This window comes from Falco biarmicus, chromosome 5, assembly GCF_023638135.1.
Source record: "Falco biarmicus isolate bFalBia1 chromosome 5, bFalBia1.pri, whole genome shotgun sequence".
NCBI classification, from domain to species: domain Eukaryota; kingdom Metazoa; phylum Chordata; class Aves; order Falconiformes; family Falconidae; genus Falco; species Falco biarmicus.
This window is the reverse complement of record NC_079292.1, coordinates 53895138-54126025: the sequence shown is the minus strand read 5'-3', so window position 1 is coordinate 54126025 and position 230888 is coordinate 53895138. Positions and strand designations below refer to the sequence as shown.

The 230888-nt window shown below is 39.6% G+C and overlaps 3 protein-coding genes, 2 long non-coding RNA genes and 1 pseudogene across 14 annotated transcripts; 4 read left to right on the top strand and 2 right to left on the bottom strand.

Annotated features, from left to right (window-relative positions):
• The first annotated feature begins 7511 nt into the window (after positions 1–7511).
• LOC130150277 (sushi domain-containing protein 3-like) lies at positions 7512–15855 on the top strand. The gene is made up of 5 exons (XM_056341032.1): positions 7512–7904; positions 9666–9854; positions 12363–12498; positions 13774–13953; positions 14280–15855. Exons 1-5 carry the CDS (start codon positions 7727–7729, stop codon positions 14518–14520), a joined length of 924 nt encoding a protein of 307 aa, XP_056197007.1. The 5' UTR covers positions 7512–7726; the 3' UTR covers positions 14521–15855.
• Positions 15856–22349: 6494 nt separating this feature from the next.
• On the bottom strand, positions 22350–105155 carry CNOT4 (CCR4-NOT transcription complex subunit 4). Of its 8 annotated transcripts, XM_056340259.1 has the most exons (14): positions 104756–105155; positions 104081–104221; positions 66534–66776; positions 58751–58948; positions 55985–56071; positions 55341–55442; positions 54403–54528; positions 50408–50541; positions 46565–46720; positions 43886–43943; positions 43348–43597; positions 40968–41465; positions 24512–24724; positions 22350–23743 (listed from the first exon to the last, which is right to left on the bottom strand). In XM_056340259.1, exons 3-14 carry the CDS (start codon positions 66705–66707, stop codon positions 23442–23444), a joined length of 2298 nt encoding a protein of 765 aa, XP_056196234.1. In that variant the 5' UTR covers positions 66708–66776; positions 104081–104221; positions 104756–105155; the 3' UTR covers positions 22350–23441. The 8 variants fall into 8 exon arrangements, with proteins under 8 accessions (XP_056196234.1, XP_056196233.1, XP_056196235.1 ...); XM_056340258.1 differs by lacking the exon at positions 104081–104221; XM_056340260.1 differs by lacking the exon at positions 104081–104221 and having other exon boundaries at positions 50417–50541.
• Positions 105156–115552: 10397 nt separating this feature from the next.
• On the bottom strand, positions 115553–123285 carry LOC130150044 (uncharacterized). 3 transcript variants are annotated; one of them, XR_008822101.1, is made up of 3 exons: positions 122951–123201; positions 118873–119068; positions 115553–115750 (listed from the first exon to the last, which is right to left on the bottom strand). It is a non-coding gene; the product is annotated as an uncharacterized LOC130150044 (long non-coding RNA). The 3 variants fall into 3 exon arrangements; XR_008822100.1 differs by having other exon boundaries at positions 119002–119068; XR_008822099.1 differs by having other exon boundaries at positions 115553–119068; positions 122951–123285.
• Positions 123286–123396: 111 nt separating this feature from the next.
• On the top strand, positions 123397–176194 carry NUP205 (nucleoporin 205). Its single transcript, XM_056340549.1, has 43 exons — positions 123397–123564; positions 128506–128648; positions 129651–129822; positions 130819–130963; positions 131895–132054; positions 134008–134236; positions 134397–134561; positions 135360–135535; positions 138593–138709; positions 140304–140441; positions 141560–141710; positions 142501–142706; positions 144100–144282; positions 145448–145498; positions 146092–146301; positions 147092–147191; positions 148857–148994; positions 149247–149436; positions 150506–150626; positions 151129–151210; positions 151632–151796; positions 155249–155373; positions 156321–156435; positions 157465–157614; positions 158667–158741; positions 159447–159604; positions 160523–160603; positions 161424–161615; positions 163249–163519; positions 163962–164060; positions 165274–165422; positions 166117–166308; positions 166517–166638; positions 167809–167947; positions 168162–168288; positions 169250–169326; positions 170878–171006; positions 171518–171644; positions 172342–172508; positions 172904–173027; positions 173920–174048; positions 174525–174598; positions 175839–176194. Exons 1-43 carry the CDS (start codon positions 123537–123539, stop codon positions 175989–175991), a joined length of 6045 nt encoding a protein of 2014 aa, XP_056196524.1. The 5' UTR covers positions 123397–123536; the 3' UTR covers positions 175992–176194.
• A 1513-nt stretch (positions 176195–177707) lies between these two features.
• Positions 177708–183274, top strand: LOC130150504 (uncharacterized). Its single transcript, XR_008822241.1, has 4 exons — positions 177708–177796; positions 179629–179767; positions 180655–180789; positions 183054–183274. It is a non-coding gene; the product is annotated as an uncharacterized LOC130150504 (long non-coding RNA).
• Positions 183275–187210: 3936 nt separating this feature from the next.
• LOC130149811 (otogelin-like protein) lies at positions 187211–222983 on the top strand (annotated as a pseudogene).
• The last annotated feature ends 7905 nt before the right edge of the window (positions 222984–230888 follow it).

Below are 230888 nucleotides of genomic sequence, written 5' to 3'. Positions count from 1 at the left end.
TGGCTTAGGTACAAACACCATCATCTTGTGTGATAATCCTATTATAACATGAAAAGAATGAGGATTTTACCAGGAACCTATTTAAGGCAGCAACCAATAATCAAGTCATCAGAACATGACACCAGGGAGGTATAAAAGACATAAGCTTGAAAAAGGACTGTTCCAGGTCATCTGATTATCTCCATTCAGCTCAGAATCCTAGCTGAATGGTGATCATCTGATGGCCTGAAATACAGTTACACTCCTCTTAATAAGTAGCAAACGGTGTTTAACGCCCCATCAAGCAGTCCTAATCACCTCACCCCAGCCCTTCTCAGATGGAGCATCTCTTCAGTTTCATGGCTTCCCCGAAGCAGTGAACTTCCCAGACCAAGGGCTGCAGAGAGCCCCTGTGGAGAGGGGCATGCTGTCACTTACGCCCACTGACCGCCCATTGGGAACTTCTCCTGGTTTCCACGCAGAAAGCAGCATAACTGAAATAAACTCTGCTCTCTGTTTCTGTTGTAAAGCTTTGGTATCCTCAGACCTTCTCTTCAGACCAGGACTGCATTACAGGATGAGACAACCTTTCCCTAAACGCCATCAGTGATGCTACGAGCAGCTGGACAGCTAAATGTTAAGGCACCAAAATCAACAGATGTTCATGGCTTTGCTATATCTCCTCTCTGAAGACCCATCATATAGGAATCTTCCTGTATTTTTAGCTTCAGGGGGTGCATTTCCAGGCCCACTAATCTTGGCACAAGGCCACTTTTTTTCTGCACGCTGTAAACAAGAACTCTCTTCCTGGTCAAACTACCCTGGACACCTTCACCCTCAACTCTACTAATTCCCAGCACAGAGGGAGCAGCACAAAAACCCCCTATTGTACAGACTTACTCGTCTCTTGTTATCCAGTGCACTGCATGGCTGTGGTTCACTGGATATTTACTGTTTCATTGTACATACTGGCGGTGTCCAGTGAAGGTGTACCATCGCAAGGCATTGCAACAGGAGCATTGGATTTATTTGTTCCTTTTTGAAGGTACATTCCTGCTTGCATTTCTCAGTGGATACAGTGCAGATCTCCAAGCAGCCATCCAAATCTGTCTGTTCTGATACCCTCCATTAACCCTACTCCACTGCATGAATCAGCCACTCTCTGTGCCTCACAATCTCTCTTGTAGAATTTTTTTGTCAAGCCATGGCGCGATATTCCTCTGGGGCTAGTCTGCCTTCCCACTAGATTTTTATGAGACCTCTCATCAGAAAACTCGTCCTCATAATTTCACTCCAGTATCTGTTCAATGACTCCTCAGTCCTGCCATAACTTTGTTTTTAGATGAGACCCAGGCATTCAATAACCAGGGTTTCTTCTCCTCTTTGGTTGTATAAACCTGGGTAACACCCAAAGGTGCAAGTGCATAACATCACCTGTGTCATCTAGACTAGCATGTAAAATTGCCCATGCAAAGTGTACTAAGTGAACAGGATGAGAAGAACAAAGTAATAATAACAACAACAACAACAACAATAATAATAATAATAACAGATCAGTAACAACAATTCCTTTTCTCAAAAAAGTTGGGCAGAAAATAATTCTGCCATTCTGGGAAATTCTGCAGTGCAAAAAAATGCACTTTAAGAGTACCAAGAGATTGCAGGTTTTCACAAAAACCACAGGACATAAGTCCTACATAGCCAAAAGCCCGGACATCAGAGTAGGCCTATTAGGAATGAAAAGTTTAACAGTATCAGCCTCTGGCCAACAAAAGGTTAGTGCTGTAATCTTGAATCTAGAAGAAGATTATGAAATAGCACAATGTACATGTCAAAGTAGAAATTTATGGAGTCCATGTGAAATGCCCTGGCCTGGAGTGTCTTGGCATTAGAAATAAGCAAAGCAAGTAGGAAGTCTCTGTGTGCATGTAGATGTTGCATATATACAACAGGATTAGCAATTAATTAATAAATGGTGAGGTTTTTCAAAACAAGGAATTATTCCATTAGCAAAGATGCATGCTTAAGTGGTAATGTTGTCAATTACTGGTTATTGATGACAGCCTAATCATTGCATGAATGGCTTTTAGGAATAAATGGGCAGGTATCCACCTGTTCAAGTTATTAATGATGTGTTAAGAAAGAAAACAAAGGAAAGTATAATACTGATTCCCTTTAGACTTGTGTGTCTGGTGTGTCTGCTGCTATCAGTCAAGCTACCTGGCCAGCTGCTCATGTCAGCAAAGGCTGTCTCAGTTCATGCCCCTGAGGGCAGAAGCAGCCAACTGACTGTTAAAAGCAACTAATCAAGGAAAAGCTTGGGGACACAGGAGACCAAGTTCAAATCTTCAGGCTCAACCCCAGGTCTCCTGTACCCACAAGGAGAGCCTGGACCATCTGTGTCATGACTCTTCTGACAGGGTCATTTTGTCTGTTATGCTACATTCCTCCCTGAAAAGCAAAGTTTTTCTCACGGCATATTCCATAACGGATCAACTTACAATGCCACCCTCAGATGCAAACCTGAACTGTCCCTAATCCGCTCCATGACCAAGAAGCTTCCTGCGCTCCTTAGATGTCCTCACCTAATTGCAGGTGGGGTGACACCAGCATAGCAATTTCCAAGGCCTTACTGGTTAATATAGATGTGACAAGTCCCTGCCATGTGCTATCCCCAAAAAATCTGGGTGGTGACAAATGTGAACGTGCTGGCAGATCCATCCACTGCCAACAGCTACAGCAGGTTTGGTGACTGAGAGTCCTCCCACCAGCTTCACCCACCTGCAGTGCAGGCACTGAGACATGAGCTTCCTTTGCATTCAGTGGGCACCTCTAAAACTTCCACTGCATCTTAAAATAGGAGTCCTAGATAGGCTAGATAAAACAAGTCCTGATTCTTTCCCAAACTTTGAAACAACCAAGTGTGACGGGCACGTATGAAGATGTCTGAAGTTGAGTGGGAGGGGTCTCTCCACCTGAGGCTGTACAGGCACAGCCCTGGGAGGTGCAGGCTCGGTGAGTCACACCAAACCCCTTGCTGGGAGGGCAGGTTCATCCACAGTGCTCTCACAGACCTGCGGCACTGGGGCCCAGCTAGCGGAGCTGGGGAACAGTGGGTTTAGAGGCAACTCAGGGCTATGAAATAAAAGCAGTGCAGTATAGAAGAGGCATAACAGGGAGACTTTGCACCAAAAAAACCTAGAATCATCTTTCGGAAGAACAGTTTGTTCTTCCACAGAGCTAGCCCTGGCTGGTTTGCATGAAAGATGGACTAGCAAGAGAGCTAAGCAAGTGACTCGCAGTGAGTAAGTTAGTCACAAAGTACCTCTATGTCCTTCTGTCTGCAGAACCTTCTGCAAACAAAGAGGATCATCCATGGTCACTGACTTGACATTAGTACTTGTGGGTTCCATAGCGGAAATTTGGCTTCTGAAGAAGAGCTCTGCACTGCTTACTAGTGGACCTGGGCAAGCCCAGTGCTCTGAGTCTTGGCCTGCCAAAGCACGCACACACAAAATAGATCTCTTCACTTAAGAGCAATCAATGCAACACACTGCAACGTTCTCAGAGTATACAATGAAGTTGACCTGCAAGAATGTTTGATTAAAATACAACAAGGAAATAAACATGACCAAAGTAAATTCCCTTAAATAAGGGAAATTATATAAGGGATCATTGCTTTCTATTTTTGTGCCAGGATCTCTACGGCACAGCAAGAAATTGAGTGCAGAGTCCTAGACAGGATTAGCTGTGTGGTTGACCTTCCCACTGCCACATCTCTTGGTCACCTTTTCTCCTCCAAATGACCTGACATGTAAAAAGGACTGAGGCACTGGGGTACACACCTACATGCGTGTTGCCAGTTCCCCAGGTAAGCAAAAGAAAGTGTCCCAGGGTATTGCACAGGCTGCAATCAGACAGCAACACCTGCTCAGCTGGGTGCAACGAAAAAGGTCCCCTGACTTTTCTGGCAAGACCCCTACAGTGGCCCAACTCTCCCAGCAAGTGTCCCTGACTCAGTCCCTTCTTCTTTCCTCCTATCGCTGTTCATCCAGGTGCACCACAGCCCTGGGTACAGGTCCTGAATCCTAGTGCTGCCAGGGGAGCATGTCAGTCCCGGGAGACGAGCGCTTCTCCATGCAGGACTGCTCCTGCCAGCCATGCCCAGCCCTCACGTGGGCCAAACCATCACGCGTGTTGCGATTGAAAGCCCGCAAAGCAGAGCACCATGTAGCCTTTCTGCTTACCCTTGCAGTTCACCTGCGCTCCTCTGGAGACCCTCCTCCAGACATCTTCATGTCATGAGGGGGAAGAAAAGCACTTGTACTTCTCTGGGGCTGGTGTTTTTTGCTGTCAAAGCAGCCCAATAACAAACTGCAGAGCTGACAGGGGCTGTGCCAAACCCAGGAGAATGGTATGAGGGTGTGGGCCATGCCAGGATGAAAAAAAAACTACAGGAGATTAAAGGAGCAATCTCCTAAGTGTCATGGTGCCATGTTGATGCCAACACACTTCTGCTTGGCTGCCTGTGCCATGGGAAGGGAGATGCTGTTTTCTTTGGCCGGGCGCACCAGCACAAGGGGAAGCAGGGCACAGGGTGAGACAAGGTGGAGGTTGGCCATGCACCATCCCCAGGGCCAGGAAACCCTGGCTTGGTGAGGCTGTGGGACAGGAGACAGGAGAGCCCCAGCAGCTGAGCAGAGCCGGCATGCCAGCTTTGAAGCAGTAGAGCAGGGGCTGGAGGAGAAAATGGTCCAGGGCAGGGTGATACTCATGTGGGTGGGAGCGTGTGAGAAGGGCACTTTTGCAGAGAATGTATTTAAAAGGTTCAAAGGGGGCAGAAGGTAGGGGGAAATGCCACTGTGGCTCAGCAAAACTTTATCACTAAATGGATCCACATCAGCCAGCAAGGAGATTTGAGTGCAGGTGTGAAACAGCTTTGAAAGCTGTCAGCTGAGCTTTGCCTTGCAAGCTTCTATGGCGGAGAAGCAGCCCTTGAAGGATGTCACCCACAGGTGATCTGCTGGGAAGGTGGAAGCCCCCAGCCAAGGCCTTTGAGCTAGGAGAGCTGCAGCCCCTTGGCCATGCCAGCTCCTCTGCTAGTTCTGCCTTCCTTTGTGCCTTCCCCACAAAAAAAAAGGGGTTACTGAGCCAGGGCATGGGCATGCCTCCTCTCCTGAGCCCAGGGTCACCCCCTGCCTGCACAGCCTGGTGCCCAGCTCTGCACAGACAGCTGCCACCAGAAAGCAGGGAATAGGGAACGGTGTTGAAATCCCACCCCAGCAGGATATTGATTTTGCAATAATAAGCCCCTTTATCTCCCTCAGCCCCAGGAACAGCACTTAAGAGCATTAGTGAAGGAATAATCCATGTCATCTACTCAGCATTTTGAGCACAAGCTCAAGCGTGGTTATTGTGTCCCTGGGGTTTTGCTGAGCCCGTTCATTCCCCAGCACATGTGATGAGACTTACTGCCACCGGCCCTGTGCTGAAGGCCACTCTTGCAGCACATGCTCAGTCCCCAGCTGTTTAGGAACAAGACACATCTGGAGGGCAGGGGGGACACACACAGGACACGGAGGGCACTGTCTGTGGCATTTCCCACTGTCCTCCAGTCATCAGTGGCAGTGGGGCCACCTTGTAAGTAAGCCCTGGCAGGAGAAGGTACACATGCACTGACCTCAGGCTCAGCAGAGATGCCAGTTCAGGGTCGGTCCCATCTGACCAGATGGGATCGCATCCCCAGCTCTGGGCTGCTGGGAGATGACTGTGTTTGCTCCCAGGGCATGCCCCGAGGCCGGCTCCTCTGCTGTCAGTGTTACACTCCCATACAGCCCAGCCTGCTTCAAAGCTCACCTTCATTGTACAAACAAACAGCAAAATCCCTGCGGTCAGAAGGGGAAAGGAAAAAAACCAAACCAAAACAAGAAACTAGCAATATTCGCTGAGCTGGGGAGAACCCCACCTCCTCGGCCCACTCTCCAAGGGGAACCAAGGAAAGCTTGCTGTTTAAGAAGGATTAACCAAGAAAGAGAAGAAATTAAAGTAGTTTCTGAGCAAGATCATTATAAGTCATGAGAGGTTGAAACAGGTTGTCCTGAGAAAGCAAGTAAATCCCCTGGAGAGAAGCCCAGAGAGGTACTAGCACAGCCAAAACCAAATAGGAGTGTCTGGGAGATGGATGGACAAACAGAGTAGGATTAAGGTGTTCCGAGGTCAAAAGGCCTATAGAGATAACAAGAAACTTCTCTACAAGTGCAAGGAGGGCTGGAGCACTGCTGAGCTGCTCTGGATGTGAGCAAGAGGGTGTCCCGGTGCCAGGGAGGGACCACAAACAAGGTCCAGCCACTGCCTGGCCCTACAGCTCCCCTCCTTGCCACAGACCCCTCGGCTGCATCCCCAGGATGGGATGGGATCAGACAGGGGCTTGATTCCATCTGTCATTTTTATTTCCCCTTTGTGTGCTGCAGTAAATCACACTGAGGCCATAAGACCACTGTTTGGTTTTACAAACAGGAGCTGCCCACACATCCAAGGCAACATTTTGGTCACACAGACCCACTTGGGCAGCCATGCTCAGCCAAGCACATTGGCTGCAGCTACAAGCCACAGGTCTAAAAAGAGAGGCAAACAAAAACCAACCCACGGAGTCAGAGCATCTCCCTGCCAATTGCAAATGTCCTCACACCCAGCTGCCAAGACTGCTGTATTTGTGCCGAGGCTATTAATGAATAACATCCTGGGCTTTAACACTTACACCTGCAATGAGTCCTAGATTGTCCCAGGACAGGCAAGGATGCAGGACAGGAAGGGCAAAGGATACCCACAGGGCAAAGGGAGCTCCAGGGTGTGAAAGGAGGGGAGAAGATAGCCACAGCAGGGAATGCTCCAAAAACTGCACAGCCTGAGAAGTGGCTGCTGGGGAAAGCCTCAGCACACCCGCATTGCCTGCTCCAAAACATCTTGGTCTCAAGTCCTCAGGCAATGTGGGGCATCTCACCCTCTCCTGGCTGCACGCAAGGGGCCAGGCAGAAGCACCCTACATCCCAGGGGGGGAGAGCTGGTCACTACACTACAGCTCCTCCAGCTATAAAACACCAGAAAACATCAGGGCCTGGAGTGACAGGTAGAAAGATGCCACACAGAGGGAACCCCAAGGAAAAGGGAAAACAGATTTCTCTGCAGTTTCTGCAGCAGCAAAGCTGGTGGAGTTGCTGTTATGAAACCCTTTTGATTCCTATGGTTCATATCCTGCTCTGCTGCAGTTTACAGAAAATCAGGTCTAGGCTCTGGTGGGAGGGAAGAGACAAGCATGGGAGGGTCTGCAGCTCAAGATTCTCAGCAGCAAGCTTGAGCATGGATTTCAGCAGGTAGGGGAGGAGGATGCCCGATGTGCAACTCCAGCACTTGGAGAGATGGTGACAGCCAGTCTCGGCTGTAAAAGATGGATCCCAAGTGCTTGCTGCTTCTCATCCCTTTCCCACGCCTGGTTTCTCTGCAGGGCTTTGGAGTCACTCAGCCAAGCGGCCAGAGCAGGGCTGGCAGCGCTAGGAGCACAGACACGGGGTTTGCACCGACACAGAGGAAAGACAAGCCCCAGGGGGAGAGCGGCTGCTAGCTTTGCTGCTGAAGGCTTAATGCCCTAAGAGCCCAGCTGACTCCTGCTGAGAAGTGAAGGGAAACCACAGGCACTTTGGACGTCTGGGCAGCCGATAATGCTGTGTTTCCCCAAACCTTTCCCCAAACCATGACGGGACAAAGGTTCGGGAAATGCATTGCCCTTTGCCTGCTGCCCTGGAGCTGTCTGAGCTTTGCCTGGAGTGATGCTGCTGGACCCTGGACCGCCTCACCTGGGGCAGGACATGTCAGAAAGGGGCTGCCCAGAGATGTTGCCAACGGGACCTACGTGCACAGCAACATCTCAGGTACTGGAGTGAGCAATTGCCTGTCTCTCCCTCTGCGGGGCTGCTCGGGGCCCCACCATGCAGGCACACAGGGTGAAGGGTGTGTGGGGACGTGTTGATGATAGCATGGCGGTGCTTCTTCCAGCGTGCGTGGAGGCATGCTGAGGGCATACGTAAGGGCTGCAGGGCTTTGTGTGGTCCCCATAGCTGCAGCTGCTTCTGTGATCTGGGAGAAATGTGTTGCATCAGATGCCAAGTTGCTAGACACTGGGAGGAAATTTAGTGCTTGACTATCTTCCTTTGAGAGTAAACTCCTCCTCCATGTTAACCTCTATGTGTATCATGATGGACTAGCTGCCTGCCCAGGGTGTGGGCACACTAAACACACCCCTGTCTCTAGGGGCTGAGCTGGTGGTACCCTTGGGAAGAAATGAGGATGGAGATTTTTTAAAAGCACAAATAATCTCTAAATGCTGAGGGTGATTACTTTTTTTTAATCCACTTCCTAGGGCAAAGCACACGCTGTTCCCTGGCAAGTCTGACACAGTGCTGGGACTGATGTTGGGTGACTGGCTGCCTGGGGCAGGCAGCCCACCTGCCTCTATGTGCAGGCAGTGGCATGGAGCAGCCCATGCCATACTATTGAACCCTTCATCTTCCCAAACTTTTATGAACTATACATTGCTTCCAAAATGCCTGTTGGGAACAGTCCCTGGACCACCTTATCTGCACATCATGACAAGGGGTTGTTGAGGAAGGTGCTAGCCAGTGCTGGGCAATTTAACTGTACAACAGATCCAGTCCAGGGAACCAGGCAGCCTCCCTGGCACCACTGAATTTACTGGTACAGACATCTCCACTACCTGTTAACAGTATTGCTGCACCTGGAGAAAGTCTCGTCTTACTCAGCCTGACTTGTTTCTTGTCAGCCCCTCTGGAGGAGAAACCTACATCATCTCAGCAAAAGCAGAGGCAAACCAAACCTCTCTCTCGCATTAGCTTCACTGCTGCACTCGGAATTTCCTCCAAAAGTTCCCCCTAAGCTAGATAAAGCACATTTCTGCCTGCAGGTTTTAAGCTTGGCTTAATTAGAATTGATCAGAGTATTTTCCTTTAATTCAGAATATTGATACCTGTGATATCTGTTACATAAGAATTCGCCGATCCATATTTTCTTGGCCTTGTGTTAGTATATCAAGGCTTTTCTTGCAAGCACACAGTCAGACTGGCATCCCTTTTGAAGCCTGCCTCACTCCCAGCTTTCACCAGGTACTAGCAAGCTAGAACAGGGACAGCACTAAAGATGCAAAGCGTGTAACACAGAAAGGATTATCTAAGCAGGACAACTGAGTAGCTTTGAATAGTCTTGAGTAACAAACTAGAAAAAAAAAATTAAAGGCTGAGATGGAAAAAGTATCTCTTTATAACATAGAGTGGTATGTTTATTGCTTTGAGTTCCAATATTGTGGTATTAAAAAATGCCTGTCCCCTTCCTTTCCCTCCTAAGGGTTGCTCTCTGCATGCTGTCCCCATCCTGTACCTTTTCAGTCCCACTTCTGCTGTTCAGTGGGTGCTCACATCACAGAGTTTGCAACTAGAAGACAGGTAAAGTCACTAGACTTTTCTACGTCTCTCCTTTAGGATTTCACAAAAAAAAAAAATAATATTCAGAGACTTGCAGGACACACAGGAGTGACACTGGGGCCAGGCAGCCTTTTCAGAAGCATCACCAGCAGAGGCTTTGTCACCGCCTGCACTTACTGTCTCCCCTTTCTCTCCCAGCACCATGCACGACTCTCCCCCCACCGCGCTACGGATACTACTACGTGGACAGAGGCTCGGGTGTCTCCTTGGGCTCAGTCCTCGTGTACTGGTGCCAGGAGGGGTACCAGCTGGTGGGCAGTGAGAGACTCTTCTGCCTCCGCCGGGAGAGCACTTCGTCCTGGAGCCACCCCCCTCCCCACTGCCAGGGTAAGGAGCCCACAGGTGTGACCCAGCCCCTGCATTCACTTATAGGGTCTCAGTGGGGTGCTGGGGAGGAGGTGGGGTGCTGCAGCCACCCCAAAAGGGGACAGCAGAGGTCCGGCTTGACCTGGTTGGTGGTCATCAGCACGGGTGAAATGCCATGCTTCAGCAGGGTCCCTGCAGCAGTGTTTCATGAGCTGCATAAGACAGGGGGACTGCCAAAGGGTGAATTCACCTGGCAGGGGCTCAGCAGATAACCAGGCCTTCTCTCGTTCCCAGTAATCGGTACAGAAGTCACCAAGTTGGGTCAGAACCTGGAACTGCCTGACGCCCAACTCTGGGTACCAAGCACAGGGACTCTGGGGCACAGCCAGCCAAAAGCTTTCAGCAGGAGCAAAGCTGAACTTTGTAATAAACCAGCACGTGCTGTTCATGAAAGCTCATGCAGAGCATGTGCCAGTTGCAAACCACCCTCACTTTTTTTGTGGTATGAGCTCATTGAGAACAAATGGTTTAACATCGAAGGCACAATGTTTATTGCTTTAAAAGCTTTCTCTCGGGCACCACACATTGTGTGCATACATAAAATCATTTCAGAAAAATTGCCCTCAAGAAAGTTATATATTTTTGCAGCGGCAAGCAAAACCACAGAAGTTGTGAATGCTATATAGCCTGCGTATGAATTATATTGCTAGTGCTGGACACTGAGAATCAAAGACCTGGGGCCATTTCAGAAACAGTTTACGGGCAAACCTGTGGTGCAGCAGCTGGCTAAAAAGAGTTTGAAATGGAAAATGTCTGCCACGTGCTTCTGCCGCTTCTCTTTCACTTGCTTAAGATAAGCAAATCCATTTTCAAAAGGTAGCATCTCAAGAAGGTCAAATCAGAAACCAAAGTGCTTCAACCATAAGATATCCCTGCAGGTGCATCTGCTCAAAAGCACCCCCGCAGCTTGTCCTTTCAAAATAAAACCAGACGTAAAGCAATTTACACCAATTCAGCGCTGTAAAACCTGATGATACACAGTCAGTATCTTTTGTGAAAGTAAACACAGCAAAATAAAAGCAATGAACTTTGTTGCAATATGTTACAGGTACTCCTGTAGTGAAACATTCGTAAAGCTCATTAGCAAACCTTGTCTTCTCAGCCCTAAACGGAGGCTGCAGTTTGTGCACTGCCTGCTGCAGAAACAACTTGGGTGAACCAAAACCTCCGAACTTTAAATCACACCTTGGGTTCCCCAAAATAAAGAGGTTTTAAGACAGTTTTGAGGAAAAAAAGTCCCCACGCGCTTGTTCCCTTTGAAACAAAAAGCAAATCTCCATACTTTCAGAAGTCTGTTTTGTTACTTCGCAAAGATCCTAAGGTTGGGGGGTTGAATCTGTGTATTTCATTACTTTGAAAACCTAAACATACCATTTTTGCAGACATTAGCGAATTATTTCATGTTATTTTGCCCTTAGGATGGGAGCCACTTCCCTGACTTTAGACATCTACATTGCAAACATGATTTAGGTTCCCTTTATGGTTTGGTCAGGATGTAATTCATCTGCTCTTTCCAGACATCAGTCTTAAGGCAGGTAGGGAACATACATTCGGAAGAGCCATACACCCACTCAAGAAAATGGCTATTTTTTATGATAAGGTTGATGAAACACTGGCACAGGTTGCCCAGAGAAGCTGTGGACGCCCCATCCCTGGGGAGATTCAAGGCCAGGCTGGACAGGGCTCTGAGCAACCTGGACTATTTGAAGATGTCCCTGCTTATTGCAGGGGACTTGGATTAGATGACCTTTAAAGTTCCTTTCCAACCCAACCCAATCTATAATTACATCCATTAAAGTTTCCAATTATTATTTTTTTAATTTCACAAGCCCGTATTTCTTTCAAACACTCATACTTACATACACTTACAGCTTTTTAACTTTTTCTTTTACTAACTCCTTTTCCCACCTAAATGAACTCCTTTTCCCTTTTCCAACCAAATTAACTTGTTTTCCTTTTCAACTGACTTCTTTTCTTTGCCCCCCGCCCCGAACAGTTAAGCAAAAACACATGTTCCAGATATATATATCTGGATTTTTTATATATAACAAAACAAAACATAAACAAAAAAACAACAAAAAAACCCCAAAACAAACCAAGAAACACCCCAACAAATCACCACTTTTTTGTTGTTGTTGTTTTGTTTTGTTACTGGGGGCTTAATTTTTTCTACCTTCGTGCTTTATACAAGACACGTGGAAAATGTGGCACATGCTATGCTTTCTGTCCCATGTCATTATTTTGAGTAGCTGAAGAAAAGATTTACTTTTAATCTGATTTCCTCCCCCCCGCCCCCGACTTTCTGGTTTATTGAGCTGGCATAGCAACATCCACGTTCACCACTGATTTTTTAAATGGTTCTTAGTTTAGATTACCTGTATAGGGCCGGGGGGGGGGGGGGCGGGCCGCAACGCCCGCAACCGCGGGCGCCCCGGCCCCCGCTCAGCATTACCCCGCTGTGCCCCGCAGCCGCCCCGCATCCCTCGGGTACCGGCTCTCGCGTTGCGGTGGCCGCTTCGTTGCTGAGCGGAGCCGTGATCCTGGCACTGTCTGTCTCCTTCGCCGTGTGCTGCTGGCGGGATAGGGCGAGAAGGAGCCGCGGGGGGTGAGTACAGAGGCGGGGGAGGGGGTTTGGGGGGTGCGGTGGTGGTGAGGGAATATCCCTTTCCTGAGGCTAAGTCAGCCCAGCGTGGGGAAAGGAGGCAGCATCCCCTTTGGGGAGGGACTGGGAGCAGGGTTCAGCCGGCCAGCACCATGCTCACAGAGCTGCATCTCTGCAGCAGCACATCCCTGTTTTCACGGCCTACAGTCCAGCAAGACATTTTGGGTTTTGCCAGTGAAGGGAACCTGAGCAAGGGATCGTCACAGCGACAGGGACCGTGCAGGAGCCCACCCAGGTGGCATGGTTTAAGCCCAGGCAGCAACTAAGTACCACACAGCCGCTAGGTCACTATCCCCCTACCAGTGGGATGGGGAGGAGAATCTGGGAAAAAGGTAAAATTCAAGGGCTGAGATAGAACAAACTAATAATTTAGATAAAATTAAACAAAATAACAATAATGACAAGGAGAGAGAAAGAGAGAGGAATAAAATCCAAAAGGGAAGGGAAAAACCCCAAGTGATGCACAATACAACTGCTCACCGCCCGCTGACCGATGCCCAACCAGTCCCCCAGCAGTGACTGGCCAGCTCCAGCCAAACCCCGTCCCCCCCAGTCTGTATACTGAGCATGATGTCCTGATGTTCATGATAGTATGGAACACCTCTTTGGCTCATTCAGATCAGCTGTCCTGGCTGTGTCCCCTCCCAATGTCCTGTGCCTCTCCAGCCCTTTCACTGGCAGGACCCAAGAAACCAAAAAGTCCTTGACTTAGTATGAACATTACCCAGCAACTACTAAAACCATCAGTGTGCTATCAACATTGCTCTCACACCAAATCCAAAACACAGCACTGCACCAACTGCCAAGAAGAAAAAATAACTGTCCAAGCTGAAACCAGGACACTAGGGATGCAGCTTTAACCAAGAACCTAATTCCTTATTATCAGAAATGCACAACGGCAAGGAGTAAAAAAAAAAACCCTGCAGGGGATAACATTTCAACCTCTTAGTAGGCACCAGCCCCACTTCTCCCCGCCGGCCTGCTCTTCCCCCTCTTCCCCAGGCTGGATGGTGCCATGCTCGTGCCCCTTTTCTGCAGGGCTGAAACAGCTTCAATGCTTTCCTCTGGGAGTGGAGGGAAGGGGGTCAAAACCGCTGGGTGACAACACTGGTTTAAGATACAAACACGCCAAATCTTTCTGGGGAGCGAAATAAAACCAGGCAGCCCACAAAGTGTAAAGAAAACATCCACATGGACACTTCTCTTTCCACCTTGCAGGCAGCAGCACAGGAGGAAGGTCAGAGGAGGATGGAAATGTGACCCCTCCACCCCCGAGAGGAGGAGAAATGCTTTTGGGAGACTGAAGCACTACCACCGGCGGGATTACCACCTCTCGGCCCTCTCCAGCTCCGTGTTCCCAGGGGCATTTGCAGGATGCAACAACCTGGCTTTCCAAAGGTACCGTTCAGCCCCAGCACTGGCTCTGCCCCCCCAGCTCCTCACGAAGGGGCAGCAGCTGCTCCCAGACCACCTGGAAACAGGAGCAGCCAGATGTAAAAGACCACATCACCTGTGCAGTCAATCCCCTGCCTCACCCTCTTATCTGCTCTGCACATAGTGCCTAACAGCAATGAAACCCTTGCACCTGCTCTTTTCCAAGGGGGAGGTGAGCCAGAGGACCAGGGCTCACCTGTGCCCTGCCTCAGCATTGCCTGGGTGGGCTGCAGGCTCCCATCAGCACTGCAGCCCCTCTTACTACCCACTCTCCTTCTTGCCTTTACCAGTAGCCCTGAAAACCTGCCAAAGCTGTCCCAGCAGAACTGGCACCCTGATGCACAGGTCTTGCCCCAGCTGGTGTTACCACCCGGCACGCCACCCATCACCGCCCTGCCCGGCCTGCCACCACACAACGTACTGCTGCCTGCCATGCCCTGCGGTGCTGACCTCCCCAGGGACCGGCTCCCCCTCTACTGCAGAAGCTATGAGGAACACAAGCTCTTCAACAAGTTCGGGAGACTGGTCTGAAAATCTAAACTGCCATTCAGATATTTTTTTTTTCCTTTTTTCTTTTAATACCATCAATTCCTCAAAACTCCGCAGAGCTCAGGAAAGAATTTCACAAGAGCCAATCACTGCACCTGGGTTTTCAAATGGAGAAAATTTGACACTTCATGTTAAAAGGATTATATCAAAAAAGCCTTTTATTTCCCCGCCCTGTCCAGAAGTGCATATTTCAAAGAAGAGTTCCTAGGCTACAAGCTTCTTAATTGATCATTTTGGTAAGATGCATAAAGCAAGTTCTGAGCAGCTCCAGCTTAACCTACAGGGCTGAGCATGTACAGACTTTCAGGTTTTGAACACAAGAGTCTGATTTTCTGTTTAGGGCTCTTTTAAAGGTGGGAAGTGAAGACAGCTAGTTACCAGGAACAAGGAATCTATGTCATTGGATAATTGGAAGCACTTACAATTCATTGCACTTGAATGCAGGCTGAGATTTAAAGGGTTTTTTTGTTGCTGTTCAGAACTCAGCATATACTCCCATTTCTAAACAATCTTAGACTTGTAAGATGCAGTGACAAGCATGCAAAGATAGCCAATCAAGAGGAAAACATAAATTTATCTTTAATACAAAGGACCTAGTACATATGAAAACAAACAAAACCACAAAAACCTTGGGGTTTTTCATCCCTTCTGTACTAGAAATCCACGTCAGGTGTATCGGGACCTACAGCAGCACTAGAAGAGCTAGCTCAAGTGCCACCATTTGCATTCAGAAAGCAATGGCACCCATATTTCTGTTCAGGATTTCCTGGGTGGAAATACAGGGGCATGTTCCAGGCAGTGCATGCAGAGCCTGGCCCAGCAGCTTCAGGACACCTCAGCCCCTGCCTGCACCACAGGACAGACCTATGTCTGTGTAGCATGGCCAACACAGCCTGGGCACACGGGGCTTGTGGAGTAACATCGCATCACGTGTGCAGGGAGATGCTGTTTGTATCTCGGGAGGCGTTATGGCCTTAGTCAGGAGAGGTGCTGGCAGCCCCAAGAGCTGCTGTGCACGGGGCAGGCGGTGAGAACGAGCACTCAGGACCTGAATCCCCAGCATCACCTGCCATCCAGTGCTCAAGGACGCAAACTGCAATGCTCAATCCCGCTAGGAGTGCTAGTCTGCTGATCTCATTTCTATCAACATTTGCATCACATTTCAAGGAAAGAAGCCTTAAAAGATGCAAGGTAGCACATTTTTGTGATAAGGCAAGACCTACTAGTGGATGTCTGGGAACCACTGCTGCTTCTCCCTGGAAAGTGGGCTAGGGACACCATTTTTTCTATTTATAATGATGATAATAAAGGAATCTCTCCCCATTCCCTTCTTATGTCTTCTTTTCACACTATCAAGCTACAGAAATTCTGGTTTGGGAGCTGGGTTTGATGGGGCAGCGAGCAGGTGGTAAAGCTTTTACAGATCCCTTGCAAAAGATGACAACACCCACAGTGGCCATTTACCAGAGAAGGGAAAAACCTTTCATTCGCCTAAGACAAGCGAAGCTGTAGAAGTGACAGGAAAAACAGGACCTGCCCTGCACTTCCCTTAGGCTCACATCCTAACGTTACCTTTTTCTCCTCCCTCTTTTTCCAGCCAAGTCTAAAACACAGGGAGGGGAACAACCCCACCTCAAGGTAAGCTGTTCTTCAGTCCCCTCCTAGATGCTTGCCAGACTGCCCAGACTACCTGTGGACACAGCACTGCCTGCAGACATGCCAGCCATGCACTGGGACACAGCGCGACAAGCGCTGTGGGCTCTCACCAGCCCACCAGTGCCACACCTGTGGACTGCACTTCCACTTCTGTGTCACCAAAATAGGTTTTATGGCCAGGAATTCAGCCCAGGATCTGCCCTCGGAACAGCACTGCCCCATTTTCTTGTTCATGCAGGAAGGAGCTGTCTTGTTAACAGACAAAAATCAGGAAAAAAAAACACCAGAAGGAAAGAACCTGAAGAGGAAGGGAATGAGACTTGCCCTATCCCATTCCTTCTCTGTTCCTCTCCCTTGTTGTGTTCAAGGAATAACTAAAACCTCACTACGATTTCCCCTCTAAGGAGATTTTGTTGTTGTTGTTGTTCACAGAAGCCTACAAACATTTGGGACGGAGTCTGCTGTTCCTTGGATCTGAGCAAGGCTTTAAAACAAAAAGTGGGATTTTTTGCTACAGAAGATTAGAGATTGACACCTGCTTTCACTGCAAACTGAAATGACGCACATTTTAGATGTAAAAAATCTTTTGCCAAACATGTCCAGGAAGGTGCTGATTTTGAACTGTCATAACAAAAAGTTAGCATTTTCAATAAAAAACCCTGACAAAGTAGTTTTTCATACCGAGAAAACTGTCAACTTCAAACAAGCATTTTAGGCACCTGCTATTTTAAAAATTATTTACTTGACAAAACTGAAAAGTTTCCTTGAGGTAATGTTTTTGTGACTTTTTTAATGTGCAAAGTTAAGTTTTCTACCACACAAATCTGATCCCAAAGCCTTGGCAGACTTAACCAGGTTCCTCCAGTGGGAAGATGCACAGCCAGGTTTTCCTCAGAAGCCACCTCAAGCTTGCAGGAGACAGAAACCAACAGAAGAAAGATGGGTTAAGGGCAGGAAGCCCAGCTCTACCATGAGTTCCCCTACCAACCCCTTAGTCCTTGCCTCAGTTCCTTCTCACCCTGGACCAGCATGGCAGGTCACAGAGTTAAGGTTGTGAAGAGCCACACTCAGCTTTGCCCCAGATCAGCACCATCGGTAAGGCAATGAGAAGCACCATTTGCATTTATTGGCCGAAGAAGGAAGGTAACTATGTAGAAGCTTTAAGGAATTTGTAAATGGGAAGAAACAAACCTCACAAGCCTATAATCCCACACATTGTCACCACATTACTCAACGGCTCCTGTTGGAGCCACCATCTACCCAAACTTTCCTCACCAGAGCAGCACATGAGATGCTGCCCTCTTCACTGTTTCCCCCCTGCAGACCATCGGAGAAGCTCCAGCTTTCTCCACACTAGGGAAGGGAGCTTCCAGCTGTCTAAGATCTCAGCCTCCCTACAGGAAAGCCGAAGCTTCAAGAGGTTTAGTTGTAATGTTTTATGCAACAGCCAACGCAGTATCTTATGTATCATATTGCTATTTCTTCTTTATTTAAATTATAGACATGCAATATCCAACAGAAAGGTGGGCCCTGGAACCGGAGGAAACCATCTGAAGAGGAACGGAGGTAGCTGCCAGGCCAGCTCATTGCTGATGCTGTCTCCAGCAAACCTCATGAGCAGTCATTTTCCACTTAAATGTCTGAACAGAGAAAGCAAGCACCCTCATTTTTTTTTTCCAAACAGGATTTTAAGCTTCACGCTCCACACTGGAAACCTTAACCCACATGTTTATCTAGAAAGAGCTAACCAAGTTTTGGTCACTACTTTAAATTCTTCAGCGAAGCTCAGTGTACCAGCCCCCTAGGATTGCTGGCACTGACAGAAGGGGTTTCAGACCCTCTCTGAGGATCTGGGCAAAGCTAATGTTGGGACCCGTAACATTCAAATGCTAAAGCATGAAACTCCAAAGAGATTCACTGTGATCTTGAAAAGAACGGCCACCCTCCACTAGCAAAGCTTTTTAGACCACCATTTGCAGTGTTACTGTGCTGGTAGGAAAGAGGAGAGGGCTGAGCAAGTCCCACCTGCTCTCCAAGCATCTCTGAAATTGAGAAGTATTGGTCAAGTTCCTGAGGACTAGGGGAAAGAAATAGCAATCTAGTAAGACTTCACAGGAGAAAGCAACAGTAACTGTGCAATGATGGAATCCCACGGAAAAACTCCACCTTGTCTCTGTTTCAGCAGATGGGCTGCTCAGCACCACCACAGGTCAGGCAGCTCACTCTCCCCTCAGCTTTAGACTAACTTGGAGGACTTTTCTGTACTGTTTTCCTCCACAGTGACACCATCTCCATTCAAATGACTCCCACACCTGGTGTTACCGCATCAGGCCACCCTAAGCCAGTGCTTTTCATCAGCAAAGCCGGTAACAAAGGCACTGCTGCCAGGACCACTCAGCTCACCCCAAACCTCCACGATGCAGCAGTTCGGACTCCTGCACCCCTGCAAGTTGCTCTAGCTCCCTGTGCTTGTACGGCAAGAACTTAATTTGGCTGTTTCCATCTTGGAAGCCTTCACTTTGCCACATAAACCTAACAACAGTAAAGCCAGGGCAAAGGCAAACCCCAGAAAGAAGGGAAGATTGAGATCTTGCTGTATACACTGCTCTCATGTAGATCAGAGCATACAAATACCATACCATTTCTTACACTGTAACCCAAAGCTATGATGAGACTTCACCTTTTTCCCTCTTGAGAAAGTTTGTTTACAGTCACAGCCATAAGCAGAAGAGAACCTGAGAGCCGTTTCCCACCAGTGGAACATCCCCAAATAGGGAAACACAGATACTGGGATTTGGGTGAAGCGGAAGGAGCACAAGTACAGTTTCTACATCCATATTCAGCTTCAACAGATGATAATAAATCAGTGAAGTGGAAAGCACTTTTATAGCGAGCCATATAGCTGCACGCTGCTGGAAGATGTAAAGCAATGACTGCTCTTTAATGCATGGATTCACGTCAAACACCACTTCACGTGATTTGCCCTGTGCACACTGAAAATCCGCATCACTGGCAGCTGGACTGGAGAGGAGTTCATTCCCCTCAAGAAGTTATGAGTACCTACAACCCCCTTAGAGTAAGGCTGGTGACAACTCCAGTCCCCTAACCCTTCAAGCACTGGGCTACCTTTTGGCATTTCTTGACACACCTCGGTTCTGACCAGTAAGTTTTTATTCCAGCGCCTGCAGCTTTCCCCAGAGGGAGGTAGTTCCAGCCAACACAGCACCTGCCGCGCAATGGGTTTACGTATGCCAGAGACCAACAGCAAACATAAGCTCCTTTGCAACTTAAGGCAACTTCCATGCACCCTGAGGAGGGGGACAAACAAGAAGCACCCAAGTAACTGCAAGGGTGAGAAATGAAATTGGTGTATGTCCCCTTTTCCTCCCAGAAGAAAAAAAAAAGCTGTTCAAGCAAAGATCTCTCCACAGCAGCATGGCCAGCTCTACTGAACTGTTATACTAAAACAGAACCCCCAAAAAACCAACAAACCACACTGCCAAAAAACCCAAAGCCACCACCAAAAAAACCCCAAACCAAACCCAAACCACCACTCCCCCCAAGAAAACCCAAATACACTGCATTTTCCCCAAAATCCAACATCTTGAATGCCTGTAATTAAATGAGCATCTCAGGAAAAAAACCACAAAAACCACACACCTTTTGAGACCACAGAGAAAACAGTTTGCAGTTCAGGAACTCCAACAAATATAAAATTAAGTTCATGATTAAAAACTGTCAAGAAGTTGGCAATGGTGTTTTAAGTATGGTTAGATCAGCCCTGTCAATACACTGCATTTATAAGGGCATATACCTGCTCACACTTGACTTGCAAGTAGGAATTGGAAGTTATGGAAGAAAAAGGACTTTTTGCAATGGCTCTTCACCTTACCTAGAAGGTGACATTACACTCGATGTAATCCAGAGAAATAGCATCCCCTTATTGGATATTTAAAAAAGGGGGGGAAAAAAGCACCCAGGAGCCCTTAGTATCAGTCCAACACTGCTGACCCTCAAATTACTATGCTTGAACTGAGAATTTTTTGAAAATGCAGCACAAGTACTTGTACCAACGCATTCATGGCTAACAACTCCCTCCCTCCCCTCATCACATTCATATCCCATTTTGGAGGAGGAGTCTGCTCTGTCCTCTCTCTAATTTAATCTCCACCAGACGCTACCTACCAAATGTGTCGCTAGTCCTCGGTCACCAGCATTGTAGTCAAGTGCTGGTCTTCACTTAATGCAAGGAATTGCCACAAGTGTCCACGCAATATATAACAGGCCATGCACCGAGATGATCACATGGACAAAGCAGACACACGGATGCTTTCCTTTCAGTAAAGATTCCTCTTCAGAATTTTTATTGCAGGAAGAGTCCATCAACAACAAAACCTCAGTAGAAGCTAACTGAGCTCCACATGGTTGAACAGAGCGCAATGCCAGTTTGCTTCCTGACTAGGGGGGATGCAGGAATCTGCCCAACAGGAGATAAAACTAGGTTAAAAGAGGCAGAAGCTGCCACCCTCCCCCCCATCAATCTGAAAACTGATATATTTTAATATTATAACACCAATGTTACCAACCAAGAAGTCTTTCTTCAGGGGCTGCATCACAAAGAGAAAAATCATTGTAGTTGCAAACTTTTTCCTGAACACCAAGTTTGTCTGTAGGCCAACCACACAAGCTGTTGCATGGCAGCATGAAATGAGCACTCTCCTGAGCAGCTGAAGCCTATTTTCTAGAGGCAGCAGACCAAGGCACAGGTTTGCCTCCGTACATCTTTAAGCACAACAAACAGACAAATCAAGAACTGAAGGCAGCAGCTTCAGGAATTGCTGTGGTTCACAGGAAGCAGGTACAGCTGCTTTGGGAGGCTTGCTTATTTTCAGTGTCAGGAAGGGCACCCTTCTACAACAGAAACGTTAAAAGGTCAAAAAATGTCTAACAACTGGAGAAGAGAAAAAACCCACACACCATTACATCTCCACCAGCACCTCCAGCAGGCTGTTCCTGCTGGGTTGCATCCCCAGTGCCGGGGTGGCAGCAGGCACAGGAGAGGACATTCCCAGCCTGCAGTCCCAGCAGGTGACACTTCTCCTTCCCCCTCCACCAGCTACAGCAGGGGATCGTGCAGGGGCTGGCTGGGTGACAAAAACACACTGCTTTGCAGTGGAGTGCTGGCATCAAAGTGCCTGGTTACCCAGGCAACCAGGACATGCCACTGACCCACAGCAATGCTGCCTGTCCCAACAGCACATGCAGCTCCTCAACGCAATGGTAAATATAGCACTGAACAGCAACACAGGTAAAAGAACGAGCAAAAGCCAGCAGTCACCAAAAAGTGATGTTCTGCGAAGCAGGACTTTTAGAGTCACTTTATACAGATTCAGTGCCTGGCTCCCCTATCCAGTGATTGACTCAGGATTTGCTCCCCCTCCCAGTCCCTCCTGCTCCTGATAGATGCCCACAGCTCAGCAGTGAGGATTCCCTTCCTTGCCCCTGCCAGCAGCAAACATTTTAGGAGGGCAGACAGCCCGAGCTACACAGCTCGTACCAGATGAGAAATTCTTCTCTACAGTTATCTCTATGATTTCAGGCTTCCTGCCATCCTCACGAGCTACATCAATCCAGCATGCCAATTACAAGTCCTGGTTTTAAGTATCTTTGGCTGGAAGTACAAGAGCTTGTTGGAGCCCTTCTCTGTGTAAAGAGCTCTTCAACCCCTGTTGCGCAGTGACATTATTTTTACATTTTTAAGTGAGGATGCTGACAGAAACAGGGACAGGCGACTAGAATTGTCTGCCACTCCTTCAGACACATTATTGCAAGTTACCTGTCCCAAATGCCATGGCATTTAATTCAGAATGTATAAACAAGTTTTTCATGCTTCAGATTTAAATAGATGACACCAATAAAGCCTAGAGACAGCCAGCCTCTAGCTATTGCCATGAGTAAAACCACAATCCCTTTAAAAGTTTAAAGCGTGTATGCTTTTTCCACCTTTCAATACAGAAGTCATCATGCAAAGCAGTATTTCCATGGAAAAGTAGCTCCAGTTTAGATGAACAGGAAAAAAATGCAATGACATACAGTTTTACCAGATGCAGTAATCAAAAATCCAAGTTAAAAAAAAAACCAAAAAGCAAACAAAATCATCATCAAGTTTTCTGTTTTATTTAAGATTTTAGTTTTAATTCTGAAGAAAGAGGTACATTTCCTTGGTTTTAGTTTTAGCGTCAGGTTATAACCATGTTTATTTATCTGTTTCTTTTTTCTGTCTTTTCAATACTGCACAAACGTCCAGAAACTACAGGGTTAAGTAAAAGCTGCAGGCAGAGGTCAGAGGTTGCTCCTGATGGTGATCATGTGGCCCCAATGCAGTGCTATCCCAGAGTGCCCTAAATAGGTGAATCTGTTTTTTTTAAAAAAAGAAAGAGAGACTGACAGAGGAGACAGAAAGACTGAAGTAAATACCACTCGTGTTTCAGCTGCTTATAATTATATTATGTATACACTAGGTATTAAATCTGAGAATACTTTTAAAACATTAATGTTTACTTTAAATCTAAAGCCAAAATTAAAGAAAAATCTTATTCTCCCCTCTTTAAACCACTCTTTAGCAACATGCCAGTTACTCATAGCTATAAGTGTTTTGTCTTTCAACACACTTCGTGTCAAACTGACTGACACAATAAAATCCCCTTCTCAAAAAAAAACTCAACATAGCAATTTCCCTGTGTAGTGCCACACTGAATGCAAAATAAATGCTAGGCCACTGCTTGTCCCACAGGTTCAGTAACTTCATTTAAATTAAATACCTTTTTCACGTTTCTGCATTTGATTCTGCATTGCATTTTTTTCCCCTACTGCAGATTGACACATCTCCACTAGGCAGAAATACTCATGTGCAAAAGACGTAAGACAGTAATATTCTCCTTAAGCATTGAGACTGCATTTTGATTTCTCTCTCTCTCTTTTTTTTTTCCCCTCTTTAGAATGGTTAGAAAATATTTCAAACAGTGTATTTCAAACACTGGCTCAGCAGAAACTTAACAAAAAGATACGGTCATGACCCTGTGATGGCATTGCATTTGGGGGGGGAGATTTGATCAGGAACTGGATTCTTCAGAAAGAAAGATATGACAGGGAACAGTAGGTGGGCATGGGGAGGAGTCAGGGTGGGACACTTCCTGCATTTCTAACGTTTTGGGTTTTCTTTTTCTTTTTTTCTTTTTCCTCCTTTCCTAATGACGATCCAGCGCTGAGCTCTGTAGTAGATCTGTGGGGGTTTTACTGGGGGGTCTGAAGGCTGTCTGGAAGCCTGGAGGTGGGGAATGGAAGCTGGTGGGGTTTGAAGGAGGAGAGTAGGGATTCCAACTGGCTCTGTGCAGAGGGATCTGTGTGCCGAAGGGGTTACTGTGGTGCGTCTGTGATGGTGCTGCACTGGGGCCGTCCACCTCTGTGAGGGCCTGAAGAGATTTTAGCCAATGTGGAGGATTGTCATCTTGAAGGGTGTCTAAACTGTTTCCTGTGGAGGCTGGGATACCTATGAAGAAAAGAGAAACAAAACAGGGATACAGGCAAGTCAGAGCAGAAGCACCAAGTCAAGCATGAAGGACGTCAATTTAACCTAACAAAAAGCAACAGTGAGAAAACATGATTAGTTTGTACAGAGAATGCATTTTACATTATTAATGTATAATTACCCTGCCCGCAAAACATTTAACATTAAAACCAGATAGAAGAAAGCTCCCCCTCAGAGCACTTTGTAAACCACACATTTTTCTATCAAACATCCTGCACAAGGACAGCATCCCTGCTGACATGACCTTGCCACACCAAACTACCAGCACGCTGCATGCTTCACCACCTACTCTGCCTACCTGAATCATGCTTCAGCCTCCCTAATGGGGAAACACAACCAGCCAGCCTTATAAAAGAGAGCTTTATAAACAAGTGGAGTATGTCCCTTTTTAAATAACAAAGTCCAGTGAATGCCTTCAGTGCCTCAGGACCAGCGGCGCACATACCGGACATGCTGTCCGGCAGAAGGGACACCTACGTTGACCCTACAGATAAGCGCTGATCCGCCTGACTGCCTGCAAAGGTCCCGGGCATACATTGCAAAGGCCTAAGTGATGCTTTGTTATGCCTAGTGGTTCCACAAAAATTCCTGGACCCTTGAGGTTTTGTGGATGGAAGCTGGAAGAGACCACCGCATACTGACTTTTTCTTTTTCCAGATGTATATCAGTTTGTGCCAAATACCCATTTGATGGTTTGCCAGCAGAGCTGAAGGAGTGAGAAACGGTTACCTGTGATGATTGCGGGGTCCATCCAGCTGCCAGGGCTGTCCCAATTCAGGCTGTCGGTGGTGGCAGTGTTGGACGTTGGTACACTGTGGTTGGCGTTGGAGGGGGAAGAAGCATTGGGCAGTCCACCAAAGTTGATGTTAATGTTCGGTAGAAGTGCCCTTAGCCCGTCCTGCCATTCCTTCATATTTAAACTCTCTACAGAACTGCTGTTGTCTGGGAGATTTACCAACAAAAAAAATGAAAGATAAAAAAATAAAAAGCTGAAGTTAGAAACAGATGTCCTTCTTTGGTGGGGTATGGGATTTTGTTTTTACTTTTTAAGCTAAGCATTTAATACTTTTCCTGTCCAAAAACTAGGTCAATGTTTATGTGATTGATGAGTTACTCTGAGGGGCTGGCAGGTTTTAAACCAAGTATAAGGGAGTGGGAGAAAGATTTAACTCCTCCTCCAACTCATATTTCCCCATTTTTTTCAGTTCGGAGGCTCAAATAATCAAGGGCTTAGTGGCTCTCCCTCTATTACTAATAGGGGAAAACCTACCAGATCCTTTATGAAAATACCTCTGTTGCAAGCTAGATAACCCAATCTGACTGCTTTATGAATGGGCAGCAGGCTCAAAAGGGTTGTTTTCTGTGAAGTATGTTAAAATGAAGAAAGGCTAGGTAGGGCTTTGTGATAGAAACTGAACACGAGGAACCAATGAGGTGGAGGAACATCACAGAAGTTTTTTGTTTGTTACAGCTCACTCATTCATAGCCCTACAGATGTTCTTCCAAAGGAAGTGGTAATTAGGTTCTCGAAGTTGGAGGGAGTGCAATTTCCTCTTGCAGTTGAAGAACAGTAGTGAAAATTCTTTAGAGACTGTTCAGAATAATTCCCGACACAGCAATATCCTCAAAACTTTGGTTAGAAGCAAACCAGCTGGACACCAAAACAGTCAAGTCAACTATTTGCCTGAATGTTTCAGGGCACATACTGAAAAAGGACAACAGGATAATGTGCCTATTAGCACTACAGCAAGTGATCCCTGAACAAAAACACGTTAAACCTTACTATCTAGAACAGACTATCAGGTTCTACAATCATCTCCTGCTTTAGATGTCTCAAAGCAAAACAAACCAGACACAAGCATCCTAGCATTTATCAGCCAATACAGAAATCATACTTGTGGTCAAATATATATATGACCACACGTGTTGGGTAGTACATTGGTAGCATGCCCTTTTTGACAAAGGCCTCTAATACAACTTTTTTTTTTTCCTAAACCATCTCTGACTATCCTAATTGAAGAAAGGACCCCGATGTCAATCAGAAGTGTTACAGTGAGATACTTAGAAAACACAATTGAAGAAAGGACCCCGATGTCAATCAGAAGTGTTACAGTGAGATACTTAGAAAACACTACTACTTCATCAACAACAGAAGACTTAAGTCTTCATAGAAAATTAGAGGGTATCACTAACTTGCAACACTGTATGCTGGAGAGTGAAGAAAGCAATCTCACTTGCTATCAAAACCTGCCTTGGCAATTTTTAGAATTTTAGAAAGAATTGATGTCTTGAGCAATTACCTTTTTGTAATGGGGGGCACGGGGAAATGCAAATTCTTGATATCCTGTGCTTTCATGCAGAACCTTCCCTTCCCCAGACCAGAGGTTTTTTAGAACAAACATTATATAAGATTCTGCTTCTGTATAGAATTGCAGCAAGCAACTTTAATCACAAATCACAGGAAATAAATATTTCAGACCGTATCACCAACTGAACTTCAAAACAAGTTATTATGCAAATCTGCTATATCTACTTTGCCTATGATGACTGTTGGAGCAATGCATTAATTTCTAACCCTATGCATGCCTAATGCAGCAGTTTTCACACAAGCATCCATCGGCATGCATAAATGTCCCCACACAACAGTACAGCAGCTGACTAAGTGTCACTAAGTATCTGTGGCCAGACAGACTGATGCTACGCATGGAGCCTGGACAGGGATAACAGCACAGATGCAGAGTGTACTAGGAAAATCATCCTCTGTGCCTGGGCAAGTTTCCAAAATACATTTGACAACAGACTCTGGAAGGTTTACAGACAACCGCTGTTATCCCCACTCACTGGCTGAGACTGGGGAACCACTCTTGCTCAGAGGTTACAGCATGAGATACCTCCATGGGACAGACAGACAACTCCTAGGCATTTCCATAAACGAAGAGACAGGTCAGAAGTCAGGTAGTGGAAGTAAACCCAAAAGCCTACCCCTTACTACATGCATCATGTTACATCTAAAGATTAAAATTTTTAAATGCTACAGGAGAAGAAAAATAGCAGTAACGAACTGCAGCTCTGCCTCACGCAAGTAACCTAAGAGCAGCTTTTTAGTAACACTTTAGCAACAGATGCAGGAAGTGTCCAGACAAATGTGACTTTATCCACACACTATGTGCAGCACTGTGTTCTGTGGGGCCTGGTGTACAAGTCACTTCGGGTGAAAAAAACGCAAGCTTATCGGTAACTTGTTCTATGTCTGTTTAGCATCAAGCCATAATGCACACAACTGGCTTTCACTTCTACTTTAATTTCTCCTACTATACATTGAATCTACTTCCTGTTCCCTCCAGAGCTCTCACTTTTTTCTTTGCAATACCAATGCACACAGTTTTAAATAGTTCGGTGCAATACATTTTTCATTCAAACCTATGATTCTAGGGTTAAAAAAATAAAACTGAAAAAAGTGTTAGTCAGAAATATCCTTGATATTTGCTCACAGCCCTCTTGAACATCCATAAGCCTACTGGAGACAAGATCTAAATTAATTTTTCAGAACAAAAGTAGCCAGCTCACAATCACAGAAATAACTGTCCAACAGATTCTGCATGGTACACCATTAGTTTCCACTTTATTTTCTCACCACCGACTCCAACAGCTTGTGCAAAGAAATGAAGCTCAGTTTAATTAATCCCTTCTACTACAAGGGAAAAAGCACACACAAGATGCTTACTAGGACCATGCATGAGTGAGCACACTCATCGCAGTACCTGTGAGCTGAGGATATGCAAGCTCACGATGATCTTAGGGACACTAATAATCCCCAATATGCCCTCAAAGCTCATGAGCAAGAACATAAACACATAGTAAACGACACACTTGCAACACATCATTGAGGAAGTCTAGTCAAGACAAAGCCAGCAAGATGTCATACTTACAAGGAACAGGATAGGAAAATAAATGTAAGAGAGCATTAGGCCACCCTGGGCTAAGAAAATATGTGTATTTTTTTCATGTTATCCTCCATTTAAGAGAGACATAATGCAGTATATGTAAGAGTCCAAAAAGATAGCAAGCAGCTGAGATACAAGATTTTCAAAGAACAGAAGAGGCTGGCACTGTTTGGTGAGGAGACATTAATCTGTGAGGCATGTATAGTGCACCATTGCTGTGTACCCTAACACAGGAACAAAAATAAGAAGAAACTGAGGAAGACCTGCCCTTTATCTCAACTATAAGTACAAAATCCACTTGGAATCACAGAAGAGATCAAAGGCCTAAAAGGATGCATTTGCTAGCAATAAGGCAGTTCATTTATTAAAATCTTGTGCTCCTGGGTACAAAAGTGACAACACAGAGAATTCCAAAAGATTTATTGTCTTTCCCAGACAGCTGGGTTTGTAGGGTTGAAAGGCAAGCTATGATGAAATCATTGCCCTCTGACACCAAAGAAAAAAGCAAGCAACACATTACTCAAGTGTCTGTAACAGGGTTTTTCCAGCTTGGCTAACAAATGCACAGGGTAAAAAAACATCCACCCAAACAGGACCAAAGCTTCACAGCTTTGTCAGACTCCCTGTCCCTAAGCAAAAATTAAAATATTCCTGTAATATGAGATCTGGGAACTGATTTAAGTGCATGAAGGTGTTAAGTAGATGGGATCAATAGAGAATATACGATGCTCTGCAATACTCCCTGCACTGCCCTCTGAGGCCTCAGTTACGGGCTATGACGGGTAAAACACCTAGTTGGAAAAATTCCTGATGCAACCCAAGTACGTGAGCAATCTCCAGGCTCTATGCTGCAATATCCAATCCGAAGAATTAAAATCAGCATGTCTTTGAGTCTTGACAAGTTTTAAACCAACAGCCTAAGAAAAAAAATGCAAGTTCACCTCAGAGGCAGGAGTTACTTCCACTACCTGAAGAAAGTTAAGTATCTTCAGAAGAAATTCTATTCGCTAGTCAGTTTGTTTGTCCCTTCTGTTAATTAAGTTATGCTTCACCATGAAGTTAGTACCACAGCTAAAAATGAGAAAAGGCTAGCTCCCAGTTAATACAGATCCATTAAAAAGGGCATTTGCCCATCATCTTTCCCTGCTTCTAAACTTAATTGGTTGGAGTAGTGTTTTACCTAGCTAGCTAGCAGACTTCTGAATTGAACATCATAACCTAGGGGCATGAGACAAGGAGTGTAAACACTTACCCATCCTTCCATAGCCTCATCCTAATTTAAAGCAGTATGTCCACAGAGAGTGGGAAACCAGAATAAAACAAGTTAAAACCCAGTTGACTGCAATCAAGATTTTACACACCAAGATAAATTGGAGATTCCTCCCCCTATGCCCCAGCTTTGTCTCCAAAGAGAGAACAACCTGGTGAAGCACCACTGAAGGCACCACCACTCAGATGAAAAATAGGCTTAAATACACACCCTGAACTCCAGTCTTCCCTTGATGTGCATTTCATAATCCCATCTAGTCGAGTGGAAACTTGCCTTTACACAGGTGAACAGATGCCACAGTTCTAGTGCTGATCTTTTTCATGTGTCTGAGGTATTATACCAACATGAAATACAAACACTTGTATGTAAAATTCAGTCAACCACTGTCCTAAAGTGAGCAAAGGGAAGAAAAAAAGCTTTACCACAAACTTAACCTGTTCACCTGATTTAAATAAAAAAACCCAAACTTAAAAGTCAGCTTAAAATAGAATATAATTGAGAAGCTTGCATGTTCATCTATGTAAAACCTGGTCATTTAATTAATTTTAAATAAAATCATTGCCCCATCATGACATCTTACCAGACAGTGTCATAGCATTACCTCAATATCTTCTGCCTGCGATGCCTTAACATTATTCCTTCAAATGAGGCAAAGCAGTCTGTATTTGGGGGAGAGATGGCAAAGAGGATGATGGCCAAGCCAGGAACACTGTTCTGTTGTACATAATCAACACTTTAGAACAAGTTTGCACAAGCATCAGCTGCATTGATATGGGCTGTTCCATGACTTCATAACTTCTGACAAATGACACCACAACATAAACCCAGAAGTGCTTCAGATTTGGCTGCACCACATTTGTGATGCTGAGGGCACTTATCTTTTATACCGAGGGTAATGGGGTAGCATGTCTTAGTTTACTGGGCAGGAGACAAGCTCACTCAAATGTCCTAGCAAGACCAGACCATGTCAAATTATTGCCCCAATTCTGATACAAGTCTATGGCCAAATCCCTATCAAAATTCACACAGTATATACTTACATAAATATGACCAACAGCAAAGATCACAAGATCATCATATTAAGTAAGCATATTTCTTTGCCAAAATTATATTCCAAGCTTACAAGTGTCTGATTTCATAATATTTGTACAAAGCCATTAAATATCTTTATGTCGAGTCCTAAATATTCTAGTCCTGCTGAAAAGCAAGCAGTCCTGCAAATCTAGGTTGCAATTATTTATTTCTTTTTTAAGAGCTCATCAGTGTGCCATGTGTGTGACCAAGGCACACAATAGTGGTACAGAAAAGCTTCAAACAAGCACAAGAATTTCAGAGGAAAACCATCCTATGAGAGAAGAAACTTTTTAGCAACGTCACATACTTGACCGCACAGAGTGGCAACAAAAGCGACTATCGAGGTGTATTTGGTGACAGAATGGCTATTGCAATGTCCTGCTCCTAAAAAGGCCCTTGTGAGATCTTCAAGGACACTGCACGGTAAAGTTAGTTCTGAAGCTTTGCCAAGACAACCAGAATGACAAAGGAACAGGAAAGACTACCAGAAAGAGCTCACCAGGAGTCTTTCAACTCAATCAGAAACAAATGGGGCCACCAGAAAAGCATACCCTTTGCAGTGACATCCCTGTTAGCCTCAGCCTGCACTTTGTGCTACTGTTTTCACAGATACTACAGATAGTCCGTGCTTTCTGTGACACATCCTGTTACCCTATTCCAAAAAGGGACTGGGGCTTCTCAGTTTTCATCTCAAAGTGACCTTCTGCTATTGGCATTTATATTGTGCAAAAAGTTGTCCACTATTCCACTTCAAGTGGGGAAGAGGAAAGGATGATTTGCCACAGCCTAAAATGAAATTATGCTCAATGACATTAAATAAACAAAAAAGCCTTTCATCCAAAGCTTATATACTTAGCCATCAACAAAACAGTTACAATAAAAATTACCTGTGCCACTTTAATATGAATAATAAGCTTGTTTGCTCATGCATTTTTTAAAACCATGAGAAAAATCCCAGCTACACTGCTGTAGTCTGAGGGATTTCACTCTTAAAACACCATTAATTCTGTGTATCCAGATTTCTAGGCATCTCACAATGCTTAACCCAAACGATCAAGATTCACCCATTCACAGAGGCCTAAGAACATCACCAGGAGATTAAAGAACTGAATCTGTCCTGCCCATCAGGAATACAAAAGTAGCCACTTCACTTTAGGGAGATACCAAATGACAGGAGCACTACAAGATAAAGCTGTTTGCAGGGAACATTTCAAAGCCTTGCTGACATTCTCAGTGACACAGAGGAAGCAACTTGGCAAATCCATGAAAACAGCCTTCTAAGAGTCATTCCACAGTGCAGATTTCAAATTAAAAGTTTTATGATCATGAGCTCTATAAGCTGGGGAAGCAAAAGAAGCATACATACATACTCATACCTACAAAATTGGCTTTGACAGTCAATAAACACTAGTCTACCCTCAGCTTTAAAATAATGCAAGTAAAGCAGCTTTTATTTTGATTCCACATTGATTTCCATAGTTATATTAACTCCACATGTACCCAATTTAAAAGATAGCAATTTACATCAAGAAAAGCACTAATTTTTAATTTTAAGATGTATCAAAAGTGCAACTTAACATGCCAGTAAGTCAAACTACCAATAGAAGAGGAATATATTGGAAAGTATACACTTCAAATGGGAAAGTAAGTTTTTCTAAATAATTTCCCTTTTTGATGAAGATCTGAAAGTACAACTTTTAGGCTTGCTGTGATTAAACTAGTGTTAAGAGTCAGAAAGTAAATTTTTTTTTCTGGGGAAATCCCTTCTACAACATCACTGATGGGACAACTCACCTTAGATATTCAACAAGAATATTCATATTTGCTTGTATGTACAGCATCAGAGTTTCATCCGGTTTGAGAAAAGCAACTTTACTTTAAATATTCTGGAAAGTTCTTGTGATTGACTTCTACCTACCATGGCTCAAGAGACCAAATCTAATACATAATTTCAGCAGCCATCCATCCAATTTTAAGCTGTAAGTAAATTTCAACTCGAGATTCTAACTTGCTTGGAAAAACATGTGTGACTTCGTATCAAGTGTTTCCACGGCATACTGCCATTTTTTATTGCTGACTTTTAATTGTTTATTGCTAAAAACACATAGTGGTCAACTGTAGAATGTCAATCAAGTTTGGGCCCACTGTCCTGCATACAAATCCACAATAAACAGTCAGTATAATAGCCTCTTTTTCATGTGGGCTAACAAGATGCTTTTCATGCAAAGAAGGATCCCATAAGAAGATAGCCAGTTCTCACCACGGAAGATTTTTAAATATCAACATAAATCTATACTGAGCACACAAAGACTTAAGATACTGAAACAAAGAAAATAAATACCTGAATCCTACATACAGAACACTTCGGATAAAAAGCTGAGAAAGACATGCAACTCCATTTGTTTGAGAAAATGAAGTTTCTTGTAACCCAAGTATACCTGCTGCTTACTTAGATCCTGCGTCAGGATCAATCTTACCAGGTTACTTTGTCAGTAAAAACCCCTTTGACCTCAAATGAAGATCCTGTGCATACAAGTGTAGCTGTGGGTACATGCATAGATACATGTATTAAAAAGACAAAATATATGGAATTTGCCCTATGGCCAATGCAATAGCTAGAATTATCAAAGAAAAATCAGATTTTCAAAGCTGTATCAACAATTAGCAAGAGTCTATCAACTTGTGAAGGTTCTGGATTCCAGGAGTACCCAGGCAATTCTCTGACAAAGGGTGAGAGACTAGTATTAGCACAGTGAATACCTACTCTGAGAAATTATCAACTCATTTTTAATTCTTCCTACATCTGTAGCCAACAATTAAGACTGATGTATATTTGCAGTTATCTAATATTCCCACAGAATGATTGAGGTAAAATGCGAGAAAGCTGAGAAGAGAACCAGAACTTCTATGACATGAATTTCATTCTGATTCTAAATGCTGTCTTGTAATAGAGGTGACCCACATTTCAAAGATGTGCTGTACTTTTTAAAGAACACCTTCGGGAACAAGCTGAAGTTCAAATGAGGTTGTGATGTGGAAGAAACCAAGAGATGTCAAGGTATGGAAAAGATCAGATTCCCTCCCCCTTGCCCCAAGTGTGATTTGGTATCACTAGGAGGAGAAACACTTTTTGTAAAGCTGCTCATCCCACTGCTGCTACCCCTTCAGGATGTGTCATTTACACCCCTCCCAAATACAATTTTTTTAAAAGTGTGTTTGCTCTTTCTTAAATGGATGCTCAAATCTGTGCATTTCAAGATTTTTTTTTTTTTTTTTTTTTTTTTTTTTTTTTACACAGGATGCCTACAAACTATCTGTGCTTTTTGCTAAAATTCAGTCATAATTGGCATTTTGCAAGATGGACTTGACTCGGAAGGTGGCAAAGTTTCCGCTCCCCACACAAGGCACAGCCTCTTGTTAGGCACCACTATTTACACTTGGCAGTGCCAAGTGTACTTATTTCCAGTCTTTAAAGGGAAAATGCCAGGTTTTTAACATCACTAAGATAATTACATCTTTTAACTCATGCTAGTGGTCTACTGTGTTTTTTGAAATACCAGTTTGTATTTTAAAAGAGCGTCCAAGAGAGCACTGCACCTCACAGCTAAGCACCTGCCTGCTGGAGGAGGGAGGCAAACGCTGCAGCAGCCAACAGAGCTGCCTCTTACACAACTGCAGAGCCATCCCAAGGCCTTACAGGTTACCCGTGAAAGGAAACTGCCTGTCTAAACTTTCTTGAATCAGCCCTGAAGAACAAAGCAAAGTTCTTGTTCCATAAGCAATAAAAATAGGCAAAGGCCCAGTATTTGGTGCAGCCAAAGCTCATCTGGTGTCACTGCTACTATCAGTCAGGAAGTCTGATGTGAAATGGCTCCCATGTGCTCATTTCCCCCCATTTCTGGTGAAGAGTTACCCAAAAAGCTGTCAGGACTGATGGTCCAGAATGCAAACTGGGTCAGCCACTCAGGCCACCTATTCCAGCCAACACTGCATTTATTTCAAGTCTAGCAGTGTTAATGTGATTAGTCATTCCTCTGATCTATTGCAGCCAAGAGAAGTTTGAAGACTGTATTTTTTCTACTTTTTTCCTTTACATTTTGACACATTTTCTTCCAAAATAAAATTACACATTTAAAAATAGTTATCTTACTACTCAGTCTTTTACTGCCATCCCTAATAATTGTACAATCACAATCACAGATTTTAAGAAATTCATAAGAGCTTAAAAGCAAGCTTCCAGAGATGAGGGCACAGATATTTATATATTGAGCTTTATTTGGAACAGTATCTCCGAAACAATAAGAAAAAATTCCACAGGGTTTTAAAAACAGTTGCAATATTAGCACTGGAAAAGCACTGGGAGGGAGGTGTGTGTGTGTGTGACAAGACATTTTGGAACAGATGGAGAAGTAGCAGGACTTAGAGGGCAGGTGCTGTGGATGAAGTTCTCTTAGAGATCGTGACAAGATTAATGCTAAGGCAGGCAGCCCTTAGCAGTAAATGTAGAAAGTGTATGGGAGTGAAGGGACAAGACTCCAAAAGCAAGACAAGGAATACCCACAGCAGATTTCAACAGTGTGACTTCAATCTTGGCACTGATTTAATATTTTTGATGTTAATCTGAAATTACACTTCCATTTACTTTGTTTTAAACCTAGCAGCATCACTCTGGGTGCATTAAAAAACACAACCACAACACCTCCAGAGCAACAAAAGCAAGCAAGCTTCCGTTTATTTTCAAATTGAATTTATTCCATATTGTGCTGAACACTTCACCTTTTCACCAGTGAAACAGAAAGTTAGTTATGACTGGAAATAAAAGGAGAATGAATTTTGGAGGTGGGAAACACACATACACACAAAGCACCTCCTAAAGAAGGAGGGCTGAGAACCTCTATGGAACTAAGAGGGATGCAGTGGGCATAAGGACTGATGAGAAGAACAAAATACTCAGTGGCAAAGGCTGAACTAGGAGCAGTCATCATTGTTGGGGAAAATATCTGAGGGTCATTTACAAATGGCACTTTTCATCTTACAATTTCAAAGCAGTGTTCAGACCTTTATTTTCAAATGAGAAGAGACCTTGGCATCACAGTAACACATTCACTTCTGAGAAGAGCTGCCTTACAGTCTGGAAAGGTACAAACCTTTGTAGGTGCCACACACACAGCACCAACAACAGTTGTATCAGCCAAGTTTTTCACCAGATGTCCCATTTTCAATATTTATACCTAATCAGAGAAAGACTTCAGCTAAAGGCAGCCATAGATCTAACCAGGGGCACAGAAAAGATGACATTTGGCTGCCATGCCTTCTGCCCAGCTGCTGTCAGAAGGCCAAACATCAAGGAAGACCATCAAGAGAGCAAGCGGTCTTCTTTAAAGGATTAGGACAGAAAATTAATGGACTACTGCATTTCTTACCATTAAAAACAGGGCCATCAATACTTAAAAAACAGTGTTAAACCTTTCATATATTGTCAGGTCAAGAGGAAGAGTGTAGCAAAACGCTCTTTCAACCGCTGCACCCAAATAAAACAGTGCAGCCTCACATCTCTTAAGTCACACTGCCTGTTGCTAGGGTATAGGATTAAATGCATTTTGTACACAGCGTTTGGAGAATTTTAAGTTTTACAAAATGCTGAATTCAGCCCTACCACACAGGCCAGACCCTCTTTTAAAAATGCACAGTAGCAGAAGCAGAATTCCATACTGAATTACTATCCTGAGACCACAGAAAAGCGTCAGCTGCTATGCTGCAAATTTGATTTTTTTGGTTCCACAACTGTATAAAACAAGTTGTGGGGTTTTTTTGTTCAGGAGACAGAATCAACTACTAAGAATCAACCCAGAGGACACAAGGTCAAAAGGACAAAGGTCAAATGTGTGCCCCAAACGGAAATGAGGTTACATTTTGGGAAAATATGAAATCAGACGAGGACTCTTAGTATTAAAGGCAGAGCATGTCAGCACTAATTCTGGTATCTCACCTTTCTCCACTGTCTAAAGTATTTTAAACAGTATGATCACAGCCAGCATATAGAGATCTTCTGTGTGTTACTAGAATGTTGTCCAAAAGGTAGCATTAGGCAAGAAAAGATTTGATATTCAAGACATACAATAGGTGGGGGCACAGAGGCCAGAAAATTTAAAGTGGGAGATGATGCAGCAACACAAGTTAAGATACGGAAGAGCTCAAGACTTAAGAGCAGGAAGAAGTTGGACCGTCTTAATACAACCATCACTGATTTGCCCTTCCCACTACCACCTATTGCTTCACTAAAACCTAAATGTGGGCAAGATTCAAAAACGCACATGCTAATCAGTGTCTCGATAAGGAAATGCAACACCACTACCACAAAGACTGCTGGACGGCACCCAAACTTAATAAAACCGTCAACCTATTTATTGTCTCAATCTCATCTTTAAATACGTGTAATTCCATCAATTAGGTTGTTCACATTCAAGAGATAAGCCATATGAAAACAAAAGGTCTTGAGAGCACAAAATTTTCATTTGTTAATTACTTTCAACTACAAAGACATATGACATTCAAGCCCCCTGTTTAAGTTTCAGGAACAGATCACAGAAGTCTACAGCAATCTCCACATCAACGGGCTTCATGGCTAAAATACCTTGATGGGTTTTACAGTGGTTATCTTCAAGGACAATGGGTAAAACTTTTTTCTTCCCCTGCCCTAAACAGGGTTTAATTCTTTGTGCATCCTATCTGTCTCTATATCCCCTTGACTATTTCCTCTATCTTAGATTTCTATTATATGCATGACAGACAAATTGCTTGCCAAGAAGCATTTGGACAATGCTCTGAGATGTATGGTTTAATTTTCAGACATCCCTGTGTGGAGTCAGGAGTGGGACTCTATGATCCTCGTGAGTCCCTTCCAGCTCAAGGGGTTTCAATGATTTACGTAGAACACACAACATTGTGTGGCATTAGTCTTGAAAGAGTTCAAATTTCAAACACTCTCATTATTATTGAATTGAAAGTTCTTACAATTAAATTATCATTTGTAATTATGTTCAGGATAATTATGAAATTAATAAATGAAATGACAAGCCAGTGTTTCAAAGTGTCAAGTACTTTATTTTCCATAGAACTGAAGGGAAAGGTGAACTAGTAATTTACAACTTCTTCCTCATACTTCTAAGTGTGTGAATTTTTTCTTGTACTTTTTCTATGTAATAAAATCAATGACTACCAACCACTCAGTAAACTCAACTATATATTGATATTTTCCCATTACTAATACGCATGTATCTCCTTTCATAAGCATCTGTCTCAAAACACTGTTAATGTGAGACGTAGTCTATGATCCAATGCTATACCTATTATTTTAGAACACACTGCTGGGCAGTCGGGTAGTAAAGATGATAGCATATTAGCTATCAAATTACAGAGTTTCCTGTCATCTTAAAGTAACATAAAAATATAGGCATACACACACACCCCCCACGCTGCTGTCAGCGGATCTTTCCTTTGGCGTTATCTGCAGAATAAAGGATAGTCACTGTCCTATATTCTTAGGATAGCATGAACACAATGTAGAGTAAGATTGTTTTTAGCAACAGTCACAATGGCCATGAATAATAAGTCACTGAACTTTTGTCCTGGAGCACAGTTACAGTTACACAGTAAATCATCTAATGAATCCCATGCCAGAGAACAGCAACAAGCCTAAATTGATCCTTATGACAAGAACACCTAAACATCTGCTATGGTTTGCAAAATCATACATGGAGAAAGAAAAAGCTAGTTTGGGAATCAGTCAATCAAAAAGTTCATTTAAATATGGCTTGGGAACAAATGTATGCGTGAAATATGACACATTTCAAGTATACGCCTAATAAAATTATGAAGTCAATCATGTGTCACTATGTCACTTTGCTGGAAACTGCAGAATGATTTTGGTAAAAACTACTTCTCTGAGAAACAGGCTACCAAATTCCATACAGAAACTATTTTTAAAGGAGAGCTTAAAAAATTTATATATGGGTAAGCAGTACCTGTGCCCCTCCATTTAAATTTGGTGCATATCATAAAAACAGCACTACCTGGAACTGCATGGTTATGAATACAGCACAGCTCTGATTCTTAACTACACAAAAAGGTAGCTTCAGAACATTACATTTAACATGTCAAACATAAGCATTTCAAATTCATGTGAATACTAATGCCTACAGCAGAAGCAGCAGGAGTTTAAAAGGTATCATTTTGTTCATACAAGTTTCCTAACCAAATACACTTTGTGAAATCAACTGAATTTGAATTTAGAAAACAGCCTACTGAATTCACATGAAGTTACAGAAGTTGAGGGTCTTTGCTGTAAGACAGAATGTGAAGTTTCACCTGCCCTAGGTTTCTTTTGCTGTTACATCTGAAACAGCTGTGTTTCTAAACACCTTAATACAGACTAACAAAAGAGCTAATAAAAAGGAGCTTCAGGTATACTACAACTAGTCTCTCCATACTGCTTTACAGCTATTGATATGCACCACCTTCCTTAGCAGGTCAGCTAGAGTCTGTTAAAAAGCACTATTACAAAGTCCCACTGACATGATTTCTCTGTACTCATACAACAGTTTCCTCCCCCAATCCCACCAGACAGCTGTATCTAAATAAAATAAGGAAACTGTGAAAATTTTATAATTATATACCTGCTAGTGATGAATTAAAAGCAAGCATAAAGAACAGGAGTTATTCTTTCAAAATAATATAAAAGAAATTGAGACCTGTATACTAGATTTGAAAAAAAAAAACCCAAAACAATCAATCAATAGATTGGCAACTATTACCTCTGCACATAAAAAAAAAGGTATGAGGCCATCTTCAACCTTCAAATTACATGTACTTCTGAAGCAGTTAGATAACTCAAGAAAACTCTATGCACTAAATACCATACAAATAATACAAATCCATAACCCAGCAAAGAAAACTAAACTACCTGAGACTGGCTGATTTTTGACAACAGGAAAAGAAAAAGGAATTATCTGTGTTCATGCAAATTATTCTTTTTTGCAAGATATATCAAAGCTGACATGTAGATCAGCTGAGAAGTGTTTGCACTGCAGCAACTGCTGCTACCTAGCTGTCAGCCAGGCAACTAACAGCTTTGTATAGCAAGAGATTAAGACCAACTCAAAGGAACTTCCATTGAGATTACAGCAGATGTTTATTTTCTAGTTTTAGCACTGTATCTGCCAAAAATGTTTTGAGATTAATTTGTTCCAGCAGTTGTATACAAGAAAGGATATACTTCAGTATCAACTCTGTCGCCTTAAAATATATGGGGGAAGTACATGACATGGGCTGTGCATAAACCAACACCACACAGCTGGCTCTTCAGGACTGGAACAAGGATCTAGGTCTTCTATAAACACAGAGGTCTACTTTCAAACTGCCAAAAGGAAATTAAAGTAATGCAATTTAAAGAATACTCTTGCAAACCTAGAATCAATCTGTACTACAAGCAGATGGCTTTCAACACTACAGGATTTTCTTGGCCTCCCCAGTTCAGAAGGTAGTCTTGTTACTGGCCCCTTGAACCAGCAATTTTTAGAACTGAGTGGTAAAGTCAAAACTTGGTATCTTGCAATGTTCCCAGAAGTTCTATGAAGTTTAGGGGGAAGTGAGCAATAATTGCAGTGCTATGGATGCCACATTTTTACTCCACATCAGAAATAACATTTTCCTTTTTTTTTTTTCCCCTCCAGTGTAACCAATATCAGTCATTTTAGTCTAAAAACTTCACCACTGCCAGTACAAAGAACTTTGAACTACTTGCATTTCTAGTCTGGACCACGTGTTTATACTACAAATCAGCCTAAGGACCCTACAGCAGTACTGTAGCTGCAACAAGCCTTCAAAGAGGACAAAGTACAGGGAAATAAACAGCCAAATTAGCTCCTGTACTAGAGCAAAAGCCACACAGTTACTTTTTCTAGATCACTTTCTTACAGCACAGGTAGTACTTCTCAAAACCCATGAAAAGACGACAGCACTGACAATATCTCAAGAAGCAGTTTTCTCCATCTCAAGGCCACAAAAAGCTTAAAGACTTTCTGCCTACATTTCATTATACACTTAGTACACTTTTTTCCCCTGTTAGGAAAAGAGAACCTGTTTGGGTCAAGCTAAATCAGAAGCATGGGAGGACTCCAAACTCCACAAGCGAACTTTTAATCAAGACAATTCAAGACAGAATCAAGCTTCTTAGTTTTAACATTTGCTGTAAGAGCCTACTAATCCATTCAGGGCAGCCTGAACTGGCCTGACTGCGCATTTATTTTCCTTTGACATCGCAACCCTCACAATCAGGATGAATCCTCTGACGCACATTGCGAGCATCCACTCAGTGAAAAGTTAGCATATTAACACCATCTGAAGTACAGAAATGAACAGCGCTGAATGTTTTATTGTGCAGGCATTTGGTTATGCACAAGAGGGAACAACCCAACCAAGACTTCTGGCATAAATTACCAGTATTACAATTTTTTGCACAATTCTAAGAACTCTGGTCAGCACCTGCATGTTGACATGGAAGTTGTAATGAGCTTCCACGGCCTACTCTTCAGTAAAGCCAGCCTGGCAAGACTGAAGAGCCAAAATACCAAATTGCTTTGGCACAAAGTAAAGCGGGCACAGAATACTCCACCTTCCTTATAAAGCTCAATATTACAAGGCTAAGCATCCAGATAATTTTTTTTTTTAAAATGGAAAGGGCCTATTTAAAACAACATTCCGCTCTCTGTTCATAAACCTAGTATGGCAGTCAAAAGATACTACTCTACCACTTGTAACTGGCTATTCTCTTTTCCTGTCTTGTCTCAGAGAAGCTGAAAGCATTAAGTCATATTCATGGCTGTCCTGATACACCTACCTGATATAGGAATCCCTCCCAGACCTGTGCTGTGTTGTGGTGGGAGACTCAAGTCCAAGAAATTACTATTTGAGGTGGGATTTGCTGTGTGGTTCAAGTGCATGATGCTATTGCGTGGGAAGGCCATCCAAGGATAGCGAGCTGCTTGGCCTGGAAAACTGAAGGAGTTGTAAACTGCTCGATGCTGTTGAAACTGTGGGAACCTCTGTGGCATGACTGGAAAGGTGCTACTGAGAGAGTTGGCATTTGTTGGTGCAGCAGGATGCAGGAATCCAGAGCCTGGCCCTTTGGCAGCTGTAGTGTGTGGGGTAGGGTTCTGAAGAGATGTGGGCGAGAGGGAAGGTTGGTCTTGGACTGACAGTTCCTTCTCAATCAGGTCTGCTAAGGCTTTGCGGGTGATGTCAAAGGGGTCAAACCCTAAGTCGTCCTCTTGCTGTTTGGAGGAACCAAACCCAAAAGCCGCTTGCCAGTCTGTGGAAGAGGATACTGGTATGGTTTCTGTCAGAGAGGAGAGGAACAGGATTTAGAACAAGAATTACTATTTTTCCATATAAAAATGTCAGCCTGGGCATATCACACTACGTTGCCCGCTACCTTTCATACAGTACTTCTTTACACAATGCCCAAAGACACCTTATTCATCAGCTTAGAATGCCACTTTCAGATCAAACTGTCATAGACTTCTACTTAAGGTGAAGTGGTAAAACTAGCAAATAGTATTTTTAGTGCAAAATTGCTCTGTTCCTGAATTACAGAAAAGCCTTGTCAAGTAAGTATTTTTAGTAAGAGCACCAAGTAGAAAAAGACAAATAAACACTTGCTTAAAACCTTCTTTACACCCGTATTACTGGATGGAAGTGTGACCAGAGTTTAAAATAAGGGTGTTATTCACTTCAGTATTTTGCTTTCAGTATTAATGCTGTGCTTCAGCTCTGCTGTGCAAGAAAGGTGGGGAGTAGATGTTCCCTCTCAAAGGGGAAACCTCCAAGCAGTGGTTAAAACAACAAAAACACCCCACTGCCTACCATTATAAAGAAAAACAAGCCACACTGAGCAGACACCTTGATAAAACAAAAGGAAGTAAGGAACTGAATTATAAGATATTGTTAAAATATTTTAAGGCAATGTTGCAAAAAGAGGTTACCAGAATTTCCTTGCATTTTCAGTTACTGCTTCGTTTCATTATACAGTCTAAATTTCTTATTCAGGTTAGTGAAGGCTGGATCTAGTTTCACGGTATTTTTCCTCAAAACTGGTAATACAAGCTGGTAAGTACAAGGCAGTATCACACATTAACTCCCCCTGCTGGTAGGGAACCGGGTCTGCTGCTTTAAGTAGTTCAAATTTAAGCTCAGTATCCTCAGAAAATAAATCTACACTTCTATTTTCACTCTAAAATCCATGCCGATAGATAAAAGAGTTTCTAGACAGACAGAAACTTGTAATTTGTATTCTTATTTAAATAGCAACCATACATTTTTGTATTATGAAACAAACAAGATCCTACTACCTGGAAATCATCTCTCTGCTACTTAATCCTCACAAAATTGGTGCATATACTACCTCATCAGCAAGTAATTTCCTTAGTAATAAATACTGTTCAAACAGGGTTATAACATCCAGAAGACAGACAAACATCAAAAGAAGACTAATCACCAAGTAAACCAACTACATCCTAACGTATCATTTACATTCCATTTATTACTGATAGTGTCATTTAATTTTCTAACTCCCACAGATTTATTATTTGTGGGCTCTTAAATACTGTTAACCATTCCCAAGACTACACATATACACCCTAAATGATGTTCCATTCATATGAAGTGGTATTTCATAGGAAAGTACCTGGAAAATACAGGTATCCTTCAGTTGATGCAATTGACGATATTTTTATCTTTTCTGAATGTATATAATTTCACTCCAGAAAAGAAAGATTAGGCACCTCCAGATAACTATACAGGATACTAAAGAGAATTCTGATTTCTATTGCACAGCTGATGTTGGAATTATAGATTCTAACAGATTACACCACCAACATATACTGACACCATTTATTTCCCCCACTCAAAAACCTGTAACATTAAATATTAAGCATAAAAGTCACCCCATTTTTTAGACAGGCACATGGCTAAGAAAAACTAAAACAAGCACTTGTAATAATTTAGCCATGCAGCTGGAAAACTCTGTAAATTTTATTGTTTTTTTAGAATAAACCCTTACATCCCTGCAATTTATTTGTAGTCAAGTGAAAAATCTTAATGATCTGTGAAGGGGTAAAAAAAAAAAGTATTGAACAAGTCCTAAAGTTTTTAGTTCTACACAGTCTTAGGCATCAGTTGCAAAAGCAAGCAATGCCCAGCTGTGTTACCTGTGTACATACCTGATGTGAAGAGGCTCTGTGGTTCTGGTGCTGTGGGCCAGTCATTTGAAGTCTGTGGAGAGCTGGGGAATGGAGGAAGCCCACTAGGGATGGGATTAGGGTGCCGAAAGTTGTCAGAAAAGAGCGACTGTGATTCTGTTACAGCCCCTTCAAAAGGGGACCGTGCACTGTGATTAGATGAACTGATGGGTATGACTGGATTGGGTTTTGTTAAACCAGGCGGTGGTGAAGGTGTGTCACTGTTTGTTATCTACAGGCAAGACAGGAAAAGAAACAATTGGGACATGAGTGTTTATATATAAGATATTCTTCACCAATAAAGCTGAAAAATTTCCTCAAAACTTTTCGCTGCAATTAGGTCGGTTAATATATAACCCAGTGCAAGGTCAAACATAAAGAACTCAGCAGTACATTTTTTTTTTTTAGTTTTGTGTAAAATGATGATATACTTCAGAAAGTACTTGCTTCTCCAACTACAGGTTGCACCAAGTCCTCAGACTCAGTTCTTACTTCCACAACGTTTATCTTTGTGTCTTACCTGCTGGGAGCTGTCACCATTTCCTATACTGAGGGCATCTGAAGGTTTGTCGATAGGGCTGCAAAAGTGGGAGGGGAAAAAGAGACAATAAGACACTGAAGTATTTAGCATGAAAATCAATGTTTGCTTTCATAGTGGTAGAAAAGCCTTGAAATAAAGACAAAGCAAAATTAATTAGGAGGAATTAAAAAAGAAAAATCTATTTATGAGACTGGGTTTTTAATCATAAGCATTCCAATCGTTTGCCATATTCTTCCCACCACTCTCCACTCTGCTTGTTGACTGTCCTGTTAAGGAACAAAAGGAAAGTTTTAAACATTAAATAAAAACAGGTCTCCTGTCCTATGGCAGCATTCCCTACTAGTCAGTTCAATCTATGCTACTACTGGAAAGAAACTTGGGAACAGATTTGTTTTCCAAATACTTAGGTTGTCAGTTCCCATATAAATCCTAAATCTGGGGAGAGATAAAAGGTTAAATTAAATATTTAGTCCTGGTGGCAAGTTAAGCTTCCCACCAGCCTTCACGTTTTACATAGCACAAAGTAGTTCCAAGGTAAGAAGATTGAATTTTGAGATGACAGAAAGGGAAAAATGCAGGAAGAGACATGGCATAAAAAACTTTAACAAAGAGAATAAAAGATAAGAGTGCAGAAAACCACCTCAGAAAGCTATTCACTGGGAATTAACATGACTTCATTGAAATGGAACATCTCAGGACTGAAGATTCTGACAGGCATCTATGAGTTGCCCTACTATACTAAATGCCACACTAATGAAACAGTATTAGTTCAAGTTCAGGTTAAAATCTCCGCTTTGTAACTTCAGGGGACTTTCATTTTTATCTACCCATGAGAGAAGATGCAGAAGCATCAGGCTGTGCAGCCCAAAATAATGGTCCTACAAGGAAGGACCAGAATAACATGAATTTGAGTTCCATTAAGAGGCCAAACATAATACAAATCAAATTACAGGCATGATCTCTTAGCACAAGACACACACACGCGTATGTATAGTAATTACTTTAACTGGGTGCAGACTTCAGATTCTAGCTACATCTTGTTTTCAAACACTCCTTGCTGCCATAAAGTTTAAATATTGCATAAAGCCACATACCAAGGCCAAGAATTCAATAACATTGCCTCCCCTTATCTGTTCTCTCCATCCCAGAATAGCTAGAGCCAAACCCCAGCAGAATTAATTCTCCATTTTAAAGAAACTGTATAAGAGTAAGCCATCAATAAAAATTTTTGTGCAAAAGAACACTGAGTTAGTATCTCAGAAAGATTAATTGAAGCTGCAGTATTTATGACTATAAAAGAAAAATCAGGGAAATATACTTGCAAACAAGTATTACTCCAGTGAAGATTTACAAATATTTTCTACCCAGTGGTAAACCAGCATGAATCAAGTTCTTCCATTTGGAACAATCTGCCTTGGGTTACTAACTTCTGAATACCTATAGCACAGAAGTTTGCTGTACTTCACTACACAATCACTCTGATTGTAGAACTGATATTCCAGCCAAATTCTTTTCCCAAAGCTGCTGACAGAAAGTCACAATGCTGCAGTTCAAAAAGCTGTATGTAAGATAACTTTTAATGACAATTTAGCACTGAAAATGTTTATTATACTTGAACCTGCTGAAGGAGCCTTTAATCATAAGACAGGCTTCCAGCCCTCAGGAATGAACAAGATTTATTATCTATTGGGTACAAAAGTTTTACCTACATTTAGTACACTTTTTCCGAAAAGGCAAGAAGGAAGCTGCATGTCACTGCTGAGATGCAACCATAGGATCTCTGATCATACCTCAACAGGACTGCTGCTAAGCTTAATAAGAAGGTACCACTTTCCATAGCACTCAGTGTTAATGCATCAGTTCAATATTGATTTTAAACGACGATCAGCTACCTAAGCAGCTATTCCACTACTTAAAATATTAGGGTTTATTTTCCCATCCAACCTCTGAATGAAATAGCCCAATATTACCTAAGGGGGTCCATAAAAGACAGAACAGCATGAGACTACACACTGGAACTGCAAGTGATGCTTATGATGGAAGAGGGCACCAGCTTTACTCAAGGAGGGCAACAGAAAAGGAAAAAAAGCTGGTTAGCAATAATGAAGTTATTGCAAGCAAAGGAATTACTTCCTCTGCACAAAGAAGCCTCAGTTGAATCTGCTGCCGTGTTGTTCCTGTTACTGAGTGATAATCAGGGAACCCTTACCTCTGCAGTTGTGTTTCTGGAACGTGCAACTGTAAAGAGACGACAGATACTCAGCCCTAACATTTAGTTTCCTCATGTTGAAGTTTTTCCAAGTGACAAGCCTCCCGATGTAGAGCAACTAGCGTGTTATTTTTGTGGAAGCTTCCGTACAGAAATGAAGGGCTCAGCTCTGGCTGGGACCATGCAGCTATATAAGCTGTTGATCCCCCGGTTATTCAGTTCCCCTCAGCCCTTACCTGTACCATCACTTACTAACTTCACAGTAGGGTTCTCCTGCACAATCTGCCAATCAGTCTTTTTGACATGGGCTAGGCTAAGCCCAGCTTTTTGTGACCTGATTGGGATTTGAATCCAGCTCTCCAGCCACAGAAACTGGAGAATCATTCCCTCCACACCAATCAGTGAGAGAGAAAGCAAGCTATCTGAAGTATAAAACGCAGCACAATTACCCGAAATCTGAGTCTGCACCATCTGGAGTCATGTGTTCTGGGTCTGTGCCATTTTCTAATATAGGAGGCGTTTTCCTGTGTTCCATTGTTAAACCGTTGGCTGATTTACTTGAACTCTGTAATGATGGCCAGGCATCTTTGTTATTACTGTTGGGTCTGGAAAAAGGCAAGAGTGAAAAAAAAAAATAAAAAGAGTTCAAGTTATGAAGAAAGTGTTTTTAAAAATTGTAAGCACTGGGGAAATGAATCCTTGTGCCAGAAAATCCGTAAGAATAGGTTTATCTGGACATTATTTCTCAGATTTTAAATGGTGATGACTTAAAAAAAAAAGAATTGGTGGGGGAAGGAGGGAAGAAAACTAGGAGGAATTCTGTTTTCTTCACTGAATAGATAGCTGCTTTGCCAACACTGAAGTCCAAACTTGCCCATTTGAGGAAGAGGAAAAATAAACCCCACAGAACTAAAGACCACCAAAGCTCTACCGACAGCTTCAAGTATCCAGACCCACACATGCCTCATTTAGAATTATTTGCTTTATCCCATAAGCATTTTTAAGTTCTGTAAATCATGAACTAAACCACTTTTTCATTAAATAATGTTTTATGTTCCAGGACTATCATGTTTGGCCTGAGCAGATGAAGTTTGTGTGTTACACCTAAACAAGAGTCCACAGTTTTACTACAGACAGTGGGACCAGACCAACACACTGTTCATTCAAGTTACTGCTCCCTTCATTTCTTGTTTAAAACCATAATTACTTCCATTTTCTCAAGTAAGATCAAATGTCATAGATCTGAAAGTAGTTCAAAAGAGGACTCAAAGCCCAAGTTTTGCTGAAAATAGTTACATTTTAGCCAAATTGAAGTGAGCTGGAATATCATCTATGTATTTGAATGCATTCAAATACAGTGTCACCTGCTAACCCTACAACCTTACTATAAATTCGCCTGATGTTCTCCAGGTTTTATATTAACTTTAGCTTTTCATTTGCTTCAATCAGGATGCTGTTTTCAGTGTCCAAGTGCTGTCTTCACATGGAACAAACCTTCAAAAATTTTTTTCTAAATACATGTTTCTTCTGATGCCCCCCCTTCATTAATATGTTTATTACATAGTCCGACATTTACCCTAAATATCTAGGTCAATTCAGTGAGTTCGCAGTGATAATCTGGAAATTCCTATAGCTGCCTATAGCAACACAAGTGTTTACCACTCTTATTCAGATAAATTGTTATTACTATAGCTACCCTCTAGTCTTGGTTAGCATTGTAAGATTTTGTTCTGCTTCCACCTTTTCTTATATACTTATACAATATGCACACAGGTGAGCACCCTGGCCCGACTTACACACCTAATCTTTGCTTTGTACACACTTGAAGTAAGTTAGAGAGCAAGTTGATCAGACATTAAACATTGAGTAATGGAGACACACCAGCAGCAGCAGCGCAGTGTCATTTAATATTCTCGCTGTTACCAAAATAAGCTGTAATCTATATAAAAATACTTTCAATCCATTAACACATTTATAAATATGAAAATTTATGTCCACTGCAATGCAAAGACATCTCTATCCTAAAACTAACTTCAAAATGCCAGAATTAAGTCAGTTCTGCATCCAAGGAGAAAGGTAAAGATAAACTGGTTTACATTTTGGGGTGAGTTTTTGTACATGTGGGTTTTTTGTTTTGGTTAAGTTCAAAGCTGCATGCTTCTAAAGGGCTGTTCTCTAAAAGACAGGGCAATTGCTTAACAAGGACAAATGCTTAATAAGCATAAGAAAGCATTTATTTCAGTTCTTCAGGAAAAGGTCATCAGGAAAAAAACCCAATGAGTTTGATACATTTTAAATGTGGAATATACCTCTAACTGTGAAAGAAGGCAGTCACCATGACTATCAAGTAACATACCAAGAGATGAGTACCCACATACACAAAGTGGCACTGGCAGATTTTAACATTTGCCTTCAACATAAGGGGGGGCGGGGGGGGGGGGCAGGTCTGCAAGTAGGATGTTTCAAATGACAATACACTTGTGAAAAAACATTTATACACAGTTTAAGAAACTTTTTTGTACTACTGGATATTTATAATTGGATGTCTACTATTTAGAACTCAACTTCTGTTTTATTCTAGAGTGAAACAGAAATCCTGCACCCCAGGAACAAGAACAATATTGTCAGAGGCTCTGACAAACTGCCAGAAATATTAATATATCAATGATCAGACGAAACCAAGAACCCAATTGGATGGAAAGCAGTGAAGGAGAACAACATACATTCATCAGCTCACAAGCTACATTGTATACTGATGAGACAGGACTTGAAGAAACATTTCAAAATCCCAGCTGCAAGAAGAAATTCACTTTGATACCCAAAAGGTGGTGCCTAGGCATCAGCAAACAACAGAGCCTGTTGTGATGATACTGTTCAGCTGACAAGAGAATCTAAGTCCAGACTACTTGTTGCCTTCAAAGTAACATGCCATTTTTTCCACAAGTGCCAAAATGTTAGAACCAGAGACTGGCCAAGCTCCAGTTCGTAACTGCTTTCTGAAGGCTTAAAAGTTTGCTACAGTTTCAGATAGAGCATGCTCTCCTCACTCATATAATTTCTTTTGCTGGGATCTAATTAGGTTTCAAATTAAGAGTAGTTCAAACTTTGAACATAAAATAATCAATACCCAACTGCAGGAAGTAGTATATTCGCTTTACTCACTGCACTCTACCTTCCAAATACCAAACCAGTGCCCAAGAAGTGGCACAGTCCTCAAGAAAAAAATCCAACTGGATGTGCTGACCACTTGCAGTCAAAAAGCATGACACTTCCTCCAGAAGTTAAAGAAAATACTTTCAGTACACCAGCTGGGATACCAGTTCTCAAAATTACATACTACTTATTCAAGCTCCATTGGCAATATTTTAGATACAGCACCTACTTTCTTACTTAGACTGTTGTGCAGTGATACTGCCAGTGGCAAATTAATGTCTGAAAAATTCAGTAGTGGATAAAACGGCACACAACACAAACCCCGCTTACAAGGCAAAGGTGCATACGAAATTGCAATTTAACGTCTACATTCCACTCTGCCCATCTTTTATGAAAATCCTACAAAAAGGAGTGGAGAAAGTTAACATTTTTTATTTCTTTATCTTAAATAAGACATTTGAGTGGATAATTCACATAAGGACTGATAGCCATAGGCTTTCATTTATCTTTGCACAGCTGTGTACTCAAATGGATACCAATTTTTTCGTAACTTCCTGAACTATTTCAACATAATATTATTTTAAGAAGCAGTAATAAGTGGTATTTGCAGTTACAACATAGTGAAAAATATATATTATTTAATTTTACTAGATGAAAGCAAGAAATCTTTTATTCAATCTTATGAGTTCTTATTCACACAGAAAACAATGAACCTGATTTGGCTTTCAATTTCCAAGGTCCTTACACCTGATGTAAGGACTCCACCATAAACCATGTAAAAAATTGTAAAAACCCAACACATATCAAGACTAAGGTATGTCAGTTGTAAGAGTACATACTGCATTAATCATGACTCCTACCAAGAAAGCTGACATCTGTTCTTTAATAAATATTACGGTTTTATGCAAATATGTGTCTTCTTTCTGAACTAGCAATCCACACAGCAGAAAAAAGTATCTTTACTAAGACTCACACTCACTTTGAACTAGAACAAAGTGGTGCGTATGTCTCTGCACAGAGAAGAGAGAGACTTTACCATTTAATATCCACCAAAAAGAGCAGGCAACTTAGGGGATGCAAAGGAACAAGAAAGTTTTTCTTTGGGAATAACCAGAAAGCAAGCATAGCCAGGCACTTACACATCATACCTCTGCAGTGCTGTCACTTTGTTCTTGTTCTTGTCAACTGTACCCGTAGATAACTGGAGAAAGTTGGGGTTTAGTTTGTATAATTCTTGCAGTAGTTTCTGTTCATACTCCTGGTGCTTACCCGCCTAAGGAAAGAAACTCACAATGAATACTAGTTTAACATATTTTTATAGATTTAACTATTTTTTACATATAATGTAAGTACGTATGTCCCAAAGCTTAGTAATTGAGCTTTAACAACAGATCACTCCTGCCTAAAACTGGAAACAGTGCTTCTCTGAACACTGCTTCTTCACTGAAAGGGTGGTCAAACATTGGAACAGGCTGCCCAGGGAGGTGGTGGAATCGCCATCTCTAGAGATACTTAAACAGGTAGATGTGGTGCTTAGTGACATGGTTTAGTGATGGACTTGGCAGTCCTGGGTTACAAGTTAGACTTGATGGTCTCAAAGGTTTTTTTCAACCCAAATGGTTCTATGATTCAATCTCAGCACAGATGCAATCGCAACAAATTAAAGCTTGCCTGGAAATCACTGAGATGTGTTTACCAATTTCAATTTTTTCTGAGATTTCTAAAACAGAAAAATAGTTACAACCTTTTTAGAACTCGCTCTTCAGGTCTCAAAGAGCTTCACAATCTACCTTCTAAATCATGAACAGCTAAATCTCCAAGGCAGTCTGCATTTGATATATCAACCATACTAAGCGTTTCAGAAGATGGCAAGGAGCAAATAATCTGTTTTAAACCAAAAGTTCCAAAGGGGAAGTAATTTTATATTTGCTTAATAAGAACAGCTGAGGTGGTCCAAGTGTTAACTATCATGTGACATGACAAGGAGTATATCCTGAGCAATAACTGATAAATTATTGTTTTTGATAACTGAAAAATTGAAATATTATTTTAAACTGAATTGAGAACAATTTCTTGCTTTCAGAAATCGAGGCGGTCCAATACAACTCCAAAACACTGGTGAATCTGGTGAGCGAAGAAAGTATTTTAAAGTCTAGCTTAACATTCTGTGGCTAAATATTTAAAACCAACAAGATCCACACTCCCCAACATTTAAAGTAACATCTGAAAAATTCAAGATAAACCTTTCACATCTATTGTAGGTTGCTATAGCACTCCATCTTAAGAGTTACTATTTGCAAATTAAGTATTCTAATGAGTTGAATCAAGTTGCAAACTAGAACAGTGAATTTGAAGTCATTAACAGCTTTTATCTACAGTTTCCAGATACTAAGAGAGGCCCTCTAGCAAAAGAAATTAAATGCCAAGACTTATGGTCAGGCCTTCTGAATCTGAAGTCTGGAACACATATGTTACCATCTATTGCATCTACCGTACTGATTTAAAACCTCTCACACTACTTGTACACCTAAAAATTAGCATTTGTACATCAATTCATTCCCTTTAGAAATGTTTTTTTGTAACAGAAATTCAATTGATGCACAGGCAATGTGGACATCCACCTAGAAAAACATTACAACCTAGAAGAAAACTATTACTTGCCCCTTTTTTTTTTTTTTTAAAAAAAGAGGAGGAATATTTGACAAAACTTAAAAAAAACTGCTGAGAACCTAAATTCCCCTATGGACTCCTTTAGAAGGACAACTGAGTACCCCATCTGAATACTCAGTCAGACAAACTAATTTTTTTGCTACTTAATATTCCAATTCTCCATTACTGGTTGATTCTGAACATGTCTTTGCCTATGTAGTCAACCTACACAACCCTCAAGGACACAAACATCTGGTGTATGCATCATCTTACCCAACTCTGTCAGTGTCTACACTCAAGCTACTGTGTACAGCAGAAAAAAATGTGGTTCTAGAGCATGGCTTGCCTAAATGCAGACTTTCAGATATACTGCACCCTGGAAATGCTTCTTTCGCCATCCGCTATGAATAGACTATAAGCAAATAGCTCAGATGCAGAGATCTGCACTTCAAACATTAAGCGGGTAAGTAGGAAGAAATATCCCTGGTTATCTCATCTTGCTTAAGACTTCAGTGGCAAAAGACCAAATATCATGGCCAGGAAATATCAGGCCAGTCCTAAGCTCACTTACCTGTCACTTAATTGTAAGTAACAAGACTGAAATCCTATATAAGAGCATGAAGTAATCATGCTTAATTTATAATAAGCAACCCAGGGGCCAAACTTAATAACCGCAACCTACCTACCTTAAATTCCCACCTTCACTTTCAGAGACTTCCTGGAGTTCTACCAGTTCTTTTCAGTTTATCACAATGCTTAACTCTATTGATTACTGAACCTACAATACAAGTTCATCCATGGACAATTTTTTTTTAAAAGCAGAGTATCTAAGTCTGTGACAGTGAACATTCAATCTCATTGAATGGACCTGTAAATTCACAGGCATTAATCCAAACTCCAGAAAGCTGGTGCACTGAACACACCATGTACTTTTCAATAGCCATGTTTCCAATGATTTCAAAGAAAGCAGTATCAAATAAAGAAGAAAGTTTAAGGAATGTAACAAGGAAAAATACGGAAAGATTCATTTAAATCACCAAGATCACGTATAATCCACTCAAGACTTCTGGAGGAAATCACATGTGAAATCGAATTCCTGGCCAAGGTATGTAGCTCATTAATTTTAACTGGCAGTTAGGCTAGAGGACTCAGATTAACATTGTCTTCTACAGAAAGAGCTGTAGAAAAGATCCTGTGAACTACAGACTCATAAATTCAACCTCCATCCCGCCTAAGATTATAAAGTCTATCTTAAAAAAAAAGTTCATGGACACACACAGTCTGCTGGGAATGAATCTGAACATATTCTATAAAGGGGAGAGAATTCTATTTTACTAACATGATGGTTTATTTTTTTGTTTATTACTAACATTTATTTATGCTTACTGGCACTACCATAAAGAGGATCCAAGAAGTGTTCAGAAAAAGCCACTGGAAGTTATTTACAAAGCTGCCCTGGGATAGAGGAAAGGTTCCAGTGTGGACTGAAACTGGTTCAAGCATAGAAAGGCAAAAGTAAGACTTACTGGTCACTCTTTTAGGGTGAAGAAGCAAGCGATGAGGACTGCTAACTGGCATCAGTTTTATGCAACACCACTGGCATGCATGAAAAAGGAGCAAAGAGCAAGTTCTTTGCTGACAATACCAAGCTCTTTGGGTAGTAAACTGCCATGCTGATAATGAGGAACTCCAAAAGAACCCCACAGAACTTAGCAAACAGGCAAAAGAGTGGCAAAAAAGCTTCACCAGAGAGGGAATAGTAGCCTGAACAATACTAAGGCTCTATTGATCTGTGAACTGGCTGTTACAGCTCAGAGCTTTACCATACCTCATGCAGAAGGACCGACAGACCCAAAAAACCTCAGAATGCACCACCTTTAAAAAAGTAACATTATCCACTTACTGGCCTCCCTACCCTAACTAATAAGCATTCTGATATTGAGATTGTAAAAAAATCCCCACATCAGTATTAATGCTCTATTACAGCTACCCTTGATGTTTTATTTTCAGTTTCCATACCCTTCACAGGCTAAAAGGGGTATCAGAATTCAGATAGCAGAGTCAAATCACAGTATAGTAGTTAAGCCATGGTAACTGGCCACACACACAAAACTTACAGGAAAACCTAGATCTGCACTAACTTCTTTCACAGAGATTTAAAATAACATGCTACCTTGCATTGGCGCAAACAAAAGGCAAGTTAGTTAACTCAAGGTTATTTGAATTCTTGGATAAGAGTCTCTCTCCTTCGTCTTGACTTACTAACACCCAGTGGGCTTTCAGTCTTTAAAAGCAGCATGAAATGAAAAAATTTAACTAACTGTTCACTTCCAGTATCCAACTGATTAATCATCTTTTTGATTTCAAAATTTATCTCTGCCATAACATTCAGCAAAAAGCTAAATTATATACACATTAGATTAACTTGCATACAAGAAAATACATGCACGCCAAATTTCATGTGTTTCCCATTCATCACACTTACCTGCATTTCCTCTTTTGTGAAACTGGCTGCTTCATCTCCCAGCTCATGTAGATACATGCAGTCTGGTTTTGGACACTGCATATTTTTTAGAAAATAACTGCAATATTTTGTTGTACCTAATGATGCCTAAAGAAAAAAAAAAACATTACTTAAGTACTGGAGGTTAAGAATGCCTTTTACAGTGTAAGAAAAAAAAAGCTACATTTGCAAAAAGATTCCTTCCCACGATTTGGAATTCCATCATAATGCATTTTTTGATGCAGATGGACTAGGAAGTCCATTGGTAAGAAATCTATATACTTGAGGATTAGATAATTAGGATGTATTTCTATTTTCATTCTATCTAAATAAAAGCCAAAGTAACAGCCTCAGTAAATATTTGCATTCATAATCATAAGCAGCCAAATACATAGGTATAGGTTCGTATTACATGAAACTGGTTAATGTTTTGTAGCAGGGTCAGGAAATTAATATTGACCAGATTATTTTCTACAGCCATCAATTTGGCCAAATAAGCCTGAATACCTGTTTACACAGTTAAAGGGAAAAAAAAGTTGCATTTCCCAGGAAGCTTTTGAGAGGTGTGGTGTTTGGACTACAGAAATGCTCTGTAAATAAAGCAAATAATCAGTTTTTCACACTGTGCTATTAGGCTATACAGCAAAAAAGCCACTGTGGGAAAGGGGAGGTGGTGCATCTCTTTTAGTGTCTAAAATTTAAGACATTACCTGCTAACCTCCTAAAAAATTGCCTGCTAGAAGCTCACAGAACTTCTATGTTGCGATTAATGTTAGGAAAATAGGTCAAACCCCAACACCTAATCAACTGGACATTTTTGTTCATCACCACATCCATATCAATACAAATAAAATTTTATACTATGCACTGATGTTAGTGTCCTAGCACATATATACTTAGGAGTATAAAAATATTACCACCTTAAGTGTTCTGCCGTCTACTACCACATTATTGACACACTGTATGGCTCTGAGAGCATCTTCTGACCGAATGTAAGTTACATATGCACTGGCACTTGGACCCTAGAAAGAAAACATACCATATTTTATTTAGTTTTGTCTCCCCCCAGACAGATCTGAACATTAAGTTGCTTTTTCAGCATCTTACTTCCTAAACTGGTATATTCACAGCTAGACATTTTTAACAGGAAAACTGACAAAAATAGTTCGATTCATAAGAACTTACATGTGATGCATAAAGAATGAGGAAAACTAAATGCATCAAAATGTTGCTTGGAAATTCTACAAATACTTAAAGGTATTTTATCCCTGAAATGCAGATTAGTGAATAAATGCCACATTGCTGCTGCTTTAAAGGTTCTCATCCTGTCTCCCAGTTTTTCATCTTTCTACATTGCATCTTTCATCCAGCTATGGGAGTGGCTGGACAATGCCTCAGTAACTTAACAGTAATTTGACTGCTGTGATATTGTGGGGTTTTTTTCTTTTTACTTCTTTACGCTATTGCTTAATCAAAAATAGGGAGCTCCACGTTCACTCTGCACACATGTATCTTCTCTACAGGAATTAAAAAAAAAAAAGAATTACAAGGGCCTCTGACTTACCTGTGAGCCTGCATATGATGTGCTGTTATTAATGACAACTTTATGTATTTTACCAAACTTCCCAAAATATTCTGGTCGTTTCAAAACCTACAAGCAAAGAAAGTTAAAGTGGTATACTGAAAAGGTAACTCACACAGAGCTGCATTTATTTTTCTGTTTAACTGTGCAACTAAAAGCTTTAGCTAATAAAAACCAGGCCTCTTCTACAAAGAGGAAGAGAGCATATAGATTGAGATTTGTTTTCCAATGTGAAACATGGTTATTTGCCATACAGAGTACATTACCACTGCAGTAAAGAACTTAAATGAGGGATAGTCCACATTTTATGTTGTATTTTTTAAATTTCTTTTGGTACTCTGATTACTCAAATCCTACCCTGGCAAGACACATCCCATACAATGTGAAATATTTCTGTATGTATCTGTTTCATCGTTTGAGGGGGAAAAGAATACATTCACCCCAGTTTTAAAATAAATAACCACCTTAATATAGCTGAATGCAAGTTTAGTGGCTAGGAACAAAACACTGAATCCTGACTCACTAGTCCCATCAAAAAAAGATAAAGTAAACGCATTAGCTCAAGATGCCTCAAGTTTTCAGAAGACCTGACTAAGTACAGGAAGACAATATATGACACTTCCCAGAGGTAAATAAAGTCATTTCAGAATCAACACCATGCTGAAATGAATGAGTATCACATCCCAGAAGAAAAAAACTCAAATAGTCCAGTCTTGCCCTTTCCTGCATCAGTTAGTAATAACACAACATTAAGGGATCCTGTGCAAAGCAGGTATATCTCTAGTATATTAAGCAACCTGTGTGCCAATGTAACTGGTGATGTATGCCACACATTTGGCACCAAAAGCTTTTCTTTTTCTATCCCCATGATGGAAGGAGGTCCAGAAGTACTGACTACTCAGACTGAAGGTAGATAAGCCAAGGTTATTTCTAGTTCCAGATAATAATCTAAGAGGTTAAAAAGGAAGATTTGTTTCCCCATCTCCATCTTCATATTAAACACTGGATAGCACAGGCAAACTGTACTGAAAGAATTTATGTAATCACCTCCTCTCCCTTCTCAAGGGAGCATCAAGATCTAACAGCACTGATCACATTTGGAACGTGTCTTTTAGAACTACAGGGCACATGTATAGACAACCAATCACTCTTTTGACTGCTCTTCACTTGATCTATACCCTCTTTAAAGATCCTACATCCACCCTCAGGCATCATTCCATGGGAGAATGACAATCCTGAGGAAGAGTTCTTTCAAGTGTCTTGCAGATTATGCTCCTATCAAGATATGGCAGCACAGTCTTCACAAGTTTTCACAAGAGCTTGTCAAGAGAAGTTGATCCACCTGTACACCATTATGATCCACAGATCTATTTTAGAAACAGCAAACAGCAGCCAGTCTCCCCTTCCAAATGTTTATTTGTGCAGGAATTTTGGCCTACTTAAATTGAATAGATATATTTTTTTAGCCCATCCCTCTCTTTCAGGTTAGATTTCTTGGAAATCAAGTAAACTAGGTGCTATACACGATATTTAATAAGTACACATTATCTTCCACTATGTCTGTGAGAATACTGCTACCACCAAACCTAGTACAACTGCTGCCACCCCCACCCCCACCTTACTATACCAATAAACCCACTTTAATTACTTCAAGTATTCACTGTTGAGTTATCTCAAGTTAAAGAAAAAATAATCAACTACATATACTATTATTTATCTTACTCACAAATCCTCTATCTGGTCAAAGAAACTGAATGTATTTTTCAGTAATAAACAGCACCAAGCCAGTGTTGACAATTGCTTGCAAATACTTGCTGCGATATTCTTTTAGAAAGTGAACTGTTACACACCAGTTCAGTTTAACTTTGATTTTTCTCTTCCTTTCACATCCCTCCTTTTTTCCCCTCCACTTCAAACAGCTTTTTACATTTTGTTCTTTCCCAGTCTACCAAAATGCAGCACAACCTCTGTGAACCCTCAAACAGCCACTTCTGTTTGAGATTTCTCCAGACAATTTAGTCCAATCAGGCAAATTTAACTTGGTACAGTAGTTTCAAAGACATCTCTCTTATCATGTAGTACATTCCCTCCATATTCTAATTCAAGGTATTTTTACTCATTAGCACAAATTCTATTAGCCACCTGCAGCTGCCTGATGATGGAGGTAAATAAAACATCTTAAAACAGCCTTCTCAAATGAAAAGCTTTTTGAAGATGCAGAGTAGCAAGCCTACTCTTTCCTGGGTCTTTCTCTTACTGATTTTTTTTTTCCCCTTCAACTAACAACAACCTTATGCTCCTTCCTAGTTACACTTCAAGTGTTTGTATTTTTCTTCCATACCTCCAGGTTTGTGCTGCACATAGTATTTGTTTTTTACAATCCAGCCAAGCTCATAATTTAGAATTGGTGGTACATGACATAGCTGTATAGTGCCAGCAGATACAGCCTAGGTAAACAAGTACCTGAGAAGACCTTAGGCTTACTTTTACCTTAACAAGCAATTTTAAAATAAATAATAATTTTAAAAAATAGAGCATTGGTACTGCCAAAAGCAAAGACAAACACTTATTTTGAAGAAGAAGCTGAGTAAGTTCCCTTAAGAAGAGTGGGCCTCAGCAGCAGTGAACCTTTTCATTGCTGCTTCATTTTGTACCCACCAAGAAAACAAACGAGGGTGGGCCCAAGGGTATTCCAGAGGTTCTTTGACAGCAAGTGAAAAACAAGATGTTCAAGTGTGAACCACTCACCTCTGGATCTGCTAGGCGCTGAGATAGCCCTACGACGAAGACAAGGTTCTTCTGTACAACCCGTACACTGGCCAAGTGTTTGCGATTCTCTGATATCTTCTGTTTCCTCTCATTTTGTTTCTGTTTCTTTTCATTTTTTATCCTTTGCAGCTCTTCCTGGGAGAGTGGTTTGTACACTGCTGGATCTTCTGGATATGGCTGAATATAACAAACACCATTAAAAACAACCCATCTAAGAAACAACACATTTGAAGATCATTAATCCTGATGCTTTAACACACAAATTTCTTCTTTTATACTGTTCTGATTGTCATGGCCAGCCACATTATAGGGGTAGCATATTCCATCCTCTGGGAAAGGTAAACATCTTGCCTATTTTCATTGAATTCTCCTATTTATAGACATAAGACTCATCTGGGCAATAGCCACATTCTAATCCAGCTGCCTAGTCAGTCTGGTAACACTATAAGCAGCTGCAACATGACAACCAGCACATCCTGTTAAGATTTCACTAACATAGCATAGTAAGCAGGGTGAAAGCATGCCCTGCATATTCACTTTATATTTAGTTGTCTGATACCACATTTGTGTTTTTATTGTACTTTGTTAATACCCTTAAGTACCCAAATCTGTATCAGCGACTCACCAAGTTCAAGACAGTAATACCATTACATGGCTCAGTCTTTACATGGTTAACTTCTCCTAGTCAAGAGACAGATCCTAATAGTTACTACATACTGGTTTAGTAATAATCTTGCCATGCCTGTGTACCAGTTTGCAACTTTGGCTTAGCCCTCCCTGGACAAAGGTCCATTGTAAACCTCAAGATTATCATCTACAGATAACTCCTCAAACACAGACATAACACTGTAGGTTTTAATCTCAAGAGTATCTAGCACAAGTACAAATGTCCTCACAGTTACCTAGAAAGATTGCTCTATTCATGCAGAGCATTGCTATAAAGGCACTACTTTAGTCTGGTGTTGTAGACTATAGTGCACTATCCTCCGCCCCAGATCAGCCCTCAAAACAGTTCCACATTCCTTACCTGTTCCATTTCTCAGACTGAGAAGTTAAGATTTCACACTTTATATACAAAGCAATGCCAGGCACAGAAGTATATAAAAAAAAAAAGTAACTCAAAAAAGAAGTGTTTCTAAACACTGAGATGAAGTAAAAAATGAGAAAAGTACAGGAGACGTGCATTAAGGTAAAGAATTAAGGTAAGTTAAGCTCATCAATATGTTGAACTCAGTTCTTTGCTTCTACTAGCATAACTAAAGGTTTCAGTGTACAAGCCCAACAAAAATGAATTTAACTTTTTCCTGACTGTCCTCTGTTAATGGTGAAGTTCAAAGCTAGTTGTCATACTAAAGGACCTAAGAAAAATCTACAGCAGCATATGAAAATAAGGTTTAGATTAAAAGCATATATTCCTCACACTTGCAGGATGCTACTGAAAAAGCCACCAAGCAGACTTGATAGTCTTCCGAGCACATCCCCAAACAAAACAAGATCAATTTTTACAGTTTAAAGAGTTTAAAGTTCAGCATCATTGCGCTATGTTGAGACATCGTCTGAAAATATGCTGCAGTCTGCTTCAGCAGATGGCATCTCATGGTCAAACACCAAGCCCTCTGGAACACATTTTCACTATCACAAAGGAATTTAAACTTTTAAGATACTTCAGTAGCAGCCAAAGGTACACAATTAAGACCTTAACATGAAGACACAGTAAGGACTTATGTTACCCTTGAGGAACAATCGAAACCATATCATTTCTTACAAAAGCTACGTTATTCACAAGTAACGCTGAATATCGTGTACAGATTTCAGAGTGTACTTGATGAACAGCAATGACTTGTTAGTAAGGTCATTTGAGATTAGCCATAGCCAATTATTATCTTGAGTGTTAACACATGTACACATGAGGACTTCAGAGACACAGAATAATTCTGCAAGGCATTTCACTTCTTTAAAGGGCTTCTTGAAGTCTGTGTTAGTCAAACAAGTAGAATAAAGAACAGATATTGTTTTGTTTTAGGCAAGAGAAAGGCTGCCCTGCAAAGACAGTTAATTCACTTATCACAATCAAGCAGAGTTCAATTCCCAATGGGAAGGAAACAAGTACATCAGTGTCAGATAGATAGAGTTCCAAACATAAAATGGCTCACCCTACATCAAGTGATGTGGTATCATACCCACAAGCTACCCTTTCACAGATTAATTCCTTCTCCACATCCCATACTATGCAAGGTAAGCCTTGCAAGCATGCTGCTCTCTGGTACTGTGCACGAAATTAATTCATGGTTTTCAGCAGGGTTCCTGAAGGAACTACAGCAAACAGAGCCAAAGTTCATCAGTTTGCTTCTTGCCAAGTATAGCCACATTCAGAGCACATTCTCAAATGGGAAGAGAGTCAGACAGTATGTTCCTTCTCTATACAGCTATTTGCTACTGGAGATCCTGAACATTAGTCAGGAAACATCCTGGGTAGCTCAAGCGTAACCCTGAGCAGAAAATGTATTTGCCCATAGTAAAACTAATAGTTTGTATTTGTACAGGAGAGCACAAGAACTGCTTGGAGGCACACAACTAAACAGCAACTTCAGAATCAGGGAAGAGGGAGGAATGTCTTCATCTCGACAGAAAGTACGAGACTGCCTGAATAAAGATTTCAATCATTACAAAGCAGCAGCAGTTGATTTGCCACCATGGATAACAGCACATCTGAGTAACAGAATCATCAAAAGTTTTCTCACTAGATACTGCAGAGTTGTATTTATCTATGAAGTGTTTCATATATATGTTTATCACACATGACATGTTTAATACTTCTAAGGAATTGGAATAGTTTGACATCCTGACTTGCAGGACCGGTAAGTGAATCTGCGTGCACCTCTTGAATCTCAAGAACAAATCAGAAACCCAATCCTAAGAAGCGATAGAAGATTTTCCTATCTATATATAACATGTTGCACAATGACAGAGAAAAGACATTTGTGCATTTAAGGAGGGAAGAAGGCAAGTAAGCACAGCACCAACATTTCAGAAGCTAATTTTTAAAAACCAGCAGTAGAAATCCTGTTGCTTTTAGGTAAGGGCATAAAGTCAGCCTACAAATAGCAGTAAGTGATTTTGTCTTCCGGGTGATTGCTTCCCATAGTGTTGAAGCACCTGAACTCAGATGATAGTTCAACTACAAACAGGACACATGCAGGAAAGGCTTGTGAGACATGGCTCAAAGCCAGGCAAGGTGGATTGACTGCTGGTCTCACAGCACAATTTTATCTGTTGTCTACTCTGCCCAACCCTACAAAACAGGGGAAGGAGGGCAACCACAGGTACCACAGGCTCTCAGGTCTTGCAAAAGCTGACGTGTCAATGCTACTTACGTGACCACGTAAACATGGTCAGAAGTCAGAAGAATACTGTGGCAGTGAATAAAGATAGTGAGACCAAGATTACTTGGGGTCTGAAAAGGGAGCTGTAATACAAAACATGTGGGTTTTTATAACCGCAAGAAGCATAAGATACTTGTTTAACCTCCTATCACTGATTCCTTCAGAAGAGTATTTGAGATCCAATCAAAGTAGCTACATCAATTGTTATCAGCATTTATGCATTTTTCAGATACAAAACATTAAGAGATGTCAACATCACTGATGGACTAACTAAATTTAGCTGACACCCTCAAGTTATACAAATCCTCTTCAGCAAAAACCATGGAAGCCACCTGAACAAGATGTGCCCACAATGGAAAATGACCAGATTTCATTTACACTAACTGTAAGTTGCTGGTAGTCCTACTAGAACTTCATCAAAAGTTCAAATGTCTCTTCTGTAGTCTCGTTTCTTTAACCAGAGATGGCCCTTGATGAACGCTCAGTCTTCCTGACTAAGTTTGTCTTGCCATTTAAGTTTTGTTTTCTTTCAGATTTTTTCCCCCACATTTTCCCAATTGTTGAAAGCTGAGCTGGGATTTATCAACCACTTTGCTTTTGTCTTTCCCAGATGGGTCACATTCCTTCCACACAACAGATGTACCAACATTTTCCAGTTGTTGCCTTGCTACCAAATAGGTTCTGAAATGAGAAATACAGAGAAAGTTAGTAAGGTTTATGCATAATATACACCATACTATTTATATGAAGATTAAAAAATAGTAAATTCCTATATATTTCTAAATATCAATTGTTGCATCAAACCTGTGGTTTCCATCAGTTGTGGAAGTAAAAGCACGAGGAAACAGCTGGCATGTACAGACTGTGCAATAAGACCAGGTATTCCTCTTACACAGAAGCAGGAGTTGGAAAAACATGGACAAGAACATGCTTAAAACATGTTAGTTTCTTGGTCATATATGTAGCAGTTTACTATTTCTCTCCACCTCTAACACAAGGCACTAGGAGAAATAAAGCTCACCAAATCAAGGAACCAGAGAACAAAGCAAAGCCACACCACAGGAACAGCTGTGCATCAAGTTATGTTATTTGGTGGAAGGGCAAAGCACTCAGGAAATGTGAAGGAGCTAGGCTTTTTTATGGCTGGATGTAGAAGCTGCAACAACTAACACTAAGGTCCGAGAGTGCTGTGCTCTTTAAAGCAACAGACATAACTGAAACTGTACTTATTCATATGACAAACAGCACTGAGGCTGCTGAATTTTTAAAAAAAATAGAAAAAAGAAGAATCACTGCAAAAATAAAAATCACTGGCTTTACAGTGAGAACCAGCAAGTCTCCTGAGCTGTAAACCAGCTTTTGGCTACAGAAGTCTCTTTTGAGGACAGCATATTTTCAATCTAATTTGACTAGTTAGCAGCTATTTCACTCACAGTTAAGAAATCAATTGACTGGAGATAACAGGAAGGCTTGCTTAGCATCTTACAATCGACTACACCTACAATTCTGAAGGGCATCAGGAACTCAGAGCAGGTCAGTTCTATTTAAGTACTTTTTGTAGTTAAATTAAACAGAAAAAATTTCTGAGTCTATTTCAGAAGACTCAGACAAAGTTAAGAAAGCTTTTAATGTGTTAAGACTAACAAGTACTAGTTTCCAACCAGCATTCAAGTCAAGTTCATATTAGTACCTTACTTTCACAAATCAAGACAAAGGAAACATTTGTCTACTACTATTACTAACAGGAGGAAGCTTAAGACACTAATTCAATTGACTGCAACCACATGAATATATTCTGCACATGCCAATGTTAAGCTACATAGGAGCTCAAGCATGTAGCAGTATTTTCTCCTTGGTAGAAAAAAAACTGTCAGCTACCATCTTTTCAGTTAGAAGTGAATTACAGAAGCTTAGGAAAATAATGATATATATGCAATGCACAGTTAAGATCTAGCAAACTAATGGCACAGGCACCACTATGGTGTATAGCCAAACTGTTTTATCAGAGACTTTAAAGTCTCCCCCAAACCTTTCAACTGAAATCCCTGGATAGGGAACTTCATTGCTCCTCTCCACAAACTAGCGATCAAACTACTGGAGCACTCGCATTGCATTCAGTATCATCAGCACAAATAGTAGTTTTCTATTATGCAATTGTGAGTAACATACTCAGCCTTGCTTTAATACATGTTTATTCACAGTCCATTTCACAGTAAGTATCCTGTACTAGTATACACATCATAAACATGATATACCTGTTCAAAGCATAGTACCCACTATCAATTTTCTTGCAAAAATTTTGTTGCTTTACCATTTTCTGTGCCTCAGCATTTTAATTGGTCACAATCAATATGCACCATAGTAGATAGGATTTCAAAAACTACTTGGAACTTTGCCCCAGATCACACAGATAGGAACTATTTAGATACACTGCACACACACACACACACATATACCTGGTTCAGAAGGTCCAGCACACTTCCAAAGGTGACTTATTCAGACTTATTTGACATTGCCATCAACTGTGCAGCTCAAAATTATTTATTCCCAAGATGTAATGGGGTCCCTGTGCCACAATATCTTCGTCTATGCCATGAAAGGCATGTACTCCTCAGCCTACGTCACGAAAATCTTCTACAGTCTAGTGTTATAGCTGCAGCTACTCAAGAACATCTTGCAGTCCATGAATGAAAAAAGTATCAAGAACATAATCCTTGTCCTTTACGAAAGAAGAGGTCTCCTTCCTCTCCTGGAACAGTCAGTGTGCTTCATTCTGATTACAGCACCCATTACAGCTTTCCTCCTGAAGCTGTTTTTCTGAGCAAATTGTATCCAATTCAGCAAAATATTTGCACATCCAATCATATGCCAGATTATTCCACATCAAGAAGTTCAGCTGTAGCAGTATCCGTATTTCAGAGAATTCTGATACCCAGAGGCAGTGAACAGCATGCTGCTTCTGTGATTTCTCAGATATATTCCACAAACTTCCAATAACGAACAGGCAGAGATAAATCAAATTGTTGTTGGCAAAAAGCAGTGTAATAAATCCAAGTAAATGAAGCAACTTCGACAAGGAAATTCCAGAAATCTCATGTTGTACCAGATGAGTAGAAATTTGCTTGCGCTATAGAAATTACTGTACAGCGTGTCATCTACAGCAGGTATCGCATGTGAAGACAGATTTGGCTGATGACAGGTGGATCTTCCTTGTAGAACATACAGCTCAAATATTGCAGCAAATTTGCACAATTTGTTAACAAACACATGTTGCTGTGGGATAGCCTTCAGGCTTGCAGAGGCATCCAAACACAGGTTAGCAGTAATAGCTCCAGTGTAGCCAAAGCCCGAAAGAGCAGCAAGAAAATGACTGGAAGTGCTTATAGAATACTGTGGCAGTGAATAAAGATAGTGAGACCAAGATTACCTGGGGTCTGAAAAGGGAGCTGTAATACAAAACAGGAAGCCAACAAAGGCATAAACTGAAGATAGGATCATAATTTAAATAGCAGGAGAAAGAGGGGACGTAAGTAGCTGTGATTACAAAAAGAGGAAGGCCAGGAAAGAAAGTTACAATCAAGGGAAGTCATTTAAGAGAAGAAGATTCTGAGAAAGAATTTTATTGAACACTGAAGATAAAGAAATAATGACGTTAAGCAAAACAGTGAAAGTAGGAGGAAAATAATTCAAAGGAAAAAGCAGGCAACTTAGTGAAGCTGAAGTTTATAGTTGTGGCCAACCAAAGTATCAGGTAGACATCAATTAAGAGAGGGGAAATTAAGTGTGACTCTCAGAGTACTATCTTAAGCATTTGGCAACAAGATCAGAATACTAGACAAATAGACTTAGTCCAGATTTTTAAATGATTAAAAATTTAACACCACTGGATATATTTTCCAAATGTTTAGTGTCCAGAAAAACAAGGATTAAAAGTTCCAGTGCCACAACCAAAACAAGCAAGTACTCTATAAGCTTGCCTCAGACAGCTCTGCTAGTTTAGCTGAACCATGGCCCTCAGCAAACACCTGATGCTGGAATTCTCGCTGTCCTTCCTGAAAAGGTTTTGTCAATGCACAAGCACCCACACTCAAAGGATTATTATTTTTTTTTTTTAGCAGTTCTCCCAGCATCAGTATGCCTTGGTTCTGACCCACGGCTTCCCCTATTAATCCAGTTCTGAATTTAACAAGCCAAGACTAGCCGTTGCACAACAGCTTTGATACATATGCAGATAAAATCTGAAAGATCCAACACCTCACCCTTGATCTAGGCCATGACTAGAGGAATCTTTCCCTGAAGGAAAAGGATGTCTTTGGTACCAACAAAATGCAAGAGCCTTATGATATGCGCAAGACAAGCTGCTGTTCCGGGATATTTACCTTTCTGCAAGCAGGACAAAGTCCATTCTCATCAGTGCGGATACGATGCCAACAGAAACGACAGATTTGGTAGCCACAGGTGCAAGGAAAGAAGTTGATGTCATCAATTTCCAGAGGCTCCATGCAAAGGGGGCATTCCACAGGGTCTTCCTTAGCATCAGGGCTGCGAGACATCTTTTATGTTCGCAGAGCAGCAAAAGTTTATAATAACTTAATAGACTGAGAAGGTCAGCACTTGAAAGTCTACAAGAAATAAAAAGGAAAAAAGTGATTAATACTTCTGACAATCCTTCTTTTGCACATTTTAGTATTTCCGTTCATCACCATTTTCCTTCTTCCTGCATAAACTTACCTACTAACACACAAGTTACTCCCTAATAAACCTGAGCGTCTCTTCCTACTTGTAAATCAGACAATATGAAAGACTGTACTGGTGATGTACTTCACCACCTGGATAGGCAGGCACTTTGGCAGCTTGTTAGCCTATTTGGGTTTCAAACTTTACAGTTACAAAGAAGGGCTTAACAGCATACACCACATATTACGTTTAAGTTCTGCTAGCTATTTTTGCTATTGCTTTCTTGTAATCATCTACAAATCCAAAGTCAAATCCTTGAATACAGGACTTCATGTTTAAGATCAATTTATGTCTTTGCTCAGAGACTTGGAACGACATTTAAGTCATACCTTCAGACTTTTCAGTAGGGTTACAGAACTATCAACAAAAAAAAAGAAAAAAGAAAAAAGAAAAAGAAAGCTTCTTACTCAGAAGGATTTGTTTCTTTGTCCATCTCATTTTCTACTCCTGAGATCAATCTCTGAGATCAGCCTTAAGACTAAAGCATTACCCAACATTTCTCAGTACGTATCAGACAACTTTCATCAAGTCATTTATACTTTTCATCAGCATCCAGTTGACAACAAAACCCAAAAATATGCACACAGTCGGAAAAAAACTTAAGTTTTAACTCTGAGTGCAGCCACAGTATGGTATTTCTGGATCAGAATTCCCAAGAGAAATAAAATTCAGGTCACAGAATGGTCAGGGTTCAAAGGGACCTCTGGAGATCATCCAGCCCTGAAGCAGTAAAGGCATCAATAACCACATTTCTTACAGGGGAAATCACCTTCTCTGTTCGGACACATGGAATTTATGCTTTAGTAGGAAACTATTATCTCAAAGCAAATGGCTAATAGCCATTATTTCTTCACATTATTAATGGGATAAATCACAAAGAGGTGTGCAAGGCTCTCTCATGGCTCTGAGACAAAGTCCCCTATCACTGACCTAATGCATAGAATTTAAAAATATTCAAGACACAGTCTGCTACTTTGCAGATAAAAAAACAGGCTGGCATCTTTTTTCATCATTCTGATCTATCAGATAACTTTAAGACTTTTTTTTTCCCCCCCAAATAAAATTCAGGTCCTAACTACCTTCACTTAGAACTACGAAGGACTAAAAACTGCTGGGCCACAGCATCCATACAAACCTACTGAGAAACATTCTTTCCCAAGTAACTAAAGCCAAGTGTATGTTCAAACGTGTTCATATAAAACATCCTTTAAAACTGTTGAGAATCCTGTACTTCAGAATGGAAGGGACTCCAGGATGCCTCAGCTCCCAACTACTGCTCAGTTCACAGAATCACAAAATGGTCAGGGCTGGAAGGGACCTCTGGAGATCAACTGGTCCAACCCCCTGTTAAAGCAGGTTCACCCATAGCAGGCAGCACAGAACGGCATCCAGGTGGGTTCTGAATGTCTCCAGAGACGAAAACTCCACAACAGCCCTGGGCAGCCACTTCCAGTGCTCAGTCACCCTCAAAGCGAGCAAGTTTTTCCTCGTATTCAGGTAGAACTGCCCGTGTTGTGGTTTGTGCCCGTTGCCCCTTGTCCTGTCGCTGGGCACCACTGAACGGAGCCTGGCCCCATCCTCCTGACACTCGCCCTTAAGATACCTGCAGGCATTGGCAAGGTCCCCTCTCAGTCTTCTCTTCTCCAGGCTAAACAGCCCCAGCTCTCTGGGCCTTTCCTCATCAGGGAGATGCCCCAGTCCCTAATCCCCTGGGCAGCCCTCTGCTGCACCCTCTCCAGTAGTTCCCCGTCTCTCTTGAACTGGGGAGCCCGGCACTGGGCACAGCCCTCCAGATGCAGCCTCACCGGGGCACAGTGAAGGGACAGGACAACCTTCCCCCACTTGCTGGCCACGCTCCGCCTGACGCACCCCAGGATCCCGACGGCCTTCGTGGCCACACGGGCAGCTCACCGGCCACCAGCACTCCCATGTCCTTCTCCACAGAGCTGCCTTCTAGCAGGTCAACCCCAGCCTCTGCTGGTGCCTGGGGTTACTCCTCCCCTGCCGCAGGACCTACACTTGCCCTTGTGCAACTTCATGAGGTTCCTCTCTGCCCAACTCTCCAGCCCGCCCGGGCCTCGCTCAATGACAGCGCAGCCTTCTGGGGTTATCAGCCACTCCTCCCGGTTCTGTATCATCAGCAAACTTGCTCAGGGTACGCTCCGACCCTTCATGAAGGTCACTGATGAATCCAGCCAGACTCTGCGCTGCTGTTCACAACCCTCTGAGCTCTGCCATGCAGCCAGTTCTCAGCCCACCTCGCCGTCCACTCACCTAACCCACGCTGCCTGAGCTTACCTGGGAGGGTGTTATGGCAGACGGTGCCAAAAGCCTTGCTGAGGTCAAGGTAGACAACATCCACTGCTCTCCCCTCGCCTACCCCAGCCAGTCATTACATCGCAGAAGGCTTCTAAGTTGGCCAGGTATGAGTTCCCCTTGATGAATCCGTGCTGACTACTGCCGATAACCTTCTTTTTCTGCACATGCTTAAAGAGGACCTCCAGGATGAGCTGTTCTATCACCTTTCCAGGGATGGAGGTGACACAGATTGGCCTACAGTTTTTTCCTGGGTTCTCCTTCTTGCCCTCTTTGAAGACTACAGTGACATTGGCTTTCCTCCAGTTCTCAGGCCCATCTCCTGTCCTCCATGATCTTTCAAAGATGACAGACAGTGGGTTAGCAGTAACATCTGCCAGCTCTCTCTGCAGTACTGTGGTCCGCCCAAGTGACCTGTCCCTTTTCTCCATATCCCATAAGCTTCCTTCTTGTTTGAGTTTTGCCAGAAGCTCCTTGCTCATCCACACAGGTCTCTTGCCCCCTTTGCTTGATTTCTTACTCATAGGGATGCACCTATCTTGATCTTGGAGGAAAAGAAGCCACCTCGGACCACCTACCTTCTAGGGCCCTAAGCATGGCACTCCTCCAAGTAGGCCCTTGAAGAGGCCAAAGTCAGCTCTCTTGAAGCCCAGGGTTTCACACCTACTTGTCGCCCTGCCTCCTCCATGCAGGATCCTGGACTCCACCATCTTATGGCCACTGCAGTCAAGGCTTTCCCCAGCCTTCACACTCCCAAACAGTCCTTCTTTGCTTGTGAGTACAAGGTCCAGCAGCACACCTCATCTCGCTGGCTCCTCCACCACCTCCATCCAGAAGCTATCACCAATGCTCTGCGGGAACCTCCTGGACTGTGTGTGCCTAGCTGTGCTGTCTTGCCAGCAAGTATCAGGGTGGCTGAAGTCCCCCATGAGAACCGGGGCCTGCAGTTATGAGCTGCCTCCAGCTGTCTGTAGAACGCCTCATTGGCTTCCTCTTCCTGATCAGGTGGCATGTAGCAAACACCCACAACACTGTCACCCACACTGGCCTGCCCCTTAACCTTTACCCATAAGCTCTTGACTCGTTCTGCATCTACCCCTAGGCAGAAGGTTCATTCCAGTTGCTCCCTCACATAAAGAGCAACTCCACCACCTCTCCTCACTGGCCTGCCTTTCCTAAAAAGTACACAGCCATCCATCACAGCATCCCAGTCATGCGAGCTATGCCACTATGTCTCTGTAACTGCAATGACATCCATGGCCCTGCAACCACACACATTGCTAATCCTTCCTGTTCATTCCCCACGCTGCATGCATTGGTGTACAGGCATTTCAAAGAGATCATCAAGCATGCAAGTTTCCCAGGAGGGATGCAAGAAGACTCACCATAGCCACACGCACCCTTAAGGTGGCTAGCCTTCTAATACTCATCTTGGGAGGCAGCTAAGGAACATGTATCACTGGCCTGGATGGCCTGCCTTATTCCCCAGCTGAACATGATGGCATGAGCATTACTACTTTGGACCCCTCCCCCAGAGTCCTTCAGTTTAAGAAAACCCAAAATTCTTTACAATTATGCCTTTCCCTCAAAAAATCAGTCATGCAACTATAATTTCATCACACTCACAATGTGGAGTCCCCTCTACTTTGCCCCACAATTTTTTATTTCATTTCTAACCAAAACCTACTAGATCACGTACTATCTGATCTTTCTTTGGGCTTTTTAGGAGCAAGTCCAGAAACAAATTCTCAAATCTACCTACTTGAAGAGTGATATTTACTCCTGTTCTTGGAAATAAGATGACTGAATGTTTTGAGATCAAACACTTGCAGATTTTTGTATGTTGTAGTAGTGTTAGCCTTACATATTTTTTTTTGTGGCTGCTCAAAGTATCAAACCAGAATCCTTCTTATGATCTTCCACTGTCTAAGCCATACTTCCTTGCATGAAGGCTATCTTGTAAAGCCCAAAAGGTTCCAGCTCAGGCTGGGACCTCCCACCTCACAGGACAGGATATGTTTAGCATCAGTCTGCAATACCTGTGTCCCTGTGCTGCACGTCTCTTCATACACAAAAATTCCTCTGCAGCCAGGAGAGAAGCCTGAAGAGGAACAGCATGTACACACACAACTAAAACACCATCCAAATACACAGCAGAGAGTATACAGCTTTCTACAGGAACAGTCACACTGTACTTAGGTTAAACTGTGTTCACAGGCTGATACCAGAAGCCTAGAGTAACTGCAATTTTGACTAGTTCAGTAGGGAGTATAGCCTCTAGGCACAAATTGCAGTTCTGGTAAAACATATACTACTGCCCTACAGAGAGAAAGTTCCACTGGATGCTCCCATAAACTTATGTATGAGAAAACAGATTTTGGATGCATAACTTCTCTCTATGGTATGCACTAGCAACAACACTGTCCCTCCCCTTTGACCTTCACAATAAAGTCAAAAGATTAAACTTCTACAACAATACAGCAGCTTTTACTTCATTATCTACGCTTTTATTAATGCTATATTTACAGTTATTCTGACAGGCTCAAAATCAGGTTCTGGGACCTTAGCAGTGTTAGCAGAATCTGACTTCAAGGAAGGAAAGGACTAGTTTGTTTGGGAGCTTTGTCTTGTTTTTAAGAACACATTACCACTGGCTGAAGAGGCGGGCCTGTTAAGAGGCCATAACACATGATTTAATTGCTTATTATGCAGATAACACACATTTCCTGCAAACTTTTCACACTTATATAGCAGCAAAACCACTGCAATTTGAAATTGACTTTAAACTGAATCACTGGATAAACTGAACAGATTTTTTCCTGTTTAAATTTGGATTTGACTTTGCCACAGATACCCAAACAGGTCAGTAAGCAGACAGCATATTTCCTTTGACTGGGCACTCATTCTACCGCATGCTCAGCAGCTTTGAGCCTACCGAAACACATCTAAATAAAGCTATACTAGTACTAGTGAAGCTGTAGTTAAAAGTGCAGTTTTGAAGAAACTTCCCACCACCACAGTGTAACTACCGAATTAAGAAGCTACTATTTGGAATCTCCACCAAGGAACATCATCAGTTCATGTGAAAGTGTGAAATACCAGCTATTGCCTCTGGGATATGCAGACAAGCTTTAACTGAACTGCAACATGGTTAACATTTATGAGCTTAAGAGTAAGAGTTCAGCAGCTGCTAGTAATAATGCCAATAGCTTGCTTCACTCAGCAAATGGCCCCTTATTTTACAACAAGGAGTAAAGAGCAGCTGTGTGCCATGTTTCTTGAAACCAAGTAAGAGGCAATATTTATTTACTTCAGAAAGGACCATTCAAGCATCCCATTTAGAGATTCTCCACTGAAGCGTGCCTCCATTTCAGGGGGGTTTATATACCAGGGTCTGTGTCTAGGCTGCATCAGAACAATGCTTGCTTTTCCAAAACCAGAATTACATGCATAGTAAAGCATCATCAATGCATTGTTCATATAGCACTACCAAGAAAAACACAGTCAGCTCTCAAAAACTATTCCAAATAATTACAGATTAGCATCACAAGAAAAGTAACACAGCAATGGCAAAAAACAAAAGGCAGTATTACACGTTATGTTTAATCCAGAGTATCTGGTCTTTGGGATCAAGTTCAAAGAGATACAATTAATAGCATCTCGGGAGAAAAGGAGGAAGGTTGCACATGTGTACACTCACAATACAAGCAGCTAGAATTTGTCCATACACTTTCCAAAATGCCAACAACTGCAGTCGAACAGGGCTCAGACATCCTGTTTACAGGAGACCCTGCCAAAACATTCACACACAGAGCGATGGAATGGAGGTGGACAATGTCCAGCAGCACCTTTTAGATTCAGTGAATTTGTAACAAGTAATAACCAAAATACAGAAATATAGGTTGTCTTATCCCTTCCATTATACCAACTAAGTAGTTCCTTTCTTTCCAAACATATATGCCAAATGAAAAAAGATAGTTTTTCATTAACTTTTAAATGTGCTAGTATACTTAATGGATCTGACAGCTGTGTGTAATCAGCTTCACTGTACAATTGTTTCTCTTGATGAAACTCTCCAAACTTTGCAGTTGGGAAAGCTATCCTACTAGTTGAGGGTACTCAACCTAAACAGAGTTTCACTTATAATATAACTAGCGATTTCAGTCCATTTTGAATGTAGATGTTGCCTTTCCCTTTTTCACTTGAGGTGAGCAAGTTGAGCTTCCAGCAGTTTTATCTTCCCTATTTAATTTTAAAAGCGGTCCTAAAGGAGGCAGTGGAAAAACAACTAGCTTATTATCCATTCTTTTTCCTCAAATGCACCAGTTTGAGACCTAACACCCACTCCTCTTCATCTCCCCACAGTAGACACCAGAACATCTCTACTTCATAGCAGTTCATTTTAGTAAACATGTCCCTTACAGTGTAAGTCCTCCCCCGGGAGGGCAGCCAGCTCCAGGGGATAGACATTCTCTCCCTCACATGACGGACTGAATCCAGCCTTGCTACTTGCTTTAAGATACTAAGAGTGTCACAGCCAAAAATTGTCAAAATCTAGTCATTAAAAACCTGAGTAAAGGACTCACATCCCAGAAAATATTTGTAGACCTAAGGCCTCCTGCAGGAAAAAATCCAGACATGTGTTAGCTAATGTTTCACCTAAAGTTCAAACATACCTGACACTTGAAGTGAAACAGGTCAGAGTCTATGCACCAAACCTTTAGTAAGGGCTTATTAAACTTACACAAACAGACACTCATGCTTTTTTTCATGGCCTTTTATATTTTGAAACTTATCAGCCCTGAGAAGTCTCAAAAACACACTGCGGATGCTGCCTGCGTAACACCGCAGGGAAGGCAGCCCCTGAGACCCCTGTGCCCACCCTGCCGAAGGATCAGTTCCCTTTCTGCCCTTCACCTCTGTGGTGATCCCACACACAAGCTGGAGGCAGAAAGGCAAGCAGGCTACAAGCAGCAACTGTAATGGATTATTCCTTCCTTCGATCAGGGGAGAAGCGGCAGTTCCATCAGCACAGTGCTCTCCTCCAGGCCAGCACAGGGGCACTGCAGCTTGAGGCCCACATCTGTACTGCTCACTACTGACTCTGCTGAAAGGAAAGCACCCTTCATCTCCTCCACTCTCTGCACATAAGAAAGGTTATCACTTCGCTGCGTTAGTGATCACTGGACTGTTTACATCAAAACTTCCCATAGGCAGGCTGCAGAGAAAAGCCCATTTTCACTTTAAGCATGCAAACCCAAGGAAGATCCAGCAAGTTATTTGTTTAGGACTCCACAGAGAACACAAATGGGATAAAGTTCACATATGCATGTCCTGAATCATGGATGGTCTAGTCACTGAAACATCTGGTCTTGTGTCTAAATTATGTCATCCACACAATTCAGAAGAAATCTGGGGAACCTCCCCAGGCCAACTCTTTGACATGCTGCCCACTTCTTGCCTGCCATTTTTTGGAGCACTACACAAGGAGGGTGATCCCTTTCACCCACACCAAAACGCAGTGTTATTTTACAATCACCTGGTTAGCAACACTGATATAGGAGACAGCAAGAGTCCTGAAAACCAGCTATGCTTTTCTAAGTTCTATGGTACTGTTACTGACCTAGAACAATGACACCTCAGTGGCAAGCAAGCAGGCTCTTGAATTCATACAAGTTAATTTTAATTTGCGGGAGAGGGAAAGTTCACTTCCTACTTTTTCCTGACCATGCTCAACATTTAAAAACAAACTGTACTACTAATTGCAAAATCACACCCAGTAACTGCATGGTCCATTTTCCATCATCATGTCTTCTCTCTGGATTAGTGTTTGTTATTCCATCTAGGGTTCCAGCTACATTTTGATCACAGCACAAACCACACAAGAAAGTAGTAAGAGGCAGACAATTCCCAAACGTTTAGAAAGTATGACCAGGAATCAGGTAGCTATCTCAGTATTTCTAAAACCAGCATTATACTGACTAGGATTATCCCCAAGTTATTTAGCTCAAAGAGGTCAAAACTGAAATCTCTAGAGACTCCCCTCTTCTCTAAGCCTCCCTGCCTGTGCTTAGGGAGCTCACTCTCACGGTTTCAGACTTTTCAGCATAAGCAGTTGTGTACTACCCCTTCAACCGACAAGACAAAAACATAACTATTTTTGCTGGGTCGTATTTTACTTAAATCAATCCTTCATCCAGTTCATCACACAGCCATGCAGAAGCTTGCACTGCTATGGTGAAGACATAGAAATGAGCTACCTAGAGGTACGAACTGCTCAAGCAGCATATTCACCAACAGTGCCAAAACCAAACAATTCACCAGGAAAATTTTAACCTAATGTCCTCAAGGCACCCTAATAACAAAAACAGATGAGTCAGATGCTGCCTGCTAAATAAAAGGGGAACTAATCATTCGTTATAAATTCAGTGTGAACACAAGCTTTTTCAAGAGTTAGGTGGCAAAAAAAAAAAAAAAAAAAAGAAGAAGAAAGAGTAGCAGCACAAGATAATTCTTTTCTCTCATTTAAACTGAACCAAGAATTGGTCACTGCATAGGGGCTACATACTGTCAGGGACACATGAATGCTAAGCAAGAGAGTATTTACTCAAATCACTTCCTTACAAATCATGAACATAATCAAACTGTTAAATTTTACTTAGAAAGAAAACAGGCCAAATAAGATTCTGACAAATTCATCCAGAAGCACATAAAATTTTGGACACAATTATCCAAGACACCACTACCCTAACATCTAGGTCCATTCAATGAGATTAAAAGCATAATACTGCTCTGTAATTGTCCACATTTCCCACATTCATTCATGTTCTAACATGAATGCTAGTATTCCTTATTTTCTCTTTCTGCATACCCCCATCTCATTTTTGTACCCATATACCACTATCTATAGACATGATATGCCAAAAGCATTTGGATAATGAATTAGAAGTGGGCTACACAATTATTAGTTCAATTATTTTAAAAGCCCGTGTCACACACAGTGATCACTTTTGTTATACATATTCCAGTGTGATTACTTCTAACTCCTCAAGACTCAAGCAGGAGATGCCGAAATTACATGTGAAACAAAATAGCCATACCTTTATAATTTGTATACAGCAAATTATATAACACAAATTGTTGTCAAAGTATGTTGCAAAGACCATAACATCATGCAAAAAAATCTCAAAAAATAGAACCATCAGCTCCTGTTAAACATGAAGCATGTTCCATCTGAACCATCTTGAATTCCCTGAATCTCTCATTACTGAGGGAATGGGTACTACTCCATTTCTTGTACGTTTTTTCTTCAGAGCATCCGCTACCAGCCACTGTAAAAGAGAGGATCTAGACAGATCAGCTTGCCAATCATGCAGCAACCACAGGTAGCTATTAAACAGGCTATTCGGGGAATGGAGAGTCTTTATTCTGTTCACACAGCACCCTAGCACAAAACACTCATTCTGCAGTCAGGATACCTACACATCAGTGTACCATAGTTCAGTTTTTCAAAAATGCTGTGTTCTATTCAGTCCTTCATAAGGTGATGCATACTCAAAGGCACACTTGTCCTCCTTGTAAATCTGTAAAGCACTACTGGCACTGGAAAACTCCTATTCTTTCTATGTCCCTAGTATATAATTTTTTCTGTTTGAAGACTAGCATATTGATTTCTTTGTAGAACACTCACATTCCAGCACAGAAGCACTACCAGTTGGAACAGTCCTTCGGAAAAACAAAGTGTTTTGTAAAAGCCAGGTGATTTAAAGATTAAAAGTATTGTTAATGCATATACATGCAGTAATGTGTGATATGACATTTAATTGTAAAGGTAGTCACTAGCATAATAAAGCACATTCAGCACCACAGAGTACCCCAGCAGACTGAGTTTTTTTAATAACAGGCTAACACTGTTCAGCCACTCAGCCTCCCTAGGGCAAGGCACAGAGGCCAGGTGAGCGATAGCTTGACCTTACTGACCTGCAATTCCATCTGTTTCACAGAAGTTTCCAACACCCAGTTCTTCCAGTGCTTTCACCTCTGCAGATTAAAAACCCTAGACACAGATGTTTCATTGGTGCTACCCTGAGTAAATTTGGGGACACTGGCTGGAACAGCTTTAAGCTTCAACTTACCCCATGTTGTAATCTCCTGAACTATATGACTTTGTGCAACTGAAGCACCCCACTTATCTTTGAATTTCTCATCCTTCTGCTGCTTTTTACTTACTATGACTTGAAGTCATCAATTTTAAGACAAACTGCACATTAATCCTCCCCTCAATTTAAACAGATTTTAAATTTTCAACTATGAAGCATATTTTTTCTACTGATAACTACTATATGTTAATCTACATCTAAACAAAGAGCAGAAAGTCTGTATTATCCATACTTAAGCTGTTACTGGTTCAGTATAGTATGTAATACGTTCCTTTGATTTGAGCATGTTTCTTAATCCAATCACTGGTGTATTTAACTTTTTAAAAATCTACATAGACTTTTTAAACTTGCATAATGTACAAAAAGTCATACTCAGACGTACTTATAAAAGAAACCATATCTTCCACAGAAAACATAACTAAGGAAAATGCTATTGGAGCTAAGGCACACCACTCGAAACTTTTCTTGTTGGATTTTTTATGAAAAGTCAAGGATCTTTAATTGCTAGAAATGCAGCACTCACTATCTTGTGCTCTTAGGGGAACAATAACCAGCAGATAACACAAAACTCTGCAATTACTTTGGGAATAATACTAAGTTAGAGCTGCTGGGGCCAGAGAGGAAAAAGAACAGAAAAGGGGAATAAAAGCTGATCACACTAAAAAGATACACATTCTCATTTGTAACACCATGCATTACACAGACACATATTCCTTAGCCCCTAAGTATTTCTTAAATAACTTGGAGAAAACCACATATAAAGTGGAAGACTCGATGATGACAGGTTATGGCTTCTTGTCTCTACCTGTTAAGTACCTCAGGGACCTTCCAAATTCCTTAACTCTCCCTTATGAATTGCTGAGTTGTCACAGCAATATTAAGTGATAACAAACCAGAAAAATTTATCAGCACCACATTACTATTATTAAAACCCCTCTCACACAACACATATGGCAAACAGTAAATTCTGTCTATGCTTGTGGTGGGGGTTGAGCACCCCACCTGCCTTGCCTCTGGCTGAGAGCCCCCTTGAACATTGTTCTTACTTCCACAGACTGCTTGAGATGCTTTTTTTTTTCTTGAACAGCAAGAGTTAAGTGTATGTAGAGGTAACCCTTTTTCCGTGTTACCAACGACATGAATAAAACTGAGAATTACTCACTCTTAAGCTTAATAATACAGCTGAATACATTTCAGATCCAGAGAATGGGAGATCCAGCCAGTGTTAGCAACAACCCCTCAGTTCCCTTCAGTAGAGTCCTTGAAGAGTAAGCCAAAGACACCAGAAAATTCTGAGAGAGAATAAGTTTTAAATAACTCTCAAAGCTCTTTATGTAGATGTCTAAAATTTTCATCCATTTTCCAAAGGTGGTTTTAAACAAAACTACTTAATGTTAATTTATCTTCTCCCCACCTTCTCAATTAAGGTACATTTATTTATTCTAGGCTTCAACTCCTGCAGTTGTTCAACATCTTCAAAAGAGAACAAAAGGGTAACCTGACCTTTAAGCCTTACAGAGCAATGGACCTATTTGCGCTTTTCAAGTCATTTTAAACAGCAAGCACGAACATAAAATCGGCCTATGTATTGTCTTCTTAGCAACAACAGGAATAGGTCTCCCATTTTTTTTTCCATAATCCATGAAAGAATAAAGACTTTTTTAGTTGGGTCAGGGGGGAGAGAAGTACCAAAACCAGTCTAAGACCAAGAAACCTACACAGAGAAAGCCTTACACAGTTCACCCATAGGTTCTGGATGAGCAGCGATTCCAGCTTGAGTGCTTCTGCTAATTAAGTAATAATGCAAAGCATTGAGCTCAGAAGAATAAAAACTCTTTGTCAAAGTCCATGCACTCCCCAGCATGCACAACTATCTTGAAATTCACTGGCAGCTGATGCCAGAGATTATAGGACTGGCACGAAGTATGCTGTATGACACACTGATTAAGAAATCAATAGCCACATATGGCACTAGATTGAACGTGCCCACTTATTATTATAGAAGTAACACACAAACTACTACTTTGTCACTTCCCTGGTCAGAAACTACGAAGGTTCTACATCAATGTCTTCCCTTCGTTCTAGCAGTAGCTCATACTTTAAGTCTAACCTTAACTTATGAAAAAAAATAAACCACAGCGATTCTTGATTTTCACTTCAACTAGAATTATGTTGACACTTCACAAAGATCCCAAAACATCTTCTGATTCTCCAGGCTGTAGCTCTATTCCTGACAATTCAAAGTGTCCTACTGGATGCGCTGAAGCAATGAAGCCTTCACAGGACTTAAAAACTATGATAACCAGAATAATGTGAATAGTACAGATTCAGTATCAGCAGGAAGCGTGCCTCACTCCTTAAAGTTTCTACAGACCTCAAGCGAAAAAAAAAATAGTAAGGGAAAACGTGTATATAAGAAAATCTATATTCTTTAAAAAGTCAAACTGATGTGAAGAATTCCAGCGATACCTCTCCTCCAGAGCTGAACCTGTTCCCCTGGAATGCTAGCAGGAACCACACTTCACCTCTCTTTTCAAGACAGAGGTTTCCACACCAAGGTCAGTCCTACAGGAAGGAACCTCAGCAAGTGGCTACTAACTAGACCTCTTGGCTAGAACTGAAGACGACAGCAAGAGAGTAAGCAAAAAGTGATGATGATCAAAACCCATCTGCTATTCACCACACAAGCCATTCTTGAAAGTGTCAGGAATGGAACAGAGACAAAAATTTAAAACTATTAAATCACTTTATATTTCTAGACCCAGAGGTATGGGGTAGGAGCAATAGCGCAGCTGCTGCCACTCCTCTTTACAGGAGAGAATGCCAGGAAAACTGCTGGAGCAGTAACAGCTTCTGACAGTTTATTGTTTATTCTATCGGGTTTTTTGCACTATACCTGTTTGAATCAAGTACTCTGCCTTTTAATGACTCTGGTTATACACAGTCAAACCAAGATGAATAGCTTTCTTTTAAATCAAGTAACTTGGCAGTACTTTCTCTTCCATGTATGTCACTTTAACATGGTGTGGTCTAGAGCTCACTTGTACAGAGCAGACATATTGCAGATGACTGCAATACATGACAATGTGAACTTCCAAATTCAGGTCTGGTGTGAAAATAAGCCATTACATTTTGTCCAGTCATTTCTTAAAATGGGGCTTGGGGGGTGGGAGGGGAAAGAAAAAACCCCAAACGTCCCCTGGTTCAAAGTGTTCCTGACTTGGCACAGGAAGAACAAAGCCAGAATTTTCTCTTTAGGAGCATCAAGCCAAAGTTAATGAAGTGGCATTTTGAATTTCAGGAAGGCACACAGTTTGGGAAAGATAGTGACAACCAGCAACCAGTCACAGAACACTGACATGTTAATTGCCATTCCCAGTCATTAACTATTACAAAAGTCTTGAATATATTAAACAGTAGTCTAGAACTGGGATTTCTTGCCTCCATTTATTAGAATGCAATTGTAAAAGCCCCAATGTGTTAATTAATATACATCGCCTGAAAAATTGACGAAAGCCTTTCTCCCCTCAGTACCTGCACATTCATTACCCAGTAACTTTTTTCAATACAAGCTCTACTTGCCACAAATGAGAACTGCAAATTTAAAAAACAAAAAGCAATTAATGCTTGATCAGACAGTTCTGATTCAAACTTCAGTGGGGTAAAGGATGTATCTCTTCACAAACACTTTATGAAAAAGAGCTATAAATCCTAGTCCATGTTTATTTTTAAAGCCATTTTGCTTAAGAATGACTAGACTTGTCTCTACAAGTTTAGGTTAGAAGTTATTTGCAGGTTAACTTCAGAGTCTGGTCTGTCATACATGCTGATCAGGCAGCTGGGGAGGAGCATTCTTACCTGCTAAGCCTGTACTTCAGACTTTTGCTAATGAGTTTACAGATGCTTTTTAATAGGTAGCTGTAGTAGCAGATTAAGAACAGGAATAATAGTAAAAACATTTTAGAAGGGACTTAGCAAAATGTCCTTTCAGTAAAAGACAAGTATGCACAGAAAAGTGTTAAGATATCTCAGAGAAAATTAGTAGATTGAATTTATTTGCCTATCCTCCCGTTCAGTTAACAGAATCAGAGGTACACTGGTACTTTCAGTATTGCACATTATTTCAGCTTCCAGCCAGCTATTAACCATCCAAAGAAGCATCCACTCAAACAGAAACACATCACATTCTCCAGGTGTGAATAAATACTGCAAAGCCTGCAGCTTTTAAGATTTAGTCTGCAATCAAATCCAATGACCACGCTAGCTAAAGCTACAGTCAGCAGGCAATCAAAATAAGAAAAAATATCCAACTGTTCATGGAGAGACAAGTCACCCCCTAACTAATTTTTTGAGGAAAGCTACAGATCAAAAAAAGACCAGAACAATTTTGTTTTCTCCTTACGTTTCAAAAAGGCTTTCAATAGGGTTCTGCTATGCTTTCTACAGAAACTAAGTTGCCATTAGAAATGTCTGCCCCCCTCATGTATTAAGAGTTGGTTCAAAACACTTGTAAACAAAAGGAGGAACTTAGGAGCTCCACACAATTCTGATGTCACAGAGAAATCATTCTATTTATTAGCAATCTGAAAACAAAACAAGGAAGCAGCAGACAAGTTCTTAAACCAAAGGACTTAACATTTAAGACAATCACAGAAATCTGAAGGATCTCATGAGATTTAAGTGTGATAAAATAGTACGAAACATATTGTTGCTAAATGATGCAACCAAGGAAAAACAACTCCTAAATGAGCACAATCATGTGCCAATCTACCCAGTAATTTTAAGGAACAAACTCTCTGAGCCACCCTAAGTATCTCCTGTAACATCAGCTCAGTAATCAGCCACAGTCTAAAGCCAAACTAAATACAAGGAATTTTGGGGGAAAAAGCACCAGCGTCAACGTCCTGTACTCAGAACAACTCTGCTTTTTTCTCCCCACATGAAGAACTAGCAAGTACAGGAGGAATAACAGTAATTACCAAACGTATCATAAGGAACAAGACTGACCCACTGGAAAAAGGGCAATGTGGGCACAGAAGCAGAAAGGAAGAGACAAACAGAGAAAACGCATATATTCACTTTTATATATGCTACATTACATATATATAAATATATAACAATGTAACACTGTGCCTGGTGTGGCACCTTCCATGGAAGAGGTTGCAGATGACAGACTTTGAACAGTTAAAGCATAGCTGACCAGGGAGGAAGATCCAGTGTGAATTAAGTAGCTCAAACACTACTAAGCAGAAAATGTAGCACGCCAAGGAAGTGGCTGAGCTAGATGCTTCCTGGGATGGAGAAGTCCATCGACTTTGGGTATCTGGAAGCATCCGAGGAAGTATCACTACGCTCACCCTGATCTTCTGAGCACGTGCTGCTATAGCCACTAACCACAGCAAGATACCGGGCTAGATAATTTCATTCTGATCCAGTACAGCAGCTCTTGCATATGGTATTGGCCTAATGTATTAAAGTTCCACGCTTCTAGAAACATAAAAGGAAGGGGGGGAAAAACCATTAATATATGCCAGTGAGTTTCAGTAGTTTCGGACACTGGATCCCTTCCACATCTTTTTAATTTTATTTCCTATCCCTGTAGCTGACATAAGCAGTTTTATAAACACACTTTTACAAATACAACTTAACACAACAGTTACAAGCATAAGCAGTTACTTACCTAGCATCTGCTAAACACAAAAAAGTAAAAGAAATGCACCATACAGAAAAGACAGTGAAGGTATAAAGACTTCTGTGTTTAAATTAAAGATCAAGAAAATTGTCCCTCCATAACTTCATTTGAAGCCCTGAAGCTGGTTACCAGCAGTTAGCCAGGTAACAGATACACACACACACGCACACCCTCCCATGAAATTTCACAGCTCTTTGCACAAGTACATTGTTAAGTTATGTTGAACTGCTGAGAAACATTCCCTGATTTTGACCAACAAAATCTGAGAAGCTAATTTAGGGTTACAAATCTCTGCATCTGCCAGGTAACCACACATATATCACATGAACAGAATCACAGCTGTACCACTTACTTTTACACTGCAGGTACTACCTGAAGTTCCCTGATTTCACTGCTGTTTAGTGGTGCTTTCACAGTTACGAGCCTTTAAAAAGCATCGTGAGCAAGTCTACAGTGAAAAGCATTTCTGTGGTCCAGTGATACCAGGTATTATGAGGGAGCACTTAGTCATAGCACTGAGATATTGTCCATAAGTAGGCTTTTCTACACTCTCACAACCAATAAAAACTTGAAGACATTAGTTAGATCAAGATTGGTTTAATCTTCTTATGAAGTGGGAGTACAGAGCTGTTTCTGTAGTATTACTGGAACAATACTATACAAGATAAAAAGCTATAACCCAGCTCCAAAGCTTCATCATCCACAGAAGCGACTAACTTACCTACTGCTAAGATCACTTGGAACAAGCTGTTTGCAACCATATTATTTTGTTTGTTTACTTGTTATTATAAACAGACCTTTGTTTTTTGACACAGCAATAATTCCAATAACCACATTTGAGCACCTCAGACCTCCTAATGTACTAGAACTTCATACATAAGATTTTGGTTGTGGCCGCCACCACAGCTTATCTGAATAAAAAAGGCATCTACAGTCAGTATATCTCATGGCCTCATATTGCCTGCTTCTAATTTTTCACACTGGCGCTGCCCCTCCTCATTAGCAAATGGCTTTCAATAGCAGAGAGAGTACAGTTTTAACCTAAAGAGGTAAGTTCTGGAAAAAGCAGCATCAAAATACACAGAGCTCAGAGCTGCAAAGAATTACAGGTACTGCTGCAAGGGAAACATGAAGGGAAAACCAAGAGAGGCCACATAAACCCAGTCTGAGCAGCCTCCAGGAGGATCCCCAATTATCACCTGGCAGCAAACCTTACCACATCAAGACTCCCATTAGGTGGGGAAAGATCATCCTCACACATTTTTTGCTTTTATCATCTCAGCTGGACAATCTAATCAAAGTTAGAATCCACACACTTTGCTTTTGTTTCTGGGAAGAAAATTAGTTAATCATGTATTTGTTTAGATTAAGAGTTCAAGCCCACTTCTGCCAATAATTTTGGTTTGGACTTTATTGTAACTATAACATTAAAGTAAATCGCAACCAAGTTACAAGAACCTGTATCCCAGTGATCCCCTCTGGTTAACTGCCAGTTTAAGCTTGTCCTCACCGTATTCTGCTCTCGTAAGTATAAAATAGAGGAAGCAGGCTGCCATGGATTAAAATGGACTATCCAAACCTTCACGATCCAAGGCATGGTGAAGACATCACAATGGACCAAAGCGCCATGGAAAAGAGATTATAGGAGTTCTGCTGTAATAGGAAGGATGGCAGAAGAACAGAGTACACCCTCCAACCAGCATCAGTAGTCATAAACAGTCTGAGCAGGTTCAGAGAACTGCATCTCCTCAGCAAGAGCAAGCACCCCAGACAGGCCAGTATCACAATGAAAAAGTACAAAGAAATTCTTCACTTTTTCTGGTGATTATCAAACATACAACAGTAATAACCATGAATCAGAGACAAAACTCTAGAAAGATACTACATAGCCAGCACACAAGCATCTGATCAACTTTACAAATGTGGTCTATCACAGGAATTTGAGGAAAGCCTAGATCAGTTCCTTGGGAAGAAAAGCCACCAGTCACAGCCCAGACTCATGACTAAGAACTAAGTCAATACATTGCAAAAATTTTAATTTACAAGAATATCCTGTAGAGAAGTACCACAGAATTTCTCCAACACAGGAAGTCTGTACAAGAATCCTGTTTTAAGAGGCTGAAGTTAGTCCCAGCGGCTAAATAGCATCATACATCAAAGTGAGGTCTTTCCCTTGCATTTCCACAATGCACCTACACTGTGAAACAGCAACATTAAACCCTGCAAGTCAGGCATATTACCCTGAGTAACTGGACTGGGGCATCTCCCTGATGAGGAAAGGCCCAGAGAGCTGGGGCTGTTTAGCCTGGAGAAGAGAAGACTGAGAGGGGACCTTGCCAATGCCTGCAGGTATCTTAAGGGCGAGTGTCAGGAGGATGGGGCCAGGCTCCGTTCAGTGGTGCCCAGCGACAGGACAAGGGCCAACGGGCACGAACCGCAACACTGGGCGTTTCTTCTGAATACGAGGAAAAACTTGCGCGCTTTGAGGGTGACTGAGCACTGGAAGAGGCTGCCCAGGGCTGTTGTGAAGTTTTCTTCTCTGGAGACATTCAGAACCCACCTGGATGCCGTTCTGTGCTGCCTGCTGTAGGTGAACCTGCTTTAACAGGGGGTTGGACCAGTTGATCTCCAGAGGTCCCTTCCAGCCCTGACCATTTTGTGATTCTGAGTTGTAGGCTGCTTCAACAATTTGTTTTACAGAAGAACCAGTCACTTCTGAAAAAGGCCCACTGTGCTCAACTACTGCTTTAGACATAAAGACGACAGCACACATTATGTCTACAGACCCCATCTTGCAGAAGGGGAATTCAGAGAGCTGGTGCTAACAAAGCTGAGATGACTGTAATAAGACTCCACCTCACAAGAAAACCATGGGTTTTCCCTAAGATAGGGCTATACAAGATTTTAAGACAAAGGAGGAAAAAAGATTTGCTTGCAAGAAGAACATGTTCTCTAAGGTTACTGGATGACTAGACTGTTATTGAAGCAATTAATGTTCAAAAGTACAAGAGAAATCTCATACTAATGTTAGCTGCCACAGCCCTTACATCCAGACTCAACTTTCAGAACGTATTAGCACATACGTTCCATTCCTGGATCTATAACTCCTTCTTTAATTGTATTAGAGACTGATGCAAATACATTCATGATGCTGAATGTTTAGATCTCAGTAAAATCTGAATGCACTTTTAAGATTTTTCTTACCTTTCTACAAATTAAGCTGAATGAGTTTGCCTTGTAGCCTTCCTTCGAAGAGTGCAGATCCTTGCCCTTGAAAAAGGTATTTTACTGCATTAGGGTTTGACACCATCCAAGCTAGTATGATTTAAGATTGTGGAAGCATCAAGAAAGCGGGGGGGGGGGTGGGGGTGGGCCGCAGAAAAAAAACAAAACAAAAAATCCACACCCACCCACAAACCAAAAATCTAGTATGCCATCATGACTTCTCTGAAAACCTGTAGCGCTCTCTGAAAATCCTTGCCTTGATTATCACTGCCCTTTTTCACCCAACATGAAGCACAAGAAGAAACACAGCTATCTTCTGCTAGTAATGGTGCAAAGGTTTGTTTGGGGCCAGAGATGTTATCGTCTCCAATTAGGAAAGGAATTTTTTGGACTGTACCCTTATATTGGCTCCAAGTTTCTCCACTCTCAGAGACAACCAAAAAGCTTTGTTTATTGAGATCTGTTCCACTGCCACTCTGCATGACCAGCACAGTAATAATCACCAAAGTCCTCAGTGCAAAACAGTGCCAGGACCACCATGGTCCTCTCTAGATAAAAAGTCAGGAACAGAGATTCAAGAGAAGTCTCCAAGTAGTATGTCTAGAAGATTAAGTGTGGGAAGAACATCTTAGCTTCTTGATCAGTATGGCAATTCATTGTAAACCTTTAGGAAGAATGCTCCTTTCCATTCAAGACACTGGACACAGGACAGGTGCCTCTACAGGCTCAGGAAGGCTCTCCCAGCATTCCTTTCAGAGAATCTGAACCCATACAAAAATGTATCAAAGCAGGCAAGTAGCAAGAAAAATTTACAAGCTGCAGGGATTTCTGGGGAAAAAAAAAAACACAAAACAAACCAAAAAACCAAAACAAAACCACAAACCCAAACCACAAAAAAAAAACCCCACAACCTATCAGGTGCTTTATTCTGAAATTCATCAGCACCAAACAGCAATCTGAACAAGCAATACATTCTAAACAAACGTCAAACTAAAAGCAACTATATAATCTATCACACATCTGAACAGTAATTCCTGAATTCAGGTGAGACAGAAGCAAGAAGCAGCTGCACCCTTACTTTTACTTATTCTTTTAGCATCCCAGGCCAAGTACCGCAGCTCCTCAGGACAGGGCTATTCAGCAGGTCCAGACTCCCAGAAGAGGCCCTGAGAACTGAATCCAGCGAGCATCCAAACGACGTCCCTTTCCTTTGCTACAATCACATATTTGATGTATTGTTATTGACTCTTGCCCTTCAGTTTTCAGAGCTCAATCATTTATGACTACTCTTCTGACAATGTAATTCTCTTTTCATTACAACATTCCACTTAGTAAGCTTTATGATATTTGAGTCTTGGACATAACTACAGTATTACTCATACATCCTACAACTGATTCTCAAAAAAACAACTGACACTTCAAGTTTAGAGAAAAATCATTGTAAACCCAATTTTAAAAGGGAAAACTGTTATTATTACAAACAGCCACATACCCCCACTAATTAAAGTATAGACAAATAAACCTAAATCAGCTCAGCAATTGCATTCAACAAGAAAAATATTCCAGTCTATTGTTTTAGTTTTCAGACTTTCTAGGGTCTTGGTATCAGGAAGCCAAGTAACAATGAATCCGAATGAAATACAAGTGTGCTTTTTACATTTATGCTTCTTCTGTGTATTAACTACAGGACAGATAGCACTAGCTGGTATCTGACACACTGTATTTGCTTTAGGAGAACTGTTAAGCACAAAGCTTAATTTGATGAAAAAAAAAAAGTCCTCCAAAATTAGTCTTAAAACCACAGAAGTTCCATTGAAACGTGTGTGCAAAAACAAGAAAATAAGACAATGGGTCATATTGCACTGCCCTTTTGTGTGGGCTAGCATGTGATTACAAACCTGTAATAGAAAATTTACAGCATGTTTTAGCCTTTATCTGCAAGGTGCTGAATAGTAATTAAGTGTTTTAAAGAGCAAGCAGAAAACCCTTATTAGCGCTCCTGTATCACAGTGGAGTGGTTTCACTGTCTCTAATAGAAATGTCCACTTTCAGAATAATACTAAGTCACCACACTGAAGACTTACTCTTTGGGTTTTAAAAAGATATTTTCCAACATTTATCTAGTAAACACCATAATTATAGAAAATTATTTCCTGGAGACTTGGAGAGAGAGTAGGGTATCATATTATTCAGGGACATGGCACCCAGGTTATTTGCTTCCTTACAAGTGCTGTAGCTGTCTCACAGGGAACAGGCTACACATTCCAAGTTCTTTTAATACCTAACGGCATAAGGGCCAGATACATACAGTAATGAAGAGGATGTAAAATGATCTGTACAGACTACAATACCACATGAAGTATCTTTGCCCCTCTGACTCAATAACAGACAGATTTTACCTGCTTTTCACAAAGGAACATTTGTCTTTAAAAAGCAAGTTAAGTGTCTTCTCCTTAGCTACTGTAATATAAAAGGCCTGTGATCAAAATTGTGCATACAGATAGGTAAATCAGATGTTATCAAGAGTTTTAGCTAATAATATAATGCACATAGAAAGACACAGGTAGTTCAGACTGCCCATAAAGCATTAATGTGGCAGTAGTTAGCTAATACTGCATAGTCAGGGTGAATAAACAGCACCTTTGGTTTTGTGGATTCCCCCCTGCCCACTTGTTTTTTTCCATTCTGTTTATTAAAACTTGGTCATGCATGCACATCCCAACTACATCACTGTACCCAAGTTTACGCCAGAACATCAGTCAGATAAATTCCCAGCTCTCATACAAACATCAAACCTTTGGAAAGGGATGAAGTATTTCTGTTGCTGATGGAATGTCAACAACTCAGTTCCCTTCCCTCTGGAAGGAAATGCTCATTGGGTGGAGTAGGTAATGCGGAGAAGAAATCCCAAGTCAGAGAGTTAAAGAGAGTAACATCCTCTCCCAGAAGGAAGAAAGCCTGGCAACACCAGCAGCAGGGATGTGCTTCCCGCTGCCCCATTACTTTGGGTTACAGATTACAGCGGCTGTCAGGTTAGCTGCCTTGTCCGCAAGGTAAGAGCTCAAAACTGACCACAGAATTCACATCATTACCTTAGGACTTCTTGCAGGGGAGAAAAGTACTACTTCCCAGCAATCAACTTCCAATGAAAATTCCAGTTTAGACTTTCAACCTTCACGTGAAAATAGTTCCAATGAGAGCCTGAAAACTGTTCTCAACACTTGTAAAGAGACGTTTTTAGCCACAGGGGGGTTTAATTCCTTGAGACACATGGCTAGGGTGCACAGAATATTCTCTCTAGATTAAGATCATAGTGTATCAAATAGCATAAGATATCACTATGCAGAATTAAGGTTTTCATCATGAAGTCACAAGTCACTGTGTTACACCTGAGCGCAGAGGAATCAATACCAAAGACAAAGTATGTGCCCACAGCAGCTTTTCTTAAACAGCAGGACACAGATCAAAGATGGCCCCAAGAGAAGATGAGAGCGAGTATGGAGGGAAAGAAAATGTCTTTCCTTCTCTAGCACTGTGCGCCTCTGGAGTTCTGAGGCTACCAAAGATGGAGAAGCCATGTCTTGTGCCTCACATACACTCCTGCATTCATCCTACGCCAAAGCAGCCACAAACTTTGTAGGCCAAGATTATGTCCAGCACCAATAATAAACAGGTATAGTGGTCTAACATGACATACTATCTCTGCATCCAACAAGATACTACCTCTACATCTACCTTGCACAGGGAGACAGAATGACAAAATCTGACACTTCCAGAATTCAGTAACTGACTGATTTAAGTTATAAATAGGCTCTCTTTAATGTATTCAGCACTCTGACATCCCAAATTTTCATCAGAATTAAGGAGAAGTTAGATTAATTTAAGAAGTTGTTCATAGGGTTTGTGTAAGAATTGTCATTTACCCTGTTATTCTCAGTGAGCAGCAACAGGAAAAGCATGAAAAGCATGACATTTTGAAAGTCAATTGATTAAGATCAACTATGGCATAGCAGTTAAACACTGCATCAGTTTAAAATGGATCAAAAAAATCCCAAAGTATTACTATACAGTGATCATCACACAGTGTCCGTAACAGGCAGCATTATGGTTGCTGAACATCCCAACTATATCTGCTTCCTATTTAAACATGTTCAACATGTTTCAAGACACATATTGCATTTAGTCTCTTCTCACAGTTCAACACAAATTTGGAGTATAGGTGGCAGAATTCATTACATATGGGTATGTAAATAATGCCAAGTATTTCACGTGAAACTGCAGTCATGTACTGCTACAATTTACCACAACACACTTTGCACACAGGAAAATATATTAACTGACACAAGCTTAAACTGAAAAAACACAGGAGTTTACTGCTCTCCACAAAACATACAGGGTCTGCTTCTCAACTTTTTTCAACCTTTAAAAAGGCATTCTGTCTTTCAGAATGGTTGTCTCATACTAATTATTTATTAAAAGACCATTATGCAGAATTGCTTATATGGTCTAAGAAGCTTTTCCCCTTTACCTTCCAAAAAAAAGAAATCTTACTCAAGATAAATGTTACACTTGCATTTTTAGATGGAGAAAGGTAGTATTTAAAATTTCTTTTCAATATAACTAGCAACAGTCAAAGTACCAAATATAATTCACTGATAAATTACGTAGAAGGCAAACTGCAACAACCCACAACAACAGAAAAGGCACTTTCATGTTCAACATCCCCAGACAAAACAAGACTAAGAACCCATACATTTAGGTGAAGAGCCTGTCCATCATCTCTGCTCTTCTTAGAGCTGAATGGTTTTTTGGGTTTGTTTTTGGTTTTTTTGCAAAGGACTACTTCTCCAGTAGTCCCTTAATATTTTAGAATGCTGACCTTTTAGCTGGCACCTAGATCTAGGTCAGGGTTAGTAGTGACCATGACATGTAAACTACTAACTATAGACCCATGTCAGCTAAAGTCCAGGTCTCTGCTACCCAGAGTACCCCAGTTTGCCTATACCACACCAAGCTACAAGTTGTGGGGAGAAGCCAAAAAATAAAGGCAACCTGAAGAATGAGCTTCCTTCATATTCCTCCAGGCCAGAACCAAGGTACACTTTTACAATTTTTTATATTACTCCTGCTAAACTTGTTTGACTGACAAAGAGTTGAAGAACATTAGTAGACGCAAAAAAAGCTCCTTTACAGCATTTTATAAAGATATTGAATAGTTTACAGATACCTGTACTAGCTCATCAGTCCTATTAGTTCTAGTTTGCAAGAGCCATTAAACCATGACAATACAAGTCAAAAGAGTTAGTGTTACTGTCCAGTGGTTTGGTTTTAAAGGAAATACAAGTACTGTGTCCTTCAGCCTTCATCTAACAGCAATATCAGTGTAACAAAGGGTTAATTTAAAAACACTTTTCTGATTATGTTAGTTGTCCTAGACTTTGCAGGTATTCTTTCTCAAGCTTGTGAATTTTGGGTAAAGGACAGTATTCATTCTTAGATACACGGGGAAAAAAAATGAAGTTTTGGGTGCTAGGACCAGATTTTCTTCATTGCCTGCATTTTCCCAGGGGACACTGCCAAAGCTGTAAACCACCATAACGATGTTCAACACCTAGTTTTGTCTTTCATTTAGGACTCTATCCATAATCCTGCTGATCATTAGGAAGCTACCTAAAGTTCTTCGTTTAAGCAGAAAACTGAGACTAAATTCTGCCGTAAGACAAATTATAGCTTACTTGCAGTTACAAGTTGCAGAAATTATTCTGGATTATCTACTATAAAATTGTGCTTTTTAGCCAACATAAGCAAAGTCTGTTTCTCCTGCTTTTTTGCAAAGACAACTGCGTGAATGTGCATTTAGCCACCCACAGTGTTGTTACTATTCCTGAGGCTTTGAGCAAAAGTATCTAGCCCAAAGGATGAACAAGAAGAAAAACCTTACAGGGGCGGGCAACAGCCACAAAAACACCATCACATACACAACTTACGCCAGCTTCAATACTAAGCCACTTTTATTCCAACATACCCTCAAACTGACTACCACTGTGGAAGGGCAATGCCTGCCTCTGCAGTACCATGGACAGTGTATGGAAAAGTTATTTAACTTCTGAGAATTCCATCACCATTTTTAAGCAACCAGCTCAAACTTTAAGAAAAGAAACGACCTTTGACTGTGCAAGAGATTCAGCAATCTTCTGTATCACACCCATAAGCTTCCGTGTTTACATCAAGGAGTACCTTTAAGTTTAAAAACCTTGCATTTCTACCGAAGCCACACTACACGTGAAGGCTTTTAATATAGGCCCATTACTGATTCTTAATTTCAAGCTCTAACATGGACAACTTCATATTAATGAAGTTGAGAATTTTTACACTTTTTTGGTACAGAATCATAGAAAAATTCCAGCTGGAAAGGATCTCTAGGGTTCTCCAGTTAACCTCCTGCTCAAAGCAAGGACAGCAACATCAGTCTTGATAACTCAGCGCTTTACCCAGTTGGGCATCAAAACATTCATGCAAGCTGCAGATCCTCTTTTACTGTTCCAATGACTGTCCCACTCCATGGTGAAACACATTCTTCCTAAATGCAGTTATTTTAATGCATGCCTACTGTCTCTTGCCTGCATTCCACACACTGCTATAAAAAGTATGGCTCTGTATTCTCAATAGCCAGCCCATAGGTACCAGAAGGTTACTGTTAGTTCCCCCTGCTTCCCACCGCTTTCTCTTCTGCAGGCTGAATATTCACTTTCCTCACAATCAAGACAATTTTAGCAAACTCTTACTTCTCATATGCATCTGCTAGACTTAAAGTCTTCCATTACATTATAAAGTTTGGATTAAGAGTTGCTTTTGATCTTCATCCCTGCACTTACCCAGATACAACTGCAGAAACTAAAACCTCATACTGAAGCCTGTTCTACTACAAGCTGGAGTTGTACGCTGCCTTTCTAGGCTCACTACAAACCCTCTCCAGGACATAACTCTAAAGAGAGTTAAGTGAATGGAACTCATGTTCAGCCTGTAGCTCTGCTTCTAAACTCAAATTAGAGCTATGGAAGAACTTCTAAAATAGCCATACAGTTGAATGACAGTTCTGCCGAGTAGAGCAGAAGTTTTACAGGCTTATATATATATATACACATACACACACACACACACACACGCACACTTGGTTGCACAGGAAAAAGTAAAGAAGCCCAGAACTGGAAGGGAGTGGGGAGAATAAAAAAAAACCCTCAAAGTCCATGGATCAGAAACATGTCAGCAAGGAGAGTAACAGTACATTACTAGGGCTACTGCCTAAACCATTTAAGTTATAAAAAAAGTGAAAGACGTTAACAAAGAAGCTGCAAGCACTCCAGCATCTGAAGTAAATTTCTGTTAAGGTTAGTGCCCTACTGACAATTACAAGCAAGAATTCCTATATCACTTTTCCCAGTCCTCCATCCAGTCCTACAAAGTTACTGATCAGGCTAATGGCAAGATATTTCAGGACAGTATCAGCTCTTCAAAGACACTCACTCTTTGGTGAAGCAAGTAACATCAGGAATCATTAACTGCTGGAAAAGCCATGTCATGACTCATCAGTCAAGGAAGCCCAGAGACAGGAAGGGAAGGACTAAAGGAGAAGAGGCGTACCCAAAGATTTACTTTAGACCTCCTAGCAGTTATTGAGCCATGTACCAGTCCTTTCTTTCCTCAAAATGGCAGGTGGAAGAACCTACAGATACAAGAAGCAGTTATACCTCCATAACAGTAAACAGGGAATCTTCTCTAAGACCTCCGTATCTCTCTGGAAAACTCAAGTCCGTCCTTTCATTCCTAGCTGAAAGGAAGCAAATGTGTCAGAGAAAGGTCTGTACTCCTCATCCAGCCCCTTTTTCTTTTTAAAAATAAAACCCTACAAATAAATGCAATCCTTGTGCCTGCTTAAAGAAATTCTTCAGAATCCTTGAGAAGCTACCAAGAATCGCACAGCTGGAAAAGGATTTGGTCAGTCTCTTCACTTTGTCCTAAAACTTGGGAAACAGCACAGGCACTGCCCTGAGATTCACTCTCAGCCATTCACACTCTTAATACCTTTACAGCCACAAGATGGGGGGGGGGGGGGGGGGGGGGGGGGGAAGGAAAAAAAAAAAACAACAAACCACCAAAACAGCAAACTTTACTTTTGCAAAAAGCAACAATGCTTGCCTTTCACCACAGAAGAGTAGCCAGGTCAGTTTAAGCCACAGGCTAATCAACACTTCAACAATTTGGAAACAGATTATTCGTTGAACAACTAACTGGGGCCCCCAACATAAGACAGACATGAAACTGCTTGAGCGGGTCCAGAGGAGGGCCACGATCAGAGGGCTGGAGCACCCAACCTATGAAAGAGGCTGAAAGAGTCGGACTTGTTCAGCCTGGAAAAGAGACCACTCCAGGGAGACCTTACAGCTGCCTTTTAATACCTAAAGACAGCCTCCAAGAAATCTGGAGGGGGACTTTTTACAAAGGTACATAGTGATAGGACAAGGAGCAATAGCTTTAAACTAAAAGAACATAGATTTAGCTTAGATATTAGGAAGAAATTCTTTACTGTGAGGGCGAGACACTGGAACAGGCTGCCCTGAGGAGCTGCAGATGCCCGATCCCTGGCAGTGTTCAAGGCCAGACTGGATGGGGCTTTGAGCAACCTGGTCCAGTGGAAGGTGTCCCTGCCCATGGCAGTCTGGTTGGAACTAGATGATCTTTAAGGTCCCTTCCAACCCAAATCATTCTACGATCCCATAAACCTGTCTATACTTTCCATTTTAAACCTAAGGCAACACAGCAACATGTTTAGGCAGCACTCAAGGCAGAAAAACAAAATACTAGAAATTAAAGCTTTGATCCTACAAACACTTAAGTAGTAAACCTTACTCAATGGAAGAGACCTATCAACTATACTGAAATTACAGAACGTGCTTGAACCAGAGAACCAAGCCTACATTTGCTTTTATTAAAACAACTCCCTAGCACAAACACTGCTGTTGCACAAGGTCACAGTCTTAGTGCATAAATCCATGTGGTACAGTGGAACTGTAAAGTTACGATAGAAGTTTAATACTAAAAGCCCATTTCTACTTTAAAGGTACATTAATATCTACACTGAGGTACTTAACACTTAAAATTTTTCAGGAGTGCACAAACACCTAAAACATTAGCCCCTGTGGGTAGTATCTGCAAAGTCTGACAGGAAAAAAAAAAAAAAAAGTGAGTCAAACATGTAAGTATCTGGAAAGTAAAACTGGCTGCAAATAAGCACATATCCTGTGTCCAAATTTGTGGCATTATCAGAAAATAGGTGGAAATTAGGCCCCTGGCTTATTTCTTATTTTATGCTGAAAATGGCAAAGGGTGAAGCTCCTCTAAAATCTGGAATTCTTTTACACAATTCAAGACAATGAAGTACCTCTTCTAACAACTTAGAACACAGCTGGATAAAACACAAAGTACATCTGGGTATTTAATACTGGATTTTAAACACAATGATCTATCAGTTCTATTCACTGAAGAAAAACATGGACTCAGAATTCAGTTTAAGTAAGAAAAATAAAATACTGTGCTTAGGACATCTGCTTGGGACAGGGCAGGATGCTACTTCACAAAGATTGGCTAATATGTGAGGCAACAGAAAATAGTACAAATGTCTACCATGTCACAGTCATACTCAATCACACTTTAGGATTATTGTTGGCTTCTAAAGAGAATACTTAGAATTTTACTTCATGGGGAAAAGAACAAAAAAAACACCAGCCAAAACCCACTATCCCACAAATGTGGAACTGGAAAACAGAACAACAAACACACCTAAATCTCTACCTCATGCTCACTTTTTTCTGGGTTGTACTGAATCTTACACACCTTGAAGACACTGTTGGGACAAGAAGATAAAATTCTAGGAACTGCAGGGTGAAATTAAGTTCTGAAGTAGCCACTCTATGCCCAGCCTTTCTACTGCTTAAGCATAAATTGTAGTATAAATATATAAAATATACCTTTCAGGAAGTTGGAAGATTACACTTATTTGACCATTCTTCAGCCAATAAGATCGCCATCACAACAAAAAACAGCACAAGGCAGAGCTCGGTTCTACAAGGCCAAATATTTCAGGCAACAAATCTCAGAAATTACTGATTATGGTTCACTTTTATCCCTATTTCTGCCTGATAAAAGTCAATGCAAACAAAGATAAAGGTGGAAACAATCACAAGACTGTCCCAAGGGTAAAAGTTACATTACAAGGAACGAAACTCCATTTCTCTTATCCAGAAAATAGGGATGACCTTGAATTATTCAAAATTTTATATTTCTTATGCCTAAACACAGGAGTTTAAATACTCCAGAGTCTTGCGTCACTGCCTTGAAATGAAGGTTGCATCCCCCAGTGAGATAAAAACTACAAAGTTTCAAGGATTCACAAATTAATAACAAGGTATAACCACTTAGAAGTATTCAAGTCTAAAACTGGTCAAAGTAAGTTGCAGCATTACTGTAGACATGCATTTTGTATTTGCAAAAGACTGGGGTTTATTTCAAAAAGCAAACCAAGAGTTCAAGCGTATACCCTAGAAGCACAGGAAAACTTCAGAGGACAGAATAATCTTTATGTCATTCACTCCACATACCTGCTAGAAATCCAGAAAGGTGGTAGTTTTGTGCAATATTCATTCACATCATAAATCCCCATTCCCAAATATATGGTAGGCAAGCTACAATCCTCTGCTTCCACTTTACAGGGAAACACAGATTTGTTACTAAACAACAAAGCTGAGAAAGATCAGGAACTGTGTTCAGGGAAGTACCTTTATCTCAGTGGTAAGCAGAATATACAACTGCTTGAAGATAACCTATATGCTGCAGTAAACACATTTTAGAGACAGTCACACACAAAGCAACTGCCTTAAAGAAAAAAAGAAAGGGAGAGTATTAAGAAGTATCCTGGGGAAACAGTTTTCCAGGTCATTTTCTAAAAAGTATGGGTAGAAAGGGAAAACTAATTTAGCATTCTAAGAAGAAACAGTCTAGTAAAATACACAAAATCAGAGTGCCCGCTTCCACAAACTTAAGTAGGATGTGTATTAGAAGTTTCAATTAATTCCTTCTACTGCTACTTCAACTATATGAGCTGCATTAACTCTAGGTGAAGTTAAGGAGTCACTTAGTATGTGCAAAGCACTAAATTAAATCCCAAACAAATAATCTCTCAGACTATGACAAATATACGTTACAAAAACCACAGAAGTTCAAGTTGACTGCAAATGCACTTGCCCAGCATATCCTTTAAATGCTGTGACTTCTTAATACTAACAGAGAGAGTTCTGAGTTTACACTGATCAAGAGCGGCTGAATGCAGTTCCTTTGGCGAAGCCTAAGCCTACAAGGCAAACAAGAACCCCATATGACATTCAAGTAACTGCCTTAAGGGAATGAAGAACTGGCTATTAGATTTAAGTTTCTTTAGGAACTAAAACAAAAGAACAACAAAATTAAGACAATATTAAGGAGGCCTCAGAAACATTTACGCTGCTGTCAGCTCTGTTTGAGGGGATACTCTAACATCCAGCTTTAGATTTGGGCAAATAACCAGAAAGTAACACCAAGTCCATCTCCTTTTGTGTCCTTCCATATACTAGGGCCTTTCCTGAATCCATTGTAAATCTCAGAAAAAAAACAGTACCGTCAAAAGATGCTGCACTGTTCCTCTATAGAAGTTACCTTCATCATGCTTTCAGAGTTGGCACACAATGAATACAGCAGAAACAGCAGCTAGTTGCACCTCTCAACCAGGAAGTGGCTCATTTATTAAGCATGGATGACTACAGCACTTCAAGTGCCAAAAGGAGCCTGCCTCTCACCTTGTCTTACCAAATTACATTTGTTTGAAAACAAATTTTTCCTCACCTCTACTCAATAGTTTAATATATGTGTACATGTGTAAAGAATTGAAAAAGACTCATGGTAACTGGTATTAATTATAAGTAGGGACAGAACAAGCATTTTACTTTTAAGTACCTATTCTGATTCTTCACTTTAATTATACTCTATGTAACTAAGCTCAAAGAAATATAAGGAAGCCTATGGTAGTGTGACTTTTAAAGATGGCTGTATGGTGTTCTGTTTTTGGTCACCAAACTTGAAAGCAGTTAGCCAGTTTCCAGAAAAAGATTCTATCATCCACAGAACCCATTCTAAGCAGTTTCTGCCTGAGGTATGCTGTTTTCTTAACACTGTCAGGAGTCATGTGGTCACACAACGCAGCTGGTTCTTACCAAGTTTCACTGTGCTATGTATTTATATAGTAGTAACCAGAGCAATAGTTCTCATACAAGGTATGACGCTGCCCCACCCCCAGGGAATCACAAGCCTCAAGGTTAAATCTGAATGAGAACATGAGCATAAGAATTAAGAAATTAATGGCTCTAAAATGGTTCAATTAGAACAGGAAATCACTACACTGGTGAAAACATGAGAATGGACCTACCTTGAAGCATGCTTACAATTATAACTACTATTCAAGACAAAAACAAAACTAATCTAAGCCAGGAGATGAAATACCCATGAGCAGAAAACAGCTTGAGGAGTTTAAGAGCTGATACTTCCTTAAACTCCCCAGCTGTTCTTCCGAATTTCCAACATACATGAACAGTAAAAGAAAACCAGTGATCACCCTCTAGTTTCAGACTTACCACCTGATGTTCTAGAACCAGTTTGCCACTAACTGTGAAACCACAACACTAACGCTAAATACATGCTTTACTAAATTAAAGGATAAGCAAAGAATCTTTCAAATATGGGAAAATGCTATAATTTCTCAGATGTGGTTCCTCAGCTATAACTTCTTTGACCCTTAACCTAGGATGAAGTTTCATAAAAGGAAACCTTACCTTCTTAGGAAAGAGGATTCAACTTGCTAAAGAACCAACAGAAGCACGGGCATTCAGAAGGAGTCTGCCAAGCAGCAGTTATACGATAAAAGGTGGTAAGATTAAGTCACTACACAAATTGGATTAATGCTACTGGTCCTCTCTCATTTAGACCAATGCTTTTAACATAATTCCAGCAGTTTAGGGGCCCCTACAGTTCACACTGATTGGGGGCAATGGATTCAAATTAACTATTGGGCAAGTTGACCTATAAACACTAAATTTTACCTAGCAAGTTTTGGTCTTTCATTTTATGCTAGTTTAGGAGCTCTCAGAGGATGCTTTTTATGAATGAGATAATTCTAGATTTCATTCAATAGAAAAGGAAGAAGTCATATGTAATAAAGCAGTAGCTATTCAAAGAGAAGGAATAGTTTCTATTTTTGCAACGTCCAACAGCCCAAGGTAAATTCTACAGATCACAGAGAAGCTTTAGGTCTTTAACTGACAAGGCACAGCTATAGCTACATATACCTACCTTCACTCATTATATCTGGAGAGCAGGTAGAGAAAGAAAAAAAAAAAAAAAGGTAGCTGAACACTTTCTCCACACATCTAGTGATTACTGCTATGTACTTTTCCCTCCCCATCTCATTTTCCTAGATTTCTAGGCTGTATTGCAAAATTGAAACTCTGAACAACAGCCACCATGTGCTTACCTATCTGGGACATTACCTTCGTCAAAACTTCTATCACCTGAACTCCCTCAGGTAGGTAGCTCCAAAGCACATATAAATATAATTGAATTACTTCCTCCCATTCTTGCACTCAAATTCTGTTGTTTTTGGTTTTTTTTAAGATAAGTTATTATAACATGTAATAGGAGATGGGTTTAGAAGTAATAAAGTTACTCCACCTGCAAGTACAGTATTTCACACTATAGGTGTCTCAGCCCATGCCTCTTGCAATTGAAAATTACTGTACACCATTCAAACAGGATTCATATTAAATCTACACTGGTGATAGAAACTTTAAACCAAAATATAACATGAAGCCAGCTTTCAAATAAATTTAATCTGTTGAATTCAGTGTTCCTGAAACAAATTGCCCAGCTTCTCACTTTTCCACTGCATTAAGCTAGGCACCTGATAGCAAGTCTTCCTATGCAGTGTATTTTGTCCTGCAAGTGTGATTGCTACACTTTTAGTTACTACTTTTCTATATCAAATATTACGTGGAAGAACCATTTAAGAACACCCACACTGTGAAAAGCAAATGCCCCTTCTGTTCAGCAAGGAAGAAATTAGAGCTCAGTAGTCCAAAACATAAGATTAGGTTGCAGTCCACCACAAACAAGGCCTAAAAATGTGCCAAAGTAAAACCAGGAATGAAGCACTGCTTGAAAGCGATAGAACATGTACTCCCACTTACTCCTGTCATATTTTTTGGTCATTCCTAGGAAGTTCTTGTGATTCTGTTCACAACTTGAAGAATTCATTAGAAGAAATTCGAAGTCAAGAAAGGTAAGTGCGTTGCCATTTTACAGTTTCTTTCTCTATCCACTTCATTTCTCTAAAATAAAAATTCCTTAAAAACAAACATCAGCCCAAATTCCTCGGGCTAACAATTAATATTTGCAATCAAATATAAGATACTGCAATGTTAACTTCCAACAATCAAGGACAGCTAAGCTGTGATGAGTTAAACACCCAAAGCCCAGAGGGAACAGTCCAAGGATCTGCACAATAACAGGGGACCCTCTATCTCACAACCAAGATATGTAGAAGTACAGTTACTTTGTATCAGATATTGCAGTCAATTAGAACCCCCTTCCTATTAGACATCTATTCTTCTCAAGACATCAGCAAGATAGACACCCGTGCTGGAATCACAGTATGTTAGAAAGCCAGAAGTTTTCCCTTCTTCCCTTGCAAGAAAACAAAACCTGATCAAAAGCAGACAGCACTGCTCAGGGCACAAGCCTCAGCCAAGTGCTAAGCTCCCTTTCCAGCAAGTTCAGTAGCACATTTGCTTGATCTCTACATCTACTTTTAACTCTGTGACTGAAGGATAAAAAATATCCCCCTTATGCTGACCCAAACCCACCATTCCCCAGTTTGAAAGCCAGCAACAGATGAAGTGCCTAATAAAAATAGACAGATGATTGATTAATCGTTATGAAATTAACATATTCTGCTCCAGAAAAACACAGCACCTAGCTTTCAGGGTACACAGAAAGAAAGGGACAAGGAGTGTCATTCTCTCAGCCTGTATTCTCCTGATGGTTTTGGATGCAGGCTTCCTCAAACTGTCAAAGCATGTGCATAGTATGTGCTTAAGGTAACTTATGAAATGCATTATTTTGTACATATGTGTTTAGAAGTCACTTGTAAGCTCCATTTAAATGATAGACTACTACAAGAAATACCTTGGAGTTGTCATGTTCCCAGAACAGCCAAGGGAAAGGGAAAGGAAAACAAAAACCCCACGCCACAAACCCTACTTGATCTTAGTACTATGCAAAAATCATTAAACACCAATTCTTCCCTTTAAGCTCACGTAGCCAGTCTAATAACAGCTAGCTGGACTTCCACTAAATTAGCAGAATCTTTGAGCCAATTTTGAGGTAAGAAAATTACGAGGATCCCCTTTCTAAGCTCGCACAAGAAAAATGCCATCTGACAAAACCAAGCATATCAAAGTTTCTGGTATGTGATAACAAAATCCAGTCTGATTAAAACATGCAAACCGATCCAAGCAGTTTAATGCAAAAATGTATACATGCCTTTACTTACAGAGGTTATATTCGTATTTACTGCTAGATGTTCACACTGCCCTCCCAATTTGCTTACAGGAAGAACCAGAAGGTCTGAGCAGATCTCAAGCCATGCCAAACCATTTGCTGCTATACCTCATTTTCCAAGCCTGATAAATGTTTACAGTTGTTAAAATGTTAACCAATCTCCTGAAAGGAATGAATTCCTGGACTATTCTCCAAGAACCAGAAGAGGGGGGCCCAGAGAGATGGAGGCTCTATTTATTCATAGAGCTCTGACTCCTCTCAACACTTTCCATCCAATGAAAGTGGGACAACCCAGGTAGAAAGACACACACTGGAAAGCAAAAAAAGCATCAATGTATTTAAAGGGCTGAAATATTCAGGACATTAAAGCAAGGTAAGATATACAGTCTTTCACATATGTGCTTACTCAAGTCATCTCAGCAATACCACACAACTGCAAGTTGGACAAAAGGTGGTTCGTACAACCTAAGACACCATTCAGCAATTAGAAGTTTAAGAACTCTTGATCCTAGCAGTCTTGCTGAGCAAGTAATTTCCTTCCAACAAGTAGTAAGGCCTATAGATCAGCCTCACCTTACCAGAACAACGAATTTAGTTGTCAAAGGCCTAAGATGCAATCTATGATCAGCCACACAGCAGTTACCTGTGCTTACAAAACACTATCTATTTGAAATAATCTCAAAATTTTGCCTACCTCTTTGAAAAACAGTTCCCAGAGTTAAGCCTTCGGGGCCTGTACTTAAGGTTCTGGCCAGAGTAATTTCAAAACATTTCACTCAAAGAATATCCTAACTTTCCTGAAGAGCAGCCATGAAGCACAAGATGCATCTGTTTATAATGAATATTTTTCATTAAACAAAAAAGCCACATACTTGTACATATTCTCTCACCAGCTTCTTTAACCCAAGCCTTTTAATTTAGTGGGCACCATATAGCTGTTCTTAAATGTTCTGAAGAAAAGACACTAAGAAATTAATACAGCACTATTCCTGACAAGTATTCACCGCTTTTTCTCTGTAAAGAGAAAAGCTGTTAGGATCCTCCAAGACTCATCATTTTAAAAGCTAATAAAGAGGCACCCGAGAAAACAGGTAAGTTAAAAGCAGAGATAATTTTATCATTGTATTCCCCCTTCCCAAAACAATCCTTTCCCCCAGAATGAACTTCATTTGCAACTCAGCCAAGTTCAACTGCCAAGCATTTCTGAATGCTTACATGTGTTTGTCTTGTTTATGAAATGGTAACTCTACCACAGAATCCCAAAAGCTTAAAGTACAACACATCTGAATCCTACACCATGCACTAGCTCACTACATTATTAGAGAGATGCTAAGAAACTAGAAGTATATTTGAGTATTTGTATGCCATCTGAAACTAATTCACACTCTCAAGCCAAACAGTGATTTTATCATCTGCTCTTCACAAGCCTGTATTTCATTTTATTCTTTTCCTCTTTCCTTTTTTTTAAAGCAGGGAAAGGAGTTAGAAGGAATTTGATTCTTCCATATATATTAATTTTTTGCTATGAGTTTCTCTTCTCTTAGTGCCATTTACAGGAATATGAAGTTGTGCAAGCACGCTGAAGTCAAGACTTTTAAAATTAAAACAAAATACAGACAGTTAAAACACAGAAAGTTCAAAATCTGTACAGGCTCAGTAAACATGTGATTAGACATCATTAACTTCTAAAACTTCTGGGCAGGAGCAAGCTAACATCTGCAGGCCTGGAGTTTCCACAGCTTTAACTAGCTGATGGGGTTTGCTTACATTAACATATGCTGTAGAGGAGAGAACTCCTCCTCCTATGAACTACGTACCTGATATTCCCATACTGACACAAGTATATCAACCAGGGACAATTAACTCCTTTCAGGTGCGGTAACAAAGCATTTTAAAATAATCATCTAGTATATTTTCCCTCCTCTTTTACCCTACAGACCAAGGCACTGGCAGCTCGCTTTCAGACTGGCAGGTAGAGCTGTACGACCGTTGCTGGAAGTAGACTGAGAGCCCGTACGCAGCCGTGTCATTTGCTTCTGCTAACGCACAAAATGGAAAGGGCTTCTTGTATTTTGCAAGTAAGAGACGGAAAGTTACGTACCAGTTATTTTACTGACAGACAAATCTCGGGAGGTTACACGGACCGTCCAAAACAACACCAAAAATAAGAGGCTGCCATTCACCATCTGTTTGCCTCTCTCTCTCAGGAAAAAAAAGTGCAGATCACAAGAACAAATGGAGCCTGGCTCCGGCAGGAGAAAGAAGGGGAGAGAGGAAATTTCCACGCAAATCTGAAGCGAATCACGCCGCGATCCCCGCGCCCGGCCGCGCCGGCCTCCCCTGGCAGACGCGAGCGGCTCCGGGGCCACCGTCCCCCCTGCACCCCCGGCCGGCGGCCCGGCCCGGCCCAGCCCAGCGGCTCCCCCGCGCCGCGCCGGCATGGAGGAAATAAACGCAGCCTGCCCCAGGCAGCGGCACGGAGGGAGCCCCCTTCCCCGGCGCCCCCCGCGGAGAAGCCGCCCGCTCGCCCCCTCTCCCGCCCCACACGGCCCGGTGCCCTCAGCGCACGGCAGCGGCCCGGCGCGTCCCCCCCACCGCCGGGACTGACACCGGGGGTGGGCTGAGGCCTGCGCCGTCCCAGCGAAGCCTCGGCGCTCTCGTAGTCAGAGCGGCCCAGCTCCCCCCCCACTCCTCCTCCTCCTCCTCCTCGCCTCTCCCTCCCCCCCTCCCTCCCTCCCTCCTTCCTTCCCCGGCCCGGCCTTCAGCTCGCACTCACCCGCCTTCCTCCTCCCTGCCCGGCCCGCGGTGCGTGTGCGCGGCTCTCCCTCACGCTGCCCGGCGCGGCGGCGGCGGCCGGGCCGGCGGGGGCGGTCAGGTGGGTGGGTGGGTGAGCGTGCGGGGAAGGAGGCGAGGGGAGAAGGAGAAGGGTGGGGAGGGAAGGAGAGAGGCGGCGAGGAAAGAGAGGAGAAGCGGGGGGGAGAAAACCGCAGCGACGCTCCTGGGGCGGGACCTGCGGTGGCGGCCGGCCGGGCGCTTGGGCGGCTGCTCCGACGACCTTTACGCGAGAGAAGAGTAATCTCCGAGCTCGGGGCGCTCCGCTGCCAGCCCGGCCACCATCTTACATTAGCGAGACTTGCCCTGGACGCCGCCTCCCCTGCGCTTGCGCCGCCGGCAGTGGGCGGGGAGCAATGGCGGGAGGGGGGGGCGAGGCGCGACGCCAGCGGCCGCGACGGCGCTGGGATTGACGGGACTTGTAGGCGGCGGCGGCGGCCCGGGCGGCGCGGAGGGGGGCAGCCGCAGGGCAGCCCCGCGCCGGGGGGGCCGCTCCTCCTCCGCCACCGCTGCCGCCCGGGTGAGGCCGGGGACCCCAACCCCTCTCCTCAGACCGCATGGCCCGGCGCACCGGGACTCCCCGGCCGTAAACCTGCTGCAATACCAGCCACCTGTTGCTGGCCGTTACATCAGCGCACATTTTAAGTACTCGGTCGATTATTACTTTTTTTTCCTCCTCTCCTGGTGTTGCTTTGGGATTTTCCCCCCGCCAGGTTGCGAAGCGACCCCGCCTGCTTCCCCCTCAGACTTTGCCGGTCGTTGGCTGTAGCGCCTAGGGAGGGAACATCCTCCCCTAAACCGGCTGTCGGCCGGAGCAGCTGTCACGGCGCCGCCGCCGGCCGGGACGCGGCTCTCACCAGCCCGACGCCAGCGCCGGGTCCCCACCGCGCCCCGCCCCGCGCCCCGCCCCGCGCACGCCGGGAGAGGGCTCCGCGCCCCTGCGCGGCCCCGGTGTCCCCTCCGCGGGCGGCGTTCTCTGCCATCGGCCCCGCTCAACAGCCCCTTCCTCCGGGAGGGCACCCCTGCGCTACCTCCCCCCCTACTTTTCCCTCCCCTTTTTTGTCCATTTTTCCCCCATCCTCCCGGGCCCCAACCGCGACGACCCGGTGTGACAGGATTGCTTCGCTAACGAGGGCATCTCTTTCTGACGTTGTGACATTTGGAGAGCCCTTCCACGCCGCCCCGGTTCCCGGAGCGCGGTGCTGCTGCCCTGCCAGACCCTGCGCTGGGTGGCCGGGGGCTCCCCCGGCTGCGCGCCCCTCTGTGCCCAGGCGTGGCTGTCCCATGGCCGCAGGCACTCACATGGTACTGCTCCTTTGCTGCGGTTTTTTGTTACGGTCGGCGTCGTCATTGCTGTTGGTTTTGTTACTATTTTCCAGGTCCATTCCCTATTTGCAACAGAAGCCAAAGACACAGAAAAAGGTGTTTTGGTTTTCTCTCTTCAGTTACAAATTCGAAGCAAATTCTGTTTCTGTGCATAGGGGTTGTAAGTAATTTTGACAGAAGCAACTTCCTGCAAATTCTCAAAGAGATGATCTCTCCACTGCCAAAAAGGCCTGGGGATTTTTTGTCTTTGTATTGTCACAAACACACGCAAATCACATTGCTTCTGTCTCCTCTTTCTACCACAGGCACCCTGGGCCATGGGCCTGTTAAAACTGAACCGGTAACTTTCCCTTCCTTTTTCTGGGAACCCCCATGCCACATAAAGGACCTCATCCCCTCGGCTAACAGACAAAAAGAGCACTTTTAGTCACTGCCTTTACAGCTTTCCAGTGGCTTCCCTGCACAGGCATCCTTAGCTCTCCAAAAAGGCAGCCTCATCCTGGGTGTTTAGTTATCAGTCACCTCCAGTGCACGAGCTATTACAGCTTTTGCCATGGCAATACCCACCTGAGAATTTTACTTGTTTCAGCAATTGATACGAAAGAGAATTGCTCATTACAAAATGCACTGGCATAACTATTTCTTTTAGTGGCATGATGGTTTTCCTCTTTACATTTGTGTTTTAGATTGAAGTGTTATCCTAGTACAGCCTCATACAATATGCCCATTCCACGAACAGTGCAGTGCCTTGTGTTGGCATAGCTTATTCTCCTTCCCCAAACAAGGTAATATTACATTATGCATATTAAATTTTACATTGATAGATGTACATCCATAACAGAAAAGTGCTATGAATTAACTTTACCTCTTCCGGCTGTAGGCAAGACCCAGGTCTGCATAAAAATAAATGCTGTTTTCAGCCATTGTCTTGACATGTGAACGCAAATGCAATAATATTTTGAAAACAAAATATACAATGGAATATAAACACATATATATGTGAGAAATTTCATGTTTCTCTGCATATATATTCAATAGTAACATATACTTCATATATATAGCTACATGTCAAACAAGTTCAGGTGAATATATATACATAAAACATATTTCTCAAAACATTTCTAATTTTCACATTTTCATATCAACCCATATATAAAAAAAATTAGGTTCCAGAAGTACCCATTATGTAAGTGACTTATATAAGTAATGTAACGGTTGACACACCTAATACCTGAAAAATTTCCTGTTTAATAAAAGCAAGTATTCTGACTTGGAAAGAAAGATTGAAAATCACATATCTAAAAGCTGCAATTCTTGATCAGAGTTGAGGCTGTTTATTAAGTGAATTCTGTGATTTCTTTTAATCCAGTATTAAGGAGTCTTTCCCTTAGTAAGAATCTGTTCATATCCCTTTGCTGAGCCCTGCATGAACACAAATTTCAGCACCATCAAATAATAATGTGGAAAAAAAATTACATGGCTGAAGATTACTTTGTCTGATGTTACTGAAAGTTACCCATAGCCCTGCTTCCACCTCTGCTTTAATTTGGTAAGAATAATTCACTAGGCCATCATGTGGCCATTGTAAGATTTAAGATGTCCTTAAATAAATTATTTTCTTGCTTTTTTTTTTTTTGTAATTGCAATTGTTTTCATTAGATTAGTCTTACATAGCCACATTTTGACACCTTATATCCTTTTGGAAATGTTTGGTTTTCATTTGGTTTGAAAAGGTCTTATAACAGAGCATGACTGTTTCTAAGAAATCGTTTCCATATCTACAAGGAAAAGCCTTCAGAATACATTTTCTTGGAAATAACCAATGTGTGCTAGCTAGAGTAAAAATGTGCATCCATATGATTTATTTATTGGGGTTCAGCCGCCATTTCCCCATGATCCACTGCATATGCAGTGTTCTGCATTGATTCACACCACACACTAGGAAGGTGTTCTCCCACGCAACGCTTCACAGTCACCATCTCATGGAACATGTCTAGGAACCCATCTGGATTCTGCAATTTGGGGTGAAACCAAGCTATTTTCAGGACTCCTCTGGTGTTAAGTCACTGCCTTTTTAAATGGCTACCAAGCTGTATGGAGGAAATGCAACAGAGATTGATAGTTAAGTGTCCTGATAAAGGATTACAAAGAGACACAATGGTGGTGTACCGATACTGGCAGAAGAGAAGGTGGAGATCAAGTAATTCCCATGCCTGGTTGGGATGAAGAGTAATTACACTGGGACTTCAGGATGGTGAAGTTTGCAAAACATCTGTACAGACTGCAGTCTGAATATTCAGCAACAAAAGCATCTCTGCATGTGGACATGTGTAACCAGCAATCCAGTTCACTTGCTGCTCACTGGATTGATGCTGGTCTGCCAGCACACACTGGCTGGATATATGTATTACACGTGTGTTTCAGAGTGCTGGTGCCGAGAAAGTACTTCAAGATTTGGAAAATTCATGATTCTGAGTTGTGCTGGAAGCACTGACTGGATGTGTGTGCCTGTATTTCAGACTGAAAGTCAGGTTTCGTAACTAGGAAAAACAAAGTATTTTTTCAAGCTTCTGCAAAGCCTCATTGATTACTATGGAAAGTTCACAGATATTAATGCAGAATGATATATAGAAGTTGATGGCAGGTTTTTTTAGAAATTCAGCCTTATTTACTGCAATAAAAATAACAATTTCTCCGCAAGCTGCAATGGATGTTAATAACGTCCATTCCTTTTGTCGCTCTTGGAGATCCAGACATCTTTCTCCTTCTCTGACTAGTGGTGCCTTTTACCGGGCAAGTGTGTTGGAGAAAGGAACTGTATGACTGTTCTGAGTAACTGTAGAACAATACTGAAGGACTTTCTTGGGAAATGGAAGGGCAGGTGGAGGAGCCTTACCAACACTGATTGGCTGCAAGTGGCAGATGTTCACCATGTCTTACTCTAAACCCATGGGAGAAGGAGGAGGTGTTCATGCTGTGCAGGGAAACAGGATGAGGGATTCATCCTGCTCCCTCTGAAATGAGGGAGTGCAGAGGTGAGAAATGAATGTATTATAGCCAAGGATATGAAAGAGATGCACCTTTGTTAATGTTTTTGTGTTATTAGGGGAAAATGAGAACTTTAGTGGCATGCCTCAGCCAATTGTTTCACGATAACCTTCACTTAGCATAACTCTGGCAGGGAGCATCTTATCTGCTAAGTGCACCTGTCTTTACAAATGAAAGCAGAAATCACCCCTGCTTTCTGGAAAGGGTGTAGTGGGGACCTCCGGGAAGCAACCACTAGTCTTGTAAACCTCAGGTTGCACTTGAGGTAGTGGTATCAGTATAATGTCCTAATATTCTTCAGAGGTCTGTTTCCTTCAGCACAACTTATAGCAAATCTTCCTGTATGTTGTTTTCCTTGTCTCAGACTCCCCTGAATCTAGACACTAGTGTGAAAGTTAATACAAGTTGCCACAAGCATCCTCCCAGCTCTGTTTTTTGCCTTCTGGCTCCTGTGCTGAAATCCATTCACAGAATGCTTGGACTTCTCCTTCCTATACTTTTCTTTTTTGAAACATTTTTTATGCATCAAGCAGCTTGCAAGGCTTGTGTTCCTCATAATAATGGTGCCTCGGTTGCCAGAGACAAATTGCAAATATTTGTCATTTCTACACTGAACTCAGAAGCAATGATAATAGGTTTCATTTTTTTTGCTCAATTTTGGAATGTCATTCCCACCTATTTTTCCAGTCTGGGCTTTCCTAGGAAATGGACATTCCCAGGGAACCCAGTAGCATGTAGTAAAATAAGATGCTTCCCACTCTACGTCTCCTTTCCATAGAAATCCTGTGCTGGTGTTGGAATGGGAAGGAGGGAAGAAGGTGCTGGGATAATGAGAGTGAATAGTAACAGGGTTCAAGTTTGCAGTTCTATGTGCACCTCTGTAGCAACATTACCTTGAAGCATATTTCCAAGAGATGAGAAAAAGTCTTACTGAAAAAGGCAATGGATATATCAGAAAGATATGCAGCATTGCATAGAAGGGTACTAAAATATATTCAACTGCAGAAGTGAGAGAGAGACACCATGCAGATAAGGAACCAAAAAGGCTGCATTGCTTTGCTCTATGCATAGTAAAATGGAGCACAGACTTTGCCTTAAGATCTCCTATAATACATACAGGTCAGCATCATGTGCATTAGGAGGGAACAGACTTTAGAGCAATTGGCCCAAATACAAGAATTTTATATTGCTAAAGATTTTATTGTAAGTGTCTTATAATCTCAGCAGTTTGAAATGTTTAATTTTGGTAATTCGTCTCATAAAATGTGAAAGGAGCTAAAGAGTGCTGAACAAACTACGAGCCAAAGTATATTTGCTATTGCTTTTTTTTCTGTGTCCGCTGTTGCAATAAATATGCCTGCCCTGCAATCTGTATTTGCTTTAACTCATGCAGTGCTGCCACTTTATTTGAGTGGCAGGAAGAGTAGCAGCAAGCCCAGATGCACAGACAAGCAGCGCGAGGTGGGGACAGAAGATGTGAGTTGTTGTTTGTGGAGCACCACAATGACCACGCTAGGGAAGGCGGTGCCAAACATGGAAAGAGGCTTATGGTTCATACAGCGCATTTCCACTACCAGTGATGGCACCAAGATACTACCTGGTTTAGAGATGCAGAGCTACAATATAATACAGAACATGATAGGAATATTTCTCTCTGCAGCATTTTCAAGCTGACTGTCTATCTGGATTCCAAACAGCATTTTTGTAGCCTCAGTCTTTGCATTTCAGTTTAGTGGTTTGAAAAAAAAAATTAGCTCTACAACTCCCTATTTGAAGCGACATCATTTGACAGCTGTGGTAAATCACCTGGGTACATGACAATATTGGGGTTCAGCAGTGACTTCCCATGGATAAGTCTTTCACAGCTCATCCTATTCTGGACAGTTAGAAGTCCTGGAGGTTCTCTTCATATCCTTTGTACTGTTGTAGACCAGCCAGTGTTATTTTGCTTTATGGTGGCACTGGTCCATTTCTCAGGAATGTCTGTCTCTTGCATTCAGTTTGGCCAAAACTCACAAACCCTAGTATTTGAGGCAGTGTCATAGGGTTGGGGCTGGACATGCTACACACAACCCGTAAGACAATATCAGGGGAGTAAAAGAGGCACTGCTCTGAAAGAATGCGTGAATCTAGAGGGACACACGCACACTGGAATTGCAAAGGAAGCCATCAGCATTCAGCAAGAGTGATAACATACCTAATGCAGATGATCCTGTAACAGAAGAGGGCACTCAGGGGCCAGACAGCAAATAAACGGTATTCCATTATACAATGAGGGAAAATCATTGAAAAAGGGACAAAATCCTTTCATGAGCTTGATGCAACTCGTAACTGAAGGCCACGGACTACTGAGCCTGGATTTCACTAATGCAAAAAGAAAGCCAAGACGCTTTAAAACAATCTTGGTGTATGCACTCAAGCCAACTCATCTAAAACACTTGAAATAACATCCCTGTTACTTGTTATTGTTTTCAAGGAGTCCTTACCTGCTTTTTAAAGTGCAACATACATTATGAGAGAGAATGATTGTTCATTATTTTTGTATTCCTTAATTGCCTCCTATATTAGTGTGTTCAAAGGAATATATTTTTTTCTCTCCTGCCCTTCTCTGCCTGCATCTGACAGCACTCAGCATTTTCCACAGAGCTCAAAATTGCTTGCATTCTTATAGAAATGCCTCAGCCATATGGGATTTGCTGAGATGAAATAAAAAGTGCACAACTTGAGAAAATGCAATACTTCATCCTGTGTATTGATTCCATGGCCACCGTATAAACAGGAACTGTTACAAGAATTTCCACTGACTGTTGGTGTTGGAGCTCATGTTCTGCATAGGCCAGGTGTGATGGGAGCTCTCCTGTCAAGAAAGTATGACGTTGCGTTAAAAGGCTGGGGTGAACTTTGATGTTTGTAAATATATTGCACCAGCCAAGCTCCAGCTGCAACCTTGCAGTATTCCAGGCAGATCTACTTCCTTTTGGCAAAGGAATGTGAGCTACCACAGCTAATTTTATGCTATATAAATAATGCTGATAGAGAGACAAGTCTGAAATTAGATAGGTTAGACAGGCAAAATAATAGATTAAATAGGAAAATCGAAGCATTCGTTAATCAGAAATATGAGTATGTTCCTTAAGGAGCTGCAGGAACCCGACTGTGATGATGACAAATGAGAGATCCCAGAATAATAAGATCAGTCTTGCATGTAGGCTGCACCGTAACTGAGACTCTGTATGACATAGATGCACTTGTTGTACAGAGAAATTGGGCCCTTATATCCTGATAGGAAACATTTCCTCTTCATAACAGCCTGTGCTTGACATGCTGACAGAGTGAAGGTTGTGCTGTGTGCCTTGTGCTGCTCCATTCTCTTTCCCCTTCTGCTCCATCTTCCCTCCAGCACCCTGCAGCATAACAGGGCTAGGCAGAGAGCCATCAAGGGCAGGGATCGTATCCAGTGGGAGCAGAGACCAGGCTGGTATCTCCAGTGTATTGTATGGGCTAACCAAGACACCTAAAAGATGGTACATATTTTTCTATTTTAATATATATTTTTTATTCTTTCATATGCATTTTAAAATTTTACTGTGTTTTCCCCTGCAACATTTTAAAATCATTGGCACATTGCTGTATGGGTAGGAGAATTTCCTGTTAACAGGCCAGATGTAGAATTAAAGCCCTAGGTAGACCTAGTTTGTTTTACTCCTAATAATCTAACACTTGATTTTTTTAAGGAATGATAAATTGCCTCTTATTCTTAAATAGGTTATTTTAAACTGTAGCCAGTCAGCCTCTGACAGGAGCCATATTTTGCTAAACCATGTAAATCATGCGCTGATTTTTAGTTTAACTTACTTTCATTTTTTTTTCTTCTCTGTACTCTCTTTGTATTGGTATCATCCCTGGGAAACCAAAATTAATTTTTGCATGGAAGGCTTCAGAACAGATGTGCCACCAGCGCTTCCATTGACAGTGTACTGTGTCATACTTGCCTGAACTGCTTATGATTCGTTTTATGCAAACTCACTGCATGCTGGGCCTTAAAATGTACTGCACAGTTGTTGGAGTGACGGAGGGAGAAGGAAGGATATACTGAGTTTTTTGTGTGGTTTTAGTCCATGCCTAGCAGTATTTCTCCTAACTAGTAAATGTAACAGTGTAATGACTAAAAGCCACAACTTCCAAAACTAAAGGTATTTATATTTGCACAGGACCTCATAAAAGTAGCCCAATTTCCAAAACAGGTGAGTATTTGCAACTTCTCCTGAGGTGAAGGAAAACTCATCTTCTCTGAAAGTCACTTCCATTCTGCAAGTTTCCCCCACAGATTTCCAGTCTGAATATTAGACCTACACTGTGGAAAACACTGGGTGCAGCATTATGATACCAAAAAAAAAAAAAAGTGATCACCCACCAGATTCTACCAAATGTATCCAGAATCTTCCATGTTTAATCTCTTAGCTGTATTACATTGGAATAAATTTTGAAGAGACTTCAGGGTAAAACTACGAGTAAGCAGAATAGTAGGTAATGAAGAAACTCTTGAGAGAAGACAGCAGGGAATATACACTGGAATAAGATGCACAGGGTGATGCCTAAGAGTAGGTTCTGCCATAAGTGTGTGGACAGCTTCATTGTCCTTCAGAGGCAAACCACTCATTCAGCTGACATGGTGGGCTATCACTTTCTTCACTGTCCAGTGCGGAAGCAGCAGAGTAAAAGCATTAAGATTAGGTGGGCAGCCAGTTACTTCCCACTTGGGTAAAAATCAGGGACAAGAGGGAAGTGAGTTGCTGGTTGCTTGCTTCTTCACTACTCCTGGCAGATAGCAATCTAGACACTGGACTTTCTTCCTTCTGAGTAATATATACCTTTCCTCATTCTTCTGAGCAGTATATACCTTGACTCATTGCAGGTCTACTTCAAAGGCACAGGAATCAGAGGGAGCACCCTCAGACCTTTTCTCACAAGAGTGAAGTCATATGTTCTCACCTCAGTGCAGGTAAACAGTAACTTGTCTCTGCTGAGATCTTAGTAAAGACAAGGGAGTTATTTTTTCATCTTCAGGATCCAGTTAAAATTCTCTCAGTTTAGTAATGTAAGTGAAAATACCCCTGTGGATTTTATTTTAAAATAGTTGAATAGGTACAGCACCTATTTTACAGGTACAACTATACCGGGACAACTACTTTAATGAAAAGTAAAAGAGCAGAAACAAAGAGTGTAGGTCTCAAAATCTGAAGTAAAATTGTTCAAAGAGTATCAGTGGTTCTGTTCTACTCCTATAAAAAGCAGAAAGTAAAGGACTAACAGAGTTTTATTAGGTATTCCTTTCTAGCAGTTAATGTGACTGAAGAATCACAACTGTAACAGGCACCTCGCTAATATTCTGAGCAGTGTACTTTCTAAAGAAAATTTAGCCATGATACAGCATTCACCTTTAACTGGCACTTTTCATCTCAGGTAACCAAGGAATTAGGAAGATAAATAGAGCCACCTTAGGTCTTCATGGCTCATTTGCATCTTGTACAGACCTTTAAAGCTTAGTTATGTCCTCCTTACATTTGGATAAAAGAGCTCTGCATGCCTTGAAGCAACCAATTCATGAAAGATGTCTAAAAAAATTCAGCATATAAAAGTTAAAAAGGATGGTGGCTCTAAGCCCTCTTTTTAGGAAGTGATCCAGTGCTTAAGCTCTTGCACCTGTGACATTTAAGCAGTTGTTTTAAAGAAAAGCTCTAAAAGTGAGCCCTGGGAGGTCAGTTTGCAGAGGGCTGACAGCCACTGTGGAGCAGGCTAGCAGCACAGGGACCTGTGAGGTGTGCTCCACTGTGAAAAGGCACAGCTTGTGCAGTTTGTTCGTGTCATAGCATGTGACAAAAGGTTACCAGAAAGGTAATTTCTCCTGTTCTACCACAGCAGTCCTTGTGTCAAATTGCTCTAGCAATGGCAGCCAGGCTTCCATTGAAGAACTACTTACAATGTCATGGCTGACTCGAGCTGTGATTTGGCTGAGTGAAGGATGTGGGCAGAGAAGTATCATATCAGTATGAGCATAAACTGCCCTGGGTGATACTTGCTCTGTGTGTACTTACTGTCCCCTTATTTCTTCCCCTTAATTTAAAATGCCAACAATTAATGCTATGCTCTTAAGTTTCCCTAAGTCTGCATTTGCACAGTATTTAAAGAGGAGATATAAGTAATTTCTGTAGAACTCCCTGATCAGGAGGAGGCTGCAAGCTCTAGAGCTAATCAGTTCCTCAAAAACTTCGTTTTCCGGTGTTATGCATGAAAGTTGGTGTGAGCTAAGACTTGGAGTTGGATCATTATTTTATGGAGCTGTGAATAGTGAGAAAAGACACAGAACTTTCAGGCAAGAAATCAGTTTATTGAGAGCACTGGGGTTACATGACTCAGTGAATTATCTGAGCAAGCAAACAAACCAAAAAGTATCAATAGTGGCTCTGATCAATAAAAACAAAAACATCTTTTTGCTCTTGTTAAGACCAGAACACCACCCACCACCACTCCCTCCTTAGAATACAGATTGCCTTCTTTGGAATACCTGTAAAGAAAAAAAGGTTGTATCTGCTCAGGTTGACAGAGATGATGGAAGTAGTGCCCCCTTTCACATACGGCTCAGGCTTTCAAGAACTCTCGAAAGTATTAGACACTTAAGTTCATCTCTTCGTGATTTAGGCAGAAAGTGAACTAGTATTTGAGTCTCACATAATTTGATCAAGAGCTCTAGGCAGCTGAGGGCCTTGGGTTGTGCTTCCCTCCATTATTTTGGTTGATGCTTTTGTCCAAAAGACTGAGACAAACTGCAGGAGAAATACTCTTTACCTGGGGGGTCAAGTTAGTCTTTTGAATGGTAGGATTATCTCTACCTCATTCCCCAGCAGGTTCTAGTTCCATCTCTGGTGAAAGTTTAATTATTTTTGCAAAATGAAGCGGTGCTAATGAGAGATGGAAAGCATACAATGCCAATGCTCCCTCCAAACCTTTATGAGAGGTAGGAGAAAGACGTTAAGCTGGTGGGGAGGAACTTAGCAAGCCTCTTACAACCTGAACAAGTGTTCTGAACTCCTCCAGTGACAGGGAGGCATTAATCTTCCTTATAATGCAGTTTGGATCTTACCTGAAAATTGACACTAGAACTTCTGAGAAGTTCTGGGAAATTGTACTTTGAAACACATTTACCATCTACCAGTATAAAACAGCGTCAAACTAAGCCACCCAAAAGGCACAATCAAATCTTCATTAAAAATAAGGCCACCTAATTTTTAGGGCTTTCTCAGAGGTTAGTGTCCTTGCGTAGTTATAGTCTCAATATAGCTGCAAGGAAACCTTTCCCTCCTTGTCTCAGGATGAGTCAGAGTCAAGCTCCTCCTGGGCTGGACCTCACTGCAACCTCTTAGTTTCTTCAGACGGAAGATGACTGTGTATTAAGACAGAGTGATGCATAAGAAAAACAAAATCAAATTGTTACTAGGTAGATGCCCAGAAATGCACCTGAGTGACACATTCTGAGTGTTATTTCCAAGCAAATATTGACTGTTGTTTGTAAAGAGACAGCACAAGACATGAAGCTGTCCTGAGATCATAATCACAGTTTACTGCTGTCTACTTAGAGAGAAGTGGTATGACCCTTTATGTAGAGACCAACCATAATGATAAATGTAGGCCTTGACCTTTGAATTTCTGTTCTTCAAATCAGTTTTTCTTGTATGCATACTTTCAACAGGTTATTAACTTTGGAGTGGACTATTCTCCTAAGGATGCTTCATTACAATTCCACAGAAGTTAATCTACAACAGTAGTTGTTTTGGCTTGCAGAAGGACCTAAAGGATTAGTGTTCTACCATGCTGGACACACACAATTAACTCTGAGAATTTTGTCTTCTCCATTGGTTAGGGTCTCATTTTATCTGAGAGTTAGCTGACCAGGTGTTTTTCAGCACTACATTTCACAGACAGATTTAGTTTCATCTGATTTAGCATAGGAATATTCTTGAATGACAAGGGAAATTAATTTTGACCATCTGACACTATCTAGAAGAAAGGTATGAGAGCTGTATGTGCCAAGCAGCTCAGAAACCTGCGTATAAGATAAAGGTTTTTCACTATTCTACTCTTAAGCACTCAAGCAACTGAATGAGCATAAGCCATAAACTTCAGCCTTAATCATTCAAGCACATAATATAATTTAGTGCTTCAATGTCTACGGTGTCACCTTGGTAGGAGTTATTGAACATGGGGTCTCAACAATTGTCCCATTAATTGTGAACAGCTGATACTGCTTCTCATTATCCTTCTGCAGCACAGTCATAACCAAATAAGGCAGGAGGAGACTTTAATAAGACATGTAACTTGGAGTGAAATATTTTGACACCACAGCCAATTAATATAGGTGCCTATTGCAGAAATGGGGTTTGTTCAGTCCAGGTCCTTCAGATTGTTGCTCCTGAGGATAATTCTCCCTGATCCACAGGAAACTTCAACAAAACAAAAATGGACTGGAGCAGAAAGCCAATCCTTTCTTATGCTACCTATTCAGACAGGGCTTTCCTTCAAACAAGATATCAGAACATGAGGCCAGGGAAAGTATTTCAGTAACTGACTGTCAGAAGTGCACAAGCTAAACTCTGCGCGCATCTTTGGTATACAGGAGCTTCTTATCTTGTACCCAGAGAACTCCAAAGAAGTGGACAGTACTGGGAAGATAATTAACATAATGGTAGTATAATCTGTGAAGCAATTTTACATTGCAGTAGAGATGGCACTGTGAGATGCCCTTTTTCCTGAGTCTCACTGGTTCCCATATCAAATTCATTTGGTTTATAAGTATAAAGTAATGATTTCTTCCAGTTTAGCTCAGATCGACTGTCAAGATACTTCTGCCCCGATCTCCTGTATTATATCCACTTATAGAAACTCTATGCCTTACATTATTATCACAGACATTTTTGTGTAACTTTACACACCTTCAGCGTTGCCCAAGTAACCTCATTACACTTCTGTAGATTTACACCTATTCCAACACATCTGTTCTCTAATGGAAACCCAAAAAGATGCAACAAGCATATAATTCAGCCTGCAGAATATATACAACAGTGTTCAGAAAGAACTCAGTGTGAATTTCAGGACAAATTCTGAATTTTGGGGACTGGCAACTAGAAAAAACAGCAACCATCTGTAATGGAAATCACTGAACAGAATTAATATAAATAAGGCAGCTGATGTGCCAACACTTCTACTTATCATATCGAGTATCTCCACTTTGCTCATACTTTGTCTTTCTATCATTTCCCCTGCTGTATGTTTCTCCACCTCTTGTCAATTGCTAGCAGCTACATCATTACAATAATCAGATTATCTTCAGGGCTATTAACTTGTTCCTTTCAGAGGCTGAATGGAGAAATTATTACAAAAAAGAAAAGCTATTCTTCATTCTGGGATAGAGAAGAAAGAATAAGAAGACAGATACGTCTAAGGGCCCCAAAGCAGGACTTAGGAAAAAATTCACTCACAACACACCACACAGCCAAAACCAGTATTTTCCTCTTAACAGTGAAGCCTGAATAAGGATCATAAAGACCCAATTGTCAAGCAAGAAAGTTAGTGATACTATTTATCAAGGCATTAATTTCTGGTTAGATGCCTATAGTCAACAATTGTCCTTACCAACACTGAAAGTGCAGCACTTGGTGTTGTTCAGCTCCTCTCCCTCTGCTCCCAGACCCTGAGGAAGGTATTCACGTAACTTTGAGAACATTTAGCTCCTTGTTGCCTTGGACTATATAAACCACTTACCCAAGCTAGCAACAACCTCATGAAGTTTCTCTGATGAGCTTAGATACCATGGTGACAGTAGAATTATCTAGGATGGAAGACAGAGAAATTACAGTTATTTTGTTGAGAATCACTGCAGGAAAATGTCTTCGACTTTCTTCTAAGATTGGATGCCGAGCTGACTATCTCAATGTATAAAACACACTCTTTGTAACAAAGCCAGGATTATAGCCAGCTAAGAAGTTTTCAGGAAAATTAGCCAGCATAGTAAGAGAATTCAGGGTTCTTTACTCTGCCAACTTAACCTAATGCAAAACCACATTCTTTTTCTCTGTTCAGATGGGGCCAGGTTAAAGATCCAGTCAATCGGCATTCCAGGCCTGCTGTGAAATGTTATACCCATTTTTACAGACCAGTAAGCCGAGATACACAGTTAGTGTCAGTCGAATTAAGAGTTCAAGGAAGTTTTATGGTCTAATCAGTGGCCAGAAATTATTTTGACTTTTTGAGCAAAGAGGCATATTTCACAATGTAAAGACCAGTCTATTTCTGTGGATGCACTTCTACAAGGCATCTTTTTTAGCTGCACTGTTAAAAAAAGCCTTTGAATTTTCATTTTAATCCATTATGCAGGATGTGATCACAATGGCACTCAAGATTAAAAGTAGGAAATTAAGCATGGCCTCTCTTAGGCATTTGAATAATACTTCCCCCCCCCCTCCCAATAATTATTTTTCCTGATCATAATAAAGTATAAAGAAAATAAATTATATCATCACCATCGTTATCTTTGTATCTTGATGTGTGATTTGGCTATGAACCATAGTGACTAAATTTAGTATTGTTACAATTAAGAATGTTACACCTCTAGTACATCACAAACTACCTAGAAGTTCCAGTCAAAGAGCAGGTTCCCATTGTGCAGCTCATTTTAATTATTACTAGTAGTTATTTCCACATACAGAAAACAACATCTCTTACATGAAGGTCTCTCACTGCACAAGCAGAATTCGCTACCCCAAAGGCAATCTGGGACCTCCTTTCCATGGAATCCAGAGGAATTACTATCCATCCCAGGTACTTAGTGTCAGACTACCTTTGATACTTCACAGATTTCTGTCTAGTAATTAAGGATGAAAGAAGCTGGTGTCCCTCACTGAACCCAGATGTATTGGAGAACTTGCTGAAAGCTATTGTTAGGGAGACGAACAAGGTATTCTTTCCCTACAGTGACTTGGCAAAAATAGTCTACCAAACCAGACAGTGATCCTAGGTAAACAATAAGATCCTAAATTAAAGGACAGCAAATAAATTGAGAATAAGCAAAGAATTACTATTCACGGACTTGCCTACTCATCGAAGCGTGGATGGATGCAGTTATGCCAATATAAGTATGTGCAGAATGTATGGTATGGCGTATCTAGATACCTCTCTTACTTCATCCATACTAGGAGCTGTACTGTCACAACTATTTTGCATTACAATATCACATTGCTGACAGAGAAAGAGTATAATAAATGCTGTGCAGCTGGAGCTAAATAGGGTGGGTTTCTGCTGAAGTTCAGCTGCCCAATGACCTACCCCATGCCATCCACTCTTTTCAGTGTTCTTCTCTTCATGTTGCTATGTGACTGTTGGCCAATTGGCAAGGAGAGGAAAGAATTATCTGGAAATTTTAAATATTAAATCTGCAGTTGTTAGAAAGGATTTTTTCCTCCAACAGAGATTAAAAAAAGTGTGTGCAATCTGGCTGCATCTGAATGCCAAAAGAAATATGACAGCTCTTAATGCCTGGGCAAGGCTTTTTAAAAAAATAGATGTATTTATTTACTTCTCTGTCTTTTTTTTTTTTTTTTTTTTAAAGTCTTATTTCTTAAGGAAACAAGGCTTAGGAAATCACACTCTGTCTGCCAAACTTTTCCAGTAACTTTTGAACCTGTTGCAATTCCTGAACCAATTCCAACTTAATCTGATCAAGGGCTAAAGGGCTCAAACACTTATATTCTCACAAACTTTGTGAAACTCAGGAAGTGTATAAAGGAAAAAGATCAAAATTAGCATCTGTATGGTTGGAAAGGCTGAAGCAAAACCTCAAGCTATCCATTACGTTTGCTGTGGCCAGGCAATGAGCCCGTGTCTCCAAATTTATGCCTTTCATAGTCACAGGTCTTGGGGTAGTGTGTAGGAGCAGAGCTATGGCTTCATAGTGATGGATACATGGGAGAAGATACAGGAATGCTGTACTCAGGTACCAAGGCTGCTTTAGTTCTGCTGCTTGTGGAATAACTTCACTCATTTTCTACTGTCACCTTTTCCTTTCCTAGAACAAAATAAGTGATTCACTGTCTATCATTTTCATTGCAATAGGTCTGTTCTCGTTCATGGCTAAGACCGGAAAAGGGAAATCTTAGGGGAATACAGACCCTTCAACTAAATGAGCAAGTTAGGCCAAATTAATGAGAATGGGTTCATCTATTGAACTCTGAGAGGAGCTGTTCTTAACAGAACAGACTCTGCCCCCCTTTTTAAATTTCCTTTTCTCTCTTCTAACAAATCCTTGTGAAACTTTCTCTGGTTTCTGTATTTTTTTCTTACAGCTGCCTTGCCAATTCACTCTCACCTCAAGACCACTGGTCTCTTTATATTGCCCCCTCTGCCATCCCACTGCAGGGAAGATCTAGAGAAGCAGGGATAGCTGTTTTGCCAGTTTCCCATGGGTCTAGTTCATTGGACATGGTTTTGCAATGGTGAAATATTGTTTCAATAAAGTTCAAGAGGGGGAAATATTGGCACTAAAAATGAATACATACTTTTGGTGGAGTCTTGTTATCTTAAAGGTAATACAGGAGGGAATTTCTGGAGGAGACTTGATTACTGCTGGGACAGAGGGTGGTAAATTGACTTCAAATATAGGATACTTCTGAGATACTGTCTTGGTTTCAGCTGGGATAGAGTTAATGCTCTTCTTAGTAGCTGGTGCAGTGCTGTGTTTTGGATTTGGTGTGAGAACAATGTTGATAGCACACTGATGTTTTTGGTTGTTGCTGGGTGATGTTTATACCAAGTCAAGGACTTTTTGGTTTCTTGGGTCCTGCCAATGAGAGGGCTGGAGGGATGCGGGAAGTTGGGAGGGGACACGGCTGGGGCAGCTGGCCCAAACTAGCCAAGGGGATAGTCCATACGATATGATGTCATGCTGAGTACGTATAAGCTGGGGGAGGAGGAAGGAGGGAATGTTTGGCATTGTGGTATTTGTCTTCTTCCCATGTGACTGTTGTGTGTGCTGGTGCCCTGCTTTCCTGGGGATGCCTGAACACCTTCCCATCGGAAGTGGTGAACGAATTCCTTGTTCTGCTGCTTTGCTTGCATGCGCAGTTTTGGCTTTACTTATTAAACTGCCTTTATCTCAACTCACAAGTTTTCTCACTTTTACTCTTCTGATCCTCTCCCCCATCCCACTGTGGGGGGAGTGAGTGAGCGGCTGCATAGGGCTCAGTTGCTGGCTGGGGTTAAATCACAACAAATACATACATGTACAAACGTCCTTTTTGCTTTCCTTTCTTCATCCCTGGTACTTTTTTCTTGCACATACTTTGAGTTTAAATGCAGCTTTCTTCACAGGATAACCCCTGTCAAGGCTGCTTTTTTTTCAATACAAGATTGTAAAACCTACTTGACAAATTGAAGCCCAAGAAACATGAGTTTCATATGCTACACATCTGCTAACACAGTTGAACAAAAAGCTACTTTACTGGTTTTAAGTGAATAGTGCTGTTTTAATTATTTGCATTTCAAATAAGCATCATCCATCATTCAAACATTTACAAATTACTTGTTTCAAATTTTTTTTCGAAGACTTCAATCTGAAACCATAGAAACCGAAACTATTCTGGTTTTGAAAAAAAGAACAGTAGCACTTTTTTTTTTTCTTTTCACTGAAAAAAATTTGAAAACGTTTTAGTAAATTTACCTCTCGGTGCAGCCTCTGACTTCAGGCCTTTTTGCCTTATTCAATGCGTACGGCTTACAGGGCAGGGCTGGAAAAGCAGGACTGCCCTCAGCTCGGTGTGGAAAAGGCAGGGGAAAACCGAACGGAACGGCACGGGAGCGATGCGCTATTTACAACGGCGGCGCGAACGCGGGGACGCAGAATGCCGGAGCTCCCTCTTGTCCGTAGCCCACTCGGAAAGGTTTCAAGGCGAACGCGACGCCGACTGACGCGATGAGCTCCCCGTCTGCCCCTGGGACCAGCAACAGCCGGCCCCGGCCCCGCTGCGACTACAGCTCCCGTCAGCCCGCGCCCCGGCCGGCCCCCGGGCCTGCCCCACCACCCCTGCCGCTGCCGGAGCTGCCGGCGCGAAAGCGGCCGTTCGTTAACTTTCGCCATCGGGGCTGCCCCGAAGCCGGAACAGGGGAGAGCCGCGGGACCGCCTCCCCGTCCTCTGCGGCGGGAGGGCCGGCGGGTCGCTGCCCCGCTCCTCGGGAGGCGCCGCCGCGGCAGCCCGGGGGGCCTTCATCGGGCGGCGGCGCCGCGATCGCGCCTCCCTCTCCCCAAGATGGCGGCGCCGTTGGCGGTAAATTCGGGTAAGAGGAACCAGAACGTGGGGCTGCGGCTCCTCTTTGCCGCGGCGGTGCCGCTCGTCGTCCTCCCCGCCGCCCGCCCGCCCGCGGGGCGCCGGCCCCGCGCGCCTCCTCGAAGCCCTGGGGGCGGCGGCCCGGAGAGGTCCGGGCATGAGGAGGCGGCGCGGCCCGAGCGGGCGGCGGGGCCGCGGTGGCGCTGGCAGGCGGCGGGGCGAGCGGCCGCAGTGCGGGTCTCCTGCCGTGCGGCCGTGCCCGGGGCTCGGGCCGCGCAGGGGTGCCCCGGTGATGGAGCTCGACGGCCAGAGCTGCCGCCCTGCCCGGCTGGCCCGGACGAGCGGTGCACGCGGCTGGCGGCAGGAGGCAGCGAAGGCCGCCTTGGTGCTGGAGGGCTGCGGTAGCTCAGTGAATAAGTGATTAAGAATCAGTTGTGTATTGCACTAATCTCTTAATACGATGTGCAATAAAAAGCAAAAAGGAAACGCGTCCTGGATTTTGTTCTGTGCTACACGAGGAGACTGGAAATGTTGGGTTGCATTCTCTTGTGTTGAGTGTTGCTAAAGATGAGGAGCATCATGATCATCCGTGGTCTTTTTAGAGTGTGTCACAAGGAGCACGTTCGAGTTACTAAGGTAGCACTTACCCAGTATAACAGCAATAAATGTAATATAAGAAGAAGTGACTAGGTAATTGGCGAATAATTTAGGAGGTTGTCTGGTCCAACACTTCTTTTCCTCCCCTTTAAAACAAGGCCACCTCGGTCAGGTGGCTCAGGGGCTTATTTAAACTATTTTTGAATACTTGTAAGGATGAAGCTCTTCCCAGAGGCCTCTCTGGGCCTCTGTTCCAATGTGTCACCACACGCACAGTAACTTACTTTTTCCCCGATGGCTAATTGGAAGTTTTGGTATTGCAGCTTGTGTCATTGCTGCTGAGCTTCTCCTGGGGTGCCTCTCTCTCTCTTGTTTTCTGTGTATAGTGGCATTCGGTAGTTGAAGACAATAAAGCTGCCGTCCCTCTTTAGCCTTCTTAAGATTGAACAAGGTCAATTATTTCAGCCTGACCCCTGTTTCAGTGTTACGCTCTGGGAAGCCCAAAACTAGGCACAGGACCCAGAGGTGCCTAAAAAATCACTTCCCTGCACCTGCTGGCTGCAACTTTTGTTTAATACAACCTGGTGCATAGAGGTTGTCTTTGATATGAGGATGTGCTGCTGACTAGCATTCCGTTACTTGTCTACCAGGACACTTGGGTGTGTTTCTGTAAAGCTGCTTTCTGGCCGCTTGGTCCCCTGCTTGTACCATTGTGTGGTGGTGTTCTGTCTTTGGTGTAAGACGTTGCATTTGCTGTTGTTGAACTTCCTTAGGTTAATACAGGGAGAATGGAGACCCTCTGAAAAGCAGTTGTGGCTGGAATATGGGTATGGCCAAAAGGTCTGTAACTAAGGTGTTGTAGGTCTTAGTGACGGGTTAATAAAATTAAAAGCTCCATTTCTGTGTTAAGCAAGGAGCGAATTTCACAGAGAAGATATTTTGATCTAACCGAATCAATTACATCCTTGCTCCCTCACAGAAAAGTACTAGTTGAAGCGAAGACCTTTCACGTGAAATGTGACTTTGTTAAAGTGAAAATTGGACTAGTTCAAATGAGACTACATTTTATTGTATAAATTATATGGCAAGAGATTCTATAACATAATAAAAAAAAAGGGGGAAGAAGGAGCTTTATACATGAAAGATGAGATAAAAATTAAAGCCAATGTGGCACTAGAGCTAATGGAGATTTTGCCTTAGGTTATATTATTTGTGGGGATAGACATAGTGTGATTAAGTCTATAACTTGGTAAAAAGTTCAGGCATAAGTTTCAGCTGCTACTGTTGCCAAAAGGAGCAATCCAAACTGTCCTTCCTGGCTGTCCCTGATGGGATGGGCAGCATTTCTAAAACTGTAATAATAATGGAAACAGCTTTAAGTGAGAAAAATTCAGCATGGTTGCTGAAGTCCAGCCTTTTTTCCATCCCGGCTGCTTATTCCTTTCTCTGCAATACCTTATCTTTCTACTAGCATAGTTTGTGCCATCACAGAGCAAACTGGGTTGTAGATGTGATCCTGCTGAAAATAAACTCTTTAACTCTTTTTTTACATTAGTTTTAAGTTAGAAAAGTTAGATCTTTAATTTGTTTTAATGCCGTACAGTACATGTATTTGGGCTGGTGCAAAGCAATTACATCGTAGGGACAAGAGCAAAAAAATTGGCCAGGGAAATAATTGAACAGCTTTTGGCAGGCGCTGTGGGTTGCTGCTGGTGTTTGTTGGACTCTGTAATTTAATAAGAGTGAAAAAAGCGTTGAGTGGAAGTAAATCTCTGAACTCTGAAGTTATATGGGAGAGCCAGTTACAGTCTGGAGTGTGAAATTATTTATCCAATAGTAGCTATTTTTAGTGAATTTGTTTAGACAGGGGTGACATTGAATGGTTAAAACACTCTGATGCTTAAAAAGGAGAGAGGCCTTGTCCTTTTTTACAGGCTGTCCTCTCAGCTTTACTGGCTGCTAATTGCATCATAAATGATGATAGTTTTTGGGGTGAGAGGGTTTGTTCTGTTCTTATTGTTTTGTGTGGTTTCTTCCTTTGCAACAGAATAAAACTGGCAGTTTTACTTGGTTTACTGCTTCCAAGACACCTTATGTAGTGGTAAAACTGACTGAAACCCGTGGTCTCACTCTGAGACCTGCTCTTGTCTCCATGCGCACCCACTACACTTCAACTTGGCTTATGCTGCATTATTATTCAGGGTGTCCGTATACCATTTTGCATTACTTTGAGGAGGCGTCTTGATTGTGTGAAGAAAGGGGCATCTTCACATCAGAGTAGCTATCTCTTGCTTGCTGTCTTAAAGTAAGCAGCCTGGTCAAGACAAGGTGCAGTTATATTTGACTTTGATGCACCTAGTCAGGTTTAGTTACAGCTGGTCAGAACAAGGTACATGAAGATAAAATGTGACCTCGGTACTTGATTTCATACCACAGTGTTAACTTGTACATTAAAAAGAAGGTGGGGGATAGTTAAACCAGTTTTAGGTGAAATGCTAGTATTTTTTGTATATAGGCTACTCTGCAAGGCACAGTTCTATTTTGTAATTTCTCCAGAAACAAAGCCAGTTTCAGAGGTCTCTGCCATTCACTACCCACTTGTTCTTGCCCTCTGTGCTTCAGGCATTTCTCTTTCAGTTGTTTTTATGATTAGCGGGACAACTTTGTAACCTGTGTTGATGAAATACTCTCATTTTTAAAAACAAGATTGGAAGAACTCTGCAAAATGTTGCTTCCTTTTTCTTTTTTTTTCTTATTTAATCTGGAATATTTGACTATAATGACTTACAGTGCAGTCTTTTTCTTTTTTTTTTTTTTTTTCTTATTTAATCTGGAACATTTGACTATAATGATTTACAGTGCAGTCCATCAGAGTTAATGGAGCAGGCAGGTATATGGTGTGAACAAGTGACTCTGAATGAAGGAGGGCAACAATCTCTTGAAGTACCTTTTCCACAAGGAAAATTATAGCATGCAGAAACCACTGCTAGCTTATCGTATCTTTGGGTCAGGGACCACCATCTCAGTAGATGCTCAGGAACATGTAATACTACCTGCAGTCAGGCAGTGTCAGTTATGTAGTAGCCTGCAGGCAAACAATACAATTGGTAATAAATTTACCTGGTATGTTTAGAAGTGACTTGTGGTGGGTAGAATCTGAAACTTTCACAAATACAGATGATACCTAGCAGTGGAAATATTTTGGTACTTCTGTTTAATGTGGGTCTTAAAATGAGTTTGTTTTTTTTTAAATAGGATGTTAATACCAGGTGGTAAGAATAATTTTCCATCTGTAAGGTTTTCAGTTTAGATAGAGATTCTGGCTGAAGTCTGAACATTAGTTTGGTATACTGTTTTCATAAGACCTGATGATAAGGAATCTTCTAGTGCAACCTTCATGCTACAGACTTTGGGTTCTGCATGATACAACTTCTAGTGAGGAAGAGATCGTTCAGCTGTAGTACTAAATTCAGATTTGAAATATGCAAAGGAAACTTTTTTCAGTGTTGAGGGAGAGAGTGTATTTCTAGAGTCGAGTCAGATTTCTCTTAAATAATATATTTGTGCTTGTTAGCTTCCACAGATAATCTGGTGTCTTCTAAACATAGGTAATTTTATATGTTGATCTATTTCTAGTAAAGGAAATTTATAACTTTATGAAGCTCTTGGACAGAATGTTAGCAGCAAATATGTTTTAGGGATCAAAAGTACTTGTATTTATTTCTAAAATGAAAATGAGAAAGATGCATAAATGTGAGATAAAAATCATAAGCCTAAGGATACTTTGTTTCTTATGTAATATTGCCTTTAATCTTACGTTTTTGGTTTCTGATTTATTCTACACAGACTGATTTGTTGATGGGACAAATTCTGATAGCACTGCTGTTCATTTTCAGTCCCTCATATATTAGGTATTGCTTTGTTTTAGATTTTTTTATCAAAAACAGAAAGCAGGAAGTCTGCCTTGCTGAGTTGCATTCAGATGCAAGGTCTGCTTTTCAGATCTTAGCTACCATTTAATCTTGCCAAAGTGGGTGGAAATCCTTAGGCATATACGTTTGAAAGATTACAGAGCTTGTATCAAATATCTCCCCAGAAGTTAGCTGCATATATCATCTTAGGGAGCTTTTCTAGCTCCCTAAATGCAATTAAGTTTTATATCAGACCATTGTTGTTATATTTTTGTGCCTTAAGAAAGGAAAGTATGCATTGCTTGATGGGTGTAACAGTCTACACTGTCAAACTGAGACTAACAGTAAGTTAAAAATTAAGTCTGCTTATTGAAAATAGTGTATAAATAATTTATTTTCTTTCTTTCTCGATTTCAAATACACTGTTTTATTTCTTCTTTTAGCTGCCAGCCTGTGGGGTCCATATAAGGACATATGGCAGACTGTAATGAATGCCATTTGGAAAAGGCAGCCTGAAGCTATTCATCGCCTCGACCAGGTTTTAAAGAAACACAAATCCGACTTCATTTCTCTCTTCAGAAATCCGGTACTGGACTAATGCTGTCTTGTAGAATGAATTGGAGAGTTGATGATGTGCTTTGTCTAGTATTGTTGTATTACATATCATTTAGACCCTGACCATTCTTTTCATTCTGTTTTTACAGTACGTAACACAAATGTGTTACAGCAATCTTATTCTGCTGTAAGAATACAAATAGCTTGAATAGTACATATTATTTTGTGTCTTGTACGAGATAATGTTATAACTTTTTTTTCCTCGCTTTGTTTGAATACTGTTTTGAGGGGAATAATAGAAGTATCTGGTGATCCATCAGTCAAGTATTAGCTTTTTCACTACTCCTGTGTGTCTGAAATAAAGCTATTTTGTCTGGTTTTGGTCCATGCTCATGCTTTAGTCATGTTAATGAATGTACAGAACAGGTGAACACATGAATTTACGAAATATAGAATGTGTCTTGTTAGGAATGTGAGATGATGTGGAGAAACTCCCTGTTTCTTGGCTGATGGATCACAAAGTAGCAACTAGAAAAATGTTCTCTTTCAGTGGTTTTACTTATGCAATAGTATATAGCTTTTTAAACTGATAGTCAGAAAATGTGAGAGTCAGCTATGGAGTTTCATCAGTATATTTTAGTGTCTAAGTTTAATAGAAAAAAGCATGATGTAGAAAGCAGTGCCTTGGAGTAATGCAGCAGTTCTGATCAACAACCTAGATGTCTTTCATTAAGCTGATACAAATTCCTGTTAAGAATTGTATCGAAATTTACTTTCACTCTTCATTATTCTGAGTAAATGAGATATTTAAGATTATTTTGGTATGTCCCCACAAAAAGACCTTTGCTGTGCAAATGTGAAGCAGTTTTAGGATGCCTTTACTATCTCTGTGTTTAAAAACACTGCCTTTGTTTTTATGATGACAACCTAACCTGCCAGAACTGTATTTGTGTGGAACGATTAATGTGTAAAGCTTTATTCATTATTTGATCTTGCCATTTTGAGTAACTTCCAATGCTTGTTTCTCTTGCAGCCAAAGAATGTTCAGCAGCATGAGAAAATTCAGAAAGCAAGTACAGAAGGGGTTGCTATCCAGGGTCAGCAGGGAACTAGGCTTTTGCCAGAGCAACTCATCAGAGAAGCTTTTATCCTCAGTGACCTCTTTGATATTGGAGAGTTGGCAGCTGTTGAGCTCCTTCTAGCTGGTGAGAAGGGAAAATATTTAAGAGCTGGAGAAATACAACTTAAATAGGGCCTTCTTATTTGAGCATATGCTTAACACAAATGCCTGATTCAATCAAGGCCTTAGCTTCCTAACGTGAAATGTTTTTAAAAAGAAATCTGCTGTTACTGTAATGTGATATGATAACAGTGTTCTGAACCTTAATGTTCACATTTTATGCAGCTGTTGCAAAAAGGGGGAATCATCTGAGGTTTTTTTATGATTTACTTCATCACTGAATGTAAAAATAGTTTAAAAATAATTGATTGAGAATTTTGCCATAAAGCAGCATAATAGTTACTGGTTCTTCAAATTATGTATTAGTTTTACATTGATATATGACTTTGTTTGGTTCGTAATGTAATAACTGATTAGTAAGGGAAGTAATCTGGAAAGTAACACATGCTTTGCATATAAAAACTGATTTCAGAGTTATTAAAATATAATTGTTAGTTATCATTACTAGCTACTGTTGATCATTAACTTTTAAAAAATTCATTAAAGAAGTAGCTTGTGAATTTGTCACCTTTGGAAAGCAGTCTTCAAATCAACCTCACTTTCTATTTTGAACTTGAATTTTCAGTGTAAATTCAGACAGATAATTTCATCTTGAATAAACAAAACTTATTTTGCTGATAATCATCTTGAGTTGATTATTAAGACGGCTAGGTATCAGTGGCAAATACCATTTGGACTAGGATATTTCTGAACTTGCACTTCTGTTTCTTTTTAAATTTTCGGATGTTTTAATAGTTGAGTATCAATTTTAATAATAGTACCCAAAATATCTGTGATTTCTTTTAAGTGCCTGAAACAAATTAGTGATAGTTTTTCTATCTATCAAATTTTTCTATCAGAAACTGTGGTTGCTTTGAATAGTACACTTGCATTTCCAATAGAAATAAAAAGATAAGAGAGCTGTTACCAAGGTGTGTACGTTAAACTTCCTGTGACTATTTTGTGCATTTTCATTCAATAGGAGAACACCAGCAACCTCATTTTCCTGGCCTTACAAGAGGTCTAGTGGCTGTTCTGTTGTACTGGGATGGGAAAAGATGCATTGCCAATTCATTGAGAACCCTCATCCAGTCACGCCAAGGCAAGACATGGACATTGGAACTCAGGTCTGTATTGTGGTGATGAACTCATCAAAGCTTTCTGCTTTGAGTGCTTTTAGGACTAGTTAGACTCAAGGGAATGTGAATATTCTCAAGTTCGTTTGTTTCTCATAACCTGATGCAGCTACTTTCATGTTTGTTTTTTAGGCACAACATTCCTTTTTCCTTAGGCATATTTTTATTGGATTATAAGGATATCCATTTTACTTGCAGTTCTTTCATGCTTCTTCACCTTTTGGCAGTGTTTTACTTCAGACACCCTCCCTGTCAAAGTTGCTTTAACTAGTGATGGTCACTAAGTATTACAGAGACTGAGTTTCTGCCCTTGCTGTGTTCTGACTTCCCATGCCTGCAAAACAAGAGAATCGTGCTCCTACCTTTACTCAAAAAGGATGCCCTATCTACTGATGAATGTAGTATTTCAGACTTCAAAGTATAAAACAGTATGCAGTGTTTACTTCCAATGCACAGTGATTGCTCAACTAAAGAAAGATTAAAATATATATTCTGGTGTAAATATACATTCTGAAACATAAAATAAATGATTACTTTAGAACTAGCTCTACCACTTCAGTAGGGTGTATGTAATTGGACAGTTACATTTACTAGTAAGAAAGAGGATGTGAGCTTGTGACTTATGTACATCTTATGTATAATACTTTTTCCTTTTGATAGAATTCTTAACTATCTGATGCATGTTGTATTCTCATATTCCGTGTTCTTGAACCCAGTTACCTGAACTTTGTATCCATTCAGCATAATGTTTTGAGATGGCACTGCAAACTGATGAGCAATGCACATTTAGTTATGTCATGTATATAATGTAGTTGTACATTTTCTGTCAGCAAATACATTTGATGGGTTTCATTATTTTAGACTTCCTCTGTGACTGCAAATAGTATGATTAATTGTTAAATTTATGTTCTTTCTGTTATAGTCAAGAGTTAATGACCATGACAACACGCTTTACAGATGATCTAATGGAGCAGGGTTTGACTCAGAAGATTCTCACTCTTGTGTCTCACATTGATTTGAACAATGAATTTGATAAACTCCAGAGAGAGCGAGGACTGGGTAGTGAGAAACATCGCAAAGAGGTAAATATTCATGGGGTACGAATGTTCTTTTGAATTACTGCACAGATTAGAATACAGTTAGCCTGCCAAAAGATATGGAGGTTTTTGGTTTTTTATATTACTAGTTTCTGTACTCTACCTTTGCAAGCTCTGTTACTGTCTGAGGAATCATACTAATTACTCCACAGCTTATGCTATACCAGTGTGGAATCCAGGTTACTTCCTGCATTTCTGTTTTGATCTTGCTTCCTGATGCTAGGGCATACCTTATTTTTAGTGAAGAAGTGTAATCAAGGACAGTAAAAAAGTAAACCTAATATTTGTACTATGTAAAAATTTCTTTTTTTTTTTAAATTTTATTCTTAACACTATGTTAGATCCTCTGCTCTCAACGCTACCATTATCAGCACCATTGGAATAAAAATTCACAAATTATTAAACCAGATTGAAACCAAGTCTAGTCAGACAAATAATGCTCTTTAATAATCCAATTGTGTTAATACAAACAGAAGTGTTTCTAATAGTGAAGTGAAAACTGCTTGAAAATGAGTTCTCTTTTTTGTAATCCTCGAACTTGATTGAGATTGTGACTAACTGCAGAGTATGTTCCTAGTAGGGAGATTTTAAAGCATTGTTTTAATTTCTGAACTTCTTTCTAATGGGTGATATATCTGAAAATTATTCTATGTTATAATCAGTTAATTTGTTTTCCACCAAATAAAGAAGTCATTTTATACTTTTGCTATTAATCTAGAAACTATTCAAAGAATATCCCTATGATTTACCTAAAATTGCTTTAATGTACCTTATTTTTACCTTAAAATTAATTTAATGCTTAATGTTAGAAGTTCTTTTTCTTCCTTTTAGGTGGACTGCCATATTTCCCTCTGTATTTATTAGAACTGTTATTCTGCTGAAGTCTTTGAGCAAATCTCTTGCTATATTAAATGTTGAAAAGGTTTTCTGTTTGTCACTGTGCGGGTGATTTTACTGGAGCTAGAATGCTTATAGCTCTTTATTTTTTATTTAACCTGGTTCAATGGATACAAGGCAAGAACATTATTAGAAGCTCATAATTTAGCTAAATAAAATACAATTTTGCAAAGACCAGTATGAAAGTCCATTAGTGGCTTTTTATTTTTAAAGGTTTTTTTTTTTAACTTTTACTGTTTTGGTAAGACTTAAAGCAGTTAAAACTCAGCTTGGGGGGAGGAGTGGAGTTAACAAATTAAATAAGTATTTGTCCTTGTTTGAAAACTGGTAATTTTTGGTGTAACATTATAAAGGAGATAATCTTTGTTTTCAAGAGCCATTGTACTTAATTGTATCGTAGCATGCAATATTTTGCTAAATAAAAAGAAAAAAAAAATTAGTGTGAAAATCCTTGGTAGCCTTTATGTCAGGCATGATATTTGTTCCATATCATAGGGGATGATAGTTTCATTTATGTTTATATTCTTGATATCCATATTTTGTCTGGAGGAAGAAAGTTACAATTTTAGATGTCTTTTCATATTTCTCAAGGTCTTAAAAGTTAGCTGTTTGTATAGTCAGTTGAGGGCATCTCTTTTGGAGCAAGAGGGAGACTATATGACCTTATCTGAATATAGCAACCACTACAGCTGTGTCTTAGGGATAGGAAATGGTGACTTTTGTGAGATACATTTACAGCTACAAAAGTTCTGTGTAGATTCGTGTCTCCTGCTTTGACAGAGATGCTGGTTTGCATGTAGACTTATTCTAGGATATCTACTCACACCTCAAATGAAATACATGGAAATATGAATGCGTTTAAAAAGCAGAAGTGTGCCTTTTGTTGTGTAGCAATTAAAAAAACCCAACTTTTTCTGTAGCTGCTGTCTTTAGAGTAATTTTAAACTTAACTTAGCCATCCTGATTGACTGAGAAGAGCAAATTGAACGTTACCAGAATATTTATATTCAGTGGGTTTTGTTTGTTTTTTTTCTTTTAAAGGTTTCTGACCTCATTAAAGAATGCCGACAGTCCTTGGCTGAAAGTCTGTTTGTCTGGACCTGCCAGTCACCACTGAGTAAGGATGACACTCTGATCCTCATAAGTTACCTGGAGAAAGTAACAGTGGAAGCTGATGGCTCGTTGGATGCCGTGAACTTGTCTCTTCTCATGGCTCTCCTTTACTGCTTTGATGTCAGCTTTCTGGAACAAGGCACAGAGGATCGTGAAGGTAATGCTGGCAGTTTTCCCAGAGGTTATGCTGTGCAGATGGATAAATGGTTAATTAATTTTGTTATTGTTGAGTAACGAATTGGTAGGATTTGGCATGGTTTTTTTTCACATTCATTTACTGAGTATTGGTGTTGTGTTTGTTTTTGTTGTTCTTCAAGATTTGATGCACCGGCTCCCTCTGCTAACAGAAAGACAGTATATAGCAACAATACACACTCGTCTTCAGGAGTCACAGCCTTGGAAATTACCAGGCTTGCAAGCTACTGTTCGATTAGCCTGGGCACTGGCATTACGAGGAATATCCCAATTATCTGATGTGACAGGTAAATGAAAAACTGAAGTGCAGTTGCTACACATCAGTATTCAGAGTTTGCAAGTGGTGTAAGTCAAGGTATCTGTTACCTTTTTGAAGTGTTAGTATTTACCTTTATGATAAAATTACCATTGATGCTCTTGTAAAGCTTTCTCAGTATGTGAGTTTGGTTGTCGAGAATGAATTGCTTTGAAGTGTACACATTTTTAGGTTTAGAAATAGTTAGTTATTAGAAAGTAATATTTCATAGTGTCTCTTTGAAATGAAAGAGATTTTAATGTACTGAAAAGTGTGAAAGATTGCATTTTAGCAGCTTTAGTATCTTTTGAACACTTAAATTAAGAACAGATTTATGCTTATAACTTTTTACATCTGTCAGTGTTAAACCTCAGTATCCTGAGAGGACAAATCTATTTTTAATTTTATTTTGTGTGTCTCTGTACTTCATAAGCTTTCCAGGCTCCCTAATAGGTCAAAATTGAGTCTACTCCAGAACAGATAGTAAAGAAAATGTAAACATTATAAATTATGTTTAATTAAGGTTAGTTTGTGATTCTTGGCTCACAGCCTTAGATTTGATTGGGTAAATGGGTTATGCACTTTAACACTTAATAAAGAAGAAAGTTGAGATCATCACCCAACATTAACTAGTCTTTTTCAGCCTGGTGCTTTCCTGTAGGGTACAAAAAATAATAGTTGATAGAAGCATGTTGATTTGCACGTCAGCCGGGTATTCTGAAATGTGTTTTGTTTGGTAACAAATAATTGTAATTTATTTTTTCCCCCTCTTTTGATTTTTGTTGCCCAGCTCTTGCAGAATTCACTGAGGCAGATGAAGCAATGGCAGAGCTAGCAGTTGCTGATAATGTCTTCCTGTTCCTGACTGAATCTGTTGTGGGGTCTGAAAATTTCTACCAGGAGGAATTTTACATTCGCAAAATTCATAACCTTGTCACAGACTTCCTTGCACTCATGCCAATGAAAGTAAGTTGTTGTGTGAACAGCAGTGCTTGAGAAATGTGGGCATCTCTTCTATGTTTCTAACATTAGGACAGGTAGCATAGAGATTCAGCTACGACCCTCAGCTTCAGGTGCTGCAGCTGCAAAAACTTCTGACTTTATGGAATCTATAGGATTTGGTGTTTGTTTTCCACATTGAAGTAGAATGTGATTTTTAAAACACTTCAGTGTGGTGAGATTTGCAAGATCTGCAGAGCAAGCTTTTGTGGTGGTAGTGGTTTTGTTTTGTTTTACATGGTTAAAATTTAAATGAATGCTGAAATTGATGGCAATGTATGTGGATATTGATTGTATTTTTTTGATACAATAGTGTAACCTAAATTAACTTACGGGTTTTGTCTCACATTTTTAATTTATCCGTTTACTAGTGATCTTTTCCATATTTAAGGAGAGGGTTTCTGCTTTTTCAGTAGTATCAATTGTTGGAAAAATGGGCAGCTGTTTTCACTAGAACAGCAGAAATGCTGCAGAAGGGTTTTTGCAAGCAATTGAATTGCTTTGATTCGAAGCAATTACAATGGTTTCTTTTGTGCAAGACCTTGTATCTAGACATGGAAAATTAAACTTCTATGAAAATGCTTTTAACTGATGGAGGCTTTATTTTGTGACCTTCATTGAGCTGTAGTTGGAGTTGCCAAATAATTACGTTTTTCAATGTGCAAAAAGAAGTATTAAAAGATATATTTTATTTATTGTAACCTTGCAGAATGAGAACAATATTGGCAGGAAAAACAATACTTGAGCCTTAAGAATCTTAGAGAGCATATATGAACATGGTGTAGACAGCTTTTAAGTTTAATCCTAATTTATTTATAATCTGCTGGTGTTGCGTGTTGCTTTCTTAAGATGTATTTTTAATCCACAGGTTATCTAATGAACAAGTATAATGTCAGTTCATACAAGTTCACATTGATAACTTTGCAGCTATGTTTCTCTGCAGTGGCAGCCTGTAATACCGCAAGTGCTGCATACACTTACCACATTGTTTAAGGAACTTCCATAAAATATAAGTCACATATTCCTCATATATTCCAAAGATTGCTAAAGGCTACTGTGTCTGTATTACAAAAAAACACCATTGCATGCAGCCTTCGTAAGATGTCCGAAGCCTGTTAACAATCAAGTGCAAAGGGGTCTGGAACTGGGAAGTTTTTTATGAGGCAGCTGGTCATTGAATGCTGTTGCTTTATGAAAGATGAAATGTCTCCCATAATACCAGTTTTTACGAAAAAGATATAAAGTAGATTTTCGAATCAAGGTGGAAGAGCTGGAGACTGACCCAGACTAAAGGTGCTGCCATATTAGATTTTAGAACAGGTATGACCTTGTTTCCTGTTTTCCACAGAACTGCCTGAAAATCCCAAGGCTGTTGGTTGGTTTGTTGATATATCTCTCACCTTTGTTGCATTATGGAATTGGAGGCTTTATCTCTGGGAAGAGTATTTCTTTTCCATTTCAGTTTTTTTGCTTTAGTTCAGATCTGCAGTTGATCATAGCTGATGCCTAAGGATGCAGAGAGATGTATATTTTTTTTTTATTACAAGTAGATGTTGTAATACAGGATAGAAGCAGAAATCTGACCGTTGACTTGTATTCCAATTTGACAGAGGTCAGTACTTGTTGTTTTGCAGGAAAGACTTTGTTAGTAAGCAATGGGAATATAGCCCTGTGTAGGAATTTTTTGTCTTAACTGCTATCAGTTTGTGGTTGGCTTATGTACTCAGTTACTTCTACCGAATCTCAAATTTTGGAGCAAGAGAAGTGTCTGTTTTGCAGGATTTTTTTTTTTTGTGTGTGTATATATATACGTGTGTGTATCTATATATACAAAACCTCTTTGTTCAGTTTTACTTAAATCTGTAAGTCAGCGTTTTATTTAACTCTTCTGTATAGTTTTAACATTTATGCTGCTTGCCAGTGGTGATTTGGGTAAATCTTTTGGTTACTTCATTACATTCAGAACTCAAGAATTAGCTTTAGTTGTTCAGATAATGAATTATTTCATTTATCAACACTCTTATTTTGTCTGTATGTTAATTTTGTTAGTATACTAATTTGGCTAGTTTGCTCTGACCCTTCCCACAATTATTTCTAGTTTTTAACTATTTTTTCTTAATAAGACACAATTGTTTTGCTGCTCATTCAGTTTTGAAAATTAATATATATTATAGACCATGAGCCAGTCTCTATTAGCCATCACCTTGCTTTAATTATTGTTGTGTTGAATTGATACTTATTTCTGTTTCTTGTTCCTCAATATCTGCTTAATATTTGACAAAACTTAACTTTTCATCTCATGTCTGTTTGCTTTATATAAGCCTCTGGTGGAGTGTTTTGTCAAAGGCTTTTTGATATCAGAATGTCAGCTATTTTTTGTTTAGTAATTAGTTTTTTTCAACACAAGGAATATTAGGATACTGATTAAAGGCCTTTTTTCCTTTTTTGTAATTGTTGCAGTTGTTCTCCCCCCCCAGTATTTATTGACATGGTAATGCTTTAGTTGCAACAGACTGGGTCCAAAGTAATTGCATCAATCCAAAACTTTTCAAAACATAAAGTAGCTGTAAGTAGAAGTGGCCTTAAATGGCTAAGAAAGATGTATTCACAGGTCTATATACAGAAAACATTATTTTAGTGTTTCTGTTTCTTTTCACTGCTTGTTGATAATGGTCTGACTTACTTTGAAGATAACCCATCTTGCTTTTGAAGTAAAAAGAGGAAAAGGATCCACCTTTTGAGGCCAAACCAGAGGATCTGGTGAAGTCAGATGGGAAAAACTCCCATGATATAAGTTCTAAACTGAGGGCCTTGACAGTAAGAAAGTGAATATATCTTTGAATGTAACTCTTTGGGGGTGGATTAAAAAAAAATAATAATTGAATATTCTTGTCATGTATGTTCAAGTTCATTTCCTTTCTTAGATTTTAGTAGATGGTGTAGAAAATTCTGTTATTTCTGTTCTGTTTCATTCTTAGCTAAATACAGACCACTGTTTTTTTTTCCACTTCATGAATTGTGTAGGTGAAACAGCTGAGAAACCGTGCTGATGAAGATGCTCGCATGATCCACATGAGTATTCAGATGGGTAACGAACCACCTATTTCCCTTCGGAGAGATCTGGAGCATTTAATGCTTTTAGTAAGCCCTATTTTTATTTTCCTTATAAATTAGTGTGGCAAAAAGTGATTGACTTTCCTTCATCAGAAAACCCATATCAGAGTGATAACATACAGTGCTGTATCTTTCCCTTTTTGGATCAGAGGGATTTTTTTTCCTGTAAATATACACACTTTCTATATTTTTTCATGTAAATTTTATGTAGATTTCTGTAACTTTTTTTTCACGTAAACTTTTAATGAAAAAGCTTTTTCATTAATTTACTGTCTTGGCTTCTGATGTTAATGAAGTGTCATTCAGTTCTTGTTTAGTATGTAAATGCTGCATACTTACGTTTGAAGATTCTTGAGCTGAAGCTATTTCACAAAATATTTTAATATCTAAAATTTAAATTATAATAAGATTATCTTAGCATAACTTAGAAATAGGAATTTTAAGACTACAGGCTATCATTGGAGTTGAGATCTGGCTAAATGCATGGAAGTTCTTTGGAATGGAACACCACTGTGTATCTAGATCTTAATGTTTACACAGTGTTTTATGTTTCTCCAAGTCTTCAAATTTCTCCCTATTTACTGTGAGTAAACTATAATTAGGTTTCAGGGGGTTTCCTCTACTATTGACAGTTATTCCAATAAAGAATTGAAATGTTTAAATAATTTTCATGTGATGTTATATTTGTAATGAGGATTTTGGAAGACTGTTTTCTATTTGCTATAGAGTAGGCTGGGCAAGGTGACCCCATTAAGGCTGCTGGAATTACAAGTTCTTGAACTTCAGTAGAATTTTGACCACAGGTGTACACATCTAAAAGAAAGATCTTTCTATTTCTGTCATATTTTTTAATAAAGAAAATTGAAATAAAATAAATTGGAAATTAAATTTAAATATATAGGTTTATGTAAATATTAGTTATTAAGGTTACCTGACTGCACTTTCACCCCCCCTCCACATTAGAAAACAGATTTGCATATTGAACAGGTTCATTTTATATTTTCTGTTCATGAATAATTAAGAAACTTGTATCTTTCCCTTTATTTAGCATGAAAATGTGCACGTATGCAGTTTTCAGTATAGTAATCCCTATATTAAAGACTGCTTGTCTTTTCCAAAGGTAGTCCTTTGAGCTGTAGGACATAACAGGAAAATTTATAGTAAAATGCTTTCTTAAGTAGCTCTGAGATACATAGTAAACTTAGATTTTAATTTCTACTTCTTCATTTACTATGAAGAATGTTTATGTTCAGATAATGGTTAAGATTTCTAATCCTGATACTGGCTAACTTGTTTCTGAGTTAATATATCAAGGTACACAAGTGGGTTTTTAAGGAGAAATGACACTTTTCTTGGCAATGATTTAATCTATATTAATTAGGTAGAAAGTTATGAAAGTTTCACTTATGTGTGTATTTTGAATTTCTCTGGCTGTCATTTGTTCTGGTATTGCTATTTAGAGGCTGTAATTTTCAGTGAGTTGTAAGGAATGGAGCACCAGCTGTGGGATGCTTTGCCTCTCAGACACGTTTAGTTTATCTAGTAGCTGTGCATATTGTTGAAGTAATTGGTTTTTCTTTATATGGTTGATATTTTTCTAACACCTTCGTTTCTTTGATAGATTGCTGAGTTGTATAGGAAAGACCCCTTTAATCTGGAGCTTGCCCTTGAATACTGGTGTCCATCAGAGCCTTTGCAGACATCTACCATCATGGGGTCCTACCTTGGAGTAGCTCATCAGCGCCCCCCTCAGCGCCAGGTTATCTAGATTTTCTTTAGTAATTACTAGTGACTTGAAACTAAACTAGTATAAAAAACAGGCAACAAAGTTTCTGGTATACTTAATACAGCTAGCCTCTAAGGAGACATTTTTTTAGTGGCTTATCTGCATGTGTCCTGTTCTGCATGACATGGTTATTGTTGGTTGCTCTAACATGAGCTACTGTCAGTCATTCATGGTTGTCAATAAAATTAGCAAGAAAGAGTCCTAACAAACCTCTGCGAAAATTTTTTTTTAGGTCTGATTTTGTTGCAGTTGCTAAATGAATTCTGGTAACAGTGCTCTTGTGTTTTCTGTCTCATGAGCTCTACATACCTTTTTGGTGTAACTGAGAAGTTAAATTCCTTAACTGTAAAAAACCTTCATTAACTGTAGTTGATGGTATTTTGGGGGGTAAAAATTCTGAAGAATATTGTGGTTGTTTAAAGCCCAAAAGGTATAGCCCATGAGAGACAGCAGTTAAAATTAGAATGAAGAAGCAACCTAAACAGATGAAGCAGACATTCCAAAACTCTTTAGATACCTGAGATGTTATCAGCCTTCAATGCTTCTTGAAGGACCATGCAGTGTTAGGCAAAACCTAGTATGAGATGTATCAGATGCATCTCAAGACACATTCACAATCCAGGCGATTTAAGTTAGGGCCTGGTGCAGTCTACAAACACCCTAATAGGACTCTCGGAGGAACCACTGTGTGTGTGAGTTACTATGCAGGGACATGACAAGCATAGTGAATTCTTTCCCAATACCACTTAACTTGCAGTGGGAGATGTGTTAATAATACTGCTGTGCAGCATTTGTGAGCTGAAGTAAATTTTATCACTAGAAATACAGAATTGGAAAGTTAGTATACTTTGCAATTGCATGATTTATTTTCTTTTGTTTATTTCCTGTTTGCAACATGTTTTTCACCTTCTGGGAAACTGAATTGGCCCATCTACAAAGGATTTTTTTTTTTTTTTCCCTGAGTTGTGATTCCACCCCTCTACCCTTCCCTGATCACATTAGAATCTGTTTTCTGACTTTGGCTGCCTATTCTTTTCCTAAAATACTCAGATTTAATTCATTTTTTAAACACCGATCTTTATTTGTTCTAGGTTGTCTTGTCAAAGTTTGTTAGGCAAATGGGAGATCTACTTCCTTCCACAATTTACATCCCATACTTGAAAATGCTGCGGGGACTGGCTAGTGGGCCTCAGTGTGCTCATTACTGCTTTAGTTTGCTAAAAGTCAATGGCAGTAGTCATGGTAAGAAAAGTGACATTTCAGCTCTTTCTGAACTATTTTTCTTTAGAAAAGTACAGACTCATTTGAGGTGAATTGTGGTTTCATACTTTCAACATTTCATTATTAGTACAAAGATGAAATGGGAAGGCTTCACTTGAAAGTGCAATCTGGGAAAAAAAAAGACTGATTAGGTAATTAAATGTCTGAGCACCTTAGCAAGTAATTCACATAGTGTAGGAATGTGTTTTTTAAAAAAGTTGTGTCTTAACACCATAAGAGATGAAGAGTATCAGTATTGCTTATTGTAAACTATAAAATGAGTAATGTCTTAAAGTTAAGATGTATATTTTGGAAATGTATTTCCTGAGCTGACTTTTTTCAGAAGTACTTTGTTCCATTAGAATTTTTTTGATACATGTAATATATTAGCGCTTTCTCAAAGTAAGAGATGCTGGTCAGTCCTGTGTTTTGCATTAATTTTGCATTGATCAAATTGGCACACCCCCACCCCCACCCTCTGAAGATACAAATAATACTGCAAACATTCTGATTCAAAAAAATGGAAAACTTTTTGTCCTGGCTTTTCATATTAGCACCTTTCTGTCTCTAATAAAAACCAAAACCAAAACAAAAATCCCAACAAAAAACCCCAAACCAGAAACACTAGTTTCGGAAACAATAGCTTTACTTTGAACTTTATTTTTTTCCTCTAGATAAGAAAGAAAGTTTTCCTTTTAAATTTAACTACCCTACTTGTCACCCTGTGAAAAAGTAGAAAGACAATCTTGTCACCTGTTTGTCATTTTTGTAGCGGAAAACATCCAAGGAGCAGGTGGCAGCCCTGTCTCCTGGGAGCATTTCTTCCACTCTTTGATGCTTTATCATGAGCACTTAAGGAAGGACTTGCCAAGTGCAGACAGTGTCCAGTATCGTCACCTGCCTCTCCGAGGAATTACACAGAAAGAACAGGACGGATTAATTGCTTTTTTACAGCTGACCACTGTTATAGTAAATTGGGTAAGTAACCTTTTATTTGGTTTTCTTTGTTAGTGCATTTTATTTCTTGCAAAACGTCATAATTTAGCTGAGAAGTTCATTTGAATAAAAAGGTATGTAGGGCAAATTTAACTAGCAGTTGTCATTTGATTAGTGAACTTCAGAAGTGTGGGAGACATCAGGAATAACTGTTACGACCAAACACATGGTCCAGGTGAAGCAGGAAGAGATGACACCTTTCCCTGTGTTGCTGGTGTTTTGGGGGGATGATTTTCATGACTTCCTGCCACTTTGGTGTCATGGAGATGTCTTTAAGAAGTGAGATATCTTTAGAAGAAATGACTATGGGGTGGGAGAGTTCTTTGCATTTGATTATGAGTTTGAAAAGGCAAAAATAATAAATGAATTTAAAAGGAAATAGAAGTTTCACAAGCAACCTGATCAACTGTGAAACTTCCCTCCAGAGTTAGATTTAAAACATCCCCAAACTAGTAAAGCATGCCATGAGTTGACTGGGGGAGGATTCCAAGAGAATAAAACTGCAATGCAGGTTTTCGATTTGAATTGTCTCGGTAATTCTGGATAGTGTGGATTTCAGCTCCTCAGTACCCACCAGACCTGCAGCCTGAAAAATCTGTGATTTAGTGAGATACCCTTGGTTTTGCTGACACAAACATAAGACAGATCAGTGAAACTAATTAGGCTTTTTAAAAATAATCCTTGGTAGTGATGATAAAGGGGTGTTCCTATGTGAGCTGTCTTGTGAACTTCGGATAAGCATGGGGAAAAAGGAACTCTTTAATATTTCCTGGTGTCATCAATCCATAACTTGGGAAGAAGAAAATTTGTTCTAAGGATGCAGGGAATTATTGTGGGATGAATCTAGAGGCTTGTTCCTGTCCAGTGTTTATCTGAGAGCCTAAAATTAGCTTACACTGGTGATGACTCTACTGTTAACACTTAAGCAAATTCCTTTAGGTTCCTAAAGTTCCTAAGCAAATATCCAAATGCAATTTAAGTTCATAATAGAAATACTGATAAAGTCACTCTACCAGTGCTTGAAGAAGCTATCTATAGAGTTTAAGTACTTAAACTTATTCAAGACTAATTCCATGAATGTGTCTACTAAAAAAAAAAAAAAAAATAAAAAAAAAAGAGTTGTTATAAGAAGCTTATATTGTGCACATTTTTTCTGTATGGATAGGCACAATTCTAATACTTCTGAGTCATTAAATTGGGCTTTTTGTTTCATTAAAATTGTTTGTTTTGGAATAGTCTGCCATTCTTCTGATGTCTGGTGTACCTTCAAGTATGAAGCAGAATTGTTGATACTTAACCGTGAATTAAAGATTGTAAGACATGAATAATCTTCAAAGTAATAACCTGCAGTTTTGTTTTCTGTTAAACTCTGTAGAGTGAGAACGCTCGCTTAGCTCTTTGTGAGCACCCTCAGTGGACACCAGTAGTGGTCATTCTGGGACTTCTGCAGTGCAGCATTCCTCCTATTTTGAAAGCAGAGCTATTAGAAACACTTACTGCTTTTGGAAGATCTCCTGAAATAGCTGCTTCACTCTGGCAATCCCTGGAATATACACAGGTATTTTAGAATTTTCAGTGCTTGGAACTATAGTATCCCACCTATTGAAATTGTCAGTGTATTTGAAATAGTATTGCATTTTCTCTTAAATCTTCTTGTTGACATTGTTGAATGGTCTTCTTTTTCACTTAGTTAATGCAGTTCTTACTTCGAAATTATTTTGAAAATGACAGTATGATTTTATGCCTCAGAGATCTCATTGACTCTGCTTATTTTACATGAATACAGGTTTTCTAAAAGACAGTCGTGTGTGTTCAATGTGTTTTCCTCAGTCTGTGTCACCAGTAATCAATATTCTGCAGGTTACATATTTTTCTGTGGGGGAAATTTTTTTTTTTTTGGTAAGATTCTTCTGGTGTAAGTGGTACTCTTGGAGAGAAGGGACTAGCTAAAAAGCTCCACTTTCAGGCGTTTAATTTTCAGGGAAGTTAATTGTAATTTACAGATTATTGTTGTCAACTTTTACATTTAAATGGCAAATGATAGATATATATTAAAAGCTCTAACTTTTAAAAAAGCATTTTTTCCCTGCTGTCTTGATTTCAGAGAAAATTTTAAATATTAATCCTAAGGAAGATGAGTATCAAGTGAAAATGCTTTTTGTATTGTTAATTGAAAAATCATAATAGGATGGGCTTATTTTATAGCGTCTATTACGGTTCAGGCTAGTTGCTGTTTTATTGGAAGAACATCAGGCATTTAAACTGCAAATGCTGGTTTATTGTTAATTACAAATAAAAAGACCCTGACAGTAATGACAACTTATAATAGTAGTATTTTGAATGCTCACCGCCTTGGCTTCCTAATTTATGATACTCCTTAAAATACACTGTTGTAAGGGATAACAAGGGAAATGTCTTTTCCGTAACCGCTATAAGACAAAAATCATTAATGTGAAAGTATTTATGCTCTTTGTTTTGTTTAACAATAAACATGATACAGATACTTGAGGATATAAATAAAGCTAGAAGCATACAAGTGTACAACATATAACCCAACCTTTCAGACAGAAAAAAATTAGCTTTTTACCTTTTAAATGGATTTAAGAGAATACTTCTTACAGCTAAAAAGTGGTGAGTATCTTTTAGTCCTGATAGAAATGATGGAGATACACTTTGAGTATGTTTAATATTTGTCTGTTTTAATTTCTCTTTCTGTTTTGAAGGTATTACAAACTGTGAGAAGTCCAGGCCAGCGACAAGCAATTGGTATTGAGGTAAGGGTTTCTCTTGTACCCAGGCAGCCTCTCTGACCATCTGCATACGAGTTTGGGAAACACTTGCAGAGGCTGCATCTGCTGCCATGTCCATGGGAAAGCCTTGGAATAGGCACTGTTATTGCACTGCTTCTTAATTTACTCTCAGGCCTGCTTGTAATTTCTAGAAATTTTATCCATTTATGAGGCTAGTGCAGCTTCATACTAGTAACAGAGCAACATCTAAACCCTCAAATTCCTTATGAGCGCTTCTTACTAAGATTTCCTATATTCCTAAACTGTCCTCACTTTTGTTACATCTTAGTACAGCTCACTTCTAATAACAGTGGTAAATAAAAACAAAGTATGTAAATGTTGAGGCATGTCTTCTGGTAGCTCAGAAATGAATGAAGATGATGTTGCTGAACTGAAACGACAGTACTGTTGCTTCACTGTCTTTGCTTTGTGGTGTACTGTAGACAAAAATGCAGCAAGGTCAATTAATGGTAAAGTAATTCACAGATGATGCCCTTATATTATTTGCTCTCACCTGTTTCTTTCTCCCTCAAAATCTTTGATATTTCTCCTTCTGTTTTTTCCGTCATCTTGGGAAGGTTGAATTGAATGAAATTGAGTCCCGCTGTGAGGAATATCCTTTAACCCGTGCCTTCTGTCGACTCATCAGCACACTAGTGGAGAGTTCATTCCCCTCTAACTTGGGAGCAGGTCTCCGTCCACCAGGCTTTGATCCCTATCTCCAGTTCCTCAGGGATTCTGTGTTTCTTCGATTCCGCACCAGAGCTTACCGGAGAGCTGCTGAAAAAGTAATTTTTGTTTTAAAAATATGGGGTTTTTTAGGATGTAGTTCAAATGATTTGGCACTGCTGATGTGGCTTAGATTTGTTTGAGAAGCTGTGCAAGTTAGATGCAGCAGAGGTAACCTCGAGCAGTTCAGTATTTTGATTCTGTAAGCAGGTGATTTTTCAACTCATGGGTGGTCAGGATCTACGAACTATCTAAAGGAGCCTGTATAAAGTATCCTTTTAAAAAATAAAAAGTTTATATTTCTAAATTTTAATTTATTATACAGGATTCTGCAACTCTACTACATAGCTAACGACTTCTGAACAGCATGTGCCCAGATCTACAAGTTAGATTTGTCCTTTCCTCATTGTTACTTTAAGAGAATATTTTTGACTTGCTGAATCAAGGAATTTGAGTTTCCTTTATGATACTTCTGGATGAAAGTGCATGCTAAACTCTATCCTGGAAACTATTGATGATCTGTTATTAGCTGTATACCTAATAAAGACTCTTTATTGCTTGTAGTTTCAGTATACTAATATGTATATTGTATAATAGAGCCTGGAACAGGCAATAAATCTGTTTTAGTGTTCCATTTTACTTCAGAAGAAAGTTTGGCCTTTCAAATAATTTTATGTGTTGAATTATAAGTGTTGTTGGATAGTATCTCAGAATTAGATGGTCATGCCGTACTTCTGATCCAGTACATCACTGCGCTGCCTGTTGTATTCTTTGTCATCTTGGTCTTGTTGCTGCAGTGTCAATCTTACCCTGTGTATGACTTTTTCTTTATTTTGTGATTATCTACAGTGGGAAGTAGCTGAGGTAGTTCTGGAAGTGTTTTACAAATTGCTGCGGGACTATGAACCTCAACTTGAAGACTTTGTGGACCAATATGTGGAGTTACAAGGTTAACTTGTTCATTTGTTCACTAACAAACAGAATCGTAACTTGATTTGCTCTCTTGCCTCTATCTTGTGGTCTTGTTTAGTAGTGCAAGTAGAGTTGGTAGAAAGCTAGACCAAGGCTTTAAGATAGGAAGACATTAAAAAATGTCCACATACTATTGGGACCTATGTTGCCGATTCATTAGGGCTTCACGTACACTGTCTCCTACCTCCCTAGCTCTACTAGGAGGACGACTTCTGTCTGTCTTGTGTAGCCGATATGATTGAAGAGCAGCATTTGACACTTAAAGAAACACCTTTTGTTTTGGGCTTGTTTCTGTGGATTTCTTTGGTTTGCATCTAAATCACCACTATTCATAGCATTAATTTAAAGGTGTCTGTGTATTTGATATAGCCTCTAATATAAATATTATTTATACATTAAATATTCAGAGTAGACAGTAGCAGTAGAATTATGATCCAAGTAATTTAGTTCTGGATAACTATTCTCTAAAAGACCAAAGTAGATGGCAGTTGCCTCATTCTAGGAAATTTAAGGCTTATTTGGGCTGCAGATTTTTTTTTAATGCAAAGTTTCTTCTCAAGATTGAATGCCATCCTTACGGCTGTGAATTTGTAGCAGTAGAGAGCTGTGAGAACTACTCCTTAAGTGAACAACTTTTAAGAATTACCTCTCCAGTGAGCTTGCTTCAATCTGGGAGACCTGTGTGCTCTGTGCTTTGACAAACAGTTCTTGACAGCTTAACTGGCTTGAGCAATTTCTGTTGGTTTATTCCTGGCCTCAGCTAGTCCTTCAGTTTGTATGATTACATGATATATTGGAGAAATGGGTTAAAACTGATCTTTTTTACTAGATCCATTTCTTGAACTGATGCACTGTGTGGCTCCACAGTGGCACAGCACATCTATTAGTGTGTTGGGGAGCAGCACAGACATGGAACGAATGGAAGGGAGGAGGACACTGTTTAAGCTGATGCAAAAAGAAACTGCATCTTCATTCCCACTTGCATGCTAAAAAAGATTCTTAATGTTCACCTGCTTTTATCCACCATAGTTTACTAGGAGACTAGATAAATGAGGAACATTAGTCTTGACATTCCCTTTTTCTTGTTTCATGAGGGTCTTTGAGTTTTAGGCTAATAGTTTCATTTTTGCATACATTGTTGCAACAGACGTGCAAATATCTGTACACTATGAGCATTCGGGGTTCAGGGGACCAAAGTCTCAGCTTTGATTTCTGGAAATGCTTTTTCCCCTTATCCCGGGTCTTCAAGCAGCTTTGGGGGGATGTACATTTTTTCTGGTTACTTCTCAGTCTTGCAAAACCATTTAATGTAGCTTCAGTTTGGTATAAAGTCTGCATTAATTTGAATCCAAGGTCATGTCTACTTAGGGGAAGTCTGACTGGTTAAAGTTGAAGTTGGGCTATTAGATACTGAAAAGTAATGATAATTGCCATTACTACTTTTTCCAAAATTTAAAGATTACCTAAATGGCTTATTTGTAAAGAAAACCTCTGAAGACTTTGTATGCAGTATGTTTCATCTGTTTAGGTGTTGATTACAACAACAACAGGAACTGTTACATTTTGTAGCTCAGGCTAGCCACATTGAGTAATGGAAATCTTTTCTATTAATGTTAATTTTTTTCCCCCCTTCTCGCTTTAGGAGAAGAAATAATAGCATATAAACCACCTGGATTCAATTTGATGTATCATCTATTGAATGAGTCCCCAATGCTGGAACTGTCCCTTAGTTTGCTTGAAGAAGGGGTTAAGCAGCTTGATACTTATGCTCCATTTCCTGGTATGTGCCTAGAATTTATTTTTCATGTGAAATTAAAATGCATACTAAGTAGGATTTAAAGCTGACATTGCATATCTTCAATTAGATGTTTCTCTTGCATATAAAACATATAAAAATGATGTCGGGCAGGGGGGAATTTTCCTAGCAGTAGACAACTGACAAGTTCTTTCTTGGTGCAGGGCTTGATAAACGAGGTTTATGAATGTAGTCTATTTAACTGCTCCTTTGTTTCTTGTGGTTTGTGCACTGCAGGGAAGAAGCATTTAGAGAAAGCTGTACAGTATTGCCTTGCACTTCTGGACTTAACCCTACAGAAGGAGAATCTTTTTATGGATTTGTTGCGGGAGAGCCACCTTTCTCTTATTGTCACGCCACTGGAGCAGCTGCTTCAAGGAATCAACCCTCGCACTAAAAAGGCCGATCACGTGGTGAATATTGCTAGGTGTGTGCAAAGTACTAGGAAGGGGGGAGTTTTGGAGGCACAGAAGTGTTCGGATCCTGATCCCTTCATTAGTTTTACTGACAAATGCTTCACTTTGCACAGAGCATCTCTGAAAATTTTGTGGTGGTGGGAGGTGTCTTCACAGGTGGTATGATCTATGTATTGTCTAGTCAAGATTGGGATCTGTATTTGAAGTGTTTCTTTCTGAATTTTTTTTCCCCTCATGACTTCTTCCTGGTTGCCTTATGTGCATTGATTTCCTTGCATACAATTTTCAGTTTGCCCCAGACTTTGTTATAGGATGGAAAAGTAAAACTTCATTTGGTTGCTATTGGTCACTTACATGTTTTACAGTTTGTCCCTTAGTTACTATATTAAAAGCATCAGGCTAGTAACCTGAAACTCCATTTCAAATGCAAAACTATAGGATTTCCACTTCCACTGACACCTTATGTTACTGATCAATTTTATAATAACTTTACAGACAAACACTGATGAATAGTAGAATTTAGTGCATAAAAAAAGCAGTGATATTCTGACTGCACTAAAATATTAACTCTTTATATATGTTTTTGTCTTCCATTTATATTACTTTTTTCACGTAACAATAGTTGACATAGTTTTGAAAAAAGCATGCCTTTTAAGACTTCTTGAAATTGTTTTTAGTCTTTTCTATGTTGTGTACATGCAGTAGTTGATTTTAGCTAATTTTGGTCCTCAGTTACACTCATTTCTGCATGATGTGAAGGTATTTTCTCTGTGTTTCTTGGGTAAGCCTGTGACCAGTTGTTTTCAATGTCTGAGGCAGAGTTTTGATAAAAAAGAATGGTGAAAATTCCAGGAGAGATTGATTATCCCTACTCAGCCTGCTACCTTCCTTTTGATGGAGGAGTGTGAAGTGCTTTGTGTATAGTGAAATTTTGTTTGTAGCTTTAATGTTATCTCATGTAGTTTGATTTGTAAACGCTTCTGTTCTAAATGTTGTTTAATTTCTAATCTGTTCATTACCATCTTGAAATAAAAGCAAAATTCTCAACAATTTCATTACAATAATCTTGTATTTCTGAAGGTATCTTTATCATGGAAACAGCAACCCTGAACTGGCTTTTGAAAGTGCCAAGATTTTATGCTGTATTTCCTGTAATTCCAACATCCAGATAAAGCTAGTGGGTGATTTCACACATGATCAAGTAAGTGCCAGTTTCTTTGGATCTGGAAAGAGAAAGTGGTGAAATACTGGTTCTCCATAATGTTACTTTAAAGGATAGATTTCTAGATCAAGTACATTAAAACTATATTTTGTCTTATATCTACCTACATCTAAAAAGTCTTTTACTGTGGCATTGTGAAAAGCCACTACTTCATTAATTGAAAAACAACCAGTATCATGAATGTTTTCGAGAAAGTAAAGGACAATATTCTTTGAGATACTGAGACCTTCCTGTGACTTTGTAGCCTTCAGCCTGTGAGGATAATTTAGCATATGTAACAACAGTAGATTTTTTTTCTGTTCAGAGGCTAATTGCTAACCTCTGCTTAGAACAGCTACAACTCTTAACTCCTGCTTATTAACTAGGTTATATAATTTTTGTCTAGAACTTCTGTCAACTTATATGGAGGGAATTATGAAAGATACTGTTTTTAATATTCTTGAAATCCTTTTCATTTTCATCCTTCTGTTGTTGAATACAGAGTATTAGCCAGAAGCTGATGGCTGGGTTTGTGGAATGTTTGGACAATGAAGATGCAGAAGAATTAATTAATCCAGATGAGGGTATGTAAAAGGCTTCTTAAAAATGCCATTGTCTTTTGCGTAGAAAGAAATTGATGAAAGAGGTGAAGAAAGTGCTTTCCAGTCAGAAAACCCTTTTCTTACATTGTTTTCTGTAGAACTGGACCTTTAACAAATGAAAAGCACCAATGCCTTGTTAAGATATGTCCACAGTGTGATAAGCCAACTACAAACTGAGTCTGTTTTCAGAAGACGAGTATTTAAACGTTGCTCTGGATGTATTGTTTAGAGCTGTATTAATAGTAATTTGAAGTTTTTGTCTTGTATCCCTTCATACTAATATAAGTTGATGCCTTAGCTTTCTTGTATTTAACTTGAAGGCTCCGAGGATTACTCTGTTAAATGGGTTTCCTCACTTCATTATTCACTTTTTTTTTCCCCTCTCCCTCCCCCCCAAATCAAGAGCTGGAGCCTGAAAAGAAGCGGGCACGAATCCATCATGAAACAAGAATCCATATTCTGAATCTTCTTATCACTTCTCTTGAGCGTAGTCCTCCCAGCCTTGCTCTGTATCTCTTGGGATATGAACTAAAGAAACCTGTCAGCACCACAAATCTACAAGATCCAGGTATGAAGAGGAAAAGTTGATCTGGCATTTAATCAATTCTGTTACCAGCCCTGAGAATATTTATTGCAAAATTCATGGGGAGAAGCAGTTTCCTTTAATGTTAAGAATAAGACAACAGGCCTTGTTCAAAGACTCAAAAACTAAATTAAAAGATATGTTGATGCTGAAATGCAGCATTTAAATAGCTTTGGGATCTGATCCTTTGTTTAAGTTAGATTTTGGAACAGGCTTGAAATTAGGGTTGCGGTGGAAAATGATAGTTTAGAAGTGAAGCATTAAAATAGTAAATTAATTATGCAGTGTGGATTGTGTTCACAGTACAAAGAATTTGATTTGATGATCCAAGAAGTACCTGTGTATGACAACAGGGGAATCTACAAAGCAGGTTGTCACTTTGAACTGGTTATAGTAATTGACTACTATCCTGTCCCTCCTCAAACTCCTGATTAAAATCAGTTACAGGGAAGAAAACCAGTTTTGTTGTTTAACACTGTAGGATAAAACCTTTTAGAATACGTGGGTTTTCATTCTGTTGCTAGACATATTAATATATGTATGAATAAATAGATGACAAGATGAACTTTGAAGCAACAGAAGTGACATTTCTAAAGTTTCTGGAGTTGGTGAGAAAAATAGTGTGTTAGTATGTCTTGTTTGCCACCTCAGCTTCTAACTTGTATTCAGTACAAGACAGATATTGATAAACTTGAGCAAGTTTGGCAGAGATGGTCAGGGGGCTGGAGTACTCAGCCTATGGAGAGAAGCTGAGGGAGTGAGACTTCTTCAGCCTGGAGAAGAGAAGGCTCTGGGGTGACCTAGCAGCAGTCTTTGAATACCTACAAAGCAGGGGTTAATGAGAGGATAAAGCCAGGCTCTTCAAAGGTGTGTGGCAGTGAGCATAAACTGAAACAGGAGAGGCTCCAACTGCATATAGGAGAAACTTTTTCACCATGAAGACAGTGAAGCAGTGGAGTGGATTGGCCAGACAGGTCACGCAGTCTCCATGCTTGGATCTTTTCAAGACCCAACTTTATAAATCCATGAATAATCTGCTCTGATAAGCATAACTGATCTGAGTGGGCGAGGCAGGCACTGGTGGCAACGCTAAGTTCTGTGGCTGAGCATTAGATCAAAGTGGACGGGGATGTTCCTGGCCTCAGGGAAACCCGAACAAGAGCTGAGAACCCCACCAGGAGTCAGCAGATCTTGTGAACGAGGCTGACGCAGCTTGGACATTGCCAGGAGAAACCATGGGAGGTTCAAATGGCCCTAGGGAATGCTAGCAACCAGGAGTGTTACCAAAAGGGCAGGCAAACAGAGCATGGTGTATCAGATAGGGCATGGAGTGGAAAGGTGATAGAACAGCTCATCCTGGAGGTCCTCTTTAAGCATGTGCAGAAAAAGAAGGTTATCGGCAGTAGTCAGCACGGATTCACCAAGGGGAACTCATACCTGGCCAGCTTAGAAGCCTTCTGCGATGTAATGACTGGCTGGGGTAGGCGAGGGGAGAGCAGTGGATGTTGTCTACCTTGACCTCAGCAAGGCTTTTGGCACCGTCTGCCATAACACCCTCCCAGGTAAGCTCAGGCAGCGTGGGTTAGGTGAGTGGACGGTGAGGTGGGCTGAGAACTGGCTGCATGGCAGAGCTCAGAGGGTTGTGAACAGCAGCGCAGAGTCTGGCTGGATTCATCAGTGACCTTCATGAAGGGTCGGAGCGTACCCTGAGCAAGTTTGCTGATGATACAGAACGGGGAGGAGTGGCTGATAACCCCAGAAGGCTGCGCTGTCATTGAGCGAGGCCCGGGCGGGCTGGAGAGTTGGGCAGAGAGGAACCTCATGAAGTTGCACAAGGGCAAGTGTAGGTCCTGCGGCAGGGGAGGAATAACCCCAGGCACCAGCAGAGGCTGGGGTTGACCTGCTAGAAGGCAGCTCTGTGGAGAAGGACATGGGAGTGCTGGTGGCCGGTGAGCTGCCCGTGTGGCCACGAAGGCCGCCGGGATCCTGGGGTGCGTCAGGCGGAGCGTGGCCAGCAAGTGGGGGGAGGTTGTCCTGTCCCTTCACTGTGCCCCGGTGAGGCTGCATCTGGAGGGCTGTGCCCAGTGCCGGGCTCCCCAGTTCAAGAGAGACGGGGAACTACTGGAGAGGGTGCAGCAGAGGGCTGCCCAGGGGATTAGGGACTGGGGCATCTCCCTGATGAGGAAAGGCCCAGAGAGCTGGGGCTGTTTAGCCTGGAGAAGAGAAGACTGAGAGGGGACCTTGCCAATGCCTGCAGGTATCTTAAGGGCGAGTGTCAGGAGGATGGGGCCAGGCTCCGTTCAGCGGTGCCCAGCGACAGGACAAGGGGCAACGGGCACAAACCGCAACACAGGCAGTTCTACCTGAATACGAGGAAAAACTTGCTCGCTTTGAGGGTGACTGAGCACTGGAAGAGGCTGCCCAGGGCTGTTGTGGAGTTTTCTTCTCTGGAGACATTCAGAACCCGCCTGGATGCTCTTCTGTGCCTTCATAGTTCTAAATGAAGGTAGTTAGGACCTGAATTTTATTTGGAAAAAAAAGAAGTCTTAAAGTTATTTGATAGATCAGAATGATGAAAAAAAGATGCCAGCCTGTTTTTTTCATCTGCAAAGTAGCAGACTGTGTCTTGAATATTTTGAAATTCTGTGCGTTAGGTCAGTGATAGGGGACTTTGTCTCAGAGCCATGAGAGAGCCTTGCACACCTCTTTGTGATTTATCCCATTAATAATGTGAAGAAATAATGGCTATAAGCCATTTGCTTTGAGATAATAATTTCCTACTACAGCATAAATTCCATGTGTCCAAACAGAGAAGGTGATTTCCCCTGTAAGAAATGCAGTTTTCAATGCCTTTACTGCTTCAGTACATCTTTCTGGTTTGATTAAAGGATTAGTTGGCTAAAGGAAGTATGCAGAAAGACAGATTTTAACTTCAGTATTAAAATCTCCCTTGGTTGCAGTGTCAAGTGCCTTTAGGAGCATTAGTCATAAAATGGCTGTAATTGTAAAATAAACACAGGAATTTAAAACTTCTCTTTGAAATTGTCAGATGAGTATCCAGGTAAAGTTTTAAGAGCAAGAATCAAATTTTCATTTGGTTCATGCAGAATATTAAAGAATCAATTGAGTATTTTTTTAATAGAACTGAAGAGAAATTTCTTAAGTTTTGACTGCATAATTTATCCTACAGCATCTCAAAAGCCTACAGACTAAATATACATGTTTTCGTTAATTTTTTTCTGAAACACAGTTCCTTCTTTTATTTTAATTAACAGAGAAAAAACTTCACCAGATATTTTTGCTGCAGCTCTGTGGAGCAGTATAGTGCAGCACGATGTATCTGAACAATTTATTTTCTGTAATTCTGTGTACTAGCCTGTATTTGCTATGGAGGTAAGTAAGATCAAGAATGTAAGAAAGTATTTTTGTATTTTAAGGTGTCTTGGGTTGCCCACGGACTTGCCTTCATGCTATTTTGAACATACTGGAGAAGGGTACCGAAACAAGGAATGGACCTACAGCAGTTCAGGAATCTCCTCATCTTGCAGAACTCTGTTACCAGGTATTCAATGTATTTTCTGTTGGCGTAGTATGCTCTAAGTAAAATTAGGTACTTCTTGGTTGGTGAATACCGATGATTGATGATTTCAATAATAATTTCATTTTTAACGTGCATTTGTCAGGTTTTTATATACATGGAACTACCTTCTTCTGAGTGAAAAAGTATTATCTTGTAGCAACACAGAATATAAAGAGTCTGTACTCATGTCAGAACTTGGAATAGGGATATATTTATAAAACTAATGTTCTAAATATTTTCGGTGAGCCTTTGAATCTGTTGTGATCATATGCCTTTTTTTGAAAAAAAATTAAAACTGCCATTTGCCAGCATGTAAGTTAAAAAATAATCACAAATAAGCCAATAAAATTATCTTCTTTATTCTGTGGCAGTGAAAATGTAGGTATGTATGTCTGAAGGGGTGAGATGAGGAAGACCGGTGAATCAGATGTATGTGCAAGGTAGCTGATGTTTGGCCTTAAATCATATAATCATATGGTTACATATCTGTATCATGTTGAAAATCTGTGGAATCTAGGAAATATTTTAAACATTATTAAAAGTGAAAGAAGCCATACTGTAGAAGGAGGGTATGTGTGTGTGGAAATACATCACATTTCTGGTCTTGGTGAACCTGGAGTCTGAAATAGACACTAATTTTTAAGTGAGCTGAACACACAGAAAGGCTTATATAGTATCAAATTGTGGGCAAATAGCTGTTGCAATCATCCACCTGCTGATGGTCCTTTAATGTCATAATTCAACATTTGTTATAAATAACATGTTCAGCATTGGCATAAGCTGATGGAAAACTTGCTGTAAATAGAGGTAATTCAAAATGTACTTACTGTAAATAGAGGTGAAACAGTGTTATGCGTCTTTTGGTTTGGCCATTGGTTTGTTTTTAAAATAAATTCCATAAGTAGGTATCTGCTGTTTTTTATTATCAGGTGATCTATCAGTTGTGTGCATGCTCTGACACATCAGGTCCAACTATGAGGTATCTGAGGACCAGTCAGGATTTCTTGTTCACTCAGCTGCAGTATTTGCCGTTTTCTATCAAAGGTAATTTTTATGCTAAGATAAGATTGTGCGTGCTTAAAATTCAAGCAATTCATGCATCTTTTGACTCCCTAGGAATCACAGAAGAAGCATAGGTAACATTCTTAAACTGAATTACTGCTTCTGCTAACCTTTTAATTCTGCAAAGGTTGAACTCTCCTATTTAGGAAGTTCAAATTTTTAGTGCTGAACTTTTGTAAAAGAGTGTTAGTTTTGGAATGGATCAAGTCTCCAGAAGCAAATCCTAATCTATTTCAATAATCACTGTAGTTTTGTTCGACTCTGCTAAAGAAAAAAAAAAAATATTTTTGGAAAGTGAGAATGCTAAGAAGAACTGAGGGAATAGAAGTCTGTTATAGAAGTTGTAACCACTTCTATCTTCCCTTCCTCTGAATAAAGTACTGATGGCATTAATTGGAAGTTAATAGATGTTTAATGTTTCAGCCCAACATTTCTCAGCTGTCTTACACTGAATAAATGTACTTATTCACTTTATCAGATGCTTGACCACTAGTCCTTTGTTAAATGATAAGTAAACTTGGCATTTGAATACATGTATCCAGCATGGGTAAAGCACTTTAGATGACTCATATAACTTAAGAATCTAAACTAGATGAGTATAGAATATGAAGATTCTTGGAGACCCATGTTCAAACTTATCAACTTTAATTAAAGTTATTGTTAATTTTGGGTAAATGTGTGATTATTTTCACTGAAATTCAAAGTGATCCTATTTGCTTATGAAGCACTGCATTCTCCGCAATGACTGTTAGAACCAGTTGTATACAGAGTTTTTTGTGTATGTGTATACTCTTAATTTAATGTATGTGTATGATTTGTTTTCACAATAGCCACATGTTCCATTTAATGGCTTTTGTCAGATCTCTCAGTCCTTTTGTCTTGTAAACAAATGGTGAGCAGATAATAAGTAATGACATCCTCTAAAAGTTTTCTCAAGTGAAAAATGCTTTCCTTGATGTAGGTAATACTATTTGTGTTCAATTTTATAATTGTTTCCTTATCCCCACCCAGAACATGAGATTTCAATGCTGAACCAAATGTCTTGGCTGATGAAAACTGCAGCTATAGAAATGCGAGTGACATCGCTGAACCGCCAGCGCTCCCACACACAGAGACTGCTGCATCTGCTGCTTGATGACATGCCTGTGAAACCATACTTGGGTAAGAGGAATTTACTGTGAGAGTAAGCAAGCTGGAATAAATGAAAGTATGAGAGACTTTATTTGAATTCTTCCCTCTCTAAGTCAGTTCATTTGTTGTATTGGGTCTGGAGTTGCCACTGGAGAGATAGGAAGAAAGGTGATGGTGGTTGTAGACTCCAAAGTTAAGTAAGTCAGGGCATCTTCTTGTTGTTGCTGATTTGTCTGTGTTTCATTTTTTAAGCATCTTCATGTATACACTGATATAAAAAATAAACATTGTTTATGGGGTAAGAGAGGGGAATATAAAAAGAATAATTAAAATTATAAAGTTATTTATTTTGGGATGCTATCTATAGTTGTTACTGTGTAGAGAAGGTGGAGGGTCTTCCTTGATAGATAGTTCTAGACAGAGTTTTCTCAGTCTTAACTTCTGTCTGTGTCACACATTTTCAACTCTCTCTCACAGAAGATAGTTAGCTACAGGTTCATTTGGCTTTTGACATAATATCACAAAAATGGTATTTCATCCCAGTGTAATGTAAAATGCAGTGTTAAATAAAAAGGCAAGATAACAGAGTAGAAGTGAATCAAGAGAAATGGAAACAGATGGCAATAAAACTCTTTACATGAAGAAAATAAACAGAATAACTGAAAGATACCATAATGGGCTGCAGCAGTATGGTGTTTTTGCTCACTTTTATAGGTTTGAACACTGTCTTTTCATACTTGTGGAGATGTGAGTGTGGGAAATCATGTCCAAATACCCTACTCATTTTACAGTGTTCATCCAGCTGTGTTATGCATACTGGAGGGCGGGGTGTCTTTTTAGGCATTTCTGTATCAAATATCAAATCTGTATTTGATAATTGGCTAGCTTCTGTGAGATAAGTATTGTTTACATTTTATTAACAGTCAAGGCTATATTTATTTGTATTAGAAGACTTTGATGTGAAAGGTTTGTCAGTGTGTGTTGTCTCTGTCTTTTTCAGTATTAATAAAGTAGGTGGTATTTTTCACTTAGGCTTCTTTTTCTTTTTTTTTGGTTTATTTATTATGTTTCATTACATTCAGCTGATGGTGAGGGAGGATTGGAAGATGAAAGTCGATCAGTCAGTGGGTTTCTCCACTTTGACACCGCTTGCAAAGGTAAGCATTATATTATGGCTTTTGATTATTTCTCAGTAATGTTTTTCTCATCCTGAATGGGGGGAGGGCCACCTCTAGAAAGGACATTTTGAAAAAGAAAATATAGACTTTATAAACAGCAGCAGTACATGGAACAATTTTGTTTGGGGGGGGATGTTGATGTAGATGGTTAGAGTGAGTGGAAAATACTGAACTGGAAAGGAAGTGAGAAGAGTCTGTTTAAGTATCTGTGGAAGGGCAGAATGGGGGGTGGCAGTCTATAGATTTACTGCTAAGAGTAGAAAGAGTTGCTAAGGCTGAACATGTATTTTCATGGCAAAGAATATAAAATCCAAGTAAGTAACTTCAGATTCCTTAAAATGTTTCTAAGTTTCAACCAAAGACTGCATGGTTCTCATAGAAAATCAGCCTGCTTTGATTTAGAAGAAAAAATTAGAATCTTGTATTTGTAAATATTGGATTACATTCATACGTAACAGGAGAACAATAGAGTGTAACACAAGTTAAGAATTTAAGGCTCTAGAAAATCTTTTTAAGCCCCTTATATAGATTGATAGCAGTTTCTGAGGATCCAGTGTTTTCTTTTGAAACGTCACACATTTAAGATTTGGATTGACAAAGGTAAATTAGGCTCCTTTTGTCAGGGTGATTTTTGTTTTCCCCTTGATATTTCTGAATACAGTTTGAATTGATTTACATTTCCAGTACGCAGGAAGATCTTAAGTATCCTGGATTCAATTGACTTCAGTCAGGACATTCCAGAGCCTTTACAACTGGATTTTTTTGACCGGGTTCAGATTGAGCAAGTCATTGCTAACTGTGAACACAAGAATGCACGTGGACAAGTGGTTTGCAACGTCAAGGTATGCAGTGTTCTATATTCTCAAGTTGCATGTGGTATTTTATAGCTTAGTAATAATAATAATAATGACCAGTGTATTAATGATACCTTGAAACTTGCTTTCACATAAAAAGTATAGCTGTTTCAGGTATGTGCATGATTTATGCAGGTATTTTTTTTCTGTATTGCACACACTGATTTCTCATTTGCAGTAGACCATTTAAGACACTCCCAGTAAATATTTTCTATCTTAATGTTTTCCCCATCTTGGACACACAAGTGATACTGCAGATATGATATCTACCTTATGTATTTAATTGATCTCCAGTACACAACTATGTAGTACTATATATGTGTACACAATTATGTACATTGTGTACTGCAGTAGTTCTTAGAGGCTTTAAGATAGTGTCACATTGTGATGAGTACTTCACAAGTGTATGATAAATAGTCCTGAAAAACTTGTGGCCTGATAGACAAGGGACAGAGCAGGAGTGGAATGTAACATAAAGGTGATCTTAATGGTGATAGGAGTGCAGCTATTCCATTTTAGGAACCAGCTGTTCTGTACTGTAAAATGTATTTTAGGCTTGAGAGGAAACAAACCCTTCCTTCTGTGCAAGAGGACTATAGTGGAGATTGAAGAGGAAAGGGAGAGTGATGTTGTTAGAAGAGCTCATGAAAGGACAGAACAACTTAGGACTAGAAGGAAATGAGTGAGTGCAAAAAGAAGTGCAGTGATCGGGGAGAGAGACCAGACAGGTAAAAATACTGCCATTAGAGAATGAAGTATGGGAGAAACCCAAAAATGAGTAAAACTTACTTGAAACTTGGTCCTTCAGTTGCATCTGTCATTATGTAGCCATGCCCAAATATTTTTAGGAGGGACAAATGTATCTTCCTTATCATTAAAGTTTCTTTTTTGATTTTTTAATTTCAGTACCTTCATAGAGTTCTGGTTGCAGAAGTCAATGCCCTTCAAGGAATGGCAGCAATAGGCCAGAGACCTTTACTTATGGAGGTAAGTACAGAAAAAGTAAACCACCGTTTGTGGTTGCTTTTGGTGGATTTCATATACTGTCAGGCAGTAAGCTTTATTATGAAAGCTTGTGGATTTGTGTCTTACTGTTGAGTTAGTAATTCCTGAAGGAAAAAAACCCAACAAAACCAAGACAGTAAAATTTGATAATTGCTGTTCTCTAAACAGCAGACCTGAAATCTGTTTTTTTTTTTCTTGAACCTTTTCCCTCCCTATTACTGATAACAATTGCACCCACTCCACGCTACAGAAAGCAGTAAGTACTGACGTCAAGTACAGTGTGCAGCAGCCAAATTTATCTTGCCTTTCTCTCACAAGGGTTGCCAATTTATTTCTCCTTTCTTCTACCCAGCTGTAGTTTCAGTGAACTTGGAGCTTAATTATTTATGGAGGTTTCTGCCATCTTTTAAATATGGTTGAAATTGGCTAAATGGATTTGAAATTTGAAGGATGAAGAAGAAATGACAAACTAAAATGGGAAGAAAATGCACAAATAAACTTTTCATAGTTGTTTTTGTTTTGATTTTAAAGAGTATGTTAGAAAAGAATTTACTTGGTTAATTTTTTTTTTTTAGTTTTACTACAAACTTGAGATATTCGTGATGGAAAGGCTCTGTGGAAAGCAGCTCAGAAATGGATTGTCCTGTCTTAAGATGATTAATAGCAGCTTGTTTCTGATAAGCTGAAGACTTCCCACCCCATCCCCAGACTATTACTAATAGATAAAATTGTCATTTTGAAATCTTTTTCATTAACTTCTTCTAGTATATTATAACTCACATTTTTTGTTGTGGGTGTTCAGGAGATCAACACTATCCTGCAGTATGTCGTGGAGCGGAACAAGCTGCTGCAGTGCCTCCATGCTAAGAAGCATGCTTTAGAGTCATGGAGACAATTGGTGGAAATAATACTCACTGCCTGCCCCCAGGATCTCATACAGGCTGAGGACAGACAACTGATTATCCGTGATCTATTGCAGGATGTGCATGACAAGGTAACTCTATACTGGTAACCAACCCTATAAAACTTTGTTGTTACATCTTTTTATGTGAAAGAGAAACTACTTTTCAAGTAGCATTCTTGATTGTAATAAAAAAAAAAAATAATTGTCTGTCTTTAGTATTCTTTTTTCCGATTGCTAATATGCTGAAGTCAGATGCGCTGTGGACAGAGGGGATACTCTATACTTGCATAGCTACTGTTGAGCTATAAACCATATATTGAGAAATTTCAAAGACATCTCGGTATAATCCAGTATGATGGTAGTCTGGAAAGGGTATGTGAAAAGGAAATAGCCCATTTTGATGAGGAACACAGAAGAACTCACTGAAAGGATGCAGGCAAACAGTATTGCAGTTGCTAATTTATTGTCTTTAGATGACTCACTGCAAATCCTACTGCTGCCTCTTTTGAAAAATGAAAGAGTTGAATGAAGCTTCATCATAGATAAATTGAAGATTTTACAATTGGAAGGTCATTTGGAAATGTGAGAGTTTGCTTTCTCTTAAAATATTTAATGTCTAGGTATTTTACTGCTGAGTTATAGTAATAATTTTTGAGACAGACTGGACAGTTACTACTGACTCAGCCATACTTAAAGACAAAAATTAATGAATGACCTTTATATTGTTTAGGGTATTGGACTTTTTTTTTGCTTTATTGTGAGAGTTAGGCTGTTTGTAGTTCTGATTATACAAGTTGTGTTTTGAGAAATATTATGAAAATATGGTATTTTTCAAGCAAAAAGTAACCTTTTGGGGTTTTGTTATTTCCATTATTTTTTTTCTGTAGGAGTTACCTAAAACCTATTTTTAGTAGAGTGCTGGTTTTGTTTTTTATGTGAACAAAACTGAAGAAAAAGGGAAACAAGGGAGGGGGCCTTTAGTAGCCAAAGGAATTTCTTTTTTTCCTGGAATCTCTACAGAGAAAAAAATTCAGACTGTGATTTTCTGTAACACTTCAGTGAAGATTTTTGTTAATGTGAGAAAAAAAATTATTGTTATTTTCTTTTGAAAATAATTGGACTACTATACTGAATGACTGTATTGCTTGAAAGGAAAGCTCCTTGAGTGTCAGTGATAAGGATAACAGGTTTACCTTTTAAATGATGAGGTGAACTAAAGAGTATGTGCTAACTTCTTGTTAGTGTTTCTCCACATTGTCTTAAATGCTGCTTTGATGCTCACCCCTTTGAGTTTTTTAAATTGTATCTTCACGTTTTTAATGGTCATAGTTTTCTTAAATAGCTGTAAAGCCAAGAGAATGTCAGTTGTTCCTTCCCTAACTTAGGTTTAGATATTTTACTAATAAGCAATTCACATCAGCACATTTCTTCCCTTTTCCCCATCCAGATTTAATTATCATCCTGCCTGTGATTTGTGTAAATAAAAACTAGAAGGCTAATATTCTTCTCAATTAAAATGTTTTCAACTCATCTTTCTGTACAAGTTTCTGACACTACTGATTTTGATGTGTTTTAAATGGTGTCATGTTAATGAAATCCTTATGCATACATAAATTAAATAGTTGTGAGAGGCTAAATTAATTGCTTTAATGGCTCATGAAATCAGACAAGTTTTCTACCTTTTTTTTCTTTTTTTTTTTTTATTGCTTCGTTCTGTGTTAAGATCCTTGATGATGATGCAGCTCAGGAGTTGATGCCAGTGGTGGCAGGGGCTGTGTTCACCCTGACTGCCCACCTGAGCCAGTCCGTGAAAACAGAGCAGAAACAACCACTTGCACTTCCTATGACGGGACAGTCCCAATATGTCTTGATGCTGGATGGTTCTTTTACCTCATCACCTGGCTCTGAGAACATATCCACGGGTTTTGCTTCTATTGGTGACTCCTCCCTCCACATCATCTTAAAAAAGCTGCTGGATTTCATTTTGAAAACAGGTGTGTTGTCCTTTGCAGTGTGTGTGTGGGAATTCCAACCACCAAGAGTAAAAAGATGGTCTGAGCTGCTTCTTGTTAGTGCAATGAAGATTTTTATTTTACAGTCTTGTTGAGCTTACATGATTAATATACATTGAAGTCATGTTACTAACAAGAATAAAGTCATACTGTTTCTTTTATCTGAACAACAAGCAGCAGAGAGACATGTAAATGACTGTGAAGGGAATTCCATATTGCCACTTTTTGGGAGGAGCATAAACTTGCTGAATTTACTAATAAATACACTTTTATGCAAACAGTAGAACTCTGACTTAAGAAATCTAGTTGTTTCATTTATTTCTTCCAGGACTGCCATAGGAAGGTTAAATTAAGTGCCAGTGGAAGATGGCATTACAGAATTCACATCTGTTTGGTTTTAAATGTGAATGTTTCTTGTTAACAGGTGGCGGCTTCCAGAGAGTGAGGACGCACCTTTATGGATCATTGCTTTACTATTTACAGATTGCCCAGAGACCAGATGAACCAGACACTTTAGAAGCAGGTATTGTCCAACTGTATTATGGAGAAGAGCAAAAAAACCCCTGTTATTAAACCCTGAGTGGTACAGTTTCTGCATGCTGAATTGTCTTCTGGAAATAGAATTGTGTAGATAGAAAACATCTTACTCTAAGAGCCTCTGAAATTAGCTATTTATGCTAAAAGATGCAAATCATCCTCTGTCCTGACCTGCCTAGCTACATAGGCATTCAAAATGTATTGTTCTGGATGAGGACATCAAATTTCTGACCTCCAGCACTAAAGAAGATATTTCATTTGTGTCCATTTTAAAGCTATGCATCATAGCTACAAAATTGTCAAAGGACTGGAGATTACTTGTAACTAACTGTTCCCAGGTAGGTCCGACTGTAGAAATATTGCCCTCTCATCTCTATGATTGTTCATACCACAGTGATCCTGTTTAAAAAAACTACCACAATAAACCCAAAGATTATTTCATATTTTTCTGTTCCTTTAGCTGAAGACTACGAAGGGGAAAACAAACAAACAAACAAAAAAGTATCACTCCCACCCCTAAAAAAATAAGCCAAAAAAATAAGCCAGCCAGAGTTGCTGCTTAACCAAGAGAGCTTATGGTGAATACCACATTCTCTCTGATAATGGCTTAAATACCTGATTCATCAGTGTTTCTAATAATTATTTAATCTTAGAGCTTGGATAAGGATTGAAAAAGAAACTTGAGGCTAGTAACTGTGCATGCAGACCCCTACTGCTATGTGTCAGCATTTTGAGCTACAGTAGTAAAAAACATACCTATGAATTTGTTAGAACCCCTTTGTAGTTTATAATTATCTGGCTTTGGATTCAGCCCTTTCCCACTTAAGTCACCTTGTTTACTTCCCTCAAACTGAATGTTTTGGTCCCAGTGAAAGTTCTTAGGCCTAATAGATCTTCTATGTTACATGTACTGAATCTTAGAATTATTCTAAGCATACTGTCTACAAGGGCGGTGTATGTATACAGGCACATACCTTTTTTGTTCTGGCTGGTTTGTGTGTGATACTCGGGAAAGAATGGATTTGTAGGAAAACATTTGTGCTTCAACTGAAAACCTCAGTCCATTGTTTGGGGCGTTTCAGTTGCAAGGAAGAGAGAATGCCCTGAAGGATGTAGCCTTGGCTGTACTGTTGATAAGCTAAATGCTAAGCTGCCCATCTTTGCATTTTTCATTTTGTGTTTTATTTGCATTTTTACAGCTCAAAAAACAATGTGGGAACGTCTGACAGCTCCTGAAGATGTGTTTAGTAAACTGCAACGGGAAAACATGGCAACTATTGAGACTTATGGGGCAGCTCTCATGGAGGTGGTCTGTCGTGATGCTTGTGATGGTCATGAGATAGGCCGGGTAAATAAATCTACTCCTTTGCAATCACTGTTGTTTTAAAGAGCATTTCAGTGCTGTGCAGAGAGGGGAAATTTCATGAGGTAGAACTAGAACATTTTTGTAGATAATCTCTTTCATGTTTTTGTCCTCCCCCTCATCCTTCAAGCTGTTGAAAGCAGGGGCATACATGCATATTATTTTTTTCTTAAAAAAGTTGTGTGTCCTATTGTTTAAAATTGAAGTTAGCAAGCACTGCTGCAAAAAATTGTAGGTGTGAACTACTGTGGCATTTATTTGTTAGTATTTTTAAATCATAGTCTTACTGGTTTATTTTCTTACTCTGAGGTGGTTTGGTGACCAGAAAGAAATAACTTCTGGAAATAACTTCAGTAGACAGGAATCTAGTCAGAATGCAAACTAGTTTGAAATAGTAATAGTGTTTGTAGTAATACTTCATGAAAATATTTTAGCATAGTTATTGGTCAACAATATCAGTATTTTGTTAAAGAATAATAAAGATAATTGGCTCATACTATACTAAAGAGTCAGGAAATCTTAAAGGACTTCATATAAAGAATTGCAATTGTAGTGCAGAAATGCATTCTGCTTTTAAGCTAAGCAGTTGCTTCGAACAACTTCTTTTCATATTTCTATGTATTTGTTAAAAATCTCATTGATCTCATAGATTTAATATTTTTTTCTTCCCCCATCCCAGATGCTGGCATTGGCTTTGCTTGATCGTATCATTTCAGTAGACAAGCAGCAGCAGTGGCTGTTGTATCTGTCCAATAGTGGTTACCTGAAAGTGCTTGTGGATAGCCTAGCAGATGATGATCTGACTCTTCAGAGCTTGCTCACACCTCAGCCCCCTTTACTTAAAGCGCTGTACACCTATGAGTCCAAAATGGTAATAGCACTTCAGAAATTATTTTGTGGCATGGTGGTGGGATTTTTTTTATTAAATAAAAGTTGTTTGAATAGACTTCACATTGATTGTACTCAGAGATATTTTACTAAAATAACAGTACTTGAAATTATGCTAAAATCAAGAGAAAATAATAGTTGTAAGTTTCATCATGAATGCCCAATACTTACCCTTCTCTGCTCTTTTCTAGGCATTCCTCACTAGAGTAGCTAAAAGTCAGCAAGGGGCATTGGAGCTGTTGCGGTCTGGAGTGATTGTGAGGCTGGCACAGTGTCAAGTATATGACATGCGACCTGAAACAGACCATCAGGGGTAAGTGTTGGTTCCCTAGATGATTTTGAAATTGTAACGTAGTCTTGGAAGCATATGGTATCTTCTTACAGCCACAAGTCTCGAGTAAATAATTTGTGGGTTTATTCTCTGTGTGTGTGTGTGTGTGTGTGTGTGTGTGTGTATGTTTCTTTAACCTCTCAGTTCAGTTTAAAACTACCTTTTATTGAGAGAAAATTCCAAATAAGTGGGTGTGAAGTTGTACTTCTATGCCCAGTTACTTTAGACTATATGAAAATGTCTTTGATACTTTAGATAGGAATGGTCTATGGAGGATGATGATGATGATGATTATTATTATTATTAAATAATTTAGACTATAATGTTTGAAAACCAGCCTACACTTTAAAATTATTTTTGGGGGCTTTGCAGTTGGTGAACAAAAAGTGTGGAGTTCATCCTCCCCCATAAGGCAGTAATGAGAGAGCAGTGAAGCAAATGTTTCAGAAATACTTTATGATGTGGTTAAAAAAAAAAGTCAGTTATATATTGCTTGACAAGTTTCCTGATGTGTTGCCATGTTATTAGTCATTGTGAGGTGACTAAGAGATCTCAGAGGAGGAAATTGCATATTAGGGGAAATCACCCTAGCTGATTTCAAACCTTGATCCTTGCTTTAAATTTACAGTTCTTGGTGACATACTGCAGGTTCAAACACTTTGGAAAAATTTAAGACTTCAACAAGTACTGTGTTTTAAAGTGCCAAATAGATGTATCATATAATTGTAAGATTATATGAAACCTACAGGGCATTTGTAGAGGATTATATTTATTAGCTGCTTTAGAATTAAGCACACCTCTTCTTAAAATATTTGGGAATATTTAGTTTTATATGTAAGTAAAGGAAACATGTCATATTTCTGCAACAAAGTAATCTGATTTAATATGGTATGGTACAAAGAAGTAATTTTCTCTGCTTAGAGAAAATGTCTCACAGCAGCTTTCTAGGTAAATTGCAGCAGGTGTATCATAAATGTGTTGCTTTTCCAATAAAAACTCGGTTCAAGTACAAAGCTATTACTGAAATATGAATGTTTCCATGTTCTTGAGGGTGATTGTGTGTTGAGGCTCTGCCTCACTAGTCGGCTTCACTTTTCTTGCACTGTTTTTATCTTCTTATCTTTATCTTTCTTCCTTTTTAAACCTGTTAAGAATCTATGGAATGAGAGATCCACCAGTCTTCATTCCTGCTCCAGTGGAACGTTATCGCCAGATTCTTCTTCCCGCTCTTCAACTGTGCCAAGTGATCCTCACATCCAGCATGGCACAACACCTGCAGGCAGCAGGACAGGCAAGTTCCAAAACATGCTGGAGTAGCACTGCTACTGCTCATTCAAAGAAATTATGTGTCCTTTTGCTCTGAGAGTAAGCTTTTTCTAAAATACTATCCTTACTGGTATGGGAGATCACTTTAAGATTCTCCAGAAGTAAAAGCATTGCTTTTTCCTCTGCTCACTGCTAAATTTTTAGTCGTTCATATTTTCCCTTTTCTTTTTGTGGTACAGGTTTTGCAGTTTCTAATTTCCCATTCAGATACTATCCAGGCAATCCTGAGGTGTCAAGATGTTAGTGTTGGATCTCTGCAGGAGCTGGCTTCCTTGACAGGAATAATCAGCAAGGCAGCTTTGCCTGGTAGGAACTGTAGTTTTGAAGTCTTGTAGCCACATCTGCATGAATCTCGGGCTTGGTTTTCTATAAAGAAATAGTAAGATAAGATATGTAAGGGTATACCTACTACAGTACAGAATTTTCTTGACATGTAGAGCTCTGGGAAAAATAAAGAAATGTCAAATAATTGTTCTTGAAGTAAGTATGGTAGATTTGCAGTGGACACAGTGCCCTTATCCATATGCATTTGACTTCCCGTTTTCTTTTAGCTACCTGACAGTAAGTACTTTTTGTCTTTGAGATGACTTGCACATAGTATTGTTCAAAGTGCGTGTGGTATCTTCAAAAAGAATATTCATTCAGCAGATTCTGTGACTAAGGAAATGAAGGCTGACAATTATTTGCATACCTGTATCTTTGTTAATGTCTTACCCATTTTTATTTATTTAAAAAAGGAAGTTTCTGTGGAGAAGCACTGTGGATTAGCATACTGACACTTCTTTTGGGTGACTTATCTTCACAGAGGACTAATAATTACTGTGATGGATGTAGCGATTACTTCTGCATGCTAGAAAACTTGCTTACTATTTCAAAATAACTTCTCTATTTTGATTTAATGGCTGGCTGTTCAGGAGAGATGTCTGCCTACAATAGAAAGGTTGAACCCAAACATTTATTTGCTTACAGTATACTGAGCTTTGCACAACAGCTGCAATTTACAGGCTAACCTCCCTTCCTCACCCCGCCCCCCCCCCCTTTTAATTACTTAGCAGAACAGTAAGCTACATGCTGTCATGCATCTCCTAGTAGCTGCATTCCTATTTGAGTGTTTTCCTCCAACAGTGTGCAAAATCTGAGTTGTTACATTTGGCTGAAATTTTTCTAATCAGTGCTTGTATTTAAATGTGCATACTGCATAAATCTGGTTTATTTTAAAAACATGAAAACAAACCCCAGTTAATTTAATGGCTGCATCTCTTACCAGGAGTGCTAAGTGAGCTGGACATGGATGTTAATGAAGGGACGCAGATGGAGCTACAAGGACATATAGGCCGATTTCAGGTAGTGAAGTTGTATATTTAACACTGGTCCTTTTAGATTTGTTGTTAGATGGGTTTCCTCTTGGTTTTTTACTCTGACTAGTAGCAGTTATGAAAGGGATGTTTTCCACCATTAAGAAGAATATGTGGTAGTTTGTTTTTTGGGGGGGAGATGGAGGTGGTTTGTGTGTGAGTGCGGTGGTTTATGTGGCATGTGGTTTTGGTGGTTTGTTTCTTTTGGGTTGGGTTTTTTTTGTTTGTGTCACATGCCCCTCTCCCCCAGTTGAAAAGATAACGTTTGGTAACATCAGGGTTGCATCAGGGACTTTGTGTCCCTCCCTAGCTTAGGATTTACCTTATGTGGAGAAGAATTTGAGGTCAGCAGCAAAGCAGGTCAAGTAATGCAGAAATACTCTGTTACCGCTTTTGCCACAAGCATGTCTCCAGCTCAACAACTGGAGTATCAGACATGCTAGTGTTTTATTTATTTCCTCCTTGTTTAAAAATATCCCTGACTTAGAAATCAGAATGAAAGCCAAGATAAACTAAGTCTTGCTCAACAGCTATCACTGCAGACCCTCTTTACAGCTCAGCATCCATCAATGTTTCTGAAGCTTTGTGGTCCATGTGAACAAGGACTTTCATAAGGAAATATTTCATTGAAAACTACCTGTAGAAGAGGCTGCCCTATCAAATATTTCTGGTTGCAAGAGGAGTGTTCTCTGTACACTTTGACAGAACTGTAAGGCTCACCAGCCTGGCAAAGTACCAAGCTGTAAATGAATGCTGTAATGCTGGGGTACTTGGTATTCTGCTGCATCATGCCAGCAAGAAATTCCCATGGGAAAGCAGAAAGGTTGTTTTGTGTTGTTTTTGTTATAAGGTGTTTTAATTAGGTAGTTGGAAAACTGACCTGTTCTGACCAAAACTGTGTGAATCAGTCAGCTTTTTCTGTCATTTTTCTCTCTAGTTTGTCCTGTTATTTTCATCCAGTAATAAAAGGATTTAAGTGGTCTACTCTTCCCCAAAAGTAATTACAAAAAGATCTTTAAACTTTGATAAGTCTTTTTGCCTTTCCACACAAAATTGACGTACAGTCTGAGGCACTTTGGTGATCTTAACAGCCACATGTAAACTAAAAACACATTTATTGATTGTTACTTCTGTTTATAAAACTATTGAATTGGTTTTTGCACTCTACTTTTATGGAGGTTATTATCTTCATATTCAGATTTTGTTAGTTTGTCTATATAGGTAAAGTTGTTTTAAGTGGGAAAGGGTAAACCTAAACTGTCATTGATGCTAGTGAGTATAATAGTCTGGAAGAGACGTGAGATAAAGTTATGCACTTTTGAATTGCATTCATTTCTCAAGGAACTGTTTTAGGGTGCCATTAGTTTTTATATCTGGGTTAAAATATTGTGTTTTTTACAACTTCTAGCACTTTGTAAAAGAAATTTATATGCATTGCTGTCTTGCTATTGTGTTTTAAGGGATAGGTATCACTTAAGTGAAAAGAATTGTGCATTTCATTTGTCGAGATACTAATTAAAATGTTCATTTCTTACGGCAGCGCCAGTGCTTAGGACTTCTGAGTCGGTTTGGTGGTTCAGACAGACTACGTCAGTTTAAACTGCAAGATGATAATGCAGAGGGAGACAGAGTGAACAGAAGGGATGAAATAGAGTTGGCCATGCAGCAGGTAAGGACACAAGAAGCTGCTAGAACCTTCAGTCTCAAGTTGTGACATTCTTCCTGCTGCACAGATTTGTTTAGCTTTGTTGTACTTCCATATGCTAGCGGTAACACTCTACACTGTTTTTAGTTTGGTATAGGATCCCACATTTTATTTCTATTTAAAGTAAACCTTGACAATGTGGTTACTTAAATTTGCATTAGCAACCATTATTATTTTGGGGAAAAAATGCCGTGAACTTCGAAACCTTAAATTGATCAGCAATTTTCAAAATGAAGGGGGGACTTAAAATTGACCAGAAATTTTAACTAGCAGGTTTGGGAAAGAGGCAAGGTTGCAAGTCCTAGACCTGAAATAGAAAAGAGGCTCTATACCTGATCAGAAAAGAGAATCATCACATTCTGGTGAAGAGAGAGGGAGCAAAACATGTTGTTTATTGACATTTATCCATTTAAAATTTAATGCTCCAAAGCCTGTAGGTATTGTAACTGACATGTTGTCATTTTTTTTTTGGCAGATCTGTGCAAACGTGATGGAATACTGTGAGTCACTTATGTTGCAAAGCGCCCCCAGTTTTCAGCACGCTGTTTGTCTGTTTACTCCTAGCCTGTCAGAATCAACCAACCGAGATGGGCCTCGTCAGGGTGAGACTTTTGGCTTGCTATTTCATGAGACTGAATGATGTGACATTTGGGCTAGGAGGAAATAATGAACCAGAGGCTGTAGTTTCACATACACTTTAAGTCACTTTGTGCCAGTACTGTAGCTGCCCATTTTCTAATTCTAGCACACATGCTTGCACAGCCTTGAACTGAGCCAAATCAGGAAACTAATCTGAGTTAAAACAAACGTGACCAAAAAATCTTTTTTAATTCACTTCCCATGGCAGCCTCAGAATCGCAAACGTCAGAAACAAATGTGTAGGTAAATAAGGAGCACAAGACAGGGGAAGGTGAGGATATTTTTTTTCCATAGAACCTCATTTATGGCATGCAAGACTTGTTTAGATGCTGACTGGAACTCTTCATTATGCCACATGGAAAGAGTTCAGTGTGCTATTATGCAGCTAAGCATTTAAAATATTTAAATAGTAAGTCTTCCGGTCTAGTTACATTTCGTGTGTACTGTACTATGCTGACTACCTTCTAGTACGGCAGTCACAGAACTTTTGCCTAGACTTTCACTTGCATTACTTCTGACACAGAAGCATAAAATGCACACTTGCCAGCTCTTTCACGTCTTTCACTACTTTATTGACAGAGAGCATACCTTATTGATTTCCTGTTCTTTTTTTTGTTTTGTTTTTAAAATTTATTATAACTTGTTCATCACCTTTTCTAGATACACAAGCACCGGTGGTCCCATACTGGCATTTGCCTGGCTTGGGCATTATCATATACCTGCTGAAACAGAGCACTAGTGATTTCTTCAGCTATTATGATAGCCATCGTCAGAGTGTTAACAAACTGCAGAATGTGGAACAGCTCCCACCAGATGAAATAAAAGAGGTAATAGTTCTTCTGACTGTATTGCTTGTAACTTAGACATAGCTGTAACAGAGACTCCAAAGCATCTTAGATGAGTAAATAGTTCCAGTTCTTGTGCATATTCCTCTCTACTGTTGATGGAGGGGTCCATAAAATGAGTGACCTAAAACTTGATGGAAGATACTGGGATTAACTTTGTAAAAGTTGTGATTTTCATTACAGTTGCTTGGGGATACATTTTATTTCTCCGTTTTTTGGTCAGCAAGGTTATGCAAATTCAAAATAGAGAGCGCAGTTTTGAAGAAATAGCAGCTGAGAAGGAAGTTCTAGATATTGATAAGTAATTTTATTTGCTTATTTCTTTTGATGCTCTGTGACTTGCTACAGTCTTATTCTTTTTCCTCTTCTTATCACAGCTGTGTCAGTCAGTTATGCCAGCTGGGGTTGACAAAATCTCCACTTCCCAAAAATACGTTTTGGCAAGGCGACGCCTGGTGAAGCTAATAAACAACCGAGCCAAGCTGCTTTCTCTCTGTTCTTGTATCCTTCTAAAATTAAAATGAGTCTCAAGGTGATGCTCCAGAAAAGCATAATATTAGGAACAGGTTCTCTTTACCTAGACTTCTGACCATTTCAAACAACACTTTTTGCAAAAAGGATATTTGAAGAACTGAGAATTAAATTATTAGAGGGTATTGTTCTGCTATTGTCAGAATGTTAGCATTTTCAAGTTGGTAATTCTCATCATGGAGACTCTGCTATGACTTTCTACATAATAATGGAGGAGTTATTACTACAGCCCAACTCTTCAGTATCCAGATCCACTAAACATTTGTATATGTACAAGTGTGGTGGAAGAAATATCTTGAAAAATAATTTTGAGGTGCCTATCAGAGCAACTGGGTTTTCCAGTCTTACAGTGAACCTTGCATAAACCTTATGTTATAAACACCAGTAATTCCATGGAAATAACTAGTCACGCATAAAATAGTCTGCAGCAGATGAAAATTTCCTCTGAAACCTACTTTGGGAAAGATGTGCTCTTGCAGACCTACCTGTTGTAACTTAAGATGTTACTGCTATCCCCAGCTTTATAACCTCTGCTTTAATCCACTGTCTCTGCAACTGAGCTGTCATTACAAATCCCATGAGCATTCATACTCTGCTCTGGTGCAGAGTGCTGGTTTAAAGCTCCTTCAGGGTGAGTAGCAGTCATTCAAGTAACCTAGCCAGCACTGCACTGAAGCAGGTAAGGAGAGTCCAAGCGATCCATTACCAGGCCATAGCAGTGGGGGTGAGAAGCTTCTGCCTGAGGCGACACACAGGTGAGCTAACATCTTCAGCCATTTCAGAGTATGTAAATGTGCTCATACAGTAAACGTACAATCTAAAGACAACCAAGTGAGATTCCTTCACTTAGACGTGTCTACAGATACTATAGAAACATGCCTCTTCATTCTTTGGCGCCATCTGGAACACTATCTACTGCACTGCACACCCACTGACTCCCAAGACCCTCTGTTGTCCTCCAGGATGTCATTTAAAAAAGGAAGGCTGCGAGGTATTCTCAGACATCAAAGTGCCTTTGAATAACTTCTGATGGTTAACTTTAAAACTGATTTGCTACTATTAACATTTTTGCCATTTATATTAAATAAAAGAGATTTTGTTTTGGATTTGGCATACCTTTGGATTTTCTGCTGGAGAATTGGCAATACAAATATTGTTGAATCATAGACATAACCTCCAAAGGAAAGTAAAATTAATTAAAAATTGGGAATGGAAGGAAATCAAAGAGGGAGAAGTGATCTGGGGAGGAGCTTTTTGCTTAAAGTGCCATGTTGTGTGATCAGAATTATTTATGGCTCTTAAGGTATTTTCTCTAAATCATTTATGCCAAAAAAACAGTGTTATTTCTAATGCAGAAATTTACTGACCAGTTTGGAACACTGCATTTTAAACTCATTGTATAACTTGATGTGGAAAAGATAGCATGGAGCATCCAACATAATTTTAACTATCATTTTCTATCACTAGATTCCTTTGCTTCGGAGCCTAACTTGGATTTCAGTAGTGGACTGAATCGAGTGAGCCAACATGATATAGAACAGGTGAGAGGTGCCAGTCTACTGAATAGTACAGGATGTGCTTGATTGCCATACAGCTATCAAGAGCAGTCTGACTATAGTTTTTCTATCATTGAATAACCTGTGGTAACACCAACAGGATATAACTTAATTTAGGATTAGTGAAATGTTGCAAAATTTTTTGGAAAGTGCTGTGAAGCACGTAGCAGTTGTGCTGCTGCACACATATTTTAAAGTCTTAATATAAAAAGTTAAATGAAAAATGAACTAAACTTATATATAAAAAAATCATTCTTTTTCTCTTGTAAGCCAGTCAAACAGTATGTATTTTTAAGTAACAGCTCTCTGAAAACATCAGTGATCCTTCAAAGACTTGCAATATGAGGGCAGGATTCCCAATTTTCTGTGATCCTATAGCTGTTTACCACAGGTCAGCTGCAGCTAGGCTGTAGAGAAATGAGATCAAAAAGGGTAACAGAAACAGAGTAAGCTATAAAATGTGAATGCCAGCAAAAAAGTGATTTCTGCTTACACAGTGATTTAATAGTTTGTGTAAATTTGATGCAGAGGTGACAGGAGAAAAGATCAGTTTTATTAATAAATTCCACTGACATTTCCACTGCTGTTTGTGCAGAAAAAACCCTGTTGTCAAAGCCCTGTTCAGTCTCAAGTACCTTTATAAGATCTAGAATTATAAGAAAGGTAGTATGTGTGTTTTGTGATGAAGTATCTTTTTTTCATTTGTTCAAAAGTAAAATATACAGTAACATTTTGCTAAAATACTTAGAATGTAATTAATATTTTCAGTGATTGTTTACATATGTATTAATGAAAAAATGTTGTGGACTCTTAGTTCCTAAACGGCCCTTAAGGGACTAGGAAAATTTTAATTGAAAGAAGTGTTTGTATGACTGTAACAGAAGAAGCTGAATTTTATAAAGCTGTTTAATTCCTAAACTATAAATTTAATTCCTAAATTTAGAGAAGGCTAGAGAGGCTGTAAGGTGGTAATATTTGGGTAATGTGTAAATGCAGTCACCCAAAAACCTCCATAGAAAAGCTATCCGTTATATAATTTAGAGAGAAAAGCATAAGGGAAGAATGGAAGTAGTACTTATTAGGGGAGTCAGAAAAAACATTCTTTTGAAAGCGGTTTAGAGAATAAATTGTAATGAAAGGGTTAACAGGTAGTTGATGATGGATAAGTTGATATACCAGAATGCGATTTTCTGTTGATGACTGTAACAAATCTCTTGTTTCTCAGCTTCAGATTGAAGCCACAAACAGCTTTGGTGAATCTCTGCAGAAGAAGCTTTTGGACATTGAAGGTTTATATTCCAAGGTTCGGTCACGATACACCTTTATTCAAGCTCTTGTTAGACGTATCCGTGGTCTCCTAAGGATATCAAGGACCTAAAAGACTGATCCATGTTGCTTGCCCTTTGATGCAGTGCAGTAGGGCAGGCCTTCTGGATCATCAGATTTGATAGATCATACATTTTCTAAATAATGTCAAAAATATTTTGTTACTTTTTTTTCTTACCCCTATGGGTCAGTTTTGTGTATTCTTTCCTACTGCTTCCAGCTTGACAGGAAAAATAAAAACAATTCTTTAATCGAGTTATGATTAATGTAAAATTTCAAGCAAGGAAGAATTCTAACGGGGGACGTAAAGGAAACCAAAGAGTGCTGCAACTGTCATACGACATTTATGCTTTCAGAGAAAACTAAAATGTCTCTGTTTATGCTGTTCTTGCGTCACACATGGGGTTCGAGTTTCAGCATCCGATCCCTCTGGTGTGGATTCTGTGTGAAAGGGGATCGTTTTGCACTGTGAACTGCTTGCTTCTCCGCCCTTGTCCTGCCTTTTTTCAGCTGACAGAAGTACAAGCTGCTTGACAAGTCTAGATTTTAAAAAAATATTTTTTTGAAAAACAGGGAAAGTCATGGAAGGTAACTGCCCTAGGTTTGGTTCTTACGGCTCGGGGAGTAGTTTTTCTGTGCTGTTCTTGCTGGAAGAGGAGTATAAAAACAGTAAAATGCATGGGGAGGAGGCCAGCATAGTTGAGTGATAGGTTGGTTCCATACAGATTGTTCTCCCAAGAGATGCTTCTCAGCAGGTGTTTCTTAAGTTAAAAAAAAACAGGAAGTGTAACCACTGTTGACATGAGATCTGTTGGATTTCTCGTATTACAGTCTGATCTTAATGCCCGGTTCTCCATGTGTGCCCTGCAAATTCTGCCTCCCCCGAGTTTTCGATACATAATATTTCACATTTTTAACGATTTTATACTTACTCACCTGTACCATCTCATTGCATGAATTGCATCATCTGTTATGCAGGAATGATGATGCCCTGCTGTCGGATGGCGGTTATTCGCTGTTCCATATTAGAACATATGGCCAGGTATTGTTGGTTTATGCAGTTGGACTTTGTTGATTCTCACAGGCTTTTTCTTGTTTCTCCACCATCTCAGCGAACAAAAAATAACGTGCCTCATTACAGAAATGTTACTTGGGCATTCGGCTGGATCGGAGGGATCCACCACGTGTTCCTTACGGTAACCAGCCGATGGCTGTGGGGCGCTACGGAACCGTGTGTGGCACGGCCGTACCCTGCCGTGGGCTGTGTCCCTCGGGGGGCGCGCGGTGCCCCCCCCCCTTCCCCGCCCCCCGCCCGCTGTTGGGGATGCGGCGCCGGCGCCTGCCAGGCGGCCGCTGAGCCCCGGGCCCGTGCCGCCGCCGCGAGCCGCTGGGGGAGCGGGGCGCGTGCCGCCTGGGGCCCTCTTGCGGGCGCCCGCGGGAACCCCAACCCCGGCCTGGGCGCGGCGGCGCGGCTGTCCCCTGTCCCCTGTCCCCGGGGCGGGCTGGGGCGCGGCGGCAGCCGCCGCTGGGTGGCAGCAGCGGGACACGGACACACAGAGCCACACGGAGACACGGGCGGGCGCACACACACGCAGGGTAGGAGACGGCTCCAGTGAGACCCACCGTCGCCACAGCAGGTGTGTTGTCTCAACATTGCTGTGGTGCTATGGCAGGAAGCTCACGCCATCAGCACAGTGAATGATCTGTCTGTACATTGTGAACACTACTGCCACGGAGACCGACTGACACCATGGAGCAACGGGATCCTGCAAAACAACCAAACCCCTGTGCGTGTGCCCAGACCTGGGGTCAGGGGGATCAAGGTGCCTGGAGGCCCCTGAGGACCACGTTGGGCAGGTACACCATGGCCGGGTGGAGGGTGTGGTTAAGCAGAACAGCTTGTAACAACTCTATAAAAAACCGGATCAAACTAACACTGGATGGAACATCACCCCACCAGACTTGGAAACGAATCGGACTGTCATGACACTGCAGCCCCGGGGTGGTAGCTATTGCTCTGAACTCTTTCTTTTTTTTTTTTTTTTTTTTTTCTTTCTTTCCTTCCTTTCTCTCTTTATCTCTTGCTCTCTCTCCCTTTGCATTCGCAGATTTATTGTTGGGCAAATAAAGTTCCTTGCCTCTTGCCTCCGTTTTGAGTCTTAATTCTGTTCTCAGAATTCGGTCTCAGACTGGCGTGCGACACACACACACATACACACACACACAAACACACATGGACATACACAGACACACACGAACACAGACACAGACACACTCAGACACACACGAACACAGACACAGACACACTCAGACACACACAAACACAGACACTCAGACACACTCAGACACACACAAACACAGACACTCAGACACACTCAGACACACACAAACACAGACACTCAGACACACTCAGACACACACAAACACAGACAAACACAGACACTCAGACACACACAAACACAGACACTCAGACACACTCAGACACACACAAACACAGACACTCAGACACACTCAGACACACAAACACAGACACTCAGACACACACAAACACAGACACTCAGACACACTCAGACACACACAAACACAGACACTCAGACACACTCAGACACACACGAACACAGACACACACTCAGACACACACGAACACAGACACACACTCAGACACACACGAACACAGACACACACACACTCAGACACACACACACAGACACAGAGATTCACACAGACACACGCACAGAGTCTGCTGTTTTGGGAACTGGACTGTTTACAGTGTGAGTTAGTTACCACGGGCAACTGTATAGGGAAAAGATGGACATTAAAAAAAAAAAAAGTGGAAAGGAAAAGAAAGGAAGAGGAAAGGAGAGAGAAGGGAAGGAAAGGGAAAGGAAGAGGAAAGGGGAGGAAAGGAGAGGGAAGGGAAGGAAAGGAAATGGGCATTAGAACTAGGAAATGGGCTAGCACCCACCATCTTTTTTAAGGAGCCTTCCCTGACTCATACTGACACAAAATAGTTTTTCATCCATTATAATTTGTTAGCCAAAATATTAAGTATATATTTATAATAAACAGTTTGGCATGGTAACATTTAATTAGTTAAAAACTTCACTGGCAAATCAACTGAGCTTATACTCTTACACAAGCAAAACTGGAGGCTGTCAGTACTACCTTCATACAAATTCATGTAAGTCATTGAAGGTAGCTGACAGGAGAAGGAATCCTGCAAAATATCAGCATTTATTTCTTAAACTCATTCTGTACTTGTCTGATACCCTGAAATCTTAGAGGTAGCAACTGGAGTTCTTTTGTATTGAATATGTACAGATTTTTATCAAAATTTCTTGAGAAAAAATAAATCATTGATGTTTTAGCAATAAGCGTGTTGTGGCATGGTGTCTAACCTATACTGGAGGCAACGATGGAAATACCTGCATAAGCCATAAAAATGTCAAGATTTTGCATTCATTTCTTATGCATTTTTATTGTACATATGTGCTGATGGCAAGATGCTCAACACTTTTCTGCCATGGCATCACCAATCATTTCAGAAGCAATCCATAGAATAGCTCTGTGTTTCAAAGTCTGAGAACTAACTTTCTTTCATGAATTTGTGTGCAACTTGAAATAAAGAACCCAAGAAAGCTTCTTGAAAATAAAAAGACCCTGATACTGATTGTTAATCTTCCTTACAGTGTTTGTTGGAGAGGGATATTCAGTTGCACTAGTTACCCCTGTCCTGCTGTATGCACTATTTATGGTGATCGACGTTATTATACCTTTGATGGATTGGAGTATGACTAAGTCAGCGACTGGCAAGCTTACCTGCTCAAGGTAGGATCATTGTTCATACACTTTCATGTGCCCAACTGAAAGTTTCCATGAGAGGGCAATTATTTTAAACACTGGGAGATGATCTATAGAAACAAACATTTAAGGAAACAGGTACAGAACAGATGTGTTTGAAAGGAAGAATCTGTAAATGACATTTCATGCTCAGCCATTTGAAAATGGTACATGGGTGTGTGCTTGCATATCTATGAGGCCTAGAGAAAAATAAACCCCAGTTTTTTTCTTTTCTACCTTAACCATGCTTTCATCACAAGGAACAAAGAATAACACTGAAGAAACTGTTCTAGAACTAGGTATAATCTATAGATTTATTTAATAGCTATCTATAAACTCTGGTTGGTAGAGGGTTAAGGATGACCTCTGAGGCTGCTTGGAATCCTTCTTGAATGTGATCTGCATCAGATCTGGAGTATATGTGTACCTTTTTGCCTTGAATTTCTGCTTTTGGGTTAATGTTCAGCATTCAACAGCCTTTTTGCTGCACTGACTCTAAAATGTTATAATCTGATGGCTCGATTTTGACAACCATACTGTGCAGTAAATATTGAATTCCATGTATGAGCACATTTTAAAAGCCTAAACTAGACACTTAGTTTAGCGGCAGGCTGATCCTCTGTGACATCCTCAGAAAGACGGCTCACAGCTGAATGTAATGGCTCTATGTGTTTAACTCCAAAGTTTGAGTTGGTTGTGGGTTCAGCTTTGAAATTAAAACTGTATTTCCTTGTTTGGTAGCTTTCTTAAATTTAATTTAAAAGATGTGCAAATACTAAGTTATCCATTTTATGTGATGGTAAGCCTGGAATAAATCTGCAGGAGTGAATTGCAATTGAATCTATAATTAAAATTATTTCTTCTTCATATTTCAGGGCACAGATAACTCAAATATATCTGTAATTTCTCAGAACAAAAAGTGCTTTGACAATGATATTGTTTGCTCAAAGAATATTTTCATCACAGTTGGAGACACTGAGATTTATTTTAGTGAACCTTCTGAGAAGCAGGTTAGTTATTTTCTTTCCTTTTCAGGTTGCCCTTTAAGATAAGCATTGTAAAATTACAATTGTAAAGTAGTATGTGTTTTGGAAAATTTCTCTCCGAGTTAACATAGTACAAGTGCCTAGGCCTGGATAAAGCAGCAGGGTCACAGGAAAGATCTTTTTTTTTCCTCTCCCCCCCCTCCCCGCCCCCCCCAAGTTCTATTTGTCCTACAAAGCAGGCTGCTCAAAAGCCTCGAGCAGCTGAAGCATATTGACATTTGTTTCTTTCCACTTGGTTTTGAAAGGGAAACTGAAGTACAAAGTCAAAGCAAACCTGAAGGATTGAAAAGGCAAAATATGAAAATATTAAACAACATTTATAGTAATATTATTGATCCAGCTATACGCTAAAGTATTCTTCACTATAAATTTTGTTATTAATTGACTGCTTATCTTTGTAGTATAACTTTATTAAATCTTAATAAATATTAAGTTCTGTCAGAAGACCTTAAGGGGACAGGAAAACAAATCTATCACCTTTGGAAGGCTGGATATTATACTGGGATACATTTTCCAGAACAGACATTACAATTCTGTGGGATAGGAAGACAATGATGCACGTTAAAGTTGGACTTCGCTGGAAGTTGAGCCAAAATAAAACCCTGCGATTTTATGTAGCTATCTGTGATGAGATCACTTACCCAATAACTTTTTACCATGACTAACTTTCCCAGTGATACAGCTGTTTATCCAGTGTTCAGCTGCCGGCATTTCCCAGGTAAGAAGAGATGGAGAATGTGATTTAATGGCTGAACTTCTGAAGAGAAGGAGTGGTTCTAACATACATGTTTACTCTGTTGCTCCACACATTGCAACCTTCCAGATATGCAGTGATTAAGCTTTGACTCAAAGTTACTTTGGGGATGGGAGCAGGGTGTTAGTTTTGAGTTACCCAGTTCACTGCATATTTTCATAATCGCTGAAGTCAGTGGAAAAGAAGCTTCCATATCTAGCAACATGAAAGATAGCAGGTTTGTAGCGCGGATTGGATTAGGCTGATGATGGAACTGCACCCTGAGATGCAGTAGATGCTGCTGAGATGAACAGGTGGAGTCACATCTTGGGTTTAAATTAAGAAAATAAGATACAGGAAAGGATCTAGACAAAAATTTGTGTTTAAACCTAATAAGTATACTGTGACAGGGTTCAGCCATGATGCAGGGAAGAACATATGACTCCTTCTCCTGCCAGTTGCTCTTCGCTGTTCCATTCCTACATCATCATCTGCCTTGGTGTCTCTGCAACTCAGTCTTTGGGTCCTGGCAGAGTAACCTTATCTGCACATTCGATAATTACATTCCTGCTTTGTCTTAACCATGAACACATGTACTGAGAGGGGGCTCTTTCCAATAAAAGAAAGTACTCTATGCTGCAATATATATCAGATTTTTTGAAGTGTAAGTCAAAGTTACAATGACCATCTCATCTGGTTTTAAAACAACATTATTATAGACCTTTGACCCAATAGCCATAAAATGCTTACTTCACATAAAAGCTGATGTATCAGCCATCAATACACATACTGAAAAATTCTTCTAATGTTAAGTTAGCAGGGAGCTGAGTTCTGCAGGTTGCATGCAACAAATATCTCAAGCTCTGTTTCCAATGACTGTTTCTTTCACAGTCTCCAGTTCAGTAAGACTATGTCTGCAGCAGAAATTAAGGAAAAAGAATTAATTAGAGCCACAGCACCCTAGAAATCCAACTCAGTATTTTACTGTTGTGCAGAAGTATCTTTTTCTGTATGCATGTATATATACTTTTTCCATCAGCAGCACATGCCCTAACACAAAACAGTTGCAGTTGTCTCTTTTGTAAACGCTATTGCAAAATGTTCTTGCTGTTGTGAGCTGAAATTAGAGGCAGCAAGTTTTAGTGATAACAACTAGTCAGGCTTCACAATCATGAGGTAAATCACTGAACTTTTGACTTTTGGATTGGATGCACTCCTAAGCTTTCAGAAAAAAGTATGCCTAGATTCCAGTCCCTTTTCATAGGCAGACTGTAAGAACAGGTTATGGAATACAGGAAGAAAAAAAGAAAAACAAATTTCTATCAAACGTTATTTGCAATATGGAACTGTAAGTGTAGCAGAGTGTCAGATATTTTCAAAATTTAAGTCAGAGTTGCATTCACCTTTTTCAGTTTAATAATTTTTTATTATATATGTAATTTTTACTGATTATTGACTGTTAGTATATGTAAAACAATAAATCCTTCTCTTTTAGGATAAACTAGCAGGTTTGTGTGGAAATTTTGACAAATATACTTCAAATGATCTGACTACATCAAACAACATGGAAGTGAGAAATGCACAGGTATTTGGAGACAGCTGGGTATTAGGACAGTTAAGTCCCATGTCAAGTAAAAATTTAGAAAAAAAATGATAATATTTTAATTTATAAATGAACATGTTATAAGCACATGGTGTATAGGGATTTTCTAAACTTGTGGTCAGTGTATAAGAGGACATTTTAATTTCTGTGTCTGTAGATGTGAAATGTGTTAATAATGTCTTGCATGACAGCAAGTATACTGAATGTAAATGAAACTAAAATATCTCTTTAGGGAAGAAAATATTTTTCCTTACATAAGATAATTATCAAAGCTATCTGGAATCCAATTTTCTACAAGATTAGATACATTGTTTCTGATATTTTGGAATCACCCCAATTTTAAAAATGATTGTAATTTCTCCGGTGTTCAAGGCATCAAGATGAAAGTAAATAGAATCTGAATGCTGGGTAAAAAGTTTTTTCTGAACACTGGAGAAAAAAAAAGGTGATTTTTTTTTTTTTTAGTTGCAGTTTGTAAACAGAGGACAAACTGACAAAAGAGTGATGGTGAAAGGGTGAGACAGAAAAGGCTCAGAACAGCAACAGGCAGAACCCAGTATGGAAGCTTGGGTTTCTGAGAAGGAAAGAGGCTGTAGAGAGTGGATGACCCCAACTGTGCTTTATAGCACAGGAGAACAGGTATTTTATTAATTTGTGCTGAGAAGATATAAGGTTTTATAGCCTTGTGAACCTCCTGAAACATCAATATTTGTATAGCAGTCTCCTGTGAGAACCAGTTTTTAATCTGTTCTCTCCTTGACTCACAGCAGGAAATTGAACCAAAATCTCTCACCTCATGAAAGAATATGATACCTACTCTGCTTTGGAGTAAAAATTTTGAAGCTTCTCCCTCAGTCTCTCCCTTTGGATCTATTTCACTTTACATAAAGTGTTTAAATTGTGTGAGCAAGCAAGGCAAATGTGTAGTATTGGTAATTATACTGCTCATCTGGAAGGTGGTACGTAAAGAAATGTGTAAACACTTTGTATGAATTTTTCTTTTCCAATTTCTCAGTTCAGTGGCTGCTTTAAAAACATGTGTAGTGTTTGCATAGCACACTAATTTCTAGGATGCTGTGACCTTTGCTTATGCAGCCCAATTTTGCACTTGCCTTTTTTTGGCCATATATATATATATATATATATATATATAAAATTTTTTTTTTCCTAAATTGTCACATAATCTTCTGATTTCTGTGGCTGCCTGAGCACTCAGGATCTGAGTTCAATATCGGCCTCACAGGCAGCATGTGCTCACCCAGACTTGACACTTTGTCTGCCTCCGCAGTAAGCACTAGGGACTTTTTCAGAAAGGACCTTTGGCCTTCATAGAGATGTATCCTGGTCATCTTTTCTGCTAACTCTAAATACTGCAAAGGAGTATATGATAGCCGGAGGCCTAGAACCCATCCCTGCTACTGGCAAACATGCTTGCCTTGGCACTGTGAAGCATGGGATGCTTCCAGTTTTTTTCCCTCCTGGCACTGACAGTACATCCCCCAACGGCAGTTCAGTGTCCGAGCATCCACACAGGAGGGCAGCGTAGGTGGGCAACTGCACTGCAGCAGAGGCTATGTCGAGACACCCCAGTGATGCCTATGGATCCATAATTACCCCTCATGGGCTTCCCTGCTGCACCAAGACAGTATGGTTTTGGGTGAACTTGTATTTTCTGAGCCGAGTGTCGTTTTGTCATATTTTTCTGTTCATTTGTTTTTCTTCTTGAAAGGAGGCTGTAAGAGAGAAGTTATACCTTAGCCATTTTTGAGTTATCATGATGATCTTTGACTCTGTTTTTTTATGGGTTGATCTCTTCCTACTGCTGCTTCTTTATTTGAACTTACAGGGCTAAATCCATCTGTAGTGTGACTCCACTTAAAGTCAATGCAAAACCACCAGGAATGGATTTGACCATGTATTTGTTTGTGATCTTACAGCTGGTTGCTCTGGTAATGATTACAATGTGTCACAAAGAAAACATTTTGTCTTTATGCACTGAGCAGACACCAGGAACATTTTAGTACTTAGAGCAAAACACAAAGATTCTTTTTTGTGCAAATGTTTTCAATTATAACAACAAATCAGGGAAAGGTGAAGATGAAGATAGCAATTAAACTTTCATTTTGTTTTCTGGGTATGCAGATATTGAATTATATGATACCATAGTGTACCTGAATCCATGGTCAAAACACCTTTGTATAAATGTTTATGGTTGTGGTGGTTTTGCTTGGTTTTAAGTGCAAGAGCCCAAATCAAACACTAAGACCATGTGAGGTACATCAGAGCAAGTTCCCTTATGCCAAAAAGGAATGCTCCATTTTGCACCTTGTCACAATGTGGGAAGTTTATTAAATATCCCAGATGTGTTCTCATGTGGGAAAATATTAAAATTCCAGTAATTAATTTCTTCTTGACATTCCCCTCAGTCTGAATGCTGTGGAGGATACAGAATAAAGCCCTGCAAGTATCTCTGTGTGGGTGGGCTACGTTTGTGCTACGTTTCAAGAGTGGAGCCTAAACATAATAGTGATAACTGAGAGCCATGAGTTAGTAGACTGGATAATCAAGGTTCTGTTCTCTTTACATTTTATTTATATCTTTTATTTATATAGGTAGCTACATTTTTAAGACTTCTGTATATATTGTAGAATTCTAAAATAAGCATTTCTGTAAAGTGCCTACAGCTTATCTCAAATGGTTTTATTTTGTTAACCATACAGATCAATATAAAAATAAATATGAGAAAGTGAGATTTCAGCTTCAGAGCTATCACTATTTTTAACTGGCTGACAGCTCACCATCTGCTTATTGTCAAAACCTCTAATTTTGATGTCCTTGTTTTCCCAATACCTGGCTGAGCCTGGGACTTGAATACAAGAATTTCCTTAAGTTCAGTCTAGACAAGATGGGGACAACAATAGTTTGTGTGGGAATCTTTTATTCCATTTCAGTCTACCCTTTATCAATGCAAAACATGCTTTATACATTTTCCCGTATTTCAGATTTTAGCCCCCCAAATTTATCGAAGGCTTCTTTTCACCTGTGCAAGCAAGAACTATTATGACATTTTGTCTCAGTCTCTTCTTTTTTTTATGACTATTAATACTAAATGAGATCATTAGATGTCCCAGCTGAACCTCCTGACTTTTAGGACTGAAGTTTGATATCAACGTGGTTAGGAATTTGCCTGAAGAGGAGGTTGCAGTAGTTTAACCCAAGAGATTTATTAATGTTGACTTTAGTTACTGTGTAAAGAATTTTCTGAGCATTGCCTGAGAACATAATAATGAGTGTATTTTCAAAGGGGAACATAATAAATAAAAATGGAACTTTTTGAGAGAAAGATGCTTCCTCTTAAACATTAATTTTCTATAGGCTATCCATGCTGTGATTAAAATTTGCAAACATTATGCCATAAAAATTAGCATAATTACATTAAAAAATGCATGTCAGTTGCAAAACATGTTCTTCAATTAGTAGTCAAGTATTTTCACATGCACATATCCATTTTGTATGGGACAGCTTGTAAAGCAAACACCTTTCAGGTGTTTTTGCAACCTATTCATTAGCATGTGAAAATATGACTCACAAATGTGATGTGAAATGACCTCCTGCCAAGGATACCTGCAGCTGACTGCTGGCTGCACGGGTGCTGAACTGGGTACCAAGAAAAAAAAGCCCAAGCAGAGACTGACACTGGGGACATGGAAGGAACAGAAGGTGTAGATGTGTGTCTCAGGCCATGCTTGGAGCAGCCCCCTAGCACTCATTCCCACTGTGCGGTGGAGGGCCCTGCTGTGCATGAAGCCAAGCTCCCGCCCATGGAACAGGCAGCCTCAGAGTTCAGCTGAGGCTGGAAAACCCTGTTTTCAGGGAGACAAAATCTTGCATCTCTGGCTGGCAGTGACTGATGGATTGCAGTTACCCAGCTAAGCACTGAACTCAACAGGGGCTAAGGAGCCTCAACACTTGCAGAAAAAAAGGTCTTCATAACTCCTGAACTCAGCAGGAGCTTTAACCCAAGGCTCCCAGTTTGTCACAACAGCAGGATGTTGCTGATCCATGGAGAGATGCTGTCCTGCAGACATGAGACGGAGGTTCATCTCTTCGGAGCCAATTTGTGGTTTGGTGGTTCCTGCGAAGCTATTACAGCCATTTTCAATGGAGCTAAAACACATGCCCCCATCCCAGTGGTACCCCTATTTTCAAAATTAGAAAAAGAATGAAAGCAAAATGGCACCTTTCTCCTGAAGGCAGAAAACCAGCTTTTGTATCCCTGCCAGCTTCTAGCAACTGCCAGCTGAGAAGCTGTCTCCATGTAAGATAAGTGCTGCTTTGTTACTGTGATGGTATTTCTGTAATCTGATGTGTGCCATTTGAGTGCTCTACAACTGATCTAGACCAGAGTCTAAACCAAAGAAAAGCATTGCTTTAAACATTCCATGTGTTGAATAAGAACAATTTTGGAAATATTGCTCAACACTACAAAAAAGATGATCAAAATCCAAGAAATAGTGTATTGTGTAAAACCACGAAATAACGTGATAGGATTTTAGAGTGAGGATGTGGTTTCTGATCTAACGAAGGTTTACAGGCAAGGTATATTAAAATCTTGGTAAGTGCAGAAACATTTTTCTGCAAAATGTCACCAGCATGCTCAAGCTTTCTTTCCCTCACCAAAACCCCTTCTACAAATTATTACTTTCATTACTTGATAATCAGAGCTGTAGCTCTTTGCTGTTGTTCATGCAAAACTGACAGGATGACTATAGATGGCAGCATTTGCCTTATAAAAACGGAACAGCCAGCTTCAATATACTCCTCAAAATTGATGAACAGCAAGTGTGTGGACAGACAATATTAACAGTCATTGATTGAAACTTTCTCTTGGACTGTAATGTAAGTACTAGCTAATAATTCGAAGTGTACTTTTTGTATAGGAATGTACCCCAACCTTAGAAAATACTTATTTTTGTGTTAAATTCTTTCAGTCAATCCAGAGGTGGCACAGGAATTTGTACAGCTCATGCAACTAAATTACCAGCCCTCTTTTTTTCTTCCTTCTTTTTTTCTCCCCTAGACTGATATAACTTCTGTTGTGAAAAATTGTCACATAGATACATGCAACTGCGATCTTGGTGGGGACTGCGAGTGCCTGTGTACCAGTATTGCAGCTTATGCCCACAAGTGCTGCCAGCAAGGAGCAGCGATTCACTGGTGATCTCCTCTGCTCTGTGGTATGTACCTGGGTTGGCCTCACACCAGAAGTCATCTTTGAGGCACCTTTGGTCTTTTGCTGCCCAGTAATAGAAATATGCCAGAAGCAGGTGGATAATAAATGTTCTTCACATTTTTCAAGCTGTCTGTGTGTTAGCTGTTAGTCTTACACAGCCAAATTTGCTGTCTTATTGAAGAGGACTGGCTGTACTCAGGGTGTGCCAGTGCAGAGACTGTTGGAAACTGGTCTACCAGATCTGAGGTACATCCAGTGGTCTATGTAGGGCTGCAAGGACTTTCTGTCCATTCAACTTTTCAATGGCAGTAAGAAGCGTTCTTGGCTGTAGAATAATTCATGTTTCAGGTCTGCTGTCATGGCGCATCTATTTAAATACAGCTGCATGTCACTGAACAAAAGCCTAAGGAAATAAAGTCACTGACTGAAATACATTATGGGAAATTAAGCTTCCTCTGATGAAAGTAAACTTTAAATTTTCAGGATGCAGATATGCATAGATCCTGTTGTTACTTGGTAATAATAATGTGCTTGTTTTCTTTTTCTTTTAGCTTACGACTGTGAATATTACAATCAAGGTATGTAGTATTTGATATTGCTGTCTTTGATTCATCCTCATATTTGTGTACCTTGCTGAATACACTTACTCTTCATGTTTTCTAGCAAACCAGCTAGCTATATGCTAGAAACAAGCCTGTACTCCCCATTCCAAAATCGAATCCATTTTTATAAAGCATTTATTTGCAGATAATTCCCCACATTGACCACTCTAGAATACAGAAGGCATCTTTGAAGTAATATTCTATCATCTTTCTTTCTGTATGATGCTATTTTGAGATCATTATCTTATACACACACACACACATGCACGCACACCCACCTCTATTTTGTTTCTCCTTTCAAAATGAATACCCAAGAGATATTATTATTATATTGGTTCATTCAGACTAACCCTGGAAGAAAACATAGTAAACATTTCTCTCTTTCAAAGGTTAGAATTATTTTTTCCTTTTTTTTTTTTGGTACTCCTCATTTGGTTATGTGAGTTTAATGACCTCAGCAAAGTTAGCAAAAGAATTCCCCATGGGCCTTTCTGCTTTATATCCAGGGACAGAGGTAGCATGGAAACAAATATCATAGTAGTTGTAAGCAAAACAACACATCTTGCATCTCAGATGAAATATGATACAGTGCACACTGCAAATAAAAGCCTTCATAGCTTGTGCTGAGAAGAACCTCTGTCAGCTGCAGCAGTGGTAGAGGTTCTCTCTTTTCTGTTCTCCTCGTTCCGTAGGGCAGGATCGCATAGTCACAATCCCTTGAGCTCACTGGACCTTCAAATCCATTGGAAAGGAGAGATGACTAGTATAAGCAGCCTGGAGTGTTGTATATTATTTTGTGACATATTCCTTGTTTATTTAATATCATTAGGTCATTATACTGACTTCTTCTCTCCTGTTCTGCTATGGGTAGCTAAAATACCATTCTTCTGTGCAACATCTCATGTACTACTTGAGATTTTTCCTATATAAACACAAATAGACAATCCTACATTAGTAAGGAATTCAAATGCTGACACAGAATTGTGCCTTTTAGAAGGTTATACATGGTTATTACCATTTGAATTCTCACCTCACTGAACTAATTGCCTTTGGCACAGGTAAATTAAAGTCCTTTTCTGCAAAAATTAATGGGGTGGATATGATGCATCTCTGATGATACTGAGTTGAGATTAAACAGAATAATAAGTAATATGCTATGATTTTTGGAAAAAAATAAAAAAGCCTCAAATTTTATGAACATTTGTCACACTATGCAATTATCTTCTGGGTTTTCAGTATGAAGTGGCTTACTTTGTTTTATTTTTCTTTCTTTCATTGAAATATAAAAGAGATTGCTCAGGTTCAATTAAAAACTCATCTGAATTAATTGATGGGCTTTTTCTTTGACTTGGTATATGTAGTTTTAACATTGCTTCTAGTTTTAATGAATGAAGGTCAGTATCCCAGCTGTGTTGAATGATCTTAGTAATCCCTAATGTCTCAATTAATAACCTCATCATATTCAGTGTGTGGGTGGATTAATGTACCAAGCAGCATATCTTGGCAGTCAAGGAGATGCCCTAGAAGGATGTTATCTTGTGCTTGTACTTTAAATTTCAGAACTGGGGCCTATTATATTTTGAAATTGATAGGTTTCATGCACAGGTTTCACAAGTATTGTACCTTAAGGAATGGTTCCTTAAAATGAGAATGGTATTCATTTAATAGACTCAATTCCTGTGGCATCCTGTCTTATACTTGGATACTGTGCATGTGCTCAGTCGGGAGCAAGATACTGAAAAGGAAGGGAAACTTGACTAAATGCAATGATATGAATGTGACTTTTGACACATCTTTTTTAGTGACTTGCATCCTATAATGAGCATCACATAGTGGATGATTTTTTCCCCCTCCATGGAGTCTGGCCTAGTACAGTAACAGCATATAGATCTGGCTGGGTATAGTTAAATTCTCCTAATTTCTTTGCAATAGGGAATTTTGTCTTACTCACAAAGTATAAGGTATACTGGTTTTGGCTTGGATAGAGTTAATTTTCTTCATATAGTTAGTATGGTGATATATTTTGGATTTGTGATGAAAATAGCATTGATAACACACCCATGTTTTAGCTACTGCTCGCAGTGTCAAGGCCTTTCCTGATTCTCACACCGCCCCACCAGCGAGTAGGTTGACAATGCACAAGGAGCTGGGAGGGGACACAGCTGGGACAGCTGACCCCAACTGACCACAGGGATATTCCATACCATCTGACACTGCAGTGGTTTACCCCCGGCTGGATGCCAGGTGCCCACCAAAACCACTCTATCACTCTTCTGCTCAACTGGACAGGGGAGAGAAAATATAAAGAAAGGCTTGTGGGTCGAGGTAAGGACAGGGAGATCACTCGGCCATTACCATCATGGGGAAAACAGAATTGAAAACATGGGGAAATTTGTTTAATTTATTACCATTCAAATCAGAAAAACACCTTCCCCCCACACCTCCTCTTCCAAGGCTTAACTAATTCCCAGTTTCCCTATGTCCTCCCCTTGAGTGGCACAGGACAATGGGCAATGGGGGTTATGGTCAGTTCATCACGTTGTTTCTGCTGCTCCTTCCTCCTCACACTCTTCCGCTGCTGCAGCGTGGGGTCCCTCCCATGGGAGACAGTTCTCCATGAACTTCTCCAATGTGAGTCCTTCCCATGGGCTGCAGTACTTCACAAACTGTTCCAGTGTGTGTCCCTTCCATGGGGTACAGCCATTCAGGAACAGAATGCCAGCATGGGTCCCTCATGGGGTCACAAGTCATGCCAGCAAACCTGCTTCAGCGCAGGCTTCCCACGGGGTCACAGCCCCCTTCAGATGTCCCCCTGCTCTGGTGTGGGGTCCTCCATGGGCTGCAGCAGGACAGCCTGCCTCACCAAGATCTTCACCACAAGCTGCAGGGGAATCCCTGCTCAGGTGCCTGGAGCACCTTCTGCCCCTCTTTCTTCACTGACCTTGGTGTCTGCAGGGTTGTTGTTCTCACATAGTCTCACTCCTCTCTCCTGCTCGTGCAAATTTTGGTTTTTTTTTCTCTTTATCTGCTATACCAGAGGTGCTGCCACTGTTGTTGATTAGCTCAGCCTTGGCCAGTGGAGGGTCCGTCTTGGAGCCAGCCAGCATTGGCACCATTGGATGTGGGGGAAGCTTCTGGCATCTTCTAAAAGAAGCCACCCGTGTAGCCCCCACCCCCCCCACCCCCCCCATCAAAACCTTGCCATGCAAACCCACTACAGACGTCATGCTCAGCAATAAAAAATGGGGAGAAAGTTTGCTGGGGCTAGTGTTGTTCAGGGTCCAGCTGGCATCGGTCAGCTGATGGCGAGCAACTGGTGTTTTTTGAATCACTTTTCTTAGGTTTGTTTTCCTTTGTTTTTCTTTTTGAACTTACTAAGCTCTCTTTATCTCAACCTATGAGTTTACAAGTTTTTTCAGTTATTTCCCTCCGATTCTCTTGGGGAGCAGAGTGATCCAGCGGGTGTGTGGTGCTTAGCAGCCTGCCAGGGTTAGTTAAGCACAGTGCTGAGCATGGTTTCACCATCAAGTGGCAGCAAAATACCTTTTAGGACTAGGACGGCTCCTCTGATTCCTTTTTTGTGCTGCATGATGTCAAACTGTTGAATATTGATGGAAACTTTATCAATTACAGCTCACTTATGCTTTTGCTCAAGTCATAGGCAAAATGTCAGTCAATATGTAGGGATAAACATTGAAAGATTTGAGGATAAAGAGCCTTTTTAAGATAAATTGTCTCACCACTTTTCTAAAAGTGGTCATTTTGTGGCAAGCTTGTGGACTTCATGTGTATATGAGCTCCAACATAGTTTCTGTATAAAGCCATAAGTTATTTCATGCGGTTTTCTTCAGAAATTGATGTTTAACTTCTAGCTGAGCCAAATCTCTTCATTATGAGAATTCCTTCCCTCTTGGAAGAGTCATATTTGAAAGGAGCTGTCTTAGATTGGGAAGGGGTTCAGTCTTTTCACTGTAAGGATTAAACTTACACATTTTGTTTGTTACTCACAAGGTGAGGTTTTAGAAGTATGCTGCTCTTGGTTCTTTCAATGGGATATAGTGACAAAGATGGATGCTGTTATATCTGCATGTATCCCTGTGAGCCTTTCCAGCCCAGCAGAAATAGCTCCAAGGGTTTGCTGAGGACCATGGTTAGGCCGGCGCTATTTTGGCAGTGGAATCAGCTGAAGCTGTTGTCACTGTTACATTGGCATGAGCTTTTGAATTACGATGTGGTAAACCAGACTGGAAAAATTAGCTGGTTATTTTTCAGCTGGACCACTTCACCGCTGAAGCACTTAGGATGGCATAATAAATGGGCAGTAGGGGGGCAGGAGCGAGTGGTTTGTGGGAGAGGATGAACTAGACAGCTGCTTAAGCAATATTGCTGCCAAAAGTTGAATTAGGGCTGAATCTGAAAACTGTTTTGTGGAGGGGAATTGCCTTGTAGATCTTAGAGTAGCTTCAGTGTCTGTTATTAAAGTTGCTCTGTTGTTCTTTCAAAGTATAGAAATAAGGACTTGTAAAAGACTACACACCATATCAAAGCAGCCCAGATTGCTTTCTTATGCAGGTCATTTTGTGAGGACAGCCACCCACATTTTTTTGTGCTCACTTTGTATCTGTTTTATTCCGGGCAGCAAGGAAAGAATAAGGGAGTACATTGAACAGATAGATAGACCCGCTCCAGTGTAATACCTTGAGGCACTGAGCTGTAGTTCCAAACGGATTTGATTCCAGGTATGGTGAAATATTTAAGGCAATATATTATGTCAACAAAGATTTAAGTTTTATATGTTATGCAAGGAGGATTTTTCTTTTTCTCTTTGATTTTTTCCTTTAGGTCTTGATGAAGGACCCTATATTTTAGCAAGTTATGGAGAGAACAACACAATTATAGGAGCCAATGTGTCCAGTAGAAGGATATTTCCTCTGCCTAGAACTGGAGCATATGAAAATGTATTTTTCAGTTTCATGATTACTCCAGGTCTTTTCAAAGATAAAGATTTATGTAAGTGTTTTCAACAATTTTGCTAATGGCAATTCATATTTTTCAAACTATATGAATTATTTTTCCTGCATCTTCTAAAGTAGTCTCTATATTTTTAATTATTAGAATTGGTGAGGATTAAGTGGCCAATTTAAAAATTGAGGAGGAATACTGATTTTTTGATTTTTTTAAAAAATATTGGAAAACCCCACTGTCAGCTTTAAAGTTGACTTTTCAAAGATTGCTTTTGAATTATTGCAAAATACAAGTGTTCCTTTGTGAAAAAAAAAATGAGTTTTTATAACTGGAAACTGAAAAATTGTGTATCTAGCAAATATCAACACTGAAGGTAAATGCAGGATATTTTTGTCTCCAGTAAAATCACTTCTACTTTATCTTTTCCTCTTTATTGTGACTTTCAGTGGACTATAATATGTGCAACTTAGAACAACCAATCTGTCTCCTGCATTGTTAGTGAGCAGCGTCTCTATACAATGTAGAAGGGAGTTTCTTAGGTGAACAGTTATTCTTAAGCTCTATGTTTCACTCACCAGAGACCGATCCAAAGTATGCAACCAAAAATAAATAAGTATTTTTCCTTCTTCATATATATTCCTGTCTTCATATGCATTGGGTTTGTGCCAATTAAATCAATACAGATTTTGTCAATGCTTTCTCATGGATTTTAATTAGTTGAAAAAATCCCATACCCTCAAAAATCAACATAGAGAAAGGCTGTCTTCACGGTAAGATTTGAAACTATATTCACAGTTGACAGTTTTGCAGTAGAGAAATTAGGGTTTTAGATATGATTTTGAAATAAGAAAGTATATGGAACAGAAGAATTAATTCAGTCTTGTCAATTCTCCAGCTGATGTAAAGTGGAAGTAAAACATTCATTATATCAGTACATCATGATATCATTACACATGTAGTTTTCACATCTGTAAGGAATGAGATAGTATTCATCTAGATTAAAGACACTTCAAGATTTTGTTCAATTGGAAAACCAAATATAAAGTCAGTCTCTGTCCAAGTTCTTAAACTTTCAGAGAATTTTCTTCACCTTTGATTTCTGGCGTGGGTAGAGCAAATAGATGGTTGAATCTTTCATTTGGCCACAGATTTTCTTACTGTATTGCTCAATATGAATGTAGGTAAAAAAAGCCTGATCTCAAGGTGAAGTCAAGCATGCTCTTAAAATATATGCATGATGTTATTTGCTAATGGAATTTTGGTACAGCTGAACTATCAGACAATTGTCCAACTTTGATAAAAACCTTCCAGTTTGAGACTGCTTATGAATCATTTTGAAGGCTGGTAGCAGTAAGCTGAATGTAGTTTTGATCTGACTGATTAGCTGTCTGGTGGCCCTGGAATATGTGATCATTTGAGGTCTCCTTTAGACTCTGCATTTCTAACTTTTTTTGTGTTACATAAAGCTGAATATTTTTTTTTGGAGAAAAGCATTTCTATAAAAGGAGCCACTTAACAGCCAACATATAGATTTTAATCTCACTTTTAAGTTGTTTTCTCTGAAAATCTTACTTTTTTTTTTTCTTCTTCTGTGGAAGCTCTCTCGTTTCCCTTGAATCTGCTGAAAGACCAAACTACTTTCTGTACTTATACGACAATGAAACCGTTGGGTCGGAACAGGGGCAGGCAAGTGCCTCCTTTCGGAGATAGGCCACCTTCTTCCACCACCAAGGTCTCTGGAGTCCAGGGCTCAGTGCCTTCGAACTGCACAGTAAAAAAGGCTTTTTCATCATTCTTACCTCATCCGGTGTTAAAGTGGCAAAGTATGATGATTCAGAAGAATTCAAATGTTTGAGTAGCTTTAGTATTGAAGGTAAATTTTGCATAATGCCCAGGGATAAGTACGTTTGTTTTCTGCTTGCCTTCAGAGCACTTGTCTTTCATCAGTAATAGTAACTACTTTTCATCCTATTTAAAATGATTATTCTGTCTTTGTCTTCCATTCTGCCTCCAAATGCTATTATTTCCTAAGTTTTGCAGCTATGATGATCACTTTATCTTTGAAACATATTTTCATTGCTTTACTCTTTCAAAATTAATGTGGCATGTCACAGAAAGATGTGTGTTAATGTTTTGTTAGTGAGCTATAGATAGCTGTTCTTTTAAATGAACGGGATAACTGTATTGCTTCTGCAATCAGCAGTACCTTCACCAGGTTTTACTGATTTTATGGTTTTTAAACAGAATATACAGTCAGTGAGTAGCTGTTTGTATCTTTGGAGCTTCAGTGTCTTTTAGCTTGATTGAATTTTAAATACTTCAAACTGAAAATGAACAAAACCTCATCTATTTGAAAGTTCTCAAGAATTTCTGTACTTAGTTGATATTTTTTCATTTTTTGGAAAACCCCAATGTACATTATAGAAACAGCTACAAATTTATAGCTTTTTGACTACACAATCAATAAATAATACCTTTTCCTTCTTTCTCAGAACTCAGTGCATCTGTGCCTTATAGAAGAGCGTGTGAATGGTGATATGAATCTTATGCTAACCCTTGTGTTGAAACATGCAGTGATCTTGAAGGAATAGCATGTAAATTCCTTCCCCTGTAAGTAAAATTAAGCTCATATTGCTACTGTAATTTTTTTTAATGTGTACCATATGGGTTCTGAAAATTACTGCAGCTGCGATATCCATTCCTTTTCACTCATTCAAATTTCAGTATCACTCTTGTAAGCAACTCTCAGAAGTTACGTGAAAATGTCTGTAACAAGCCTCTCATTTCCCACAGTATACATTCCTGTTTACATGTGATCTTCCAACAGAAGAATAAGAGGGTTTGCATTTAGCTCAGGGGATTAGCTTCTGGTAGTTGTTAAGTAGAAAGCTATTAAATTAAATGAAGGCTATTCCCTTCTATGGATTGATATTCACATCCTACATCAGCATCCCATGATGCTGTAAATTACTATCCTTCTGGTGTTTATATGACAGAGATCAAAACCTGTAGGAATGGTAAGAGTGGACCAGGCCCTCTCCTGTAAGAGGAAGGGACTTTACACTAAGAGATGCTCATTGGTATGACCGTGAGGGATTTCACAGGGCTGATGTTATCTTGTTACTTAGTAACAAGATTTCCTGCCTCCCCAGATCTTTGGCAGCTATGGAACCACAACAAACTAAAAGAAAATATACCTAAAAACTCAAGGCATGAAATTGAGTGGAAAATTGTATTTTAAATTTCAGGCTACCTCCCTAGGCATATGCAGTTTATGATTGGGAATGTTAGTAATATTGCTAATTTTCTCTGTTGATATTCCTAGCTTTTTTCCATATGGGCATAGTGGTTGTTCATATCATGATTTTCTTATTAAAAATCTCCTAAAAATGAAAAGTAATGGAATTGATGGACTTGTCTACATTCTCCTATGCTGAAAGTGCACAAGAATGAGACTTTCTATGGAGTCAGTCTAAGTATTTTAACATCTCAAATGAACATATTTGGGTAAAACAGAAGTCTTGTGGAGAAGTTCTTCATCCGATGGAAAACCTTTCTGCTTAGGAATCTAAGCTTCCACCTGGTTGTGGAAGCAGAATAGTCCAAAGTTATCATGTTTGTCAGCCCATGTGAAAAACTGATTAACAATTTAGAAACAGAATTGTGCTGTTCAATGTCTTTTTGGCCTTAAAAAATGCCTCAAAATGCTGTCTTCACCATTACACGGGTAAGTTCTCGGAACTCTGATGGGGAAAGACATTCAAATGTTTCATTTTTCCAGAGTAAAATAATTTAAGATTATTTCTACCATGGTTTTAGAACTAACTATACAATATTTTAAAGGCTTGATGGATGCTTGCCATACTGTCCCAAAAACATGATCCTTGATGAGGTCGCGCTTAAATGTGTTTATCCAGGAGACTGTAAGTATATTTTATTATATTGGTCTAATCCTAGAAATCACTCTAGAGATCTCAGGAAATATTTTAATCAAATGTACATTGATGTTTTTTTATTAAATGTTTTACCAGAACTTCCTTCTTTTGAAGAATGTCTCTGTAGGACATAGACTCGATTTCCAGTCATCCAAAATACATCTCCTACATCCAATCAAGCCATTTCTAAAGTTGAATTCTTTAATTTGTCTAATAGTGTGTTAAACATAACCTTTTGTGATAGTGTTATACTCACCACAACTATATTTAACTATATACTGCTAGCATATCATATGTATATGAGAAAAAGATCCCAAATGGAAGAAATACTTTTGTGGTGAGAAGTTCAGACTTTTCAGTTGATAAGCTACCACTAACAAATTCAGGGCATCTATTTGGTAGTTTTCGATGAGTGAAGTTAGCATATAATTTGCTTATTTTGGCGATATAATATTCTTAACATAGCAATTAAATTTTAATTCTGTCTCTTATTTTACTTTACAAGTTTTGAATTAAATTCATTATGCTTGATATTTGCTAGTACAGAGTTATCTCATATAGTATACTACCTTCCAAAAATATATTTATTCCAAATATTTTACTGTTTTGGATTTACTAAATTTTCCATGGAATACCCATGTTTTTTCAAAACTGCTTTGCAAAATCAAAGGCTTCACTGATAATAAAAAATCAGCTACTGCATTTACAAAGAAAATTAGAAAACTTCTTGAGTCAGTTGAGTTCCTCAAAGTCCTCAGGTGAACCTAGAACCATTGGCAAGTTATCTTCTCAGCAAAATGATGCTCTGATTTGCTAATATTTCAGTGGCTTTTGAGCAGAGATAGATGTTGCTATTTTGCTTTACCAATAATCCATAAAAGACAGTGAAACATGCATTTTTCCTTTCAGGCATACCTGTGACACCTACAGAATCAGCAGTTGGAACAAAACCTTCATTGTTAATTTCTCACACGGGTGCTACTACGGAGAGATTTCCTCAGACACCTCCTTTATTTGTTACTTCAGGGACTCAGTCAACTCATACCAGTGTGACAGACAAAGTAACTGTGAAGGCAAACACAACTTTAAGGGGAATGAATATAAGGGCAGAGGCCATTACAGACTTTTAGTCATTGGAAGCATCTAATGCTGCCGCCTATTCAACATTTTCATTACCAAGTACAGTGGAGCCTTCTGATGTACTTCACAGCACAGCCAGCCCTACTGTCCTTTCCAAACTCATCTCTTCAACAGATTTTCCAACTGCTCTTCAAGTACCAGCAGTCACATCACATACTGTCAGTTCTACCGCATCTGTAACTTTACCCATTACAACAGCAACTCCAACAACCCTGCTTTGTGCAAGTCCTATTCCAACACGTTCTGCATTACTAACACCCACATCCCTAGTGGCAGATCCATTTCCACTCGAAACGTTAACCACTCAGGAACTGTTCCCCCTAACTCAGCATTAACGACTTTAATCTCCAAGTGATCTTTTGTTACTTCTGAGCTGCCCTCAGGGATTGGGAAGAGTAGGAGTCCTTCAGTAAGTCATTCTAAGGGAGCAGCAGTATCCTCTGAAGTGTCTTTGCCTGCTTTGCTGGCTGGCAGAGCAACTGTCACAAGACTTGTATTTCTCTTAGGTTCGCAGTTGACACTAAGCACATCTACTTCTCCTATATCTAGTTTGTCTGTTAGAACTAGGTCTGGTGTTGATCAAACTGCAGTTCGCCCAGCACCCTTTCCTGCACTGACTTCAACTGCTCCTCATATTCCTATGACTACTAGATTTGCAAGCTTGGAGACAAGGTTTCCTCAATTAATCACAGTTTCATATTTTGAAACAGCCAAACTCTTGTCTAAAACTTCTCTGATATCATTAAATGCAAGTTCTTTAGCTAGTTTTTCTCCAAAGCCATTTTTATCTTCAGTAGAAATTCCAGTGACTGTTCCCAAGCAGACATCTCCATTAGTAAAAGGCAGTGTTTCTGCCGCTCTGCCATAAGGAGTGTATTTTCACCTCAAGCTGCTTCCCAAATCCCTATAAACACTTCTTTGAGTCCTTCTGTAACATACAGTGCATATCTATACCAGTGCATTCTCTGACTACCTCCCTGAAGCCCAAAGCTATGGCAGATGTCACTGTTGCCTCCAAAAAAAATACTTTCTGCTGCTTCCACTCTTCTAGTCAATCCAGCACTCTCTGATATGTCTGTATCAAGGAAAGCTTCGACAGAAATAAATACATAATGCACACTGATTTTGTTTCAATGTCAACTATTTCTAAAAAGCCAATGAAATCCATTATGGCTACAGTCTTCCCCCTTAGGACACTGGCATTACCTCTAAATGCCACATTAATAACCACTTCAGAAATTAGAGTACCCAGGCAGTTCACACGCGGAATTGAAAACTGACTCTGTGGCACAAAGTTCAGGCATTTTCATTCCCAAAGATCCTTCTCTTACAAAGTTGTCATCTTTATTTACAATCGCATTATCAACATCAGTACCATCTTACGTGACATCGTATATTACAAGTTCTTCATTGATTCCCATAGTCAGTAGGATACCATCATTAACACAAAATATAACTGCTACCCAAACATCAGTTTCATCTCTAGATACACAAGGAACTTCAAAAAGTCCAGTTACAGACTTTCCAACTTCTTCTATACATTTTCCTACATTCACTTTAAACCCTTCTACGAGCCTTTCAGCAGCGCTAAAGATATCTACTGTAATGCCCTCTTTACTAATGCCTACAGCTCCTGAAGCCACTTTAGAAAGCCAGTGCAGTGGGGTCTCTATGTCCCCACCTCCTCCTAAGACCACTCATATCTCTACTGTTTCTCTAGGAAAACAGAGTTCTTCGGTAAGTTCTTCAGAAGAAGATGGAACGATATCAGCCATATCAGCTGGAATCATCACTGAATCCACTACAACATTGATCACGAACACAACAGTGAACACTACATCCTTAAAATCATCTTATATTTTGCGAAAACACCACCTACTCTCCAGCCAGTTTACTAGTTGCTTCTGGCACTACTACGGCCTCTAGGATTACTACAAAAACTACTGATTCTTTTGTTGCCGATTTGGAGTTTTATATGGCTTCAGTTCCTACCACCATAGGAACACCTGTGCATGTGTCACACAAATCTTTATTTACATCTGCAGTGACTCAAGCTTCACAGAATGCCAAAGAAACTCCCAAAATTATGATCATGAAAACAATTTGTACTACAAGTCCATTGTCACAGATGAAGAGTACCTCATTTACAGCTTCAGAAGTTAAATATGCAACCTCATTTGAAAGAACTGTGGATAATTTTGGAAGTGGTCAGACTTCACATGAGGAGAGAAATGATACCAAGACAAAGTCAACCATAACTGAGAAGTCTTCCTTGCCTTATTTGACAGTAACTGCAGTTCAGACTGTGGCTTTTTCAAGAAATACCACCTCGGTAAAAAATCTCTTTCTGGAGTCCCGGATGTAACAGCATCAGATTGGTCCAAAATCGCAACACAGAAAACCATTAAACCTTATTTCAGTTTATCAGAGCCCACAGAACTGCAGACCAGAACTATAACAGATTTATCTCATTCTAGTGGTGGAATGGTTCTGCCTTCCTCTTCAGAGTCTGTGGAAACACAAACTTCTCTGGTAAGCACAGAAAGAACTACAGCTGTAGCTGACAAGGCTTCCTTTGATACAATGATGCATGCACTGATGTCTACATCTTCTGAATGTGTGGTATGATCAGTTTTACCTGCCCCTATGTGTTAAAATACATATTGTTTTCCATACATTCTGTTATGGTATGTGTGTAATACCGGATATTTTAAATATCTACTACTTTTGTTTCTTTGTATATTTTAAAATACTCAGTTATTCTTAGAGGATTTCTGTATCACTGCTCTTATACTGCCCTGGTACATTTTGCAACCTGGATGTATTGCTTTGCCAAAAAAACACCTTTTAACGCTATGTGCTGATTCTAGATAGCGAAAGATATTTGAGGTGTAGAAAAAACCATAGTCCATGGAATTTTTGGATTTCTGCATAATCTCACCCCATCTTCCTTTTTTTCCATTTGTTTCTGTGTCATTGTGTTTAAAATGATGGATGATTCTGTATTTCTTAAAATGCTTCAGATTATTACTGAATATAACATGTAGCCTCAATGCGTAATGCTGTACATAGGGTATTCCGCCAAAGCTAGATGGAACAGGAAGGTTGTGGGTGAATGGATGTCACTGCCACCTGTTACAACCACATGCAAGCAATTGATTCCAAAATAACTGATGAGAGGTCACATAGATTTGGTGATTCTGTCTCAGAGCAGGGTGATGAACATGTAAGCGCTTGGACTTCATAAGGGCAATAAATGTAAAGTTGATTCTGGTTGTTTTTTCCATATATGATAGCCAAGATACCTTGAACCTGTCAACAAATGTAGCCAATATGTGTGTGTTAATATGGGTTGGATGCTATACAACCTTTCAAGGAACTGCCCTAAAGATGTGCCAGAAGTCAGACTGTGGATTTTGAGGAATGCCAGTTCAAGTTAACACTGGTAGCTGTTTCCAGAATGGGAATGTCCCTGTAAGTCACTCTTTTATTTTTAAATACAACCTAGAGCCTTGATCTGTAAATTTCGAGTAACAAATTAAGGGTTTATTACAGTGGGACTATGAGGTTGAATACTGGAAAGAATTTAAAAGAGCTGTTTATCAACAAAACAGAATGAAATATACTGAACACTTTGGTATCTTTGAATTAACATTCAAGAGAGTAAAAATAATTTATTTTTAATAAAAACATTGAAATGAAATCTGCAACATGAACATCAACATTTTCCAGCTGAGACTTTTCAGAATTTCTATTGTTGAAATGTTGAGATTTCAACATTTTGTGAAGAAAAAATTAAATACTGGCATTTTCTGAAAGACAGAAGCCCCAAATTTCAGTTAGATCTAACTACAGTTTTTACTCATACTTGGAAACTGCTGGAATCAGCAGGTGACTGTCTGCAAAGGGAACAAAAGGGCCAAAGAGCAGTCAGCTTAAAAACTTTGTATCATTATTGACACCAATATATCTCACTTTAAAATATTTGCCTCAAGATAAGACAGATTGGTCTCTCGTTACCAGTATCTCAAAAATATGCCTATTTCAATGCATATATTTTATCTCACAATGTACAGATTCATTGAACTTGCCTGTAAAACACTGACTTAGTGAAAATTTTCAACAATTTAAGCTTTCCCCCCTATGCTGGGCACATAGCAGTAGGTTAAAAGTATTTCCACTGAGTAACGTAAGATACTTGCTTCTGCTTACAGCTCAGTAAGCTGTCTGCAGAACAGGGTCATCAATGTATAAATGAATGTATGTATAAAAGCAAATATTGCTAAAAATGCAAGTTTTTATTAATGCCCAGTATTCAGTTCTGTGGTAACCTCATTAAATGACAGCTCTTTTTTAGGTTAATGTTCTGTACTGTCTGAACTGAGTGTTATTACATTTGATGGAAACAACATAGCCCTCTGTAATATGGCTTCCTACATTTTAGTTAAGTTACCAGCATAAATTATTGTTGCTCGTGTTGAAAAATGTCCTGCTAATCAGGTAAGATTCTTGCATTTCCACAATAATTTTAAGTTTCTTAATATTTTTGTGTTATAGGTATGAAATTCTGCAAAAATGTCACTTAGAACTTTCCAGTAGAAGCCATACCCATTGAAAAATGTCAAGTTACTTAATTTTCAAGGACCATGATTAATCATGCTGCGTAGATAAAAAAAAATATCTCAGTTTAAATAGTAATTGTTATATTATGTTATAAGGAAATTAAAATGCAGGTTCCTTTTAAATTGTCAAGGGTGACACAACTTCTGAATCTGTATGTCTTCTTTCAGGCTCTCCACCCACAAATCTTCTCGAGGACTTGAATTTGTACTTTAAAATATGGTTAAAATACTAAAATATTTTGAATAGTCACAAAAGTATTTTGTAGTCATTTTAGGAAGGTACTAATGAGTTCGGGATTAGTGTGACAAGTTGTTCTTTGTAGTTGTCTAACTCTCTGTATTGCCTACAGTGGGGATCCAGCCACTTTATTTTTAGACTGCCAGTTTAGTCTCATCCTTAGAATCTGTACATACATTTCCTTTACATTGTCCATAGTTCTAATTTATGTAGCCCTTGAACAATTGGATTGTATTTCCATCTCTGGTTTGCGGGTAAAGTTCCTGATGAGGATCTTCATTGGGCTTTTTCCTTCCCACCCCTATTTGATCTTCTATCTACTCTCGCTGGGCAACTGCACACTTGATTTTTAAGTCCTGAGTCTTACACTGTTTTAGAGGTTTTCTTTTAAATTGCTCTCTTCACTGTTTCTTGGTTGCAGTCTAAAGGTGTGAACGCAGCTCACATTTAGAAGTCTGTACCTGTAGTTCTTTAAAAAAGTTTTTGGAAGGGCTTTGTGGCATATGCTGAATCTTCCAATGCCGGTAATGAGTTGCTCTCAATGGTAAAGCTGTTTAGTTAAAAGCCAGCTGAGGTATGGTATATATGAGCTGCAATCTTGTGCAGAAAGATGCCTTGGTAAAATAGCAGTGATATCAAAGTTAAGGCAGGGGATTTTATTGGCATGACCATTGTATTTCTATGTATTTTTAATTCAACTTGTTCAGGACATTGTGTTATCTTTTCTGTGTTATTTTCCACATTACCCCCTTTGATTTAAATCTTTAACAAGTAAATCAAGTTTCCAGAAAGAGTTCATAGAAAGTTGCACTACATTAGCAGGGAAATGTGTATTTTTTATTATTTATAACAAATATGCTATATTAGTTTAATTATGAAGCTGATTGTAGAAGAACTTCAAACACAAAGAAAACAGGCAACTTATTTTTGCTAAATAAGAATGCCCCTAGTTATCATTGCACTTCTAATCTATTTTTCATGTTTTCCAGAGTGCAAATTCAATAAGAAATCTAGTGAGTACTTTTTTCTTTTACTAATTATAAAATACATTAATATTGCACATATTGGAAAAAATCCTTATAGCACTGGTGCAGTATTAGAAAAACAATAGTAACTAAACTTGTTGGTCACTTTTCTTTCAAGGTTCCCCCTGCAAGCACTTCAGGACTCTGTTTTAAGAAATTAAATGTAACAACATGCACATATAAAGTACTTACCAATCGTTTAGCAAGCAAAGTAAGTATATATCACCACTATATAGCATGTGCCCACTTAAAAGATAGCTGGAGAGCTATTCTGTTGTAGAATGCAATAGACTAGATTTATAATGGATGTACTACAGGATTAGGATTACTTTTGCAGTTCAGGTTCCCAGTAATTCATGGTATGCTAGAAGCAAAAAAATATACACTTCTGATACCATGCTTCACTTCTATGTCATTTAGCCAAGAGGATTCTTCAAAGTTCTTTTGAGATTTTAAAGAAGCTGCAAAAGCATTTATAGTTGAGACCATATTTTCAAAAACCCTAGAACCAAACAGAAATGTTCCAAGACATGATAAATCCTTAGGGTGCCTTTCCTGCTAGTCAATAACGGGTTAGAACAGATAATTTTGAATAATTGGGAGGGTGGGGTTTTTATTTTGTTTTATCATACAATATGTGATAAATAAGATTTATTGTTTCATTAATTACAGGCCTTTCTGTATCATTGTTTTATCTTGTGCCTAATTATTTTACAGTTATAGGAAATATCACTGATGGAAAGCTCTGTGCTTTAAGCACTGTGACTGTTATTATATGTGGTGGAGGTTGTAAAAAATATATTTTGCCATAAAATGTAAAGATGTATAAAATACGTCTTTGGAACCTGTTTTTATCCCTAAAATGTATTTGGTTTATTTTAGATAGTAGTGGACTATGTAATTCAGTCATTACCATTTTCAAAAGAAGGACTCGGTATTCAGGATACTGGTGCAATGTATGTCATTAATACCCCAGCTGGAATTAGCATCAAGTGGGCTCACATTACAGACATCATAGATATACAGTATGGATTACTCTAACACATTAATGAAGACAGAAGACCTTTGTGGTGAGGCTGTGGTGGAAATTTTTTTCTTATTTAATAGTATTCCATTTAAAATTTACACCTCCCTTTTTTGTCTGTGAACTGCTGTCCTCATAGCTCTCCTTGTAAGCCCCATTAGCTACACTGACAATCCTATTTGAGGTGGGCTTCTGAAATTCTAGTAATTAATATAATGAATCAATAATTCTGTTTCAAAGCACTGCTTGCTAATAAAGTTTGCAGAGCAAGTAATGATCATTGTATCTAATTAACTTTTAAAAAAATTACTGATCTCTGCCTGTGTTTAAGGATATTGTTGAAGTCAAGTAAAGGGGAAAATTTTCAATGGAAAACTGGTTGCTGAAGAAGTTCAGATAGTGACAGTATATTTCAGTGATTATGGGAGAAAATGGCAGTGACAGCTTATTGCTATGCAAATCCTGGTAAAAGGTGTTTCTTGGGAAGGGTCCAAATCCCCTGAGCATAGTGAATCTAAATTCAGTTCTCTTAAGGTTGGATCTAGTGTCCAAAACTGTGCTGCAGTGTCCCAGACTTAAATTACAATGATAGTAAATTTAGCATGTTTTAGGCTTCCCTGGTAGCCTTTTTATTACTCTACCAGTATAAATTGCATAGAAATGTGTAAGCAGGCATTTTAGAGTTACTTTATTCTATCATAAATGTTCATTTTCTGGTGCATTGTAATTTTACAGAATCTACCTTATATTGAACAGGAAAATGAACTTTTTATAATCTTTTAAACCGCTTCTACTTTTAAAAGCAAACAAAACAGTTCAGATATGGTTTATATACGCATATAAACAAAGTGTTTAAAATAAATTGCCGTATTCTGTTTGAACAGAAGGAAAGTTCTAGACCTAGTTCTGCTTGTTTTGCTAAGCCATTGAGCCAACAACTAAAATCACAAGTAGAAAGCTGGAACTGCAGTGGACATAGAGCTCCATTTATAAATTCAGTTGACTAATTCTCACAGGTGAGCCTGATTGAGCTTACCTTATCAAGTGCACTTTTCTTTCCCAAAGGAAGTAATGTGGAATGTTTGTTTGTGCTTTGAATATGATGCTCTGTTTCCAGGGGTGTGTAATGGAGACCCTACTGATGACCTGAAAATGCAAATCAAGACAATAATTACAAATATGGAGGAAATTGAACTCTTCATTAGGAGTTGGGAAATTGAGAAATCACTTGATGTAACAACCAGGAGGCCAGTAAGAAACTGTACTGAAGATAACTGCATATACTGTATGGAACTGTTAAACAGAAGCATTTTCATCCCTTGTCACAAGAAAGTGAGTACAAAGATCAGAGAAATTCCAATTGCAAATTAAATAAAAGGTGCATAGTTAAGAAAAGAGTGAGATATATGTGTACATTTGTAATGTTTTCTTATTTTCATGAGTTTACAGCTGGATGGGTTGTGTAATACGTCTGTCATGTTGGCTTCTAATACTTTTGACATGTTGTCCATTGTAAAAACACATCTGTACGGATCCCTGTGCTATTGCGCTGCTTCTTAAATTATGCAGCAGGCAAAGCTCAAAGGAGAGACACCAATTCATCATCTCAACACCAACACATTCCAAAAATTATTTTTATGCTTGACATTGGTCACTAGAATGGAAAGCCTCATGCTTCTGCTGCCTACAACAGCAACGCATACAGTCTGAGACTGATTGGACTAAAGAAATTTCCAGTGAAACAGATGTTATGTAGTCACTATTATGTTAACAATTTGGTAGCATTTCTCACAGAAATCATTATAGTCCGTTTATGGACACCATACTTTCTAATGGGGATATAGCTGTAGCACGCAAACTACCCCTAGAGGTGGGTAGTGTAGCCCAGCTGCTTCCTAGAATGGGAAATGAGAAAGCCCCAGATCTCTTGAGGTCTGACTTACTTTTCCCACTAAATTAAAAATCAGGATTAATTGCTCAAGCGGCCCTTTCTTTCTCAGAGATAGATGTGTCCAGACACCTTGGTTTGTGTTGTGTTACTCTCTGGTTTTCATGACAGACAAATGCTGTTAAAGGTACTGCAGGCAGCTGAGCCCCTTCCTTCAAACTCCCAAGACCTCTCCTCACTCTCCCCAGGTAGAAAAAAAATGGAGGGAGTTCTTCTAAAAGGAAGGGGTTAAAGAGGATTTTTTTTTTTTAAAAAAAAAGATTAATAGATATTTGCCACAGAAAGTTAATGGGAGGGAGCAGTGGTAAAGGGTTTGGAATCAAGAAGGGGGAGAGAGTAGCACCAGTGGGTAGCAGGATGCTTTTCATAATTGTTTTAACATATCTCATTTAAAAATAATTAAAAGAATCTGAATAGTCAGAATTCCTCTTCATATATATTCCCAGGAGGACTCAGCCTCAGATACAGTGCAATTGCATCTTTTCCTGTTTTTTAGCAAAACCTGGCATACCATCAAAATTGCCAAGAATCTGGTTAATCCATTATGAAATTTGTTTTCCTTCATATACATGATGGTGGCAGAGCCAGAGTAGATGGAGTGTATTATGCGCTTCACAGGCATGAAGCAACTGTACAAGGATAATAACAGTCATCTGTCTAATGAACTTCATGGCAGAAATGAGTGACAGCTTGAAGATTTGCTGAAATCACAGGGACAGCTGGGCTGCAGCACAGTAGTGAACAGGCAGAATGAAACAAAATCTGACTTTTCCACCTTGTTACAAGCTTATGCAAACAAAAGCAGAAATAGATAGGTTGCATCAACTGCATTTAGACCCAGTAATGTAGGCTATCGGGTCCTATAGACACAGAAACAGAAAACTTGGTAATAATTTGTTCACAGCAGGAATTTATGGAGGGTATAGAAGCAATGTTTAGCTGAGATCGTTGACTTTTAGCTGACAGAGCTATAATGTAAAAGTTCTTGCAAGTACTGTGACAGTTTCATTAGGACAGTGTTCTGTGCCTACTAATGAGCATACAAAATTCTGGCAGTTTAATTTTGCAGAATGCGTATTCTGAACAAAATGGTATTTTTTACTTTAGACACTGCTTGTGATTTTTTCCCTTGCAGCTGTATTATTTCTTGTAATTAATTATTTATTTTAATTATAGAAAACTCTTTTACTGTTAATTCTCAATTACAGTACGTTCCTAGGTGTCACCACAGGAGTCTTGTGAGAAGATGTGGATCAACAGTATTTTTTTTTGGAATTATGAGTGTGATGCTGTTTCTGCATATGTGGCTTTATGCAACAAGTACAACATCTGCATTAAATGGAGGACATCTGATTACTGTTTTAAGCAAATAGCTATGTTTTATACCCCAATGTGGCATTATACTGCTGCAGTATTTAGCGATGAGTTAAAAATATATTTCTTTCTATTGTTATTTTAAGTACCACCTTGTTCTATCACATCATTAGTAAATCAGGGAACAAGATCCTAAGATGTATTGTTTTAGTCAAAGTTCCATGAATCAGTTTTAATCTTGACTGAATGAGTTACTTACCTAAAGTACTGTTAAAAATATAAATGCATGCTTTCTGTGATACACTCACTGTTTATCCAATGAAATGCTGAAAGAATAACAGCAATACTCAATGTCCTATTTTTATGACTTGCAGCACTGAGCTGTCCTGAGGGCAAGGAATACCAGCCTTGTGTGCAACCCTGTGAAGCTAAGATGTGCTTGAATAAATGGTTTAACGAAGATTCTCCCTGTTTCTATCTAAGGGAAGACTGTGTGTGTAAAAATGGCACTATTCTCCATAAAACAGACTCTGACCGCTGTATACCAGAAGAAAAATGTAGTAAGTGCAGCAGGACAGTGTGGTTTGCAGATGTGCTAATATTAACTGCAGCTCAGTGTAAGTGATGTTGAAGTTCTGTATCAGCCCTCAGTAAGTGTGAATCTTGTACAGCTCTCTTCAGCAGAGTCTAGTTTATCTCAAGCTATCACAGTTTGTGCTTTCAGTTCACTTGGATTCAAGACCCAGTGCTGATGTACTCCTGTTAGGGAAAAATTATAGTAATTCTTTCATAGCTCTCAGGCTTTCTTTCCTGGAGTACTCAGGAAGGAACAGCATGGGCAGGTTCTTTCCCTTGTACTCATTTATTTTCACTCATAGCAAAGCATTTGTTCATTTGGAGTTTATAAGGTCATCATCTTTTCTTGGATTCCTTGATCATAATGCTGCACAGCAGTCTTATGCGATAATTTTATGCAATTCATAGTTGCTTGCAGGAAACCTGCACTCTACTTGTTGAAGGGATGTAATGATTTTTCTCTCAGCATGTACAGATAACAAAGGACAACCCCTCTCTGCTGGGGAGATCTGGAATGGGTCCATGAGAAGCTGTTGCATGTACAACTGTTTAGGAAATGGAAGCATTGTTGCTGTAGAACATGAATGCAACGAGGATCCATCCCCACTCTGTGAAAGAGAAGGGGAAGTTATTGTCCATGTCAGTGAAGAGAGCGCTTGCTGCCCAAAGGAAATTTGTGGTACGTACCACACTTGTTTTCAGTAACTTCTCTGACAGATGACAATCTTTAGACAGGGTTCAAGGTAACATTTTTCAGAAGTGATTTTTAGGTACTTGTGGGTGGTTGAGCCACCAAAGTAGGCTTCTTTGTAAGAAGTGACTCACTGAAATAATTTTCTAAGTCAAACAAATCTTCTGTTAAAAATGAGTTTTTAAGCTCTTGGGTGGAATTTCAAAAGAAATTGATAAATACGTGATGATAGAAGTACCTTGGTAATTGGGGCAGTCATCAGAGCCTGTTCACTTTTCTTATTAGTGCTTTGGTGTCAAGAGCAGTATCCTCTGACCTACTGCTGTTTCCCAGAAGCATTATTCTGTAAGCTGATCACTGAATACTAATATTCTGTCTAGCCATGGTTGTTAGAAAAAGGAATAAATTTATTTCTCTGAAAATGTTGAGCAAAAGACACCTACTTCTTCATAACATCTTCAAGGAAAACAACAACAAAGGGTCCAGCTGATAGACTGCTTTTGCTCATTAGCTAAGCTACCTGTAACAAACACTGTCCTGTCAATTTGTTTAGGGAATATTTTCACCGGGTCATCTTAGCTGGCTTCATGTGTAGGAAGCAGAGCAAGTAAATACCTACTCGATGAGGGATATAACTGTACTTGCACAGTGCCACATGAATAGAGCTACACCAGCCCTGGGCTGAGCTTGGAGATCTACATGATGGTATGGAGTACACTTTAAGCTGACTAGGGCTGCTCTTAGTTTATGGTGCTCTATAACAGATGGTATAAATATCTTGAGCTATATGACTTGCACTTGCATCTTTCAAATATGTTAAATTTGATTGGTTTTTATCCCACAGAATTCAACATGTCATTGTGTGATGCCATTATTCCAACATGCAAACTCAATGAAAAATTAGTCATAGGCTACCACCCCCTGTCCTGCTGTCCACAGTACTGATGTGGTAAGGGAAATACAAAAATACAGTTACTGGGACAATTTCCACACTTGTACTATGTATTGTAAGAAAATTTGCCTTACAAGTTGTTTTGTTAACAGAATGGGACATTGTAAATAGCACCAGGCCACAATTTCCAATACATTTTTGTGTTTGTGTTCTGTGTCACTTTTGATTTACAGTCTATTTGTGGTATTTAGTTTTACTGAGTAGATGTAGAACTTATTTTCTTTATCTTTTTAGTATTGTTTCTGTGACTCTTTTTAAAATAGTGTTTATTTCATATCCTATAGAATGTGATCCTTCAGTTTGTTTCAAGGCTTCCCAGCTGGACTGCAGAGAAGATCAATTTATTGTTGAAGCAAAACAGGAAGATCCCTGTTGTTTCTCTTATCTCTGTGGTAAGAAGCCTCTGATATCTTCATGGATAACTAAGGAATAGTTGAGTATTTACAAATACTATAGTTCCAGTCTTTATTTACAGTATTTACAGTATTTTACAAAGTCAGTATTTACAAAGTCTGTAGTTCCAGAACTAATAACTTACCAGGAATTTTTGGATAGGTCAGTGGGACTTCACACAGGTCAGGCTGACTTTAGCATGAATTATTCTTGGGGTTTGGGATCTTTTATTTCCAGCATAACTTTGAACATCATACTTGATCTTTGTTATGGTTTTGTATTTGAATGTCAGTCCATAAAAGCTGTTACTGTTACCCAGGTACCAAACATAATATGATTTGTTATATAATCTGTTAAAAAGAATTCACATGCTAACTTTTTAGTATGTAAAACTTTGTAAATGTCTGGGGTTTTTTTTAATTTAGTTTGTGAATCCTGTATTAAGCCTGTTCCCTTGTGTAATGAAGGGGAAATTCTCACTGTGGACCTTAATACCATACATTACTGTTGTCCTCATTACTACTGCAGTAAGTGTAATTGTTGTCAGTTCAGTATCTTAGCAAATTTGGTAAAAATGACAGGCTGTGTGTGTGGAGAATGGTTTGATTCAACATTTGGGGTGAGCTTTAGACAGAGATTAAGAGATCAAAAAGAGGGTGTCTGCATTTGAGATAGGTTCAAAGTTCTTCATGTACTCAGTGGTGTTGTAACCAACCCAGTCAAATGAAGTCTGGAGAAGTTATTTAGTACATCAGACAGCATATAGCTACTTTCAGGGTGATCTCAACACCAATACATTAATGTGGAACCGAATCCCATCCTTGGGAGTATAAATATATAATTTTTCATATAATAAAACACCTGTAATAAAATAGCTTCTATGTTGTTGTTCCTCTGTTGTACCATTCATTAGTGTTTAGGCATTTTCTTTGCACTTTTAGCTTTTAAGGGAAGGAGTAGGGCAAGGGTTTCAAATACTGCGAGGCTGACTGCCATTTGAACAATGAGCAGCCAGAAGAAAAATATTGGCAGTGTAATGTAGTCTCTTTGGTAGCTTCGTGAAGCACAGAAATTGTGCTTTATGTTCTTAAGTAATGTCTACAAGTGTAACTGCTTAATTTAGATTAACTCTTGTCCTGTTGCAGTCTTTGGGTAATTTTAATGAATTGAATTGTCTTCCAGTAAGTTTGGATCTTAGCAGTTTTTGCTTCAGGTGGTTCCCTATTTTGTTCCTTTCTTTTTCCTAGTACTTGCACTTAGGTGAAAGTTTCTGCAAAGGTGTTTGGCACTGGTTTTGCCACATTTTGGCAGGTAGAAAGTTAGATCTTCATATGTGGTCTTCTTTCAGAGTCCCAGTAAGCCACCTCCAATAAGGCAGGCAGGTATCTTCTTATTAGAATCATTCCAGGAGGACAGTTGCTCTCTGTTGTATAGAAATGTGCTTTACAGCAAATTTTAGCTGGGAGAAAAAAAAACATGTTCTCCAAAAGCTGTGATTTTATTAGTCTTTAATACCGGCTATCAGCTTGAGTGACTCTGAAGTCGAAACAATATTAAATGATTCCTGTGTGATGTTTTTTGAAAATCTAAATGTGCTTTAAGGCAATTAACACAATTAAAATTATTTAAAATGTCATTATTTTAGAAGTAGTTTATCAAGAGAAATATAAGCTGGAAAATTCAAAGGAAATTTGATTAAATTCTTACATGTCTTTTCCCCCCACTTAGTTTGTGATGAAGATCTTTGTTCTGAGCCTCCTATGAATTGCACAGATGACATGACACTTGTGGAGAAAAAAATACCTGGGCACTGTTGTCCAGAATGGCACTGTGGTAAATATTGTTTTATTCCTTAGCCACTGCTGTTAACAAAAGCTAATTGATAATATCAGTTAATAAATAAATTATTATTTATTTATTATTTTTATTTATTAAAAAAGTTAATAAATAAAAACTAACACAGTTTTCTTGTTCTCAGAACGTAGCTGTGAAAACACTACTGTGCTGACCTGTAGATTGGTAAGCACTGTCCTTTAGAGATATTTACTAATGGTGTTCAACTCCCTTACCCTCTCCCTTTCCATTCCTTGTTTCAATCAGTTGTAAAGGGTGATGAGGCTGAATTGGGACAGGCTGGGACTACCTCCCAGTCCCAGCTCAAGCGTGTAACTCCATCAGGTGTCTGCACAGTGTTGTCAGCTATTCTTGGGGAAATTTCACTTTGTGTGTTGTAAGATGTCAAAAGAAGAAAACCAACTGTAATACTATTCTGTTCAATGTTGACTCAAAACAATATGCTGGAAGGTTTTCCACGTAAATAATTCCCAATTGTTTTTAATAAGTAATGAAGAATGAGCTTTATGATCTTACATATCATCTGGAGAAATGTGTTATTTTGTTAATCATTTATGGTTTTGATTAAAATGATTTAATATTATTGAATTTAGCCAATATGAGAAGTCATAAATATTTTGCTTCTCACATACTTTCTCATAATAGGGACTGGAATCTGGAAAATAATTACGAGTGAATGTTCAGACTCCCGTTATTACCACAGTGACAGGGATATTTTACCTATCAAATGCCAGTAGCTTGTCCTTCTCTTCCCTTTATATGAGGACTCCATAATGTAAAGTCTAAACAGGTGTGGCAAATTTCAATAGCTTTCACCTATCTTTTGGAAGAAAATTCATAGGACACAGTTTTTTTGCTAATATGTTTATTATTTCAATAACTTTGTATCTCAGGAAATATTGCTGTTTAGGGACTCTGCTATTCATATGCATTCCTAGAGGAAATTAAGTACTTTGCTCCTCTTTAAAGAGATAAATACATTTAATAACTCTGAACATGCTACTGTTTCTTGAGTACATTGCAATTTTTCTCTTTTATGAAAGCAGGGGTGGAAGTGATTAAAGTAATATTTTACATTTTTAGAGAAAAAATGTCTGTTTAGTACTCATTTAATTGTGCATGACTGCAAACTCTTTTATCTTTTTAATTCAGGGAGAAGTTAAAAAAATAGATAGTAGTATTTCCAGTGTTTGTGGATACATTCACTACATTTGCAGTAACTTTTCCATATTCCTAGTTGTTTTGTTTCAGTTTTTAGTAAAACGTACATGCAGAGAAAGTAGAAATATGACCACGATAACCTTCTCAAATGTAAACACCCTTTAATCTTGTTTTTATGGGTGTCCATCTACTTATGCAATTACTCTCTCATTTCTCAATATGATGCTTTGCCTCTAACCCATTTTGTGTCTGTTCTGGAGGGGTGCAGGAGTGTTGTAAAACTGCCCATGCTTTCAGAGTCAGGCATGGCCCTTCTGGTGCAAGGCAGGCAGGAAGCAGGCTGTTAACCTTAGCTGCATGTGAGTGGTGTGACTGCTATTAGTCCACCATCAACCACAACCAAGACAACATTCACATGACAGCAAAAGATCTGTCCAGCCAGCACGAGGGTAGGTGCCCAGTCTTAAGATTAGACCTCTGCTCCCTTCCATCACTCAGCTACTCTGTGAAGGCTAGACTTCAGCTGTGCTGTGCATGAGGGTGCTTGAGGTATGCTGCTATCCTGACTGCAGCCCAGGCTAGACTGCCTCTGGGAGCACAGAACAGAGTTACGGTACAGCTTGAGCATATTACTGTCCCACAGGTAATTGTAGACATACTAGTTTAATTGACAGAAAGGCTACATTTTGTGATGTGCAGCGTAAATCATATAATGTACTTAGCTCAATGTTGAATATTAAAAATAAGAAAAACATATTATTTTTTTACTTCCATAGCAGGAACATCATCAATTTTAGGCAGTTTTGCATTTTGTAGCAGTTTCTTAAGATGAACTCTACCTCCTCCCCCCTTGTTTGGTAATTAAACCCACAAACCAATCAAGTCTAGAAGAAGTTAGAATACTTTTGCAGAACATAGGACTTTGCCCTACTTTTGTCTTCACAGTGATTCTGTTAATTTGCTTGGGGGATTTTTTTCCCCTTTTGGTAACATTTATTTCTTTTGGTGTTAGAGAAGGATGATGTGTGCATCTTCCAAGAGGTCACAGTACTGAATCCTGGACAGTCAGTGATTCAGTACTTGGATGGAGACCTTTGTGACACTGTGCAGTGTTTGCAAGAGAAAGATCAGAACATAGGATACAATGCTATGCATTTCACAATGGTGAACTGTTCCCAGCAATGTGAAGCTGTGAGTATTCCTAAAATACAGGAATGATGCAGTTTGTGAACACAACTACACAATCAGGATAAAAGTCAAAGCGAAAACTTTTGCTAGTCCTGTTTGCTCAGCCAGAACTTGAGAACTTAACAATGATATGTATTTTCTGTCTCCAGGTTTATTTTCAGAGGCAATTTCTAGCAGCATACATAATCATATCCATCCATCCATCTGTATATTGTTTCTCTTGGTATTTTTAGTTTCAGAAAACAACGAATTTTCATATACTGTATGTTTATAAAATGCTTTTCTTTTTTCTCCTTTTTTTGCTTTCCTTTCTTTCCAGCATCAAATATATATTCCTTCCTCCAGTCACTATACTTGTGGTACTGTCAAAATGTGTCCTGTTCTTTTCATACTAAGAATGGAACACTAATTGTGTATGAGGTAAGTGCCTCTAGACAGAGATAGAAAATAACTATAATGATATGATAAACATGTGTCTGACAGTCACTTCTGTGTTAACTCATGCTGTGAGTCTTGCTTCATATGATAGGAAAAAAGTGTGTTTACTTAAAGACCTGCCATTTCACACTGGGTGAACACCTTATTTAATTTTATTGGTTGTACTATTTTCCATAAAGATATGCAAATGTCATCATTTACTTAAGGCTGGATATGCTCCAAGTGCAGGTTAGGGTTCAAATTGTAACTCCAACTCATACACTGTCCATTAGTTGCATTGGGAGCTTCTGATTCTACATCAGGACTACTGTGTCTCCCTCTTCCCAAGGCCACTCTTCTCATCCTGGTTTCAACAGAAGGGAAGTGTACAAACTGAAGTACAGGGGTTCAGGATCCCGATGATGTGTTCCAGCATCCACATACAAGGGAATTCAAATGTGGCCACAACTTGGTTCATACCTCCCATTGCTTTTGGAGCAAAAGAAACCATCAGACTTTTTTTCTGGCACAGAGCCTCTTCATTCTGCACTAGGACACCCATGCTGAGCAGCACGCTGGAGAACAGAGCCATGGCTCCAGGGAGGAGTAGCCACCAGTCATTAGAGGACGGTCTTTCCCTTTGCTCCCTTATGGGCAGCCTGCAACAAACTCTTCACTCCAATAGGTACCATAGTGTGAGGGCACCACTTTTACAGACATTCAAGGTTGGAGGTAAAGCTGAAATGTTCTATATTTCCTGACAGTGATTTTGTTTTATATATTCAGGAAGGAAGCACCTGGAGCTCCAACTGCACCAACTACAAGTGCACAAAGGCTGCTGCAGGGGCTATCATACTGGGATCAAGTGTTGTCTGTCCCCCTTTTAATGACAGGGAGTGCACCAAGGTTTGTACTTTGGGTACTTTGGGTGAGGTAAGTGACAATAACTGATCTGGAGATTGGCTTACACTTGACAACACATGCATACCTCATGCACTTTCTTTAAACTAAAGAAGTGGTAAGTAAAAACATGTAAACGAGCAATTCAGTCTTGTTTGCTGTGTTCCTGTTTGCTTTTTGACTGCCAAAATATCTGTGAGAAGTATGAAAGTTAGTTTTGGGTCTTAATGATGACTGCTTTTAAAATATTGTGGAATTGGAAGTATGCTTGACTACCACTATATAAAGTGCTAACCACTGTGTCTGATTTCTGTTTGGAATTGCCAAGTACATAGTACACATTCACTAAATAAATTGGATGAAGCAATTCAGAAATGCTGCATATAAAAGTGGGCTATATTAAGAATTCCCTAAGTTGTGCAAAGATTAGAAAGATGACAGAGTGTATATAAACTTTATTATCTCTTAAACTAGACTTTGTATAACATACCATAAAATAACTGTCACACCTGAAAGACTATCTACCTACTTCATATATCTAAAAATGTAAATTTGGCATACTTATATAAACTGGTTTGAAGAATGTGGATGCTTTACATACATTACATGTTTGTTTACAATTTAATTTCTAACTTAATACTTCTCTAATTTTGTAATATTTCTTATCATTCTTGCACTTGCAGTATACCATATATTTAATATAAGCTACAAGTAATAATAGAGCAAATATACATGTAGAGAGGCTAAGTACCATTGCTGCCTTGACTACAGATTATAAATTTAGCATAATTTATAGGACCTTAGCATAAGTCCTACTTATCCATTCCACTTGTTTAAAAAAGTCCTTATTTCTTCCAATCCTGAAGAAAGCATTTTATCTGAAATTAATGCCTTTTCTACTTTTACGTTATGCTAGAGTTTCTTGCCTGGAACTCTTTTGTCACTACCTATTAGGATCTTTTCTAAGTAATAATGATTACAATTTTAAAGAATGGAGCCCTAAAATTAACTTCCTGAATCGATCTGACCTGTTTTTCAGAGGTGACGACCATAGACTTGAATCAGTAGCCAAAGAGAAAGCTCTTCTGACAGGCAGCTCAAGCCAATTTAGGAATATGGATTTAAAGTGCTGAGTTTAAGTGCTTATTTAAAAAGTTATTGAACAACTTATTACATATTTTTTTCTGTAATGGGATAAAAAATGCATGCTAGCATGAGAAGATGGAAGCTTAAAAATGTCTTTGTCTGGATTGTAAGAGTGCTATTTATGTTCAGTTGTCTGCTTGATACACAGTTCTAGGTTATGCACTAAAATTGTGGGTGCCTGTTTCTTGCTTGCATCCATTCTGACAGATTCCAACAGCCTCTCCCCCCACGCCGCTCTCTTTTAAATGGCCATTTTCTTCACATCCATACATTTTTACTTTCTAGCTAACAAGTACATTTAGCAGAAATCAAAACCAAAGACTATAATTGAGAAAAAGAATGGTTCTGAAATTCTGCACTTTTAAAAGTGTGTATACATATATATCTATATTAAATGTTGTAAAGACCTACTTTATTAGGTATTAATTTTCTTCTTGACATATGATCAGTGTAAATCCTTTTACATCATCAGCAAAGTTACACATACAAATTTTTTAAACTATCCTCATGGGGAAACAGATGGTAGTGGATGATATGAGAAGATGCTTATAGAAACTAAGTGGTTTATTCAAAGGAGACTAGATGAGATCAGATAAGCAGTGAAAAGTCAATGTCAAAGGCTGTAAAGAATTTGTGAACCAAACCTTCAGCTGATACATAACTGTGTAATTCTCTTGATTTCAGTGATACTGTTTTGTATTAGTTGGACATCTTTAAAACCTGAAATGTCTTGAGATATAATTCATCTTTGCATTGGGCACAGTCTTTTTTGATATATTCTTTTTTATTTTCCTAGAATGGAGGAATTGTGCAGATGTATAATGATGGCTGCTGCAAGACCTGTAAGTGAGAAGGCTGCAGTATGTGCTAGTTTGGTTTTGGTTTTGGAAGGCTTGTTTTTTAACTTCAGTTGCTGGGACATAAAGAAGGGAAAAGCATGCAGTCCACCATAAATCACATAAAATGTTTATAGTTACCTAACCACTCCTATTAAAAGGTCTTGCTTCATTTTGGCTGCTGACTTGGTGATTTTTAACATTATTGTTCTGGAGTGTAACCAAATCTTTCCAAACATGACCCGTGGAAGATGAAAAGTTATCTTGATTAAAATAATGAAAACATTCTCTTTATTGCTAATCTGACTCTAAAATATTGCCTGTATGATTTTCACCATAAAAGATAAGGATTTTCCCCCCTGAAATTGATTCCGAATTCGATGACGTTTTGAAATACATCTCCAAACTTACCAATTTATTTTGTATCACTAGTATACTAGTATGTATTTTCTAGGGCCGAACTACTGGAATAATTTTTTCAAAAAAAATCCCAAATGAGGAAAAGTTATAGTAACAGTGATGTTAGCAACCCTTATATAAAATTGACTTTTTAATATCTAAAAAATACATTCACATTTTCTGAATATGTAACTGTAAAATATGAAGAACTGTGATGCAAGATTATTATAAAGGTTTCAAAATTTATGCAATTTTAAAAGCCTTTTGAGAAAAAACTGATTTTATCTGCAGTTTTGACTGGGAAAGGTTTTATTATCAAGATATATAATTATGCATACATAAAACACTGTTGTGTAAAACTAATTGTGTAGAATGCCACTTGTTGAACGCCACAGAAAATCCTCCCCTTTTTTTGGCCTTTTCATGTTCAACATTAGAGTCCAAATATATAAACAAATTAGTCTTTGGAACTTTTTTAGACAAACCTGAACAATATTGAATAGGAAGTCACAGAGTTATAACCATATATTGCACAGTTATTAAATAAAATTCAGAAGTGCAATGTATTGTAAATAATATGGTGATTTTAAAAAAGAGGAAATTTTAATATTTACCAAATATGGAACAATACTCAAATTTCCAACTTATGCAAAGCTTTGAAAGTGAACCACAAGTATTGTTGTTCTATTGTATTCAAAACAGAAAATAAAATCTGTCTTAATACAGCATAGTATTTTTTAAATGAGAACCAGCATAGAAAAGTAACACACCAGAATTGTGCTAAAATCTTACTTACTAGTCAATATTCCTTCTCTAATGAGATAAGCTATGTTGAAAAATATTTAACTACCCCACCTCCCCAAATTAGGCTGACTTTATTTAGAAAATTAGTCTAAAGAACTATTGGCTACTGGTTTTCTGTTGACCAGGAAGATTTTTAAATTTGGCCATATTCTGTGGCCTCAGGAAAGGCATCGTTATACTTCAGAAATACTTGCTGAGGTGGCTGCTAAAAACCCAGAAATAATTCAGAGAATTATATGCTATTTTATTTCTATTTTCATTTTGTTTTATTTTTAACTAAAAGCATGTGCCCTTGTGGTGAAGCTGTTAAAAAGTACTTATAAAAAGAGCTTGCAACACCTTGGGGTTTTAATGGGAACAAATAATCTTTCTGAAAGAGCTTGATTCAATGCATGCAACATGAGTGCACATATTTAATTCTTACCTTGCCATAGACAGAATGATTGCAAAAGTTTGGTTTACAAGGAAGCATCATTGTAGTTTTGTGTTAACCAGGAAAGTAACAAATCTTAGGCCATCTTTAGTGAGACTTGAAGCAGCTGCAGTTTCTAAATTTGAAAGACTAACAGGAAAGCTCATAATCTTTTGCTAAAAGAAAAATTGCAGCTGGCAGTGTAAGAATTAATGAAATGTCATTTATATAAAAATGTTTTTATTTCATGAGAAACTTATATTCCCAATGATTCTGCCAGGCTCTGGGTTGGGTCTATTCCCTCTGCAATTAGTCCAGTAGTGTCTACTAATAGTATCAATTCTGAACCAGGTATTACTTTTTATAATGTATTTTTTTTTAATAATAGTGTAAGCACCGCTTGATATATGTGTATAGTGGTCATCAGCATTAAATGTTAACATGCAGTTAACGGTGCTGGGCCTGATACTGAGAGATGCTGATCCCCTCTTGGCTTCCCAAATCAGCGGTTTTCTAAAGCCTGGTTAGGGTTCACTGCTCCAGCACCTGTCAGGATTAGGTTCATCCACTTATGGTACATGCTACTGATGGTCCTTCCTTCGGTTCATGTCTGAAATTAGTTTTAATACATGAACTTACTGTACAGGATAGTTGTAATACAATATGTTACTTTAAAAAACATCATCGTTCTGAATACTGTTACCAAGGGATTCTAAATCTGATCCCAGGTCTCTGAATTTAATGACTGAACTGTTTTTGTCTTGAATAGAGCAAGAGTGTGCATTACTGCCTGGTCTCACCTCTGCAGATACGGATTTACATTTTATTTCTTTGTAACAAATAACATCTTTTACAAAGTCATGAAAATGTTGGGGGAGAAAAAACATACAATTACAATCCTGCGTTAATAAACACTCTTTACACCAGAAATTACAGAATGTTACAGAACTGTTGTATTAAGATCATAATTCTTTGTTTTTAAGGATAGGTAAATCACAGAAACTCCTTACTCAAATAAGGAGTGAATAAAAAAAGCATACCTGGTACTGAACGCAGATCACCTCGACAGTTGAAAATGGGAGAGAGAAAAGTATAGCACCAGAAGTTTCATTAGACATCAGCACCTTATATGTTGAAATGCCATATACCTCTCTCTGTGACTTGTACAAGTACACAGATTGCATAGGCTAAACATATTCATGCTGGCAAGTGCTTTCTGATGGAAATATCACAGGACTTGTTTTTATTAAGTGTTGCTGAGGAAGGAAAACCAAGATGCTTCAGGCTAGCTAAGAGCTTCCATTGTACGGTGATCTGCTAGCTCAGTAACAGAATCTTGTTTGATCCTGCAATGTGCAGTTTAAAATCTAGCTGTACTCTGCGGCCAGCCTAATTTTTAAATACTCACTGGAGCTGTGGTTGCAGAATAACTTGGTTACTCAGAGCTCATTTCTCTTATAAAAGTGCTCATAAGCTTCTGGTGAACAGAAAAGTTGTTCTTTTTGTGTACACCCAACTATGAAGGCATGTGCTGAAGGTGGAGAAACTCATTCTTAATAGTGCTTATTATTTTATATGCTGTATGTCCAGAATGGTTGTGTAGCAAAACTAATAGATTATTTTGATGGGTAGTGAAATAGGACATCTAAATAACTGCGGTTACACAGATAGTAATAACAGTCTGATATGGAGTGCAGCATGAAAGATTGTACATATAATTGTTTTGTGTATTACATTATGATTTTTATTATGTTAAAAATGGGTTTGCACTGTACAGCTTTATTTTTCAAATAAAAGAAAAAAAACTATCAATACTTCTCAGAACGTACTTAAAAATGCAGTATTTCCCCAATCCCAGATGCGTATGCTAACTCAGTGCTACATGCTTCAGTTCTGGTGGCAAAAACTGCACCATATTTAGGAAATATATGCATCTCTGTTTTTCAAAGCTTCCTTGAATGACATCTTTCTCAAAAAATATACTGAAATTATATAGTTCTGTTTAAATTTTAAATATTCAAAAGGGTCATGGTTGTAATCACATTCACAGCTTTACCTTCTCAAATGTTAAATTCTGAAAATTTTTTAAAATACAGAATCAAAATCTTATTTACATTCAATATTCCTATTAAAACAGAATTAATTCTAATAATATTCAAAATTACTTGAGACATCTTTTGTCTAATTGCTTATATTTGTCTTGCCATATTAAATTTAAATGTAATTTAAATTCATGTATTTTAATGTTTATAAACTGTATAGTTTAATGGGCCACTTGATACCTCATATGTGCCAGCTATAAAATTGGTAATTCTCCACAGGAAGTATTTATTCCACAGAAGTATTCATTAATCTATGAGATTGTTTTTTTACTAAAAAATTATGTAATTATGGAAGTAATAGTTTCAGTGTGTACATTAATAAAAACAAAGTATAATTATTAAAAATTATTTTAATAGTTTCACTTTTTTAGTAGCAAACACAGTACAAAAATGTGTTGATTCAGTATGCATTTTCTGTATTTTATTAGGTAAAAACGAAGAAAGAATTTTCCAGAAAATGATAATCAGGACAGCCATAAGAAAAAAATGACTGTATAAGTCAAAGCCCGGTAAGCACAAAAGACCTGTGTTTACTGCTGGGCATATGGCATACAAAATCAAGTATTAAGAAGTGGGTTACAGCTATCAACAAGCAACAAAAAAATCTGCTATCTTCTCAAAAGCAGACGTTGACCCTAGGAATGTTATTCTACTCATAAATGCAGTGAAATTAGCTGTTCCTATGGCTGAAAGACTGAGCCCTCCTACCTGGAAAAACATCTGGCTTCAAAAGAAAAGTACACAGCATAATTGCTTGTGACTAACAAAGGCATTGAACTCTTCACTATGAAATAACATTCCACTCCAAAAGAGGAGTAGAAATGCTTCCACTTAGGATGTGATGGAAACACTGCTGCATTTGTCTTTGAAGACCTTTACTCTCTGGGTGTCTTCTCCTCCACGTAACATGTGTCTTCAAATAATAAATTCATTTTCCCATTTATTTATGGGTCTGCTTAATACACCTTATTTCTCAGCTTCAGTGTGGCCCCATCTAAAAAACCCAGGACATGTCCAAGCAGCAAATGTGCTTCTCACGTAGAACTTCACAGAGAAGCAATTGACACAGTATCTCAAGAATGCCAAAGGCCTCTGGTAAGATTCTGTCAAAGAACCTAGTCATATGGGAAGAGGCAAAATATCATCACACATTGAAAGCTGAGCAGGTTAATTTCCATCCTGACAGAATGTCAACAGTGACATGCCAAAGTTTAATAGTACAAATAACAGTGTGTGGTGTATTTCTTCAGTTTTAGAAGAAGAGTGAGTAATGAGCGAGTATAAACATGAAGATGAAATTACAGTTATTTGCCATAGTTAGAGCAGAGAAGACTGTGGAGAGCTTCATAGTTACTTCAATAACCGAGGTTACAGGACAGCAATATGACAAAATAAAGACATGGTATTGACTAAAGCGAAGAATATTAAAAAGGAAGATTTAGTAAAACCTCATAGGTTTTCAAGCTAGCTGAAAAGGACCTTGCTCTTGCATCCAGTTCTGTGAAAACCTCTGGTAAATGCTTTCCTACAGACAGAAATGCTTAAGAGTTATGACGTTTAGGGAATAGGATGGGGAGTGGAAACAAGCTAATTCTAATGTCTCTTTCAAGCCAGTGGTGCAATACTATCGAGGGTGCTCTGTGCAGTTATGGTCCCTCTATGTTGCTGCAGAACTAGAGAGGGTTCAGAGAGAAGCAACAAGAATGGTGGCCCATTCATTCCATGAATGACACAACAAATGAAGCCTTCCTTTTTATGACTTTCTATTGTAGATTCTTCATTTTTTCTTTCCCTCTGCCCACCTTCCAAAAAGACCTACACTCATCCCACCTCCATCTATATTATGACCCCCTTTCCCCAGTATCTTCTTGTTCTCCATGTCTTTGATGGCTGCCCACCCTTCCCACAGTCCAGATTCCCTTACCCTTCACTCAGAAGTACCTCCAGGTTTTCATGTCCTCAGAATCTCTACTCATATCCTTAGCTCCATTTCCTTTCCTCTCCAGGTCCCCCATGCCAAAACCCCTGGCGCTCTGTTTCAATCACTTGATTCTGACCCACCAAATGGCAGTATCTGCTATGGCTGGTTTGCAATTACTTAAGTGTTCCTTGGCCATATTAATGGCGTCAAACTTTGGATAGGGCTGAGCAGGATTACATTTAATTAATAAGTGACATTATTAGTGCTTAGGACAAGGTCTTTGTTTTGCTCTGTCAAGTTTCAGGAAAGCTGGAAGAGTAACCTTTTGGTCTAACTTGTCTGGAGATGGCCCATTTGTTCACAGGCTGTTTGGAAGGGAGTGGAGCAAAGCATCTTTCATATGCCTTGCTTGCACAAGAAACCAGATTTAAAACTATCACAAAAAGAACTAGATCTAGTACAGCTGTTCTCTGTTTCCTAGTGCTTCAACTCTGCTTATGTTTTAATTAAAAAGTATCAATTTCTTTTCTGTCAGTATCAGCTGACTCTTCACATGATGTAATAGCGAGAGAAAGCTTTGCTCTGCTAAAGTCTAGAGCACAAATAATTGCATAGCCAGTCTCTGCCATTGCTGGTTTGTTACTGCATCTACTTTTTGGGTACATTTGCTAGTGGTAACACAGCTAATATTAGTGTGCCCTTAGTCACAAGCAGTATGAATAAAAAAGGCCAAAGCTTTTGCACTGATATGCTTTTCCTCTTGAGCATTCAAGAAGGAAAGACTTCCCTTCATTTTGCTTAGAAGAATTTAACTTTTCAGCAGTTGAAAAGCATGAAAAGAACACGAATTTAGCTATGCTGTTTTGAAGTTATTCATTTGTAAACTAGGGGTTCTATTTTGGTATCCACAGCACAACATTTTGCTCAATGTTAAGACAGAATACATGCTTAAACAACCAAAAGAAAAGTTTAATTAAAAAAATTATTTAATATGTGTCTACACTTGGAATAAATGAATTTTCAGAAGATAATTTTTAAGACCAGAGTCCTTTTCAAATGTAAAAATGAGTTCTAATCAGAAAGAACTTTGAAATGTAATATTTTTATAACAAAATTTGAAATGTCTAATTTCAGTTCTTATTTTACTCATAGATAGATGTGGCTTCTTGTAATGGAAAATGCCCATCTGCAACAATTTTCAATGTCAATATTGATAGCCATTTAAGATTCTGTAGATGTTGTTGAGAAAATGGAACACGTAATCTGACTGTGCCACTACGCTGCTCAGGAAATGGCACTGAAATTATGTACGTCATTCAAGAGCCTATAGACTGCTCATGCCAATGGAACTGATCATTACTGTGGGTACAATTTAACCTGAAGAATTAAAATGAGTTTTCTTTCAACACACTCTATTTTCTGACCTTGGATGGCTAAGTACTCTGCGGGGGGGCTGGGGTGGGGTGGGGCGGGGCAGAAAATGTCCTCATTTATGCTTTATAATGTAACTTTTCACAAATTGAGTAGAGATGCTGTTGTTCATTGTTCTTCAGATTTTCTTTTTAAACATTGGCATGTACAGAAAGAAAAATATAAATCCTTTGAACAAGGTATACTTTAGCCATCATTTATTTCTACTCAGTTGCTTTCTGATGAGCAGTTGAGAGCTACTTAATGTCTGTGTTTCCAGTGTTTTTTTAAATTTTGGATTGTGGCTACCTATCAAAGTTCAGAATTTCTCAGTGGTTCTTTTCCTTTTACTTAGAAACTTCCAGCTGAGAACCACCACTGGTCCCATGTCTAAATGGGAAAGAAACACATTAGGGTTTTGAGAATGACTGAATTAATTTATTAAAACATAGTGGGTTCAACTGAAACATTTTTTACCTTGTTGGAAACTCTAGCTTTTGTCCATTAAGCCAATGTCAATACTCTGCTTACACTGTAAGTCACTGAGAAACACAACTATGGTCTGTAAGTACCTGCAGTAAATCTCCAGAGTATATAATAGAATCATAACAATGTCTTTAAACCTTAGACATTTATTTAATTTTCATATATATGATAAATATGAAGCATGACTAGGCAAAGGCTGAAGAGTTCAAGCTTTTGTGCCTTTTTAAAAAATATCTAAAAGCTGTTTCTGACATGAAGGATTCTATTTTATACCCATTTTATTGTTTCCACAAATAAGAAATTGTCCATCTACTAGCTGTAGAATAAGATTCTATGTATATATATATTTATTAAGAACACCCAGGACACTGCACATTTCAACTATTCATAATGGGTTTATTCCTCCGTTTTCAGTTTGAAAATTTGTGTTCAGTGTATTTTTATAAAATACATTAGAATTATTTGGATTTTTTTAAAAATACTGACATTTGGACAAGTGACTGAGTTTAGGATTCATAATTTTTGAGTCTGGGAGAAAAAAATCCAGATAAAATACATGTTTTGAAGAGCTCAGGTGAGCTATTCATGTTCAATCAAGCTGTGACAGTGCATAATTCAGCACCTTAAGCTGAATATACTCTCCCTTTTATTAAACATACTACATAACCTTATATTAAAAACTAAGAATACAATTTTAGGCTTGTTTGTAGAAGATGACTTTGCTTTAAAACCTGCTGAATGAAAATGGTTTAAATAATGGCAGTATTTTCCTTATAAAGGAAATTGTTTCAGAATTAAAATTCTTATCTAAAAGTCTGAAAATATTTTGACAGTTTTTGTTGGAAGCTGTCATCATTTAATAACAAAAAGGTCGGATTATCACATTGTTTTATACAATGAAAAATAAGCAATACAAAAGTTAAAAAACCCTTAAAATCCCAAGCGATTTTGCTACTTTGTATGAAAAACCTTTAAATGTTTGTTTGATGGCTTATAAAGAAAAATACCATATACAGTGAATTCGGTCTTTACTAACAAGACTGTCGTCTACTTACCCGTCTCCTTAAAAATAGTGACTTGGTTTAAAAATTAAAAATTATATTATCAGCAAAATATTTAACTATTCTAAAGAAATAGTGATCACCTAGCAATCAAAATAAAGTGCCATTTTGAGAAAGCATATGCTTTTTTTTGCATGTTTTTATGATTTGTATGGCAGACATTTCAAGTTGCGTTATATACTAGGGCCTAGAACCTATATATTCTGATATTGCTGTCAGAATTTGTGTAAAGAAACTTTTCATGCAGGCCAGAAATGTAAATAAATCATAGTCATAGCCATAAAGTTTGTGTACTTGTACAGCAAATTAAAAGGATAACTTTTAAAAGAGTAATATATCCCAAGGACCTTTTGATTTATTAACATAGAGATAGGAATCCTATATACATCAAGAAAGTTTGGCTTGAAACTTAATGAATTTAGCATTTGATAAATTACTTAAGGAAGCTTCTACAAGATAACATTTTTCCATATAATGACCAAACACTTGACGTGCTTTGATTGAACAGCTGTGCTTTTTATAAGCAATGTGCTTTTCTAAGATTTAGAACTGTATTTGTAATTAAAGATAAATTAACAAACATTATTTTGCAGAATGATAATAAATCAGTGTTGATGCAGTTAATTTACCTGTGCCACTGAAGATGAACAATGATGCAAAATCTTAGACAAACCTGGAAATTATAAAAGCAGTTATGCCTAACATTAACTCCATGATAACCTGTAATAGGAAAAATGGTATTAAAGGATTTTTTTCCCACTTACTCAATTTGGTATTTTTATGTGCAGCAACAATCAGTAGGAACTTTGTCAGGATCCTCCCTGAACCCTACAGCAAAATCTTACACCTTCAGTGGGGCTGGATACGGTCTAAGATTGCCTTTCATTTTACAATTAAACTCCAAATTCAGGCTGCTTTGGCCTGGTCAGAAAGCGAAGACCTATTAAAACTTGTGAACCATTTTCTGGACAGCCACCCCGTCCTGCCATCACCTCCATGAAGGTGACACTGCTGTGATGTGGTATGTTTTATATAACGTGAACCAGCCCTCGCAGGCCTTGCAACGGATAGAGGGTTTGAATGAGCCTGTAGTGTGGCAGAACAACTCTGCTCCAAATATTCCTCCACAAATATAAGCATAGATGTAGTTCGTGGTTCTGTCTCCATGTCCGCATCTCTCTTCAACTATGCATTTCTGCCTCAGCCCCCAGCCTTGAACTGTGTGTGACCCTGTTTGCACAGGCGTCTTCTGAGCTTGTCTGGAAAGCTGGTTCAACTCAAACCCAACAGAGTTAAATATCAAAATTAATTAACTTTGTTTATTATTGACTAAAAGAACTTTAACAGCCACAGAGTTCCCTCCCTTCTACCCCCTCTGAAACTAAGACTCAAATAATTACTACTCCCCTAAAGAGCTGGGAATGCATGCCTCTCTCAGACTCCCACGCTGCCACCGGAAAACGCGTGGAATCAGGGAGAAGCTGTGTGCGTGGCTGTGCGCACGCCTTGCGCTGCGGTCCTGCTGTGCCCTGTCATTTCCCCCATCTGTAGCTGGCTGCATCTGTCCTTCACTCCTGCCTTTCCACTGCTCTCTTCTCCTACTTGTGCTTGCGAAAGGAATCCCACGATATAAAGGCTTACCTATAAAACTATGCAGATTCTTCTGGGGATTAATGTCAATATATCTCTATACTTACAAGCAGATTGTAACTGAATATCCCTCTATGAAACAGTAAGGCTTCTGACATATTATTTATGATATTTGACTTTTATAATTGCATTGCCCTATTACCAGGTCGGTTGTTAAGACCAATTCTTGCCCCAATATGCAATTAGAATTTGAGGCACAGCTTTTAATATTGGCTTTAAGCCACTTACTGTGTATTTTCATTAATAAAATCAAAGACCTAGAGTATAGATATACAGGCAGCTAATATTCTCATTTTTAGCTAGCCAAATCTGTATAGTAAAAAGCAAAAGTAAAACTTAATACATTTGCATGGTTTCTTATTTTTCATCTTTGCAGGCAGAGGTGTTCCCAAACACATGCATCTGTGTATTGGTGAAAAAGCCATTTGCAACTGAGGTCTTTGTTACCAGTTTATTTTGAGAGCAGGATCGGGCCTGAAGTATGGTGTTTGAACACAGTTACGAGCCACATAACGTACTGGAAATGGAGGTGTTTACAGGAACGCACTCCAGGGTGACAAATGGTCACTGTACTGCTCACAACGCTTAAGCAGTCAGAAAATGCTGCTTCAAATGTGGCTCCCCTTTCTTTCGCACTCGTTTTTTCCTGACACAAATTCAGGTTTTTTTTCTTTTGACCTTCTGCATTGCTGATAAACTCAGCTTACAGAGTCTGGATAATTTATTTATTATGCATTGGTCTGTATAGTTCTTTCCATCTCTTTTTCTTCCATGTCTCCTTTTATAAGAATTTAAAGGACATATCCAATTTCCAAATACTACAGATGTTCAGCTTTGCGTAAAAACTTACTACCAAATAAATGCGTAGGTACCCATCAGGAATACTATGGCAGTGGGTAATATTGACTTGAACTAATTTTTTCAAGTTCTGTCCCATCAAATCTTTTTCCAGAGGTTACCCTGAAGTTATGCTGCTGGTATAATCATGTACAGGTGTATGTCCTATGGAAAAATCCCACAGGCTCATATTCTAGCACAGGGGACAAAACATGAACATAGCAACATAGCGATCATGGAGGGGCAGCATGAAGGCCAGAACATTAGAAGAACATTATTATAGTTACAGCAGGCTATTTCCTAGATTAGGTTGGATTTCACGCTCCCAACCATTCTGGGAAATGTATTTTCAAAAAACATTCATGACCTGAAGGTAAAAGATCTTTCAAGGGATTGACTTCAGTACTTAACATTAATGCAAAAGAAATAAGGCTTTTATTGAGGAAAGATTATGGTCAAGAGCGGCTGTACGTAACATTGTGTTC

Excerpts from the sequence above, each read along its gene's own strand:
- LOC130150277 (XM_056341032.1), top strand. The coding sequence starts at position 7,727 with ATGACGGGACAAAGGTTCGGGAAATGCATTGCCCTTTGCCTGCTGCCC. Across the intron at positions 7,905-9,665 it reads CGTGCACAGCAACATCTCAG|CACCATGCACGACTCTCCCC; the intron begins GTACTGGAGTGA and ends TTTCTCTCCCAG. Across the intron at positions 9,855-12,362 it reads CCCCCCTCCCCACTGCCAGG|CCGCCCCGCATCCCTCGGGT; the intron begins GTAAGGAGCCCA and ends TGTGCCCCGCAG.
- CNOT4 (XM_056340259.1), bottom strand. The coding sequence starts at position 66,707 with ATGTCTCGCAGCCCTGATGCTAAGGAAGACCCTGTGGAATGCCCCCTT. Across the intron at positions 58,949-66,533 it reads TTTGTCCTGCTTGCAGAAAG|CCATATCCAGAAGATCCAGC; the intron begins GTAAATATCCCG and ends TGTTATATTCAG. Across the intron at positions 56,072-58,750 it reads AGCGCCTAGCAGATCCAGAG|GTTTTGAAACGACCAGAATA; the intron begins GTGAGTGGTTCA and ends CTTTGCTTGTAG.
- NUP205 (XM_056340549.1), top strand. The coding sequence starts at position 123,537 with ATGGCGGCGCCGTTGGCGGTAAATTCGG. Across the intron at positions 142,707-144,099 it reads CCACTGTTATAGTAAATTGG|AGTGAGAACGCTCGCTTAGC; the intron begins GTAAGTAACCTT and ends TAAACTCTGTAG. Across the intron at positions 157,615-158,666 it reads GCCTGTGAAACCATACTTGG|CTGATGGTGAGGGAGGATTG; the intron begins GTAAGAGGAATT and ends CATTACATTCAG.